Consider the following 288358-nt stretch of genomic DNA (forward strand, 5'->3'; position numbering starts at 1 on the left):
CCATATCTTTTCTTGCTTTTTTCCAGCCAGGTAATGATGAAGAAATCCATTTCGATGCTGAAGTATTTTTTACAAAGCAAGCACTAAATGAGATTTTCAAACTCCTGAAGGATGAGGAATGGGACCCAGCCATACTGGAAAGACATATTCAAATTATTCCCCTTAATTTCAAGAAATATGATGAGCAGAACTGGAAATTCAAATTTGAAGACATGGATATTTATGTGCCAATGGTAGGACTTTATAACACAGTCTTAATAATTCTGAAGTCCTGCCTCCTCAGGGGCATGCAATAGCGGTCAGGAATAGGGCTTGCACATGTGAGTAACCACCCGTGGTGACACCCTGCAGCTGCCGGGTCCTATGGGGAAGTGACGCCAGCGATGATGTCACTTAAAAAAAAATAGGGGGGTTACAATAATGAGAAGAAGGCCTATAAGTCCCTCTAATTCCCAAACCCCAGCACTTAGAAAAGTACCCTCATTTGAAGGAGTGCTTTCCTCTCTTTCAAACAATCTACCCATATTGAAGCTAATATCTGGTGATCACACTGGTCATCAGACATAAACTCCCTGCACTACAGAAAATTAATGTAGACCAGACAAGGGGGAAGATCTCCCCAACCTGGCTACAAATAATTAAGAGACACTCATTTTAGAAAGAGGTAAGTCCCCTTTTGTAAATGTTGGGGCCCCTTAGTACGTATTGCCTGGTGATCACTTGAGAGCACCAATGTTACCCTATACTATGGAAGATGTACACTTTCTGTAAATTGGGATGAGGACACCACATGCCCTATGACCCTCCATAATGACACAGGTAATCGAGTCGTCACACATAATAAAAAGCACAGAGTTTCCACTTTTAAATTATGTGGCCCACTACTAGCTATGGAAAATAGACGTTCTCTGTATATGGGTGGGAGGTCACTACGTACCCTATCATGCTTATAATTACAAAATGTAGGGGTCACCCACATATGAAAGAGGGGAGTCTCCTCTTTTAAATTATGTGCCCCTCTTAGCAGCTATTGGTTGGTGATCACCTGTGATTACCAGGCAACATTTCCCAGCACTACAGAAAATAATAGTTTTCCATAGATGAGGAAAGGGCACATTGGCCCTGATTCAGAGCCGGACGCTCTGACCAGAGCACTCGCTCTGAATCAGGGCCCACCTCCATTAATATGGAGCGTCCTCCTGGACGCTCATATAGCTGGGGGTCACCACCCACAGCATATACGAGCGTGCAGGATGATGGTCGCGATGGTCTTGACCATCGCGACCATCGAAACTGCGAGCAAAAGCCTGCGGTTGAGTTTTTCAACCGCAAGGCCAGGAGTGATTTTGGCTCTATCAGAGCCAAAATCATTCCCACTGACATCACTAGTGATGTCAGTGGGGCCGGCTTCAGACGGTAGGCGTTCCCTTGGGAACGCCTCCGTCTGGCAGGCACGGCCCCGGCACGCCCACCAAAGGGGGCGTGCTGTCAGTCAGCATCGACAGCACGCCCCCTTTGATGAGACATTCCGAGCGAAGGAAAGTCCTTCGCTCGTCGCGTCTCGCGCATGCGCACGACGGAGCTCCCTCCGTCGTGCGCAGTGCAGACCATCGACCCACTTGCGAGCGGACAGCCGCTCGCGAGTGGGTCTGAATGAGGGCCATTGTGCCCTATATCCCCCACATTATCCCGCACACACATGAGGGCACCCTGTCTTGAAAGAGTGAAGTCTTCTCTTATTTACTGAAAATACAACGTATAATTTGTGTGGGTACTGCATAAAAAAATAAGTTACACTTTTTTAAAAAAAATTACCTTTACCACAAGGGTGAGAAAATCCTCAGCAGTGAAGGGGTTAATCAGATGACCGTTCAACCCTAATTGCACCATTATATAAATAATACATTTGGAGGGCAATACAAGTAATATAAAAGCGCAAAATGATAAAGTGGTTTATAACATAACAAGGTAAAAATCTTTAATGCATTTACAATCTGATGATTTAAAGGGCAAAGTAGGCTCCCACCAACCAGCATATTTTATTTTTATTAACTTGTCAATTTGACATATACTCTGTTTTTGTTTGGCACTATGGCCCTGATTCAGAGCCGGACACTCTTTCAGAGCGCTCGCTCTGAATCAGGGCGTTTTTTTTTTTTAGGAGCCGGCCTCCTGGCCGCTCGCTAAGCTGTGGTAGGGTCTCGTTCCCGCAAGCCCCAGTGAGCTTCCTGCTCTAATAGAGCAGGAAGCTCAACTACTGACATCATCACGAGTGATGTCAGTAGGGCGGCCCTCAAACGGCAGGCGTTCCTTCGGGAACGCTTCTGTTTGCCCAGCCACCCCCCCTCCATGCCTACAAAACGGGGCGAGCTGTCAATCAACATCGACAGCCGCCCCGTTTTGTTGCGAGCCCCGGAGCACGCGATTTCTCGCTGGCTCCGGGGCTCGCACACACGGAGTGCCCGGCAATCGACCCGCTTGCGAGCGCATAGCACTTGCGAGTGCATAGCGCTTGCGAGCGGGTCTGCATCAGGCCCTATATGCACATTTTAATGCATTTGATGCTTGCATTAATTGATCTCATTGCTCTAATTACTTAATTGATTTGCATATTTTTAAATCTTTGTTTGGCTCCTTGCATTGACATGCGTTGTGACAGCCAGATGAAAAATTTTGCGTCTTTGAAATACGTTGCAGTAACGTGAGGTTGTCTGGATTAACCTGTACCCATTGGTCGATGGGGAACAGTTTATACATGTTCCCCTTTTTGTTCTTTCGGCAGATTGTAAATCCATTTCTGGTTTTTAACTTGTCAAATAAAACACTTTGTCTGTTTAAGATTTTCTATTATTTACACTCTAAATACACTATATATTGCCAACTTCACTATTCATTCCCTTGACACAAAGGTGCACAATTAATCTCTTTAATTGCATGTCATCTCACTTTAGCAAACCAAAACTCATGTATATCACCTTGACACACTGAGCAACCTTTTCTATACAAAAAAAGTGGCGGTAATTAATGGTAGGTCCATACTCTAGAAAAGTATGTAGATGCTTATGTCATTCATTTCTTAAATTATTTCACTGATTTCTTCCTGTTTCTGTAGCAAGTTATAAAAAAGAAAAATTTCCCCCTGTGTACAACACAAACAAATAATTGCAAAAAAAAAAAACCTTAACAATTTAGGAGGAAAACATACTCCATCCATACTTGCACACTCTCTGCCAGACGACTCCCAAATTTGGTGAGAGCCTACCAGCTCCTGGAAAAGTGGGTATGTCTCCACCACTGCAACCACTTCTTAGGCGAAGTAGTAGGGGCAAGGAGCATGATGACGTGATTTGTAATGAATCGCATCCTCTCAGCCCAGGCCCCGATGTTGCAAAACTGGGAATCAAGGCAAGACATTATAGCAGCGGGTGCGTAATGATGTAAATTGTGAGAACCTGCCCCCATCCCGCCCACCTGGACCGCTCTCCTCCTGGACATCTCAGAGAGGAAGGGGAGTATGCTCCTACCTCTTTGGGAGATGCCTGTTTATTAAATGTAGCCTATCACCTCTCGTGTGTATAGATATAGATATATAATTTTATTTTATTTGTAGAAAATATTAAACTTTTACAACTTTGTCCTAGGTTTCCATTCTATTGTTTATTCTTTGTGGAATCGTGGAACTAATGTTAAACTGCTTTGAGGTAAGACTTGACATTTTTTGTAGTGTCTACAGTATGTAGTGAAACAAAATGACATGCTACTATTCAGGACATGAAGGGTAGATTTTGGGTTGCAGGACCTTTTCTCCCTGATACATTAGTTCCATGCTATGCATTGTTTCCAGTATTCTTTAAAAAAAAAAAAATACTGCTTTCTTTCCACTACTGTATCTCACAAACTGTGTCAACTGTGTAACCTGCAACCAATTTACAACAGTTAAAGTTACTTATTACCTAATGGCAAAGTCAGATCACAAGAGTAATGTAGACAGTAAATGATACAGTACCATAGTTTAGACGTTCTAATCAAACTTCTTGGTGAGTAGGTTATATTCTACTCTACAAATTACTATGCTGTATATTTCTTCAGTGCAGGCAAAAATGATGTTTCAGCGGACATATATTTTATGTTCTATGGCATATTTTGTGATTATTATTATTTATGTTTGTGATTATTATTATTTATGTTTGTTATGATGATGATTATTATTATTTTTAGGAAATGTGCCCCTAATATTTTAATCACCTGTTTTAAAGTATTGTTCTAATATTTAGCAGTTTGGGGCCTGATTCAGCAAGGATCGCAACTGCAATTATGCACGCAATCAGCCAATTGTTGCGTTCTGGGGGTGGTGACGTGGGGTGGTCAGCTAAACGCAGGTGTGCCAGTGCATTTGAACGCCGTTGCAGGAGAGTGCATAAATTATCCACTGCGATGCCATACGCAGCTTGTGTACTCACAGCGTGCAACAAGGTTAGCAATTCCTGAGCAAGGTCAGACCTTGTGCAAGTTTGCGTGAGGCTGCAATGGTACTTGATATTACCGAATGTATTGCAGTCTTGCTAAGTATTACGGATGTGTGTAAGGTAAGGTGGGCGTGCCTACATTTATTTTGCATACACAACGCGCCATCCAGCCGGTCCACACCATGCCACATAAAGCTGCCTGGCCAGGGTAACTCCCCCGCTGACCTGTCACCTCCTGCGCGCTGCACATGTGCCATAGTATTGAATATCCATGACACAGCTTCAGCGTCATTAGACATTGCACGTAACGCTGCATTCGTGCCGGCCCTTCTGCCCACCTCCCTCCCTGCCGCTACATAAGAGGAGCAGGAGGAGGCAAGAGTAAGCTTGCAACATGACCTGGCTACAAGCCCAGGAAGCAAGCTGCAGCAGCAGCACCACTACCGTCTGCTCCACTGACAGCATACACCCTTCCCAACCCTAAGGCAGTCACAGCAGCACAGTCAAATCAGCAAGAACTGGAAAGACAACCACTACACACAGTCTGGTAGCTGCATCATCAGTGACAAGTCAGTTTTGTGGTAAGTGGATTTTACTATATTTAATCTCCCTCTCTCTCCTTTTCTCTCCCTTTCTCCCTCTCTCCTGGGCCAGTTATCCATTAAGCAGAGCAGGCCGCTGCCTAATATTCAGTATCTTATATTTGGTGTTACATATATTAGCACATGCAGGGGGGGGGATATGTGTTTGCAAGGGTTGAGGTTGGTGGTGTTTGTGTGTGTGGGGAGGGGTAGCACAAACACAGGCTGCTACGTGGGAGAGGGGGGCACCAAATTGCTGTCATGCCCCAGGTGCCAAAAGCACTAGTTTCGACCCTGGGTAGCCTCTATGAAAAATATACAGGAACATCTCCCTATAAGTGTTAGCAGTGATTATAAAGCAGGAGTAAGAAAGTGCCTTGAGTATTTGGTCGAGGGAGAAATGAGGGAATACTGTACTTTCAACCAGCAGGAAAGTCCAGGTTTGAAGGTGGCATGACTAAGCTCAATGGTGAGATGTTTGTAGTGCATAGAGATAGCCTTACCAGTGGTAAGTGGAGTAGATAACATACAGATGTGTCCAAATACATCTGTCCTCTGTGCGCTATACATAACACCGGAGCTCCGTGTGACTCGTTAGCGCCGAGCGTCTTTTCGTGCAACTTTTTACCTTACCAATGGTCGTGATTGTTCTGATGGTGATCCCAGGCTGTAACTTAGAGTAAACATTTGGGGAGGTGGATGCCTATATATGGGAGAGATTTTGACATACAGGTTAGTGAGAAGGAAGTGCTCCACCAAGGTTTAACAGTGGAACCTAGAGATAAGGCTAGTGATTTTGCTTGTTTGCTAGAGAGGCCAGAGACTCTGGTATATTCAGAGAACATATGAAATATATGAGGAAGGGAGCAGGAAGGATTAAGGATATACAAAAAAGATCATCGGCAAAGGCAGTAACTGTAGTAGTAACAGTACCTAAGGTAATACCCTGAAATGTAGAGAGAGATTAAAAAATGGGAAGTAGGGTAACTAGCACCAAATTAAATAGTAAATGGGTGAGAGGGCATCCTTGACAAGTGCTCCTGGACATAACAGAACCACCTACTGATACATTAATAACAAAAGTGGAGGGAATAGTGGTATTCAAAAATTGGATAAGGTTCAGAAAAAATTACATGGAGATGGGACCACGAGATGGAATCAAAAGCTTTCTCAGTGGCCAAACTGAGAAACATTACTGGGGAGGGTCCGGTGGGGAACCGGCAATAGCCAAGCGCACGCCATGAACTGAATGTCTGCCGTGGGTAAAACCAAATTGGTTAGGAGTGAGAAGGGAGGGAAGAATCGACTAAAGTCTTTTTATAAATATCTTGGCCATAATTTTATAATCTTGGTTAAGGAAAGTTCTAGGTCTACATGATGAAACCAGTTCAGATTCTTGTTGGGTTTAAGAAAAATCAAATAAAAGTTAAAAGTGAGATAGCAAGGAGTATCAACATGTAGTTTTTTAAATAGGGTAGTAAGAAAAGATGTAATATTAGGATTCAAAATCGTCTAAAATTCAGCAATGAAGCCATCGGGTCCAGGGGTTTTATTTTTATGAAGGGAAAAAATGACTACCTGAATCTTGTGTTTAGAGGGGCTAATTCAGCATTGCACATAAGTGCAATGCTAAACGCAGATTCACGATTATTGCACGCAATCCCTGCTATGTCTCTGCCTGAGTGATAGGCAGAGGCATTTAAGGGGAGGTGCGGGGCAAGGACGGCTGGCTTTTTCAGAAACGGGGGCGTGTTGGCCCTGTTTCCCGGGAGTGGCAAGTGCATGTACGCAGTTTCCTGGCCTCGCAAGCCGGCCAGTCTGCATAAGCTGAGGCTTACTCAGCTGGCCAGGGGTCCTGCGCCATCCACCATCGCGACCGATGGTTATCCCAGCCTGTGACCTCGGTCGCAGTGTTGGGATCGCTAATGCAGCAGGGGTGTCATGCTACATTTGCATATTTACAAGGACAGAATTGCAAAGCTGCTTGCGGGCAGCTCTGCAATTCTTTCCACCTCTGAATCACCCCCAGAGTTGTCCGAATTCAACATACTGTATCTTCATTCCAAAGTGAGTTTGGGCAATGTCACTGCAGACAGCATTTGGGAGTGCAATTAGGGGGAATCAGGGAGGACTGCATACAAGCATGCATAGAACCATAGAAATTCTGCTGCAATATCTTGAGTTTTTTTGTGAGTTTAACATGTGAGGAGGGTTTGCAAATGGCCAGAATCAGTCTACTCGGAGATTTAATCTAGGACAGAGAGGCCAAAATATTGCCTGCTTTATTACCCCATCAATAGAATTGATTTTTAGAGTACTTTATCGTTTATTGGGCCTCAGAAAGAAGAAAACTTTCCAGGAGTTGTCTAGCAGAATTATATGTGTGTAAATTGGTATCAGTAGGAGAAGCAACATATTATGCAGAATGCAGAAAACATGGCAGTATGAATGGAAAATATTTTCCCTTATATTCTCTCTGACACTTGGTCTGGTAGAAAGGTACATGGCCCCTCATCACAGCCTTAGCAGGCTCCCAGAAAAGAATAGCATCAATCCAATGAGCCCGATTGTCAAGCCAATGAGAGGTCAAGAAATCATTGGATTGGGAGAGGTATAAAGGAAACTGCTAAAAACCTGAACATGAGTTAGGGGTGTCTAAGCAAGTGTCACAGACATAGGGGCATGGTCAGAGACAAGGATATTGTGTAACCTCTCATCAAAAAGCCAAGGGAATACGGTGTTAGCGAGCAACAAGTTATCAATTCTAGATAATGTGATGTACTTGCAAGTGAAAAGTGTAAGACCTGTCAGCAGGGTTGAGTAGGCACCAAGGATCAGAGACAGCATACCTATTTTTGAGAAGATGGATGCTTTCTCACTGGAAGGAAGAAAGGGATGTAGTCAGGTTACCGGCAACTGGGATGCTGGCCATCGGAATCCCGACAGTGGAAGCCCGACCTGGGACTAAATATAGGCGTTGAAATCCCAACACCTATCTGTAGTCCCACGCCGAAATCCTGGTGGCCATCATCCTGAGTGAAGGAAAGCCGGGTGTCTTAGCTCATAGCCGTGGGGTGGGGCGGGTTAGGTTTAGGGACCCCCAGGGGAAATTAGGGTTAGGGACACCCTGGGAAGGCTTACGGTTAGGCTAGGGGAAGGGGGATTATGCTTAAGCACCACTGGGGGGAGGTTAAGGTCAGTTCCACCCATAACTTAATTATTGGGAGGATTAAAATATTGCAACATGCCCCTGTTTCCGGGTAACAGTGACCAGGCACACCCCTGCTCTGCCACCCAAATGCCGCAGCATGTCAATCATGTTGTGGTTTGGGAAGTTCACGGGACCAGTTCTGCATATGCGCAGAACGGGCTTTGTGCAAACACAGACCCCTTACAATCAGAGATGTATGTTCATCATTGGATGAACGTACATCTCTGAATCAGGCCCTAAGTGTGGTAAACCTCGAAGACAAACTTGGAACAGTTGCCCAGCCGCCACCAGCTCACATAAACCACCATAAGCAAAGGGTTGGGACATGTCAAGAAGATACTCAGTGGAATTGGTGTAGTTGCCCCCCTTGTTGTCGTGGGACATGATGGAGAACTCGTCCCAGTTGGCCACCACATGCCTCACAATTAGTTCATGCATCTGTGTTGGGGACAATGGTGTGAGGCACCATTTTCCCTTTAACATTCAAATACTCAGTTGCCATGTTCGAGAAAATGAAAAATTCAAATACAAAGCAAGTGAAGTACCCAAATTAAAAAAGTCCTTAGCAGTGGCGACTCCAGAGGTGAGGCTGCAGCACAGTCCAGTATTCAAATAGGGGAGCCACACCAACTGTCACTCCAACTGCTACCAAACATCACTGGCAGTTTGAGTGGCTCCCCTATTTGAATATTGGACTGTGCTGCAGCCCCACCTCTGAAACTACCACTTGCCCCAGAAAATGAGTTTACAGTCCCACAGCACTTGGGACATGTTGCTTTGTCACCCAATCACCTCGGTCGAGAGGAAACATTTTACCACTTCTCACCCCCTTAAGGGGTCGAATTTTGAAAAATCATTGTTAGTGGGTGCTTATGTCATAGAAGGAATATACTCCCCAAATTTCATGTTTGTAGGTCAAGAGGTTTGGGCAGAGCGTTTATGAGTCAGTTAGGAGGACATTGCACAGGGGGAGGAAACATTTGAGCCCTTTTTACCCCCTTAGGAGTCGAATTTCGAAAAAATCTCTGCTTAGTGGGGGTCTACATCATGGAAAGATTATACTCACTGAATGACATGTTTCTACGTTCAGGGGTTTGGACTGGGCATTGATGAGTCAGTCAACTCTGACACGTTTAAACATACAGTAATACACAACTGTCCCTATATTTAAGAGATGATCAGTTTTTAAACACAATCCCTCATTCCTGCTTTCTACCCAAGTTATACCTCTTTAGGTATGAAATATAAATTCATTTATTGCCTCCAAAAAGTGTATATTTGGCCCATTGAGGTAAATTAACATTAAAAAATGGCTTGTATATGTTAAGGAGCTTGTTTGTGGTAGTTTGTATGTGTGTGGTGCTCTGAAAGTTTGTACAGTGCTGCACCACTAGCACCAGGTTCAGGTGTGTTTGGAATGCTTCGGTGGCCGATTTCCCCGTGCTAAGATAGGACACACCGTGACAAAGAGGCAAGCCTGTATTCCCCTTTTGCAGACACAATGACCAGTCAGGAGGGAAGGTGCAATGCAATTTTATTGCTTCCAATCAAAGAATAACAATGGACACAGGAAATGTTTACCATTCACAGATTGAATAAAATAAATTACACTTTTCAATGTCAAGGTATTTATTTATTACCTCTCCGTCCTCTGCCGGTGACCCCAGCTGGCAAGTAAGTGTAAACAAAAGAAAACACGATTTCTGCAGAACTTTTACTTTCACTAAAAGCAAATGAGAGAACAGAACATGAAACCTGCGGGTCGAGCTTATATCAGTAGTGCACCAGCAGGTTATAGCTTTAATATACAGTCTGTACTAATTCTTCAACTTCTGCTGAGAAAACATGGGAAAAACACATGCAGGCCAAGCTTGTATCAATAGTGCACCAGCAGGCTATTGCTTTAATATACAGTCTGTGCTAATGCTTAAACTTTTGCAGGGAAAACGTGGGAAAAACACACGCAGGCCGAGCTTGAATCAGTAGTGCGCCAGCAGGCTATCGCTTTGATGAACAGTCTGTGCTAATGCTTCAACTTGTGCTGAGAAACCGTGGGGAAAACACATGCAGGCCAAGCTTGTACTTGTAGTTCTCCAGCTGTAATGGCTAACAGTTCATGCAGAGTAATTTGCCCAAGCTCAATAAAGCACATGTAAGTTAGGCTGGTACTTGTAGTTCTCCAGCTGTAATGGCTAACAGTTCATGCAGAGTAAATGGCCCAAGCTCAATAAAGCACATGCAAGTTAAGCTGGTATTTGTAGTTCTCCAGCTGTAACGGCTAATAATCTATGTAGAGTAAATGGCCCAAGCACAATATTGCACAAGCAGGTTAAGCTGGTACTTGTGGTTCTCCAGCTGTAATGGCTAACAGTCTATGCAGAGTAAATGGCCCAAGCTCAATATTGCACATGCAGGTTAAGCTGGTACTTGTAGTTCTCCAGCTGTAACGGCTAGCAGTCTATGCAGAGTAAGTGACCCGATCACAATATTGCACATGCTCATTGGGGTTCAGGGAGAGCAGGGGCAGTCAAAGTTCACTGTACTATCCTATGGAGCCACTTGTGCTATAGGAACTTATAATAAAAAAAAACTGACAGGGGCTTGCAGGGTAACTATATCCCCTAACTAGTTAAAGGGGTAACCCCATAACTATGGGGGTACCACATGTGAAAGTCTTATTGTGGTATATTTACAAAGCCGTGGGTTTGACCTCAAAATTGAAAGCAGTACTATTATTAAATGCAAAACATTCCAGTCTTTAGTGCCACTTGGTCAAACCTGCCTAGAAGACAACTTGTCTATAAGCATAGTAAAAACAAGAACACAGTGACACAAAGTAATTTTTCTGCTAAAAAGGCTAAGGCAGAGGTTCCCAAACGCAGTCCCCAAGGTTCCCCAACAGTGCAGGTTTTAGAGATATCCTTGAGCACAGGTTACTTTATTAACACCTCAGTCAATTTGATTTAACCACCTGTGCTCAACCATGGATATCTCTAAAAGCTGAACTGTTGGGGAGCCTTGAGCACTGCGTATGGGACCCTCTGGGTTAAGGTGCAATTTGGATTGCAAATCAACACAAATCGAATGTGGTTTATAGACCCAAACAGCATCATTTACTATCTGGTGATAACTGGTTAGACCAAACCACATAGAGAGAACATATAAACCTCATAGAGAACATAACTAAAACACACATTAAAAACATTGGTTTATTTTTATGGTAAAATATTGGACCTCATTCAGACCCGCTCGCAAGCGCTGAGCACTCACAAGCGAGGCAATGTTTAGGCCCTGCGCAAGTGCAGCGGCCGCACTGCGCATGTGCAAGCCCCGGAGCGAGAGAGAAATTCTCTTTCTCCGGAGCTCACTACAAAAAGGGTGGCTGTCGATGTTGATTGACAGCTCGCCCCATTTTGTAGGCGTGGCGGGGGGGTGGTTTCACAAATGGAGGCGTTCCTTAAGGAACGCCTGACGTTTTGTGGGCGGCCGCACTGACATCAGCAGTAATGTCAGTGGGGAGCTACCTGCTCGAACAGAGCAGGAAGCTACCTGGGGCTTGCGGTTGCCAAGACCCAACCTTAGGGTCTTGTCGCAAGCTCCGATGGTCATGATGGTCTTGACCATCGCGACCATCAACCTGGTCGGTCGCTAAAGCTGTGGGTGGTAACCCACATCTTAGCTAGCGACCAGGAGGCAGCACTTCAAAACCCAAGCGGCAGCCCTCATTCAGAGCGACCGCTCGCATTTTGCGAGCGCCTCTGAATGAGGGCCTTTGTCTTGACCCTTTTCAGGAGTAGATCCTTTCCCCAAGACATTAAGTAGTGAAACTCATATCTCTTGCATAGGCTGGTGTAGCAGAGCTAACACAGTGATACTGCATTCAGGCCTATCACACATATAAATACAAGTAGGTATGCCATCAAATAATAATACATTGAAAGTGATAAATGCCAGAAACACTGGATGCAAAGTAACAGGAAACAGATTCTATAGTCAGTCTACATATTTAAAGACAAAGGCCCTCATTCAGAGCCACTCGCTAGCGGCAGTACGCTCGTTCCGAGCGATGTTCGCACATCTGCGCATGCGTACGGATCATTATACGCATGCGCGAACCAGTCAGTGCGGCCGAAATTCATGTGCTCGCAATATAGCGAATGCCTGCTATTTTGAGTGACAGAATGAGGCGTATGTGGGTGGTAACAGGGGAAGGTGCTTGAAAATGGGGAGTGGAGATCCGAACGCAGGCGTGCTTAAAGGTCAAAACGGGCGTTTTATGGGTGTGCATAATTAATACAGCAGCGTCATTGACCACGTCACTGGGTTATTTTATAGCCAGAACTGCTCGCAAGATTGTGGTAGCAAAAACCAACCACAAGAATAGCGAGCAGTTCATACGCTGGTCGATGTACTCGATTAATCTAATAAATAGCGGACATGACGTATGGTGCGTGCGGCCAGGGGGCGTTTTTAACAAATAAACGAGCGTATGTTTTGCTCGCTCATTCAGACTTAGAGGTGTGAACAGACTGCAATTTGCGAACTGATCATTTGAATAGCCACCCCTTGTTTTTGAACGAACGACCGCAAATAGCGAACGGCTCTGAATCAGGCCCAAAGATGCTTACTCCTACCTAACCATTATAATACATTTTCCTTATACGTAAACACAAATTTAGAATGTAGCTTATTTTATTTTTTTTTATAATGATAATATAGTTTTATGTGGGGATGACAGTTCCCTAAATCAGCATCCCAAATTCTGAGGATGATAGTTGAGAAATATAATTAATTATGGCACCCTTTCTTTTGTAAAAATAACATTGTATTAACATATTTTCAGAAATCCACATAAATCAATGTTTTTCAGGACTTCATACCTGAAAACAAGGGGCTACCTTGTGTTATCGAAGATTACAGATGTGAGGGCGAAGAAGGAGGTCTAGAAGTTGGCCAGGATCAAATAGATGAAGACATCAGAAATGCTGAGCAGTATCCCGTACATCAAAGGCTTGGTGACAACAATAGAAGTTATGGGCAAAAGAGTTTATCTACAAATGATAAATCCCTGTCATCTAATTTGGCAGAAGTTGAAATTGTGACCCCAGAATTGGCAACAAATCCAACACCTCCCGTTGTAAGTACAATCATACATGCGCATATGCTCTGACTAAAATAATACATCTAAATAATATTTCTCTAGGTGGATGAACAATGTGTCACCCCATAGGCACGCTCATGTCAGACTTGGGGTCTGATTCCAAAGTAGCAAGCAGTTGTGTTTGTGGTGGATCTCGAGCAAATGGAGACTAATGTCATTGTCAAGTAGGGGTGTCTGGGCAGCAACTGGGCAGTGAGTATTAAGATGCACAGAGCGGCTGTGTCGGATGGGGGTGTCGTGGGAAAGTAGCCCAACTTCTGTGCTTGATTTCTGTGTTTGGACGCAGTTGGGATGACTGTTTCAAAAGAATCTTTTGCACCAAGCATCGGGCTGGTACCCCATAGAGACCTGATACTAATGATGATGTCTAAAGCATGAACGTAAAAAATCAGTGAGCAGTGCAATGAAAGAAAACTAATCTGCAAATAGACAGAGAGCTGAGTTAGCATATCTTAGTCTGCAGGCTGCCACGCAGGGGAGTATTTATAATGGGTGCAGGGTATGCGGGGCACACGGGCCCCTGGGTCCATGGTGGGCCCGCACCACTCACCCTGCACCCATATTATACTTACCTCTCCGAAGCCCCACATGTAGGGTGTCTGCAGACAGCAGGTGTCTGCATTGTAATAAACAGCTGGAAAATGGCCATCGCGTCCATTTTCCCATCATTTGCGTATGCGCAGTACAGGGAGAATGGCCATTTTCCCGGTGACCTGCGCATGCAATATAGACTCTGGGCACACTCTAGTGCTCAGAATCAATTAGTGCGGCCCTGGCGCTGCCGGCCTGCCAGACGACGAGTAGGGGGCCCGTGATGGAGACTGCACACGGGCTCCCTCCTCTCTAGAAATGCCCCTGCTGCCACAGGTGGATGTAAATTTGGTTGTGGCTGCGTCTGACTCAGAATCAGGTCCGTAATATTCACGCTCACAGCTTGTTTAATTGAATAGCCCATATTCAATATGCTATTAAACATAAATGTCTTTTTGAGTAAAAGTCTTCATCCATCTCACTCTATATAACACTCACTAGACACTAGACACAGCAGCGTGTGCTGGGCTGCAGTGAGTTATGAGGGAGAGGGGGCGGTGCCATTCCCCCCAGCCTCCCTTCTCGGCACCCCTGCTCATACTTACCTGCTGGCTCCAACAGCAGTAGTAGAGTACTGGCGGCGGGGGACAGGTCTTGCAGCAATGTCGGCAGGCGCCCTCCTGAGCGCTGTGGCGCGCCTGTGCAGGCAGCTGTGACACAGTCTGCATGGAGGCCGCTTTACATGTCACTGGCCTTGGCCGGGTCAGGGCGCCCTCCTCCAGGTGGCGCTCTACTCGGCTGTGTAACCAGCGTATATGTAAAACCTCCCTCCCTGCAAAATCTGGTCGCCAGGCAGCAAAATCTGGTCACCATGGCGACCTGGCCCCCGGGATTTGTCGAGCCCTGGACTAAGCAGCTGTTTAGTGGTTGCAAGCCAAAAAGTACCAAAAACCAAAACAGAAGAAACTCAGAGCTGGGGTGAAATAGATAACAAGTTATATAAACAATATAGAACAAAATTACTGGAAAAAAACTCATAATGCTGCAGATATGCTACAATGTATACAATTTTAATTAGCCATGTATGAAAAATAAAAATAAAATCACAAACATATACATTCACAAATCATGAAAGATAATAAAAGAATAATAATACAAATACCACCACAAATTGTGGGACATATAAATACACTTAAAAAATAGCAAAAGCCTGTTATGATAATCAGCTGCTAAAGGAAATTCCAATGAGCTGTAATCATCATGGATGTAAGCAATATGGAAAATATATACGTGAATAAAAAAATGTCCAGAAACCCTCTGTGTCAGACGGATTGTACAGTATCAGTGGTGAGGCAGCAAGCGCTGACATAGAAGCAGTGGAAAGATTTCTTGACCAATTTAATGAAATCATCAAAAAAAGGCAGCTACCGTCCAGAACAATACTTCAATGTGGATGAAACTGGACATTTTTCTAAGAAAATGCCCAAAAGGTCCTACATACACAAAGAAGCTAAAACAACGCCGAGTTTCAAGGCTTTTAAGGACAGGGTCATGTTGTTGTTGGGTGGAAATGTTGCTGGGTTTAAGTTAAAGCCTTTGCTCATCTATCGCTCCGAGAACCCACATGCATTGAAGCAGGTCAGTAACCACATGCTGCCCATTTATATGCAAATAACAAGGCATGGATGACACAAGATTTATTTGAGGATTGGTTTGCCAACCGCTTCAACCCCCGGTCAAGTGTTGTCTTTAAAATTATCCTCCTGCTGAAGAACAAAATAAAATTACAAAGCAGACTACACTAACAGGTTTCTTCTACACCCAGTACCCCTACCCCTACAAGTCCTTCCATTTCCTTGCCATCATCTCCTTTACGCGGGCCCTCTACAGATCCTGATCACTTTAAGGATGACGCTTGTGACCCAGAAACACTATAACACTATGAAGGATTTGTTGGCTAGAATGTCTTTTATTTATAACTTTATTTATAACTTTATTATTTTTGGTGTCGATTGTCCTGTATTTTTATTTTTATGTTCTGTAAAGGGACACTATGTAACAGTTATTCTAATTCAAACAAGTTTTACAAAGTAAAAAAAAATATGCAAAGTAAAGAAAGTTATGCCAAATATATCAAACAAGTTATATAAAGTGAAGAAAGTTATACAAAATAAAACAAACAAGTTAGGCGAAGTAAAGAAAGTTATGCAAAGTTATGCAAAATAAAACATACTGTAAGCAAAGTAAACAATTATACAATATGAAACAAACTAATTTTTAAAAGTAAAAAAAAATATGCAAAATAAAACAAACAAGTTATGCAAAGTAAAGCAAAGTTTATTTTCTTTATTCATAATAAATACAGTAAAAATGATTGCTGTGCATATATACTGTACTGTATTACATATTGTATCCATTACTGTACTATTACAGTACAATACAGCAGATATTTTCCAAATCAGAGAAATAGATGTTCGCGCTCCACGCTGCACCTGGCAGCTAATAACAACGTGATATTCACCAATCACAGATGTATGTATGGTCAAAAATAAAGAACGTTAAAAGCGCTCAAGTAAAGGTGCAAGCAAAGTAAAAATATAGTGTTGTCCAATTGACATAAAATAGTCACTTGTTTATAGTTCAACTGTTGTACATCCTTATTTTCTTTAGAGTCAGCAACCTGGTTTCTCCACTTGGTTTTTCACACTAATACCCCTCAGCATCAAAAGGCCATATAAGACAAAAAGAGGGGAGAATACATAGTGTAAAACCATAAAACATTTATTCAAAACAACATTAATAAAAAATGGTCGCGTACCATCCAAAACCTTTACAGAAAGGCACAGTTTTAGGCATATAGGGGTAAATTATCTGCTCCCCCTATTTGAGCAATACCTTCCCACAGTCAGGGAAGATGGCAGCAACACAGGATACAGCACCAACGCGTTTCAACCCTAATAAGGTCTTTTTCAAGGTGTGTTTTGTTAAGAGAACTGACCAGGTTTTATACCCAAAGTGACTCCTCCCCTTCAATTAAGGTTTTTTTTTTTGGTTTTTTTTGTTTTTTTTTATACATCTCAGGTGTGTTGTTTCTAGTATCTGTGTACATTCTTATCCCTAAAGATAGACAGACTGCATTTCCTTACTGTGTAGTCGCCTCGTTTTTGCAAAATCCAAAAGTGCTCCGGATCGCGGATTTAAGCGGTGCGTTCCACGCCGTGGAACGCACAGTCAGTTGTGTTATCATAGTCATGTGGTATTAACCACATGACATCGGTCTGATACCAGGAGCGCAGCATCTCTTACACTGCTGACGCTGCGTTCCAAAGTCTTGTGTGGAACGCAGCGGGATCATTTCATCTTATAGGCCCGTATTGGACATATGGGAAAGCTACAACAAAGGGATTCCCCAAAAGTCCTAATGTAACGCATTGCCACAGATCACGTGACGTGAGGGGCTTTGGAATGCAGTGCTAATTGAGATAAATCCGCTGCGCTCCATACGAGACACAGGTCACGTGACCCGGCGGGCTCTGGAACGCAGCGCTAGTTGAGATATACCCGCTGCGTTCCACACGAGACTTTGGAGCGCAGCGTCAGCAGTGTAAGACGACTACACAGTAAGGAAATGCAGTCTGTCTATCTTTAGGGATAAGAATGTACACAGATACTAGAAACAACACACCTGAGATGTATAAAAAAAAAAAAAACCTTAATTGAAGGGGAGGAGTCACTTTGGGTATAAAACCTGGTCAGTTCTCTCAACAAAACACACCTTGAAAAAGACCTTATTAGGGTTGAAACGCGTTGGTGCTGTATCCTGTGTTGCTGCCATCTACCCTGACTGTGGGAAGGTATTGCTCAAATAGGGGGAGCAGATAATTTACCCCTATATGTGCCTTTCTGTAAAGGTTTTGGATGGTACGCGACCATTTTTTATTAATGTTGTTTTGAATAAATGTTTTATGGTTTTACACTATGTATTCTCCCCTCTTTTTGTCTTATATGGCCTTTTGATGCTGAGGGGTATTAGTGTGAAAAACCAAGTGGAGAAACCAGGTTGCTGACTCTAAAGAAAATAAGGATGTACAACAGTTGAACTATAAACAAGTGACTATTTTATGTCAATTGGACAACACTATATTTTTACTTTACTTGCACCTTTACTTGAGCGCTTTTAACGTTCTTTATTTTTGACCATTTTCCAAATCAGTTGCTTGAAATTAATAAGGTTAGGATACCTGTGGTTGAACAGAGTGGAAATAATATTACACTCCCAAAAGAGATGGGCAATACAGATCTTCGGTGAACTACAGAGTAGTGCAATTCGGTTTTCCAGAAATCGGAATCCACCCGAATTTCGTGAATCTGGACAGATCCGAGTCGAGGTTCTAATCTCCTGAGGAGATCCAGATAAATCTGAGTTGTGGTTCTGATCTTCCAGCTAATAGGAATTCAGATTTTAAATCCGAATTTCGATTTTTGGATTGTAAAAATTACATGAGTTTAGCTGTTTTTTATTATTTAAAAAAAAAATCCAAAACCAAAACACATGAGGGTGGTTTTGCAAAACCAAAACTCAAACACAAAGATAAATCAAGATCCAAAACCAAAACACGGGGGTCAGCGCATATCTCTACTACATAGTAAGGTCTACCCAGATATAATCAATTAGTTTCTGAAGCTGGAATGGCTATATAGCAATGCAGTAATGCCACCAAAAAATGAAGCTAGAGGTCAAATTAATTAAAAGTACTTGTGATTTTATATAGATACTATATAAAGAAAAAAACAACAGCTAGCATATAATATATGGGTGTGCCACAGTGGAGATGGACTTGAATGAAAACCAACTATAAACCATAGTCTTCATGACAAAAAAAATAATAAAATTAGTTTTAGGTTATTTACTAGTTTTATTATAGTTTCCTCATTGTCTCACCAAAACTCTTGTGAATTTGTTTCTTGCTGACTTCTTTCGATGCTAGCACTTTGTAGACATTTTCCTTTTGACAGCAAAATCATCAGATGTTGTTTTTAATTGCCTGGTAAAAGGTATGGGAACTAATAACCTAAGCCAGTGGCTCACAAACTTTCTTGGTCCATGGCACCCTTACTGTCTCTGATTTTTTTTTTGCGGCACCCCCCTAGGTGCCAGCAGGGCCAAACTCCGAAAAGCTATGTTTTTTGGAGTTTGGTACATAGGCGTCAGACCATAATCCCCATTGATAATAATGGGGACTGCGCTCTGCAGTGCTAATTGGCCTTCTGCATACAACAATCAATAAAATGATACAGCAACTGCTGTTTTTACATAATTTTAAAAATGCTTGCTACATTGGCCCCTAAATCTGAATCAAAACCTTTAGAGCGGTCGCTCAGCAGGGCAAACGCAGGATATTTAAGGGGGGGTTTCTAGTATGTACAGTCAGGTGCATAAATATTGGGACATTGACAGAATTTTCATATTTTGGCCTCTGTTCACCACCACAATGGCTTTGAAATGAAACAAACAAGATGTGCTTTAACTGCAGACTTTCAGATTTAAATTGAGGGTAATGACATCCAAATCAGGTGAATGGTTTCTATATGTGCCTCCCACTTTGTAAGGGGCCAAAAGTAATGTGACAAACTAAACAATCCTAAATCTAACTTTCACTTTTTAATAATTTGTTGCAAATCCTTTGCAGGCAATTACAGCCTGAAGTCTGGAACGCATAGACATCATCAGACGCTGGGTTTCATCCCTGGTGATGCTCTGCCAGGCCTCTACTGCAAATTTCTTCAGTTCCTGCTTGTTCTTGGGGCATTTTCCCTTCAGTTTTGTCTTCATCAAGTGAAATGCATGCTCAATCGGATTCAGGTCAGGGGATTGACTTGGCCATTGCATAACATTCCACTTTTTAGCATTAAAAAACTGTTTGGTTGCTTTTGCAGTATGCTTCGGATCATTGTCCATCTGCACTGTGAAGCGCCGTCCAATGAGTTCTGAAGTATTTGACTGAATATGAGCATATAATATTGCCCGAAATACTTCAGAATTCATTCTGCTGCTTTTGTCAGCAGTCACATCATCAATAAATACAAGGGAACCAGTTCCATTGGCAGCCATACATGCCCACGCCATGACACTACCACCACCATGCTTCACTGATGAGGTGATATGTTTTGGATCATGAGCAGTTCCTTTCCTTCTCCATACTCTTCTCTTCCCATCACTCTGGTACAAGTTGATCTTTGTCTCATCTGTCCATAGGATGTTGTTCCAGAACTGTAATAGCTTTTTTAGATATTATTTGGCACTCTAATCTGGTCTTCCTGTTTTTGTGGCTCACCAATGGTTTACATCTTGTGGTGAACCCTCTATACACCTACCTCCTGGAGAGTGTTCTTGATTTGGCCAACTGTTGTGAAGGGGTTTTTCTTCACCAGGGAAATAATTCTTCTGTCATCCACCACAGTTGTTTTCCGTGGTCTTCCGGGTCTTTTGGTGTTGCTGAGTTCTCCGGTGCGTTCTTTCTTTTTAAGAATGTTCCAAACAGTTGATTTGGCCACACCTAATGTTTTTGCTATCTCTCTGATGGGTTTGTTTTGATTTTTCAGCCTAATGATGGCTTGCTTCACTGATAGTGACAGCTCTTTGGATCTCATATTGGGAGTCGACAGCAACTGATTCCAAATGCAAATGTCACACCTAGAATCAACTCCAGACCTTTTACCTGCTTAATTGATAATGAAATAACGAGGGAATAGCCTACACCTGTCCATGAAATAGCTTTTGAGTTGATAGTCCCATTACTTTTGGCCCCTTAAAAAGTGGGAGGCACATATAGAAACTGTTGTAATTCCTACACCGTTCACCTGATTTGGATGTAATTACCCTCAAATTAAATCTGAAAGTCTGCAGTTAAAGAACATCTTGTTTGTTTCATTTCAAAGCCATTTTGGTGGTGAATAGAGGCCAAAATATGAACATTCTGTCAATGTCCCAATATTTATGCACCTGACTGTATATATATATATACACAAATATACACTCACATATATGCACACACACACATATATGTCACACATACATTGCACACACTTACCATGCAGCAACTGCAGGTTGGAGATGGAGACGGGACCAGACGCTATGTCAATAAGACCCGCGCTCTTGTGGCAAAATGCCACGATTCGCGGGTCAATTTGGAGAGGGTAGAGCCAAATGATGCATTTCTGATTATATTGCATCATACTGACTCCGCCTCCTCCCCAGTGACTCGCAAATTGTGGCAATTTGATGCGAGGGGTGGCAGTGGCAAACGCAGGATTTCCAGAGGGGGGTTTCCAAATGCTTAATTTTAGAGCGAGTGTGGCCTGTCAATGGAGAGGGCAGAATTGGTACTTAACCAGCTTTAATAAGCATCATACAAAGTGTATTGTGTGTAATAATTCCAGCATATACAGGACCAGTGATCACAGTAAGCCATTAGATGCGGCAGTAGGCCATCCTGCCTGAGCAGAATGTATTTAATTTAGATGTGGGCACCATTCCAGACTATTGGAGCAAGTCCGGGAGCCTGGAGGAGCAGCAGAAGAACCTAGCACTGCCCTGGACATATACTGTATGTACATATTGGGCTCTATAGCAGTACATCTCTAACTGTGCATGTTTTCCAGATCTCCTAGTTGGTGCACAGGTAATTTATTACTGGCTGATACATGTTAAAAGAGCCACAGGTGGTGCTAATTATTTCATTTGTGATACTGAGAAGAACATGCAGCGATAGTAACATTCTATTATATTACTATTTCTATTGCGGTCATGGTGTGGTCTGGGGAGGGGGGTTTCCAGGCAGACGGAAAAAAAAACCTGCGTTTGCCTATGGGTGGGGCTTTATAACATGGTGCTGCTTGCTCTCCCCTCTGTTGGGGGGTTTCTGGGTTCTCAGAAAAACCCCCTGTGTGCACTACTGCTCAGATATGGAATTTAAAACACAAAAAGATTGTACTTACCTGCCATACTAAGGTTTCCCTGTGTCGCTTCTCAACAGCTGCCAGCAGCATATGCTACCTTCACCAGCATATGAGTAGGAAAGTAAGGAGTAAAGAGGGCAGAAGTTGATGAAGAAAAGGGGTGGCAGTTGAAAGTGGAGGGCAAGAGGAACAGTGGTTTGCGAAGGGCACAGGGGAAAGGTGGGTGATGGTGGTAATTGGAGACACAGACAAAGGAGGAAAAAGAAAGGCCAGACACACATAAGGATTATAAGAGACCACATGAGCCTGGTGTGACATATATACATATATTGGTGGCTGGATGGGCCTGGTGATATACATACTGGGGATGGACGGATATATAGACATACACACTGGGGCTTAGGGAATGGGGACATGGTGATACACACTAAGGCTTGGGGGCACATGGTGTTACACACACTGGTGCCCGGGGGGTGGCATGGTGACAGACACACACTGGGTCCTGGGGGGGCATAGTGACACACATACTGGGGGGCATGGTGACACATAATGGGTCCTGGGGGGGACATGGTGATGCACACACTGGGGGCTGGGGGGGGCATGGTGACACACATACTGGGGGCATGATGATACTCATACTTTAGCCTGGAGGAGGAAAGGGAGACAGCTGTACAGTGATGTATTACTATAGGAGGCTGGGGAAGATCAGCATTGCAGAAATAGTACCTGAACACCCAGAGTAAGAGGAGCTCAGCACAGGCAACACAGCATCTGCAGAGGAAAAGCTGTACACTCTATGGAAACAGAGACCAGGGTCATCATAGTGCAGAAGGCGGCCTGTTGTGGGTACTTTCAGTTTGAAACCACCCACCCCCTGCTTTAGAGTGAAAGATGTGGGACAGGCAGAGGAATCCATCACTGCCGAAGTCTATCCCACTCTCAGACGGCACTCGCAGCTCCCACTCCACCCAAACCACGCCCCCACATACAGGCACTGATCACCGAAGTATTAATGCAATTCATTGGGTGATCGGCCACATTTTGCCCCTCCTCCTAGTGCAAGAAGTCACTGGTGGTCAGAGGCTACATGTACAGAGTGGGAGTGTAAACATTTGGGATTCACTATCCAGAACCCTTTCTGTAGAGTCTAAGTTGGGCGCTCAAAATAAAACCATAAGGTTGGAACATTGTTCCCCAATCTGAGAATTACAGAATTCAAGCAATAAGATTTAGAAATAAATTCTTTGAGCTAGAATCAAAGATTAAATGTAATAATAAGGTTTTAAGTGTTGTGGTGTTTGCTACTGTGATTCAGTAGCTGCATTTAATGCTACCTTATGTCTGCTGTGTGCTCTGAACTCTTTATTTATCTGGAACACAGTCATATAAGCATCTGTTTGTATGTCTTATGTGTCCCTCTTTGGTAATTGTCTGCATTCATAGGTAAGCATTGTGTGCAAAATTGTGTAACACTACATGGTTCCTTCCATCAGTCCATGATCCCAGTCATTAGTTTATTGCAATAATGATTCACAATAACATTATTAATATGTACAGTATTTATATAGCACCAGCATACTCAGTAGCACTTTACAGTATGATATTCTATACATATCTATCTATCTATCTATATATATATATATATATATATATATATATATACACGTGTATATATATATATATATTTATTTTTAATTATTTTTTTTTTTTTCTATTATTTGCAGAGCTTGTCCCATGCGGAACTACAAGTAGGAACAGCTTCTGGTGCTGTGGAAATTCCACATTATATTTTACAAGGGTCATTGGAGCCAGGAATAGAGCCCAGTAGTGTCTCATTTTGTCTTATAGATGATATCTATACAGATTTTTCTTTGGGCAATGAGAACTCTTCTGAAATTTAGTAAAAAATTTAGAATTACAAAAGTCTCCTGCTGAAACTCAGAAGTAACTGCAGAATGAAGGAACAAAATACGCTTTGACACGAACTTGTCATCCCGTTTTTACTAAAATGGTCAGTAACAATGCAGCAATATAAATATATGGGTTTAATGTATCTCATACAGCATCATTTTTTTCATGTATGTGATATTCAGACTCTAATAACAAGAAGCCTTGATTGATTATAATTATGATTGCATCCATGTTGCACATAAGAAATACTTGTACATAATAAACTAAGAATAACTTTTCTAAAGAATAGTTTTCCCTAAAGTACTGTAATAAACTTTTTTAACTGTTTTCAAAAATATTTTGTCTTTAACAATAACTTAGTGTATCATACCATACTGTTTTGGCAATTCTAAAAAGGACCTTAACATTGACTATATTTTTCCTACTCAACTGGTGGGGCATGTAATTGAAAACAAATAAAAACTAATGAAATGGGGAGTATATACACCGATCAGTCATAACATTAAAACAAATAATAAATAACATTGACTATCTCATTAAAATAATGCCATCTGTCAAGGGGTGGGATATATTAGGCAGCAAGTAAACAGTCAGTTCTTGATATTGATGTGTCGGAAGCAGGAATAGTGGGTAAGTACAAGGATCTGATTGACTTTGACAAGGGCCAAATTGTGATGGTGAGATGACAGGGTCAGAGCATCTCAAAAACGGCAGGTATTGTGGAGTGTTGTTGGTATGCAGTGGTAGTATCTACCAAAAGTGGCCCAAGGAAGGACAGCCAGTGAACCAGCGACAGCGCCATGGGTGCCCAAGGCTCATTGATGTGTATGGGAAGCGAAAAATAGCCCATCTGGTCTAGTCCCACAGAAGAGCACCTTCAGTGGTACCTTAAGTGTCAGAACTGGACCATGGAGCAACGGAACAAGGTGGCATGATCTGATGAATTACATTTTCTATTACATCATGTGAACAGCCTTGTGCATGTGCATGTTTACTTGGAGAAGAGATGGCACCAGGATGCACCAGGATTTATTCAAGTCAGAGGCAGCAGTGTGATGCTCTGGGCAATGTTCGGCTGGTAAGCCTTGGGTCCATCATTAATATGGATGCTACTTTGACACATACAACCTACTTAAACATTGTTTCATTTTACATGTGCAGAAAAAAAAGTCAGAGCCATGGAGGCCCCACCTCGCTACTTACCGGACGTAAAGGATCTGCTGCTAACAGAGCAGTAACTAGACCTTTTGGTGCCCTGGGCCACAGAGAGCATCCTCCCACCATTACTCAAATAGGGACATAAGGGACATAAGATGCGTGCCCGAAAAAGGGCTGTGGCCTCATGGGGAATGGGTTGGACAAATCTGATTTTTCCCGTACAATGATGAAGGGGTAACAATCCCGTTGTACCACTGTTATCCAGGTATCACTGCTAACTACAGTGTAAATCCAATGGCTGCAGTGATGATACACAATAATTATGCAGTATACCTGACCAGATCTAGATGTAAGAGAGCGCTGGTGAAACTGCACCTGCAGCAGGATTTGTCCATTAGAACAGCCATACAGTAGCCTGGAGCCGACAGTGTAGATTACTGACTGACAGTATAGAAAGAGTGCTGCTTGTAGTGTATATGCAGCATATATCAGCAGCGGGGAGAGATTTACCTGTCTCTGTATTAATTGATCATAAAATGTGGTCTAATCTGATTTTCATATATTCATCACAATGCAGTGATAGACAAACACAGTCTGCTTTAACTAATAACACAATTACTGTATATGTTGAATTATTTAATGTACCGTGTAAACATTCACAGTGCAGGGTGGAAAAAGATTTGAACCCTTGGATTTATTAACTTGTTGACCCTCCTTTGGCAGCAATAACTTCAACAACATGTTTCTTGTAGCTACCAATCAGACCTGCACAATGGTCAGGAGGGATATTTGATCATAGCCATTATTCTTGGGATAGGAATAAACAAAACTTACGATGCTAGTAAATTTAAACAGTAATACATCCCTTATAATTGAGATACTGAAGATGTTTGTCTTGTAGTGGAATGGAATCAACCGACGTATCTCCTTTTAGATGAATTCTTGAAACAGCATCCACTTAGTCGTAGCATATAAAAAACATCAAAGAGAGATAAAAAGACCAATGTGTAGTAATTTTAAAAATCCCAGATTGTAGATACGCAGGATACGCTAACTATTTAAAGATGAGATATAGCAGCGTACCCCACTCACATCATTAACGGGAAATAAGTATATTGAGAGATATCTTTAAACCCCAATAGATTTTCTACATAAAGTTTTCTATGTACTAATTGCCTGATTCAGAGCCGCTCGCTCTGAATCAGGGCCAGGCTTTTTTTTTATGGATCGGCCTCTTGACCGCTCACATAGCTGTGGGTGACCACCCACAGCTATTGCGAGCGGCCATGATGATGGTCGCGATGGTCAAGACCATCGCAACCATCGGGCTTGCGACGAGACCCTTGTGGTAGGGTCTCGTGGCCGCAAGCCCCAGAGAGATTTCGGCTCTAACAGAGCCGGTATCTCTCCACTGACATCACTCGTGATGTCAGTGGGGCCGCCCCCAAATGGCAGGCGTTCTCATGGGAACGCCTCCGTTTGGGCAACCACCCCCCCGGCCCGCCCACCAAAGGGGGCGAACTGTCACTCAACATCGACAACTCGCCCCCTTTGGTGCGAGACCCAGAGCGACGGATTGCCCATCGCTAGCCGGGTCTCGCGCATGCGCACGACGGAGCCGGCTCCATCGTGCGCATGTGCTGTGGGCACCATCGACCCGGTTGCGAGCGCTCAGCGCTTGCGACCGGGTCTGAATCAGGCCCTGAGAGCCTGATTCAACAAGGAATGCACAGGAGAGAATGCACGCACTTGGCCGATGTTTTTGCCCTGCACATGCCGTTATAGGGGCATGCATAATTAAGGCAGTGCGGCAGGATACACAGCCATACGTAAGCTGTATACAGGAAGCAGCCAAATTCCTGCGGCAAGTCAGGTCAACTACAATTATGCTAATGGGTCCGATGGTTCTCGATGTTACCGATGTTTGCGCTATCTTGTGTGCTGATCAGGCTGTGAGTAAAGGTTGATGGGCGGCATAGTATGGGGCTGGGCATCTGCATCTTGTGCTGTGGTCTCCGTGCGTATTCATTGATTAGCATATGCTCGCAGCGGACGAGTGTGTGCGTCTGCATCCGTGCGTTCCTTGCTGAATCAGGCTCTAAGTCCAGAACCACCAAGCCCGCAACCAGTGCCACACTGAGTACAGATTATGTGGCTCAATTTATGAATACTAAGTTGCACTTATGGATACCCAAATCCACCAAAGAGGACACAGGTCTAGACAAATGAGGAGGAGAAACCATGTATTGTGTGTCTGTTGTGAATTATTATTATTATTATTATCCTTTATTTATATGGCACCACAAGTGTTCCGCAGCGCCTTACATAGTACATAGAACTAATAAGTGAGCAAAAAAAAAAAAAACAAGTAACTTACAGTACAGTGAAGGACATTATATACATTGCTGCAATAGTGATTAAATGTTAGAATGTAAGCTCCTATGAGCAGGGCCCTCTACCCTCTTGTGCTTCTCCTTACTCTACCTTCATCTACTTCTTACTCTCTACCAGGGCACCTAACACTTGGTTGCTTTGCATTGTTGCCTATCTGGGTTTTATGGTCACGAATGTAGCAATGTATATTATCCATGCCCTGTAATGTATTGTATTGTATTGTACTGTAAGTCACTGTAAATCAATCTATTTATGTACTTTGTAAGGTGCTGCGGAACACTAGTGGCGCCATATAAATAAACGATAATAATAATAATAATAATAATAATAATAAAACATTCACAATAAGCAGCAGGGAGTTGGCAGAGACGTGTTAGGTACCCTTATGAGGAGTAAGGAGTAGAAGAAAGTATAAGGAGAAGCACATGAGAGAAGAGGTCCCTGCTCGTGAGAGCTTACATTCTAAAGGGGGGGCAGACAGACAGGCGTGACACAGAAGAGGAATATAGGGAGGAGAGAGTATTATGTGGGTTAGGATGAGAGCTGGAAGGCCTTGATGAAGTAGTGGGTCTTGAGAGCCCATTTGAAGATATGCAGTGAGGTGGAGAGTGATAGGGAGAGGGAGAGAGTTCCAAAGGTAGGGAGCAGCATGGGCAAAATCTTGGAGGCGGGAGTGGGAGGAAGTAATCAGTTGGCAAGAGAGGCGGCATGCATTTGTTGAGCGAAGTGGACGGGCGGGAGTATGAAGGGAGAGGAGGTCAGAAATGTATGTGGGGGAGGATTTAGTGAGGGCTTTGTAGGTGAGTGGAAGAACCTTGAATTGGCATCTGAAGGGGAAGGAGAGCCAGCGTAGGGCTTGATGGAGAGGGGAAGCAGATGTAGAACGTCTGGAGAGGAAGATGAGCCGAGCAGCAGCATCGAAGACCGATTGTAGCGGAGAGGTGAGAGACTGGGAGGCCAGCTAGGAGAAGGTTACAGTAGTCCAATCTGGAGATGACCAGTGAGTGGATGAGGGTTTTAGTGGCATCCTGGGTGAGGAAGGGTCCAATCCTGGAAATATTTTTTAGGTGGAAGCGGCAGGACTGCGAGAGGTGCTGAATGTGTGGTTTAAAGGAGAGGGAGGAGTCTGGAATAACTCCAAGACAGCGCACTTTGGGGATAGAGGAGATAGTTGTGCCATCAATAGATAATGAAATTGTGGGAAGTGATGTAGTGGAAGAGGGTGGGAAGATGATCAGCTCAGTCTTAGACATGTTAAGTTTAAGAAAGCGCTGGGACATCCATGAAGAGATAGCAGAGAGACAGTTGGAGATACGGGTAAGAAGCAAGGGGGAGAGGTCAGGGGTGGAAAGGTAAATTTGAGTATCATCAGCATAGTGATGATATTGGAGGTCAAAAGAGTTAATGAGTTCACCTAAAGAGGACGTATATAGGGAGAAAAGGAGAGGTCCAAGAACAGAACCTTGGGGAACTCCTACTGTTAGTGGATGTGGGGGGGGGGGAGAGGAGTCCTGAGAGGAGACAGAGAAGGAATGATTAGAAAGGTAGGAGGACAGCCAGGAGAGGGCAATGCCATGGAAACCATGAGAGTGAAGGATTTGCAGGAGGATAGGGTGGTCTACAGTGTCAAATGCAGCAGAGAGGTCAAGAAGAATGAGCAGAGAGTAGTGGCCCTTGGATTTGGTAGCAAGGAGGTCTGCGCTGACTTTCGTGAGGGCATTACTAGGTTATGTTCAGCCGTCTAAGAGCAAAATATAACACTGAGTAGAATGCATGACTCAAACCTTAGGATGCCAGAATCCCAAAACAATGCATTAAGGGATTTAAACACTAATACTGTATCCTTTTATTAGGGGCTAAATTGATTGTCTGCATGCCTGAGACAAATACAACCACAATTTTAAGCAGCACTCCACAAACTGTTTCTGCCCCATCATCACCTCCCAGATGTGGCCTCCAAAATTGAGGCGGTTATGCACTGAGAAGCTTTGGATGAACCCCCTCCTAGTCACCATTCTCACATGAGAAAATTAATAACACCTTACACATATATTATTGGTAGAGATATTGATAGTTATTAACATTGCATATTGCAAATAATGGCCTTGCTGTTTTTCTAATATGTGCACCTCATTTTGTAATACTCTTACGTTATACAATGTTGCATTAACTTTGAAAATTCCATGTTTCTTCTATATACATATAGAAATGGTTTAAGTGTATATGTGATTGTTTTAATTATATTCATATTTAACCCATAAGACAAATAGTGGAAGGGAAGGTTGTTTACAAATGTAATTACAGCAAGCATTTAGCATTCACTTTAACTACAAGGTGAAAATATGAAACCTTATTTAAAGGTTAATATGTAGTAAAATGTTATAAGTAGTATTTTTCCATTTAAAAATGTTTGGCAATTAAATTTTTTCAGCATCCCTTATGGTATGAAGACTACTTAAAGGTGAAAAAGTTGGTGATTAGAGTCTGTAAAGAATGTGTTGTGCCACAAGATGGCGCTGGATATAAATATAATAAATATAATGAAAGATACTTAGGACCTAATTCAGACCTGGTCGCAAGCGATGCGCGCTCACAACCGGGTCAATGTTTTGGTCCTGAGTACGCGCAGCAGCCACACTGTGCGTGCACAAGCACCGGAGCGAGAGAGAATCTTACATATAGATGTAAGAGTACCCAAACTCACAAAACAAAATAAAAAGATGATCACATCAAGGTTTCTTCAGCTTCTTGCTCTATATGGCAATTTTCACAAAACTTTCAAATTGAAGAATGAACTGTGTAAGGTCTTCCGTACCTTACTTACATATATACACGTGTGAACAGTGCATATCAAGGTATCTTTATCTCTGTTTCAAAACTCCACTGTCTCATGGAACTGTCCCATCCAACCTCTTTTAAAAAAGGGAGAACAGTATGTATAATAAACGAAGATTTATTTAACATACAATGGAGACATAAGACTATCCAAAAAAACAAACAGCAGATGAAAAGAGAAATTTAAACTGGCTGAAACGAAAAAAGCAAATGGTGACCTGATATATCAGAGCGGTGGAGTCTGGTATATACCATTACTTTCCAAGCAAGGGTCACCAGTCCAACATCAATCAGATGATCCAGATGAGGCAAATGTGTCACCTAAAAGCCAACGCATTTCGATCTGCCACTGTAGATCTTTGTCAAAGTATAGGGGACACTTCTTCTAATGGCATTTTAAATACCCTCTTCAAATAACAATAATTCCCTCACACATTTCCTCAATCAAGCCACCCCTCAAACAAAAGTCCATATAACTGAACAACTTTGGATGATCTGATCCAAAGTCCGGGGTACCCAGGTCCGTCCTCGTGTTTCATGTCACGCAGTTACTTCCGGCACACGCACTTCCGGTTACATCGTAATCTACTGTGCACGTGACTTCCCCCTCCGATCCTACAGCCACCGCTACATGCTGCATATCTGGAACCATCAAGCTGTATCGCGGTTCCCCAGATGGTCATGGAAACAACAGCACGGTCAGGAATTCCTGGACTGACGGAAGTGACGTCCCCCCTACATGACGTCCTTCCGGTCGCTGCGGGCTGGGTTGGAAGTTACCAATCAATTTGTTGTCCTCACTTCTAGCCTCCATCTTGGAGACCTATCAGACTATAAGTCCCGTATTGAGAAATCAAGTGCATTGGAATATGTTTGTAAAACAGATAAATACATTAAAACTCTAAAAAAACCTTTTGAAGATACATGAAATAAAACCAACATATTAAGATCTAATAGACATCAATAAAAATAAGTTATAAAATGCATCATTATATGAAATATATTAACACATAAAAATTTACATAAACCATTTGACTTCAAAATCCTGGTTTAAACCACCAGGAGTCACCGTATGATACTTATAAATCATCTTCATTTCTTCCCTTGCAATTGTTGCCATATTATCACCATGTCTAATAAAACCTTTGATGATTTTGAGACCTATAAAGTTTCTAATTTCATCTGTGGAGCAATTATGGACAATCTTAAAATGGGCCGACAACGAATGGGACTCTAGACCCTTTCTAATATTCTCAGATGTTCCCCAATTCTGGTTTTTAAAATTCTCATAGTGCGACCAATATAGAATAATCCACAACTGCATTCTATGGCATATATAAGATTTTTAGAAATATATGTCATAAAGGCCATCATTTTAAACTCTTGACCATTTATCATTACTGATGTGAATTTTTTTTCCTTATTTCGTCATTTTACATTTCTGCAGCCCAAACACAGACCACATCTATGAAAGCCTATCGATTTGTTAGTGATGTGTGTATTCTCTGAATGGAGATGCGCACGTCTCACTAATTTGGTCTTAATATTTTCCACTTTTCTGTAGATGTGTACAGGTTTAGGTGGAATAATTTTTCCTAAATCGGGTCCCTCTGCAATATGGACCAATGCTTATTAAACACTTTTTCAATCTCCCTATATTGGGAGTTGAAATCCAAAATGAATGCCCATTGATATTTATCATCCTTAGCCCTTTTGGGTTTGATCTTCAATAATTCGTTTCTATCCATTTTTCTAAAACAGTCTCTTTTTTATAGCCACTTGCTACAAAAACACTTTTCATTCTTTCAGCCTGATCCTCAAAAGATTCTAATTTGGAACAGTTTCTCCTTATTCTCTTAAACTGTCCCCCCAGGATAGAATTAAGCCACTGATGATGTTGGCAACTTCCTGACTGTATATAAGATAAGGAGTCAGTCGGTTTTTGATAAGATTTTGTTAAGATTTTCCCATCTTCCACATACACTGTAACGTCCAAAAAATTTAGGACCTTCATCTGGATATCAAAAGTTAATTTGATACCACGATTATTACAATTAAGTCTAGTGCACACATTTTCTAAAAGTGACCTCTCCCCTTTCCAAATAAAAAATATATCATCAATATACTGGCACCAGAGCACTAGGTTTGCCCCCTGGGGGTTGTGATTCCAGATCGTTAAATCCTCCCACACCCCCATGAAAATATTGGCATAGCTTGGGGCAAACCTAGTGCCCATTGCAGTGCCGACCTCCTGTAGATAAAAATCATCTTTAAAAGCAAAATAATTGTGCCTCAAATTAAAATCTATCCCTTGAAATAAAAAGTTCTGCAGTTCTCCCTCTATCTCTAAACTTTGTAAGGTCAATTTAACTTCTTCCACGCCTTGATCATGTCTGATTATGGTGTAAAGGGAACTAACATCTGCACTTACCATTATGTAATCATTCTCCCATTGCATGTCCTTAATTTTGTTTAAAAAGTCCCTAGTATCTTTAAGATGGGATTTATTTAAAAGAACCAATGGCTGTAGATAAAAATCAATATACTCGGACAGATTAGCTGTTACCGAGTTAATGCCGGACACAATAGGCCTGCCAGGGGGATGGATAGAGTCTTTATGTATCTTAGGCAACACATAAATGACCGGCACTATCGGTTTATCAATAATAAGAAATTTAGTTTCCATAATGGTTAGGGTCCCCTTATCTACAAATGTATCTACCAGAGATTTCAAATTCTTAGAGAAACTCTCCGTAGGATCCTTCCTCAATTTCTTATGTATGGAGATCATTCAATTGTTTCGTCACCTCATTTTCATAATCAATAATGTACAAAAGGACAATCCCTCCCCCTTTATCAGCAGGTTTGATGATCAATTCTTTATTTTCACTTAATTCTTTCAGTGCATTCCTTTCTCCATAACTCAAGTTAAATTCCACTTTTTTGGATCCTACATCTTTCAGATCTTCTAAAACTTGTGTTAAAAAGGTATCAATAAAGCTGCCTTTAAGGTAGGATGGAAAAAAAGAGGATTTTGGTCAAAAGGTGGAAGCTACCTCCAGTTCCTCTAGTGCTTTCTCACCATCTTTTATAAGAAAAAAATTTTTACTGTCAGTTTCCTGATATACTTCTGCATGTCAATGTAAAAAGTGAAGTCATTTATTTTAGCAGTGGGGGCATATTTTAAACCTTTACTAAGAACCGATTTTTCATTGTGATTCAAGGTATGTGTACTCAGATTGAAGATTTTTATCTCCCCATTCCTAGTTTCAGATTGGCCAGCATTTCCTTCTGTTATGGGCCCATTCTCCTGAAAAATTATGTCCTTACATCAAAATTTCCTTCTACGTCTATATTTTGGTTTCATTCCTCCCTGTTTGCCCCGCATTTTATGTTTTATTAATGTCTGTATTTTGTTCTTTCCCTCCTGTCTCCTAAAAAACATTTCCTTAAATTAGAAAGTGGTAGATCCAGCACTGGTCCAAATTTATTGTTACTTGGAGTGATGAAATCCCGCTCCCTATATGCTACGTTATCCTGATTATTGATTTTGTTTCTCCACCAGTAACTGGTATTCCTTTCCTTTCTTTGTTGTTTGTTATAATTCAGTCGGTGATGTCTTTCTTTATAGGGAGTCTCACTCCTGTTATACCTGTACGGTGATTTGAAGTTATTTATATCCTCTTTATCCTTATAGTATCGCATATTCATAGAAGTTGAATGAACAACTTCATTAACCATGTTTCTAGTTGTATCAGTCAGAACTTCTCCCATAATCACATCATTTTTTGTCCCTATTAAATTTCTTTAATTTTTTCTGTCTGAGATCTCTCTCTATTTTCATTACTTTCAATTCAATCCTTTCCTCAAGCTCTTTGCATTCTGGTAGATGTGCATATGGCTGAACAAGAGATTTATTGGTATTAATTATAGTTTCCAGATCTTTAAACTCAGTTCTTCTTTCCTCTATAATAAAATTAATCAGGGGAAATGAACAATTTTTAATGATGGCATCCCATTTAGTCCTAAAGGCCTCTGTTGTGGAGGAAAAATAGGCTTTTTATCTATTTTAAGTCCTTTAGGAATAATCTGGTGGGTTACATACATTTCCAAAGTTGCTATTTCCCACCAGATGCGACTTTCCCTAATCAGGTCTTTTTCCAAATCATTCATGATAGTGTTGAGATCATCATCTCACACTTCTACACTATCTGAATGATTCTCAAATAGATTGTCAAAATGATCAATCCTGGACTCTCTAAATGCAAACATGATAGAACAAATATACAATTGCAGCAACTCAACAACAGATCTTTTAGTGAGAAAATGTAGAATAAATCAAAAGATAGTGGCTCTAATACGAATGTGCAAAACCTGCAGGCTCCTTTATGGCACAAAAATAGGATCTCATTCAATCCTTAGTAATAAATGTGTAAAGAATGTGTTGTGCCACAAGATGGCGCTGGATATACCTATAATAAATATAATGAAAGATACTTAGTCCTTATATGGTTGTTCCATATGAAAACAGTCCTTTCGGTTAATTGATCTTTTTATGTCAGGATCCCAAAGGTTCAAATGTCCTCCGTGGTTACATAAAAAGAAACAAACATGGAACAATTTCTTAGTGGTAATAAATGAAAAAAAGCTTCTTATAGTGTTGGTATGTTAATATAGTGATGTGGTCATCCTGCTATGGATATAGTTGTAAGCGTACCCAAACTCACAAGAAGCTTCATGGTAATAAATGAAAAAAAGCTTTTTGTGGTAAAAAAAAATTTCTTATAAAAGAAGGTGAGAAAGTACTAGAGGAACTGGAGGTAGCTTCCACCTTTCATCCAAAATGATCTTTTTTTCCATCCTACCTTAAAGGCAGCTTTATTGATACCTTTTCAACACAAGTTTTAGAAGATCTGAAAGATGTAGGATCCAAAAAAGTGGAATTTAACTTGAGTTATGGAGAAAGGAATGCACTGAAAGAATTAAGTGAAAATAAAGAATTGATCATCAAACCTGCTGATAAAGGGGGAGGGATTGTCCTTTTGTACATTATTGATTATGAAAATGAGGTGACAAAACAATTGAATGATCTCCATACTGTGCATATAAGAAATTGAGGAAGGATCCTACGGAGAGTTTCTCTAAGGATTTGAAATCTCTGGTAGATACATTTGTAGATAAGGGGACCCTGACCATTATGGAAACTAAATTTCTTATTATTGATAAACCGACAGTGGCGGTCATTTATGTGTTGCCTAACATACATAAAGACCCTATCCATCCCCCTGGCAGGCCTATAGTGTCTGGCATTAACTCGGTAACAGCTGATCTGTCCGAGTATATTGATTTTTATCTACAGCCATTGGTTCTTTTAAATAAATCCCATCTTAAAGATACTAGGGACTTTTTAAACAAAATTAAGGACATGCAATGGGAGAATGATTACATAATGGTAAGTGCAGATGTTAGTTCCCTTTATACCATAATCAGACATGATCAAGGCGTGGAAGATGTTAAATTGACCTTACAAAGTCCAGATATAGAGGGAGAACTGCAGAACATTTTAATTCAAGGGATAGATTTTAATTTGAAGCACAATTATTTTGCTTTTAAAGATGATTTTTATCTACAGGAGGTCGGCACTGCAATGGGCACTAGGTTTGCCTCAAGCTATGCCAATATTTTCATGGGGGTGTGGGAGGATTTAACGATCTGGAATCACAACCCCCAGGGGGCAAACCTAGTGCTCTGGTGCCAGTATATTGATGATATATTTTTTATTTGGAAAGGGGAGAGGTCACTTTTAGAAAATGTTTGCACTAGACTTAATTGTAATAATCGTGGTATCAAATTAACTTTTGATATCCAGACAAAGGTGCTAAATGTTTTGGATGTTATAATGTATGTAGAAGATGGGAAAATCTTAACAAAATCTTATCAAAAAATGACTGACATCTTATATACAGTCAGGAAGTTGCCAACACCATCAGTGCCTTAATTCTATCCCAGGGGGACAGTTTAAGAGAATAAGGAGAAACTGTTCCAAGTTAGAAACCTTTGAGGATCAAGCTGAAAGAATTAAAAGTGTTTTTCTAGCAAATGGTTCCTAAAAAGAGACTGTTTTAGAAGATTTTTCATCAGTGAGAGAATTGGATAGAAACGAATTATTGAAGATCAAACCCAAAATGGCTAAGGATGATAAATATCAATGGGCATTCATTTCGGATTTCAACTCCCAATATAGGGAGATTGAAAAAGCTTTTAAAAAGCATTGGTCCATATTGCAGAGGGACCCGATTTAGGAAAAATTATTCCACCTAAACCTGTACACATCTACAGAAAAGTGGCAAATAGTAAGACCAAATTAGTTAGAAGTGCGCATCTACATTCAGAGAATACAACTAACAAATTGATAGGCTTTCATAGATGTGGTCTGTGTTTGGGCTGCAGAAATATAAATAAGGAAAAAAAATTCACATCAGTAATGATAAATGATCAAGAGTTTAAAATGGTGGACTTTATGACATGTAATTCTAAAAATCTTATATATGCCATAGAATACAGTTGTGGATTATTCTATATTGTTCGCACTATGAGAAATTTAAAAACCAGAATTGGGGAACATCTGAGAAATATTAGAAAGGGTCTAGAGTCCCATTCATTGTCAGCCCATTTTAAGATTGTCCATAATTGCTCTACAGATGAAATTAGAAACTTTATAGGTCTCAAAATCATCAAAGGTTCTATTAGACATGGTGATATTACGGCAATAATTGCAAGGGAAGAAATGAAGATGATTTATAAGTACCATATTTATTTCATTTAATGATGCATTTTATAACTTATTTTTATTGATGTCTATTAGGTCTTAATATGTTGGTTTTATTTCATGTATCTTCAAAAGATTTTTAGAGTTTTAATGTATTTATCTGTTTTGCAAACATATTCAATGCACTTTATTTCTCCATAGGGGACTTATTATAGTCTAATAGGTCTCCAAGATGGAGGCTAGAAGTGAGGACAACAAATTGATTGGTAACTTCCAACCCAGCCCGCAGCGATCGGAAGGACGTCATGTAGGGGGGACTTCACTTCCGTCAGCCTGGGAATTCCTGACTGTGCTGTTGTTTCCATGACCATCTGGGGAACCGCGATACAGCTTGATGGTTCCGGATATGCAGCATGTAGCGGTGGCTGTAGGATCGGAGGGGGAAGCCACATGCACAGTAGATTACGATGTAACCGGAAGTGCATGTGCCGGAAGTAACTGCTTGACATGAAACACGAGGAAAGACCTGGGTACCCCAGACTATTGATCAGATCATCCAGAGTTGTTCAGTTATATGGACTTTTGTTTGAGTTATACATTGGAGGGGTGGTTTGATTGAGGAACTGTGTGAGGGAATTATTGTTTAATTGAAGAGAGTATTTAAGATGCCATTAGGAGAAGTGTCCCCTATACCTTGACAAAGATCTGCAGTGGCAGATCGAAACGCATTGGCTTTTAGGGTACACATTTGCCTCATCTGGATCAACTGCTTGATGCTGGACTGGTGACCTTTGCTTGGAAAGTAACGGTGGATTCCGAACTCCACCGCTCTGATATATCAGGTCACCATCTGCTTTTTTCGTTTCAGCCATTTTAAGTTTCTCTTTTCATCTGCTGTTTGTTTGTTTTTTTGGATAGTCTTATGTCTCCATTGTAAATAAATCATTGTTTATTATACATACTGTTCTCCCTTTTTTAAAAGAGGTTGGATGGGACAGTTCCATGAGACAGTGGAGTTATGAAACAGAGATAAAGATACCTTGATGTGCACTCTTCACACGTGTATATATGTAAGTAAGGTATGGAAGACCATACACAATTCATTCTTCACTTTGAAAGTTTTGTGAAAATTGCCATATAGAACAAGAAGCTAAAGAAACCTTGATGTGATCATCTTTATATTTTGTTTTGTGAGTTTGGGTAAGCTTGTATCTATATCCATAGCAGGATGACCACATCACTATATTAACAAACCAAGACTATAAGAAGCTTTTTTGCATTTATTACCACTAAGAAATTTTTCAATGTTTGTTTCTATTTATGTAACCACGGAGGACATTTGAACCTTTGGGATCCTGACATAAAAAGATCAATTAACCAAAAGGTCTTTTTTTCATATGAAACAACCATATAAGGACTAAGGACCTCATTCAGAGTCAGTCAAAGCGGCCGCACGGTCGTACGGGAAAAGGGGCCAGATATGCAAATGATGCACTCGCATGTTGCGTCCTTAAGATCGGATCATTAGCTGGCCGACCAAGGGGAGGATGCGGCCGTAAGACAAAAAAAACGCCCCCTTCCCGTACGCATTACATGTCAACTCCGGGCATATAAGGATTAATCGAGACCATCGGGACCCATCGGAACTGGTCGTAGAGCTTAAGGTTGACCATACCCTCTCTTAAGCTCTACGATCATGTCAGTGTAAAAAACTCCCATGTCACATGTGCCATGACACTACTTTGTTAATTATGCACTCCCATAAACCATATGCACTCCTATAAAATGCCGTTCGCATAATTAGGCATGCCTGCGTTCGGATCTCCACTCCCCCGTTTTCAAGCACCTTCCCCTGTTACCACCCACAAACGCCTCAATCTGTCACTCAAACTACCGACCTGGCTGTGTTCAAGGAGAGAGAAATTTATGATCGTAGTGGCTAGTTTGCGCATGCACTTTGCAAACTTTATGCATGCACAGGTTAGCGAACAACGGCTGCGTACGACCGTGCGGCCGCTTCAACCGACTCTGAATGAGGTCCAAAGTATCTTTCATGATATTTATTATATGTATATCCAGCGCCATCTTGTGGCACAACACATTCTTTACACATTTATTCCTAAGGATTGAGTGAGATCCTATTTTTGTGCTGTATAGGAGGTTGCAGGTTTGCACACTCATATTATAGCCACTATTTGGTGATTAGAGTCTGCCTAATCTGCCTCCCATTGTCCGTGCTTTGAGAGTCACTTTTTTGGTAACAAAATCCCTACCTGCTCACTGTCTAATGCATAATCTGTTGAAGGAGCTTGATGTAATGCCAGATTATGCAATAGACAGAAGCGGAACACAATATTGGACATTTTTTCTGGATTTTAGGCCTGACTCAGAGATGGTTGCAAATCCTGTCCCGACTGCAATTCCGTATGCAGTGGACTTGCAAAAATATGCTAATGACTCAGTCACCGTCTTGTGTGTTGAGACACCCACCTCTAGCATCTAACATCCACCACTCGTACAAAAGTGGGAACAATGGAAACATTGGTTGCAGATCAAACCTCTAAGTAAGCCAATACTGTCTCAGACAGAGCGGCTCTCTTTTTAGGTCACAGAGGCCTCTGCAGCTTTAAAGCATGCCCGGAAAGTGGTACCCATTATACCTATGTTTTTCTAACCTCCACATGTTACCTACCCAAAATTCTACACAGAAACAAAATGTGGCAGGTTTCAAACTATATGCGCAAAAAGCAGCCCAAAAGGATCTTCTAAATCTAGAAGGATATCACCACATCCATACATATGAAATCTAAATATAAACAATGATGTCTACCTGTCACTCACTTTGTGAATAAATTCTTACTCGGGTGTAATAATGAAGTCTGAAGCCAGGAACAACAGCTATAGCCAGAATCACCTGTAAATAAAAATTATTAACTTATATATATTTATATGTTTGTGGATTTAGAATGAATTTTAAACAAATTGTATACATACCCAATAGCCATCCCTCTGGCATTTGTTCCACCTCAAACTTATCATGGTGGTATGACTGACTGAGGATAAAAGCATTGTGAAATGAGCCAGGATAGCCAGCTACATCACACATTATTTTTTGTTTTGCATCAAATATCACCTGCACCTTAATGTGGTGCCTATTAATCTATTTCTCCATCCTATTCTTAGGTGGCTTTAGCTCAATTTTTGTGCAGTCTATAGCTCCCAAAACATTAGGCATCCCAGCAAGACTATAGAAAGCTACCCTAAGCTCTTGCCCAGGGCTGTTTGATCAATGGGAGGGGGTCCCAACTTCCTAAGCAGACCAGTTTGGGGCTGGTTTTACATTATAGCAGAGTACCTCATGGCGTGTGTTTCCTTGCTATAGTCGGGGCCTGTAACAAAAGTCTTGGGGCTTGACACACATATATTTGTGGCTCCCTATCCTTGCTTATTAGGTACATGCAGGTCACCCATTGGCTCATCCCTGTGTCTCTCATCCTCATCCTCAACTGTGTCTCTTAACCTTATACCCTGTGTCTCTCCAGTCTCATCCTTGCCTATGTTGCACCAGCCTCAACCCTCATTTCTCCAGCCTTATCTGCACCTGTGTCACTTTAGCACCATTCCTGTGTCACCAACCTAATCACCTCTATGTTTCTCCAGCCTCATCCCCCGTGTCACTCCATCTCCAGCCATCCACTCATCTCTCCTGCGTCTCTCGGCATCATTATCTCTCCACCAGTCTCTCAGCATCATCTTCACACCCTGTGTCTCTCAGCCTCATCTGCTCCACTGTGTCTCTCTGCCTCATCCCCTCTCCTGTGTCTCAGATTTATCCCCCCACCTTGTGTCTGTCAGCCTCATCTGCTCCATTGTGTCTCTCAGGCTCAATTCCCACTCTGTGTATCTCAGTCTCATCTGCTCCACTGTGTCTCTCTGCTTCATCCCATACCATGTCTCTCAGAGTCACCCCAGCCCCTCTGTCTCTCAGAGTCACCCCAGCACATGTGTCTCTCAGCGTCACCCCAACCCCTGTTTCACAGCCCCATGCCCTGTGTCTCCACAGCCCTGTGTCTTCAGCTCTACCTCTCCCTGCCACTTCATCTCCAGCCCCACAAGCATCGCTCAACCCATGTCTCTCCAGCCCAGCCAACACGTACCTGCTGCCTGCTGTTCCTCTTCCCTGGCAGCTCGGTCCTGGCTCTTTTCTGATCCAGCGGTGTGATGTCATGCCTATGGCTGTGCTCTGCTGAATACAGCAGTGGCAAATGCAAGGGGACACATCAACTGGGCTCCTGAGATTCCTGAGGGGCCACAACCCTGTCACTGGACCTGGCTATAGTGATTCCCCGGCTGGTTCAGCCTTGTGCTGGTTACAGGAAAATAGGGGGAACCCCACACTGTTTTTTTTCTCCAGATTTTCTAGTATCAGACCAGGCTCAGAGATTGGGGGCTGAATATGCTTTTGGAGGGATTCCATGCAGTTACTTTTTTTTTTAAATGAATCCTTTATTTGATCCTTTAAACACAAAAGCCTGCACAGATCATACTGATCTGTACAGTGCTTTGAATCTGCTGCCAACTGTCAGTGGATTCATGCTTTGATTTGACAGCAGAGTCTATTGTAAATGGGCAAATCGACAAATCTTGATTAGTAAATTTGGGTTTTTGATCATAAAACATTTTGGCGATGACCAGCGATTTATTTTAGAACTCAAAAATTATTCTTAGTAAATTTACCCCCTAGACTACCATCAGCCTCTCCCACCCTCTCACACTCTGTAAATCATTGTAAAAAAATTCACCTAGCAGCAACCTCCACAACAAGCTTGCTAGCGTGTAATGGCAGTTTAGACTGGGAAAACACAGTTTATGTGCAATTCAGAACACACAAGACTGAAGATTTCCAGGAAAATTACAATTTGCCTCATTTTCAGATATGTAATTGTCATGACAGTGCAAATCAGGCTTCCAGTTCCACTGCGCTTACATGAGCCAAATGCACTGAAAGTGCCAAGACCGGCTGGGGAAGAAGAAAGGGTCACCGCTGACAGCTTGTATCATTGGAAGCTGGGCCTCACGCAGATGCCCTACCAAACTTTTGTTGATAATCTGTGACAATAGAAGATATGGGTGGGACATGAAATGGGAGGCATGATAATAAGAGGGAGGGATTGAGGATGAGAATAAAATAGCAATAGACACACCACCTTATTGTGGTAGACGCAACTAATAAAGTGTGATGCTCACTCTTATGTAAAGCAGATTATTATCGATACATTTTCTACAAACATTTCAACAAGAGGATTTTAAAATATGTCTTAAAATATGCTGTTTTTAATTTGTGTGGACTTTTCTATTTTGAAATAAAACTATGTTATTACATAATACGTGAAAATTGTTACTCATGGTTTCAACCTGTCATACTCAAGAGACAGACAGCATGCTCCAGGGTGTAGCAGGCTGAGTAAGGCTTAATTAAATAAAACTTATTTCTGATATTTTCAGATTTTCTTTGCTGTTCATTGTTTTTCTATTAGCTCTTTTCTTTTTACCTCACTCAGGTCAGCTAGAAAAAAATACTGGCCAGAGGTTATATGTTCCAATCTTTGGTAATAATTAACAGATCTCCAAAACACACATTGCTAGAAATTTTGAGGCTTCACGAATGTTTCAGAGAACTTGAAGAAACCATGAACATATACAATATCATGCTGCTGGTTGTAGCGCCCTCCTTGCTGTATTCTACAGAAGGTAAAATTGTTAGATTAACAAATGTGTTGTACAAAGATTTTTAATTAAGTCGTTTTAAAACAAACATACCGTACAGTATAAAATCACAGATTTACCTTTATATTCAGGTATTTACTTATTATTCATCTAAGCATCTAACATATTTGTGGCACTGGATGTATCAATGCACTTTATTCATCTATAGAGGTACTCAGGGTATGTTCTTACTCTCAAGGACATATCAGGGTCTAAGAGATAAAGAACCACATTTTTGGGATTACTCTGCCCTGAATTACTTACTGAGCTGACTTCCTGCTGTTAAATAGACGTACCTTATGTTTTACAATTGCTAGTAGCAATGTAAAAACCTTATGGCTGTTTTTATATTTAGAAGTTAAAATTAATTAATTTAATAGAAAAAAAATGCATACTGTATATTTAATTGACCATGTTGACTTATTAATGAGTTTGGTTTAAACTAGTAAGAATTAATGATTTGGGACCATGAGTAAAAATACAACATGATACAAATTACATGACTTTTGTGATGCACTAATCTTTTTATTGTTTTTAATAATAAAATTGATATCTATTGTGAGGAACAATAAGCGAAATAGGTTAAAAGAGTTAGTATTACTAAATTAGCAATAGCGTGGCCAAAGATAGGAATAAAAACAAGGGGAGATTGTCCCAGAAATCCTGTGTACCTGTAACACTTAAGGTGTATACACACGTAACGATTTTTGTTACCAACGATTTTCGTTCACATTTTCCCTTGAAAAAGTGAATGATTTTTTAATATGTAATGAACGATTTTTTCAACAATTTTCTGAACGAAGAAAGATGAACAAATTAGATGTAAAATTAAGTTGAACTAGAAAATCAGTTCAGGGAGCGGCCGTCGTTCATCGTTCATTCTGTCAAACATGAACGATTTTCTGAACGAAAATCGTCATGTTGGACAGTCATAAGGGACGATGAACGAAAACTACAAACGGGATAACATTTGTGATTTTCGTTCATCGTTATAACTCAGAAACTGAACGATTTTTTGAATTACTTAACGATAACGACGTCGTTTTCGACAAATCGTTAAAAAAATCACTACGTGTGTATGCACCATTACAATTTATATGTAACACCAGCTCTATCTCTTCCTTTTCAGTAGAATGCTTTTGTGACATCTTTAATTTCTAGTCCATAGAGGAAGCTGTGTGAAGTTTTTCAATATTCCTCTGTTCATTTGTTTCAAATGCTATTCGAGCTCAAGCAATTGATACTATGGGCCTAATTCAGCAGGGATCACATTTGCAACTATGTATGCAGATCAAGCAATTGTTAGCCAATGCACGAGTATGCACCACACTGCCCGTCACTGTGATAGCACTGCGATTACGCATGCAGACAGGAATCCATCACAGAGTGTCCGTTTAAACGCTGTTGCATGGGCGTAAATAAATTAGCCACTGCGATGCATACTCAGCTTGAGAGCCCTCTGCATGCGTCGAGACTTGCAATTTCTGCGACAGGTTAGAACTGCTGTAATTGTGCATGATGGGCCGATGTGCTCCGATGTTACCGATGTATACGAAGGACTGAGAGGTATTACGGATGTGAGAAAGCAGTAGTGGGCGTCTCTATGCTGGCTAAGCTGTGGCAGGCATTAGCATATTTTCACAGCTGCATTGTGTGTGATTATGCAGCTGCGATCGCAATTGCGTTTCATACTGAATCAGGCCCTATGTTTGTATATTGATTCAAAATGTGTTTGGAACCAACTCTGACATCCCAGATTGTAATGGGTCTCTATTTTCTAAAATACATAGTTTCAGTTTCCAATATATTGCAACGCCTGCATTTGGTTTATTATTTTTGAATTACTAATTCTTCTGATAGTATATTTGTTAATATGCATTCATATTATGTTGATTTTAGTTGAGTAGTTTCTATGTATTACTGTACTGGTCTCTTGTGATATTATTGCTTAATTCGAATTGTTATTTGAAGTGGCAGAAATTAATTTGCCACTATTGTAAATAAAAGTTGTTGATTGGCCCTGACAAAGCAGATAAAAGCGAAATGCGCATTGGCGTTACTATGATGTGTACCGCAACACTACTCTAAATTAGAGACATATACCAGGATCTATCTTCAATGAATGTGTGAATTTTGATGATAGCTAATAGAACCAGTAAACCAGCAGGCTAGCCTGCAACCCTTATCATAGGAATTATCAGTGACAGTTCATGACCATCTTAGATACAATTGACTGCAAATTGAGTGTCAGATCAGAAGAATTACAAACCTTTAAATCGCATGTGGATTAAGTAAAACAATTTCTATTCTAGGTGGGAGGTCCACACCTAGAGATGCCCCTGCTATTACCAAGTAGCACTGACCCCTTCCTGGTACCCGTAGCTGGTGGGCACCATGAAACAGAAAATAAAAATGGGTGCACCTTAATAAATAAAACTTGTATCTGTGCCCCATTTAAATTAAAAATGGAGATTTGTGCACCCTTAATAAATTCAACTCATATCTGTGCCACATCATAAATTAAATAAATATGAGCCCCCATTAAATTGATAAATGTTAATATTACCCCCATTATAAGTAAAAATATTATATTGCCCCTTTTTCATTGTAAATTGATATATGTGCCCCTTCATTGGTAATTTTTATATTTGAGCAGTGTTAACATCAATAATAATAATAATAATAATAATAATAATAATAATGTCACGTTTAGGGTTTTAAGATCTGAGTCAGAACCCTTGGACGGGACTGATGGGCTGTAGCAGAATAGTGGTGGTATAATCAGAAGTCTACTCATGGGTGAGACCCATGCGGTAAATGCCTGGGGCCTTCAGAGAAGTCAGTGACACCAGCAAGGCTCCCAGTGCCCGTGGAAACAATTGGGTAAAACTCAACCCCTAACCCTGGATATGGGGATAAGGGGCTGGAACTAGTGTGTGAGAACTCAGGAGGCAGCACAGCGAGTAATTCTGGTAAATAGTAGCCCACCTGGAATCTGCTAATGGATGCAGCAGACCAATTATCAGTGCAGGATCATTGAAGCTTAAATCCTCAATTAGGAACTTAGGGCCTAATTCAGACCCGCTCACGAGCGTAGGATGCTTGCAAGCGGGTCGATGGTGCACTAATGCGCATGCGCACGACGGAGGGAGCTCCGTCGTGCGCATGCGTGAGACCCGCATAGCAACAGCCAAGCTGTCGCTCCGGGTCTCGCACCAAAGGGGGCGTGCTGTTGATGGTGACTGAAAGCACGTCACCTTTGGTGGGCGTACCGGGGGCGTGGCTGCCAGACGGAGGCGTTCCCATGGGAACGCCTACCGTCTGGGTCCGGCCCCACTGACATCACTAGTGATGTCAGTGGGAACTGACATCACTAGTGATGTCAGTGGGAGTGATTTTGGCTCCGATAGAGCCAAAATCACTCCAGGGCTTGCGGCCATGAGACCCTACCGCAGGGTCTCGTCGCAAGCCCGATGGTCGCGATGGTCTTGACCATCGCGACCATCATCATGGACGCTCGCATATGCTGTGGGTGGTAACCCACAGCTATGCGAGTGTCCAAGAGGCCGCTCCATTTTTAGGTAGGAGGGCCCTGATTCAGAGCGAGCGCTCTGGTCAGAGCGTCCGGCTCTGAATCAGGCCCTTAGGCCCTGATTCAGAGCTGGACGCTCTGACCGAGCGCTCGCTCTGAATCAGGGCGGGCTATTTTTTGGGGCTTGCGACGACACCCTTGTGGTAGGGTCTCGTTGCCGCAAGCCCCAGAGAGATTTCAGCTCTAACAGAGCCGAAAGCTCTCCCACTGACATCACTCATGATGTCAGTGGGACCGTCCCCAAACGGAGGCGTTCACATGGGAACGCCTCAGTTTGGGCAGCCACTCCCCCGGCCCGCCCACCAAAGGGGGCGAACTGTCACTCAACATCGACAGCACGCCCCCTTTGGTACGAGACCCGGAGTGACGGAGTGCCCGCCGCTATCTGGGTCTCGCGCATGTGCACAATGGAGCCGGCTCCGTCGTGCGCATGCGCTCTGGGCCACCATCGACCCGGTTGTGAGCGCTCAGCGCTTGCGACCGGGTCTGAATCAGGCACTTAGATCCAGCACATAAGGCCAAATGTAATGGAATGCGCTTCTGTAAACAATGTGAGTTTAGCGCTAAACTCGCGTTTTCTACACACTCACAAATGCAATAAGGTGCGACTATATAAAAACTTGCATATTTCTAGCTTAACTATAGCTCGCAAAAAACAATCTCACATCAAGGTTTTCCCATTCACAAGATAGAACTTGGGCAATGTAATGGGTTGCGAGTTTTAAACTCGCATCCGCAACCTTACCAAAAATTGCAAAAACAATAGACCAGGTTCAGGTAGGTGAGTGTAGCCTGAGCAGGTGCGAATAACACAGAAACATGCACATATCCATGAGATCCGTGCATGTTTCTGTGTGTTAATAAAAAAACAGTTGAAAAATGACGTGCCCCTTCCCCAAAAGCATAAGGGATGTAGTTATGAGACCCGTGGCCGCGATGTCGCCGGTCTCAATCCCGACAAGCATTTCCCGACAAGGGACTTAGGATAGGTGTAGAAATATCGACGCCTATCTTAATCTCGTCGTCGGAACGCCGTAGAATGCCAGCCCGAACTATGTATGTCCGGGCACCCTTAGCATTAGCCGCGAGGGGGGGTAAGTTTTAGGGAGTGTAGCGGGGTTAACGTTATGTTTTGGGGGGGAGGTTAGGGCTAGACACCCCTAGGGGGGAGAGATGGAGTTAGGCACCCCCGGGAGGGTTAGGTTTAATGTGCGGTAAGGAAGGTTTAGGGTTAGGTACCCCGAGGGGAGGTTAGGGTTAGGCACCACTAAGGGAAGGTTAGGGTTAAAGGGCGGAGAGGGGTAGGGATAGGCTTATCTACTCTGTTGAGATCTTCTCCCTTCAGGATGCCGGTTCCGGGACTTCATACCCATTCCGAAGCATAACCAGCCCCGGCTCTGTAGAGCCTGTCCTGGTTCTTAAAATACAGGGGAAAAATGCATAGGGGTCCCTTGTATTTTATTAACCAGCACAAGGTACTGCTGTGCTGGTCCTGGCTGTGGAAATAGCAGGATCCTTTGTATTGAGGAAATACAGGGGTCCCCTGTATTTTCCATAACCAGCACTGGACTCTATCTAGCATGGGTGTAATGTCACAGCCAGGGGAACCCTTTCACTGGGTCCCCCAGCCAAAGCATTACACCTGACCGCTAGTCAGCCCAGGCCGGGGATCCCTGGGGAGGTGGGGACCCCCCAATAAAGGGGTCCCCCTCTCCAGGGCACCCCAGGCCTGGGCTGATAGCCCGGGACTATCCCAACACCTCTGGCTGGTGGGTGCTGGTTTGATTGTGTGAAAGTGTAGTGTAGAGTATCTAGGGAACTTACAGGTCCCAGCAAGCCTCCCCCGAAGAGAGGGCATGGTAGCTAGTGACATGACACTGCCAGACCTGGTAACTGGGGCTAAGAGCCCGCTGTGTGAGTGAGGTATTGCTGTCTTTTCTCCAATTATTTATTTTTTTGTAAAATAAACTTATGTTGACTAGGCTCCGGCGATTTTGTTATCAATCCCAGGATGGAGAACCACAAATACCAGCATGCGGGGCATTACGTGCCCGCTGGTACTTGTAGTTCCACAACCAAAGCAAACTGAAAAAAACACAACATACACCATGAAAGTAAAATTTTATTATAACATACATGCACACTCATACTCACACTTACTCACCTAGTATCTGAAGTAATCCATAGGGGTACCTATAAAAAAAATCCATACTCACCTCACCTATGCGTAGTTCATGTCCTCTTCTCCAAGTAAGCATCCATGGGGTTAATAAAAAAAACAGCTGCTCCCGAATTCAAGCCAGACTGAGTAAAGGTATGTGTTTCAACATACCTTTACTCCGCGTGAATGACCGGGGCACACATGTGCCCCATCATTGAAGGAGCCACCAGCTAATCAGCATTCATTTCCGTCGGAACAGCTCGCTGATTGGCTGTGTGTGGTCAGCCTGTCTCCCCATAGACTTCAATGGGGAGAATTCTCCATTGGTCTATGGTGGGAACATTGTATCTACTGATGTAACCACAAGGTTAATTGAGGTGAACCTTGTGGTTACATCATTGATACAATGTAGCGGTTCTGGCCCTGCTGCCTGGTGCTGGTGCTTAAATTACGGTGGAACCCTACTCATTTTGTTCCCCGTAATTTTTTGGAACCAGGACTGGCTGGCAAGTCCGGGGCTGGTTATACTTCTCGAGGGGGACCCTACATCATTTTTTATCTAACATTTAACATTTTTTACAGGTTCAATACACAAGCAGCCTTCACGTATCTCACTGATATGTGCAGGCTGCTTGCTCGGTGAGTTTTGCAGAGAGAAAACACTGCAATCTCGAGTAAGTAATCTAATCTAAACTGTCATGTTTACTCTCCTTAAACTCTCCTCTAAACTCGCAATTTGAGGGAAAAAACTAACTTTCAGCTAAACTCACTTTTTAGTAAATTTGCGAGTTTTAAAAGGGAAAACTCTCGAGTTTTGGTGAAGCAAAGTGAGTTTAAAAACTAAAAAACTCGATTCTTAGTAAATTTATCCCAAGAAGAGAAATGCTGAAAACTGTAGCTTCCTCACAAGGAGCATAGAGTACAATATGCATCACACAGAAACAAGGACCCCATCTAAAGCTGCAAACACACGTAAAGATTTTCTGTCCAACCATCCAAACTAGTTGATTGGTTGGAATGAAAATCTGGTAACGTATGCGAGTAAATGATGATCAGCAATTTGCTCTTAAATGCCAGAAAGCAGATGAAAATGGTCGTCAGACAAGTTTGTTAAATGTTTGATCTAAACAATTTGTTCAAACAACAGTTTTTGTCAATTTTTCGGTGCTTGGGAGCAAATTGCTGATTGTCATTTGCTTTCATACCTTACCAGATTTTCATTCCAACCAATCAACTAGTTGGATAGTTGGACAGAAAATCTTTAGGTGTGTACCCAGCATAAGTCTCAATACATTATTTTGTGTGCATTGGATTAGTGAATTTGCAAAAACCTGCTTCCATCTGTTTAATTGATGTATACAATTTCAGTGTCAGTCATTCATGTTCTCATTCAGTATTTATGTGTTCATTTTCAGCAGAAATTGCATTTAATGAATGCATTGAAACATGCTGTGTATGCTTTTGGTGTGAATATTGGATTTGGTGTTAGTTGCATCCATTATCTGTCAGTGTTATCTTCTTCTCTAAAAAAAAGTATATTTTTATTGTATTTCCAACATTTACCATTTTATATTACCTGCTATATTTATCATTCATGATACTTAATCTCACACGGTCAAACTTAAAAATACATTCACAATGGTCTAAACAAGGGTATAGATTTTTGTTGTTACTGTTGAAACAAAGGACACTTTCTTAAAATGCTTATTATTTTATTATTCCTTATTCATTTGAAAAGAATTACAGATTGATATAATTTTGAATAATATATTCCTCAATGTTCAGTTATTTAGAACACGAACAGTAGGGCCTGATTAAGTGGTCGATGCTGAAGCAACCATGGGATTGTCCATTGGCAGTTGCCCGTCTGAGACTTTATGCTAATTATGCTACAAAGCCCTTCCCTGGTGTACATCCATGCTTCTGAATGTGCAAGGACTGAGACGCCCACTGACAGCGTCCGTATGTGCTGAAATACCGATTGTTGTGTCTTTAGATGTACCATCGGTCACTTGCCCATAAGATGGACCATCTACATGCATGTGACCAGCCCCATTCCAGACACCGCACAGTTCTTTCCCAAGACATTTCTGATAACATACATCTTGATCACACCAGCACCTTTGTGCATACACTCTATGTAATGCACGCACCGTATGAGTTATTAGAGATTTTTGCACACGAGCAGAAGCAAAACATTTCTCATTTGTTCTCTTCTTCAGGGAATGTATGTGACCTTCCCAACATAGAAAATGGAAAAATTGCTCAGTACTTTTATATATTCAAAAATTTCTATTTCCCAATGAAAGTAAAGAAGAAACTATCTGTGTCTTGTTCAGCTGGATACACATTTCAGTCTGGTAAGCAAGAAGACGAGATCACATGTACATCAGAAGGATGGGAACCTCCTACAGTATGTTTCAGTAAGTTTACAAAGATGTATCATTTACTTATAAAATACATAAAGTAGTATGCTGCGACTTTGCCGGTCAGTGGAGAGTCCATAGTCAAGGTAAGGGGCATAGTAGCTGTTGTGTGGGGCTGTAGCAATTTTATTGTTGGGGCCCCCACAAGCCTTAATCCGGCCCTGAGGCCATGAAAGCTCCATTAGCTAACAGAGGGGGTGATTCAGCAAGGATCACAATTCCAAAGCTGCACGCAGGTTGGGATCACCATCAAGACCATCACCATCAAGACCATCGATGGTCGCGATGACGGATGGCACCGGGCAGCCGGACAGCTGAGTAAGCCTCAGCTTACTAAGGCTGGCTGGCTTGAGAGCCCAGAAGACTGCGTACGCACACGCAGTCTCTGAGCTAGCCACTCCCGGAAAACGAGGCGGACACACCCCGTTTACGGGAACGCCGACCGGCCCCCGCACCACCCCTTAAATGCCTCTGCCTGTCAATCAGGCAGAGGCATTCAAGGGCTTGCATGCTATAAAGCAAGACCCATTCTGCATACTAGCAGAATGGATCCTGCACATGCGCAGATTCCCGATAATCGGGAATCTGCAGTCAGAGTGCACTTGCGCATCATTAACAATCCAGTACGTACACACTAGACAATAAAACTAAATTGTTGTAACGATGTGTCATTATCGTCAGTATCGTTAAAAAAACGTCTAGTGTGTACACACCTTAGACAAGGGAAATGCTATTAGAGAGGGCACAGCCAAATTTATTTATGGAATTAGAATTGGTAATTAAGGGTGGTGAGAAAAGCAGTGCATACCATTAGCAACAGTTCCATGTTGACCAGCAAACCATTGTTGCGCCACTAGAGGCCGCCGAAAGACAACCAGTCCTAGTATCTTTCCTGCCCCCCAGTGGTGGGTGCAGGGGTAATGATATTAATATAGTTCAACAAGTGCCATTAGGCCAGGCTGCATATAGAACAATATTATTAACTATATGAATACCATTACCCTCATAGCCACCGCTACCAGGGCTGGTTGACCCTTGGGAGGGGAGACCATATATTATTTTCGGAATCCTGACTTTCCGTGGGATGCCAGCCATGTGCTGACTAGTTTGGGGGTCATTAATGGTGTTGCAGAGGGACCCCATGCTTTGTATCTCCTTGCTATAGCGTTATCTTCTTGGCTGGTTTAGCCTGGTGTTGGTTATTGGAAAATAGGGGGAACCCCACATTGTTCTTTCCCCCGATTATCCAATACCAGCCCAGGCTTAGAGTTCCGTGGCTGGTTATGGATTTGGGGTGGACCCCACATATTTACAAAATATTTTTTTTACCATTTTGCTGCTCCTAGCAGCATCTAAACTGGCCACTCTCACAGGCGTCTGATACTCAAACTTTAGCAGCGACTCTGGGCCTAATTCAGACACGCTCGCTACCGCTGAGCGCTTGCAAGCGGGTCGATGTTGGCCCAGTGCGCATGCGCACGACGGACCCGGACCATAGCCGTCGCTATGGGTCTCGTACCAAAGGGGGTGTGCTGTCGATGGTGAGTGACAGCACGCCCTCTTTGGTGGGCGTGCCGGGGGCGTGGCTGCCCAGATGGAGGCGTTCCTATGGGAATGCCAACCGTCTGGGGCCAGCCCCACTGACATCACAAATGATGTCAGTGGGAGTGCCTTCGGCTCTGATAGAGCCGAAAGCACTCCAGGGCTTGCGGCAACGAGACCCTACCACAAGGGTCTCATCGCAAGCCCGATGGTCGCGATGGTCTTGACCATCGCGACCATGTTTTTGGCCGCTCGCTATAGCTGTGGGTGGTCACCCACAGCTATGCGAGCGGCCAGGAGGCCGCTCTAAGATTAGGAAGGACGGCCCTGATTCAGAGCGAGCGCTGTCAGAGCGTCCGGCTCTGAATCAGGGCCTCTGTTCCTTTATTATGACTGTCAACATTTTAACTGTTGCCATTTTGATTCTGTAGACATTTTAGAGTCATCCTTATGATTTGTGTATATTTTAAATGTCCACATTTTGACTCTACATTTTAACTGTCAACATTTTGACCTTGTCGGCATTCAACCTGTCTATATATTAATTGTCTACATTATGTGCATGACTACATTAAGTCCCTGTCGAAATTTTAACTGTCTACAATACATATAGATTGTTGACATTTAGTCCATATTAACATTTCTGTAATTATTTTCCAACTATTGACCACTAACTCTAACTCTAACCCTACAACTCTCTTATTTAACAATGATTTAAGCTTAGCATGAAAGAAGAAGAGAAAAGGTACGCAATGCCTAGGCAAAGTAGGTAGCAACTCTTTAATTTTGCACTTTATCTGAAGTCCTTTTGGAAATGTGCCAATGTCTAGCCAAAGTATTTACGCTGAAATAAAATTCTTGATTTTCCACTTTGCCAAAAAGGTTCAGTCATTATACACAATGCTTAGGCATTCTCTACAATTTCTGAATTAAATGTTCATTAATATGCATACTATGGGCCATTACAACCTTTTACATATATTGTTGCGATTGAATTGTGAATCATAATTCATTCATTTAAATATTTAAGGTGCAATGCACTATCCTAAAAAATGTGTCCAAACCTCTGCAAATGCCTTTTTTTGACCGCACTCCCCATATGTATCAAGTTCCGGAAAGCAAAGCTTGTTCCCAGTAGGCAACACTATCTATAGCTGGTTGGTGTTGCCAAATAGAAGCCTATGGGCTTCTTATTAGGGTCTTTCCCGAGAGGGATCCTGTAGGATCCCTCCCAGTGTCCACCGTGGGTTACGCATGAGCTGGCTTGACGGCTGTGCATGCGCAGATGAACTCCAGGATCATAAACTTGGATGATCTCACACCGCAAAGGACAGCTCTTATCGAAAGAGCTGTCCTTTGCCATTTTAATTGTAAATCTTCATGCATACAGTGTTGTTTAAACACATTATGCATGCGAACAGTAGAATCAGTGGCAGGATGCATCACATTCAAAATGCGTCATGCATCTCGCCCCTTAGTGCTGTATTTTTAATAACTGTAACAAATTTATTGACATTTGTCTCTTGTTTTCCAGAAAAATGTATGAAACCATCTTTGGTGAATGGATTTGTGCATAATGCAAAGGAGTCATACAAAATATTAGAGACGGCCCAGTACAGCTGCCTTGACAGTTACACTACCACAACTGGGGATACAATTGAGCAGATTCAATGTTTATCTGGTGAATGGTCTCCTCCACCAGGATGTCATAACAGATCTGGTATGAGTTTCCATTTTTCCACTGCACCATATGCCATTGGGCATGACAAATCTTATTCATGACATAACATACACACAGGTATATAAATGTCAGACACTCTAAGCCCAATTTGTTTCATGTCACAGGACAACTTTTTCCCAGCACCTGAGGGTTGGTCCATAATGCTGTGCTTCTCCTCCTCCCCACTTTCCTTTCTTGTCTTAGCCCAACTCTTTTTCTGTATGCAAATTGTACACTTTTATAGAAGATTACCACCATGTTCAGACTCCTGTCCATGCAGCATCAATTATAATTCCCATGTCAATGTACTTTTTTAGTAGTTGGTGGGAATTCTGGTGAATCATTTCCCTGTGCCTAAAAAGAAGTGAATTAACCGCACCAGAAAAAGTTGCGCAGTAGATAGTTGGTGATCCCTATTAAACCTGAGTTACATAATAGTTCTGGAGGTGCCACTGTAGATTCTGCAACTTAAGTGTATGGCTCACAAGGGAGGTGAAAAAAGGTGCACTAATAATTAAAATGAATCATCTTATATATAAAATTCATTGGTCTTTTTGTTTGATCGTCTGGTTATGCATTCGGACACCCCTGCACCGAATGGGATGAAACCAGTTGGATCCTGGCCAGGTTTTAAGGGGGCTAGGGTCCCAGTCGGACCACCCATTGGTGTACGCTGGGCAGAACTTTGACCCGGGGAGTCTGTTCTGATCCTTCCACTGGATGGATTTGGACAAAAACTTCACAGAGTGGTGCCATTGGATCCCAGAAAACAAACTAGGCGAGTTGAGGTCCCGGCCGGACATCCCATTGATATACACTGGGCAGAACTTTGACCCAGGGAGCCTGTTCTGAGCCTTCCACTGGATGGATTTGGATGAAGACTTCAGAGTGGTGACATTGGATCCCAGAAGACATACTAGGGGATTGAGGTCCTGGTTGGACCTTCCATTGGTGTTTGCTGGGCAGAACTGTGATCCGGGGATGCTGGGCAGAACTTTGAGCCTGTTCTTGGCCTTCTACTGGATGAACTTGGATAAAAACTTCTCAGAGTGATGGCAATTGGTCTGGGATGCCTAACGGAGTGGTTGGAGTCCCAGTCGGACCTCACTGCAGAGTGTGCCGGGCAGAATTTTTACCCAGGTAGCCTGTTCTGTTCCTTCCATGGATAGATTTGGATGACATCACATAATAAAACTTATAAAAGAGGGGTACCTCTGCGCTTTGGTATGTGCAGCAGCTCAATAAAATTGGTAAACTGTATAATAAAATATGAGCGCTAACTAAAATGCATAGTTATATATATGTGGCACCTGTAAATACATTTTGATTAGAATAATGTTTATAACTCCTTTGTGGATATATGATACAGGTGGGTTCCGTTTAGTAGTCACTATGCCCTGTGATGGAAATGGGGCTAGCTCTCCCTACCTTACCCTTACTAGTAGATCTGGTTCCTCCATTCTCTCTCCAGAGAGTTGGTCCGGGCTACGATCAGGGAGCTATTCACTTGCGCCAGGCCATGGCTCTGAGCTCCACGAGGACCGCCGGTGTCTGGCTATGTGCGGCCGTTGTTGATGACGTCAGCGCATCTGCGGCGGGCAGGCAGCATGAGCGGCCGAGGTGTGCAGTGAATAACCACCAGTTGCCTCCAATGCGTTTCTTGCGTGTGCGCACTTTGTCAAGGATGGCATCATTGTGAAAAAGCTAAAAGAAAATTTAATCAATAAGGGATATAAAGAAAGAGAACTGAATTTACAGTTGGAAAAAGTGCAACAGCTGGATAAAAAAGAGCTAATTACATATAAAGAAAAAAAACAACAAAAACCCGGATTTGTTATTCATAACCCAATTTAACAGCAACACCACTGTAATTGAGAACATGGAATATTTTGAAATTAGATGAAGATTTACAACCATCCATTCCAAAACACCCATGAACTATATAGAAAAAGGCAAAGAATATAAAACAGGAACTTGTCAGGAGTTTTATCCCGTCGGAAGACAACCGTGAAATTTCCAGGAAAAAAGGACACTACTATTGCCTTAATTGCGCAGCATGTAAAAATCAGAAAATGTCGACCTACAAAACCAGTACAAAAATTTACATAAAAAAGCACGGGAAAAAGCTATACGATTAAAAAAGCCACAAACTGTGAAAGTGAAGAAGTTATTTATTTACTAGAATGTCCTTGTGGACTACAGTACGTGGGCCAAACCAAGAGGAAGATGAAGATTAGGTTGGCAGAACATCTGTACAACATAAAAAAGAGGGTTAACAACACATAGCCTCCCGAACCATTTTTTGGAGGCACATAATAAAAATCCTGAAGGTTTAAAATTCACCAATATCCAGAAAATCGCCCGAAATTGGAGAGGCGGAAATATTGTGAAAACTTTAAGAAAAACAGAAACTAAGTGCATTTATGAACTACAAACCCTTCAACCTCATGGATTAAATATAGACATAGAATTGAATGCTTTTTTATAAAAATGAAATTCGTAGTCTCTTAATGTTATCATCAACCCTTTAGATATATATATTTCTATCTTATTTCTCATCATATTCTATTTTTATTGATATTTTAAAACTTACCAATATACATTTCATTATTTTTAATATTATGTAGCACCTTATAAAATAGTTTTAGTTATCTTTAATACATTTAAAATAGAGACTCCAAGATGGAGGAAAAGCACATGGATACCGCTTTTTTTAAACACACTTCCAGGAGGAAATCATGTTTAAAAAAAAAAAAAAATCAATAAAGTTTACTGTGTATTTAAAGACAGCTTGCTGACAATGATGCCATCCTTGACAAAGTGTGCACGCTCACGAAATGCATTGGAGGCAACTGGTGGTTATTCCCTGCACACTGCACACCTCGGCCGCATGGCCGCTCACGCTGCCTGCCTGCCGCGGAATCGCTGACGTAATCAACAATGGCCACATGTAGCCAGACGCTGGCGGTCCTCGTGGAGCTCAGAGTCAGGGCCTGGCACAAGTGAATAGCTTGCAAAAAAAATGGTAGTTGCTCAGATCAGCTTAATTGCATAACACAGGTGCTTGTAAAGGGCGGGGTTTACACTGAACACAGAAAAAAAGATTTGCCCCCCAGCACACTGCAGCAAAAACAATACTTAAATCCTACATGATAATAGAGATTTAGAGGTATTTGTTACACACATTTGCAAATATATGAATAAGCGCCAGGCCAATCGTCAATGCTCCTCTATACTGGCGTCCCTAACATTAAGGGGCATCAAGGCACCCCAAAAAAATTCCAGCCAAGGGCCATCCCCGGGGCATCACACGAAAAAGGTGATAGTGAAGTATAAAGAAAAGATGTGTAAAGATAAATCAATAAGTGTTAATGAAATGATAAAGAATTAAAATGACATAAATAATGTACAAACAAATAGAGAAGTGATACAAGTATTCTATGTGAATGAAGTGGTGATGCCATGAGAAAGGCCCAGTCAGAACCCCCCACCCCCCCCCCCGGGGGCCCCACTCCCAAACGCTCACCCCAAAATAATTATTGCTACATAATGGTAGCACCCACTCTGGGTCATATAATTACAATTGATGTACTGCATGATAACAGTACAGAGGAACCGGATCTACTAGTAAGGGTAAAGAAGGGAGAGTTAGCCCCATTTCCCTCACAGGGCACAGTGACTACTAAACGGAACCCACCTATATCATATCTCCACAAAAGGAGCTATAAACAATATTCTAATCAAAATATATTTACAGGTGCCACATAACTATGCATTTTAGTTAGCACTCATCTTTTATTATACATAATAAAACTTAATAACTTGAAGATTTAAACCCAGGGCAACCCTGGGTACTTCAGCTAGTACCAAATATAACTTTTATTATTGCATTTTAAACAACTGTAATAGTATCCAATTTAAAATCAGAAAGAAAATTAATATATAAAGAATAAGTAATTAAAATTTTAGGAGCTATATATGAGGGTGGTTCAATACATAAGACCTCTTAAATTTATTCAACTCATACATATAGGTATAGTCAATCATATAGCCTTGGTACAGATTATTTTTCTATTTAGTCCCCATACTTTTCTAAGCATTTGTTCCAACGGTACACGAAGGCATCTATCTCGGCATATAAGAAATCAGTGTCAAGCGCCTGAAGCCAGAATATGATGACTTGCTGAACTTCACTTTGGGAATCACCTTCCACCCAGGTGCTTCTCGAAGAGATGGAAATAACTCTGTGCAAGGTCAGGGCTGTAGGGATGGTCCAGTACCTCCCAATGGTATCGCCGTAAGAACTCACGCGTGATGTTGGCTGAGTGTGGCCTGGCATTATCGTGCAGCAATACGATGCCTGTTCGCAGCAACCCAGGTCGTTTCTGATAAATTGCCCTCCACAACTGGCTCAACGTGTCACAATAGTGGACAGCCTTCACAGTATCTCTCTTGATGAGGAAATCAAGAAGCACACCCTTGTGGTCCCAAAACATGGTACCCATGACCTTCTCTGCTGATGAAGTTGTTTTTATCTTCTTTGAATATGGGAACGATGCGTGTTTCCATGTCATGAATGCTTACTTTACTTTGTCTATGGTGTCACATAATGCACCCATGTTTTATCGCTTGTAACAATATGTTGCAGGAACTGCACTGCCTCCTCATGGTACCGTGTTAAGTTCATGAGAAACAATCCCATCCTGTTGGGTTTGCAAACATCTGTGAGTTGCTTCGGTACCCAACGTGAACAATTTTTCCTGTACCCCAGTTTCTCATAAGCGATGTTGTGCACAGTACCCACTAAGATGTTCAGTTCATCAGCAATATCACTAACTCAAAAGCGTCTGACTTCCTGAATCAGACCTTTAATGCGGCACAAATTGTCATCTGTGGTGGACGTGCTTGGGCGGATGGATCTCTGCTCATCTTAACCGTCTGTCCTTCCATTATTAAAAGCAGTGCACCAAACCCAAACTTGTTTCCATCGCATTATCACCGTACATCTTGGCAAGTTGGCGATACATTTCAGATGATGATGTGCCTTTTAGACGTAGAAATCTGATCACACTATGTACTTCAAAGTTTGACCATGTTTCCACCAGCCCTGCCATTTTACAACTGATGTTAGGACAGTATGACTGATATGAGGTGCAGTCTATTGGGCATGAAGGGAAACAGTGCTCTACCTGCTTTGGTCGCGTGTGAAATTAGAATGAAATAGAGAACATTACACATGTGAGAGGTCTTGTTACCTTATCTATCCTTAATAGATAGCATCTGAAACAGAATAAATGGCACACTTATATTTGTGGTTTAGACCCATATATCAAAAGGACTATAACACATCACAATAGAGACATTTAAAAACAACTGTATTCTACTTTTTTTTTTCATCAATGATTTTTATTGAAAATGGGTACATGGGAGAGAGAAAGGGTAAATCATACATGGTCCATATATTGAAATAAAGTACATTTACATACAATAACATTATAAGGCATAAAACAGAGTAAGCTTCATATCTAGTAATGAAAGGCAAAACACATGGTACTGCAGATGCTACTAGAAAATCATAAAACACATTAGTAAACTAGTTAAGAGGAAGAATCCGCCCCTTCGCCATCAGTGGTGAATATATCTGATTTAGGCATAGCTGGGGGATAGTAAAGGAGAAGCACAAGTGAAGGGGAGGGTCGTAGTCGAATATTCAGAATTTTATAAACCAAATCAAACACACTAATCCATAGGTATCAAATGAGAGAGCGCCCCCAAAAATATGAAAGATGTCGCCCACCTCCATGTAGTTGCTCCAACAAAATTTAGGGGTCTATTTACTAAGCAGTGTTAGGAGACAGAGTGAAAAGTGATAAAGTGTCAGCCAATCAGCTCCCAACTGTCATTTTTCAAACACAGCCTGTGAGATGGCAGTTGGGAGCTGATTGGCTGGCACCTTATAGGTGGGTATCCACTTATAGATATACAAACGAGAGCACGATTACGACATTTCTGTCATGTTCTCGTTTGTATATCTAGTGATGTGCCTAGACTGAACGTTCACTCGTTCAGTCCAGGCACATTCCTCATCCCCGCACATGCTGAACCTGACGAGATCGTCAGGTTGACCAGCATGTACGGGCGATGTTGGAAGCGACCAGCGGGCTCGCGCATCGCTGGTCGCTTCCGACCAAAACATGCCTGATGCATGCGCGATTTGCAAGCGATTGCATGATAACAACGTCGTTATCGTGCAATCGCTTGGTTAAATCGCTAAGTGAATACCCCCCTTATCACTTTTCACTCTGTCTCCTAACACTGCTTAGTAAATAGACCCCTTAGATTGAGCACACCAGATTGTATTGCACACCAGCCAAACTACACACAAACAATGAGGAATTTTGAATTGGAGCTCTACCTGATTGAAACATTTAGAAAGTTTATGAGTTCTTAAATAAATTGATTCCCATTGCTGAAACGTAAGTAAAATGTACTGTAACTCAGTTTTCCATAAAAGCGAAGATTAAAATTTATCTGAGAAATTGTTGCCAAGACAGTGGGAATACCAAAAGTGAATATGTTCCCTAGAGTTACCATGGGTGATCTTAGTTAATATTTCAGTAGTGGGAATAAATAGGGTCACACAGTTAAACAAGAATAACCACCCAGTGCCTAATGTTATAGTATGTAAAGAGTTCAGTCGATGAAAGGTGATACTGTGTCTATAAGGTCTGCAACACACGTCTACCCACTAGAGCACCAGGATGTGACCCTGAGATCTGGAATCAATGGGAGCGCATGGAGGGAGAGTGTACTAGATCGTAAGGTGAGACAATGAGAATTATTCGTCAAAACACCCCACACCTTAAGGGAATCCAATATTGCTTTAGGGGTATCAGATGGAAAAGGGTGAAGATCACTAAGAGATCCAACCCATCATGACTTCTATGCTTAGTAAAGTGAGAATAGGCTAAAAGAGGATTTTTTTTCTTTCACATACAGTATAAGAAATAATACGTTTATTCACACAGTGGAAAAATGTTTTAAGAATAGAATAAGGAATAGTGCGGAAAAGGTAATGTACATAAGTTTTGTCAAAATTAATTTAAATGCTGCTAGATGGCCCAGCCAGGAGACCTCCAAACCCAGGGCCTGATTCAGAGCTATATGCAATGCTGATGTTTTGGCAAATGGACCGATTTTCTGTCACTGCACATGCATCTGAATTGCACTGCGCATGTGTAGAAGTACATTACAGTAGTTGCATGCTGCATGTCTTTATTCTCAGTGTGACTGACAGGCAGGGAGAGTTTGAGGGAGGCAATGGGGAGCGCCAGCTAAAAATGCAGGTCTACTATAAAGGGCAGTATTCGATTGTAGTATTGAACCTTGAAAATCTCACAAAGGAAAGGCCAATGAAGGCAATCAAATGACTTTTCAGCATCTAAGGAAAGAAGAACAAGATCCCTTTGGCATTCTAGGATGTACTCTGTAAAATTGAGGACTCTACGGGTGTTATCAGATGCTTGCCTACCATTAATAAATCCCTCCTGCTAGGGCTATATGAATGCAAGGGAGTAGATGAAATGGCCAATCAGCAATAAATTTGACATAAATCTTGATATTATAATTAAGGAGGGCAACAGATCCAAATTTTTGGAAGGTAGTAGGGTCTTTTCTAGGTTTGGCAGAATAATAATTTGAGCTTCTAACATCTCAGAAGGGAAGAAACCTTGTTCAGAAGCAGAATTAAACAGATAACTATGTATGGGCTCTAAGGGGTCCATAAGGATTTATGAAAACAATTAGTAAAACCATCTGGACCAGACGCCTACCCCAGCAGCAAAGCCTTGATCACAACCCGGACCTCTTGTTCTGACTAAAAGGGAATTGAGAGAAGGTAAGTTGTCTGCCTCTAAAGTAGGAAGGGGGAGATCATGGAGAAGGGTTTGAAGAGAAAAATCCATAGGTTAGAGAGTTAAACTATCAAGGTGCAAATTATAAATAGACTTGTAATAGCTGGCAAGGCAAAGGCATTTACAATAGCTGCAGGGTTCATGGGTTTTATATCATTAGGGGGAAAAGGTATTTAATTATATTTGCAGCCTGATGCTTCCCAAGTCTGTGAGTGAGTAATTTACCCAGTTTATTACCAAGGTTATAGAACTTTCAAGAGTTTGGTTAGGGCACTATTCATACGGGACTGAAATCATTTTTATATTTGATTTAGAATGTAGACTAGTCCTCTTAAGGAGACAAGTAAGTTGGGTACTATGTAGGGCCTCTACTTGAGCTAAATGGATTTTTAATTCTGATTGCTGTTATAAATATTGCTTTCAAAGATGAGCACACATTTTAATTGCCATGTCCATTGGCGTAAGTTCATACCAGACGCCCGGAGGCAAGTCATAACACGGTGTGATCGGGTGGCTGACCATCCGATATACCGGCTCCCCCACCCGCATTGGGCTGCATGGGATCGCACATCACATCCCCAGATCACCTGAACCAGCAGTAAGATCTGGGGGTGCGATGTGCGACCCCACGGGTGCACGCACTGGCCGATATCATGCCCATGCATGGTACAATGGAGCATCCAAACCGTACCAATCCATCAGATCGACTGCTTTATCGCACCATGTATGGGCACCTTAAGATAGTAAGATGGTGCTGGCGGCATCAATCAGCATTAGCGGCCCAGAGCTGGATGGAATGGTTCAGAAAGGTCACAATCTATCAGTAAGTGGACACATAGATCATGCTGCAGCGGAGCTCTGTGAAGATGCATCCACCATCTTGGCTGTGCAAGCCACTCCCCCTGTATTCGACAATTCTACCACTAGCTATTGCGATCGGGACTGCAATTGCAGAGGCTATGCAGACCCCTCGCAGATTGATTGACAGGAAGTGCTGTTTGTGGGTGGTGACAGGGAGGCAGTCGGGGAAACGCAGTCATGCCTGTGTATTCGCACACCATTGCAGGGGCTTGCATAAATTGTCCACTGCAATGCCATATACTGTCTGAGGTCTCATAGCGTGCGTGGTTGTTAGCAATTTCTGAGTAAGGTCAGTGCTTGAGCAAGTGTACTTGAGGCTGCAATGGTACTCGATTGTACCGATGGTTTTGCTATTCTGCTAAGTATTACAGATGTGTGTAATGTAAAGTGGGCGTCCTTAAATAGCGCTGAGTTTGCAGTTGACCTGCATGCGTACGTAATATTGCGTACCGTAGTGAATCAGGCCCAGTGAGAGATAAGAAGGGCATCCCACAGAGGAGAAGAGAAAGCAAGATACTAGCATAGAAGAGAGAAGATGTCCATGACATAACAAGAGATCCAGGGAGAGTCCAAGAGTGTTGCAGTTTTCTTTTTGTCATCATTCCATATTCCTGCCACAGATATTGTTGTTGCTCCCTTTGAACTGCCAAATGGTGAAGAAAGTCACTGGATGACGTTCTAGATCTTTGTTTTAAGTGCAGAGTATACTTTGATTTTACATAGTTGGTTAGTGTCCTTTGCATGTGTGATTTGCCTATCTAACTCTGCACTGCACCACACACTGGGCCTGATTCAGCGCTCATGAGCAGGTCGATGTTGCCCTAGTGCGCATGCGCACGACGGAGGCTGCTCCGTCGTGCGCATGCGCGAGACCCGAATAACGACGGCCAAGCCGTCGTTATGGGACTTGCACCAATGGGGGCGTGCTGTCGATGGTGATTGACAGCACGCCCCCTTTGGTGGTCGTGCCCGGGGGCGTGGCTGCCCAGACAGAGGCGTTCCTATGGGAATGCCTACCGTCTGGGGCCAGGCCCACTGACATCACTAGTGATGTCAGTGGGAGTGCTTTTGGCTCTGATAGAGCCAAAAGCACTCCAGGGCATGCTGCAGCGAGACCCTACCGCAAGCCCTTGACCATCGTGACCATCATTTTGGCCGCTCGCTATAGCTGTGGGTGGTCACCCACAGCTATGCGAGCGGCCAGGAGGCCGCTCCAAAATGAAGGAGGGACGGCCCTGATTCAGAGCGAGCGCTCTGTCAGAGCGTCCGGCTCTGAATCAGGGCCACAGTGCTAATTGCTCTTGGGACAGACATTTTATGACAAAGGTATTGATTTGCATTGCTCTACGCTGCTGTGACTACTCCTCAATTATATAACCCTACCACACATATAGCATTGAGTATCAATTAATGGACTAATATGCATTTTTACCAGCATCCCACACTTTGAACATACTAAGGCTGATGAAGAGTTGAATATATGCCCATTTGTGAAGCACTGCACATGCTGCAAAGCTGAGCGTATACAAGAACAGGCGATTCATATGCATTTCAGTCACATCTACACTTGATTGAATATGCATAAGTTGACTAGGCAATGAGGGCATGTAGACAGAACTGTGGGCTATGTAGAGTAAATACTCCTGCTTTCAGATATATACTTTACATCAAATATAAGCTACTGTAGCACATTTTTCAATTTGTAATTCCATCCAAAGCAGCATGAGAGAAACACATATCATACGCATCTCAGCTGCATCTCCACTTGCAAATGAGCAGATGTAACTGGGTTACACCACAGTAGAGCCCCTTATACACAATGCACCACAGTAGAGCACATAATGCCATGGTAGAGCCCCTCTATCTTATTCCTCCTTCTCATCCCGATCAGGGCCGGCTCGAGGCACGTTCAACCAGTGCGGCCGTACAGGGGTGCCACATCATAGAGGGCGCACCCCTCCCAACCATCCCGAATTCAGCGGGACAGTCACATTTTTCGGGCACTGCCCCGCTATTCCACCCATGAGCTGAAGTGTCCCCGTGGGTGGTCGGAAGGTTGGGCCCCCCCACCGCTGTAACATGACCGCGGCATCCATTTAGTGCAGGAAGAGGGCTGGGGGCACCCCAGCTACTGAAGGAGTGCTGAGCTCACCCCAGCCTGACAGTAAATGGGAAGCGTACCATACAGGCACACCCCCAAATAGTGTCAGGGGTGTGACTTATGGTAAATAGACCACGCCCCTGTTCAGGTTTTCCGGGGCCCTCAGTCCCGTTCTGCCGGAGCCGGCCCTGATCCCGATTTTTTTGGTATTCCTTCTTATCATTCCTCCTGTTATTTCTCCTCCTCCTCCACCTCATTCATCCCGCGGGTAGTCAGTGGCGGCGTCAGCAGTGCATACACGGTTGGAGGCGGCGGGTTTGCCCAGAGGGCAGTGCGCTCTGTGTGAGTGCATTGGTCGCATTACCCTAGTTACGGCTGTGCTTGGACAGGCACTCTCAGGGGCCAAAGCCTCTCTTGTTTGAACCCCAAAGCTTCTGAGTGCTGAAACCTGGGGTACTGTATATGAACTAGGGGTGTGTACCGGCCACTTTTCATGTTTTGTGTTTTGGATCTGGATCTTTCTTCGTGTTTTGGATCTGGATTGGTTTTGCCAAAACCACACTTCCGTGTTTTGGGTTCTGGGTTTTGTGTTTTGGATCTGTATTTTTTTTTAAAAACAGCTAAAATCACAGAATTTGTGGGTTTTTCTGCTCCTATGCTAATAACATTAATTTCCACTAATTTCCAGTCTATTCTGAACACCTCACAATATTGTTTTTAGTCCAAAAGGTTGCACCGAGGTAGCTGGATGACAGGGTTTTCACCAGCAGGTCTTTGCACCTCTGCAGGCTTGTGTCGGCCGGAGAGAGAGACACCACATAGGCTTTAAACCTAGGATCGAGCACGGTGGTCAAAATGTAGTGGTATGATTTCAACAGATTGACCACCCTGGAATCCTGGCAAAGCGAATGAAGGGCTTCATCCACAAGTTCCACATGCCGAGCGGAATCACTCTGTCTTAGCTCCTCCTTCACTTTCTCCAGCTGCTTCTGCAAAAGCCTGATGAGGGGAATGACCTGACTCAAGCTGGCAGTGTCTGAACTGACTTCACATGTGGCAAGTTCGAAGGCCTGGAGAACCTTGCACAACACGAAAATCATTCTCCACTGCGCTTGAGTCAGGTGCATACCCCCTCCTTTGCCTATGTCATAGGTGGATGTATAGGCTTGAATGGCCCTTTGCTGCTCCTCCATCCTCTGAAGCATATAGAGGGTTGAGTTCCACTGCGTCACAACCTCTTGCTTCAGGTGATGGTGGGGCAGGTTCAAGAGTGTTTGCTAGCACTCCAGTCTTCGGCACGCAGTCGCTGAGTGGCGAAAGTGACCAGAAATTTTTCGGGCCACCCAAAGCATCTCCTGCACGCCCCTGACATTTTTCAGAAAATTCTGCACCACCAAATTTATTGTGTGAGCAAAACATGGGACGTGCTGGAATTTTCCCAGATGTAATGCCCGCACAATATTGGTGGCGTTGTTAGATATCACAAATCCCCAGGAGAGTCTAAGTGGGGTAAGCCACTGGGCGATGATTTCCCTCAGTTTCTCTAAGAGGTTGTCGGCGGTGTGCCTCTTACTGAAACCGGTGATACACAGCGTAGCCTGCCTTGGAACGAGCTGGCGTTTATGAGATGCTGCTACTGGTGACGCTGCTGTTGTTGCTGCGTAAGGTGATACATCTACCCAGTGGGCTGTCACAGTCATGTAGTCCTTAGTCTGCCCTGTTCCACTTGTCCACATGTCCGTGGTTAAGTGGACATTGGGTACAACCGCATTTTTCAGGACACTGAGGACACTTTTTCTTACGTTTCTGTACAGTCTCGGTATCGCCTGCCTAGTGAAGTGGAATCTAGACGGGATTTGGAACCGGGGACACACTACCTCCATCAATTGTCTAAATCCCACTGCACTAATGGCGGATACCGGATGCACGTCTACCACCAACATAGCAGTCAAGGCCTCAGTTATACGTTTTGCTTCAGGATGACTGCTGTCGTACTTCATCCTCCTCGCTAAGGACTGTTGGAGAGTCAATTGTTTAGTAAAAGTAGTGGTGTTCCTACTTCCTCTCTGGTAGGATGAACGACTCCCAGCAGCAACAGCAGCAGTAGTAGGCGTAGCAATGCAGGAACCTCCAAAGGAATCCCGGATAGGAGAGTCAGTCATGCCAGTGACATGGCCCGCAGGACTACTTCCGATCCTGACTAAGGAGGAAATTGACGAGGAGGGAGTTGACGGTGTGGTTTGCAGGCGCTTGGATACAACAGGACAAAGGGATTTAGGTGTCCCTGGACTGCTTACGGTCTTAGCCAAAGTTTCTGAACTTGACAGTAACTTTTTATGAACGCGCTGCAGGTGACATATAAGGGAGGATGTTCCTAGGTGGTTAACGTCCCTATCCCTACTTATTTCACCTTTACATATGGTACATATGGCAAGACAGTTGTTGTCCGTATTTGGATAGAAATATTGCCAGACCAAAGAGGTGGAATGTTTGGTCTTCTGCCCAAGCATTACCATGATGGGCTTTTTCATCCCACGGACAACAACCGTTTCCCCAGGAGCCTGATTTAAACAAACCACATCACCATCAGAATTCTCCTCACCAACTTCCTCCTCAGTGCCAGCTACACCAGTATCCTCATCCTGTTGTAATTCAACAGTGACATCTTCAATTTGCATATCAGCAAGTGGACTGTGGGTGCTCCTTTCAGCACTTGCAGAGGGCATGCAAATGGTGGAAAGAGCCACCTCTTCCCATCCAGTGCTGGGAAGGTCAGGCATCACAACCGCCACCACACTTGGACTCTCCTTGGGGATTTGTGATATTTTCTTACAATGCACAGTTCTTCGCTGTGCTTTTGCCAGCTTAACTCATTTGAGTTTTGTAGTGGGAGGAGGGCTTCCATCATCATGTGAAGCTGAACCACTAGTCATGAACATAGGGAAAGACGTTACCCGTTCCTTGCCACTCCGTGTCGTAAATGGCATATTGGCAAGTTCACGTTTCTCCTCAGATGATTTAAATGTTTTTTTAAGGTCATTTTCGTGAACTTTGGGCCTGATTCAAACTCGCTCGCAAGCGCTATGCGCTCGTGAGCGGGTCGATGTTAGGCCACTGCGCATGCCGGAGCCGGCTCCGATGTGTGCATGCGCGAGACCCGGCTAGCGATGGGCGCTCCGAGTCTCGCACCAAAAGGGGGCGGCTGTCGATTTTGATCGACAGCTTGCACCATTTTGGAGGCGTGGCGTGGGGGTGGCTTCACAAATGGAGGAGTTTCTGCCATTTGTGGGCGGCCCCACTGACATCACTGGTGCCAGAAGCTCTCTGGGGCTTGCGGCCACGAGACCCTACCACAAGGGTCTCGTCACAAGCCCGATGGTCGCGATGGTCTTGACCATTGCGACCATCATCCTGGCCACACGCAATAGCTGTGGGTGGCCACCCACAGCTAAGCGAGCGGCCAGAAGTATCCGGCTCTGAATCAGGGCCTTTGTCATTTGGGATGTTATATGCCCTCTACTATGACATTGAGCATCGACCTTGGCAGACGACGTTGATGGCATGTTATCGTCTATGTCATGACTAGTGGCAGCAGCTTCAGCACTAGGAGGAAGTGGTTCTTGATCTTTCTCTATTTTATTTGTAGGGGACAAAGTTTGGTCCTCCATTTATGTTATATTGAAATATACGTGTGGCTAAGGCGCACACAAACACAGAAAATAAGAATTGAAATTTTTTTTTGGAGTGCACTTTGGGGATTACACCACCCTTTAAGAGATGATCCAGCCAGCCCTTTACTTATGGGACACAGGCGCATGCTTGGCGCTGCTCCTTTGTTGATGCACGTGCAACCACAGTGCACAAAATTCACAAACACAGAAAATATTTCTTATTTTAGTTGGAGTGCACTTTGGGGGTTACAGCACCCTTTAACGGTCCAGCCAGCCAGCCCTTAATTTATGACACAGGCGCACGGCCACCTTTTATAGAATCCAAAACCCGCGAGATCTGGAAGGCGGGATGATGACGCTTTGCCTCAATTTCAGTTCCGAGTCAGGCGGGGAAGCCCGAGCCGGACTCGGTTCCCGGCTCGGATCGGGGGGGGGGCGGATTTCAGAAATCTGAACCCGCTCATCCCTAATATGAACTGTATAAGCATAGAATACAATTCTTATATCCCACTGTTCCCTGTCCTCTAGAGTCACTCCTTTTTCATGTAAATATTTATATTCGTATATGGATGTTTATTACTTGTTCAGTTAATAAACATTTAACATACAACAATATATAAACCTTAAAAACTGATAAATTCCAGAAAAGGATAACATTTATACCTGTACATATTAGGGGTGAGCGGGTTCGGATTTCAGAAATCCGAACCCCACCGAGCCCCCCTTATGCGAGGCCGACCCGAGTCAGGCTCGACTTTTCCTGCCTGACTCGGATCTGAAATCGAGGCAAAACGTCATCATCCCGCCTTCCGGGTCTCGCGGGTTTTGGATCCTATATAAGGTACCTGCGTCGGCGCCATTTTCTCACTCGGCTGTGGACAGTGAAGAGGGAGGGTGGGAGTTAGGGCTGGCTGGGCTGTGTAGTGTAGTGCTGTGCTGTGCTGCTGTTGTCCATAGGGGCTGTGTCCACTCCTCCAAAGTCCATAGGGGCTGGCTGGACTGTGTCGTGCAGTCAGTTGTTCATAGGGGCTGTGTCCACTCCAAAGTCCTGTGCAGACTCCCAGTCCTAAAGGGGTGCTGTAGTGTTGTCCAGGGGGTGCTCTGTCCATCAGGGGTGCTCCCCCCAAGTGCAAAAAAAAAAAATATTTTCTGTGTTTGTGAATTATGTGCGCAGTAGCCGCACGTGCATCAACAAAGTAGTGGCAAGCGTGCGCCTGTGTCATAAGTAAAGGGCCGGCTGGCTTGACCATTAAAGGGTGCTGTAACCCCCAAAGTACACTCCAAACAAAATAAAAAAATATTTTCTGTGTTTGTGAATTGTGTGCACTGTGGCTGCACGTGCATCAACAAAGGAGCAGCGCCAAGCGTGCGCCTGTGTCCCATAAGTAAAGGGCCGGCTGGCTCATTTCTTAAAGGGTGGTGTAACCCACAAAGTGCACTAGTCTCCAACAAAAATAAAAAATATTTTCTGTGTTTGTGTGCGCCTTAGCCGCACGTATATATCAATATAACATAAATGGAGGACAAAACTTTCTCCGATAAAAATAAAATAGGGAAAGATCAACAACCACTTCCTCCTAGTGCTGAAGCTGCTGCCACTAGTCATGACATAGACAATAACATGCCATCAACGTCGTCTGCCAAGGCCGATGCCCAATGTCATAGTAGAGGGCACATACAATCCCAAATGACAAAGTTCAGGAAAATGACCTCAAAAAAACATTTAAATCATCTGAAGAGAAACGTAAACTTGCCAATATGCCATTTACGACACGCAGTGGCAAGGAACGGCTAAGGTCTTTCCCTATGTTCATGACTAGTGGTTCAGCTTCACATGACGATGGAAGCCCTCCTCCCTCTAAAAAAATCAAACGAGTTAAGCTGGCAAAAGCACAGCGAAGAACTGTGCATTCTAAGAAGATATCACAAATCCCCAAGGAGAGTCCAAGTGTGGTGGCGGTTGCGATGCCTGACCTTCCCAGCACTGGACGGGAAGAGGTGGCTCTGTCCACCATTTGCACACCCTCTGCAAGTGCTGAAAGGAGCACCCACAGTCCACTTGCTGATATGCAAATTGAAGATGTCACTGTTGAAGTACAACAGGATGAGGATACTGGTGTAGCTGGCGCTGAGGAGGAAGTTGGCGAGGAGGATTCTGATGGTGATGTGGTTTGTTTAAATCAGGCTCCTGGGGAGACAGTTGTTGTCCGTGGGATGAAAAAGCCCATCATGGTCATGCCTGGGCAGAAGACCAAACATTCCACCTCTTTGGTCTGGCAATATTTCTATCCAAATACGGACAACAACTGTCTTGCCATATGTACCATATGTAAAGGTGAAATAAGTAGGGGTAGGGACGTTAACCACCTAGGAACATCCTCCCTTATACGACACCTGCAGTGTGTTCATAAAAAGTTACTGTCAAGTTCAGAAACTTTGGCTAAGACCATAAGCAGTCCAGGGACACCTAAATCCCGTTGTCCTGTTGTATCCAAGCGCCTGCAAACCACACCGTCAACTCCCTCCTCGTCAATTTCCTCCTTAGTCAGGATCTTGCCTCCGTAGAGCCAGTTTGTGCAGGGACAGATTAATTGCCAGCTTGTTTTGTGGGGGCCCAAACGAACCAATAATTTCAGCCACAGTTGTGTGGCAGACCTTGGCGCTGAAATGATTGGTTTGTTAAAGTGTGCATGTCCTGTTTATACAACAGGGTGGGTGGAAGGGCCCAAGGACAATTCCATCTTGCACCTCTTTTTTTTCTTTGAAAAACTAGGCCCCAAACTGTAGATAATGCAAACTGCCATCCTGTCTGCCACTGCAGTGTCACTCCTAGATAGGCAACGTGTTTGTGCCGCCCACTCGTGTCGCTTAGCATAGTCATGCAGCTACCTCGGTGCAACCTTTTGGACTAAAAACACTATTGTGAGGTGTTCAGAATAGACTGGAAATGAGTGGAAATTAAGGTTATTGAGGTTAATAATAGCATAGGAGCATAAAAACCCACAAATTCTGTGATTTTAGCTCTTTTTAAAAAAAAATACAGATCCAAAACCCAGAACCCAAAACACGGAAGAGAGGTTTTGGCAAAACCAATCCAGATCCAAAACACGAAGAAAGATCCAGATCCAAAACCAAAACACGAAAAGTGGCCGGTGCACACCCATAGAACATATAAACCTTTCTACAAGTTTTCCTGAATCTGTTTCCTAAAATATAGTTAGTGACATGTAAATGTCTATATTTTTTTATATATTGTAATAGTTTCTCATGTACAGTTGTTCATACAAACACTGCAATATGTAATGCCAAGGTTATCACTGCCAGTGCAGTACAGCTGCTCTGTACCAGACAGCCCCCCGAACTGCTGCCTGTGTTGCTACTGCAGTGATTAGTAGGGGCCCCATACATGTCTGCACCCTTCTGATCACTGCAGCAGCAGTGCAGGCAGTGGTTACACTCCGGGGCTCCCTAGGACATCGGGGCCCAGTACAGTTGTACCTCTTGGCCCCCTGCTGTTGCCAGGCCTGGTTGGCACCCTTCAGGAATCATCTACTGCATTGTCAGATCATAGGTGCCGCCATCTTGGCTGACTATCAGGTCCACTATCTGTTCTATCAGCACTCTTCAAACAAAGTCAATAGAAAAGACATGAGAAAACCATCAAGCGCTGGATCCAATTTCTAATTCCTATATAAGCATATTTGGACGTTGGCGTTCTCCTTATTTAGAGATAAACATAAAGGGGATCCATCCATGCTGGGTCTTATGGGCATTTTTATTAAATGACTTTATTAAGAAATGTCTGGTTTTGTTACTATTACATTTTTATGTATTTTATATTCACCTGTGTTTCTAAATAATGAATTGAATAGGAATTTTACATATGTATGTTTAAAACTCTTTGTTAGGATATGATTGTATAATTGCTGCCCGATCACATGATCAATTAAAGGTATAAGTAGGAATCATTTGACCAGACCCATACACACCTTGAGAAAGGACCAGGAAGTCTGAAACTTGTTGGTGTAACAGAGTGGTGTCTGATGTGCCGTATCTGATGTTTTGTGCACTGTCCAGGAGAGGTGATTTATCCGAGGATCTTCTCCTCATTTTACATCTTTTATTGTGCGTTACTTGGAAGGCCAGATATGGAACGAAGTGATTTTATATAGTGCCTATTTTGGAGTTTAGGATTTTGTGAATAAACTGTTAAACTTCTAAACACCATGTGGAGCTCTTCATATTTGCCATGCATATGAGGGAGATTACTTCCTGAGAGGATATATGAATAGACATCCAACAGAAGGAAAAACAAAGAAACCTTTCAGTGCATATATAAATCATTCCTGAGGTGAGGTGTTCCTAAAAGGGGGGGTGGGGGAAGAGGGGTGCTGGAAGATTCTCATTTACATATGAACTGTATGAAGATTTTTAACACTACGCCGTACTTATATTGGAACCAGAAATTGGATCCAGCACTTGATGGTCTTCTCATGTTTTTTGTATCAACTATCTGTTCACCTGGTTCACTCAGCCTATGAGGAAAGAGTTCCCTATTTAAACCAGCTCTAGCAGTGCACCCAATGCCAGAACAACTTATCTCCATGGGTGGGCTGTATTAGGCCTTGGAGAGAGATAAAGTGGAGTAGTTGCTCAAATCAACCTCATTTAAAAAACTATACTAGATAAATGACAGTTAGATGCTGATTGGTTGCTTTAGGCAATTTCTCTACTCTATCTCTCTCCAAGGCTTGATCTATCTTCCCCATGAGACCTGCTTCCTGGCTCAGTGTGCTTGCATCTTTTCCAGTCTGTTCCTGGTTGTGTGCTATCTCCTGTTGATTCTGTCATCATTCGTGGCTGATCAGTATACACAGCAAGATCCGGCATCCATTCCAGGCTGTGCGCTATACACAGCAAGTTCCAGCATCCATTCCAGGCTATGCGTTATACAGAGCAAGTTCCAGCATCCATTCCAGGCTGTGCGCTATACACAGCAAGTTCCAGCATCCATTCCAGGCTATGCGCTATACAGAGCAAGTTCCAGCATCCATTCCAGGCTGTGCACTATACAGAGCAAGTTCCAGCATCCATTCCAGGCTGTGCGCTATACAGAGCAAGTTCCAGCACCCATTCCAGGATGTATGATATACCCAGCATGTTCCAGCAACCATTCCAGGCTGTGCGCTACATACAGCAAATTCCAGCAACCATCCCAGGCTGTGCGCTACATACTGCTAGTTCCAGCTTCCATTCCAGGCTGTGTGCTGCATACATCAATTTCCAGCATACATTCCAGGCTGTGTGCTACATACAGCAAGTTCCAGCATCCATTCCAGGCTGTGTGGTACATACAGCAAGTTCCAGCATCCATTCCAGGCTGTGTGCTGCATACATCAATTTCCAGCATCCATTCCAGGCTGTGTGCTACATACAGCAAGTTCCAGCATCCATTCCAGGCTGTGCGCTATACAGAGCAAGTTCCAACAGCCATTCCAGGCTGTGCGATATACACAGCAAGTTCCAGGAACTATTCCAGGCTGTGCGATATACACAGCAAGTTCCAGCATCCATTCCAGGCTGTGCAATATACACAGCAAGTTCCATCATCCATTCCAGGCTGTGCGCTATGCACAGCAAGTTCCATCAGCCATTGCAGGCTGTGCACTATACACAGCAAGTTCCATCAGCCATTTGAGGCTGTGCACTATACACAGCAAGTTCCAGCATCTATTCCAGGCTGTGCGCTATACACAGCAAGTTCCAGCAGCTATTCCAGGCTGTGCGCTACATTCAGCAAGTTCCCGCAACCATCCCAGGCTGTGCGATACATGCAACAAGTTTCTACATTAATTCTATACAGTTAACATCAAAATAAATTCCAGACAGCGTTCTATGGGCCTGATTCAGAGCCACTCGTAAGCGGCAGCTCGTTCGCTCCGAGCGATGTTTGCCCAACTGCGCATGCGTACGGATCGTTATACGCATGCGCGAACCAGTCAGTGCGGCCGGAATTCATGTGCTCGCAAAATAGCGAATCCCTGATAATTTGAGTGACAGGATGAGGCGTATGTGGGTGGTAACAGGGGAAGGTGCTTGAAAACGGGGAGTGGAGATCAGAACGCAGGCGTGCTTAAAGGTCAAAATGGGCGTTTTATGGGTGTGCATAATTAAAACAGCAGCGTCATTGACCACGTCACTGGGTTATTTTATAGCCAGAACTGCTCGCAAAATTGTGGTAGCAAAAACCAACCACAAGAATAGCGAGCAGCTCATACCCTGTTCGATGTACTCGATTAATCCAATAAATAGCGGACATGACGTAGGATGCGAGCGGCCAGGGGGCGTAGTTTCCCAAAAAACGACCGCAAGTTTTGTTCGCTCGTTCAGACCTAGAGGCGTGAACAGACCGCAAACAGCGAATGGTTCATTTGAATAGCCACCCCTATTTTCTGTACGAGCGAGCGCAAATAGCGACCGGCTCTGAATCAGGCCCTATATACGGCTGAATACAATATTCATTCCTGACTATGCAACATATTCAGTAAACTCACTTTGTGCACTGCTTCCAGTACGACTTCATCACCAGTGCCAGCTGCTGCACTATATCCAGTTACCACTGTCAAAACCTCAGGCCCTCATTCAGAGCCACTCGCAAACAGCAGTACGCTCGTTGCGTTCCGATGTTGACTAACCGCGCCTGCGTCGTTGTAACACTGCGCATGTGCGTACGGCAGATTGCGAGTTTTTTTGGTCTCGTTCGTCAAATAGCGTACAGGAAGTGACATGTCAAATGTGATTGACAGAACAGGGCGTTTTTGGGTGTTGACGGGGGTGGAGATGGAAAAACGCAGGCGTGGCGAGGCGTTTTTGGGGCGTACATACATTAGCAGATGCGAGCGTAAAATGTGTACGGACCGACTCATACGTCACTGGATGATCCTCTTTCCCTTCAAAATGCTCGCACAGCTTAGGGTCTGGATTACTCGACCACATTGGCGATGGCCTTCTCCTCCATCCCGGCACTCCTCGATGTTGCTGCGATTAATCGCGGGTGGTCTGAACAGCAATTAGTGGTGGATTGAAAACCGGCTTGGTATGTGTTTTGAAAGTAGTTTTTTGTGTTAGCACAAAAGCGTACGCAGGTGGAAATCATAGCTGCTAATGTGATGATTACACAATCAATTTACGTACATTTGTGGTAGTTTCTTTTGGGCTCAATTTGTTGGTTAGGGCCTATTGTAACAATAATGTCATCATGTTTTTTTGGTTTTTACCTTTTTCTTTTGGCCTGTTGAATTTGCATCGTTATGTTAAATTTGAAACGTTCCTTAAAGAGCCCTTTTTTGGGGGGGCATGTAAAATGTGGTTCTTGCCAGTTTGTGCCTTTTGGCCCAGGATTAAATGTAATCCATTTTGACAATAATGTGAGAATACAATGTCAGTTTTTTATTGCTCAAACAAAAAATAAAAAAAAAAAGAATTTTTGGCAAAGTTTTTTTGCAGGGTTCATTCCCAAAGTTACAATAATTGGGCCAACATAAAAGATTTATGAAATGTAGAACACAAAATTAAAAACAATTCACAAGAAAGGAGAGGGAAGTTTTGACCAGAAAGGAATATGAGCCAAGCACAGAAGGAGTGTGGGAAAAGTCGCCATTGCTTTCACCGTTTTTTCACCCGTTTGGCTGGTGGAGGGAGGGCGCCAGACCGGCTTCGGGATGTCATCGGGCTTGCCTGTCCAGAGGCAGATGTTGTGGCCTCTGGACTAGGCACAGGGCTAGGCACATTTGGAGGATTGGCTGATGTTGTGCCAGAGGTGGAGGATCCTGATGTTCCGGCAGGAAGGGAGGTTGGCTCCACCATGTGCTGGCGAACGACCTGCTCCAGGGCATTGGCGATGCGGATGTTGGCCCTGGTATTTTCCGCCAGGGCCTGACCAATGGTCACATTGGCCGCAGCATTTTGCTCCAGGGCCTCAGCCACCCGTAGCAGACTGGCGTCCATCCTCTGCAGAATCTCCGTATGGAAATCCGATTTGAAATTGAGTTCTGTGAGGAGGGCCACTGCCTGCGAGGAGGATTGCCCTGGACTGGCTTCTGCAGGGTCCTCAGCCGGATGTACTGGTTCCTCCCCTGCAGAGCCAGCAGAAATTCGGCGGCCAAGGCTCCCCTCTGGAGCAGACTCATCCGCCTGTGTCTCTGTTAGGAAAAATGAGAAAAGACTCACATTAGAATCTACATATTGGCCCACTAACATTTCAGAGTTGGTGACATCACAAGATTTACCTGGGACAACATGAGGAGCCGCAAAGTCTGGTATGTCCGTATCCATGTTGGACACGCCAAACACCTCCACAGGCTGCACACACCCCTGTGCCAGCTCTTCTAAATCCGTCAACTCCAATGACACAGGGGTGGGACCCCCACCTGTCCCCCTTGCATGCCTAGCCCTGTCCGCGAGTTTTTGCTTTAGGCGATATTTGAAGTCGCCCCATCTGTGGGTTAAAATGGAAACCATTATCCTTTTGTTTAAAATGGGGTTTGTTTTTAGGGGGGGCAAGTGTTTACTTACCGCCGTTTGACATCCCGGGCTAGACGGACATAATCACCCACCCTATTGACAGCAACGGCTACCTCTTCCCACATTCTCCACTTCTGGCTTGTACTCATATTCCTGTCTGCCTGTGGCAGGATGTCCACACACTTCTGAATCAAAACCTCCATCTCCTTTCTTGTGAAATGTGGCTGCCTTTTTTTTTTGGCAGCTTTGGCCGGAATACTGGGCCCAGCAGCCTCTTCCATGTCATCCTCCTCACCTATTTGTGTAAATATTCAGATTTCTCAAATTCACAACTTGCCCAATCTTATGTTTCAAATTAATCATTGAGACAAAATGCATGAAAGACTTACCGCCTGACTCTTGTCCATTGTTTCCCTGGTCTGTAGCCATGTCTGAGGTCCAAACAAGAAATACACCAGAATTTAAATGTGTTTTCGTGACGTATTTATACATGCGTCCTTATTTTGCGGCCGCATCATTGATTGTGCGTTCCAATGATCCCTCCTTAATTTGTGCGGGAAACGAAACACTATTTATGGCTTGGTGTGTCTCGAGTCGAGGTGGCGTTTTTGGATTGTTGGAGGTTACCTTGGTTGGAGTTTCTTGTTTGCGGATTAAGGAGTTGGCGTTTGGAGTTTATTTTGTTTGCTAGATTTGCGTTTTTATTTTCCGTTCGCTTTTTTTGTTATTTTTTTTTTTGCCTCGTTTCTTGATTTGGTAAGTTTTGTGAAGTCTAACTTTGGTTCAATTGGTGTCTCATTGTGTTTCTTCTTGTTTTTAATTTTTTGATCCATAATTTCATCTCTTTTAGGTTTTTTTTTATTTCGGACCCAAAGACCTTTTGATTTGGAATCTTATATATTTGCTCTTGGTAAGTCCATTTTTTAACTTGTATTTGCGAACTAATTAGCGCATTTTTCTCTGTTTGTTTATTAGCTTGTATTTGCGAACTAATTAGAGCATTTTTCTCTGTTTGTTTTTTGACTTGTATTTGCGAACTAATTAGCGCTTTTTTCTCTGTTTGTTTATTAACTTGTATTTGCGAACTAATTAGCGCATTTTTCTCTGTATAGTGACTTGTATTTGCGAACTAATTAGCGCATTTTTCTCTGTTTGTTTTTTGACTTGTATTTGCGAACTAATTAGCGCTTTTTACACTGTTTGTTTATTAACTTGTATTTGCGAACTAATTAGCGCATTTTTCTTTGTTTGTATAGTGACTTGTATTTGCGAACTAATTAGCGCATTTTTCTCTGTTTGTTTATTAGCTTGTATTTGCGAACTAATTAGCGCATTTTTCTCTGTTTGTTTATTAACTTGTATTTGCAAACTAATTAGCGCATTTTTCTCTGTTTGTATAGTGACTTGTATTTGCGAACTAATTAGCGCATTTTTCTCTGTTTGTTTTTTGACTTGTATTTGCGAACTAATTAGCGCTTTTTTCTCTGTTTGTTTATTAACTTGTATTTGCGAACTAATTAGCGCATTTTTCTCTGTTTGTATAGTGACTTGTATTTGCGAACTAATTAGCGCATTTTTATCTGTTTGTTTATTAGCTTGTATTTGCGAACTAATTAGCGCATTTTTCTCTGTTTGTTTATTAACTTGTATTTGCGAACTAATTAGCGCATTTTTCTCTGTTTGTTTTTTAACTTGTATTGGCGAACTAATTAGCGCATTTTTAAATGCTTATTAATCCTGTAAAATTGTTTGTGGTTGCCCTTTCGCATTTTTGGCTTACATTTCAACCCATTATGATGTACTGTGTGCAATGTCGTTTTGCTCTTTGCCCAAATGTGTGTTTCGCCTATTTTATGTTTTGTCTAGCACAAAATTTAGAAACATAAATGCACAGACTAAACTTTTACAAATTAATATTGGGATTATTTTCAGTTTGGACGTATCATGACAATACCCCGGCATGTAAGCAGCAATGGATGGTATCATCAAGCTAAGTTGTTCTTAATTTTCTTTTGGGGTGGGTCCAAAGCCTTACATTCAAATCTTGCCATTTCAGGTTGATCTTGGGCGGATTGTTCTGGCCATGCTCCCGGAAGCCGACCAACCTCAATCTCGTCCCAGGCGTAGGCATCGTAGGCGTGCAAGGCCCCAGATATTTCGAACACGTGTCACCCTTTTTGGAATGCCCGATGATGAGGTTTTAAGACGCTACCGTCTTCCTCCCAAAATCATCATAGACACTCTCTCATTAATAGAGAGTGATCTTGAGCGGCAAATTGACAGTCCAACAGCAATACCACCACTTACGCAATTTATGGCGGTGTTACATTTCTGTGCCTCAGGATAATTTCAAACAACGGTGGGAATAGTGGCGGGCATCTCACAATCCTCCTTTTCAAGGATCCTGAGGGCAGTGATGGAGGCACTTTTCAAGCACCTCCATCATTTTATTAAAATGCCTTTGGATATGGGTGCCCTTAGTGTGGCCAAGGCCAATTTTTACCAAATAGCTGGCTTCCCACACATCATAGGGGTTGTGGATGGTACTCACATACCACTTCAGCCTCCAGCACAGCTGGAGGCAATATTTCGCAACCGTAAACATTATCACTCCCTGAATGTAATGGTGGTATGTGATGCCTCCCTCCAGATCCTGTCCCTGAATGCAAAATTACCAGGAAGTGCACATGACTCCTTCGTCATCCGGCAATAAGGGATATGGCACAAATTAAACAACCTACAAGCTGGTGATGCGTGGCTTCTGGGTAAGTGGAGACCTTTAGTACATAACAATGTTAAGCTTGATACACCGTGATCCTGATGTTGTCTATTCTTTTTCACAGGAGACAGTGGATACCCTTGCATGCCCTGGCTGCTCACTCCTTATTTGGCTCCCACACCAGGTCCACTAAGTGAGTTTAATACCGCACTTACAGCCACCAGGCAAGTGATGGAGCGCTGTATCGGCCTTTTAAAAGGCCGATTCAGATGCCTCCACCGCTCTGGTGGCGAGCTCATGTATTTGCCGGATATGGTTTCGAAAATTGTGGTCCTGTGTGGGATCTTTCACAACATCGCCATAAGGAGTAGTGTTCCAATGCAGCCAGAGGATGCCTTACCTGAGGATGGCCCCCCCGAGGTTGGTCGGAGGTCAGTATGTGGGGGGCCATACGCGATGATGTGGTGGCCCGATATTTTAGGTAATTATTGACCAAACAACAGTGTGTATACCCAATGTGTTACGGTTTTTTGGCGTTCATCTTTTTTGATATTAATTCTTGCACCATCTTCTGTTTGTTTGCATAATCTTTGGCACTCCCACGATGACTACTTCCTGCTACCCTTCAAAACCTTTATGTGGAAACTTCTGGAATATATTATGACACCCATATTGCAACGCCATATTTTTGAAATCATGTGGGCATGGACCTTCGTCAACCAGTTCTTGATTTGTTGTGTGTTTGTTTCCTGTTTTTGGTATGTGGTGTATTTCTGATTATCACTGTGTGTTTTGTTTGTGAGTGACCACTTTGTATTTTGATTTCTGTTGTGAATAAATATTTGGAGAGTGTAATTTGTTTCCTTTTTGGGCACGTTAGAAGCAAGTGTAAACAAACTCCCAAACGTTAATTTTACCTAAGGGGTAACCCAGTAATGAAGCAAGTGGAGCTAAAATGTAATATGTTTTCGGGGTACTAACCAACACACCAAGGAATCCTGTACAATCAGTTGCCTTCGTAAGATTGTCCTAAGCAGATTGGCCACCAAATAGGAACCTGAAAAATGTTGTAAACTATCATGTTGTCCACCCCAAAAAAGGAAAATGACATTGGTACTGGGAGGGGTTTCTTGTGCCTGTTTGCCTTCAAAATACAACACACAATCTGTAGTGAGATTCTGTGGCAATCCTTGCTTGAAGAGTCTATTTATGTCAGTGTAAAGAATCTTGGATTTACTAAAAACGCATGAGACAGAGCTTGAATTAAAACTGATTTATTAGGAAACAATTAGAAAAAAAAAAAATTCCTAAGGAGGACCGCCAGATGGTCAAGGCCCTGCAGAAGCCCGGTGACTTGCTCCCGCATACATGCCACACACTGACAGATTTCTGCCCGACGCCTCTGTTCCTCTGTGGGTGACAAAAGTTTGGGGATTAATAAATCTATAATGAAGCGACATTCTAAAAAAACACAAAACAAGCAAACCAAAACTTAAAAGCTAGTGGCCAAAAAAAACATTACACGGATAAAATCCAGCACCCCAAAATGTCCTAGGCCAAAAATACAAGGGCGCTAAAAAAATGCACACAGGTGTGATATGTGTATGGTGAAATCAGCAGGAACAGGTAAAGACAACCCCCAAAAATAGCCTAAGGCGACAAAAAGCCAACAAAAATGGGGACGACACATGATTACATACAAACAGTTTGTGGTGCCCAAAATAAAATAAAAAAACATACCGTTCGGCAAAACGCCAGAGCGAGAAGCCACTCCCTGGACCACCTCGGAGGTGGCTACATTCCCCAAACCTAGGGGCAGGGTGTTTGAAGAATCCTGGGAGGGGGTATTTGGAGGAGGGGCGGATGGAGGAGAGGGGGAATTGGGCTGGAGGGGAAGTAGACCAGAAATCTCGGCCACAGGGTCTGGGGAGGAGGGGGTAATTGAGGAATTGGGGGTTGGAGAGAGGGGCCGGGACCGGCGTCTTGTCTGGCGATGACGCCGTAGTCTTTGCTGTGCCCCTAAAAGATGAAAAAAATATTGTGGTTAGTTTCAACAGGAATCCAAAATAAAAAAAATAAAAATGTACAATGACTAAATAGGACAGACATGAAAACATGCACATGCAGATATGACTACAATGACTAAATAGGACAGCATGAAAACATGCACATGCAGATATGACTACAATGACTAAATAGGACAGACATGAAAACATGCACATGCAGATATGACTACAATGACTAAATAGGACAGACATGAAAACATGCACATGCAGATATGACTACAATGACTAAATAGGACAGACATGAAAACATGCACATGCAGATATGACTACAATGACTAAATAGGACAGACATGAAAACATGCACACGCAGTTAGGGCCCACAAGATAAACTTGAAAACCACAGTCCATAAAACTTACTTTCCTCGATCTGCATGCGAAAGCATGGCAGCAAGCGGGGCGTACGCCGGTGCAGGTCCGACCACCTGCGCTCCAGCTGGCCAATATGTCGGCGTGAGCCGAAGGAGCGCAGGCGGCGACGTACCTCCGCATATGCGGAACGCTTTCGGCTATTTGAGATGGGTGGAGGCTGACTGGTGATCCGCCTGTCCATCACCTCCGTCAGCACCAGCAGTTCGCGCCTGGTGAATGCGGCGGATCTCATGATGGCAATGGTGTTTTTTTAGAAAATTATTTTTAATAAAGCACCCAAAAAAAATTTGATTGGCTAATGTATTTGGGAAATTAACAGGACAAATTCTATTGGTTAGTGTATGAGTCTCTTGAGAGTTATGATAGGCTTGATGCAGTGACATGCGTAAGCAAATTTAAATAAAGAAATGAACCACAGAAAATTTGTGGGGATACAAACAAATAGAACAATTGTTTAATTGGGGCTAACATGTCTTTTGAACAATAAAAGCGAAGGTTTCAGCCGTACGTATTCTGCGAGTAAACACAAACACGGACAAGATTAAAGTTTATTGCATTGTGTTGAAAAAAAACAAACAACAAAGCTAATTGATACATTGATTGGCATGATACGATTGAGGGAGGTAGGCCGAAAAAACGAGCAGGTAATCGGAATCTGACAGTCCCACTTCCGGTTTGTACTTGTGCGTGCGTTCCCTTCAAGCCATTTCGGGAATGTACACTCGCTATTTGGCATGCTCGTTAGTTAGAGGAGGGGTCGCCTGAGTTTGGGGCGGATTTTTAGCTGCGTACAAAAATACGAGCGAGTGCTTGAATTTAAATATTTTTTTACGTACGCCGAACGTACGTACGCCCAATTGCGAGTGGGTCTGAATCAGGGCCTCAGTCAGATTTTACCAACAATTCCAGACTGTGTGCAAGATCCAGTTATGGGCCTGATTCAGAGATGTGCGTTTACTGATGTTTTCGCAGTTGAGCAATTATCAGTAATCTGCACATGCACCTGAGTCACACTGGGCATGCGTCAAGGCACATTACCATAGTCAGTGGCAGTAACTAGTTATCCGCAGTGTGATTGACAGTCAGGGAACGTTTAGCCACGGGAAGGTAACGGGGAGTGGTGGCTAAAAAGCAGGCATGTCGCAAGCATTTGTGAGCAATGTCACATCCTGCATCTACAATCCCGTATGCAAGAAACATGGCTCCAGCGTCTCAGTTCCCGCGGCCATTCTGCGCAACCATAGGGTAACTCAGGACTACTAACATCAAAGAATCTGTGACTGATGCTGAGTCTTTGTACACAGATGCTTAGATTTGCAAAGATGCTGGTGGACGTCTCTATACATATCCCCGGTGGCTGCGAGATTTGCATATTTTTGCACAGCAGCCATGTACGGGATTGCAGCTATGGTGGCAATAGCGTACAACTATGAATCAGGCCCTACCTGCCAAACTACCTCCTGTTGTTCCAGTGCCTGCTGCATTCGTTAGTCTGATCCAGTCCGTACTATCTGCTTTATGTTTCAATCAGTTCTCCACTAATAGACTGTTCCAGTTGTCTCAGTATTTCAGGTCGCAAGGTGGCTCTCCAGCCTGCTCCGCATTCTGCTTTTCATCCACACCCCTACCAACCTGCTTGAGGAGGTGCTTCATCAACCAACTAGCTTCCAATACTCTCCTAATACAGAAGCCAGCCCTATGGTTCCTGAACTGGATCTATAAAACCCCAGTGACCTAACATTAGGTTTATTGACTAGGCAGAATAGGTTCAGGATGACACATAGTTAATACTGATATGTACAACAGGCATACTTACCTACTCTCCCGAAAGGTGATGGAGGCTCCCAAATTTTTGGGTAGTCGCCTGCACCCTTTGGAAGAGTGGGTGGGTCTCCGGCATCCTGCCCAGTTCCTAGTGAATTGGGCAAGATGGGAAGATGATACATAGAATCTCGGGTCTATAGGGAGGGACAAAAATTATATGAATAGCCCAAAGTATAGCGCATTGAATGATGGAATCCACGTGGGTTCCTGCATTATAGCCATGATTGGCTAAGAGTCAAACTGCTGTTAGCCAATCAGTGGGTGTTTATTTATTTTTTTATTTTTAACTGTTCATATGCTTTTAACCCTGAGCAGCCTGCATAGATCACAGTGATCAGTGTTGCAGTGTTTTTCCCAAACTCGCCTGCCTTCTGTTTGGGTAATTTGTCTGTGTTTTGTTTTTTTGTACGATTTTTGTTCATTTTTAATACTGACTGATAGACAACTACAGGATCCCCGGATTTACTATGTAAAAGTATTGATGTTCAGTCGATATTCGGTTTTGGCCCAGATTTGGTTTTATAGTTGATTTTATATTCGGTTTTGCCTTTAGTATATTTACGATTTGCAAAAACAAATGAAAAATCGGCCATAAATAGAACAAACCACAAAATCGACCTTTAGTAGATATACCCCATGGAGTGATATAGCTGTGGCTTTGTGATGAGGTTTTGATGACAGTGGAAAGTAGTTCAGGCGTGAGGTGTGCAGTCGTTGGGAAATAATGCACGGTCATGTGATCTAGTGTAACCTATCATGTTGGTGGTATTTCTCTCATTTATACCACACAATTTTATAAACATTAATAAATCTTGTGCTGGGCATACACGGCCAGATAAAATGTCTGTCAGACCGACAGACATTTTATCTGGCAGCCTGCCAGCCGCAGATGTCGCCGGCATACACTGTGAGATTTCTCTCACAGTGTATTAGCCCGACATCCGCGCTCTGCCCACGGGGGAGGAGACATTTCCCTGTTCCTTCCGTAGGAAGGAACATAGGAAATGTCTGTCTGTCGGCCGTGGCTGGGCATACACTGCCCAATGCTGCCGACAGTTTACCGGTAAATATCGCATCGGACGGGCATGCTGGACATTCCGGCATGCCCGACCGAGCAATATTTAACCCTCGGTCGACCCCCCAAATACTACAATTATTGGGGCGATCCGCCGATATCAGGTGGATCGCCCCGATAATTGTAGCGTGTATGGCCAGCTTTGGTTAGCTGTATGTTGTATAAAACCTCCAATATCTTTTTAGTTACAGTTTAACAATAATATTATTGACATAAAATTAAACCAAAGAGATTAAGAACCTTTTGTTTAATGCAAAATAAAGTAGATCCTAACAGATTATAGTGTTTATATAGTTTGCATATTGTAGAGTACAGTCTAATGACCATGTTTATCTGATTTATGTCATTTTTGGCTCCAATGTAGACAGATGTGAAGTTCCACCACTTGATAATGGACATTACATGACAACAAAAACACATTTCCATAATAAGGAGAATATACAATACCAGTGCAATGAGGGTTATTATACTTCCAGAGGAAGCACTGCAGACTGGGCTGAATGCCTCCCAAGAGGCTGGTCTTCTCTCCCAGGCTGCACAAGTAAGTTTTCTCAGATCTTCGATACTACTATTTGAGAATGCTCCATATACAAGAAAAATGCAAGACCACTATATTATAACCAAGAGATACCAAATGGGGCCGATTTATCAACGAGTTTTATCACACGCAACGAGTTTTAAAACTCATTGCATATGATTCAGTGCTATTTCTCAGCAGGGACTCTGGGCCTGATTCAGAGCCGCTCGTAAGCGGCCGCTCGTTCGCTCCGAGCGATGTTCGCACATCTGCGCATAGGTTGTAATTAGGGATGTGCAGGCTCGGTTCTACTCGGTTACGTTCGGTTCTTTTTACCGAATCTTATTGGCTATCCAAAACTCGTGACAGCTGAAACCCAATAAGATCCGGTAAAAAGAACCGAACGGAACCGAGTAGAACCGAGCCTGCACATCCCTAGTTGTAATGCGCATGCGCCAACCAATCAGTGCGGTCGGAAATAGTGTGCTCGCAAAATAGCGAATGCCTGCTAATTTGAGTGACAGGATGAGGAGTTTGTGGGTGGTAACAGGGGAAGGTGCTTGAAAACGGGGAGTGGAGAACCGAACGCAGGCGTGCCAAATGGTCAAAACGGGCGTTTTAAGGGCGTGCATAATTAACAAAGCAGCGTCATCGACCACGTCACTTGGTTCTCTTTTAGTCTGAACTGCTCGCATGATTGCGGTAGGAAAATGCTACCACAAGAATAGCGAGCAGTTCATACGCCTTTCGATGTACTCAATTAATCAAATAAATAGCGGAGATGACGTATGATGTGAGCGGCCAGGGGGCATCTTTACAAAATAGCGAGCGCATGTTTCGTTCGCTCGTTCAGACATAGAGGCGTCAACAGACCGCAAAGAGCGAGCGCTTAATTTAAATATCCGGCCCCTTTTTCAGAACAACCGTCCGCAAATAGCGTCCGGCTCTGAATCAGGCCCTCTGTACCTGAACCTCTCATTAACTGTGACATAATATCCTGGGTCAAAATGTACTTTGCATAAGATAAGTTTTATTTTAAAAGCCCTTTTGAGTGCCTTATTTTCTAATTAATATTATATATATATATATATATATATATATATCTCAACAATTGTTTTCATATAGCTCCACCTCCAGTAGCTCCACCCACAGTTCCTGAACCTATTTTTCCAGAAAAGTAGCCCTGCATATGATAATGGCGCTCCAGGCGTTGAGCTCCTAACTGTCATCTGTTTGAAAAATGACAGTTGGGAGCTGATTGGCTGGAGCACCATTTATCATATGCAATGAGTTTTATCACTCATTAATGCGGCAGATGTATGAAGCTCTGGAAAGTGATAAAGTGCAGAGTGATAAATGACCAGCCACTCAGCTCCTAACTGTCATGTTACAGGCGGTGTTTGAAAAATGACAGGTGGGAGCTGATTGGTTGGTCGTTTATCACTCTACAATTTATCACTTCCCAGAGCTTCAGACATCTGCCCCATTGTGTATGATAAAACTTGTTGATAAATAAGCCCCTATGCATCAAGATGGAAATAATATGAAAATGAAAGAGAGCGCCCCCGAAGGAGGGAGGGGTTAAAGGAAGGCAGAGATGAGAAAGATAGATGAGGGGGACAGAGATGGAAAGGTTGAGAAAGACACGTGTCAGGGGCTGTAGCTGCTGATCCCACCAATGTGAGTCCCCCCTGCAACTTCTTCCTCCACCTGTGAATCCTCTTTGGGGGGACAGAGATCACTATGGGGTCTTTGTACTTAGCCTTGGAGTGGACAGAGAGGGCCAATGGCTTCAGGGCCGGCTCAAGGATTGTGGCTGCACAGGGCGCAAATCACCTTGCCATCTACACAGGTGTCCCCGCTCTCTACTAACCCTCTGGGGTTCATGGTATGAGCCCAGGGGGGGGGAGGGGAGGGGTGGTGGCAGTGCAGCACATGGCACATTGCTGCCCTGAGATAGCCCTGGATGGCCTGATGGGCCGGTCTTGTCTTAAATCCTGGGTGAGCTGCACCGCCTCCCAGCACTCTGCTCGGCCGGGACACTGAGAGACAGGGTGTGCTGCAAGGCCCGGCCCCCGTGACCGGCGGCACAACCCCGTGAGACTTCACCACGCCTGTTTTGCATCAAGCCCACGCCCCTTTTGTGAACGCGTGCGCATAGGGGGGACTGCCAGGGCTGGTCTAGGGCCCCCACTCTGTACCTGGATGAGAGAGAGGTGGGACAGAGGTAAAACAGAGACAGAGGGCTAGGGGGGCAGAGATGAAAGAGAGAGGTGCAGACATGAGAAGAGGAAAAAGGAGGGAAAGGGATAAGAGAGACGTTGGGGGGCAGAGATGGAAAGAAGGTGGAAGATTGAAGGAAAAAACGCCTGAAATACAGGTCACAATACCTAGTGATCTGATGAATGACGGGTCCAAAATACTAGAATTACAGTTTAGAAAAAAAAAAAAATGTATGGCATATGTTTTCTTATATTTAGCAATATATATCTAACACATTCAAATGGCAATTAATACACATTGGGATTCACAAGTGCCTGCTAATTGCACACAATGCCAATATTCAAGGCAGTTCCCCTATGTTGGAAGTACAGCACATGCATCCCAATGGTTACGGTTAGGAGACAAAGAACAAGTTTGGGTGCAAGAGCAGAGGATTTAAGTGGGCGCTCCTGGGCGGTAACAGGGGTGCTTAGGCAGACACAGGCATATCACAGACATGTCACTGACAGGGATTGCGTCTTACATGCAGCAATGCTGACACAGGATGCCATGTGCAGATGGGGAAATCACTTGACAGGGATGCTGCAAGCTTCAATGATGTGGCCAATGGTGCAGTGATGGTGCTTCTTAAGATGCACTGAGCCAAATTAGCGCCCTGCAAGTGGGCATCTCAGTAAGTTCAGAATTGGTTACAGCATTATGATAAAGTGCAGTGAAGACTCTGGCATTGTGCTAGAGCATCATGGACATGCGCATGTTTCCAGGAAATTTATGCCGGTGCCCTTCCATAATGATTTCACTACTGCACATGCACCAATGTCCCTTTTGTAGACATGCAGTAGAAATGTAAGAATATTGAATGGGTGCAGGGATCTCGATGTGAACCTCACTTGATTTAGGTGTCCATGTGCACTGCACTCCCTGCATCCATTACAGCTACACTAGTGGTTATAGTTAGGGGTGTGCACCGGCCACTTTTCGTGTTTTGTGTTTTGGTTTTGGATCTGGATCTTTCTTCGTGTTTTGGATCTGGATTGGTTTTGCCAAAACCACCCTTCCGTGTTTTGGGTTCTGGGTTTTGTGTTTTGGATCTGTATTTTTTTTTTAAAAAGCATAAAAACAGCTAAAATCACAGAATTTGTTGGTTTCTCTGCTCCTATGCTATTATTAACCTCAATAACCTTAATTTCCACTCATTTCCAGTCTATTCTGAACACCTCACACCTCACAATAGTGTTTTCATGTCCAAAAGGTTGCACCGAGGTAGCTGGATGACTATGCTAAGCGACACGAGTGGGCGGCACAAACACATGACCCATCTAGGAGTGACACTGCAGTGGCAGACAGGATGGCAGTTAGAAAAACTAGGCCCCAAACTGTACATAATGCAAAGAAAAAAAAGAAGTGCAAGATGGAATTGTCCTTGGGCCCTCCCACCCACCCTTATGTTGTATAAACAGGACATGCACACTTTAACAAATCAATCATTTCAGCGCCAGGGTCTGCCACACAACTGTGGCTGAAATGATTGGTTCGTTTGGGCCCCCACAAAACAAGCTGGCAATTAATGTGTCCCTGCACAAACTGGCTCTACGGAGGCAAGATGTCATCCTCATTCTCCTCATCCACCGATTCCTCACCCTCTTCAGTGTGTACATCCTCATCCTCACAAAGTATTAACTCGTCCCCACTTGAATCCACCACCACAGGTCCCTCTGTACCTTCTGGAGGCTGGTCTCCCTGGAAGAGCTGATAATTCATTTTGATGAACATCATCTTCTCCACATTCTGTGGAAGCAACCTCCTACGCCTTTCGCTGACAAGGTTCCCGGCTGCACTAAACACTCTTTCGGAGTACACACTGGAGGAGGGGCAACTCAGGTAAAATAGAGCCAGCTTGTACAGGGGCCTCCAAATTGCCTCTTTTTCCTGCCAGTACAGGTATGGACTGTCTGACATGCCTACTTGGATGCTGTCACCGATGTAATCCTCCACCATTCTGTCAATGGTGACAGTATCATATGCAGTGACAGTAGACATGTCAGAAATTGTTGCCAGGTCCTTCAGTCCGGACCAGATGTCCAAACTTGGTCCTGCCTGCCCTGCATCACCGCCAGCGGGTTGCTTAGGATACCTAAGTTTTTTCCTGGCAGCCCCAGTTGCGGGAGAAAATGAAGAAGGAGCCGTTGACGTGTCACGTTCCGCTTCAGCTGACAGTGTGTTCACCAGCAGGTCTTTGCACCTCTGCAGGCTTGTGTCGGCCGGAAAGAGAGACACCACATAGGCTTTAAACCTAGGATCAAGCACGGTGGCCAAAATGTAGTGGTCTGATTTCAACAGATTGACCACCCTGGAATCCTGGTAAAGCGAATGAAGGGCTTCATCCACAAGTCCCACATGCGGAGCAGAATCGCTCCGTCTTAGCTCCTCCTTCACTTTCTCCAGCTGCTTCTGCAAAAGCCTGATGAGGGGAATGACCTGACTCAAGCTGGCTGTGTCTGAACTGACTTCACGTGTGGCAAGTTCGAAGGGCTGGAGAACCTTGCACAACACGGAAATCATTCTCCACTGCGCTTGAGTCAGGTGCATACCCCCTCCTTTGCCTATGTCATAGGTGGATGTATAGGCTTGTATGGCCTTTTGCTGCTCCTCCATCCTCTGAAGCATATAGAGGGTTGAGTTCCACCGCGTCACAACCTCTTGCTTCAGGTGATGGCGGGGCAGGTTCAAGAGTGTTTGCTGGCGCTCCAGTCTTCGGCACGCAGTCGCTGAATGGCGAAAGTGGGCAGAAATTTTTCGGGCCACCCAAAGCGTCTCCTGCACGCCCCTGTCGCTTTTCAGAAAATTCTGCACCACCAAGTTTATTGTGTGAGCAAAACATGGGATGTGCTGGAATTTGCCCAGATGTAATGCCCGCACAATATTGGTGGCGTTGTCAGATATCACAAATCACCAGGAGAGTCTAAGTGGGGTAAGCCACTGGGCGATGATTTCCCTCAGTTTCTCTAAGAGGTTGTCGGCGGTGTGCCTCTTACTGAAACCGGTGATACACAGCGTAGCCTGCCTTGTAACGAGCTGGCGTTTCTGAGATGCTGCTACTGGTGACGCTGCTGCTGTTGCTGCGTAAGGTGATACATCTACCCAGTGGGCTGTCACAGTCATATAGTCCTTAGTCTGCCCTGTTCCACTTGTCCACATGTCCGTGGTTAAGTGGACATTGTGTACAACGGCATTTTTCAGGACACTGAGGACACTTTTTCTGACGTTTCTGTACAGTCTCGGTATCGCCTGCCTAGTGAAGTGGAATCTAGACGGGATTTGGAACCGGGGACACACTACCTCCATCAATTGTCTAAATCCCACTGCACTAATGGCGGATACCGGACGCACGTCTAACACCAACATAGCAGTCAAGGCCTCAGTTATACGTTTTGCTTCAGGATGACTGCTGTCGTACTTCATCCTCCTCACTAAGGACTGTTGGAGGGTCAATTGTTTAGTAAAAGTAGTGGTGTTCCTACTTCCTCTCTGGGATGATGAACGACTCCCAGCAGCAGCAACAGCAGCAGCGGCAGCAGTAGGCGTAGCAATGCAGGATCCTCCAGAGGAATCCCGGATAGGAGAGTCAGTCATGCCAGTGACATGGCCTGCAGGACTACTTCCGATCCTGACTAAGGAGGAAATTGACGAGGAGGGAGTTGACGGTGTGGTTTGCAGGCGCTTGGATACAACAGGACAACGGGATTTAGGTGTCCCTGGACTGCTTACGGTCTTAGCCAAAGTTTCTGAACTTGACAGTAACTTTTTATGAACGCGCTGCAGGTGCCGTATAAGGGAGGATGTTCCTAGGTGGTTGACGTCCCTACCCCTACTTATTTCCCCTTTACATATGGTACATATGGCAAGACAGTTGTTGTCCGGATTTGGATAGAAATATTGCCAGACCAAAGAGGTGGAATGTTTGGTCTTCTGCCCAGGCATGACCGTGATGGGCTTTTTCATCCCACGGACAACAACTGTCTCCCCCGGAGCCTGATTTAAACAAACCACATCACCATCAGAATCCTCCTCGCCAACTTCCTCCTCAGCGCCAGCTACACCAGTATCCTCATCCTGTTGTACTTCAACAGTGACATCTTCAATTTGCATATCAGCAAGTGGACTGTGGGTGCTCCTTTCAGCACTTGCAGGGGGTGTGCAAATGGTGGAAAGAGCCACCTCTTCCCGTCCAGTGCTGGGAAGGTCAGGCATCGCAACCACCACCACACTTGGACTCTCCTTGGGGATTTGTGATATCTTCTTAGAAAGCACAGTTCTTCGCTGTGCTTTTGCCAGCTTAACTCTTTTGATTTTTTTAGTGGGAGGAGGGCTTCCATCGTCATGTGAAGCTGAACCACTAGTCATGAACATACTAGGGATCGACCTTAGCCGTTCCTTGCCACTCCGTGTCGTAAATGGCATATTGGCAAGTTTACGTTTCTCTTCAGCTGATTTAAATGTCTTTTTCAAGGTCATTTTCCTGAACTTTGCCATTTGGGATTGTATGTGCCCTCTACTATGACATTGGGCATCGGCCTTGGCAGACGACGTTGATGGCATGTTATCGTCTATGTCATGACTAGTGGCAGCAGCTTCAGCACTAGGAGGAAGTGGTTCTTGATCTTTCTCTATTTTATTTTTATCGGAGAAAGTTTGGTCCTCCATTTATGTTATATCGATTTGATATATACGTGCGGCTAAACACAGAAAATAATTTTTTTTTTGGTTTGGACTGGAGTGTACTTTGGGGGTTACAGCACCCTTTAACGGTCAAGCCAGCCGGCCCTTTACTTATGACACAGGCGCACTCTTGGCACTACTTTGTTGATGCACGTGCGGCTACTGCGCACACAATTCACAAACACAGAAAATAATTTTTTTTTTGGTTTGGACTGGAGTGTACTTTGGGGGTTACAGCACCCTTTAACGGTCAAGCCAGCCGGCCCTTTACTTATGACACAGGCGCACGCTTGGCACTACTTTGTTGATGCACGTGCGGCTACTGCGCACACAATTCACAAACACAGAAAATAATTTTTTTTTAGGTTTGGACTGGAGTGTACTTTCGGGGGTTACAGCACCCTTAGCGGTCAAGCCAGCCGGCCCTTTACTTATGACACAGGCGCACGCTTGGCACTACTTTGTTGATGCACGTGCGGCTACTGCGCACACAATTCACAAACACAGAAAATAATTTTTTTTTTGGTTTGGACTGGAGTGTACTCTCGGGGGTTACAGCACCCTTAACGGTCAAGCCAGCCGGCCCTTTACTTATGACACAGGCGCACGCTTGGCACTACTTTGTTGATGCACGTGCGGCTACTGCGCACACAATTCACAAACACAGAAAATAATTTTTTTTTGGTTTGGACTGGAGTGTACTTTCGGGGGTTACAGCACCCTTTAACGGTCTAGCCAGCCGGCCCTTTACTTATGACACAGGCGCACGCTTGGCACTACTTTGTTGATGCACGTGCGGCTACTGCGCACACAATTCACAAACACAGAAAATAATTTTTTTTTTGGTTTGGACTGGAGTGTACTTTGGGGGTTACAGCACCCTTTAACGGTCAAGCCAGCCGGCCCTTTACTTATGACACAGGCGCACGCTTGGCACTACTTTGTTGATGCACGTGCGGCTACTGCGCACACAATTCACAAACACAGAAAATAATTTTTTTTTGGTTTGGACTGGAGTGTACTTTCGGGGGTTACAGCACCCTTTAATGGTCAAGCCAGCCGGCCCTTTACTTATGACACAGGCGCACGCTTGGCACTACTTTGTTGATGCACGTGCGGCTACTGCGCACACAATTCACTTCACAAACACAGAAAATAATTTTTTTTTTGGTTTGGACTGGAGTGTACTTTGGGGGTTACAGCACCCTTTAACGGTCAAGCCAGCCGGCCCTTTACTTATGACACAGGCGCACGCTTGGCACTACTTTGTTGATGCACGTGCGGCTACTGCGCACACAATTCACAAACACAGAAAATAATTTTTTTTTGGTTTGGACTGGAGTGTACTTTCGGGGGTTACAGCACCCTTTAACGGTCAAGCCAGCCGGCCCTTTACTTATGACACAGGCGCACGCTTGGCACTACTTTGTTGATGCACGTGCGGCTACTGCGCACACAATTCACAAACACAGAAAATAATTTTTTTTTTGGTTTGGACTGGAGTGTACTTTGGGGGTTACAGCACCCTTTAACGGTCAAGCCAGCCGGCCCTTTACTTATGACACAGGCGCACGCTTGGCACTACTTTGTTGATGCACGTGCGGCTACTGCGCACACAATTCACAAACACAGAAAATAATTTTTTTTTTGGTTTGGACTGGAGTGTACTTTCGGGGGTTACAGCACCCTTAACGGTCAAGCCAGCCGGCCCTTTACTTATGACACAGGTGCACGCTTGGCACTACTTTGTTGATGCACGTGCGGCTACTGCGCACACAATTCACAAACACAGAAAATAATTTTTTTTTTGGTTTGGACTGGAGTGTACTTTCGGGGGTTACAGCACCCTTAACGGTCAAACCAGCCGGCCCTTTACTTATGACACAGGCGCACGCTTGGCACTACTTTGTTGATGCACGTGCGGCTACTGCGCACACAATTCACAAACACAGAAAATAATTTTTTTTTTGGTTTGGACTGGAGTGTACTTTCGGGGGTTACAGCACCCTTAACGGTCAAGCCAGCCGGCCCTTTACTTATGACACAGGCGCACGTTTGGCACTACTTTGTTGATGCACGTGCGGCTACTGCGCACACAATTCACAAACACAGAAAATAATTTTTTTTTTTGTTTGGACTGGAGTGTACTTTGGGGGTTACAGCACCCTTTAACGGTCAAGCCAGCCGGCCCTTTACTTATGACACAGGCGCACGCTTGGCACTACTTTGTTGATGCACGTGCGGCTACTGCGCACACAATTCACAAACACAGAAAATAATTTTTTTTTTGGTTTGGACTGGAGTGTACTTTCGGGGGTTACAGCACCCTTAACAGTCAAGCCAGCCGGCCCTTTACTTATGACACAGGCGCATGCTTGGCACTACTTTGTTGATGCACGTGCGGCTACTGCGCACACAATTCACAAACACAGAAAATATTTTTTTTTTTCGTTTGGACTGGAGTGTACTTTCGGGGGTTACAGCACCCTTAACGGTCAAGCCAGCCGGCCCTTTACTTATGACACAGGCGCACGCTTGGCACTACTTTGTTGATGCACGTGCGGCTACTGCGCACACAATTCACAAACACAGAAAATAATTTTTTTTTGGTTTGGACTGGAGTGTACTTTCGGGGGTTACAGCACCCTTAATGGTCAAGCCAGCCGGCCCTTTACTTATGACACAGGCGCACGCTTGGCACTACTTTGTTGATGCACGTGCGGCTACTGCGCACACAATTCACAAACACAGAAAATAATTTTTTTTTGGTTTGGACTGGAGTGTACTTTCGGGGGTTACAGCACCCTTTAACGGTCAAGCCAGCCGGCCCTTTACTTGTGACACAGGCGCACGCTTGGCACTACTTTGTTGATGCACGTGCGGCTACTGCGCACACAATTCACAAACACAGAAAATAATTTTTTTTTTGGTTTGGACTGGAGTGTACTTTGGGGGTTACAGCACCCTTTAACGGTCAAGCCAGCCGGCCCTTTACTTATGACACAGGCGCACGCTTGGCACTACTTTGTTGATGCACGTGCGGCTACTGCGCACACAATTCACAAACACAGAAAATAATTTTTTTTTGGTTTGGACTGGAGTGTACTTTCGGGGGTTACAGCACCCTTTAATGGTCAAGCCAGCCGGCCCTTTACTTATGACACAGGCGCACGCTTGGCACTACTTTGTTGATGCACGTGCGGCTACTGCGCACACAATTCACTTCACAAACACAGAAAATAATTTTTTTTTTGGTTTAGACTGGAGTGTACTTTGGGGGTTACAGCACCCTTTAACGGTCAAGCCAGCCGGCCCTTTACTTATGACACAGGCGCACGCTTGGCACTACTTTGTTGATGCACGTGCGGCTACTGCGCACACAATTCACAAACACAGAAAATAATTTTTTTTTGGTTTGGACTGGAGTGTACTTTCGGGGGTTACAGCACCCTTTAACGGTCAAGCCAGCCGGCCCTTTACTTATGACACAGGCGCACGCTTGGCACTACTTTGTTGATGCACGTGCGGCTACTGCGCACACAATTCACAAACACAGAAAATAATTTTTTTTTTGGTTTGGACTGGAGTGTACTTTGGGGGTTACAGCACCCTTTAACGGTCAAGCCAGCCGGCCCTTTACTTATGACACAGGCGCATGCTTGGCACTACTTTGTTGATGCACGTGCGGCTACTGCGCACACAATTCACAAACACAGAAAATAATTTTTTTTTTGGTTTGGACTGGAGTGTACTTTCGGGGGTTACAGCACCCTTAACGGTCAAGCCAGCCGGCCCTTTACTTATGACACAGGTGCACGCTTGGCACTACTTTGTTGATGCACGTGCGGCTACTGCGCACACAATTCACAAACACAGAAAATAATTTTTTTTTTGGTTTGGACTGGAGTGTACTTTCGGGGGTTACAGCACCCTTAACGGTCAAACCAGCCGGCCCTTTACTTATGACACAGGCGCACGCTTGGCACTACTTTGTTGATGCACGTGCGGCTACTGCGCACACAATTCACAAACACAGAAAATAATTTTTTTTTTGGTTTGGACTGGAGTGTACTTTCGGGGGTTACAGCACCCTTAACGGTCAAGCCAGCCGGCCCTTTACTTATGACACAGGCGCACGTTTGGCACTACTTTGTTGATGCACGTGCGGCTACTGCGCACACAATTCACAAACACAGAAAATAATTTTTTTTTTGGTTTGGACTGGAGTGTACTTTGGGGGTTACAGCACCCTTTAACGGTCAAGCCAGCCGGCCCTTTACTTATGACACAGGCGCACGCTTGGCACTACTTTGTTGATGCACGTGCGGCTACTGCGCACACAATTCACAAACACAGAAAATAATTTTTTTTTTGGTTTGGACTGGAGTGTACTTTCGGGGGTTACAGCACCCTTAACGGTCAAGCCAGCCGGCCCTTTACTTATGACACAGGCGCACGCTTGGCACTACTTTGTTGATGCACGTGCGGCTACTGCGCACACAATTCACAAACACAGAAAATAATTTTTTTTTTGGTTTGGACTGGAGTGTACTTTCGGGGGTTACAGCACCCTTAACGGTCAAGCCAGCCGGCCCTTTACTTATGACACAGGCGCACGCTTGGCACTACTTTGTTGATGCACGTGCGGCTACTGCGCACACAATTCACAAACACAGAAAATAATTTTTTTTTGGTTTGGACTGGAGTGTACTTTCGGGGGTTACAGCACCCTTTAACGGTCAAGCCAGCCGGCCCTTTACTTGTGACACAGGCGCACGCTTGGCACTACTTTGTTGATGCACGTGCGGCTACTGCGCACACAATTCACAAACACAGAAAATATATTATTTTTTTAGCACTTGGGGGGAGCCCCCCTGATGGACAGAGCACCCCCTGGACAACACTACAGCACTCCTTTAGGACTGGGACGCTGCACAGGACTTTGGAGTGGACACAGCCCCTATGGAGAACTGACTGCACAACACAGTCCAGCCAGCCCCTATGGACTTTGAAGTAGTGGACACAGCCCCTATTAACAACAGCAGCACAGCACAACACAGCCAGCCCCTATGGACTTTGAAGTAGTGGACAACAGCAGCACTACACTACACTACACAGCCCTAACTCCCACCCTCCCTCTTCACTGTCCACAGCCGAGTGAGAAAATGGCGCCGACGCGGGTACCTTATATAGGATCCAAAACCCGCGAGACTCGGAAGGCGGGATGATGACGTTTTGCCTCGATTTCAGATCCGAGTCAGGCGGGAAAAGTCGAGCCTGACTCGGATCGGACTCGGATCGGGGGGGCTCGGGGGGGTTCGGATTTCAGAAATCCAAACCCGCTCACCCCTAGTTATAGTATAATGTTTTTCTGAATGAAGGTGTTTATACATGCCTAGATCACCAAATAACACCTGAAGGACAAAGGAGTTTATGTATCAAGCAGTAGAAGTGGACCAGTGCAAAAGTTGCCCATAGCAACCAATCAGCTTTGAATTAACATTTATCAAATACAGTCTATAAAATAATAGAAGCTGATTGGTTGCTATGGGCAACAGCTCCACTGGTTCACTTCTCCACACTTTCACTGCTTGATACATAAACCCCTAATAATGGTATTCATCTATAACAGCCACCTTTCCCAGGTGAAGTAAGTTTACCCGATACTAGGATGCCACCAAGACTTAACACAGGTACAAATAGACAATGAAACTAGGCAGCACAAAGAATGGGCTGAGGTGGAAACAGAAATAAATCAGTAAAGAATTCAGTTCCAGAAATAGGTAGATAACCAGGCAGATGCAGGACTGGCAAAGAGAGTGCAGGCAGGGATTCCTACAAGCAGGGACAAGTAGAAATGCAAAAGAATGGCTGGCAAAAAGTAGCAGAAAACTACTAAAATACTGAAGCAGGGCAGATGACTTCTGGTAGGACAGAAGCTATAACTGGCAATGCACCTAACTGTGCTTTAACTATTCAGGGAGCCAATCAGAACCCCAGAATAGAGACAGGCCTCTTGCAATTCATTACATTGCACCTTAGTAGCTGCACATACAGAGACAGGCCCTTTACAACACTGCAGCTAAGAAGCTACAGGTACAAAGAAAGCATCCCGGCTGTTAGTAACAGCCAGAAGCAACAGACAGTGTAACTACAGAGTCTTGGCTGCCTAGCAACCATCAGGACCATCGACCATTACGGCTGGCGTGACGCGGTGTTCCGGTCGTTTAGCAACAATGGGGAGCCGCCAGACATGTGAGTTGCTGTGGTGGCTCCTAACAGAAGGTTGGATACCTTGTAACCCTTGCAGCTCATGTTCCAATCCAACTTCAATATCTAGTGCATTGGTATCTATATAATAAGGGGGTAGGGTATGACAGTCGGGATACTGGCTGTCAAAAGACCGACAGCGGCATCCTGATGCTCAGTATCCTGACAGGGGCACAGTAACTACCCTAACCCTCACCCCTTAACCCTCTAACCCTACCCTCCTTTATTTCACCCTAACCCTCCCTACCCCGCACCCTAACCGTAACCCTGACGGTTAGTGCCTAAACCTAACCCAGATGCATTGAGATGCGCATACAAAAGCAAGGTGAAGCCACATGTCACAAATACTTCAAATGTGTGTATCAGTGGTTAAACAACAACCACTCTAATGGTGCATACACACGGTTAGATTTCTGTCAGATCTGAACGATAATGATTTTGAAAATCATTCAATCATTCATATCTGAAAGAAAATCTGACATGTGAGCCTGCAACGATGAATGATGCGTGTTCCCACTTGTCAGATAATGATATCTGACAACTGATGTGTTTGAAGTCAGATTTGGACAATTCCATTAATTTTAATACTGTCTGAAATTGTTAAAATCATTGGTAAAATCATTCAAGTCGATGGTAAAGTCGTTTAATCACTCATCTGACAGATCTGACCGTGTGTATGCACTATAAGATGTGCATCTTATACAGGGACCGGAGGTGTCAAGGACCAGGTAATACTTTGTCACCAGGAGCGTATCTATAATGGGTGCAGGGTGTGCAGTGCACACGGGCCCCCAGATCCAGGGGAGGCCCCCACCGCACACCCTGCACCCACATTTCTAAAACTCTCCTCTCCGAGGTCTCGTGTCGGGTCTCCCAGTGCTGCTCAAATGCTGGAAAATGGCCACCGCGGCCATTTTTCCGGTGTTTTGCGCATGCGCTGCGAGGAAATTGCCGGGAAAATGGCAGCCAAACCATTTCCCTTGTGATCTGCACATGTGCAATAGACCCTGGGCACACTCTAGTGCCCATAGTCTATTGATTCTGTGGTAGCCAGCCAGCAGCGTCAGTCGGCTTGCCAGCCACTGGAGAGGAGGGGGCCCGTGACTGGGGATGCACATGGGTCTCCTCCTCTCTAAAGACGCCCCTGCTTGTCACCTGCACAATAGACAACGGCTTGGTTTGCGGTTACAGAATGGACCCTATGGGCTGTAAGGGCTAAAGTGGCAACTTTTCCATTCCTTCCTTTGTAAATGGTCTGACAGATGTGTTTTTATGATCCTATGCTATTTATATAAACATTGCAGTGAACCATTATGTCTTAACATGTTTTGATTTAGAATTTTCCTGTGGAAAGTTGGAACCTGTTGAAAATGGTGGATTCTACCCAATAAAAGCATCGTATGTGGACAGGGATGTTGTGTATTTTTTCTGCAAGGAAAATTACTCTATCAAAGGTTCCGAATTAATTCAGTGCTATTCATTTGGATGGGACCCTGAGCAACCCACCTGTGAAGGTAACATGTAACTAGTTTGAGGAAAACTGACCACAATAGTATTACTGTGGAGACATCTGGATTCAGCAAGTACTACCTTCTATGAGTACAGTAATAGATTTTTTATTTTGATCATGCAGATATGTCCTCACTAACCTATCATTTGTCTGTCACATAGCCAGGGGTGCCGAGAGGGGGGGTGGGTACTAATGACCCGGGCCTGGGCTTATTGGAGGAGCCAAAGGTTCAACACCACCCCCTCTTAGCTTAATGCCGTGTGCTGGGCTGCGGTGAGTCCAGGGCAGAGACGGATCTACTGTGAAACTAATGAAGCTTAAGATTCCGGGCCCCTAACCCCGGGTGGGGGGCCTGAAGCAAATTTTTTAATGAGTGAATTTTTCAACAAAATCAGTGGCGTTTTTTTAAGTGTGTGTTATTAATATAAGGTTATTGTAGTGACAGAATCATAAGCCAATGGGCCGAAGTACTTAATATTGACCATTAGAATATGCTCTACATTAGTGCATATAGAGGGGGTTTCTGAGTACCCAGAAACTCCCCTGATCAGTAAAGGGCTGGCAGACACTTTATCTACAGCTCAGACCAGAGGATGGTTTTTATGAGCCGGCCGGGCACAGAATAGAACTGCTGTCAGTGTCACTGCTGAGTGCAGTACTGCCAGGTGCCACGAGATGATCCCATCTCCATTTGTGCTGTACCATCTGCAAGAAGTCGGCCCTTCAGTGCTGACCACAAACTGAAAGCTGAGCTGACCGAGGAATGGCATGCAGCTCAGAGGCGGGAGCACGCAGCATGGGGGAGAGACCTCACTCAGGGGGATTCCAAAGATCCCACTCGGGAGGATCAATAGCTGGGATCCTACAGAGGAAGTGAGGTAGTTTTGGTTTTGCAGGTGATCTATCTACAGTCTCTCACTGTCTGGGGGGTTCTACATTTATCTACAGTCTCTTACTCTCTGGGGAGTTTCTACATCTATCTATAATGTCTCACTATCTTGGGGGTTTCTACATCTATTTTCTACAGTCTCTCTCTCTTGGGGATTTCTACATCTATCTATCTATAATGTCTCACTATCTGGGGGGTTTCTACATATATCTATCTATGTACAGTCTCTCACTCTCTGGGGGGTTTCTACATCTCTGCCATCTTATCCTCAAGAGCCTTGCAAGGATAGCAAGGCCCTTTGGACCTTGTTGGATGTTGCCCTATTGTTGCTGTCTGCAAAGGGGCCCCCATAACAGTTCAAGCTTAGGACCCCAAAAATGTAGATCCGCCACTGGTCCTGAGTGGCTGCTGCCGCTGAGCTCTAAAGTCAGAAGTTTCCTCTGCCTGCACTTGATATGCAGGGGGAGGAAAGAGGAGTGATCACACATCTGTAGGTTATCCTGTAGTAACAAACTATCTGTAGTGGGAAAAACTTGTTTGCCCTGACAAACTGAAATCTAATGGGCACAGCCAATGAATTTCTTGTCAGGTGTCTGCAGCAAGTCCATGGATGCATTTTCATTTGTTACCACGGAATCTGTATGATATCCCGGCGGCTAAATAGCCTTACCCTAACCTCTCCCTGGTGGTGCCTAACCCTAACCCCCCCCCTTTCCGCACCCTAAACTTAACCCTCCTCGGGGGGTACCTAACCCTAACCTCACGCCAATGGTGCCTAACCCTAACCCCCACATAACTCTAACCCTCCCTGGGGGTGCCAAACCCTAATCTCCCCCCACGGTTGCCTAAACCTAACCCCCCCATCCCCGGGCTAAGTATCATACTTACCCGTCTTCTTCCCTTCAGGATGGTGGGGGTGGGATGCCGATGTCAGTATCCCGATCCTCTTTTGGATATCGTTGTCAGCATTAAGCCGGGTGTCGGGATCCTGCATCAATGTATATCGACGCCTGGGATTCCATCCACCGGCATATTAAACGTCTACTGTTACCACCCCTGAGAGCAAAATTCTGTTTAATTAACCCATGTTTTTTTTCTATTATTGTTCTTTTTTTGGGGGTTACATCAAAACAGTGACTGTAAAGACAAAACATTGTTACTTATCAGAATTAATCAAAATATTACATATTTATCAAAGAAAGAAGAAATAAGTGCCCTCCGCCACCCAGAGTGGCCCACAGCATCCTGCTAACTAATACAGCCCAACATCGCATTGGAGACACAGTACATTATGAATGTGATGATAACTACATTTTGTTTGGCTCTGAACAAATTCAGTGTGAGAATGGTCACTGGACAACTCCCCCTAGTTGTGTAGGTGAGTAAAGTGATTTTATCTTTTTTTTTTATTAATTTAGACACATTTCTTATTAATATTTGTTTAGGTAGAGTGTGGTAATGGTCTATCATATTATGGGATCCGGTCATTCTACAGACAGTCGGGATGCCGGCGATTAAATGCCGGCGCTGGAATCTCAACACCGGCATCCCGACGGTAAGTAATGGGGTTAGGGGGAGGGTTAGGTTTAGGTGCAGGAGGGAGGCTAGGTTTAGGCATTGGGGGGGAGGTTAGGTTTAGGCAGCGAGGAGGGAGGGATAGGGAGAGGGGGAGGGTTAGTATTCTAACCCTGTCGGGATGCTGACATCAGGATTCTGACCGCCCGATCCTGAGCGCCGGCATACAGTACCCAACCCAATTCAACTCCATGTTTAAGTTAGGGATGTGTGACATTATAACAGGCAATGCTGGATTTCCCATCAGGCACTATATAGACGATAGGCATAGCTGTGGGTGGCAAAGTAGTATCCCTGCATCAGAGCTTTCCAGTGCCCTAATTTAAATTTTAGCCACGATTATTTGAAAACATAACAAAGACTACATCCTAAGATGCATCAGGGGGAGTGTCAGGAGTGGGCGCATGTGCAGTCCAGTAGTCCGGAAGAGGAGACTCTTAGCCCACAAAGGCAAAAAAAAAGGGAGCTAGAGGGTGCAGAGTCTCCCCAGAAGGGGGAAGCAGGTGCCCAATAATATTATGCCTAGGAGCAGCCTGAGGTTCCTGTATGTCCCAAATTCTGCTGCTACCAGCCTAGACTATGAACACTAATGCTGGCTGTAGTTTTGGGAAGGGAACATTACTTTTATAAAAAAAAAAAAAAATCAATAGGCTTTGGGGGTAGGAGGGCAGTAGGCGAAGGGGGAAGGGGAGGGCTCCGTGTGGCTTGAAGGGGGCCCCCACTATTTAGTTGTCCTGGGGCCCCCACAAACTTTAATCTGGCCCTGGTTAGGGGTACGGAGAGGGTTAGGATACTGACCGACAGGTGTCAGTATTCTAACCCTGTTAGGATCTTTAACACAAAATTTGTTGGTTCATCAACCATCTTGGACCACACATGTTAAACTTTATTATTATTATTATTAGGCCTGGCACCGAATTCATGATTAAAGTGAGTCTTCTGCAGCATCAAAGCACTACCCATAATGGGTCCTTTGTATCCTGCAGATATGGGACATTTATCTCTCACGATAATTAGGAGAAGAGAGAGGAAAAGAAGAATTTCTATGTGGTTGTAAGTTTAAAGTATAACTTAATTGATGTAATAAAAATTATATTTAATAATTAATATATATATATATATATATATATATAAAACAAAAGATACAAAGTGAAAAAAGAATAGAGGTATGTGGTTAAAAGGTATTAATATTGGTATTTTATCAATAAAGATTAAGGGCCTCATTCAGCTTAGGACGGAATTGCAAAGCGGCACGCAAGCAGCTTTGCAATTCCGTTCTTGCAGTTATGGTAACGCAGCAGGAGGCATCATGCCTCCTTCTGCATTACTTATCCAAGCTGCGTAAAAACCTGCATGAACATCGGCCGGCTAAGTGACCCATGGGGTCACGCAAGCTGGTCGCTGCAGAGAGAAAGTTGCCAAGAAATCTCAGTCAGCCAACGGAGATCTGTGGCCTCTTCTGACCCCCCCTCCCCCCCCTTTCTGTGTCTGTTGGTTCTAAGTTGGCGCAAAAACTACTGAACCAATTTTCATGAAAACTGCATCATTTTGTAGTGGAAACTCCTAAGAATGACCTGCACTTTGTTTCATCTGTCAAGTTAAAGCTGGGCAATAACAAAATTTATTGACAACATCAATGCAAGAGATAGGTGTGGCACCATGCACGTGGCCGGCATGGGTTGTGGGAAGAGGTGTTTTGGGCCAACGTTAACTTGAATAGAACAGGCTACATAGCAGTCTGTGTACAGGGCACACAGTGACATTGGTGTGAGTAGTGGGTGAAGGCGATGCTGCCACCAGTCTGTATAGCACTGGTGGCCACGTGGGCCACTCCCACAACAGAGCCCCTATGCAAAGCAATTCAAATAGAACACCTCAAATAAAAAAAATGTTGGCAGAAGCGCTTACATGGCAAGCGAAGCCGCAGGCAACACTGACAGCAAATAGATCAACAAGATTTTATTGACATCAGCACTTTGTAGGTCCACCATGTGCAGCGATTGCTGCAGACACCCTTCTTGGCAAACTGTCTACAATTTCCTGGACAACAGCAGGCGGTATGTTTTGCCATTATGCCTTAGGTACATTGACCAACTGTGACACAGAAGAAGATTGAGTCAGCCTAGAATGCACCCTTCACTCCAGTTTGTCCAAGAGGTTCTTAAAGGGGTTAAGATTTGGGGTTAAGCTGGCCAGTCCATCTGAATTTTCTGTATACCAGTCCAGTCCAGAGTCGCCCTGGAAACATGACAGGTGGCATTATCATCCCGATAAAAGCATTCATTGTTTCCATAGAACTGCAAGTGCATGGGCCTCCCTATGAAGTGTTCTTGTCAAAACCATCACATTAGCGGCCATTTGGAACTCGTGTGCCATGGTATGCATTTCACTTATTCGGGGGTATCCAATCACTTTTGTCTACATAACAAGTAAGGTAAATGCACCCTTAGGTAGTCTTTAGATCTCAATAGGTTAGATACTAAATAAACACCTGCTTCATGTTAGATTAATTAACATTGGTCTGCCAGTTATTCAGTCTGTATGGACTCTATACGGGGTTTGTACTGGGATTATGGTCTATAATTAGCTAGATTTGTGACTGTAAAAAAATATTAGTTAAATAAGGGAGGGAGGGACAGTGCTAAACTATAATAGTCTGGCTGATATTGTGGATGCTTTGTGTGGTGAGGGCACTACTACACCTCACTATGGGTACATAAATGCAATAGAGGAAACACTAAGCACATACAATAGCCCTATTAATATATACAGAGATGTAAAATATCATTGATATATGTGGAATATAAATAGTGGGTAATAATAGCATAAATCTTATAAAAAATAATAATAATAGTCAATTTGTATAAAATGTATATATAGTTTATTTAGGAATATTAGAGATATAAAATTCTATATAGGACCATATGGATTAATTGTAAAAAATATGTTGAAAGTCTATATAGAGTAATATGAGTTAATAATAAACAAAGTGCATACAATGTGTATGATAAATTAATGATCTAATACCGGTATACAACATAGAATGTTACATACAAAAAATACAACATCTAACATAAAACATATACCATATGTGCCAATTTACGTGATAAATCCAATTAATGGAGGTGCGGTTTTATAATAATAGCACCGATGCAGAGTGATATGCGTTAGCGTTTTACTCACTCTGTACTTCAGTTGAGTATTGCACAAACTTCCTTAAGTATCAGGGATATACCTGAGTTTGCCGTCAAACGGCGACAGGCAATGATGTATTGTACGCTCCAAACAGAAAGTCTGTGTCCTGAATCGCGGTCAATGCCGCTAAGGCTTTGGAGAAGTGACTCCAAACAAAACGTGGTGAAGGCTGCACTTTGTACTTAAGAGCAATGTCCAAATGTGTATTTTACCTTATCTTCTCAGGTGTAACTCCTCCGTGGTCAGCTCCACGTGAATCCCGAGATGCTGTCCATGACGGCCGCTTCTAGAGCTCTGCGGCTCATAATGGGATCGATGTATCCGCGATCAACGTGTTTCGCCTGTAAAGCTGGCCACACACTAGACCAACTTTCATCCAACCATCCAACTAGTTGGCTGGTTGGAATGAAAATTTGGTAACGTATGGGAGTAACTGATGATCGGCAATTTGCTCCTAAATGCCAGAAAACAGATGAAAATGGTCGTCAGACAAGTTTGTTAAATGTTTGATTTAAACAATTTGTTCAAACAACAGTTTTTGTCCATTTTCCAGCATTTGGGAACAAATTGCTGATTGTCATTTGCTTTCATACCTTACCAGGTTTTCATTCCAACCAATCAACTAGTTGGATGGTTGGATGTAAGTTGGTCTAGTGTGTGGCCAGCTTAAGGCTTCCTCAGGATGGCAGATACAGGGTCTCCCAGCTGGGGCTCTTCTTACGGTGCCATTATGATGCTTTTTCCGACATTTTGCCATTGGGATGTGTCCCCATTTTTGCCCATACTTCACAGGCTTCAGTGTAAGTATATTGACATCTTCTCACGGTGCCGTTGTGATGCTGTTTCTGCCATTTTGCAAATGGGATGTGTCTCTGTTTTTGCACATAATCCAAATACTTCAACATCAAACAGTGGACAATACAATAGACATAATACAAGAATCTCTATAGAGAGGACATAACAAAACAACTAACGTGGTGTGTTGGGTATGCATATATGAAAGCTGGCTGGTAGTTATCTGATAGGGAAACTTTAGAGGCTATAATAACATGACAGTTGGAAATTACACCACGCTAATGGTTTGTTATTAAATAGCAGCTCCACTTACAAAAGTATTAAGATAATAATATAAAAAAGGGGCACTTGTGTTGGTGCTAAATAAAAATTAAGGAATTGTAAAAAAAAAACTAGCCAAATGATGGGAAACGTAAAACACTATAAATTAGACCAAATAAAAGAAATAAAATAAAATAATAAAAAATAATAATAAAAAAAAAATGTAAATGAAAAAGTAAAAATTTAAATAAAGAGATATAAATAAAAAAATTTAATGTAATAATATTATTAAAATAAGAAGAGTATGCAATACCTGTAAAGGGAAAAAAGGTTAGTATAAAACTGTTTATAGCCTTTATTGTATATATAGTCCGTGCTGGGAAGTACAGGGGTTCCAATGGTGTCAGTACTGGCCTTGCATGAAAAGCCGCATGAGAATCCGGCTAAATTGTTCAAAGTATAGTGACTTCGAAACACAATCACAGGAATTAATTAAACAGCTTCAGCAACAAAAAGTACAAACCACAATTCCTAGAACAGGAGAAATTGAAGACCAATAACATCCATTAAGGAAGATCTCCTATTATACAAAGAGAAACAAGAAAAAGATCCAGAAAACCTTATGTTTATTTCAAACTATTCAGCCCAGAGCTCACTACTTGAAAACAGTATCAAGAAGCAATGGCACATATTACGGGCAGATGAAGACCTTAAAAAACATCTACCTGAACGCCCAAGAATAGTCTATAGGTGAGCCCCGACTATTAGATCATTACTAGTCAACAGCCATTTAAGAGATAGAGATACTGTACCAGAAAGACATCGACCACTATAGGCTTCTCCAGACGTGGAATATGTACAGCTTGTAAAAAAAATGAAGGGAAACAGCACACAGTTACCAAACAGATACGGTTCTTTAGCAACAACAAATAAATTATCATCAAGGATAGGGTCAGCTGTCAAACCACAGGAGTTATATATATGCTCACGTGCCCTTGTTGCCTGCAGTATGTGGGCAAAACAAAAATGAAGTTGCACAATATGAATACAAGAGCACCTTTGTAACATTCAAAACAAAAAGGAAAACCATAGTGTCCCGCTACATTTCAAAGAAAAGCACAACAGCAATCCGAGGGACTTGCGGTTTTTTTGGACTTAAGAAAATCATACCACCACGGAGAAGAGGAAATTTGGATGACATTCTCAGTAAAGAAGAAACAAGAACCATATATGAAATGGGAAAACTTGCACCTAAGGGCTTGAACATAGATATGGAAATTGCACCCTTTCTAAAGTAGTATAACATCAACTATCTAATGATACTATTATTGAAATATACAATGTTTTATGGCTTTTAAGAATTTATAATACACTTTACCCTCATTTTTTTGCATAAATCCCCAACCTTTTAAAGATTACTATGTGCCTTTTTTAGAGATGGAGGGAGCACTATTCTATGGTGTCTATTTGGATTGAGGTGAGATTCACCTATACCGAAGTATCACCTTATAGTAATAGATATAATTACATCATGGTGATAAACCATGTGCTATAACAGCATTGCAATACATGTGAGAACCACTTTTTATGGTAGTTTTCACTGAACACTGCGAGCTGTATATTAACGTATGTCTGTGAATACATATGGTCTAACATTCACGACCCCTCCATACATGATTACATCATGTTATTATAGCCTCTAAACTTTCCCTATCAGATAACCACCAGCCAAAGCTGCTTTAATATATACATACCCAACACACCACATTAGTTATTTTGTTATATCCTCTCTATAGAGATTCTTGTATTATGTCTATTGTATTGTCCACTGTTTGAAGTTGAAGTATTTACACGGATGTCTTTGGGTTATGGGCAAAAACAGAGACACATCCCAATTGCAAAATGGCGAAAACAGCATCACAATGGCACCATGAGAAGATGTTAATATACGCACACTGATGCCTGTGAAGTATGGGCAAAAACGGGGAAACATCCCAATGGCAAAATGGCAGAAACAGAAACGGCACCATAAGTAGACCCCCAGCTGGGAGACCCTGTACCTGCCATCCTGAGGATTCTTACAGGTGAAACGCGTTGATTGCGGATACATCGATCCTGTTACGAGCCACAGAGCGCTAGGAGCGGCCATCACGGGCAGTCTGTCGGCAGACCCCCAGCATCTCAGGACTCATGTGGAGCGGACCACGGAGGAATTACACCTGAGAAGATAAGGTAAAATACATGTCTGGACATTGCTCTTAAACACAAAGTGCAGACTTCACCACGTTTTGATTGGAGTCACTTCTCCAAAGCTTTAGCGGCACTGACCGTGATTCAGGACACAGACTTTCTGTTTGGAGGTGCGAGGTAAAGCCCGACAGTGGGGACTCACGCGCGTGGTTATGCATACTGAGAAGTCTGTTTCTAATGGATCTCTTGCTCCTACAGTAGAATGGGGCTGGTGAAGTGCAGATACTAATGATGAATGTTACGGCTGATAGCGTAGAATCAATGAATGGCACACATTTCCGCTTGCACATGCAGGATCCCCCACATTAGTTGAATGGATGAGTGGATTTGCATAAAGTAGTAATCAGCCCCAAAGTAAGAAAACACTGGGAAATAACAGAAGTTATTTCTCTGCACAGACGCAAAGAGACAAATCCATGCTCTTTCTTCAGGCCCGTACCCCTTCCAATCAATGAGATATTGAAGACCATTGAATTAATGATGTGAATCCAGTATCCTTTCAACTTCAAACTCCGTACCCTGTTGAGTCTTAACTTGAGGTAACTTGGGAGAAGAAACTTGAAAACGGTTAAGAACCAAAGGACGTAAAAGAAGTACGTAGAGGGTATTGAATATCTTCATTTGTGGAGGAAGTTCTAATTTGTACACCACTGGATTAATTATTTTGAGGCTGCGGTAAGGACCAATGAAGTGTGGTGCAAATTTCATGCTCGGCACCCTCAACCCAATATTCCTAGAGGACAACCAAACTTTATCTCCAACTGTCAGCAGTGGAACCGCAAGGTGTTTTCTATCTGCAAATTTTTTATTAGTTTTGGAAGACTGTTTCAAAGAGTCATAAATTTTCTTCCACAGAGCTGAAAAAGACTCTACCAGACTGATTACCTCTACTGGAGGTAAATCCTGAAAATCCTGAAAATCTAGGTCTCAAAAAAGAGAGACCAACGAGCCTATCTGGTGTTTAAATGATGAGCAGTTTGTATGTATACCAGGTTTTTATGGTCCGTGATGATGGTGACAGGGAATCTAGCTCCTTCCAGAAGATATCGCCATTCTTCAAGTGCCAAGCGCACCGCCAGTAACTCCTGGTCCCCAATGGTATAATTCCTCTCTGCCGGGGAAAATTTTTGTGAAAAGAACCCATATGGATGGTTTTTAGCATCCTCAGCCGTTTGAGACAGCACTGCTCCCACTCCCACTGATGATGCATCCACCTCCAGAGTGAAAGGTTTATCAAGTTGAGGTTAGTGAAGAATTGGAGCGGTACAGAAAGCTGTTTTTAAGTTTTGGAACGCTTGAACTGCTGAGGGAGTCCAACGGCAAGGATTTGCTCCTTTCTTTGTGAGTGCTGTAATGGGCGCAACCAGCAAAGAGAAATTAGAGATGAATCTTCTGTAATAATTAGAAACCCTAAAAATCATTGGGTGGCCTTCAAGGAGTTAGGTTGAGGCCAATCTTGGATAGCCCTCAGCTTGTCCGGATCCATCTCCAAGGATTTTCCAGAGATTATATGTCTAAGGAATGGCACAGAAGATTGCTCAAACAGACACTTGGAAAATTTTCCATATAGACAATAGTTTAGACGGGATAGCACCTCTCATACATGACACCGATGTGATCGTAAATCTCTCAAAAAAATCAAAATGTTGTCTAGGTAGACCACAACAAACTTATAAAGAACATCTCTGAAAATTTAGTTCACATAACTTTGAAAAACTGCAGGAGTGTTATTCAGCCCAAAGAGCATCACCAAGTCCTCGAAGTGGGCATCTTGAGTATTAAATGCGGTTTTCCACTCATCCCCAGCCTTGATACGGATTAAATTGTACGCTCCACGGAGATCCAGCTTAGTGAAGATGTGAGCCCCACGGACCTTGTCAAAGAGTTCTGAGATGAGGGGAAGAGGATACCGGTTCTTGACAGTGATTTGATTAAGACCTCAATAATCTATGCAGGGCCTGAGACTCTATCCTTTTTTTGTACAAAGAAAAATCCAGCCCCAGCAGGTGAAGAGGATGGTCTGATGAATCCTTTGCCAAATACTCTTTAATATATTCAGACATTGCCGCAGTCTCCTGAATGGAGAGAGGGTAGACTCGACCACGAGGTGGCAGTTTCCCAGGAATAAGTTCTATGCAGCAGTCTCCAGGCCGATGAGGAGGTAATTTGTCTGCAGCCTGTTCGCAAAAGACATCAGCGAAGTCCTGGTAAGGCTCAGATAGGCAGCGAGCCAAAGAAATTTCCAATTGATCTGGCACAGGAATTTTGGAAGAAACTTACTAGTTCCGTACAGGAAGTATAAGTAACAATCATCGGTGAAGGCAATTCGGTCCCCAGGCAAGAATTTCCATATTAGACCAATTTAATGTGGGATTGTGTTGTTTCAGCCAAGGTAAACCTAGCACTAGTCCATAGGAGGACCAAGGTAGGACTAGAAACTCCAACATTTCCTGATGGAGACATCCAACACTGAGGGAAACTGGAGCAGTAACAGAAGAAATGGACTCCCCTAGAATGATGTTGCCGTCTATCCCCGAAAGGATCAATTTGTTGGGTAGAGGAGTGATTGGAATGCCTAACAGTTGTACCAAGGACTCAGAAATAAAATTTCCCATGGCAGCAGAATCCACCAGGGCTTTAAGATTTCTTGTCCTGGACTTGTGGGAAAGAGATACTCATAAAAGACTATCCATGAACTGGGAGGTTTTGATTACCACACCTAACTGAACGCTCCCGACTTCAGTTAAGGTCTTGCGTTTCCCGCAAGGAGAGGACAATTCTTGAGCATGTGTTCTGGAGCAGCACAATATAGGCAAAGCTTGTTCTGAAAGCGATGATTCCTTTCAGCTGAGATTTATTGACTTGCATGGGCTCCTCTTTGTTGGCAACAGGAGAAGAACGGACACTCGGAAATAGGCGATCCTGGAAGTGATCTCCTCATCCTCTACTCACCCAATGTTCTCTATAGCATAGGTCAATCTTAATACAAAGGGATATTAAGTTGGTGAAGGACTCAGGTAGGTCTCGAGAAGCTAGTTCATCCTTTAATTTCTCCAAGAGCCCATGGAGGAAAGCTGCCTTGAGAGCTTCCTGGTTCCATTTTAAATCTGAGGTGATGGTTTGAAATTGGACTACATATTGTCCTATGGTGCGAGTGCCCTGACAGACACGAAGGAGATCAGAAGAGGCTGAGGCGGAACAGCCTGGTTCATCAAATATCTTTTTAAAAGAAGAAATAAAACTTTCATAATTAGCCACCAGAGGGTCGGCTTGCTCCCATAGCGGGGAGACCCAGTCCAATGCTGTTCCTGTCAACAAGGAGATGACATTCGCAACTTTAGACCTGGAGGTAGGGAAGTTCTGGGGCAGACACTCAAATTGTATCTCGCATTGGTTGATGAACCCTCGGCACCATCGTGGGTTACCATCAAAGCGTTATGAAGTTGCCAACTGTAGACGAGATTTCTGAGGTACAGCCACCTGAGGCAGAACCGGAGGAACTAAAGGAGCTGGATCTGAAGGAGGAGGGAGTATTGAGACCAAAGTAGATTGTATAGACAATAATTGTCCTGAGAGCTATTGTAAATACTGAGCTACTTGCTGCTGAGCTGCCTCCTGATTGTCCATACGAGAGGCGAGGTCTCTGTTAGCGCCCCTGTCCCCTGTGATCCTGAGGCTTCCATTGGGCCTGAACAAACTGTCACGCTTGCCACTGAGGGGTTGGAAGCTGAGGTCCGAGTTTGGGGAAGAAATCGGAGGCAAGGGGCCTGAATGTACAATCTCCTCATCCACAGGGCTTGGACGTTAGCGAGACCCTATCAATGGTGCGGAGTCTAACCCGCTGGGAGGTGTTCACCAGTGACCCCTACCAATCGGGATATGGGTTTTAGCTGCACCCAGCAGGCAGGTCGCGGTCCTTTGATATGGTATCCAAACCCTGTGGGAATAGAGAAACACGCAGACGGTGGCCCGAGGAATATGCCTCCCAAGGAGGCACCACTACACCAAGGAGGCACCACTACACTAGAAGTTGGTACTTGAGGTATCCACAGGTAGAAGTATGGAGGCGCACTATTGCGCTGAAGGATGACTCCTTAGTATTGGGCACAGGCAGAGGTGATATGACGCACTGTTGCTCCGGAAGGAGATGTTAATTTGTACACAGGCTGAGGTACACTGTTGCACGGTAGCGCAGAGTTTGCACACAGGCTTGAGATGTTGTAACGCACTGCTGCACTGAAGATAGCATTGAGTTGGCTCACTGGCAGAGATGGTAATTCTGAGTTGCACACAGGCTGAGAAGGAATAACGCACTGTTGCACTGAAGATAGCACAGAGTTGGCTCACTGGCAGAGATGGTAATTCTGAGTTGCACACAGACTGAGATGGAATAATACACTGTTGCACTGAAGATAGCACAGGGTAGCACTCACACATGAGAAGGACTGTCATGGTGGAGCCCATGATAGAAACCACGATCCCCAAGACATAGGGCCGACCATGGCAGTCCGCAAGCGCCTAAGGCAGAATACTCAGCGCATCACCTGCTGCTGCACCAGATGTCTGACCGCACGAGAAGTCAGGGGATGCCGGTGCGGAGGTAAGAGACAGCCGATCCTAGTCTGAACCCTGACAATTATTCTGGAAGATAAAGAAAAGAGATCTTCCTGTATGGTCTAAATCTTCCTATATATTGGATGGTTAATCATCCATAAAATGGGCTACATTAGTCCACTGTATATTGTGGGTACAATGCAGCTAGCAAATAGCTGATCAATGTTCCCACTAGTGTTGTGAGTACAATCAAACTTTTAGATAACTAATCAGTGCCACTTGGGCAAAAATATTATTTTAATATTTATCCTCAGGACAGTTTCTATAAATAATATTATTATCTGTCCTTGAGAAAAAGGCACATACACCAAAATTAATTATGTATAATATTTAGTAATATACCCAGAGGCTGCAAAAGAACAATCGCTTTAAATGTGCCTATACTGTATATAAAATCTAAATTTATCTTCCAGAATAATTTTATGCAATTACACCTGATAATGTTTAGGAAGAATGTTAGTAAAAGTTAAATTTTAAAATAATTCTAATCCTCAAAAAGAGGTATTACTTTTTTGTCTCTCTGCATCTGTGCAGAGTGATGACTTCTGTTAATTTAGTATTTAAACCTTGGGGAGCACCACCAATGACGATAACCTTAGGGAACACACCCATGGGTGCTGAGAGCCGTGCCGAGCCCTGGGGGCGTGGCCTAGTCACGGGAGGAGTGGCCATGCCCCGTTAGGATAAGAAGTGGTGCTGCGTGGTTGGGAGGGGCTGCTGTGAGCCCCTCTACCTGGTTCAAAGCCAGGGGGGCACAGGTGCGCAGTCATTGTGATCACTCACCCCCACAGGCATAGGAGGTGGGCATGCGTGGTGGGCCACAGGCATAGGAGACTGCTCCGCAGCCATGAGCAGTCTCCCACTACAGCCCAGCACACAGCAAAGAGGGAAGGGGGGCGGGGTCAGTCCCGGGCCCCTCCAGCAAGCCCGGGTAATTAGTACCCGCTCCCCCCCCCGTCAGCGCCCCTGACACACCAATATATTATTTGTACATTGTTGGTGATTGGTTATGTCAAACATGATATCTTAAAAAATCTAGTGCAGTTTCAAAACTCAACTGCTTGTAAAAAAATGGGAAATGCAAGATAGTGATCCATAAAGTTAGGTACATCCCAGCAAAAAGTATCTGGCTCTAGACAGAGCTTCATCCAGTATATAAATATGTCCTCTTCCACAAAGTATTTTAGAATTCCAGAGCCACCGAGATATCCAATGGGGCCCAATGAAAACTTGGGGGAAGGGCCAATTTTGGGGGCATCACTAAGCCCCACTCTGCATATTTACCATTGAAGAAGGGGGGATGTTGACTGATTCGGGCCCATGCCAGACCCCTCAGACATGCTGGGTAATCTGTACCTGTTCCACCGCCCTCTCACTGCCCCTGAACAATTATTGGCAATGCAGTTGCATAGGAGTATACAAAGTCCAAAGAATGCATTTGACATGAATGAGCCTATCTTGATTATTTAATGTTTCTCCTTCGTTTCTTTCAGAACTAAAAGAAAGGATAAAATGTGACAACCCCCCACAAGTGGATAATGGGGAAACAGTTATGACTCTAGAGGTTTATCACAGTGGTGATACTGTTCATTACAAGTGTGCTGAAGGATATGAAATACAGGGATCAAAAACAATCATCTGCAAAAAGGGCAAATGGACAGAAGCTCCTAAATGCAATGGTAAGTAATCTGTAGGTCTTTATGGCTAAATCAGCATTATGTTACAAAATTCATGCACAAAATAAATAATCAGAACTGATTTTGATGAATCTTTCACCTACAGCAAACCCTGTTCCTTTAGAATGCTATGGGCCCGATTCAGATTTGGGAACAGAGTAAGAAAAAGCAAGTAACTCTGCATCTTGGTAAACCCATGTCACACTGGGGATCCGGATGAAAAGTCGACAGAGTTAAAACGTCAACAGGTTCAAATGATCAACACAAAAATTGTCGGCGTGTGTTCTTTTATGCTTTTTTTTCAACATTTTTAAGGTTAGGGTAAGAGGTTAGGGTTAGGCACTTGGGGGAGGGTTAGGGTTAGGCTACCGGAAGGGACAGTTAGGGTTAGGCACTAGGGGGAGGGATAAGGTTAAAATACAAAAAAATGCATCAACCATTTTTGTGTTGACCATATGTGTGTCGACTACATGAACCTGTCGACCTTTTAATCCTGTTGACCTTTTGTCAGTCAGTCTTTTGACCATGTTGACTTAAAGGCATGTTGACCAACTGGTGTCTACCTATTGACTGTTGCCCTTCTTACTGTTGATCCTTTTTACTACAGGTGGGGCAGATTTAAAATGTACAGACTGCAGAGAGATTTAGGTTTGGGAGGGTTGTGTCCAAACTGAAATCTAAATTGCAGTGTAAAAATAAAGCTGTCCAGCATTTGTGGGCTACATGTAAAGGTAGCCAGTATGTACCCCACATGGAAAATATAAGTATATATTTGCACCCTTGCAACATGTTTTGTCCATTTACACAATTACTGTACTTGCTATATCTTATTCCCAAATCTGAATCAGGCCCTATATGTGTTTGTCGGTACTTGGTTAAGTACTTAAAACCAAAGTTGTGATAATTTATTAATCACAGTTTCACAGAGTATATGAGACTGGAACATACAAGTGATTCACTTCCAAGTACCACTACAAGGTACCAGAGGACATATACAGCACGCAGTACCAGGGTCTTTTAGCAGGCACAGGGCCTGATTCACTACCGATCACAACTGCGATTGTGCACGCAATTCCCTGATTGTTGCATTCTGTGCATGCATCGCAGTGCGCGTGCGCGAAGACTCCACTGTGATCGGGAATGCGATCACAGAGGCTATGCAGACCCATCGCAGAGTGATTGACAGGAAGTACCGTTTGGGGGTTGGTGAGGGGGGGTAGGCGAAACGCAGCCGTGCCAGTGTGTTTGAACGCCGTTACTGGGACGTGCATAAATTAGCCATACGCAGCTTGGGCTTTCACTGCGTGCAATGATATTAGCAATTTCTGAGTAAGGTCAGACCCTACTCAATGTTACCGATGGTTTTGCTGACTTGCAAAGGATTACAGATGTGTGCAAGGGCGTAACTAGGTGTTTGAAGGCCCCATAGCAAAAGTTTGTAAATGCCCCTATGTACTATCCAATGGTGAAAAATGTATACACCACATATACCTCTGACAAGGAAGATGGGGCCCCTCAGCTCTGGGCCCCATAGCAGCTGCACCCCTTGCACCTATGGTAGTTACGCCCATGGATGTATGTAAGGTAAAGTGGGCATCCTTATTTTAGGCTGCGATGGTATTGCGATTGCAGTCATTAGCATATCTTCATAGTGAAACTGCGTGCGTAATCGCTACTGCAAACGCAATAGCGATCCTTACTGAAGCAGGCCTACAGTTCAGTAATTAAATACAGAAATGCCAAGGCCACACCAGGAGTAATACAGCAGTATGAGTTGCATGCAGGAGAGTAGCGAGGGTGGTTGCATTGGTGCTCCTGCTCAAGGCACCTTCTCCATCCAGGGCGCCGGAGATCAGCCATCAGATGGGTGGTGGATCACCTGCTGCTGAGCGGAGCCTGAAGCACATAAAAGATTAGTAACTCCAGACAGGAAGCATGGTGTGGGCAGAGTGGCGCTTGTGGCTCTGCCCACACCATGCCCCTAGTATGGAGGAGCTGATCTCTTTATGTGCTTCAGGCTCTGCTTAGTAGCGGGTGATCCGCCCCGTCTGATGGCTGTTCCCAGATGCCGTGCAACAGTGAGAGGTGGGAGGGGATTTGAGTAAGGTGGGCTACTGTGTGTGAAGGGAGGCGCCGGAAGCAATGTTAAGGGGAAGAGCTGTATGTGTATGAGTGTGTGAGGAGGGGAGATCTCTGTGAGTGGGGGATCTCTGTGTGTGTGAAAGGGGGGGCCTGAATGAGGGGGGAGAGAGGTGTGTGGAGTGATCTCAGTGAGTGGGGAAAGTTGTGTGTTAGTGGGGTTGGCTGAGTGAGTGGGGAAAGCTGTGTGAAGGGAGGAGAGCTTAGGGAGGGGGAGAGCTGTAGGTGTGTTCCGAGTGAGGGGGAGATGATCTGAGTGAGGGGGAGCAGTGTGTGTGAGGGGAGGGTGACTGAGGGGGGGAGGGCTGTGTAAGGGGAGGTGAGCTGACTGAGGGGGAGAGCTGTGGAGGGGTGTCTGAATGAGGGAGGAGCGTTGTGCGTGTGTTTGAGGGGAGGAGAGCTGAGTAAGGGGGAAGAGCTGTGAGTGTGGGGGGATATGTGTGAGCAGGGGAGAGCTTTGTGAGGGGGTGCATGCTGGACATTGCCCCTACCTGGCTCACTTGGGGGGGGGGGCACGGTAGAGCACACATGCTCCGGGCACAATGGCCACACGCTACACCCCTGGTTGCATGCAGGATGTAATTCCCAAAGGAAACCATGAACACAGTTCAGGAGTAGTGTCTGATCCAAACTGTGCCATTATGCCGCTCATTTGCCAAATATACACTAGTAAGGACTTTGACAGTCTCCAAAACAGGATACAAAGGCATCTCCGCTCCCAGTTACCAGGAGAGTACACCACAATCACTGAGATCCCCACCGGGAGGGTGAAACCCCACAGAATTTTTATTGATATAACCTATTGGTGGAACCTGGGTGGTTTGCAATAGGTCAAATTAGGAAACAAAGAGAAAAAGACTCTTTTTAAGGGCACTTAATGAATAATAAAACTTAACGTTTATTGGTAATATTTAAGATATGCAAAATTAAAATATTGACACCTAACAGAGTAAATCACACAAACCAAACAGCAAAATTACCACATATCAAGAGTAGTATGGAATGATGGTAAGCATTTGTGCTAGAAATTGCATGTAAACATGAAAATTAGTAATTGGTCACTCATAGACAAACCAGAAAATATTTCCAAATCTGTGGTGAATTAACACCAAAATCATGTATGTTATGGTGACATCAATTAGTTGTAATAATCCAGAGAATAGAATTCAAAGGTATAATACCTGGGTGAAAATCTGTTATAATCCAGATACAGTTAGGTGCATAAATATTGGGACATTGACAGAATTTTCATATTTTGGCCTCTATTCACCACCACAATGGCTTTGAAATGAAACAAACAAGATGTGCTTTAACTGCAGACTTTCAGATTTAATTTGAGGGTAATTACATCCAAATCAGGTGAACGGTGTGGGAATTACAACGGTTTGTATATGTGCCTCCCACTTTTTAAGGAGCCAAAAGTAATGGGACTATCAACTCAAAAGCTATTTCATGGAGAGGTGTGGGCTATTCCCTCGTTATTTCATTATTAATTAAGCAGGTAAAAGGTCTGGAGTTGATTCTAGGTGTGACATTTGCAATCAGTTGCTGTCGACTCTCAATATAAGATCCAAAGAGCTGTCACTATCAGGGAAGCAAGCCATCATTAGGCTGAAAAATCAGAACAAACCCATCAGAGATATAGCAAAAACATTAGGTGTGGCCAAATCAACTGTTTGGAACATTCTTAAAAAGAAAGAACGCACCGGAGAGCTCAGCAACACCAAAAGACCCGGAAGACCACGGAAAACAACTGTGGTGGATGACAGAAGAATTATTTCCCTGGTGAATAAAAACCCCTTCACAACAGTTGGCCAAATCAGGAACACTCTCCAGAAGGTAGGTGTATATGTGTCAAAGTCATCAATCAAGAGAAGACTTCACAAGAGTGAATATAGAGGGTTCACCACAAGATGTAAACCATTGGTGAGCCACAAAAACAGGAAGACCAGATTAGAGTTTGCCAAACAACATCTAAAAAAGCCATTACAGTTCTGGAACAACATCCTATGGACAGATGAGACAAAGATCAACTTGCACCAGAGTGATGGGAAGAGAAGAGTATGGAGACGTAAAGGAACTGCTCATGATCCAAAACATACCACCTCATCAGTGAAGCATGGTGGTGGTAGTGTCATGGCGTGGGCATGTATGGCTGCCAATGGAACTGGTTCCCTTGTATTTATTGATGATGTGACTGCTGACAAAAGCAGCAGAATGAATTCTGAAGTGTTTTGGGCAATATCATATGCTCATATTCAGTCAAATGCTTCAGAACTCATTGGACGGCGCTTCACAGTGCAGATGGACAATGACCCGAAGCATACTGCAAAAGTAACCAAATAGTTTTTTAAGACTAAAAAGTGGAATGTTATGCAATGGCCAAGTCAATCCCCTGACCTGAATCCGATTGAGCATGCATTTCACTTGATGAAGACAAAACTGAAGGGAAAATGCACCAAGAACAAGCAGGAACTGAACACATTTGCAGTAGAGGCCTGGCAGAGCATCACCAGGGATGAAACCCAGCATCTGGTGATGTCAATGCGTTCCAGACTTCAGGCTGTAATTGCTTGCAAAGGATTTCCAACAAAGTATTAAAAAGTGAAAGATAGATTTAGGATTGTTTAGTTTGTCCCATTACTTTTGGCCCCTTAAAAAGTGGGAAGCACATATAGAAACCGTTGTAATTCCTACACCGTTTACCTGATTTGGATGTAATTACTCTCAAATTAAATCTGAAAGTCTGCAGTTAAAGCACATCTTGTTTGTTTCATTTCAAAGCCATTGTGGTGGTGAATAGAGGCCAAAATATGAAAATTCTGTCAATGTCCCAATATTTATGCACCTGACTTTATCAACAATTAAACATGGGACACTTACGTGTTCTATATATTGTACCTGGCTATTATAGATTACAGTCTCTCTTAAAATATATGGTATGTCAACAATAATTCTGCGGGCAGAGGTGACAGAAAGTATATATAATGCTGGAATAAAGTATATATAATGCAGAAAGTATATATAATGCGGAAAGAATACAGCTGCACAATCCGAGTACTAAGAACAATGATAATCAAAATAATCCTGATAAACTCTTCAATTAACATGGAGTATACTGTAACGATACTGCCTTTGAACCTCTATATACCCCTGCCTATACCTTCTAATATCCTTCCTATAAACCTCTAAGGATGACGCTAATTTGCATACGCAGTCATCCAGTAAATAAAGACTCCAGACCTAGAACCTGTGGTTCCAAAGCACAAAGTATTATTCAAGTAAAAGTACAGCAGTTGCACGCTATGATCCTCATATAATCTTAGCGCAAAGAGATTATACAGACCCAAGTACAATTATACATATGCAGCGCTCTCTGGTCCAGATGTTAGGCATCAGCAAGAAACCCCTCGTCAATCAGCATTCAGCACAAAGACTAGGAACCCAGGGTCAGAGCACACATTTTTATACCCCCCAGAAATAAACAACACAATAGAGAAGTTTGTTGCTAATACCATTGGTCCTAACGTGGAGGGCATATGTTACAAGGCATTTAACAGGTTGATTCAAATAGACACAACCCAGCCTCTAACAACTGGGGGTCTCTGGTTTCCTGCCTCATGCAACATCCTAACTGTTGTTCATATAATGTACATTTTGTTGCTTGAAGTCTCTGCGGTCCATAAGTTGAGAATGCATGATGCGATCTCCACACCGATGGTACCGGAATACTGTTGAAAGAGTACGCATCAGTACAATACCAATCATGGCTTACTTATCATGTATAAAACCTTAGTTACCAAATAATCTTTATTTCACAGCATTTATGCTAAATGAACAAACTTAAATCTTATACTTTAAAGCTTATAAAACCTTTTATGTGAATATGTAATGTGTAAGTATGCGGGGTGTGATGTAAAGACGCTAGTTAACTTGGGGCAGATGCATGTGCAGGAAGCTAATAAACAGCGTTTTCATCAGGATCTTATGCATTCGCTAATATGCTAAAAATATATATTGTATATATCTGCGCTGTATTTTTTAGCAGCTCATTAGTATACAAACATAGAATAAATTAAAATATTCTATCATTTTCTATCATATTATATCCTCATCATTTTCATTTCATCATGGAAAACATCGATTTCATTTTGACACATAATTATTTCTGGTATGACGGAAAGTTCTATCTACAGAAACAGGGGACTGCGATGGGAACTTCCTTTGCACCGAGTTATGCAAATTTGTTTGTCTCAAAATGGGAAAATGACCACATATAGGAAAATAAGGAGTATAAAGACAATATAATCTGTTGGAAAAGATACACTGACAACATTTTCTTTATATGGAACGGCTCAAATGATGAATTACATAATTTTATTAAGTATATCAATGAAAATGACGTCAATCTGGAATTCACAACCACCACAAGCAAAGAGAGGGTTGTATTTCTGGACTTGGAAATTTATATTAGAGAGAATAGAATACATTCACGAACACATATCAAAGAAGTCAATGGAAATAATGCCTTACCAACATCAAGTAACCATCATAGAAATTGGATCCGTAATATACCCGGAGGACAATTCAGAAGAATGAAACGTAACTGCACCGAGAATTCGGAATACCATCAACAAAGTGAAAAATTGAAGATGGAATTCATTAACAAAGGTTATAAACCTAAAGATCTGGAAATCCAATTGGGAAAAGTAGAACAATTAGAAAGAAAAGACCTTATTATCTACAAAAATAAAAACAAGACTGAAGAAAGGGATCTGTCTTTTATCACGCAGTTTAATAGCAATACCAACTCCATAGAACAAATTGTAAAAAAAACACTGGCATATCCTGAGGTTGGAAGCTGACCTAAATCCCCACATCTCAGAAAATCCACGAATAATATATCGTAAGGCTAGAAATATGAGACAGGAATTGGTAAAAGCTATGTTGTTTCAAATGAGGAAGACTCATGTCCAACAAAAGGACATCATTATTGTTTGAAATGTGCGGCATGTAAAACCCAAAAATTGGCAACAACAAAGCCGAAATGTGAATTTAAGTCAAATATAACTGGAAAAGAGTATAAAATAAAAGATTTTATTTCATGTGAAAGCAAAGAATTAATTTACTTGCTGGAATGTCCCTGTGGGTTACAATATATAGGCCAAACTAAAAGAAAAATGAAAATAAGACTGGCAGAACATATTTATAATATAAAAAGAGGTCTGCAAACCCATAGTGTATCTAAACATTTTGCAGAAATACATCATAAAAATCCAGCAGGTTTGAAGTTCACATCAATACAAAAACTTCATAGATATTGGAGAGGTGGTAATGTTATAAATAGCCTTAAAAGAATAGAAAAAAAATGGATATACAATCTCAAAATGCTGCAACCCTCTGATTTGAACGTAGATATTGAATTAAATGCAATTTTTTTAATTTTACATAAACAAACCTTTCAGACTAAATTTTAAATATATATTTATTTCATCTTAATATCCTAATACATTTTAAAGACATATATTTATATTTTTATATAATTTAAAATGTGGCACCTTATTTATATAAATTTACAAAATGGAGAGCATAACATGTGGGTACCGCTCTTTTTTAACCATTTCCGGTGATCACTTCCGGTTTTTAATGAAAGATCAATAAAGTTTTTTAGGTATTTAAACCAATAGTATGGACAGCAAGGCCATCCTTGAAAAAGTGCTTTAGGGCATGAAACGCGTTGGAGGCAGCAGGCGTTAGGCATCCAGCATCGAAATCCCCCGGCAAGTAAGCCGTCCGAATCCGCCAACTAATCCCGCTGACGTCATCACTTGTCGCCGCATCCGGCCAGACGCCAGCGGCACGTTGAGAGCAGGAGTCCAGGCCAGACTCTGCTCCAGCGTTCACCAGCGCTCACCATCACCATCTGGACTCATACCACAAGGAAGACCCGCTGGAGGGATAAGGTAGGGACAGATAGGGCTGGCATCATTGCGGCTACTGGCACTATTGCTCGGACCTCACCTCACACCAAATATCTCCAAAAGGAGCTATAAACATTTTATACTAATATACAAAAAAAAATTTTCACAGGTGCCACTTGTGATTAACCATTTATTTATCCACCTAGCGCTCATATTTTAATTTATTCGCTAATATGCGACTAGTTAACAGCGCAATTGTGCGTATTAATGTGTGTATGAGAAATGGTGCACTTAAATCTCACTTAAACTAAGTGAACACCTAGCAGTGTGGAATGCTGAGCCTTATAGTTCCATGACTTGCTCATGCCCTAGCAGCCCCCACCCTTTACAGGCTCCAAAATACTGGTCTTTGTTCTCCCAGGGCCTGTGTGGATGCAAATTAGCACAGCTACAAGACCCACACCTCAGATAACACTCTTGGCTTTGAAGGTATTTTATTGTAAGAAGCCTGTTAATGTAAGGTGCTACAAACGACCCTCTTACTGTATTCGAGCAGGGCCACCTGGAGTGAGAGCAGACGTTATGTCCATGAAGCTTGTCTACACAGGCTAGTTATCAAGTGGCCATTTGCTCTGTTTAGCTAATGCAATCCAATTTTGACATACTGTACAGCCATTTCTGAAATATATCCTTTAGGGGAATTATAATAATATACACACTTTATCCAGAGCACCCAAACTACGTAAAGTCATGAAATGGGCTTTTGATGAATCGCCGTAACTTATGGCGATGGTCACAGATGCAATCGCATGAAGCTAATAGTAATATCGCCACATGTACTAAAGTGTGAGTTTATCAAAAAAGGCGCTAGGCGGCCATTCGCAAAATGGCGTCTTGCGATCTCATTTCCAAGATGGCGTCTTGCGGCCAGTCGCAAGATGGCGTCGCTGTGATCCAATTTTAAACTGATCTTGTCTCAGCCAATTATCCAGCTTTGACAACTGTAAGTGAGGTTCTTAGTACAAGTTTGGCCAAAATTGTTTGCCCATCCACCACGTCAAGGTGAACCCAATAAGATGGGTCCCTAACATCCCTAATGCTAACACATTATGTAAATTTATCCTGGACTTACCTATAATAGTGCCCATTCTAACATGCTGACAGCAATGTAGGAACCTGGGCTGGTGATTAAAAACACCTAAGGGCAGATGAGTGGGGTGCAAATACCAAGAAAGAGTCTCAGCCCTCAAGTTTACAATATATACATACACAAATATAGTGGAAAGGGGGAGGGGACTTGGACGGCACACCCTATTTTTAAACTTAATAAGAGGTGCTACCATGCTGAGACTTGTAGTACAAAGCAGGGACCCATCAATTGGAGTTCAGATTTTTGGCCAAACGTGTACTAAGAACCTCACTTATGCTCCATTTTTATTGTAGGATTTATCAGGATTATTTTGACTATCATTGCAACATTATAAGTGATAAGTGTTTTCATATATCTTCACAGTGTAGCTGGTATTATGACCATTACTGGGTAGCATACAAAAATCGTAGTCTCGCACTGTACATATAATGAAAGAGAAGGATAGTGAAAAACTATTCAGTGGTCAGTGAAGGGAATGGCTGCTGCACACTATATACCCCTGGTATTTAATAGTGTGTGAGCAGATACCCTTAACAGATCTGGTAGCACTAAAATATAGATGACAGGCATCTGCTTTCAGAGTGAATTCAGTGGTGGATCTGATATCATAGGCAGAGCAGGTGCATTTTAACTAAGCCCACAGCTGATGAGAGTGACTGATTAAAGAAAGACAATGCCATACATAAGGGAGGAACACTCACTGGGTGCTGCTTCCTGCTGTGTGTGGTGACACACAGTGACCAGCAGGTGAGCGTCGTCTGTAGAGTGGTCCCAAAATCTGAATATAGATAAGCGGTAAAAAAGTACTCTCGCCATGTAACCCTGGCAGCAATGACATCTGTAAGACAGTGCAGGGATGTCTCAGGGAAATGAGGCAGGGGACAATACCTTAGGTGAAATGTACCAGTAAAATTGTGGTTAGTTGGGTCTGCCGTGTCCTAATAGCTGGAGGAGTCCACCATGTGCACAATGGTGGCTCACTGGTCCAAGATGTATGTTTTTATCTGGAGAGGGGCTTTCTCAATTGGAATACCTCCAATCTTACGCTTAGTGCTGCATATGTGTGCAATACTGTGACACACAGTGGCGTGTGCCGGGTCGCACTTGCGCAGTGTTGCCTCAGTGACCTCATCCCACTCGGTTCACTGCACAGAGAGGAGGAGACAGTTCAGGAGTGCATTCCCCTCTAACACCACCCTTGCTCAGGGCTGTCTCCGGTCACATAAACATTCTACCTTACTTGAGCATATGAGTAAAGTCCACATGTAACTAAAGACATGGTGTTAGGCAACAAATAATGAACAGTGAAACATATCAACACTTCAAATATATTACAGTCCACATTTTGTTCAGAACACATTTAGCAGTTTTGAAATCAGTCACTTTGTTAGCATATGAGCAGTATTATCTTCACTTGGTATAAAGGTTATGATACCAGACTTTCTCTCCACTAACTCATGGATGAAATGGTGTCTAAAAGCCATGCGCTTTGACTGTGCATGGTGCTTGGTGGACCTTTGTTGTCACACACTATGTTGATAATTTCAACCTGAAGACTTAATTTACACAAAAAGGACAGTATCTATCTTTTTTGTGCACATGTGTAGACCACCTACAATCGGAGATGCACACTAACCATCGGGGTAGCGTACATCTGAATCACGCCCAAAGTGCATCTCTAATAGTACAGTATCTAGCTTAAATTACCAACAATTACCAGACCATACAATGCTGTCTTCAACAGACTTTTTCTTCTTGGAACATGTCCTCACCATAATGCTCAATAGGTTCCATATAAATTTCTTCAATTAACTCTACAGTCCCCCATTTATTAATGATCGTTATTCAAATGCAATTTGGGTATAACATTACCACCCATGATCGCATTGTTATATGCTACCATAGTGCCCGGATGTATCATCTATCTATCCCGCGGACTGCACATGCCAACCGCTGGCTAATTATGCGCGGTGTAGCCCACAGACTACAGCAGCTAAAGCCATCTTAAGATGGCATTAGCTGCGGGGGCCAATATCCGGTAAATTTGGCAGCATCGCATCCCCATAGAAACCTATGGTGGATGCGGCTGCCTGCGGGATTGGAGGGATCACAGCAGCTATAGGAGATAGCTGCTGCAGGAATGGAGGGTTTACAGCACCTGCTGTGGTCCCTACTTAATACTGGGGTAAACTTAATATTTGAGGTTAACCCCCAACTGGTGTTTTTGGGTATTATACCTCAAATATACAATGATAAATGGGCCCCACAGTGACATACTTGAGAAAGCCTCCACCATTCATGGCTTGAAACAGTACATTTATTGATGTTAAACCTAATTAGCTGCAGGCCTCGTTGGTGTAGATGTTTTTGTGTTTAAACCTAGCACTTCTGCCTCTGAAGACCAACAAAGAACCCTGTAAGGATCCTCAAAGGAATTGTCTAAAGAACCCTAAGGAGAATATTAATATTTGTAATGTTCATTCTGCCCAGCTAATATAATCTTTGCGAGGACCAGACTTCAAGTTTCTTTGGATGTTTGCAAGAAGTTTACATTTTTTTTTTTTTTTTTTAAATAGTTGTGCAATAGATCATGTCTGAGTAATCTCCTGGTATAGAATATGTGAGGGTTGCTACTTAAAGGGAAATAGAATATTGAGGCAATCTAACATATGATCAGGAACCAAAAGGTTAAGGGTCAGTAATTTTATTAGAATTTATTTTAAAATTGGAAAGATGATCAAATTGATCAATTACCTGCAGTAGTATGGAAGGGTTGTGATTGGGTTCATCCTGAAATTATTGCAGCAACTCATCGGTAATTGTGCCAAACCATAAACCGTGTCATGTATTTTCCTGCTGGGATATCATGACTCCAGCGAATAGCCCTAGCCAGACATAACACTGAGATCAGAGGGGACAGGCAGCATCCTTGGTGTGTACTGTTATTTACAGTCAGGTCCATAAATATTGGGACATTGACAGAATTTTCATATTTTGGCCTCTATTTACCACCACAATGGCTTTGAAATGAAACAAACAAGATGTGCTTTAACTGCAGACTTTCAGATTTAATTTGAGGGTAATTACATCCAAATCAGGTGAATGGTGTAGGAATTACAACGGTTTCTATATGTGCCTCCCACTTTTTAAGGGGCCAAAAGTAATGGGACTATCAACTCAAAAGCTATTTCATGGAGAGGTGTGGGCTATTCCCTCGTTATTTCATTATCAATTAAGCAGGTAAAAGGTCTGGAGTTGATTCTAGGTGTGACATTTGCATTTGGAATCAGTTGCTGTCGACTCTCAATATATGAGATCCAAAGAGCTGTCACTATCAGTGAAGCAAGCTATCATTAGGCTGAAAAATCAGAACAAACCCATCAGAGAGGTGTGGCCAAATCAACTGTTTGGAACATTCTTAAAAAGAAAGAACGCACCGCAGAGCTCAGCAACACCAAAAGACATGGAAGACCATGGAAAACAACTGTGGTGGATGACAGAAGAATTATTTCCCTGGTGAAGAAAAGCCCATTCACAACAGTTGGCCAAATCAAGAACACTCTCCAGGAGGTAGGTGTATATGTGTCAAAGTCAACAATCAAGAGAAGACTTCACAAGAGTGAATATAGAGGGTTCACCATAAGATGTAAACCATTGGTGAGCCACAAAAACAGGAAGACCAGATTAGAGTTTGCCAAACAACATCTAAAAAAGCCATTACAGTTCTGGAACAACATCCTATGGACAGATGAGACAAAGATCAACTTGTACCAGAGTGATGGGAAGAGAAGAGTATGGAGAATGAAAGGAACTGCTCATGATCAATGACATATCACCTCATCAGTGAAGCATGGTGGTTGTAGTGTCATGGCGTGGGCATGTATGGCTGCCAATGGAACTGGTTCCCTTATATTTATTGATGATGTGACTGCTGACAAAAGCAGCAGAATGAATTCTGAAGTATTTCGGACAATATTATATGCTCATATTCTGTCAAATGCTTCAGAACTCATTTGACGGTGCTTCACAGTGCAGATGGACAATGACCCGAAGCGTACTGCAAAAACAAACAAAGAGTTTTTTAAGGCTATAAAGTGGAATGTTATGCAATGGCCAAGTCAATCCCCTGACCTGAATCCAATTGAGCATGCATTTCACTTGATGAAGACAAGACTGAAGGGAAAATGCCCCAAGAACAAGCAGGAACTGAAGACATTTGCAGTAGAGGCCTGGCAGAGCATCACCAGGGATGAAACCCTTTCTGGTGATGTCTATGCATTCCAGACTTCAGGCTGTAATTGCCTGCAAAGGATTTGCAACAAAGTATTAAAAAGTGAAAGTTAGATTTAGGATTGTTTAGTTTGTCCCATTACTTTTGGCCCCTTAAAAAGTGGGAGGCACACATAGAAACCGTTGTAATTCCTACACCATTCACCTGATTTGGATGTAATTACCCTCAAATTAAATCTGAAAGTCTACAGTTAAAGCACATCTTGTTTGTTTCATTTCAAAGCCATTGTGATGGTGAATAGAGGACAAAATATGAAAATTCTGTCAATGTCCCAATATTTATGCACCTGACTGTATCTCCACAGTTTGACAAGTGTCCCCTTGATTCTTATCTTGGCTGTGGGGAAGCTATAGAGGAATAAGCTTCTACGACGGTAGATGGAACAAGTGGTCCTATTGAAAGCCTTCTCAGTGTCAGTGGAAAGGAATTATGGCAAAACTGTTAGATTTTTTTCTAAGTTGGATCAATTATTTTGGTGGCATTGTTTGGGAGGGGCAGGTAGCTTGCTGTTCAACTTTTGGAGCTGGAGAAACTGAAGTGAATTATTAGATTATGACAAATGGAAGACAACAAAGGTTATCAATGAGGCAGAAAGTGAAGAAATAGAAGTTGTACTGGTAACAAATGGCAGGTGATATAGGTTAGTCTTATGTTTTCGCTCAGCGAAATAGTATCTGCCTTTGTTAATGCTAAAGCTTCCAGATACAGGTTAAATCGAAGGAAAGTAGCTCCAACGAGATTTTACAAAATAGAGCAGGCAGCAGCATTCCCCAAAAGACAAGGTGAGTTAAACACCTGGTATGGTGGATAAATCAGGCGCAGATCACATATAGAGGCACTCAAGAACCCCACCAAAAATGAAAAAAGTTACTGAATAAGGAGGGAACACCTCCTTAACGATGTCCACTGATTGACAAGAGCATCCACCAACAATGTCCAGTGATATCTCAGACTAATTCTCATTTAAAGAGGGTGGCACCTTCAGCAATGCTGAGACCGGTAGCCAGCAGCTCCAGACCTGGCAATGGGGATGATGGCACTGGGAGTTTAAATCACTGGGGTTGTACATGTTGCCTCAGTGGGGCTTTAAGAGTCTGTTTATGGACACCTTCAGATCTGATTCTCTAAGTCCTGCAGGCTACATGCTGGGGAAGCAATGATAAAATCAAGACAAAGAGACTACCAAAAAAGGCTATTTAGGGCTTATAGGAGAGCCTGGGTGTTTAGCTCCAATATACAAGGGGAGGACAGCAAGTGGGGATGGGTTAGTCCCCAATGTTGAGAAATAAATGGTAGGACTAGCCAGACATACAAACTCCTCAAGGATGACCATAGCACAGTAAGGGAGCAATGCTAACCACAATGCTGCCTGAGAGCTAAATTAGCTTAAGTTTTTAAGAAAACACCACATAGGATTGACAAACCTAGGAAGAGTGCACATTGACTTGCTGGGGATGGGCTCAGGCTCCATGCTGTAAATCTCAGTGAAACTGCATTTTCAGCAGAGCAGTTTCTCAGTGTACCACAGCTTCCCCACCTGTCAGCACAGAGGCCTAAGTGACATCATGTAGGTGCTGGTGACCTCCCAGAGTATTCAGTAACATAGCAGAGGAGGGGTCAATCTCCAGCCTTATGTTTGCTGCCACTACCACTGCTTGCACTCATAGGGACTATCCAAGCTCGCCTGGTACAAGTACTGTAAGCCACTTAGCTAGAATATAACAAAACACTACACTATAACAAAACACATTGACCTCACTGAAATATCAGGAAGAAGCACCAAAAGAAAGGAGTCGCACTATTTTCTTTTTCCTGTCTCTACTCAGCTAATTAATATGTTAAATCATCGGTTATGGCTGCTATAAAGTCGAAAAGAAAATATCACTATGTTTCTGCATACAGTTAACAATTACTTGAAAATCTTTGCAGAGGTTAAATATAAAGCTCCTAGCTACTAACACACAAAACAATACTCTGCAGAAAATATCATTATACAAAATTCTGGCTGCGGTACTGTGAAGTGTGGTTATATTTGTTCTTACTTAGGGATCAGTTTAGTTTAAGGACCTAAAAGTTAATGTTAGGTTTTGTTGTCTTTTTCTTTGTAGCTCTTTCAGTTAGTATTGAGTACTGTGGAACCCCACCAGCAATAAGTAATGCTGAGCTTATCGATGCCCCATTGATCAGGTATATCAGTGGCTCCTCTGTGAACTACAGATGTCACAGCTACCATTTAATGGAGGGATCACAAACTCTACACTGTATACTTGGAACCTGGTCTGATCAGCCCAAATGTTTACGTAAGTAGAGTGTTTATAGAAGGGGTATTCAACATACGGCCCTCTAGCTGCTCTGGAACTACACATCCCAGCATGCCCTGCTACAGTTTGAATTTTATGGACAAGCTAAAACTGTAGCAGGCCATGCTGGGATGTGTAGTTCCACAGCAGCTGGACGGTGGCATGTTGAGTACCCCTGATATATAGTAAACTAATGTACAATGAGCATTATTAATGATCACTATAGGAAGAATGCACTGGATTTTGCTGTTATTTTGCTGACAAACTGTTTAGGAAATAAGTACATTACAAAATAATCATTTTAAAACAACTACCACTATCCTTTAATGCTTAAGAATAAAACTGCTTATTACTGTGTGAACATTAGAATCTATACATGCAGTAGAAGATAAGTGGAACCCGGTTTCCAAAGGTCTGCTGCTCTCTCATCTCTCCTACTAATCAGGCAGCAGCAGCTCTGTGACATTGTCTATGAGAGTGTGCAGGAGTAGGCGGAGCAGTGGCACAAATATGCAGTAACTAACCTTTGAGAACCAGGTTTACCTTAGGATATTATATATATCCTAAGGTAAATATATATATATATATATATATATATATATATAATATCCTAAGGTAAACATGCAGTAACTAACCTTTGAGAACCAGGTTTACCTTAGGATATTATATATATCCTAAGGTAAATATATATATATATATATATATATATATATATATAATATCCTAAGGTAAACCTGGTTCTCAAAGGTTAGTTACTGCATATTTGTGCCACTGCTCCGCCTACTCCTGCACACTCTCATAGACAATGTCACAGAGCTGCTGCTGCTGTAATAATTACACCCTTTAAGTTAAAGCCACTCCCTCACCTCACTTAAATCCCAAATTACTCTCCAGTTTGAGGAGGAAAGTACAAGAACAGTATAAATAGGGAATTTAGTGACAAGTAGAATGCATTGCAAGAAATTACAGCGTTTTAATGGTACCTGACTAGACGAGTACAATAAAAGCCGAATGCTGTTTTGCATTATAAGCGTGCATTGGTGTGCTAGATACATACATATAAGTATGTATGTTGACTGCTGAGAATGGTTTATTGTTTTTAATTCTATCTCTCTCTGCAGGGGTAGTATAATTCTCATGTGTACTAAGGGCCTGATTCAGCAAGGATCGCAATTGCAAAGTTGCACGCAGACAGCTTTGCAATTGTGATGGTTGCTATTATGCAAATGCAGCAGGAGGTGTATGACACCCCCTGCTGCATTTGCAATCCCAGCACTGCAACGGGCTGGGATCACCATCGCGACCATCGGTGGTCGATGGTTGCGATGGTGGACAGCTGAGTAAGCCCAGGTGCGTTGATCAATGCAGATCCTGGGCTGGCCACTCCCGGAAAACAGGGTGGACACACCCCGTTTCCGGGAACGCTGGCCGCCCCCACCCCAGCACCTTAAATGCATCTGCCTGTCAATCAGGCAGAGGCATTCAAGGGTCTGCATGCGACTACGCAGGGCCCATTCTGCACACTCGTAGATAATCGGGAGCCTGCACACCCGCAGATAATTGGGACTTTATCTCTGTTCACTTTATCTCCATCCAAGGCTTATTAAAGAAACCACTATATTCCCTATCACATGTACACATACACATTTAAACACTAGGGTTCATTTTTTGTCAAAATCCAGTTAACCTAACAATATATTTTTGGATTGTGGGAGCAAACCAGAGTACCCAGAGGAAACCCACGCAAGCACGTGAGAATATACAAACTCCACACAGTTAGGGCCGTGGTGGGAATCAAACCCAAGACCTCAGTGCTGTGAGGCAGTAATGCTAACCATTACAACAATTTTGCTATAGTACATATAAAAAACACACATAGGGCCGTATTCAATTAGGGAGCGAAAAGTCCGTGCTGGACTTTTCACTCCACATCGGAGCTTTTCTGGGGATAAAGTATAGGGCGCGTGCCCGCTTTATCCCCGTATTCCATTTAAAATGAGTGAAAACTGGACCCAGCGAATTGGGATCTACGAAAAAAACTGGAATTTTCGGGAAATAATTGTAGGACCCCCTAAAGATGTCCAGACATGGAGGATCATTATGGGTACCCCCCGTTTTTGCCTGTAGAAGAAAGTTGGGTTTTTAAATAGCCGCGGCAGGTGTTTTTTCCCAACATCGAAGAAGTGATGGAGAAGAGCACTTAGGCTTTTTTTTCATTTTTTAAGTGGTCCCATCAAATTTGGGGTACATGAAAATGGGTACTAGCATATTTTTAAGTCCCTAAAGTCATTTTTAAAAAATTCTGCAAAAATGCACCTGCCGCTAATAGCCTATTCTAGAAAACACCTGCCGCATATTTACAGAATACCCCTGAACCTATTTCCCTATTTTTAAACACTGTTTTCCCTTTTTTTTCACCCCATTTTTTTGGGGTGTCCCTATTTTATTTTTTTTACTTGTTTTGACACAGTTTAGTTTTAAATGACATTCCCAGGGGTGCGGGTTATTTTTTTAAGCCTGCACCCCTAAACCCCAATTCTGCCCTTTTTTTCGCCATGTGAAACATGGTGAAAAGTTATCCCTGTTTTTTTTCAAAGAATTTTCGGACCTGCGAAAAGTCTTTGAAATTGAATACGGGGATAATTGAAACGTGCGAAAATGACGTCATCGGCGATAATTTATCGCCGATTTCAACTTTTCGCAGCCTAATTGAATACACCCCATAGTTGCACAAATATATATATATGTAATACATACAAATTAAGGAAGAGGTATCATATCATAGTGTAGTCACTTTTATTCAATTAGTTCCTTAATAATTAGACAAAAAGCTTGTAGAAATGAACGCAGAATGCTTATCTGTAAATGTAGAGTGTACAGTGGTAGAAACCAAGCTCTCTGGTCCATTCTCTGATGTAATACAAATAGGATCCAAATATTTTTTTCCTCATGAGAATGACACTCTTAAATCAAGGGAACTTGGAAAAAAGTTTGTGTTTACTTTTATATTACTATTTCCGTATTGTACTATTTAGGATTTAGATTATGGAGCTCTATATACTAATAATAATACTACCAGCGCTACCTGTCTCCAGGTCTTTGCCACCACCGTTACAAAATTATTATAAGATAGCATAAGAAACACATTTTGCTGTAACAAAAAGCTATTTCATTTCGTCGCAGCGCCCTGCACTGCCATTATAACCCAGATGAAAGAAAAGAATCTGGAGCAGAGCTTTGACATAAACTCAACATTTTTACATGGTGATATGATGGAATTTAAATGCATGGATGGGTTTGACATGTTGCCATACTCTGAACTGAAAGGACTCTGTCAAAATGGCCAAATTCTATATCCTACCTGTAGAAAGAAAGGTACAAAAGAAACAATACATCTCTATTCCTTTTCTGTGCTATACTGTGCACACAAATTGTCTAACAAAATCTCTTTGAACTTCTCCAGATACAATGAAGGTTTGTGGAAATCCTCCTATTGTAAAGCACAGTGTACCCATTGCCTCACAACAAACCTATATGCCTGGCTCCTTTGTTGTTTACCAGTGTTCAGAACATCACTACCTGAATGGCCACAGTACAATACGCTGCTTCAATGGACAATGGGAATCTCCACCAACCTGTATAGGTAAACAATGATTTTCACCTCTCTAGTTTCTCACACCCTTGAGTTAAGTATTTAAAGTAATTTATTTTTATAAAGAGCCGTGAACTTCAAGGAGCTCTAAGGGCGGTATCCAATTAGCCCTGAACATAGTTCGGGCACTAATGGATAGCCGTGATCTGTGAAAAACGGGGATTACTCCCATTTTTCACCAATGTTTTTATTTCAACCTAATAATTCTTCAGAAAACAGGACCTATGTGTTTTCGCCATTTAGGTGGTGAAAAAAATGCATTTTTCGTGGATTAAATTTCGAGACACATCAGGTCCCGAAAAATATCCAAGATAAGTGCCGGTGTCGGGCAGCATTTTATGGCTAATAGGATAGCCCCGCCGTGATCAATTAGCAGCGCCACTTTAGCGCTGCTAATTGGATACCCCCCTAAGACTATTTTAGCTGAATTTTAAGATTTACATTATAAAATATTTTATTGCTTAAATACTTATGTGTAGCTGTGTACCTAATGAATGCTAAAGTGATTATATCACTAAACATCAGTAGTGTTATAAAATCTCTGAAGGCCGTTCACACAAATTTAAAATAGGATAAACCTACACTAATTTCACTTACATACGGGTATTATAAAGTCAGTTCTGATGTAATCACTTCAGTAGTCATCAGGTACAGTAAGTGCGTGACTCACCAACTACTGGATATTATAATGGATAGTAGCAGTCACCTCGTATTTCCGTGACGTGTATACAGCCTCTTGATTTAATCTGGTCACCGAACTCCTCAGTTAATACTAAAAGCCATACAATGCATTCTCCTATATAATGGTCTACAAAGCGTTACACCTCTTCCTTATACCACATTAAATATATATATAAACAAATATAATTACTTTTTAGTTAAATACTCCATGGCAGCCATTACAATGGGTTGCTTCCCTTCTAACTTAGGCAGAAACAGGTTGGAAAAAAAAATCCCCCCAGACCCTAACTAATCTAGCTCTTTCTCTTCCTCTTTGACTTTGAGTGTCTGTGCCCCAAGGTGTCTATGGAAACAGATCATACCGAGACACATGGGTGGGAAAGCTGGGCTGCCATGGAGTATTGCAAGCAAGAGGAATTATCAGGAAATATAATTTGCTGTTTTTTTCTCCAATCCTCTATGAGATCCATTACATTGCAATGTACCCAAGCAATATGGTAATGGGGCTGCAAAGGAAACTTAAGCAGCATATGCTGCATAATTATGAGTTAAATGTCTCTGTGGAGAACATGCCCCTAGTACTGATAAGGCAAGACCTTTACTCAATGCACACTGCAGAAAGTCAACAATAAGTGGAACTGTAGCTTTGGCTGGGTATGTTTTAGATTTACACCATTAGTGAAATGTAATAATTTTTCAAAATCACAGATTTTCAGTCATTTGACATCAGTTTTTAAAATGACAATGTTATTACAGGCAACACCCTTTGGCGATTTTGCAAAACAGCAACCTATTAATAAATCTCTACCAGACTGTGTCATATTTTAACAAAGAGCTGTACTTTCTTGCCTGCAAGAGTAGGTTGATTACAGATTCTCAAACCCCTTGATCTTTGAGCATCAACGGCATTATTCCCACGCCATTAAATGTAATTGTTTTATATATGGGTAAAAGCCTGGACCTTGGAGCAATAAATCTTTATAAAGAGGCAGAGGCCGTGGTTCTTCCTAAACCATCTCCCATTCTACCAGGAACCACTGTTGCTGAGGCCAAAATGGAAGGATTGGTAATTTTTGAATTTTCTTAGCATGTGAGATATGAGAGGAAACAGAGGATATACATAGGCTGTCTGAAACATTCACTCCCTCGCTTTGCGCTGACAGAAGAACCTGGGTACATTGGTATTCTGATTTGTTTCCATAATGCCTACTTGAGGAAGCCCAATTATTTCTGCAATTAGTAGATTATCTGAGGAGAAGACCATTCCCGTGGAACAATTTGACTTTTAGATATTGTGCCACTACATTTTCCTTGACTGCTACATGGAATTCTGAAAGTGGCTTTAGATATCTTTTTTACTGCCTCCTACATGAAATGTTGAAAGTGACTTTAGATATATTTTTACCCAAGATATTAACATTGCTACTTCCACCATCAGAGCTTTGCTTCTGTACCTCCCTGGCGATTTATAAATGACACTGACTTGCCACCAAAATTATTTGAGTTACATCCCCAGTAACTGTTAATGAAAACATTGAACTGCTTTCCATACTACTCTCAATATTAGTATATTTATGTGAGGTTCCGTCTCTTCCCATGACCATGTACCTTGCTTTGTTTTTGTTAGGATGTGATCTGCCCAGTCAGCAGGACTGGAGCCTGTAGTTGGTTTTAGTCATTACAGCTCTAAGAGTGACGTATCCTTTTTCTTTAGTTTTGAATTTAGCAATTAAGTGAAATACCACTTGGTGGTTCTTGATAATGATGATGTGGTATTCCAGAGAAGACTACTTGTGATTTCACTGTGTCAGATATTCTAAACTGGAGATTACGCATGTGCCACATTGCCCAGGGTACCACACCTATGGTTGAGGAAAACATTCCAAGCAATTAAAGTCCTTACCACACTGTTATCTGCTGATGGATCTGCAGCTGTTTTGCCAAGACTTGCCAAGAACTTGAGATCTTTCTTCTGACAGAGTTACTCTGTTTATTATGGTATCAACCAGAAATTGTATTTGCTGTGATGACTCTAGTCCTTTTCACAATCCAGACATGTTCACGTAAGAAGGTCGATTCCTTCAATGTCGTGGAATGGACAGCATTTTCCAACCTTCGTATCATTAGGATGTTGTCCAATTATTAATTATTTATTTATTACCAGTTATTTATATAGCACACACATATTCCGCAGCGCTTTACAGAGAATTATGGTCAAATCTTGACCCTCTGATTCCTTAATTCCGATACAAGTGTCACCAGCAAAGTTGGAAATGTTTTTGGACATGTTGTTAGGTCGAAAGGCAAACAGGTGAATTGGAAGTGTTGTCCCATGATTCAGAACTTCCAGTGCTAAGCTGGCTTCGGGACAGGAAAGTATCTTGGAGTCCTGGAGATATTCGGATGTAAGAAAATCCCTTTGCTGATGGCTGTGGGGATTGAATTTCCTGATTCCATGCGAAAATGCCTGGTATAGACAAATTTGTTCAGTATTCTTAAGTCCAGAACAGCGTGAAAGGCTCCTGAGGATTTTCTGACAAGGACTAGTTTAAAGTAAAAATCTTTTACTTTCCAAACACAAGAAACTAAGGACTTTTCTCAGGCCCTCAGAAAGGTGCAAAGAATCTAGCTGAGGTTGATGGAGTCTAGGGGGTATATTTAAGTGCAGGTTTTTAGAATTGGAGATGTTGCCCATAGTAACCAATCAGATTCTACTTAACATTTAACCAGCACGGTCTAGCAGATAATAGCTAGAATGTGATTGGTTGCTATGGGCAACATCTCCATTTCTAAAAACCCACACTTTAGTAAATATACCCCCTTGGACTGTACAAAGAAATTTTTCTTGGGAAACTGATTGAACTATATCATGTATCCATTTCGCAATATGATAACAAGATTGCTCTTTGATGGGATGGGCCTATTTGCCTGCATATTGTGCTCTCAACAGGTGTTAGAGTGAAATTTGTCTCCAAAAGAGAAGAGCCAATTCAATTACCTGTTATCTTTGGCTGAAGGACCGAAGCATAGGGCTCTCCTAACCATTGGTACTGATGCTATAGACCTTGCTGAAAAAGCAAAGGTGTCCCAGGAAACCTCACACACCAGAATATATCCCTCTTTGCATTATTTATACACTTTTTAATAGGTATAGCCTGTTTACTTTCTTGTTGACATCCATATAGACTGTGTCTTTCAATAATCTGAGGGCTCTGGCTACTGATGCCATGGTGATACCTACTTCAATGAGATTCCTGATAAAATATTAAGCTTTTATTTAAAGAAGTCTCCATCTTCCTATCCATGACGTCCTTCCGGGGACCCACTTCTTAAAGATATATTGTAGTTCTGGCAAACAATGGGGCTGATTCTGAGTCAAATGGAAGTGGAAATGGATAGTGGATGCATCATGCAGGTATCTGCAAACTGTGCATGTGCCGTAGAAAGCAATAGCAGACTGCACATGCACCGGACAATGCATATGCACACAGTTGGATGTGTGGACAGATTGATCCATCAGATAATGTAGTACTCTATCCAAGAAATGGGAGTTTCTGGATGAAAACCATGAGATCACACAGTACTGATCAGTCTTGTGGAGTGTTGTGGGCGTGTATGGTGACTTTCATCATAATTTGCAGCATGCAGACAGAGATGGGATGCCTGTTTTAAATGGATTTTTTTGCACCTAGCATGGAGTGGGTGTACTTCTCAATGCTATTGGTGACAGCTGTGGCCATGGACGTAGCTACAGAGGGTGCCATAGCTTTAAGACCCAGATGCTTAGGGAGCTCTAGACCAGGTCATATAGTTGTCTACCAAGTTCCTGGAATTGACTACTAAGCAACTGGGTCAAGCCCTTTGTTTGGCCTAATTAGCAGGACTTGTCAGCGTTCATATATGTGGAGGTCTCTCCCACTCAGTAAAGCTAGATTCGGATATGAAACATCTCCCGCACTCCTGTTACACCCTCAATGGCACACCTGAGCTAATCAGTGAGCCAGGCACAGTTGGAGAGTAGACTTCTTGATTACCTTTTGATAAAACCCCTGTGAGAGGGGAGAAACGCGTCAAGGGAAGAAACCAGTTTCTGCAGTGGTTCTGGGACTCACCAAGGCTTTATATTGGATCACTCTATCCAGCCGTTATAGCATTCACAACCAGCTCACCCACCATATTTGCACCTAGCCAACCAGTGGTACAATTGTCCGGATCCCGTCAGTTATTATACCGAGCGGCAACTGAGGACGTGGAGACACCAGCGTGGAGTCGTCAACGGGCCGTATATTGCTGGAGGCTGACCGCGCTCTGTTGGTGTTCATTCTGCCAGCACAGTGCGTGGAATCATCAGCAGGCTATTAACTGCCGGAGGCTAACCACGCCGTTTTATTGTCCACTCCATTATCACAGGAGTTGCATTGTACCTTACCACAAACCAAGGGTTAATTGCAAGCCAGGATTCCGGGATATCTGTGTTATTCATTTACAGGGGAGCGGTGAGTAACATTGCTACAAAGTTCCATCTTGTCGGTCATTATTTCCTGGACATGGGGAAAAGCTATTAATACACCATTACACACATGGTGTGTGTTTTTTACCAAGAGGGGCCATGCATTTATATTTTAATTAACAGGACATATATTATTGTTCACAAGACATTTTTTAAAGGTATCTTTTACCAGTTGGGACAATTTTTTGGATACTTATTTCAATATATTATTCAGTGCACTGATTGTTACATATTGTCATTTGATCAAATATTGTATCCATTATCCTAGGAACTGCAGTTCTTATTGTTTATGTCATTATAATGTATAACGTTGCTAATAAATTGTGAATAAAAGCTCTGGATTATTCCTTATTAGTGGTTATAAGCGCAGACATATACATTTTGTTCATTTGGTTTTTTAAGGAACCTTTGGCAGTATCCTTTTTATGTCAGCTGCTAGTAATCCACTTATGATCCCTGGTTAAAGGGCGCACCACTGTATTACTTTTCTTGACTACAGCTTTTATAATGTGAGCTGGGGAGAGGGGATTGAGCTCCAAGGCTCGGACTGTCTGAGAAAGGAACAGTGTGCTAAAATAAAGAAGATCTCCACAGAAGTGGAATTTTATGCATTAGGTAGTATCCCCCTCAGGTAGGAGCTGGTTGGTCCTTGCCCCCTCCTCTCCTGTCTTTACACTCACTGTAAACTGCAATCTTCTAAGTCTTGAAGGCCCTGCAGATGTGGGACTACCGTGGTAAGGGTCACAATTGAGAAATGATGTGAGATAAATTAGGAGGTTAATGGAATATACTCTCCTACCAGACATCTAAATTGAATAAGGCTACCTAATGGGGTGACATTACTTTTCAGTGAGTGGTGTGTGTAGAAGATGGTATACTGGTAATGGGTCAGTGTTCTTTGAATGTTACAATGTTCTGTGGGAACTGTAATGTGGCATAATCTGAACTGGTGACACTGTAAAGTGGCATGATCTAAATTGGTGGTACTGTAATATGGCATAATATGAACTGAAGGGCACTATGTGGCACAATATGACCTGGATATACTATAGTGTGGCATAATAGAAACTGGTGGGCACTGTAATGTATAATATGAACTGGTGGGCACTGTAATGCTTAATATGAACTGGTGGGCACTGTAATGTGGCACAATATGTCCTGGATATACTATAGTGTGGCAGAATAGAAACTGGGGACACTGTAATGTGCATAATATGAACTGATGGGCACTGTAATGTATAATATGAACTGGTGGGCACTGTAACGAGGCATGTTATGAACTGGGGCCATTACTTTGTTGAATAATATGAACTGAGGGTACTACAATGTGGGGCATATCATCACCGGGGAACACGACAATGTTCTGGCCATGCTCCTGCCTGTAGCTGCAAAAACAGTGTGCGCGCAGGCATCCACATGAAGACAAACGGATAATTGACAAAGAGAGGCAGATACTCACATTAGCATATCGCATGGAAAAGCGTCAGCAGATGCATCCGACTCAGAATCAGCCCCTATAATAAGCAATGGCTGCATCTACCCTAATGTAACTATTGACTGTTCCCAACCACTTGAATAACCACTCAAAAAATTAGTATGGGAAGATATCATGAATATGCTCAATTTTAGCTTTCTTATTTCTGTATACATAGCAGCCACATTGTGCTACAACAAAGTGTATTCATAAACACTGTTCAAAGGGTCTCTAAAGCTGGGTACGCACCATACAAGGGTGCGACCCAGCAACATGAGATGTACAGATACATCGCACGCACCGTAGACACTGCACGATGCAGCGTATGATGGCACAATGTGTTGTTACATGCTGCATGTAACAGTAGTGTCATTCATTGCATCATCCCATCTGTCTGCAGAACAGCAGATGGGCGATGCAATGAACAAGGGACAGGCATACACACTGGGCCTGATGTGCAATTCCGTCCATCTAAAATGCTAATGCAGCAGGAGGTGTCTGTAGGAAACAGACACCTCCTGCTGCATCTGCCATCCCAGTGATGTTGCTATTGTTGCTTCTTTGGCCAGGCTGCAGAAGCTGAAGCTTATCACAGCCTAACCCACTCACTTGCGAGGCCAGGAAATCTGCATTCACCGAAGCCTTGTCCCTCCCAGAAAACAGGGGCGACAGCCATCACTCCAGTTTCACCCCCCAAACTCTGCAGTACATCAATCATGCAAGATTGCAGGATCCATTCTGCACATGGACTGACCCCAATACATCAGAGATCTGCGCTAATCATCGGGTTAGCGTAAAAATCTGAATAAGGCCCACTATACGATGTGTACGATATATCGTTTCGAACCACGTCAGAATATATCGTACGATACATCATATAGTGTGTACCCAGCTTAAAACTATCAGACATTAAAAGCTAGTTGCTTATTAGTTTTACTAGTGTAGTGCAATTTAGACAGTAAAAGCAAATGCCTGACAGGAGGCTGTGGTTTTACTGCAGATTTGCATCTATGAGCAATGTTGGGGAACACCCCTCATTTATACATTCTGTATGTTATTAAACATGTAATCTGAACTATTCTTGTTCATGGATTTGTTTTAGAACCGTGTCTTCTATCCAAAGAAGAGATGGACAGAAGTCAAGTGCGTCTGAAATGGAGTTTAGATAGTGAATACTTTTTACATGGAGAGTTTGTAGATTTCCTATGTAAGCCAGGATATGAAAACCGTGAGTTTACTGTGAAGTTTTCTATACGGAGTCAGTGTAGATATGGGCAACTTAGCTATCCAAAATGTGTGCAAAGGAACAGGTAAGCGTACATCACCTATACATATATGTCTGACATATGCAAACGCTGTGCTCTACTGTATATCAAGATCAGTATCAGTGGTTTATCATTTAACAAAAAAAGGTTGAATATAAATGTCAAACTGAAAAACCTTTATGATCAACATTTATATCTTGGTTATTTCTAGTTAATAGGGTTATCATGACATTGATATGCGCATTGGTTCACTATGAAAGTCTTTCCTTTTCCAACACTGTTTTATTACAGGGATAAATAACAAACAACATTTTATAAGTCCCTAAAAATGGACCATATGAAATGAACATAATAACAATAGACTCTGTAATTTAAGCTTATAGGTATACCAAAGATATGTAAAGTTTATGTATACATCAATGTGTTTCTTTTTAACCCCTTTGTAACTAAAATGTATTAAAAATTACCAAAAAAGTGTTTTCTCTTTATTGATTTTGCAGTGAAGTTAACTAAAAGCAAAATGTGTGTCATTTTTTTTATATAAAAAAATAAATACTTTGTAGTTTTTGTTTCAGTATTAATCTACCTATCCAAAACAGAAAAAAAGGATCATTTGCTAGTTTTTCCTATTTTGAATGAAACCTTACAGTAACGTATTGTGAACACAAGTTACAGCTCTTTTCGACTCTTTATTAAAGTTCATATACAAATGTATTTATTTTTTTCAGGCAACTTGCACTTGCGACTCCATACGACAACGGGGCAGGGCCAGGGGCTGGAGGGGGCTTGTAGACAAGGCTACAGTACAGTAAGGGTGTGCTATAAAAGTCATATATACTCCTGGTTGGTGGGACACGGCTTGCAGGTACTAAAACCCTAGTGCAAGTTGCAAGCTGATAACAATGGCAGCGTCTGATTAATCAAATGCGTCAAAAACACAACCATGATAGAAATTAAGTTAAAGTGCTGCACTGTAGTTTAAGAGTAAGACTAAATTGTATTGAATGCTTGTTTTGCAAAAATAAAGTATGTTTACTACTCAGTTTGGGAAGGCTACCCATATGTAAATTAGTGTTGTTTATAAAAAAAATATATAATCACATCATGTTCAATTATCAAATCACATGCTGCAATTGATTTGCATACTTATTATCTGCACTCTCAGGTAGGGGTGTTTCTAGAGAGGAGGGGGCCCGTGTGCAGTCTCTGTCCGGTTCTACTCCTCTCTCTCCGGCGGCCAGCAGCACTCAGCGCAGCACCTGTAGACTCTGAGCACTAGAGTGTACGCAGATCACCGGGAAAATGGCACGGCCGACATTTTCCCTGTGATTCCCCTAGTGCGCATGGGCAAAACCCTGGGAAAATGGCCATGGCGGCCATTTTCCAGGTATTTTGTTCAGCGCTACAGTCAGACGCTGGACTTCAGAGGGGTGAGTATTAAAACGCATGGGTGCAGGGTGTGCGGTGAGAGCCCCCCCCCCCGGACCCAGGGGCCAGTGTGCACCACACACCCTGCACCCATTATGCTTTCAGACCATTCACTGTAATGTACATACATTTACACTTAGTATTTTTTGTACTCAAAGGAAAGCCGCACTTCTTGTCGTATTGCTGGTTCTTTGCTCCGTTACTTGCATTGCGCATTTATGAGTACATCTCTGAGTAAGATCCACAATATATAGGAATAACATGGCAGCCCAACAAGGTATATAATTTGAAAACCTTAATGCATTAAATGAGGGATACCTCTGTTATTGTCTGTGATCACCAATTACTAAAGAGTCTTTTTTTTTTTAAATGTTGGTGCCCTTGAGATAGTGGAAGCCAGTGATCGCCACATAACTTCTGTAGTGGCGAATAGTTTGAAAAAGAGGTCTACCCTGCCTGGATGGGGAAGAAAGTTATTTTCAGTCTCCACTTCTTCCATGCCCTGCACTTAAGATTTTTTTTCTATACTGGTGAGTTAGCCCCAGACCCTCAGTGACATCACTGCACCAGTGCAATGACGTCAGTAGTGTGCATCCTCCTGCCCACTTACCAGTGGTTGCCAGGAAAGTGTAATTCTTAGTTACAGCACTGCAGTGCTGAAGATGATGTACAGTATATGCTGAGGACGAGTCAGACTTGTCCCTAGTACTCCAGTGGTTAAACTCCACACACACTCTACTAAACACATTTTTGCATGTATATTTAATAGCAAAAATAGGTGTTTAAATGCTTATAAACACATGTGACATGTTAATACTGTATATACTTTACCTTTGGAGAACATCTGGAGAGTTCATCTAGGTTTGTTAGATTTAGGTACTCTCTCTCAGCAGTGGGAACCAAGCAATGAGGTCAATAGTAGACATGAAACTACAGTTCAACTAATCAAATTTCAGAAATTCCCTAAAATAACTACAAAAACATAGCTACAGAGTTTAAACATACTACTTGTATTTATAACATCATACACAAAACAGTGTGATTTTAAGCATAAAACACTGTTGTAATTGATCTGAAATGTTTTCTTTCAGTGGGAACCTAGAACTAAATTGTGTGCTTTGGTTTGCAAATGACAACAACAAATGACAACAGTTATGTTCTTAACTTTCTAAATACTTTTGTACACATGGTGTGGATAGAGACACATGCCCTATACCCCATAAAGGAGGGTTTGCCTAATAATTATTTACCTCTCCTCCTCACAAAAATAATAGAAAAGCAGAGGTACCATGCCAGAAACCCCTGCTGATTAACAGACATAGGGAAACTACCGGCACAACAACCACCTTTTTCTACTAGGCAAAGAGAACACGCCAAGATTTATCAACCAGTGATATTCTTGTTATCACTCGTTACTAATCTTAAATGGTATTCCAACCAATCAGCTACTGTCATTTTTCAAACACATGACAGTTAGGAGCTGATTGGTTGGAGCACCATTTAAGATTAGTAACGAGTGATAACAAGAATAATGCTCGTTTCTAAAGCTGAGAATTTGTGTGAAGTGGAGGCATTGTCAGTGGAAACGATTGAACATGCAGGGGTATATTTACTAAAGTGCATGCTCTAAGAAGTGGAGATGTTGCCCATAGCAACCAATCCAATTCTACTTAACATTTATCTAGCACCTCTTAGAATATAATAGCTAGAATATAATTGGTTGCTATGGGCAACATTTTCACTTCTAAAAAACATGCCTTTAGTAAATATACCTGCAGTGTTAACAACCTTTTTCCTGGAATTTCTCTTGGCTATTAATCTGTGTTGAAGACCAAACTGAATGATAATCTTATGGCTCAAGGCAGGCACAATCCAGGAAAATCATTAAATAAAAAATAAAACAATCAATAAATTGCAGCTCTTAAATACTGCTGCCCTTGACATGTGCTTCTGTAGCTGATACAATCTAAAGCTAAATTATGTATTGTGTATACTACTTATTTACAGATAACACAAAATTATTGCCATTGTCAAATATAAAAAAAAAGCACCACATGAAAAATACACTTGCTATAGAATTAAGTCAGATTCATTCTGCACTTATCATATCAGTCATTTTCTAAATGAACAGGATATACAATGGTGCTGCCATCACTGCTTAGTGTCACCTCACCACTTAACATATTTCTTAGGACATCTAGACTTCCACAAAGTTCCTTCACCCTTGAGATAGTAAAGAGTGTTTCCAGTGGGACCTGAATGGTATCCCCTTGTATAAAAGGTTGTAGGCCTGTGCTCTCCTCTTTCATTTGTACAGATTGCAAACTTGAAAGCCATTTTGACTGTATATAGGATTTATTTTCATGGTCTGTCATGTTGGTCTTTTTATCGTCTTCATCAGCAAAGAGATGTTGCAGAAAGTTGGTTTTAATGCGGTGTGCATGGGATAGAGCCACATTCAGTACTGCCTGACGCAGGTATTTCTCCTCCTGAAGACTTGGATAGACCACATGAAGAACCTTTTTATACAAAATTAGTCAACATTAGAAGAAGCATTTACTTAGGAACTTTAACTAATTGTGTTTAATAAAAACAAAATACAAGAAACAAATACATGGCCTGATTCAGCAAGGAACACTGTTGCAAATATGCATGCAATCAGTCGATTCATTTTCATTGCGTATGCATCGCAGTGCGCGAACTAGCATTTACGATGGGAACTGCGTTTGCAGAGGCCTCGCAGACTGTTAACAGAGTGATTGACAGGAAGTGGCATTTGTGGGTGGTGACGGGCGGTGGTCGGGCGAACGCAGGCGCGTCAGCACGTTTCAACACCGTTGCATGGGCGTGCATAAATTAGACAATGCAATCACATACGCAGTGTGTGGTCTCATAGCGTGCAGGGCAGTTAGTAATTCCTCAGTAAGCACTGATCAACCACTAGTATGCAAATGTATCTGAACCTTTTCAATGTTACCGATGTGTATGCTCTCCTGGAAGTGCAATTAGCAAGGTGACAGCCATCACATAGTGAGTGTTTGGCTGGGTTAAGGTGGCCATACATCAGAGACCGGATTTTGTGATCCGGCGATGCGATGGGAAGTGCCGGCGTTTCCGGGTGGAAACGCCATCCTCCCACCATCGATGTTCTGCGATCCGTCGCCAGATCGCAGACATTTTCCATGTTAAATGTCTGCGATTTGACGATTGCAATCATTTTTTGATAGCGATCATCAAATCGGGAAAATCCAACATGTTGGATTTCTGCGATCTCGCGATGCTGGGTTGCCGCATCGCGGGATCACGGCAATCCACTGCTGATGGATGGGCCCCATTAGTAGTAGGAAAGGTGTAATGCATATGTTCCATTGCAAAGCCACTCTGCTTTTTCATACTTTTGAAATACTATTGTTTTTTTGTGTTTAAGTATTGATCCTTTTGTTTTGAAGTCAAATTGTTTAAATGACTTGCTTTACATGTTTTTTTTTCTCATTAAATCATTAACAAGTTTTCTGTTAAAAATAAAAGTTAGTTTTGGTTTGTTTGCATATACAATGTGTTGTGTAATTATTATTATACATTAGTTTATTATAGTTTTCAAATTATATATCTATATATATACCTTTTGTTTGCAGAATATTGTGGTAAAAAAGCTTTAGAATTAGAGCAACAGCGCAATATACTACAGATTAGTAAATTAGCCAGAACAAAAGTACAATTAGCATTCATTGCGTGTGCACAACAAGCAATCATTACTATCAGAACATCGATTGCTGTGGAAAGTGTTTTAGCTGCATTTGCCAGTAAATAATCGGTGATTGCGTGTGCTTCAGCCTGCTATTGCAATCGCTATTATAGACCGAAGGGACGTGGGCGGCTTCATTTACTGCTGGGCGGCTTTATTTTTAATTGCGGTGGCAGTCATCTGCATGTTCTCACACGCACAAGATACTGTACGTGCGTTCGCAATTTTGCGAACCAAGCTGAATGAGGCCCACAGTCACCTGTTGGAAAACACAGAACTATAGGGCCTTCTGCTGAGCTGGAAGTGATCTCAGTACACTCCAAACTTGTTCCTTTCATTATGGATTTATAAGTCAGCAGTGGTGGCATCAGACAAGGCATTTCTCCATGCAAAAGGAAACAAAGCACATCTGTAACTTTGTTTAAGATATGGACATTTAATTTGATGTTCACGCAGTTGAGCGATTATCGGTGGACTGCGCATTTGCATGGTGACGCAATGCACGGTGATTGAATTGCGGTTGTAGTGAACGTTTATTCACAAGTGATTGACAGACAGATAACGGGGAGTGGCGGCAAAAACGCAGTCTTGTTGGGACCGTTTTCAGGCAGTGTATCTGCGATCCCGTAAGCAGAATATATGGCGCCAGCGTCTCAGTTCCCTCGGCCATTCTGCACGGCCATAGGGTTACTCAGATGGTAGATTACCGAAGCATAATTGTAAGCAGTTGCTTGGATCTTTGAGTCCGCAGGTGGGTGTCTCCATACATTTCCAGGCGACTGTAGCATTAGCATATTACCGCACGGGATAGCAGCTGCTAATGTATTAGCGCCACATATGAATCAGGCCCTTTGCACTCAATCCTCAGATATAACCAGGCTCACCTTCTTATAGTGAAAAGACAGCTTTTTAAAATGAGGAATTCTTTCCAGGATTGGTCCTTTATATTTCTCAATTTATTCCTAAAATCAAACATACTTAAATAGTGTGACACTGGTAATAAAGGAATGATATAAAAACAATTGCACCCACATGTCTAAGGGAAAACACACAATTTTGGCAAGGTGGGTACGTCCATCGTCCATATAAGTGACGAGTCCCTGATGCCGCATTCCTGGACTGACACCTGACGTGTGTTTCACATATTTATTTTCTTATACATGGAGAAACATCTTGTATAAAGCCATCCACCTCTGCTGACTTAAATAAATCGAAGATAGAAAAAGTTCTCTCTTGCATGCCTGCAAATCTACAGTACCATACTAAGTAAAGAACATAGGGCCTGATTCAGACCCGCTCGCGAGCGCTGAGCGCTCGCAAGCGGGTCGATGTCGCCCAAGTGCGCATGCGCAGAATGGAGGCGGCTCCGTCGTGTGCATACATGAGACCCGAATAACAACGGCCAAGCCGTCGTTATGGGTCTCGCACCAAAGGGGGCGTGCTGTCGATGGTGATTGACAGCACGCCCCTTTTGGTGGGCGTGCCGGGGGCGTGGCTACCCAGACGGAGGCGTTCCCATGGGAACGCCTACTGTCTGGGGCCGGCCCCACTGACATCACTAGTGATGTCAGTGGGAGTGCTTTTGGCTCTGATAGACCCAAAAGCACTCCAGGGCTTACGGCAGCGAGACCCTACCGCAAGTGTCTCGTCGCAAGCCCGATGGTCGCGATTGTCTTGACCATCGCGACCATCATTTTGGCCGCTCCAAAAAGCAGGAGGGATGGCCCTGATTCAGAGCGAGCGCTCTGTCAGAGCGTCCGGCTCTGAATCAGGGCCAGAGTATCATATCCGTTATACAGGGTACACCATACACTCTTAAACCAAGGAGACTCTCTCTTAACCAATTAGTTCTGTTCATTCCGGGGCACAGTTGGACACCTTCTTACCTCCTATCAGGCTGCAAACCCACAATCAGTATTATCCAACATCACAAACTTCTATGGTGGAGAGGTGCAGGTCTCATCTTATACAACTAAGAAGTGTCCAGCAGATCGGTATCCGGTTGGAAATCATATAAAACTTCAACATTTTCCACAAAATGATGTGCCAACATGTGCCAGGCACAATATATCAGCTTATGCTCCTGAAATGCATTTCATTCCATAGGGCAAAATGACCAATGAAGGCACCAGAAGCACATGGCAGTGACAATATTTGCAACAGTAATATGTGAACCATGGACAATACTTACAGTTTTATAAACACTTGAGTATTTCTTCTTTCTACTAATTGATTCTTCACTCTCAATGTAGTTCTTATTAAATACTCCAATTTGGGAGCAGAAGCCAACATCTTCGTTTTCTGGAGGTGGTTTTCCAACCCCACTGAATTCCACTGTGTAATTATACTGCCCGGCAACCTTCAAAGCCCTGGAATTACAATACAGAGATTACACTGACTACAATTCCCATAATGTAGAAGTTCCAGGCATGCAAACTATGAGTAAAATAATTATAAAAAGAATATAGATATCCACACTACGATTTAGGAATAGTAATATACAGTGAAGCGGTTATCTTCTCTTCATGAACAAGCTTTGAGAATACAGTGATATGCATAACAGAACATCATATTTTAACTACAGAAGTTACCAGATCTTAAAGGAGAAAAAAATCACCTACATCCCTTTAATAAAAAAAACATGCCAGAAGAGAGTGAAAGCAGATATTAATTGCAAACGAGTTAGCAGAAGCCACTCCTTTCAAATGTTTGCGATATTCTATGCTACAGCAATCCCGTGGACACGGCTCACCCCAACTCCTGTATGCACCTACAGAAACCTGTGGCTTTCTGGCGGCAGCGCCCGGCTATAACCATCTCCTAGGGATTAATAACATCATCCCCGGTAACAAGCAAGGGCTCGTCCAGAAGCCAGCTGGGGAAATGGACTCAGTCCCACTGCCGCACTGCCTGGAGGCATACGGAGTACGAGATGGGACCTTCAATACCGCCCCAGGTAAACAAGTAGGTCTTTCTCCCAGAACTTATACAGCTGGAGCTGTGAGTGGCACTGAGTGGGGCTTTCATCATCGCTACACCTGAAACCCCAGAATATAAAAGGACAGCCACTAATGATAGACGCTCCCCGTTGGTCGGGTTGAGCGCATAAACATCCAGGCAAAAGGTGTGTATTTTCAATGGTCATCGTTACACACTCTGGCAACAAGGGTCATGAGTTTTGCAGGTAATATAACCTATCGAAAGACTACTTTCCATCTATCTGCATAGGCTAATCAGCCTCAAAAATAACTAGTGACTTTATCAAAAAGACTATACTCTCAATTTTTGGAGAAAGGAGAATATTTAGTATTGGGCCATACCCAGGGATTATGCACTGTTTGCTACATGTCCATTATTAACGTAATTTTTTATGTTGTTATTATTAGCATTGTTTTTCTTGATGTCAATTGTTGACACTATTAATGTGATTGGTTTATAAACTACAGCATTCACAACGGAGTATCAACATACCACGTACAAACCTCCATCAACGTTTTTCCCAAGCCACATATTGAGACATTCCAACGTCTAATGGAAAATTACATCGCCAGACTTGAGGACAACCTACAATTTTACTCCAGATGAAAGAAAAGCCCTGAAGGATCTGAAAAATGGCACCTCCATAGTTATCAAACCTGCAGACAAAGGCGGGGGTGTCATCATCAAAGATAGAGAAAATTACAAAAGAGAAGCCCGAAAACTGTTAGAAGCACAAATACATACAGTATAAAGAACTGAAAAAAGACCCCACACAGAAATTCCAGTTGGAGCTTGATCAAATTCTGGATGAAGGCTTATTAATGGGAATACTAACCAAAAAAGAACACGACTACATCGATATCGACCACCCCAAAATTCCTACCTTTTAACACCTACCAAAGGTACATAAAGATGAAAACAACCACCGGGAAGACCAATTGTGTCAGGCATTTTATCAATTACATCAAATCTTTCCAAATATGTTGATTATTTTTTACAAGAACTTGTGGGAAAACAACAAAGCTACTGTATATAATGCGCATACTCCAGATTTTAGACCAAATAGAGTGGAAAAGCACATACACGCTATGCACGAATGACATCAAATCACTATACACTGTAATAAATCACGATGCAGGATGCAAAGCAACATGCTACTATCTTTCAAACCAGACCAACATAACAAACACCCAGATAAACTTCATTATGGACAACATTGACTTCATACTCCGCCATAACTACTTTTGGTACGACAGAAAATTCTTCCAACAAGAACGCGGCACTGCAATGGGCACATCATTTGCACATAGCTACACAAGTCTTCTCGTAGTGTGGTAGAAAGATATGAACATCTGGAGCAACAAGTACATTGCTAAAATTGTGTACATAGACGATATGTTTTTTATCTGGAATGGCTCCCATGAACGATTGAAAGAGTTTATTATATATGTAAACAAGAACTCGCTAAATCTGGAATTTACGAATTTACGACTACCTATAGCAGAAATATGGTAGTATTCCTGGATCTTGAAATTTACACTAAAGAAAACAGCATCCAGACAAGAACCAACATCAAAAAAGTAAATGGCAACAATATATTAGTAGTAAGACAAAATGTGTGTCACGGATAAGTGCGCTGTAGCAGCCCAATAGTATCTGATGGTGTAGTGGTGTCACCTATCTAACCCACAGATAATAACAATATGAAAGATATCACCAAATGATTCTGCAGGGCGCTCTAATGGAAAACTTCTCTCCCATATATCTCACTCTGGTTTTTTTCTTTTCAATAACACTCAAAGAAAAGAGAGAAATATTCCATAGTGTGATACAGTAAACATAAAATAACACAGTCTTATGTACGTAGAGATGGATCCCCTACCAAATACGGTGGTCTACAAACAAGGTAGACAGACAGTCATGAATCAGGATAATCTTTTCTGTATAGATGTAATCCCCTCTTAACACTCTTCCTTTCAATGTATTCGTTCCATATGCAGTCAATAAAATTTAAAGAGAAAGATCTCCATAGTGTAACACTGTTTTTAATAACAATTTAAAACATAAATCACAAATTACATAAAAATAGAGAAAAGGTGGCCTCTCACCAAATGTCCATGTCTACCAATGTTGTAACAGTAGACAAAAAAGGCAAGTATAAGAAAGTCCACCGGGCGTCCCAGGTGTGCTCTCAAATCCTGATGCAGGTGCCACAGTCCTCTTAAGATCGGTCTCTCTCAGCCAACGCATTTCGATACTTGAAATATGTATCTTTTTCAAGGCATACTGAGAGACTGTGCTGGAAGGGTTTAAATACCCCTCCCAAAAACATGCATGCAAAACCTAATGCCAGACATGGATCTGCTAACTTCTAAATCCTAACTGTAACCCCTGATTTCTTCCAGTCCATTTAGGGTCAGAACACCGTTTCTGCTCACTCCAATTTCCCGCTGCCCAGATAATAATTGCGGGACTTCATATCCATCTGTTGCCGTCTGTCGACGAATACGTACTTCCGGCGGGACCGGATGTATGTCACGCGGCGCTTAGGGATGACTACTTCCTCCTGAGTATTTAACACATGGCTCCGCTTACAACTTCCGGATAAAACACGGACCGTTCCGTCAGATTGTTTAACATCCAGCTCTGCTGTATTTGCGGCGCCCATTTAATTGTAGATTCAACTCGGTTTTTACTTGCGGTGGCCATCTTAATGTAGCACTTTGAAGACCATTATTTTATGAGCTCCCACGGAAACTGTACTTGCAGTAGCCATGTGTTAAATACTCAGGAGGAAGTAGTCATCCCTAAGCGCCGCGTGACATACATCCGGTCCCGCCGGAAGTACGTATTCGTCGACAGACGGCAACAGATGGATATGAAGTCCCGCAATTATTATCTGGGCAGCGGGAAATTGGAGTGAGCGGAAACGGTGTTCTGACCCTAAATGGACTGGAGGAAATCAGGGGTTAAAGTTAGGATTTAGAAGTTAGCAGATCCATGTCTGGCATTACGTTTTCAATGCATGTTTTTGGGATGGGTATTTAAACCCTACCAGCACAGTCTCTCAGTATGCCTTGAAAAAGATACATATTTCAAGTATCGAAACGCGTTGGTTGAGAGAGACCTATCTTAAGAGGACTGTGGCACCTGCACCAGGATTTGAGAGCACAGCTTCCATTCAATGGCAGTGACAGCTGCTCTGCCGTTTTCCCCACCCGTGGGACACTGTGCCCCGCGGGTGGAGGACAGAACCCACAGCCTGGTTCAGCAGGGCGCCGTGGCAGGAGGGCAGGGTGCTTTCTGCCCTTCAGAAATAGGGCAGGGCATGGCGCCCCGCTGATACAGCCTAGCGGGAACGCTGTTAGCATATAACAGCAATCATCACAGACAATGGGTAAATAACATCCCGGGGGTCAATTTCAATACCTAAGACGCAACTGTATATAAGCCCATATCTTTGAAGAACAAAGCAGTAACATGAAGAAAAGATACATCCAAAAGGCATACAAAGAAAAGACATTACAAGAACACATTGAAAGAATTGCAAAATTGGATAGGAAAGATTTAATCAGTTACAACTCAAAAAAGAAACAACCAACAAAAACATAAAGCACGTTCACCACACAGCACAACGGAAACAATAAAAAGATAAAAAACATCTTGAATAACCACTGGCATGTCCTATTATTAGATGAAGAATTAAAGAAAAATCTACCATCAAAGTTTAAAATCGTGTACAGAAAAGTGAAAAAACTTGAAACAATGCCTAACACAAAGCTTTCTTCCAAAGTTAAAACAAGCAACTTCTACAAACAACAAAGATTTTTATATTTGCCTAAAATGCCCAGGTTGCAAAAAACAAGCAACAACTACAAACCAAATCAGACATCAGAGAAATAATCTAAAATCACAGACTATATATCCTGCAAAACTGAGGGAGCCATATACCTTCTGGAGTGTCCACGTGGTACCCAATATGTGGGCCAGACAAAAATAAATACCAGAGTAGCTGAACATCTGTACAATATACTAAGAGGTCTGAAAACCCTTAGCCTTTCAGCATACTGTGCTAAACAACATTAACAAAGAACCAAGAGGGCTGAAGTTTGTCAGTATACAGAAAGTAAAACTCCACTGGAGAGGAGAAGATTTAGTTAATACACTAAAGAAGAATGAAACTAAATAGATATAGAGGTTGAGTCTCCCAATCCAAAATGCTTGGGACCAGGGGCTTTTTGGATATCGGAATATTCCATATTTTGGAATAATTGCATACCATAATGAAATAATGAAATATCTTGGGAAAGGGATCCAAATCTAAACACAGAATGCATTAATGTTTTATATATTCAATACACCTTATATACACAGCCTGCAGGTCATTTTATACAATATTTTCAATAATTTTGTGGCTCAAACAAAGTTTGTGTACATATATGAAATTAATTTATGTTTCATATACACCTTATACACAAAGCCTGAAGACAATTTTATACAATATTTTTAAATAGTTTTGTACCTTAAATAAAGTTTGTATACAGTGAACCATCAAAAAGGTTTTCACTATCTCAGTCACGCTAAAAAATTATTTTTTAGTTATTTTTCCAAACTAAGCACAGCAGAATATAGTTTTTAATAATGTCTTATAGGAACATGCGGTTGCCACCATTTAGGATACTTCCGGTTCCGGCCACCCCCACTACTTCAATAAAGATTCCCTATATAAAGACAGTGAATGAAGACAAATATACAGTATATCCTTGAAAAAGCTTTGTTTGATGTGAAACACGTTGAATTAAAAGAGAAGCGTGCATGTGAGTACTAGCTGGAGAAAGCAGGACCCCACTAAGAACAAAGCTGGCGGCTGACGTCATCAAACACTGCCGCGGCCATACCGACCGGGTCTCTGCCACACACCATTGGGAATCGTGGCAAGAAGAGGAGCGCCATCCACAGGTAGGGTCCGTTAGGGATATTCCCACCCCCGTCAGGGTGAAGCATCCTCGATCCAGACTGCACATACCAGACTTCCGATCGCTGCACCCATTAGTCCAAAAAGGCTGTGAACATTACCTACATGTATTAGAGAAACAAAATGATCCTGCGCACTGAGCTCTTTAAAGGAGGTAAGCTGCTAACAACTTATAGGTATCCCCACCTATATATATTAAACATGAATAAAAAGTATGTTGTAGCGCTCAACCTTCTCGTTCCGTCCAGTAATATATGAATGGCTAATTGTCAAATGAATGACTAATTATCATTAAATTGAAACAAATAGATTCTGATGGTGTAAATTGAGTACCATGTACCAAGTTATAGTCAATGAAAAAGATAAGATAATGATATCTCATTAGTATGAAAATCCCATTAGGTAGGAATGTACAATGTAACAGAATGGTAACCAGTACGCGTGTGTATCAAAGTATCACAAAAATATTTATTCACTAAACCAAGGATAGTTAAAACTGGTGCACAAATATAAGATGGTCTCTGTATCTTTCAATCATGTAGGATGAGTGGTAAATCGGAAATCTAATGGTTAAATAGTTCCTGTCCAATGTCACTGCATAATCAAAACAGAACAATCTGCGGCGTCCCGCTAATAAAGAAAAAATGGTGATGGTTGATGAACTACGGTGCCCGGGATGATGTTCCTGGGGTCAGGGAGTACGGTGTGGCCTTGATGGGGAGAGGCTAGTTCTCTACAGTGCGTGTAGCTACTTGGCATCAATGTCGAAGGGTGCCCGATATGTCACGCCACCTCCAACATACAACGCCACAGCGTGCGCTGAGGTCGGGGGCCGGGACACCACGGTCACACCGCTCGTGAGAGTAATGTACCGTGTGTCTCCCTTTGCCGACCTGGGACTCACCTCTCTACCCTGAAGGGCACCGCTCCTAGCCCTGCCGGCTCCGGCTTCCACACTTCTGCGGCGCTGTCTTCCTGGGTTGGTCATGTGACTACGACGGTGTTGTACGTTGATGTCTCTTGGAAACAATAGCTGTTGAAGAAAGGTTCCGGATCATCTATGAAGTGCACCTTGGTCTTACGTCCTTGGTGTAGGCAAAAAAGCAGATAACTTTGGAATCTTTAGCGTGTAGTGTACTCCAACGCGTTTCAGCCTCTAGGGCCTTTTTCAAGGAGATGCTGTAGTGATAGAGTTCATGACATCTGAATAAGTAGTCTGAGGGCGGTCCAAAAGTGGTCAAAGATAGCTTAATTGATTGGTGGATAGTTCAGTCACTCTGAATAGGTGTTGATTGCTGTCAATCAAGCATTCTGGTGTACTGGCATTACATTTATTAGCACAATCCTATAACTTTATCAGTAAGTATGGAATTAAAGTGAATCCAAAACTATGAAAGAGCAAACCAATAAGTATTGTCAGTTAAAACCATGACATGTCTAATTCGACTTATTCTGGTATATAAAAAGTAAATCCAAAACTGTGAAAGAACAAACCAATAAGTGTTATCAGTTAAAACCATAACAAGTCTATTTTGACTTATTCTAGTGGCGTTCCTAAACATCAAAATGTTTGGAACGTACATAATTATGTTTGATGGATATGTCTATAGTGTCTCATGGCAGCTCTCACTTTTGTTGTATATTAATATAAGGGAACCAGTAAGTACCCGGGTTGGTTTTCTCATGTCTTTTTACATATGATAGACATGACTTCGTTGTCCTTATTCAAACCCCTAGGTGCAAATGTTTTAAGCTCGTACATCCATCTAAGTTCTTGTTTGTTGATTCTATTTGTAAAATCACCCCCCCCAGATGGGTTTTATTTCTTCTATCCCTATAAATCTGTGATTTGTGATCACTGTTGTGGAATTCCTTAAAATGTTTCGACAGATTATGGTCTTCCAGGCCTTTCTTGATGTTTCGTATATGTTCACTGATGCAGGTTTTAAGTGGTCTTATAGTGCGGCCTATGTATTGTTTCCCACACCCGCATTCTAATAAATAAATGATTCTCTTGCTATTGCACGTAAGTCTGTCTTTTATATCGTACGTGGTGCCTGTGTGTTTTGATTGGAAGGTATTTGTAGATTTCATGCTACATTTACTGATGTTCATACATCCTGGGCAATTCCCACAGTAAAAGAATCCGTTTGTCGGTTTGGTATTATTTATTGTCATTTGTCATGTAGTGGTGGGGGCTATGTGATTATGTACCAGCTTGGATCTGAGGTCTGGTGCTTTCCTATAAATAATCTTCGGGAAGGGGGGCAGATGATCCGCCAGTGTCTCATCTTCTAGTAGTATAGGCCAATGTTTCTTTATAACCTTTTGTATATCTTTGTATTGTTTAGAGAAATTTGTAATAAAAATAACTCTATTTTCTAATTGGGTATTATCTTTTTCTTTGTATTGTAGAAGTGTATCTCTCTACATTTTCTACCTCTTTGAATGCTTTCCCTAGGGTTTGAATGTCATAATTTTTTTTTTTTTTCAATAAATTGGGTTGTCAGTTCATTCCCTTGTCTAATGAAATCCTCCTTTTTTGAACAATTTCTCCTCAGCCTGATGTACTGACTCTTTGGTACTGCGCTTAACCAATTAGGATGGTGCCAGCTGCTGGATAAAATAAAGCTGTTGACATCTACTTTCTTTTTGAAAGTTCTGGTTTGTATATTACCATTTTCAATATAGATCTCGAGGTCTAAAAATTCTAAATTGGTTTTACTGTAAGTGGCTGTGAATATTAAGTTATTATTGGTATTCAGTCGTCCTATAAAATCTTTAAGTTGTGACTCATCCCCTCTCCAGACCATTAATATATCGTCTATATATCTTTTCCAGAGCACGAGATTCGCCCCAAGATCCGGATTATTCCAGATATGTTGGTCCTCCCACCAACTCATGTAAAGGTTGGCATAACTTTGGGCGAATCTCGTTCCCATAGCGGTACCTGTTTGTTGAAGGTAAAACTGGTTCTCGAACCAGACGTAGTTATGTTCCAAGATAAATTGGATGCATTCTATTGTAAAGTGTCGTTGTGTCTCTAGCATGTCAGGATCCTGTTCTAGGTGATAATTAATACTTGCAGTGCCTTGTTGGTGATCTATTACTGAATAGAGAGATGTTATGTCTGCCGTTACTAGCCATAGGTCTTTGTCCCATGTGATGTCTTTCAGGTAATTAAGTGTAGATGTCGTGTCTTTATTAGCGGGACGCCGCAGATTGTTCTGTTTTGATTATGCAGTGACATTGGACAGGAACTATTTAACCATTAGATTTCTGATTTACCACTCATCCTACATGATTGAAAGATACAGAGACCATCTTATATTTGTGCACCAGTTTTAACTATCCTTGGTTTAGTGAATAAATATTTTTGTGATACTTTGATACACACGCGTACTGGTTAGCATTCTGTTACATTGTACATTCCTACCTAATGGGATTTTCATACTAATGAGATATCATTATCTTATCTTTTTCATTGACTATAACTTGGTACATGGTACTCAATTTACACCATCAGAATCTATTTGTTTCAATTTAATGATAGTCATTCATTTGACAATTAGCCATTCATATATTACTGGACGGAACGAGAAGGTTGAGCGCTACAACATACTTTTTATTCATGTTTAATATATATAGGTGGGGATACCTATAAGTTGTTAGCAGCTTACCTCCTTTAAAGAGCTCAGTGCGCAGGATCATTTTTATTCATTACCTACATGTATGTGGTTATTAACCACTGCTTTTAAATTACTTACTGCCTGTTGCAAAGTTTGGAAACTATTTGTTGGTTTTTTATTTTTGCTATTTTTCTTATTTTATTTTGATTTATTTTATATTTATCATTCTCATTATTTCTATTCTTCTTATTTTAATTGCATACACACTATGCCATATATTAACACCGACTCACAGCACTTGGTCCCAGCCTATTAGGCTGTACTCGTAATAGACTTCCATGCTCGTTCATAGTGTACACACTAACGATACTGAAATTGAACCTCTATATACCCCTGTCTATACCTTCTAATATCCTACCTATAAACCTCTAAGGATGACGCTAATTTGCGTATGCAGTCATACAATAGAGACTCCAGACTTAGAACATGTGGTTCCAAAGCACAAAGTATTATTCAAGTAAAAGTACAGTCAGTTACACGCTATTGATCCAGACACAATTCGGCGCAAAGGAATTATACAGACCCAAGTACAGTATACATACGCAGCGCTTCTGGTCCAGATGTAGGCATCCGCAAGAAACCCCTCGTCAATCAGCATTCAGCAAGAAGACCAAGACCCAGTGTTGGAGCACACATATTTATACCCCCCAGAAATAGACAACACAATAGAGAAGTTTGTTGCTGATGCCATTGGTCCTCAAGGGAGATGCATCTGTTACAGAGCATTTAACAGGCTGATTCAAATAGACACAACCCAACCTCCAACAACTGAGGGTCTCTGGTTTCCCGCCCCATGCAACATCCTAACAGTTGTTCATATAATATACATTTTGTTGCTTGAAGTCTCTGCGGTCCATAAGTTGAGAATGCATGATGCGATCTCCACACTGATAATACCGGAATTCTGTTGAAAGAGTACGCATCAGTACAATACCAAACACGGCTTACTTATCATGTATAAAACCTTAATTAATTACCAAATAATCTTTATTTCACAGCATTTATACTAACTGAACAAACTTAAATCTTATACCTTAAAGCTTATTAAACCTTTTATGTGAATATGTAATGTGTAAGTATGCGGGGTGTGATGTAAAGACGCTAGTTAACTTGGGGCAGATGCATGCGCATGAAGCTAACAAACAGCGTTTTCATACAAGATCTTATGCATTCGCTAATATGCGATTAGTTACCAGCGCAATTGTGTGTATTAATGTGTGTATGAGAAATGGTGCACTTAAATCTCACTTAAACTAAGTGAACACCAAGCAGTGTGGAATGCTGAGCCTTATAGTTCCACACGCCCCCCACTCTCAGCAGCCCCCACCCTTCCCAGGCTCAAAAGTAAAGTCCTTTGTTCTCCCAGGCTCTTGTGTAAATGCAAATTAGCACAGCTACAAGACCCAAACCTAAGATAACACTCTTGGTTTTGAAGGTATTTTATTGTAGGAAGCCTGCTAATGTAAGGTATGTATTCGAGCAGGGCCACCTGGAGTGAGAGCAGACGTTACGTCCAGGAAGCTTGTCTACACAAGCTAGCTGTCACGTGGCCATTTGCTCTGTTCAGCTACTGCAATCCAATTTTGACATACTTTAAAGCCATTTCTGAAATATATCCTTTAGGGGAATTATAATAATATAAATTTTATCCAGAGCACCCAAACTACATAAAGTCATGAAATGGGTTTTTGGTGAATCGCCGCAACTTATGGCGATAGTCACAGATGCAATCGCATGATGCTAATAGTAATATCGCCACATGTACTAAAGTGTGAGTTTATCTAAAATGGCGCTTAGGTGGCTATTCGCAAAATGGCGTCTTGCGGCCAGTCGCAAGATGGTGTTGCTGCGATTCAATTTTAAACTGATCTTGTCTCAGCCAATAATCCAGCTTCGAAAACAAGTAGATGGAACGCCTGTTTCAGACAGCTCTTTTAAATCCAGCATGGAATGAGTGCAAGTCCAGATACTAATGATGTCGGTTGTGGCTGCAGACAGTATAACAGTGGGCAGGGCAGCATTCCACATGCAGATGCACGTACGTTAGGCATACATAGACATATACCCGCATTAGCATGAGCTAGTAAGTAAACTGCCACAGCCACAAATACTGTAGAAACATCCAAATCAACATCAGGCCCAACTGAAATGAGGACTCACCTTTCTAGCCCATGACTTGAATGTACAGTAGTTTCCAAAAATGTCGTAACAGTGGAAGATAATGTTAAAAAGGATGGCATGTTATATATTTCTGAATAGCTGCCAATCTCACAACAATGGTATGCCAGTAACAGTATAATAGTAACTTAGCATAGGGGTTGCCAATTGTACAAATATACACACACTTATTTTTATGTACTTTTTTTTTTTCTACGTAAAGGCATTGTAAAGGCCATAGACTCACAAATCATAAAGGTTGGAAAACACTATTTTGTAAACTAGATGACCTAGCGCTTAAAATGAGGGGTCCTTTCTTTACATCCCAATCCTGGAAAATGAAATTATTCCCTAAAATTGCATAATAGCACGGTCTAAATAGATGCTTCTACTCAATCAGAACGCGCCGAGACTAAGGGCCGGATTCATTTAGACGTGAAAAGCCGTAATCTGCGGAAAAGTATTGCCTATTGCCGCTTTTCGCCTGTTCGGAACTTATCTCCAAATTCAATTTCAGGTGGATTTCGCCTAAGCGGAAACTCAATGCAGTGTAATAGGCGAAAAAGTATCTCCTATGAATAGCAGGTCAAAAGAAGTGCAAAATAATTCTTTTGGGGTACAAACATAGGGAAACGACTCAGAACCCTTGGGACAGCCCCCAAAGGACAAATCAGCCAAAAAAACTTAAAAAAAAACCTAAGAACACCCCAAAAAAGTATTGTCATTTTTGGGGCAAAAAAGTGAAAAGTGGGGGGTCAGGCATAAAAACTAGCAAAATAGACTTCTTGGGAGGCTGCAAGGATGGGCCAGGTGTTTTTGGGATTGCAGGTGCATGCAGCAGGTGGATTTTTCAAGTTTTTTAAAAGTTCCCTTTAGTGACATAAACATATGCTAGCACCCATTTTAAAGTACTCCAAATCTGCCTGGAGCACTTGTTTGCACCTAAAAATACTGCTTTATGCCATTCTTCATCACTTTTACAAAGACGCTAAAAGCAATTAACCCAACTTAAGTACCCCAAATAGCTTTATTATGGCTATTAGTACACATGCATATTGATTTCCTATGTGAGGACATTTTTTTTGGGGTACAGACTGATTTCCCCATTTCTTTCAGTACATTCCGCCTGTTCCGCATTCGCCGATTCCCGTTTTCGCCTGCTTTTCAATTGAATAAGACAAAAAGCGGGGATACGTGCGAAAAGTTTTTGCCTCTGAAACTGGCGAAAGAGGCTGATAAATCTGTTATTAAGCTATCCACATAAGACTCCATCTTGTCACGAGATGGTGTGTTGCTTTAAGTATTCATAGCTTTAAATGTGTAATATTGCACAAAGACTGATTTCTGCTGAGCTATGAGCTGAAGAACCTTGAATGTATAAACATGCAGATAGTGTTATGAATAAGACTGTGTATCCTTACCCCCCTCACGCTCCCACATGTACAAATAACAATGACTGCTATAGTGAGATATGTGTGAAAATTCTGATATGTTGCTAATGTGAGAACACTGCTTTATATTATTGTACATCATGCAAATATAGCCAGAGAGAATCTTGAAGCCAAGTCTGGTGGTGGTGATTCTGTCTCTTGAGATCTCAATAATGCAAGGGTCTGACATACACTAATGAACTTGGGCTGTTGATTAATTACAGAAGATTGGATCCTGTCTATCAAGGCGGAAAGTAGGACAGGCAAAACCCTCCGACTTTTCGCCTCTAATTGTAAACGGGCCTAACTGACAATTATCAGCAAAACCCAGGCTGAGGAAGTGGGCAGTGAACCTGTAAATGTGTAACAGGTTATGCCACTTGTCTACATGCCAATATCCTAAAGTTTTTGAACTCTAATGTACATTTTGGATATAAAGACTATTTGTATCTATAGAGGTGTACAAATTTGCAAGAGCATAGCTACCGTGGGTGCAGGGGGTGCGTTTGCTATGGGGCCTTTTAAAATGTTGCTATAGGGTCCTCAGAGCTGTAGTTATGCCCCTGGTTGGTACCCTTCCATGAAAAAAGAAGAACCCATTTTTGTTATATGAAAAAACTTGAAAGTGACAAAAGTAACTGGCATCCATCATTGTTTATTCCATATTTAATAGAAATCAGAGTTCCCATTTGATTTTTGATTCAACAAAACATGGACAATGATGGAAACCATAACCTAAAATTTAGTTGCACAACCTTTAGAGGCAATAACTGCAATCAAACGATTTCTGTAGTTCTCAATTACACTTCTGCACCTTTCAACAGGTAGTTTGGCCCACTCTTGCTGAGCAAACTGCTCCAGCTGTCTTAGGTTTGATGGGTTCCTTCTCCAGATTGCATGTTTCAGCTCTTCCCTTAGATATATAATAGGATTCAGATCAGGGCTCATAGACGGTCACTTCAGAATAGTCCAATATTTTGTTCTTATCCAGTATTGGGTGTTTTTAGCTTTGTGTTTTAGGTCACTGGGCAACATATTGCCCAGTGCTTTCTGACACTGGACAATATGTTTCGCTCTAGAATGTTTTCATAATTTTTAGCTTTCATTGTGCCATGCACAGATTCAAGGCCAGACACAGCAATGCAGAAGCAAAACATTACCATGCCTCCTCCATTTGTTCACAGTCGGTATGGTGTTCTTTTCTTTGGAAGCTTAATTTTTTTCGTCTGTAAACATAAATCTCCAGTTTTGACTTATCTGTCCAAAGGATATTCTCCCAGAAGCATTGTGGTTTGTCTATATGCATTTTAGTAAATTCCAGTCTGGCTTTTTTATGTGTTTATTCAGAAGTGAGTCTGCCTGGGTCTTCTTCCATGGAGCCCACTGCCGCTCAAAAAGCATTGGATGATGCGATCAGATACTGACGTACCTTGATCTTGGAGCTTGTATTGCTTTTTAAATTTTCCTTGGCTCTTTTTGTACCATTCTCACTATCTCGCTGTTTAATTTTGGGTCGATTATCCTCTTGCGGCCACATCCAGGGAAGTTGGCTACAGTCCCTTGGACTTTATGCTTTTTTATAATATTTGCAACTGTAGTCACAGAAACATCAAGCTGCTTGGTGATGGTCTTATAGCATTTACTTTTAACATGCTTGTCTATCATTTTCTTTCTGTTCTCCTCAGACAACTCTTTATTTTGCTTTCTCTGGTGTATGTTCAGTGTGGTGCACACGATGATACCAAACAGCAGAGTGACTACTTTTCTACATGTAAATAGGCTGAATGACTGATTAGAAGATTAAAGACGTGTGATGCAATTTCAAGAAAGCAATTAGTTCGAAATATAACTATAATCTAATTACTTTTTTACGTGATCCCTACATTTTGTAAGTAATACATTGATGAATGAGGGATGTGATTCCCTAGAGATTCCAGCCCTGGGTTGACCAGTTTGGGACTGGATACAGTTATGACATGCTGTGTGTCTCTCTGCTATAGCGTCAGCCCCCAAGATGGGTCATCTTGGTGCTGGTTATTGGAAAAAAGGGGGAATCCCATGCCATTTTTCCCCCCTATTTTCCAATATAAGCGTTTGCTTAGAGGCCCGAGCCTGGTTATGGATTTGATGGGGGACCCCTCGAATTACCTTTTTTTTACCATTTATTAACATTTTACACTAACAAAGATTGCACTGATCATAGTGGTCTGTGCAGGGCCTCATCTCTGCAGACGGAAGGATTGCCATCACCAGACAATTTATGCTATGAAGCCACATTATTTGAAAGATGGGACTCCTGCATTGATCTGTGTGCGCCCCCCTTTTACATGTGTATTTATGGGCGTGATATGGCACATAGGGCCTCATTCAGAGGCGGTCGTTAGATGCAAGCGCTCGCTCTGAATCAGGGGGCCTCCTTGTCGATCGTTAAGCTGTGGGTTAATACCCATAGCTCTATCGACCGACATGGGTGATGGTCGCGATGGTCTAGACCATCGCGACCATCTGGGCTTACGACCAGACCCTAGGGTAGGGTCTGGGCACTCGTAAGCCCCAGGGATCCTGTTCGAGCAGGAAGTTCATTGCAGATGTCAGTGGGGCCGCCCCCAAACGGCAAGCGTTCCGACCGGAACGCCTCCGTTTGGCCGGGCACGCCCCCGGCCCGGCCAGCAAACGGGGCGAGCTGTCACTCAACATCGACAGCTCGTTCCGTCTGCTATGAGACCCCTAACGACGAAGCGCCCAGTCGTTAGCCGGGTCTCACGCATGCGCACGATGGAGCCGGCTCCATCGTGCGCATGCGCGGTGGGGCAACATCGAGTCGTTTGTGAACGCTCAGCGCTCACGACCGACTCTGAATGAGCTCCATAGTGCCATCACACCCATAATGCTGTCACGCCCATATTTGGAAAATTTATATTTTCCATAGTTCAGAGTAAAATTGTCTGATGATCACCAAACAATAGCTACTAGGGGCCACATCATTTGAAAGAAGGGATGACCCCCACTAGTCTTCTGTAGCAAAGGGGTTAATTGCATATATTTGAAGTACTTTTTTCTTCATACACAGCTATAAGCATACCATGTGGCAGCATTACATACAGCACTGACACACAAATGTTAAAACAACCAAACTTGACTCGTAACAGCTGCAACACTTAGTAAGTAAAATGTCAGTGCATGAGCACATAGGCCAGTGCTTTTTGACCAATGTGCAAACTTTGCATCAACGGCTATATAATACATATAACATTAGAGTGGTGGAACAGGACACTACTTTAACACTGGTTCATTTCTATAATAGAAATAGTTGCAGCAGAACTGAGGAGGAAGTCCACATGGTCGATCAACACACGATCTGGCGGTGACCCTACACTGATTTTGGGAGTGTGACGCTTAGCTGCGACAACATAGCCAAATGGCACACTCCCAGCCAATCACTGACATTGAAGAGCAGGACCTGACGGCTTCACTGGTAACAAAATGCTGGGTGCTTCTCCTCCAAGTCAATGGCTGTCTCTCAGTGAGTGGGCACTGCAGGGCCATCAAAAACAATGGATGAGTAACACTGACAATGTTTTAGGTGCCCCCTAACCAATGGTGCCATTGGCAAAAAGCCATTGACATGCAGAGTACATTAACAATTACATCAATATGTTTTGAGTATTCATCATCTATGAACTTGTTTGAGGTTCATAAACGGAGTGTTCTGCTCTCATGATTAAAAACACAGACAGATGAAGTATTTACAGATGTGTCGAATGAGCCGCACTAAGTTGCATCTTATTTGCACTGCAGACGCAGCAAAACACCACACAATCTGTACCAGACGCCGGGCTGAAACTTTAACCACACAGGAATTAATTTTAAATATGTACAAAGTTGCACAAGAAGCACAATGGAACTTGGGCTGAAAAAAACCTGCTGCAGCTGAATGTAGCACTTCATATACAGATTAATGGTGCATACACACGGTAAGATTTTCCTTCAGATTTGTACAATAACGATTTTAAAAATCGTTCAATCGTTAATATCTGAAAGAAAATCTGACATATGTCCCTGCAACGATGAACGATGCGCATTCCCGTTTGTCAGATAACGATATCTGACATCTGATGTGTTTGCAAACAAAGGGCCTGATTCAGACCCACTCGCAAGCGGCTGTCCGCTCGCAAGTGGGTCGATGTTGTGCACTGTGCATGCGCACGACGGCGGGAGCTCCGTCGTGTGCATGCGCCAGACGCGACGAGCGAAGGAATGTCCTTCGCTCGTTGTGTCTGATCAAAGGGGGCGTGCTGTCGATGTTGATTGACAGCACACCCCCTTTGGTGGGCGTGCCGGGGGCGTGCCTCCCTGACGGGGGCGTTCCCACGGGAACGCCTCCCGTCAGAAGCCGGCCCACTGACATCACTAGTGATGTCAGTGGGAGTGATTTTGGCTCTGATAGAGCCAAAATCACTCCGGAGCTTGCGGTTGAAAACCTCAACCGCAGGCTCCGGCTCGCAGTTTCGATGGTCGCGATGGTCACGACCATCGCGGCCATCAAACTGCACGCTCGTATAGGCTGTGGGTGGTGACCCACAGCTATACGAGCATCCAGGAGGACGCTCCAGAATTATGGAGGGCGGCCCTCATTCAGAGCGTGCTCTCTGCTCAGAGCGTACGGCTCTGAATGAGGGCCAAAGAGTATGGTGGTTGCTCACATCAACTTAATGACATTGCACAGGTGCTTGTAAAGGGCAGGGTTTACTGATGTGTTTGCAGTCAGATTTGGTCGAGTTTCATTCTTTTCTATACTGTCAAAAATCGTTCGTAGTTCGTAGTTCATGAAATCTTTGGTAAAATCGTTCAAATCATTTGTCGTTTATCGTTCGTGGTTCATCATTCGTCTGACAGATCTGACCATGTATATGCACCATTAGACTGATTTTCACACAAGTGTCGCATGTGAAATGAAGCAGTGCAGTCTTGTTAAGCGGTTTTCCCGCATCACAATGCGACTAAGATGCATATTCGAGCAAAGAAGATGCGAAAAAGATGCTCGGCGCAAGTTGCATGGACCTAGCAGGCAGAGAAGTGCCGTTTGGCGCAACTACGGCAATAGTGTATGAGCACATATCAGTATGTGGTGGAAAAACTACTCAAGATCACTATAAAACAACATTAAACAAAACAAAAGCATTAACCGCAAATGCTCAGCAAAAAGGTGCACATACTGTAACTAAGAGACTAAGGGCCTGATTCAGAGCCGGACGCAATTAGCGCTCGCTCGTCCAGAAAATAGGGGTGGCTATTCAAATGAACCATTCGCTCTTTGCGGTCTGTTCACGCCTCTAGGTCTGAACGAGCGAACAAAACTTGCGGTCGTTTTTTGGGAAACTACGCCCCCTGGCCGCTCGCATCCTACGTCATGTCCGCTATTTATTAGATTAATCGAGTACATCGACCAGGGTATGAGCTGCTCGCTATTCTTGTGGTTGGTTTTTGCTACCACAATCTTGCGAACAGTTCTGGCTATAAAATAACCCAGTGACGTGGTCAATGACGCTGCTGTTTTAATTATGCACACCCATAAAATGCCCGTTTTGACCTTTAAGCACACCAGCGATCGGATCTCCACTCCCCGTTTTCAAGCACCTTCCCCTGTTACCACCCACATACGCCTAATCCTGTCACTCAAATTATCCGGCATTCGCTATTTTGCGAGCACATGAATTTCGGCCGCACTGACTGGTTCGCGCATGCGTATAACGATCCGTACGCATTCGCAGTTGGGCAAACATCGCTCGGAGCGAACAAGCGGCCGCTTACGAGCTGCTCTGAATCAGGCCCTTAATTTTCTGAGTTGCTATATGTCACAACTCACAGATGGGTAGTGGATGCTAGCCTGTATTTCAGGAATGGTGAGACCTAGTACTGAGGCGCGGAGTGTAACGCGCTGGTGGTATTCACCAGGGACACCCGCTAGAAGGTTTCGTCCGACATGTAGGTCACAGCCCTCAGACTAGGTTCTGTCACGCTCCGGACACTTAAAACCACTTTTTTACCTCTCCGGTGCCTGTCCAGGCTAGTGCTGTGGTCCGCCCGCATTGTGCATCACTCCCGGATAGCATAGAGGTCTGCTCACGCTGCACATTGCTCCTGGCTGGTGCTGAGGTCTACTCCTGCCCCATCTGCTCAGTGTCCTGTCACTGAGCATGCAGATGGCTCTCCATAGTCACTTGCTCACAACGTGTCTCCCCAGCATGATTTTCTACAAACTGCATGCCAGAGTTCCCTCCAGAACAACAGTATGGGCGCAGCCATTTTGGACTCTATCTGACACTCTTCCTCCACTCAGACCGCTGCTCCCAGACAAACTGATCACAGCATCCAATCCCTGGGGATCCACCCCTATAAATTCCATTCCCTGACTGGCCCTCATCGCCAGTACAATGTCGCTTCTTGCTTAAGTTACAGCTCAGTACTGGGCTCCCAGGTACTCTGTTTCTGAACAGTCCCAGTCCTTTATATCCAGTTCCTAGATCTGGTAAACAAGTCTCCAATACCATCTTGCACATCAGTCTGGTTTTACCACTGAGACTTATTCTTACATCAGCCATCGTTTCCGGCCGATACCTCCAACTATCGGTCTCATTCGATGCTTTCAACATCGGACTCTTATCAATTAAGGGCCTCATTCAGACCCACTCGCAAGCGGCTGTCCGCTCGCAAGTGGGTCGATGGTGTGCACTGCGCATGCGCACGACGGAGGGAGCTCCGTCGTGCGCATGCGCCAGACACGACGATTGAAGGGCTTTCCTTCGCTCGTTGTGTCTGATCAAAGGGGGCGTGCTGTCGATGTTGATTGACAGCACGCCCCCTTTGGTGGGCGTGCCGGGGGCGTGCCTGCCAGACGGAGGCGTTCCCAAGGGAACGCCTACCGTCAGAAGCCGGCCCCACTGACATCACTAGTGATGTCAGTGGGAGTGATTTTGGCTCTGATAGAGCCAAAATCACTCCAGGGCTTGTGGTCGAAAAACCCGACCACAGGCTTCTGGTCGCACTGGCGATGGTCGCGATGGTCAAGACCATCGCAACCATCATCCTGCACGCTCGTATGTGCTGTGGGTGGTGACACACAGCTATACGAGCGTCCAGGAGGACGCTCCATTTTTATGGAGGACGGCCCTCATTCAGAGCGAGTGCTCTGCTCAGAGCGTCCGGCTCTAAATGAGGGCCTAAGTTCCTTAATTCATCAACATCGGTCCCAACCAATCAAGTTCACCAATTCATCAACATCAGATTCAGGGGCTAATTCAGCAGAGCACGCAAGTGAACGCAGATTATTGGGAATCTGCGCATGCGCAGGACCCATTCTGCGCAGAATGGGTCCTGCTTATACTCAGGCTAGTCCTTGAATGCCTCTGCCTGATTGACAGGCAGAGGCATTTAAGGGGCGGTGCAGGGTCGGACGGCGTTCCCGGGAACGGGGAGTGTTCGCCCCATTTTCCGGGAGTGGCCAACCCAGAGACTGCGTGGACGTATGCAGTCTGCTGGGCTCTCCAGCTGGCTTACTCAGCTGTCTGGCCGCCCTGTGCCATCCGCCATCGCGACCATCAGCACTGCGACCTCCGTCGCTGTGTTGGGATGACAAATGCAGCCAGGGATGTCATACACCTCCTGTTGCATTTGCATGATTTCAAGGATCGCACTGCAAAGCTGCCTGCATGCAGTTTTGCAATTGCAATCCTTGCTGAATCAGGCCCTCAATTCCTTCAAGATCTTCAAATCATCAACATTGGTCTCAAAATGATCCGGCTCTCAATCCAGCATCACCGGTCCCAATCCAACTCTGGCCCTGATTCAGAGCCGGATGCTCTGACAGAGCACTCGCTCTGAATCAAGGCCGTCCCTCCTACCTTTTGGAGCGGCCTCCTGGCCGCTCGCATAGCTGTGGGTGACCACCAGCACTTCTCTGCCTGCTAGGTCCATGCAATTTGTGCCGAGCATCTTTGTCGCATCTTCTTTGCTCGAATATGCATCTTAGTCGCATTGTGATGCGAGAAAACCGCTTAACAAGACTGCACTGCTTCATTTCACATGCGACACTTGTGTGAAAATCAGTCTAATGGTGCATATACATGGTCAGATCTGTCAGACGACCGATGAACCACGAACGATAAACGACAAATGATTTGAACGATTTTACCAACGATTTCATGAACTACGAACTATGGGCCTGATTCAGACCCACTCGCGAGCGGCTGTCCGCTCGCAAGTGGGTCGATGGTCTGTACTGAGCATGCGCACGACGGAGGGAGCTCCGTCGTGCGCATGCGCCAGACGCGACGAGCGAAGGACTTTCCTTCGCTCGTTGTGTCTGATCAAAGGGGGCGTGCTGTCGATGTTGATTGACAGCACGCCCCCTTTGGTGGGCGTGCCTCCCTGACGGGGGCGATCCCACGGGAACGCCTCCCATCAGAAGCCGGCCCACTGACATCACTAGTGATGTCAGTGGGAGTGATTTTGGCTCTGATAGAGCCAAAATCACTCCGGGCCTTGCGGTTGAAAACCTCAACCGCAGGCTCCGGCTCGCAGTGGCGATGGTCGCGATGGTCACGACCATCGCGGCCATCAAACTGCTTGCTCATATAGGCTGTGGGTGGTGACCCACAGCTATACGAGTGTCCAGGAGGACGCTCCATAATTATGGAGGGCGGCCCTCATTCAGAGCGTGCGCTCTGCTCAGAGCGTACGGCTCTGAATGAGGGCCTATGAACGATTTTTGACAGTATAGAAAAGAAAGAAAATCGACCAAATCTGACTGCAAACACATCAGTAAACCCCGCCCTTTACAAGCACCTGTGCAATGTCATTAAGTTTAACGCCTCCGTCTGGGCAGCCACGCCCCCGGCACGCCCACCAAAGGGGGCGTGCTGTCAATCACCATCGACAGCACGCCCCCTTTGGTGCGAGACCCATATTCGGGTCTCGCACATGCGCACGACGGAGCCGTCTCCGTCGTGCGTATGCGCACTTGGGCAACATCGACCCGCTTGCGAGCGCTCAGCGATCGCGAGCGGGTCTGAATCAGGCCCTCTGTTCATTCATTCAGTATTATATATTTAGTTCCATTCCAACCTGCTGTTCAATAAAGACTTTCTATTCCTGTTCTCGCCTTCCATTATCCACTGCCGTATCTCTACCTCTTCACATCTAAACCACCTAAGTTCATTCACGGGTCTCAAATCTCCTCTTCAGAATCCCACGCCTGTTCCAACCCAAAACCAACCCTCAGGCATGACAGGTTCACTAGTACAGGTGCTGGTATACTCTGGATACAGTAGTGTGCGAAGGAGGCATACAATCGTAGTCGACAAGCCAGGTCAAAGTCATACAGATAATATGGTACCAAGAAAGGTAAGGAATGAAGCCAAGGTCAGAACCAGAATACCAATCGCAGTACCAGGGAGGAGACGGAATTAGTTCACAGTTAAGCCAAGGTCAGGAACGAGCAGGGGCAATCGCAAATACAGGAACACTGGAGTAAGGTTGGGAGCATATAATCTGGCACCTACCTAGTGCCCAGAGATTCCCTTTATGGGGAGGAGTTCAATTCTCACGCCAAATGTGACTTCCTGTTTGGCTCGCCTGTCCCTTTAAAACTTATTGCAAGTCGGCGTGAGCACCCCCGAGGAGAGCAGCGGCCACCTATACTGCAGTTATTGTGAAGGAAGAGAGAAGGAGCTGGACTCTCCACCTGCTGCCATCACCGGGAATTAAGTATTGCCATTCCTGTAGAGCCAGCTTGAGGTTTTAGGGCTCCCGGGGGGACTTAGGGTTAGGCACCCCCTCCCCCGGGTGGGTTAGGTTAGGGGAAGGGGGGTTAGGGTTAGGCACCCCCAGGGGGAGACTTAGGTTTAGGCTGTGGGTAAGGGGGGGTTGGGTTTAGGCACTTAGAGGGGGGTTAGGGTTAGGCACTAGGGGGGGAGGTTAGGGTTAGGCACCCCTAAAGGAGGGGTAGGGTAGGGATTAAGGTTAACGGTACGTACCTTAATTAGACATCGGGATCTACACCCCAGCCGGGATTCCGCTGTCCTACTACACCCGAATCACCATATGATTGGCACAAGGAATTAAGTGGTCAATTTCACATAATAAAAGAGAGTTGCCGTATCCCATTTGCTTGTTGTTATAAAAAAAAGCACTGTTCACTGGCACTGCAATTTTATAGGGTTTTTATCCAAATAGGGTTTTATCCAAATAGGATTTTTGCACTGATTTACCCCATGAATGAATCATGCCTCAGTGAAATCATTAGTTCTTACTATGAATTCTATGAATACTGGTTTAGCCCACAAAACAGTTTCATGCCTTGTGAATAGGTTACAAATACTAAGGAGTTTATGTACTAAAGGTCGATTTTAATTGATTTTGATCGATTTAAAATCAATGAAAATTCATCAACATCGATGGTGTGTTTCTGGGGTTAAATCACACATTTACTAATACTTAAAAACCATATAAAAACTTGTCTGTTAGTAAATGTGTGATTTAGCCCTAGAAACACAACATCAAGTTAAATCAATTTTGATCATTTTAAATAGAAAAAACTGACCTTTAGTAAATATGGGCCTGATTCAGACCCGCTCGCGAGCGCTGAACGCTCGCAAGCGGGTCGATGTTGGCCCAGTGCGCATGTGCACGACGGAGGCAAGCCGTCGCTCCGGGTCTCGCTACAAAGGGGGCGTGCTGTCGATGTTGAGTGACAGCACGTCCCCTTTGGTGGGCGGGCCGGGGACGTGGCTGCCCAGACGGAGGCGTTCCCAAGTGATGTCAGTGGGAGTGCCTTCGGCTCTAATAGAGCTGAAAGCACTCTAGGGCTTGCGGCAATGAGACCCTACCACAATGGTCTCATCGCAAGCCCGATGGTCGCGATGGTCTTGACCATCGCGACCATCTTCCTGGCCACTCGCTATAGCTGTGGGTGGTCACCCACAGCTATACAAGCGGCTAGGAGGCCGCTCTAAAATTAAGAAGGACGGCCCTGATTCAGAGCGAGCGCTCTGTCAGAGCGTCCGGCTCTGAATCAGGGCCTATACCCCTAAGTGTAGCAAGCTGCCTGTTTATTCAGAGATGTGACTATGGGGCCCATTTATCAATATTCACATATTGCAATGCGATCTGGGCTCAATGTTAGCACCAATGATCGCATTGCAGTATGCGATAATACCGGCCAAATGTATTCGGACAAGGGCCCTGATTCAGACCCACTCGCAAGCGGCTGTCCGCTCGCAAGTGGGTCGATGGTCTGCACTGAGCATGTGCACGACGGAGGGAGCTCCGTCGTGCGCATGCGCCAGACGCGACGAGCGAAGGAAAGTCCTTCGCTCGTTGTGTCTGATCAAAGGGGGCGTGCTGTCAATGTTGATTGACAGCACGCCCCCTTTGGTGGGCGTGCCGGGGGCGTGCCTCCCTGACGGGGGCGTTCCCACGGGAACGCCTCCCGTCAGAAGCCGGCCCACTGACATCACTAGTGATGTCAGTGGGAGTGATTTTGGCTCTGATAGAGCCAAAATCACTCCGGGCCTTGCGGTTGAAAACCTCAACCGCAGGCTCCGGCTCGCAGTTTCGATGGTGGCGATGGTCACGACCATCGCGGCCATCAAACTGCACGCTCGTATAGGCTGTGGGTGGTGACCCACAGCTATACGAGCGTCCAGGAGGACGCTCCATTTTTATGGAGGGCGGCCCTCATTCAGAGCGTGCGCTCTGCTCAGAGCGTACGGCTCTGAATGAGGGCCAAGGCCTCCAAAAGGAGCCTGTCCCTGTGATGTGCTCAGAGTGAAGTGACCACATTAGTGGTCTCTTCACTCCTCTATCGGGACTACCGCTTATGCTCAGTTACAGGCTACGCGTGTGCAGTGGCCACTGCCGGGGAGGGTTCCACAGAAACCCTCTCCCAGTAATGTTTGTGTAATAACCAAATACCACCTCTCTTGGTTTTCAGTATCATCTGTACGTGGACGATACTCAAATCTACCTATACTTCCCAGATGGAATCTTTATGATTTACCGCTGGACGCATGGCCGCAGTGAAAATCCCGATCGTCCTAAGGTAAGTATTTGTTAACCTATTCTACTCCCTAACCCGCCCTTAGGGGTGCCTAACCCTAACCTCCCCCCGGGGGTGCTTAACACTAACCCCCCCTTCCCCTAGCCTAACCCTAACTTCCCGTGGGGTGCCTAACCCTAAGTCCCCCCCGGGAACCCTAAACCTAACCCTCCCCCCCCCCCCGCGTGGCTATCCGCGCTCGGCTCCCGGCGTCCCTACGTTCGGATGCCGGGCGTCGGTCTCCCGGCGTATGTCTAATGACAGGCGTCGGGATTTCGACGCCTGTGTTTAGACCCTTGCCAGGATTAGACAGTCGGGAATCCGGCGGTCGGGATTACGTCCGTCGGCTTCCCAACTGCCACCCCCCCAGATTTGTCACCATCTGTGCTGGTCCGTGTCACTGAATGTCTCTCTGCCATTTCATCTTGGATGGCATCTCGCTACCTCAAACTTAATATATCCAAAACAGAATTAATTATATTTCCACCGGCCAATAGTAGTTACCAACCTGATATCTCTATTACAACTCGACAATCAAACCCACCCCATAAGCTTCCTGCCTAGGTGTCATCCTTGACTCTGAACTGTCTTTTGTTCCCCACATTCAATTTGTCTCGAAATCCTGTTACATACATCTAAAAAACATAGCCAAAATTCGACCATATCTTACACAAGACACTGCACAAACTCTAATCCATTCACTCATTATTTCCCGCATCAACTAATGCAATAGTCTCCTTACTGGTCTTCCCAAAAACAGACTCTTGCTGCTACAATCCATTTTGAATGCAGCTGCAAGGCTGATCTTTCTCGCCAAACATTCAGTGTCTGCTGATCCACTCTGTCAGTCCCTCCACTGGCTGCCGGTCTTCTACCGTATTCAACATAAAATACACTTACACATAAAGCTCTTAACCAAACCACACCAACATACATCTCTTCACTTATCCTAATATATCTTCCAACCCGACATCACCGCTCTGCACTAGATCTGCGTCTCTCATCCACACGCATTACTTTTTCCCATGCACGTTACAGGACTTTTTTCGGGCTGCACCCACCCTGTGGAATGCCCTCCCACGCACAAAAAGGCCGGCCATACACGGTAAGATATTTTACACAATGTGTACGATTTAGATTGATAGTACCGATCGATCGTGTACATCGTATGTTGGTTTGGTGTACATACGATGACGATGCACGTCCCCGCAGTCGTATAATCGTATCGCCTCTCGTACTGGAAAACCGTACGAGGGCGACCTATCTTACCACGATGTGACACACATCGTATCACTTTTGTCAGGTAATACGATCCAATGTCTTATTACGAGGTGTATAAAATCCCTAGCCACTCCCTTCCTCCATTTTGTATGAGACTGCGTCCGAGCAGCAGCATCGCATCGCGTGGAGTGTGATTGAAGTTGAAGTGAGTATACATCGTGGCACTCAGTACAGTCTCTGCCCTGCATTGTTTATATACCACCATGCCACCAATGCATATGACCCCTGGCACTGCCATTGTTTATATACCACTATGCCACCAATGTGTGTCCACCCCACATGGCCCTGCATTGTTTATATACCACTATGCCACCAATGCATATGACCCCTGGCACTGCCATTGTTTATATACCACTATGCCACCAATGTGTGTCCCCCACATGGCCCTGCATTGTTTATATACCACTATGCCACCAATGCATATGACCTTTAGCACTGCCATTGTTTATATACCACTATGCCACCAACGTGTGTCCTCCCACATGGTCCTGCATTGTTTATATACCACTATGCCACCAATGCATATGACCCCTGGCACTGCCATTGTTTGTATACCACTATGCCACTGATTTATGTACACAGATAAATATTTCAAAATTTAAAATTTTATTAAAATCAACTTAAAACTCAACTATTAACTAAAAACTCAACCATAAACATTATAACACAATCAATGATCAACAATAAAATTTTCAAACATTTAAAAATAAACATATATATTATATTTACAGATGTTTCTGATATTTATTTCCACAGAAATAAATAGCCCTCAAGAACACCAGTTTAGAAGTGGATTCCTCGAGCGTTATTGCTCTCACGAGTGCCTGTGGAAGGTGAAGTCCAAGGACTATAAAAACAAACATCGCAGGGCGACGGCGATAGATGACATTGGCCCTCATTCAGAGCCGTACGCTCTGAGCAGAGCGCACGCTCTGAATGAGGGCTGGCCTCCATGAGAATGGAGCGTCCTCCTGGACGCTCGTATAGCTGTGGGTCACCACCCACAGGCTATACGAGCGTGCAGTTTGATGGCCGCGATGGTCGTGAACATCGCGACCATCGAAACTGCGAGCCGGAGCCTGCGGTTGAGGTTTTCAACCGCAAGCTCCGGAGTGATTTTGGCTCTATCAGAGCCAAAATCACTCCCACTGACATCACTAGTGATGTCAGTGGGCCGGCTTCTGACGGGAGGCGTTCCCATGGGAACGCCCCCGTCAGGGAGGCACGCCCCCGGCACGCCTACCAAAGGGGGCGTGCTGTCAATCAATACCGACAGCACGCCCCCTTTGATCAGACACAACGAGCGAAGGACTTTCCTTCGCTCGTCGCGTCTGGCGCATGCGCACGATGGAGCTCCCTCCATCGTGCGCATGCTCAGTCCAGAACATCGACCCACTTGCGAGCGGACAGCCGCTCGCGAGTGGGTCTGAATCAGGCCCATAGTCACCTGTTCCCTCCCCTTCCATGATGAGGCTTGTCCGGATTGGGTGAGAAGACGCATCCAAAACCTCCGCACAGTGTATGTTAAAGAGCGGAGGAAGGAGACCGAGTTGCGGGTGTCAGGTGCAGGGACGGATGACATCTATAACAGTACACTCTAGTACTACCCCCTTCTTGAATTTCTCCACGAGGAAGAGCCCCAGAGATCTTCAGAAAGTCTACTTGTAGATAAAGGCCCGGAAGAAGATTCTGTAACAGTGGCTATACCAGTGGAGAACCCAGAGGATGAGCCGGCATCTACTATGGATGTGGTAAGTACATACAAGTTCATTATCTGATACTGTCCCCCTGCCATGGTACAGTGTACAGTCCATTAAAGTAGGCCAGGTATTGCTCCCTGACCTCTTTTGCCCGCACAAATGTGCACAACTGATCAATTGTTTACGATTTGTAATCGTGAAACGAAGCATCGGATCATATGATTGTTCGAAAAATCGTACACCTTTTGAACACATCATATCTAAAATTCAAAGGGAAAATTTCAAGGGAAATAAAAGACAGTTTGTACGTCTTTTTATCGCACCGTGTATGGGCCGCATAAGACTTTCGGCTAGTCTCCAAACATTCAAGTGTTCTCTGAAAACTCACCTCTTCAGACAAGCTTATCAGATTCCAGAATCGCCTACATAACCTTTATAGCTCCCCTATCTAACTCCCTTCTTATAGTATACACATATCACATTTTCTCTCTTCAATTTCACATCCTCCTAAGCCTAGGCCAACTTTCCTGTGTGACTGGATCATACAGCTCACCAAGAACATCTGCAATCGGGCTGGACCAATTTGCAATATGTAGCACCTATCCTTGTGTATCAACACCTATTTCCCTATAGATTGTAAGCTTGCGAGCAGGACCCTCTTACCTTTATGTCTGTCCTTTACAACCCAGTCTTGCTCTATTAATGTTGATTCAAATTGGAAAGCACAACGGAATATGCTGCGCTATATAAGAAACTGTTAATAAATAATAAATACAAAGTATTTAAACAGTCTATTAGCTATCTATTTCCTCCAAATAAAAATTATGAAGTAGTAAGAGATACCTCTGCATGTTTCTAGCAGATTTGGGGACTCTAAGTTAAGTAGCCACTATGCTTCTTGTTTCAATGAGATAACATGTTAGATACACATACAGAAGATTTATTTCAAAGTGAACTTTTAGGGCCAAATGTAATAGGGTGAGAGTTTAGACAATGTGAGTTTAGCAGTAATCTCTGACACACTAATACAATGATCGAGTTGCATTTTCAAGAGAGTTTAAATCTTGAGAGTTTTTTGAGTCCGAAAAACATGCGAGTTTGCATGTTCTGTGCCTTTATTACAGTGGCTGAGTTTAAAAATGTCAGTTTTCTCTCACATTTTCTAAACTCTCACCCTATTACATTTGGCCCTATGGGCCGTATTCAATTAGAGGCAAAAAGCCTTTTTCGCCTGTTCTTTGGCGAAAATATCGCCTAAAAACTTTTCGCCTAATTCAATTCCATTATGATTTCGCCTAAGCGGAAACTCGATGCATTGAATTCGGCAAAAAAGTTTCTCCAATGAATAGCAGGTGAAAAGAAGTGCAAAATCTTTATTTTGGGGTACAAACGTGTGGAAACGACTCAGAACCCTTGGGACAAGCCCCCAAAGGACAAATCTGCAAAAAAAACTTAAACAAAAACCTAAGAACACTCCAAAAAAGACATGTAATTTTTTGGGTGAAAATGTAAAAAGTTGGGGGACAGGCATAAAAACTAGCGAAATAGGCTTCTTGGTGGGCTGCAAGGACGGATCAGGTGTTTTTTGGATTACAGGTGCATGTAGTAGGTGGATTTTTCACGTTTTTAAAAACTTCACTTTAGAAACATAAAAACATGCTAGCACCCATTTTCAAGTACCCCAAATTTGATGTGACTACTTATTTTCACCAAAAAATACTGCTTTATGCCATTCTTCACCACTTTTACAAAGACGCTAATAGCAAGCAATTTACACAACTAAAGTACCCAAAATAGCTTTATTTAGTACACATCTATATTGATTTCCTATGATAGTGTATTTTTTTCTGGGGTACAGACTGATTTCTCCAATTCTTTCAGTACTTTTTGCCTGTTCCGCATTCACCCATTTCCGTTTTCGCCTGTTTTGCAACTGAAAAGCAGGGACGCGCACCGAATAAATTCGCCTATGAAACAGGCGAATGAGGCGGAAAGTCGGACAGGCGAAAACTTTCAGACTTTGACTCTAATTATGTCTTTAAAAACGGAAATTATGTAATATAGGACATCTCACCAGTTCTGAAATTCTTTCCTGCTCCACTCAAACTTGTGATCTGGGTGTCTGAATTTAGGGTTTTCAGCAAGCAAGATATTAAACTCTACATTAGGAGTACTGATCACTGCAGTATTAGGGGCCATAAAACCAAACAGCACATCCTGGAGCTTTTCAAGGTCATCTGCTTCAAGATGTTCAATTCTAAAAATAAGAATGTTAAAAGCGGTTAAAGCTAGTACTTATCTTCAAAACTCCATAGCAATGAAATGTCAGTTTAACAAAGTGTTAAAAAAATAAAGGAAACTGATTTAGTACATACTAAGGCAATAATGGGCAAAGCAGCACTAGGGCCATACGTGGCCCTAGAATTCTTCACCCAAGGCTCTCAGCTCTTTCAAGCTGTATTGTTAGATTTGTTTTTTATAGCTTGTAATACTTATAAAGCCGGCTGATATAATTTTACAGATAGGCGACTCTTTATTTGATGTAATGCAGTGGTTCTCAACTTCAAAACTCAAGTACCCCCATCAAGTAATGTTTTGAGGATTTCTGTCTATGGAAGCAGATAGGATAGTTACTGACCAAGCAAAATAAATTAACTTATCTGTGTATGATCAAAGAGATCCACAAAACATGACCTGTTGGTGGTATTTGAGGACAGGAGTTAAGAACCACTGGTGTAATGTATTATTTTAAATAATTTCTAAGATTAACGGTAATGTACAGCACACATGAGGTCTTCCAAGAGGCCCTTGAGGGGTATCAGGTTGCAGAGTGATGTGAATAGGATGCACGAGCAGGTTCTGCTGATTAAAATGTTATGCGGCATGCCTATATTCTGTGTGCAATTGCAGGTGTATCCGCACTGACACTTTAACGTAGCAGATATAACCGCAGTCGCACACAGAATAGGCATATCATTGGAATCAGCAGAAGCTGCTTGTGCGTCGTATTCTCATCGCTTTGCGAATAAGATTTGAAAGTAAAAAGTTGCACGAAAAGACGCTCGACGATACAGAGTTGCACGGCGCTCACGCGTTATGTTTAAGGCAACTTGTAGCTCACGGGGGTAAGATGTATGTGAACACATCTGTATATAAAACATCCCCAGATGGTATATAATGCAGCTCCTCCTCTTCCCGTATCTTTAAGTGACTTTTCCAGCTGACTCTGAGAAATATGATATTACTGAGATGCTTCCCCAGCAACTGCTGATGAAACTGCTGAACTGTTCTGCATACAGCTCTAATTTCCAGTATATTTATGTGGAGTTTCTTTTCTCTTTGTGCAAGAAGATGAGCTCCCCATTCTGTAGCACTGGAATCTGTTGTTACCATTGCCCATTCTGGATCTGAGAGTGACATACACAGTTTCCTTAATCTTCATTTTGCCACCAGATTACAGATTTCTAAATGGTTCTTCACAGGCTAATGTTGTGATTCAACAAAGCCTGAAGTTCTGATTCTTCTATAATCAGGATGTCTTCCAGACATACCCATATCTTGAGCCTTCTTTTGTAACTCTACCGCTAATGTCACCAGTACTTTTGTCAAATTCTTTTAGTTTATGCCAGTCGACAGATTTCAAAATGTCATCCAATAACACAGAATCTTAGAAACTTCCTGTGCTGACTTGTACCAGAAACATGGTACATAGATCTTACAGATCTATGGGTACGAGAAAGTCCCCATTGCTGATAGAGGGCCTGAGTCATAGATGGACGCAAATCCCATTGTAACTGTGATTCCATACCCAGCAAAATTGCAAAAATATGCTAATGACATAGCTGATGTCTTGTGCCCACCTCTGGCACCTCACATCCGCAGCTTATGTACAAAAGTAGATACATCGGTCGCACATAGAACTTCCGAGAAAGCCTATGCTTTCTGAGACAGAGCAGCTAGTCTAAGACACCAGGGCCTCTCCTGCTACAAACTCACAAAGGATCACTAGCGCACACCCTAGAAATGGTCCCAACACACCCCTGTTTTTTAACCACTCAGTTACCTCCCCCAAATGCAGACTACCTGCTACTCACTTTGTGAAAAAATCCTCCGCAAGTGTCATCGCAAATGTACCTTAGCGCTTGCGCAGTGCGACCGTGATACATGCACAGTTGACCAATAATTGCTCAACCGCGTAAATATCGTAATAGCATACATCTCTGAATCAGGCCCCACGTACGACAAGGTGACCAATATATTAGAAGAAATTTTTATCAGTTTCTCTCTGGAATGACAATTTCCAACCCTTCCAGGATTTATTCCTCCCAAGTGACAGTCACTTGGAACTCAGAAGTTGCTGCAAAAACAGGACTCAGCACCGAACCAGAGATAGAAAATAAGCTCTTTAGGAACCCGTCTAGCCACTTGATCGAAAGCTCTTGAATGACAACCTACCTGGAAGAGGAACTGTGATCTTTGTGTACCCCGTGAGAATAGAGGATCCATAACTGAAAATGATTCACGCAACTCTAAGGGGGGGTATCCAATTAGCCACGAATGGCGAAAAATTGGGATTTTTCACAGATTGTCCCTGTTTTCGCCAATGGACGAGATAATAGGATACTTTGGCCGAAAACACATAGGTCCATGACCTTATCATGGATCCTATGTGTTTTTGCCTTCGCGGCGGCGAAAAAATTGTACTTCTGTGGATTTTTTCTCAGGACACATCAGGTCATGAAAAAAAAAAAAAAAACATGATTAGTACCGGCGTTGAGCGGCACTTCAGGGCTAATTGGATAGCCCCGGAGGTTTAATTGACGCCCGCCTGTATATCTTCCTGGGAAAAATAGTTCTAAAACAATTTGAGGCATGAAATAATGTGTCTGTCTGCACTTGTTCACCCATCACAAACTCATTACAGAGATGGTCTGGAAATAACTGGGTGACAGGATCACTTTCTAAAAAGAGAGCACAGGGTTACCTTGGTCTTGTGAAACCTAAAGGTTCAGGGCCAAAAAAAAAAACTAGTTACAAAGCGAATGCCAAATTGGATAGTTGGGAGGAAATTATAGGCAAAAATCTATAACAAGAGAATGAATATGTTCTGAAGGATTTCAGCCACTGGGGATGTCTCATAGACTACTGAGCAATGCAGATAGTTTAATGGGTGCCTTCCAGAGCTCTTACTATTTGCCATTCCGTGTCATGTACACAAGACTCATTGGTCTTGCACCCTTCTTAGCTGAAAATGGTACTTCCATAGGGCCACCCATTTCCGATTGCCACCACGTGCTGTCTCCCAGTAGGAATGCACTCAAGCTGAGCTAGTTGGAAACTGAGAGAGAAGGGAAGGATAGTCAATTCTTTTTTTCCCATTGCCGTGCCTCCTAGGAGTAAAACAAAACTCACTATGTGTATTCCAACAACTGAAGAAAAAATTAGAACTACCTGCAAGTGAGACTTTAAGTCTCTGCTACATTTCACAGTATATAGTAATTCATCAAGATGCTGCACACCCTCTTATAAGGGGAAGCAGTCGGGAAGCCGACGGACGAAATCCCGACCGATGGCTTCCCGACTGTCTAATCCTGGCAAGGTACTAATGACAGGCGTCAAAATCCCGACATCTGTCATTAGACCTACACCGGGAGCCCGACGCCCGGCATACAGCCGCAGGGGGGAGGAGGGTTAGGGGCTCCGGAGGGGACTTAGGGTTAGGCACCCCAGGGAGGGTTAGGCTAGGGGAAGGGGGGGTTAGGGTTAGGCACTTGGGGGGAGGTTAGGGTTAGGCACCCCTAAAGGAGGGTTAGGGTTACGGTAGGGAATTAGGTTAGCGATATGCGGCTGGCGGTAAATCATACTGATTCCCTTATAAGTGGTAATTTGTATAATACTTACAGCTCAATGCATGTTATCAGGTCAAACCCAAGTAGAGCAGGGTCTTTTTCAGATACAGAACCATGGTACAGAGTTACAGTTAAAGATCTTTTCAATGGCTCAAGGTAATGGGTTGGAAGAGGTGTCAGCACATACCTAAAAATAAAAGCAAAATAGATCATCCTTGCCAGTGTATATGTAGTAAATGTGAAATATACAATTACAGAGAGGTGTGTAACACAAGGTTAGTGTTGTGTATCATGTACAGCATGTTCATTTACTACGTGCAACAACATAATTTACATCATAAGGTGCAACTGACATGGTTATGATGGTCTACTCCTGGTTAACACAGAAAATTACATCTATATCATTAAAAAGTTCTGTGTGGTGTCTGAAATATATATGGCTTGAAAAGGTAAAAAACTCCCCTCAAATACAGTCTGTAATCTCATTGGGACTGCCTTCCCCCTCCTTCATTATTAAAATAAATGTATATTATTTACTTCCAACACGCGTAGACACCGGACAGGTATGCTACTACATAGGATATACCTTGGACTTTATGCAGTGGGCACAGAGCTGTAAATGGGTTGGTATGTGGTGGGACCGATTATGGTGAGTCATCATCATTACCATAGAACTTTATTAGGTGAGCATGGTGCGGTATATAGTGAGACTTGTTAGCACAGTTGACTACTGTATGTTATGATGGGTATAATGCAATATCAACTGTTACTGAGGCTATTAAGATGGGTACAAAGATGTATATAAAGAAAGTGTAGTAAGCTGTAGCACTCAGAAATAATAATAAATCATAATCCAATTACATACATTTATTAAAAGTCCACATTGTTTAATATATATACAATTCTACAGTAATATTCTCAAAGGGGATCATAGATCACTATCCTAAACTGATACCCCTATGTTCATAGCTCAACTGGACTGAGAGTTAGAGCTCTATTTGAGCTTAACAGCATATATATGCCTTTTAATTTATGCTCAATATTCATCATGGAGGATTAGGAAAAGGCTGACTACTTACATTCCTGCGCTTTGGATTACCATCATTGTTACTTATTTCCATACAAAGTGAGCTTTATCTGCTACTGTCACAGTATATTGCTACTTTCTAACATCAGAGGAATACTGTTGTAAGTCTTTAGTAGCTATGTGAATGACCCATTACACATTTACTCCCCTTGACTTGGTTTTAATACTGATACTGTATACAGTGTTATTTATATATGTACTCCCGGGAGTTGATTAGTTTGTGTAACACTTTTTAATAAATGTATGTAATTTATTGGCTTATGATTTATTATTATTTCTGAGTGCCACAGCTTACTACACATTTCCTTCTTTGTATTATTTTCTGTGTGTGGAGACTGGCATTCTCCACGTGTTAGTGCTGGTTGGCTGCTAGAGGAATATTTGATTTTTATCCACTACAGGTGACTCACTAGGCACGAGGTTATATTGTTTTTTAACAAAGATGTATATGCAGGATGTGAGGTTGTATATGCAAGTAGATGAACATTTGCTATAAGTAAGAGGTTCCCAAATGCGGTCCTCAAGGCTCCCCAACAGCTCAGATTTTAGAGATATCCATGGTTGAGCACAGACGGTTAAATCAAATTGGCTGAGGTACTAATTAAGTCACCTGTGCTCAGCCATGGATATCTCTAAACCTGAAGTGTTGGGGAACCTTGAGAACCGAGTTTGGGAACCTCTGCAATAGATGGAGAAACCTTTCAGTGAAATCAAGAAAGCATAGGAAAATAGGATAGGGTAAATTGTATTCACTGGCTTCTAATATTTGGAATTATAATATGATATTAAAGCACATGAATATTTCTGTGCAAGATGTGAAAGGAATGAAAATCACGAAAACTTTGATATTATTATTGACAAAGTTATAAGTACAAGAATATGATATTCTTTCAAAAGCTGGTTATATAAATTTATATTACCAGTACATGAAGTAGGATTGTGTTTATTGTTTATATTTCAGACTGGGAACATTCTGTGTAAATCATTTATCTTGGTTTTTCCATACTGAATCATCCATCACCCCAACACACTTTTTACATTTTATTTAGACTGTATCCAACTACCGATTTAACAAAGGAACTTCCAAACAAAAAAGGAGAAAATAAAGTCATGTTAATCCTAAACATTCTCACAGTTGAAGAGAGCATTGCAGTGCTAGTGGGAATGAGTTCTAGTGAACTATGGGGGTACCTGCCATAAGTCCACCAGGATTCTGCTGGTAGAGGGAGGGATAAATGTTCGCTAACTGGAAGCAGTTTTTAATTGTTTGTAATAATTTCAATAAACATTATTTACATTTTTCTTTTCAGTATTTCCTCATCAATATCCACACCAACAAGCTGCTCAATACAATTCCAAAACTTCAGTCTTTGCAGAAGTGAACATTCACTGCACCCCAAGTCTGCAACCTGTAAAGTAGAATGCAAGGTTATTGACCAAATTACCTAAGCTTAGATGTGAAAGGAGGTAAGTGTATATGATATACCAGGTAACCAGGAGATTCAGTAAATCACCAGGCAATGAACAGATGGCAAGGAAAAATGGACAGGAAAAAAGTAAGGGTCAGCAAGGAGAAAATAAAATAGTAAATAACATCCGAGTTCGGAAATAGACCGCATATGGATACTTTAATGATCCAAGGCCTGGATTTATATAGGTGTAGGGCACCAATTGAGTTACACTACTTTTGAGCACGAGGTCCCAAAAGACCCACAACCATGCATAATTGAATAAGATTCATAAGGACCAACCAGTAACACGTATACATGCCAAAGGTGCCATTCAGGTTAGGATCTGGTAGGGAGGCAGGGGAATGCACAGAACTGGATGCAAAGTCAAAACCTGCCCTTTTTACACATGGGAAACGTTCTGTGCTCTCTCTTATTGTGCATTGAGATGGCCACTGGTGTTTTTATTTTAATAGCCCTGAGCTACAAACAATCACAAGGTACAAGTAAACATCATTCACAGAGAACAGATTCAGCCATGGCTTACTTATAATACAATGTTTGCACCCAAGTGAAAAAGGAAAAAGAAAATAAACCATGAGATTTGTTTTGTATGAGAAGAGGAGAGGGAAATGGGGGTTTAGGAGAAAGGGGGGGGTATCGTCTCAGACTACGGTAAACACTGAGTAAATCACACTGTTTAAGTATCTGTAAGGTGGCCACATTCATTATGTGTCTGAATAGCCTATTTAAATCTTTAGTGAGGTCTGGAATGAGTGGTTGAAGTAGGAAGTATATAGTTCAAGGTTGTCGTATAAAAGATAGAAAGTAAAAAGGTGGACAATGTCTAGATAGACACCAGATGTTAGACAGTCAATAGGTCGATGTGGTCAAAAGGTCGACACACAAATGGTCAACACCATTTTTTTTCTAACCCTAATCACCCTAACCCTCTCCTTGGTGCCTAACCCTAACCCTCCCTCCTGGTGCCTAACCTTAACCGTCAGGGTAGGTGCCTGACCCTAACCCGGTAAGTGCCTAGCCCTAACCCTCCCTCATGGTGCCTAACCCTAACCGTCGGGGTAAGTGCCTAACCCTAAAAAAAATAAAAAAATAAAATAATGTCTCGACCATTTTTGTGTCGACCATTTGTGCCTGTTGACCTTTTTCAATGTCGAACATTTGTTCCTGCCGACCTATTGACTGTCTACTAACATCTGGTGTCTATCTAGACATTGTCGGCTTTTACTCTCTATCTATAGTCTGGAACCAATGGTTCAGGGGAACCATATAGTTCCTACTATATTTAGGCTGTGATGCTTAAAGTAAGAAACTGACCTTTTTGGGCTTGTAAGTATCCACGTAAGACTTCACAAAATCGTATCTTTGTTGAAACAGTGGTGGTCTAAAGCGTACGGGCTCCATTTGTCCTTATGATGAGTTCTCACAAAGTGCTGGAAAGGTAGAAGCACAGTTTTACTTCTGAATGACAATTTAAATATGGAAGGGATCTATAGCAATTTTACTGAACTCATCTTTTGTTATATTTCATCACTACATAGAGAAGAGATGACAATGAACTAATTATGAATGCTAATACATTCTAGTTTTTACTTTTCAATTTATCAATGAACACCAGTAAGAGCATTTAATTCCATAATCACTGACAATACAAAGAATAAACAACTGGTGAGTGACAACTGTTAGAAGATCCCACACCAATGAGGAGGAGGAGACACCACAGTGGTTTCTGTGCTGAATGATTGCTGGACACAGGAATGTAACTTTCTTCTACAATAGATTTTGGGAAATAGAAAATATTCCATCAACAGCTCTATTTGCTGAACCATACATATAGTATATTTAGAATATTTTATGTATATAAGCAAATATCCATATATGAGTATTTGAAAACTCAATCTGAAATTAACTAAAAAAAATATGCAGATTTAGGTTTTTTTACATTGACCATACATACAGATTTGATTTTAAGACTTGATGTCATCAAACTAACAATGGGAACTTCCCAATGTTATTATAACTATCACTTTCTCTCAAGGATCTCATTGGTGAAATGACTGCTGAATGCGAGTCACCCCTAAAGGTGAGACTTCTGGTATGGAGGACAGTGACTTCTGAAAGAAGATTGTAAACATAGAGACTTGGGCCTTCAGGGAGGCAGACAATCAGCAAGCCATGTGTTCAGTAAAGCAAGGTTGTCATGCATGCGCACTACTGGAAATAGGAATCCTATGCCCTGGGGTAGAACCTACAAGAAACAGGTTTTCAGGTTCACAGAATTATTTGCATAACAGTTTCTTTAAAAACCTGTGCACTTCAGGATTAGGAAATCTAGGAGGCACAATCAAAATACAACAAGAGAAGTTATAACTTGAGCCATGGACTGCAGATTTGTCCCACTGCTAGGTACATCAATCGTATATATTAAACAAAAGTAAATGAAATTTTGGAATAGTCCACAAGTGCTGTCCTATTAAATATAAGCAGACAACCCTATTACTTTCTAATTTTAGTGTCTTCCAGCCGTAACCAACAAATGAACCTCTCTCTCTATTTCTGACTGTCCGGCTATAACATGGATCGCACTCACCATAAGTCAGAGAGTAAAAGTTCACTTAAAGGTTTGTTTGATATTATGTCTCGATTTTTCCATGTTCCAGAAAATCACTTCTCTCCACTCTTATTCAGGCTAATGGTCAAGTACTCACCAGGATACACCTTGTTTCGTTCATCAAAAGGTTTCTTTATTCCGCTCTCCTACAAGCCCTCCACTGGCTCCTGTTCCCTTTCAGAGCCCAATTCAATGGTCTTACACTCACTTACAAAGCCCTCACCCATTCCTCTCCCATATACATCTCTGATCTCATCTCCCTTCACTCTCCCGTCCGCCTTCTTTGCTCAACAAATGTATGTCTCCTCTCCTGCCAATGGATTACTTAGTCCCACTCCAGCCTCCAAGATTTTGCCCAGGCTGCTCCCTACCTCTAGAACTCTCTCCCTCTTCCCATCAGACTCTCCACCTCTCTACAAATCTTCAAACATGCTCTCAAGACCCACTATTTCATCAAGGCCTAGCAGCTCTCATCCTAACCTACTGCTACTTGCTCCTTCTTCCCTGTCTATCCCATCTGTGTCAAGCCTGTTTGTCTGCCCTGCCCATTTAGAAAATAAGCTCCCACAAGCAGGGCCCTCTTCCCTCATGTGCTACTCCTTATACGGTCATCTACTCCTCACACGGGCTCCTAACACCTTGCTGCTTACGCCCTGTTGCTTACAGTCAGGTGCATAAATATTGGGACATTGACAGAATTTTCATATGTTGGCCTCTATTCACCACCACAATGGCATTGAAATTAAACAAACAAGATGTGCTTTAACTGCAGACTTTCAGATTTAATTTAAGGGTAATTACATCCAAATCAGGTGAACGGTGTAGGAATTACAACGGTTTCTATATGTGCCTCCCACTTTTTAAGGGACCAAAAGTAATGGGACTATCAACTCAAAAGCTATTTCATGGACAGGTGTGGGCTATTCCCTCGTTATTTCATTATCAATTAAGCAGGTAAAAGGTCTGTAGGTTGATTCTAGGTGTGACATTTGCATTTGGAATCAGTTGCTGTCGACTCTCAATACGAGATCCAAAGAGCTGTCACTATCAGTGAAGCAAGCCATCATTAGGCTGAAACATCAAAACAAACCCATCAGAGAGATAGCAAAAACATTAGGTGTGGCCAAATCAACTGTTTGGGACATTCTTAAAATGAAAGAATGCACCGAAGAGCTCAGCAACACCAAAAGACCCAGAAGACCACGGAAAACAACTGTGGTGGATGACAGAAGAATTATTTCCCTGGTGAATAAAAACCCCTTCACAACAGTTGGCCAAATCAAGAACACTCTCCAGGAGGTAGGTGTATATGTGTCAAAGTCAACAATCAAGAGAAGACTTCACAAGACTGAATATAGAGGGTTCACCACAAGATGTAAACCATTGGTGAGCCTCAAAAACAGGAAGACCAGATTAGAGTTTGCCAAACAACATCTAAAAAAGCCATTACAGTTCTGGAACAACATCCTATGGACAGATGAGACAAAGATCAACTTGTACCAGAGTGATGGGAAGAGAAGAGTATGGAGAAGGAAAGGAACTGCTCATGATCCAAAACATACCACCTCATCAGTGAAGCATGGTGGTGGTAGTGTCATGGCGTGGGCATGATTGGCTGCCAATGGAACTGGTTCCCTTGTATTTATTAATGATGTGACTGCTGACAAAAGCAGCAGAATTAATTCTGAAGTGTTTCTGGCAATATTATATGCTCATATTCAGTCAAATGCTTCAGAACTCATTGGACGGCGCTTCACAGTGCAGATGGACAATGACCCGATGCATACTGCAAAAGCAACCAAAGAGTTTTTTAAGGCTAAAAAGTGGAATGTTATGCAATGGCAAAGTCAATCCCCTGACCTGAATCCGATTGAGCATGCATTTCAATTGATGAAGACAAAACTGAAGGGAAAATGCCCCAAGAACAAGCAGGAATTGAAGACATTTGCAGTAGAGGCCTGGCAGAGCATCACCAGGGATGAAACCCAGCGTCTGGTGATGTCTATGTGTTCCAGACTTCAGACTGTAATTGCCTGCAAAGGATTTGCAACAAAGTATTAAAAAGTGAAAGTTATATTTAGGATTGTTTAGTTTGTCCCATTACTTTTGGCCCCTTAAAAAGTGGGAGGCACATATAGAAACCGTTGTAATTCCTACACCGTTCACCTGATTTGGAAGTAATTACCCTCAAATTAAATCTGAAAGTCTGCAGTTAAAGCACATCTTGTTCGTTTCATTTCAAAGCCATTGTGGTGGTGAATAGAGGCCAACATATGAAAATTCTGTCAATGTCCCAATATTTTTGCACCTGACTGTATTTGTTATGATCACTAATGCAGCAATGTATATAAATCTTGTCCTTGTCCTGCTTTGAATTGTACTGTAAGTCACTTGTTGCTTGTTCACTTATTTGTCTATGTACTTTGTAAGGCGCTGCAGAACACTTGTGGTGCCATATAAATAAAGGATAATAATAATAATAATTCCTGGATCATCCACACTCGGAATCTGCAGGTTAAGTCAGGCATCATAGTTTCCATAGATTTATTCAAAAAAACACATAAAATATTACATATAAAAGTATGTCTGCCCAATATTCATCTAAAAAGAGAGCACGCCCACATAACCCGGGAAGTAGGACTGCAACTCCCGTCTGCGACTCCCAGATGGAAATGACATAAGCTGGGAACAATCAGCGGATCAGACAGATAAAACAAGATATACCATCAAGATGTGTGTGAAGAGGTCATTCATCATATCTCCTAATCTAACTCAAATTATATAAGGTGCAAATACTTATGGGACTAAAGAATGTAATTTTTTTGATCTGTATGTCTACAGAGCTCAGTTGAAGAAGTACCAGGACTTTTCCATTTTGCCTTCCCCCTGAAAACAATGGTAACACTGAGAATTGTGCGACATCTCTGTTCAGTTACTTGTATTGAAAAGACCACTAATAAGTCACACTGACATGTGTGCACCATAAGGTCTGAAGTTATGAAGATGCACACACACAATAGTAAAGACCCAATGTATGAATGCGGTATGAACCACGCTAAGTGGTACAATAACTTGGTGTTCTGTTAATCCTTGGTGATCTCTTTTCCTCTTTTTGAAGTACATGTTGAAAAAACTTAAATCCAGTACAACATCCAGTAAATATACAAAATTATAAAGAAGGGGATTTCAAAGTAAAAAAATATTACAGCAAATTAGTAGCTTTGATATGACCATCAAATACAGGAAATGTAAATCAGGATACTCATAAAATAGCACACTTGATGTAGCACACTTCCTTCCCCAGCAAGAAGCATGATGGATGCACAAATCAAATACACAATGCCGTAAAGTTGTAAATTAAGAATTTAATATATCTTGTATTTAGGGTTAGTTGCGTCAGTCTTTTTAAAGAAACATAAACAGGCATGCCATCATTTAAAGATATTTGTACTTTTCTATTTTAATTGTATTGTATTTTTCAGGAACGAAAAATTAAAAAAAAGGGAGATCAAGTAATAAATCTACAGGCCCCCATACATCAGCAATTGATTGCAGCAATCGTGCAATTTGCAATCAATTGTGTATAAAAATCTTTCCTTTTTTCAATCGACTGCAGATTGCAGAATTGCCACAATCGATTGAAAAAGGGAAAGATTTTTATACACAATCGATTGCAAATTGCACGATTGCTGCAATCCATTGCTGATGTATGGGGGCCTTAATACGTAATACCTAGACACAATATGGCGATAGCAAATATCCAAAGAATGAAAATAGTCCAAAAAATATAAAACAAATAGGGAGAATAGAAAATGACTATGAGAAGGGAATTAACGTTTAATACTGAAGGAGGATTCAGTGATCACAAAATACGCGCAGTGACCACTACAGGAGTCAGATTGAAAATTGACTTAAAATAGATTATAAAATTGAAAGAGAAATCACCAAATAGACTATTAAAAACAGGTGATTTTAGCTTCTTTTTTTATATATTTTTTTATTTAAAGATTCAAAAAAGATACAGTAAAGATTCATTGTAAATATAAAATCGGATACACACATTTATACAGGTGCATCTATATTTTAAATAATAATAATAAGCAAACAGTTATAAAGACAAAGATGGAGGGGTGAAGAGGGGGAAAAAAGGAGGGCATCCATGGTCTCCACCAAATACACACATCTTAAACTAAATCAATGTGGGGCAGTACTAAATTAGATCAGGCCATTAAGGCCGTATATTTGTCAGATTCCCTAAATTTTACCATTCAGGATCCAAAATTCTGGGCCTTCAGGGACCCCCACTCCCACAATAGTCAGGGAAGGGCTAAGCCACCAAATATGCGAAGGAGAGCCGGGGAACCCATTACATCTCCAGCAAATATTAGGAAGACTTGGAAACATTTTGCTTAAAAAACTGGGACATCTATGGAAAAAGGTTTAATAACCCCATTGACACACAGTGCCACTCTACACACACACAGGGGTCAGTGTCACCCTACCCACACACAGGTTAGTGCCCCCCTCCACATACACAGAGGTCAGTGCCATGTAGCTGCTGGGGTAGAATCACAGACACTCACATTGGGACTAGGCACCTCTCCTCCTCCAGCCTCTCCACCGAGCTCCCAGACCTAGCCACCACCAAACAGCACTCTCTCCGCCAGACCAGAGCTTCTCTCAGCGCCGGGCCAGCTCCAACATCACCCCTCCTCCCGCATGTCTCAGTCCCCGCAGCTCCCAATGTGCAGGTAGGAGAGGGGTAGGTATCCGCCGCCGCTGCTGCTACGGCCGCTGCCGCTGGAGACACTGTGGTGTGTGGTCTCCATGTGGCTACTCAAAGGCTCTGCTGGGTTGGGCGGTTGACACTGCCCACAGACCTGCGGTGCGTGGCCTAATTTGCATGGTTGCGCCAAGCTCCGCCCCCATTGTGGCCAAGCTCGTGCATGCACGGTCTGGATTTCAGGTGGGCTGGGGGATTCTGGGGAGTTAGGAGGTGGGTGAAACGGGAGACTCCCACAGGATGCAGGAGTGTTGGCATGTATGGGCTACGAGTGTCCAGGTCTCTACTAGGTATAGCGTCTCTGGATCACGCTCCACCACAAGGGATTCCTGCAACACTGCATTTGGGACAATTAATGACTGATTTATGGAAACCTATGGATGTTGCGCACTTAACATCTGTATTATATATATATATATATATATATATATATATATATATATATATTAGGGGTGAGCGGGTTCGGATTTCTGAAATCCGAACCCCCCCGATCCGAGGCCAATCCGAGTCAGGCTCGACTTTTCCCGCCTGACTCGGATCTGAAATCGAGGCAAAACGTCATCATCCCGCCTTCCGGGTCTCACGGGTTTTGGATCCTATATAAGATACCCGCGTTGGCGCCATTTTCTCACTCGGCTGTGGACAGTGAAGAGGGAGGGTGGGAGTTAGGGCTGGCTGGGCTGTGTAGTGGTAGTGTAGTGCAGAGTAGTGTTGTGCTGTGCTGCTGTTGTCCATAGGGGCTGTGTCCACTACTTCAAAGTCCATAGGGGCTGGCTGAGTTGTGCTGTGCTGCTGTTGTCCATAGGGGCTGGCTGGACTGTGTTGTGCAGTCAGTTGTCCATAGGGGCTGTGTCCACTCCAGTGTCCCAGTCCTAAAGGGGTGCTGTAGTGTTGTCCAGGGGGTGCTCTGTCCGTCAGGGGTGCTCCCCCCAAGTGCTAAAAAAAATATATTTTTTCTGTGTTTGTGAATTGTGTGCACTGTGGCTGCACGTGCATCAACAAAGGAGCAGCGCCAAGCGTGCGCCTGTGTCCCATTAGTAAAGGGCCGGCTGGCTTGTCCGTTAAAGGGTGCTGTAACCCCCAAAGTACACTCCAAACCAAATAAAAAAATATTTTCTGTGTTTGTGAATTGTGTGCGCAGTAGCCGCACGTGCATCAACAAAGTAGTGCCAAACGTGCGCCTGTGTCATAAGTAAAGGGCCGGCCTGCTTGACCGTTAAAGGGTGCTGTAACCCCCAAAGTACACTCCAAACCAAATAAAAAAATATTTTCTGTGTTTGTGAATTGTGTGCGCAGTAGCCGCACGTGCATCAACAAAGTAGTGCCAAGCGTGCGCCTGTGTCCCATAAATAAAGGGCCGGCTGGATTGACCGCTAAAGGGTGCTGTAACCCCCAAAGGGCACTCCAAACAAAAATATGAGATATGGTAAGAACTTACCCTTGTTATCTCTATTTCTACGAAGTCCATAGGGTTCCACAGGATACCTTGGGGTATAGGTGTGACGTCAGTCGCAGGGCACCAAAGAGTTAAGCTTTCAGCCTCCCAGGATGCACTAGGTCCCCCTCCTATACCCCGCCCCCGGGCCAAGGCACCTCAGTTAGTTACCAAGCCATAGGCCGGAGGAGGAGAAGGAAGAGAGAGAACAAAGATCTGGACACATACAAGAATCACATTCTCACCAGAGGGAGACGGAAAACCGGTGACCAGAGCAAAGCCCATCTGCAGCACAGGTGCGACAGGGCGGGAGTCCTGTGGAACCCTATGGACTTCGTAGAAATAGAGATAACAAGGGTAAGTTCTTACCATATCTCATATTTTCTACTTCAGGGTCCATAGGGTATCCACAGGATACCTTGGGGATGTCCCAAAGCAGTATCCTTTAAGGGTGGGGACGCTCCTGTGCAGAAAGGAGAATCCGCCGCCCGAAGGAAGCATCCTGAGAGGCGAAGGTGTCAAACCTGTAATACCTCACGAAGGTATGGACAGAAGACCACGTAGCAGCCTTGCAGATCTGAACTGCCGAGGCACCACGTCGAGCTGCCCACGAAGGACCCACAGACTTAGTGGAATGAGCCTTCAGAGAAGGAGGGACCGGTAGGCCTTCATGAAGATAAGCTTCAGAAATAGCCATACGGATCCACGCTGCCAAAGTTTGCTTTGAAGCAGGCCAACCCTTTTTACGGAAGCCAAAGAGGACAAACAAAGCGTCCGACTTCCTAAACGAAGAAGTGCGGTCAACATAAGTCCTTAAGGCCCGCACAACATCCAAAGAGGCCTCACCCACGGAAAGACCCGGTGAGTTAAAGGCCGGAACAACTATTTCCTCGTTAATATGAAACTGGGAAACAACTTTGGGAAGAAACTCGGGCCGAGTGCGGAGCACTGCCCTGTTCCCATAAAAAACCAAGAAAGGGGGTCTACAAGAAAGAGCCCCTAACTCAGAAACACGTCTGGCCGAAGCAATGGCCAGAAGGAAAACAGTCTTAGCTGTTAGCCATTTAAGATCCACTGAGCCCAGTGGTTCAAACGGCGGTCCTTGGAGAGCCCTCAGGACCACAGCCAAATCCCAAGGCGCCACAGGTGGAACAAAGGGCGGCTGAATGCGGAGAACACCCTGCATAAAGGTGCGCACATCCGGGATTGTAGCAATCCTACGGTGAAACCAGACAGATAGGGCCGAAACCTGTACCTTCAAAGAAGCAAGGCGAAGCCCATGATCTAGTCCCGCTTGCAGGAAGGCGAGAATCCGAGACAGACGAAACTCCCGCGGTGCATAACCTCTCGGTCGACACCACTGGAAGAACGTATGCCACACGCGATGGTATATCCTCGCGGAAGACGGTTTCCGAGCTCGTAACATGGTACTCACCACAGAGCTGGAAAACCCCCGGGACCTCAGCATGGCCGTCTCAACAGCCACGCCGTCAAAGACAGCCGAGTCAGGTCCGGGTGAAGGCAAGGACCCTGAGACAGAAGGTCCGGTCGTAGCGGCAACCGCAGAGGAATGTCCACGGACAGACCCTGAAGGTCTGAGAACCAGTGCCGTCTGGGCCACGCGGGAGCTATCAACAGGAGCGTCCCTCCTTCCTGTTTGAATTTCCGGATTACCCGTGGAAGAAGGGAGACCGGAGGGAACAGGTATGCGAACCGGAACGTCCACCGGACGGACAGAGCATCCACCAGAGACGCCCCTTCGTCTCTTGTGCGAGACCCGTACACCGGCAACTTGTTGTTGTGCCGGGACGCCATGAGGTCGATTTCTGGAAGACCCCACCTGTCCACCAGTAGTTGAAAAACGTCCGGGTGCAGGGACCATTCCCCCGGATGAACGTCCTGGCGACTTAGAAAGTCCGCCTCCCAATTGAGCACTCCCGGGATGAAGACCGCTGATATGGCCGGAAGATTGCGCTCCGCCCAAACCAGGATCCGAGAGACCTCTACGAGAGCCTCCCGACTGCGAGTTCCTCCTTGCCTGTTTATGTAGGCCACGGTGGTAGCATTGTCCGACTGGACCTGCACCGGGCGACCCTGGAGAAACCGCTGTGCCTGCTGGAGAGCATTGAAGACCGCACAGAGTTCCAAGATATTTATTGGAAGCTCCGCTTCTGTCGGCGTCCACCTGCCCTGGAACAAGTGTGGACCCGAAACTGCTCCCCAGCCCCGAAGACTGGCGTCCGTTGTCAACAGGACCCAATTTGGAACCCAGAACGGACGTCCCTTGTTGAGGTGGGTCGTCTGTAACCACCACGTAAGGGACAGGCGAACCTCCTGGGTGAGCACAATCGTCTGGGACTTCAGAGACTGAGTCAGCCCGTTCCACTTGGACAGGATCAGGTGCTGCAGAGGTCTGGAGTGAAACTGGGCGTATTCCACCATGTCGAACACCGACACCATGGAGCCCAGTAACCTCATCGCCGAGTGTAAGGACACCCGGCGGCTGTGCAGACAACTGCGCACCCTTGACTGTAAAGCAGAGATCTTGTCCTCCGTCACGAAGATCCTTTGCTGTCCCGAGTCCAATAAGGCTCCAAGATGCAGAATCCTCCGAGACGGGATTAGAGTGGACTTCTGCCAGTTGATTAGCCAGCCGTGCCGTTGCAGCAGTGCAATGGTCAGGTCCAAGTGGCGTAACAGGAGCTCTGGAGATCCTGCCACCAATAACAGGTCGTCCAAATACGGCAACATGCGGACTCCCTGCAGCCGCAGAGAAGCCGCCATGACCGCCATCACCTTGGTGAAAACACGTGGTGCTGTTGCCAGGCCAAAAGGTAACGCCCGAAACTGGAAGTGGTCGCTGCTGATTGCAAACCTGAGGAACTGTTGATGGCGCCAAAGAATAGGGACATGCAGGTAAGCGTCCTGTATGTCCAATGACACCAAGTAGTCCCCAGGTTCCAGCGCCAGAATGATGGACCGTAGGGTCTCCATCCGAAACTTCGGGACCCGCAAAGACTTGTTGAGTGCTTTGAGGTTGAGAATCGGACGATATGACCCATTGGGTTTCTGTACCAAAAATAGATTTGAATAGAAACCCTGGCCCCTCTGGGAGAATGGAACCGCCACTATAACTCCAGCCTGGAGCATAGTGTGCAATACCTTCCGCAGCTCCGTAGCCTTGTTCCGGTCTGATGGGAGACCCGTGGTGAAGAAGCGAGCCGGGGGTCTGTGCCGGAAGGAGAGGGCGTATCCGTGGGAAACCACCTCCAGAACCCAAGTGTCTGTCGTAGTGGTCGACCAAAACTGGGCGAACTGTAGCAGGCGGCCTCCCACCCTGGGATCCCCCAAAGGGAGGCCCGGACCGTCAGGCCGCAGGCTTGTCATCTGGCTTGGGGGCCGGACGTCTGGTACTCCATGACTGCTTCCGGGGCTTGACCGATTTCTTAGGGCCAGCCTGTCGAGGAAACGACTGTGGTTTGGGCCTGCCCTGGGCCCTAGATGACCGAAAGGACGATGGTCCCGAACCAGAAGGAGCAGCGGCCGACGGGAGACAGGCAGATTTGGCTGCCGCCAGCGTGGCCACAATCTTATCCAGATCCGGACCGAAGAGAACTTCTCCGGTAAACGGCAACGCTTCCAGACCTTTCTTGGAATCTGCGTCCGCCTTCCAGGATCGCAGCCACAAGGTGCGACGAGCAGCTACCGCTGCTGAAGAAATTCTAGACACCAGAGTACTAATGTCTAGAGCCGCCTCGTTGATGTAGGTGGCCGAATCACGGAGATTGCCAATCAACTCCGCCTGATCGGCCGGACAGTCGGATTCAAAAGAAGCCTCTAATGAATCCGCCCAGCGCTCCATCGCTCTGGCAACCCAGCAAATGGCCATAGCCAGCCGTGCTGCCCCCCCTGCAAGGGAATAAGCGGACTTCAGGCAGATTTCTACCTTGCGGTCCGTAGCATCCTTAAGGGAGGACATGGATGGCATCGGCAATGTGGCACTACGGACAAGACGGGTCACGTGAGAATCCACCTGTGGAGGGGATTCCCACTTCGCAAAATAATTATCTGCGAACGGATAAGCCACCGCCAGACGTCTCTGCGGCCGGTATCTTTTGCCAGGTTGTTTCCACGCCTCCTCTAAATGGTCCACCAACTGACCCGAAAGAGGAAAGACTGTGGCATCGCCCTTCACATCTTTGAAAAAGGCATACTTAGATTTAGCCGCTGGGGGAACTTCGTCCTCAATCACCAAGGCTGTGCGGACCGCCCGAATAAGTCCAGGAATATATACTTTGGACTTAGCATCAGCGTCCTTAGTATGGAGAGGTTCCTGATCGTAAGGATCTAGAATCTCCCCATCATCAGACGTCCCTTCGTCATCCTCATAAGGAGCGGACAGAGACGCCACCGGCCTTTTATGAGACCGCATCACAGACTCCCCTTGCAACACATCCGACAAGTGCTGTACAGAACTCGTCAGGGAGTTAACCCACGCTGGCTCCTGAGAACCCGGGAGCGGGGAAATAGGGAGACTGTGGGGTACCACCAATTGTCGTGGGAACCCCTGCATGGGTGACGACACCACAGACTGCTGGGACAAACCCATCGGAGTAAACGCGGGCTGCGGAGCTAACTGGCCCACTAAAGCTGTTAACGCCTGAGCGAAACAAGCCCAGGGCGGCTCCTGTACCGGTGCTGTAACCGTAATAGGCCGCGCCATGGACAAACACTGCCGGCAAAGGCCCTCCGCGCTACCCTCCCCCTCCGCTAACGGTACTTTGCACGTGGTACACTGTAGCCGGAGGGGAAAATCACTTTCAGACATGATGGCACCACGTATGTGACCTCTCTCACCAATTAAGTATTAAATAGGCGAGAGACCACCCTGCAGCACCGCACCGCAAGGGCTTTAGCAGAAAGAACAGGGACAGTAATAAAGCTGACAGTTTAGAGAAGATTACAGGCAGCAGCGCTAGCACAGTCACATACAATGCAGAAAAATAACAATTCCTGCACTAACAGCGCTGATCACTCAACTACACAGACACAGGGCCTGGTAGGACACAGCGCTGCATACACAGACCTGACCACAGCGGAGGAGAGGTATGCGGGGGGACCCAGACCACGATGCTTCCGTCCAGCGCTTCCAGCAGCGTTCACCATGCGTTCTGGAGAAGATGGCCGCCGAGGAGCAGAGAGGAGGCTGGCCTGGGGGAGGAGCGCTGCCACAGGACCAGTCGGCAGCATGCAGAGAGGGCTGTGTGCAGCGGGGGAGGCGCCGGCTGTGAGACAGGGAAGGCGCGCTCCCCTGGCATGCATTTAACCCCTGGGACGCCGCAGCGCTACCGCTCTGCTGCGGTCCGCTGTCCCAGGGGGTAGTGGAAGCGCAGGTTGGTCGCCTGGCTCCACGCTGCAGCCAGTCCCCAGGGAGCCCCCTGCCTGGGGACTTAGGACCATGTGATCAGCGGGGACCCACCGCGGGACCCCGCTGCTTACCTCTGTCCCCCTTGAATCCGGCCATGGTCCGGAGCATCTGGGGTCACCGCTAGCTGTGACCCCAGACGCCCACCAGCATCCCCGGATCAGTACCGGCGTTCTGGTACCGGCGGGGTGTAGGGAAGACAGCATGGACGTCAGGACTGACTGTCCATGCTGTTCATCCAGTTGTGCAGCCACAGCTGCATGAAGAATAAGCTTCAGGGGCTCTTCTAGCCCCCACTCCAACAGGTGCACCCGACTCCGGCCGGGCACCAAACTAAACTGAGGTGCCTTGGCCCGGGGGCGGGGTATAGGAGGGGGACCTAGTGCATCCTGGGAGGCTGAAAGCTTAACTCTTTGGTGCCCTGCGACTGACGTCACACCTATACCCCAAGGTATCCTGTGGATACCCTATGGACCCTGAAGTAGAAATAAAAATTTTTTTTCTGTGTTTGTGAATTGTGTGCACTGTGGCTGCACGTGCATCAACGAAGGAGCAGCGCCAAGTGTGCGCCAGTGTCCCATAAGTAAAAGGCCGGCTGGCTTGTCCGTTAAAGGGTGCTGTAACCCCCAAAGGGCACTCCAAACAAAATAAAAAAAAAAATGTCTGTGTTTGTGAATTGTGTGCACTGTGGCCGCACGTGCATCAACAAAGTAGTGCCAAGCGTGCGCCTGTGTCCCATAAATAAAGGGCCGGCTGGATTGACCGCTAAAGGGTGCTGTAACCCCCAAAGGGCACTCCAAACAAAATAAAAAAAAAAATGTCTGTGTTTGCGAATTGTGTGCACTGTGGCTGCACGTGCATCAACAAAGGAGCAGCACCAAGCGTGTGCCTGTGTCCCATAAGTAAAAGGCCGGCTGGCTTGTCCATTAAAGGGTGCTGTGACCCCCAAAGGGCACTCCAAACAAAATAAAAAAATATTTTCTGTGTTTGTGAATTGTGTGGGCTGTAGCTGTACGTGCATCAACAAAGGAGCAGCGCCAAGCGTGCGCCTGTGTCCAATAAGTAAAGGGCCGGCTGGCTCATTTCTTAAAGGGTGGTGTAACCCACAAAGTGCACTAGTCTCCAACAAAAATAAAAAATGATTTTCTGTGTTTGTGTGCGCCTTAGCCGCACGTATATATCAATATAACATAAATGGAGGACCAAACTTTCTCAGATTAAAATAAAATAGGGAAAGATCAAGAACCACTTCCTCCTAGAGCTGAAGCTGCTACAACTAGTCATGACATAGACGATAACATGCCATCAACGTTGTCTGCCAAGGCCGATGCCCAATGTCATAGTAGAGGTCACATACAATCCCAAATGACAAAGTTCAGGAAAATGACCTTGAAAAAAACATTTAAATCATCTGAAGAGAAACGTAAACTTGCAAATATGCCATTTACGACACGGAGTGGCAAGGAACGGCTAAGGTCTTTCCCTATGTTCATGACTAGTGGTTCAGCTTCACATGACGATGGAAGCCCTCCTCCCGCTAAAAAAATCAAACGAGTTAAGCTGGCAAAAGCACAGCGAAGAACTGTGCGTTCTAAGAAGATATCACAAATCCCCAAGGAGAGTCCAAGTGTGGTGGCGGTTGCGATGCCTGACCTTCCCAGCACTGGAAGGGAAGAGGTGGCTCTTTCCACCATTTGCACGCCCCCTGCAAGTGCTAAAAGGAGCACCCACAGTCCACTTGCTGATATGCAAATTGAAGATGTCACTGTTGAAGTACAACAGGATGAGGATACTGGTGTAGCTGGCGCTGAGGAGGAAGTTGGCAAGGAGGATTCTGATGGTGATGTGGTTTGTTTAAATCAGGCTCCGGGGGAGACAGTTTTGTCCGTGGGATGAAAAAGCCCATCACGGTCATGCCTGGGCAGAAGACCAAACATTCCACCTCTTTGGTCTGGCAATATTTCTATCCAAATCCGGACAACAACTGTCTTGCCATATGTACCATATGTAAAGGTGAAATAAGTAGGGGTAGGGACGTTAACCACCTAGGAACATCCTCCCTTATACGGCACCTGCAGCGCGTTCATAAAAAGTTACTGTCAAGTTCAGAAACTTTGGCTAAGACGGTAAGCAGTCCAGGGACACCTAAATCCCTTTTTCCTGTTTTATCCAAGGAATCGGTGGATGAGGAGGATGAGGACGACATCTTGCCTCCGTAGAGCCAGTTTGTGCAGGGACACATTAATTGCCAACTTGTTTTGTGGGGGCCAAAACGAACCAATTATTTCAGCCACAGTCATGTGGCAGACCCTGGCGCTGAAATGATTGGTTTGTTAAAGTGTGCATGTCCTATTTATACAACATAAGGGTGGGTGGGAGGGCCCAAGGACAATTCCATCTTGCACCTCTTTTTTTTCTTTGCAGTATGTACTGTTTGGGGCCTAGTTTTTCAAACTGCCATCCTGTCTGCCACTGCAGTGTCACTCCTAGATGGACCACTGTTTGTGCCGCCCACTCGTGTCGCATAGCATAGTCATCCAGCTACCTCGGTGCAATCTTTTGGCCATAAAAACAATATTGTGAGGTGTGAGGTGTTCAGAATAGACTGGAAATGAATGGAAATGAAGGTTATTGAGATTAATAATTGCATAGGAGCAGAAAAACCCACAAATTCTGTGATTTAAGCTGTTTTTATGCTTTTTTTAAAAAAAAAATACAGATCCAAAACACAAAACCCAGAACCCAAAACACGGAAGGGTGGTTTTGGCAAAACCAATCCAGATCCAAAACACGAAGAAAGATCCAGATCCAAAACACAAAAAGTGGCCGGTGCACACCCCTAATATATTATATATATATATATATATATACACACACACATATATATATATATATATATATATATATATACACAGGTTGAGTCTCCAATATCCAAAGTGCTTGGGACCAGGGGTATTTTGGATAACGGAATATTCCGTATTTCGGAATAGTTGCATACCATAATGAAATATCTTGGGAATGGGACCGAAATATACACACAGAATGCATTTATGTGTTATATACACCTTATACACACCAGGCCTGATTCAGACCCGCTCGCAAGCGGGTCGATGTTGCCAAAGTGCGCATGCGCACGAGGGAGCCGGCTCCGTCGTGCACATGCGTGAGACCCGAATAACGACGGCCAAGCCGTCGTTATGGGTCTCGCAGCAAAGGGGGCGTGCTGTCAATGGTGATTGACAGCACGCCCCCTTTGGTGGGCGTGGCTGCCCAGACGGAGGCATTCCCATGGGAACGCCTACCGTCTGGGGCCGGCCCCACTGATATCACTAATGATGTCAGTGGGAGTGCTTTTGGCTCTGATAGAGCCAAAAGCACCCCAGGGCTTGCGGCAGCGAGACCCTACCGCAGGATCTCGTCGCAAGTCCGATGGTCGCGATGGTCTTGACCATCGCGACCATCATTTTGGCCGCTCGCTATGCGAGCGGCCAGGAGGCCGCTGCAAAAAGGAGCAGGGGCGGCCCTGATTCAGAGCGAGCGCTCTGTCAGAGCGTCCGGCTCTGAATCAGGGCCACAGCCTGCAGGTAATTTTAGACAATATTTTCAATAAATTTGTGGCTCAAAGTTTGTGTACAGAAATGAAACTCATTTAGGTTTCATATACACGTTATACACAAAGCCTGAAGGTAATTTTATACAATATTTTTAATAATTTGCGCCTTAGACAAAGTTTGTGTACATTGAACCATCAAAAATCAAAGGTTTCATTATCGGAGTCATGCCAAATAAATTCCGTATATATCGGAATATTCCGTATTTCAGAATATTTGGATATGGGAGACTCAACCTGTATATATATATATATATATATATATATATATATATTATACGTATGTGTATTAGGGGCGTGCACCGGCCACTTTTCGTGTTTTGGATCTGGATCTTTCTTCATGTTTTGGATCTGGATTGGTTTTGCCAAAACCACCCTTCCGTGTTTTGGGTTCTGGGTTTTGGATCTGTATTTTTTTTTAAAAAAGCATAAAAACAGCTAAAATCACAGAATGTGTTGGTTTTTCTGCTCCTATGCTATTATTAACCTCAATAACCTTAATTTCCACTCATTTCCAGTCTATTCTGAACACCTAACAATAGTGTTTTTATGTCCAAAAGGTTGCACCGAGGTAGCTGGATGACTATGCTAAGCGACACGAGTGGGCGGCACAAACACGTGGCCCATCTAGGAGTGACACTGCAGTGGCAGACAGGATGGCAGTTTGAAAAACTAGGCCCCAAACAGTACATAATGCAAAGAAAAAAAAGAGGTGCAAGATGGAATTGTCCTTGGGCCCTCCCACCCACCCTTATGTTGTATAAACAGGACATGCACACTTTAACAAACCAATCATTTCAGCGCCAGGGTCTGCCACACGACTGGTTCGTTTGGGCCCCCACAAAACAAGCTGGCAATTAATTTGTCCCTGCACAAACTGGCTCTACGGAGGCAAGATGTCGTCCTCATCCTCCTCATTCACCGATTCCTCACCCTCTTCAGTGTTGTGTACATCCTCATCGTCACAGAGTATCAATTCGTCCCCGCTGGAATCCACCACCACAGATCCCTCTGTACGTTCTGGAGGCTGGTCTCCCTGGAAGAGTTGATAATTCATTTTTATGAACATCATCTTCTCCACATTTTGTGGAAGAAACCTCCTACACCTTTCGCTGACAAGGTTCCCGGCTGCACTAAACACTCTTTCGGAGTACACACTGGAGGGGGGGCAACTCAGGTAAAATAGAGCCAGTTTGTACAGGGGCCTCCAAATTGCCTCTTTTTCCTGCCAGTACAGGTACGGACTGTCTGACATGCCTACTTGGATACTGTCACCGATGTAATCCTTTAACAGACAGACGCACGCTTGTCACTGCTGTTTTGAGGATGCAGGTGCGGCTACAGCCCACACAATTCACAAAGACAGAAAAAAAAAGATTTTTTTCTTTTTTGTGGAGCGCACTTTGAGGGTTACACCACCCTTTAACAGACAGACGCACGCTTGTCGCTGCTGCTTTGAGGATGCAGGTGCGGCTACTGCGCATACATTTCTCACACAAACACAGAAAAAAAGATTCTTTTATTTTGGTTGGAGCGCACTTTGGGGGTTACACCACCCTTTAACGGACAGACGTACGCTTGTCGCTGCTGCTTTGAGGATGCAGGTGCGGCTACTGCGCATACATTTCACACACAAAGACAGAAAAAAAAAGATTATTTTATTTTGGTTGGAGCGCACTTTGGGGGTTACACCACCCTTTAACAGACAGACGCATGCTTGGAGCTGCTGCTGTGTTGATGCATGTGCGGCTACTGCGCATACATTTCGCACACAAACACAGAAAAAAAAGAATTGTTTATTTTTTGTGGAGTGCACTTTGGGGGTTACACCACCCTTTAACAGACTTATGGGACACAGGCGCACGCTTGGCGCTGCTCCTTTGTTGATGCGCGTGCAGCCACACTGCACACGTCACAAACACAGAAAATAATGTTTTATTTTGTTTGGAGTGCACTTTGGGGGTTACAGCACCCTTTAACGGACAAGCCAGCCGGCCCTTTACTTACGACACAGGCGCACGCATGTGTGTGTGTATATATATATATATATATATATACACATATACACAGTGGATCCGGAAAGTATTCCCAACGCTTCACTTTTTCCACATTTTGTTATGTTACAGCCTTATTCCAAAATGGAATAAATTCATTTTTGTCCTCAAAATACTACACACAATACCCCATAATGACAATGTGTAAAAAGTGAAAAAAAACACTAAGAAATAACATTACATAAGTAGTCAAGACCTTTTCTATGAAGCCCAAAATGAGCTCAGGTGCATCCTGTTTCCACTGATCATCCTTGAGATGTTCCCACAGCTTAATTGGATTGATTGGACATGATTTTGAAAGGCATGCACCTGTCTATATAAGGTCACACACAGGATTGTCTCGAGGCACAAATCTGGGAAAGGGTACAGAAAAATATCTGCTGCTTTGAAGGTCCCAATGAGCACAGTGGCCTCCATCATCCGTAAATGGAAGTTCGGAATCACCAGGACTCTTCCTAGAGTTGGCCAGCCGTCTAAACTGAGCGATCGTGGGAGAAGGGCCTTAGTCAGGGAGGTGACCAAGAACCCGATGGTCACTCTGTCAGAGCTACAGCATTCCTCTGTGGAGAAAGCACCTTCCAAAAGGACAATCATGTCTGCAGCAATCCACCAATCAGGCCTGTATGGTAGAGTGGCCAGATGCACAAGGTAGCCCGTCTGGAGTTTGCCAAAATGCACCTGAAGGACTCTCAGACCATGAGAAACAAAATTATCTGGTCTGATGAGACTAAGATTGAACTCTTTGGCGTCAATGCTAGGCGTTATGTTTGGAGGAAACATGGCAACGCTCATCACCAGGCCAATACCATCCCTACAGTGAAGCATGGTGGTGGCATCATGCTGTGGGGATGTTTTTTCAGCAGCAGGAACTGGGAGACTAGAGGGACTAGAGTCAGGATAGAGGGAAAGATGAATGCAGCAATGTACAGAGACATCCTGGATGAAAGCGCTCTTGACCTCAGACTGGGGCGACGGTTCATCTTTCAGCAGGACAACGACCCTAAGCACACAGCCAAGATATCAAAGGAGTGGCTTCAGGACAACTCTGTGAATGTCCTTGAGTGGTCCAGCCAGAGCCAAGACCCCAATTGAACATCTCTGGAGAGATCTGAAAATGTTTGTGCATCGATGCTTCCCGTCCATCCTTGTGGCATCATATTCAAAAAGTCTTGAGGCTGTAATTGCTGCCAAAAGTGCATCAACAAAGTATTGAGCAAAGGCCGTGAATATTTATGTCCATGTGATTTTTTTTTTTTTATTAAATTTGCAAAAATCTAAAGAAAACTTTTTACACGTTGTCATTATGGGGTATTGTGTGTAGAATTTTGAGGACAAAAATGAATTTATTCCATTTTGGAATAAGGCTGTAACATAACAAAATGTGAAAAAAGTGAAGCGCTGTGAATACTTTCCGGATGCACTGTAAATGTTATGTAGAATCTGACTGATTGCTATGGGCAACATCTCCACTTCTAAAAACTCTCACTTTAGTAAATATGTCCCACAGTGTCTACAATACAGGTTTAGGTTTCTGTTAACTATTAGGGTGAGGATAGGGTTTGATTTAGGGTAGAGTTAGGGCTCTAACACTAGAAAAAAGCTATGTGGACATGCACAATGTTGACATTATCACATACTTGCCTACTTTAGAAAAAGTATTTCAGGGAGATTGTGAAAGCAACACCTACGAGCGCGCGTTAAACTGGGCGTGTACTGCTACATCTGGGGGGCGTGTCATAAAATTGATTTACATCCACATGTAAATGAGCCCCAAAGCTGTTAGTAAGATCTACTTGTTGATGAAAATATACTGATACTTCTCAGAAAATGCCTGTAGCAGTAGGGATCATTGTGCCTTATACCCAATGCAGGGAAATTATACTAATGATCCCATTTGAATGTATATATCTCTGTTTTTTCTTTTATAGAACAGTATCATAATGGGGGTAAGGTGAAATGAGGGAGATTACTGGACTCTTCAGGGAGACAGGGAGATTGCTGCTATTCCAGGGAGTCTCCCTGACAATGAGGGAGGGTTGGCAAGTATGCATTATCACCGTGTCTACATGTCAACATTCTGGCATATTCAAATAATAGTTAAACTGTTGTGCAGATATCAGTTAATACCCTAAATAATATAGGGAGGATGCCACCACTAACTAAATCTACAGTGATTAATCATTAGGCTCCTATGTTCAAATGAGCCCATACTCTGCAAGAATATGATTGGTAGCCTGGGTCACAGTCCAATCGAGCAGTGTCACCCTCTACCCAGAAATCACCAGAGGGAAGAAAAAAGACCCCAGTGTGCCCAGAGGAGAGTGCCAGCGATAAAGATCGTCATGACTTGAAGTAATGACTGGCTAGGAAACATGCTTCATACCGGTCTGCTAAGAATTAGATGCCCAGAAAATGACAGCAATAGACTGGCTCTTCTTCCTTAATCCTCAAAAAAGAAGGTAATATGATACTGAAGCAGGACCATTACATTGCCAGCAGTGAGAGGAAGACAAGCCGTGTGTCCACCAGATTGCACCTAAGGCAAATTACCCTGGTGCTGGCTAAAAACACTGGTACTTGCATGTAATGTTCCCTGGTGTGATTTTGCAATCATACTGTGATTGTTAACTCTTTCAGCAAAAGTGCTATAAGCGCTCCTGGAGAGCACTTGTGTTAAATAGACTTTATGTATTCTTTATTTAGATATTTGCCTTGATGTTCAAATACCTTTCCACATCCACTATTGGAGGCGGATTATGGGGCGAAAGGCAACTTGGCAAGAGCCTATATGATGCAGGATTCCGGGTACACATTCCAACGGTTGATACAGCCAAATGGCCCATGGTCCCCCCCCCCCAATATAGTAATAGTCATAATACCTCTATTATCATTATGGTCAGATTACCAGAAAACCTTTTTTTTTTCTTTTAGCCACAAAGAAGAAGAATATTTGATCAGACTTAATTTATATTATGTTTTATCCTTTTTTAAAGTATAATTTATTTTTCATGAGTGCATAACTGCTTAATTTTGATTTTTGTGGTTTGCCCTTAATTTGAATCAAATATTTAGAGAAGTTGGGGAGAACATTAAGGGCTGAATTCAATTAGCTGCAAGCAATGGGAAAATGGCAGCATCGCAGGATGTCACAGTGCCTGATTTCTGCTTACAGCATATGGAGGTGCGAGTGAGATCAGCCTACAGTATTTGGCATTTAAACACTGAGGCCCTGATTCAGAGCCGGTCGCTATTAGCGCTCGCTCAGAAAAAGGGGGTGGCTATTCAAATTAACAGTTCGCTCTTTGCGGTCTGTTGCCGCCTCTATGTCTGAACGAGCGAACAAAACATACGGTCGTTTTTTTGATAAAAACGCCCCCTGGCCGCTCGCATCATACGTCATGTCCGCTATTTATTAGATTAATCGAGTACATCGACCAGCGTATGAACTGCTCGCTATTCTTGTGGTTGGTTTTTCCTACCACAAATTTGCGAGCAGTTCTGACTATAAAATAACCCAGTGACGTGGTCAGTGACGCTGCTGTATTAATTATGCACACCCATAAAACGCCCGTTTTGACCTTTAAGCACGCCTGCGTTCTGATCTCCACTCCCCGTTTTAAAGCACCTTCCCCTGTTACCACCCACATACGCCTCCTCCTGTCACTCATATTAGCAGGCATTCGCTATTTAGCGAACAAACGATTTTCGGCCACACTGACTGGTTCGCGCATGCGTATTACGATCCGTACGCATGCGCAGTTGGGCAAACATCGCTTGGAACGAACGAGCGGCCGCTTACGAGCGTCTCTGAATCAGGCCCTGAGCCCGCAAGCTCACTGAATCTCGTCCCTAAAGCTCTTGTAGTCATACATATATAGTACTGCATGCATAGGGGGAAGGGTCCTAGATTGCACACCCTAAGCACAATGTGAGGTGCTACCTGCTGAGTCTAGTAGTGCTGCAAGCAGAAAAAGACAAAAAATGCAAGTGAACACTCTAACCATGCTAAACCTAATAATAATACTGCTATATTGCATCAAAGAGGTTCTTAGCATAATAATGGGCCTGCCCAACGCATCCAGGTGACCTCTATCAGGCAAGTCCCTAACACTCCCATGGAACAAATATATATAGTACTGCAAGAAGTAGGATGTTAAGGCTTGAGAATCGTCCAATTATACAAGTATAGTTAACACTTTTCCCTTCCCCAACTGACAACCAGGACCATGGAGGTATGAATAGCTGGTGCAGGAACAGCCAGACATCTAAACTTTGGTGCGAGGGGCTTTTGTGTTAAAGGTTGAAGGCTTATTAATACCTATTACTGGGTAATATCTAATATGAGCCTCTCTGAGATGTGCTGTGGTACTGATGGCTAGTTATCCCCTACGTTTGGGATCTCGAAAGGTTGTGTCTTTCTGTGTGTTGTATACTATTGGAGTGTGGATTATCGGAGTTAAAAAATTAAGAATTTTATTGTTTAACAAAATAACTCAGTCTCTACTTTGAATTATTTTAAAAACAATCCGTATTCTGTAAAAAAAAAAACACTTATGGCTAGATTTACTAAAGGGTGGTTTTATAAAACGGGTAGTAGTTCTGAGACTGGTGGCCGTGATGCCACCGGTCTAAATCCCGATGGGGGAAGCACAACAAGGGATTTATGATAGGCGTCAAAATACCGACACCTATCTTAATCTCGACGCCAGAATCCCGAAGGACGCCAGCACGAACGAGGTAAATCTGGGGCGCCGTTAATGTTAGCCACGTTAGGGCTAAGAAAACAAAAAAAAAACGTATCGACCATTTTTCTGTCAACTTTTTGACCCTTTCGACCATTTGTACCTGTCGACCTATTGACTGTCTAACATCTGGTATCTATCTAAACACGGTCAACCTTTTTACTGTCTATCTGTTAATCCACACCCTCAATACCTAGCATGAACTTTTGTCTTTTATATAGCCGTTTAACTCCTTTATGACTTTTAATATCCTCATTATTTACACTAACAAGTATATTATCCTATATATATTTTCTACCATTAAAGTTACCTAAATTGATGTCTCTTTTTTACTGCAAGAAATGTGTTGTTGACAGTATTTGTAAAATAAATAAACAAATAGTACCAATCAATAAATTTGCACTAAACAGTGGATTAATTCAAAGTTCTCTATGGAGTTGGGACTGAAGGACAGAAGTTAGAAAAACACAGATAAGTGAAGTTTTATTCTTTATCTCACTTAAATACCAACCAAAACTAAATTTTTACATTTGAGTGGAGTGTTTTTTTATCTATTAATTCAACTCAGAATATAAATAGAGAAACAAACCATTGGCAAAGGGCTTCCTGAAAGTCACCTCTGAATAAAGCACTTTCCCCTGTATTCCAGTCACAGCAGCCAGCTCTGTGGGTGCTAGAGCAGCCAATGTTTGTGTTGCCTCAGCCTCCTGCATTCCCTGGAGAGTAGACCTGCTTCCCAGACCCCATCTTCTTCCCCAGCAATTTGAGTGGTGTAGGTACTTCAGGTCACGATTTGTGGTGAACGGAAATTTTCAGTTATACAGGGGCATGAGCACGGTTGTTGCTAGATCCAAGTTGAAGAAATGACCTCTGACGTCACAACCATGTGACCGCTACGGCAGGGTCGGTCCGCTACCGGTGTTACTATCCACATGTGCATAGAGGGAGAATATAAACCTGTAGCAAGCAAAGTGCACCACCATGCCTGAAGCGTGGCGAGCAAAGCGAGGGGACACTTTTGGCCCCTGTTCTGAACCTTGCCCCTCCCCCTTTTGCGGCAGGTCACGTAGTTGTGACGTTACAGGTCCTGCACAGCACCTCGTTCTAGACCTAACCATTTATGTATCTATGAAATTATATATTATGTGTACTGGTATTACTTGTCAGTTTAATCCACTTGTATGGCGCTACAGAACCGTTTTGGCGTTCCATAAATAAAATATAATAATCATCATCCAAAACCATACTTGCCAACTCTCCCTGAAATAGTGGTAATCTCCCTGAAAGGTCTAGCAATCTCCCTGATTGTACCTTACATCTATTATGAAACTGTATAAAACAAAAATAGAGATATATACATTCAAATGGGATGATTAGTATAATTTCCCTGCATTGATTATAAGGCACAATGGGGTAGATGTATGATAACGGCACTTAACGTGCCGCTATACCGCTTCGCCTCTTTACCGAGGCGAAGCAGGAAGCACTACCAATGAGATGTAAGAACATCTCATCGGCCGGAGAGGGGGAGGGTTAACTCCAGCCTCCGGCGCTACCCGCTAGAGACAGCAGCGCATCAGCCTAGTGCTGATGCGCTGTGTCTCTGTCCCGGCCGGCTCCACTGAGCATGCGCAGGATCTCGCAAGATCCCCGCGCGCAGCCTGGAGTCGGCAGCAGCCGCAGCAGGGACAGCGCTGTCCCTGCTGTGGGGATAGACTAGTACCAGGCTGTAGCTGTCGATAACGACAGCTACAGCCGGCCGAACGGTCATGCGGTATGACCATTCGTACATGGCCCTGCCGCTCGATTCTGCTATCTTGTAGATTGCAGCGCCGATAATGACAGGATTTACCGCCCAGACCCCCGATCATACATCGGGGAGAAGCGGTATCAGCGTACATAACGTGCGCTGATACCGCTTCAGGGCTTCATACATCTACCCCAACGATCCGTATGGCCAGCTCCAGGGCACGCCTCCCGTTAACGTCAGGCTGGGGGGCGAGCCCAGCACTACATGGAGGTGCCCAACCTCCCACGGGACACTTCGTCCTGCAGGTTGAACAGCAGGGCAGTGCCCGAGAAACGGGACTGTCCCGCTGACATCGGGAATGGTTGGGTGGGGTGCGCCCTCTATGGGGTGGCCCCCTGTTCGACTGCACTGGTCGAACATGCCTCGAGCTGGTCCTGCCTTTGGCTACATGTATTTTCTGAAAAGTATCAGTGTGTTTTCACCAACAAATAGATCTTACTAACTGCTTTGGGACTCGTTTACATTTGGATGGAAGTAAATTATATGACAGTCTCTCAGATGTAGCCGTACACGACAAGTCCACTTTACCGCCGCGCTCATAGGTGTCGCTTTCACAATCTCCCTGAAATGCATTTTCAAAAGAAAGCAAGTATGCATAAAACTATGAACAAAGTGAGAACGAAGAACCAGGCTGCTGCAAAGGTGGGGTAACTGCAGATACGAAATAACCACGTGCAAGGAGTGAAGACTCACACAATATAAACATTTCAAAAACGTTTGGGGTGTAGTAAAGTGTTGCGCTCTACTACCCTAGACGGATCCATCAAGAGAGGACCCATAGGAAATAAAAACAGGCACCCATAGAAAAGATCCACCCACACGTGTGACTAATAATAAGTCAGCTGCACACAAACTGCAGTCGATGCTTACTTACATTGTCCATAACCTACACAGTTTAAATAAAGATTCCGTTGTTATGGAATATATTTAAAAAAAAAAAAAAACTCGTATTACGTAATTGGCTCCGATTGGACTCTGGTTGGCTACAAGGGACAAGAGAATCGATTGGTCGGCAAAGACAAGTGATTTGATTTGCCAACTGAACCGAGCGTCCTGGTTGGCTCTCTGGACCGGTCCGTTCAGCCGCCTTCTTTCCGTCCTCCTTTCCCTCACGCATGTCGCGTCACTTCCTGCTCTCCGGTGAGGCGGCCGCCATATTTGCTTTGGTTTGCAATGGCGAATAACAACGCGGCGGCCCTATCGGCGACCCCGCAACCACCTCAGACCGGTGGCGGCGGGAACAAGCCGGCTCCCTCAGGGAAGCCCGGGAATGTGCTGCCGCTGTGGGGCAATGAAAAGACAATGAATCTGAACCCCATGATCCTGACTAACATCTTGTCCTCCCCGTACTTCAAGGTGCAGCTGTACGAACTGAAGACCTACCACGAGGTAGTGGACGAAATCTACTTCAAGGTGCGAGACGTGGTGTGTAACGTGTTGTATAGCGTTGTGTGTAACGTGCCGTATGTAACGTGTTGTGTAATGGGATCGTCCTGTAGTAGCGTGTGTGGATGAGATGTATGCGGTGTGTGCTGTGACTACAGACATAGGGCTCCTGTTCTGTGTGCAATGCACAAGATATGCCAGTGTACCTGCTGAGTGGCAGCCATCCGCACAGACGGCGGTACTCCCAGTACCTCGTTATCCGGCCGTCTGTGATGACCATGTAGGACAGCAGATCACTGGACCATCTCATCAGTGGTAATTTGTCATTGTCGTCTGTAGGTCTATTTATTGTGAATAATAGTAATAAATAGGTAACCAATATTGAGGATTCACTGGATTAAAGAAAGCTTTTTCTAGTGGTGACACAGCAGCGAGTCTTGTTCTATTAGAGCACATATCTCTCCATGCTTGCATAACCATGTGTCGTTCTGATGAAAAGGAATAGACCATCTCTGTTCTGGTACATCATAATATAACTGGGAACTATAAAACTTAGTTTTTTAAATTCCATTAACATTCACAAGTGGCCCAGGCTTGTAGCATTCATAATGCAAAAATATTAATCACATTCATTAATACTTTTTCACTTTGATAGTTTTACCCTCACAACGTCACACACGGTTTATAAAACACTGCAGTACTGTTGGATAGTTAGTGTAGCGCAATACAAATCATATGTAGACGCACATGGACATGTCGGGCTGATCGAGGGTGTGCAGACTGTAGAACTTCCGGAATGGGATGTTTGACCACCGGATGTCAGCCCGGCGGTTCAAAACCCTGGAGGGGGTGCCTAAACCTAATCTCCCCCCCCCCCCCCCCTTCCCCTAGCCTAAAGCTGCATACACACAATGATTTTTTGAATGATTATCGTTAAATATCGTTTAATGATCGTTGCAAAAACCGTTCACTTTCTGGGTCAAATGATGAACTCAATGATTTTCATTATGGGAATATGCAAAAATCGTTTGTAGTTCAAAAAAATTGTTCATTACACTTTAAAAAGTCTGACAGATAATCGTTCATAAAATCATTGGTAACAAAATCGTTGTGTGCGTGTGTATGCAGCTTTACCCTCCTGGGGGGGGTTTGGGCTGCCTAACCCCAAGTCCCCCCGACTATATACATACTTACCTCCGGCGTTGGACGATCGGTCGGGGTCCCGGCATCGGGGATTAACATAGGCGTTGGCATTTCGATGCCTATGTTAGAACCCTTTGCCGGGATTATGCTGCCGGTATTGAGGCCGGCCGGCATGCGTCCGCTTGTCTCATAACTGCATACTGCACTTGCAATCTAGAGAAAGAGAGAGGGCAATGCTGAGACAATGGACTAAGTGCCATGGCACAGGCTGTGTTTGAAAAAATTACAGGAGCTGGTTGCCTGGTACCTTGACTCTATTCACTTTATCTCCATCCAAGGCTTAGTAAATAGACCGCAATAGGAGCTAAAGAGGGATGGCATGACAGCTGCTAAAACCAGATTATATACTAGCATCAGGATATACTTCAGAAAAATGGTGAGTTTTGAAAGTACACTTGTAAGACTGCAGGTAAACAGTCTGGTCAGGGGGCTAGCCAGCTCTGTTAGAGGGGAGCTGTATGGGAGAAGTCTTGAAGATGGGAGTGAAAGGTGTGGAGAGGAGGTAAGGGGAATGTTGTGAACAAATCTAAAAGTGCATGGAGCTGAGTAACTTGAATTGTATTCTAGAGGTAACGAATAACTAATATGGAGATATGCAGTGCGTTGCAGCAGCACTTAGAACTGGTCAGAGAGGCTACAATAGTAAATATGGGAGTTAAAGGTTTTGATAATGTCCTAAGTTAGGATGGTGCTTATTCTGGCAAGGTTTTGGAGGAGACAAGTAAGCCAAAAAGATGGGATGTATGGAATCAAGAAAGTGGGCATGGAAGATAGTGGATATAGGAGGGGGGATTCAGTTGTTTTCTGCGTACCCGTTCTTAACGGGCACCTGACGGAGCAATTCATTTGTTGCTCCGATTGGGTGCGATCTTCGCAGGCGTCCACAATTCTGTTCGCACCCTTCTTAAGTGGCATCAGTTAGGACGCCCAAATGGCACGTTTTGCATTGCACCCTTTAGTTTAGGCGGATTTAGCCACTTTGTACAGCTTTACTCCGTGCATTAAGGAGTGATAATGGGCGCCCAAAACAATTGAATTGTTCAGTTGGGCGCCCCTTAATTATCGCCGCCCAAAAACATTTTAATCTCCCCCATAGTCATGATGTAAATGATGAGGCATATTAAACGATATGCAGAAACATGTCAGATATATTTGCAAGACATCAACTAAGTAGATATGCACATTATCCTCCCCAGGAAACAGTGCACTTACTACAAATGTAGGGGGGACTTGGAGGCAAACCTTGATTCATTAAGACTGCAAGAATTAAGGTTGTATTTATCAAAGCTTCTAAAGAGTTATGACGTTGCCCATAGCAACCAATCGGCTTCTAAGTAACATTTATCAAGTACATTTAAATTGATGGCTATAAGCGGTTTGGATGCTATTTTTCTCCACTTTTCACTCTTTAGTAGCTCTGATACATTTCCCCCTTATACCCCTTTCAGACTTATGGCAAAAATCAATTACCCGCGAAAAGTGCCATCTGGCGATGAGCAGAATGAATTCGCCTGTTTTGACGCGGTTATCTACATGCGCATCCCCGCGTTTTGTAGAACAGGCGAAAACGCGGATAGGCGGATGCAAACGATTTTTGCATATTCCCTTAAGAGAAACTAGCGAAAAGGAAATCTTTTTTGGGGGGGAAGTTAGTCTGTACCCCATAAAAAGCTACAGTGGCCCTGGGAATCAATATAGAATAGTAGTAGTAGCCCTAATAAAAGTATTTAGTGAACTTATTTTGAGGCAAAGGGCCGTTATATGCGAATGTGTGGAAAAATGATAGAAAGCAATGTTTTTTTCAGAAAAATAAGTGCCACAGTTAAATTTGGGGTACATGAAAATGGGTACTAGTATATTTTGATGTCTCTAAAATAAAGATTTAAAAAAAACTTAAAAATGCACCTGCTGCAGCCTCCTGCAATCTCAAAAACTCCGGTCTCATCCATGTGGCACCCCAAAATACAAGGCCCAACACTTTTTACATTTTGGGGAAAATACATTTTTTTTTTTTGTGACTGATTAGTCATTAGGTCCAAAGGGTTCTTGATCAAATCCCCACATTTGCACCCCAAAATAGTAGAATTTTTTTTGCCTATTTTTCCATGCAAAGTTTTTCGCATAGGCGAAAACGTCCTGGAATTTAATACGGAGAAAAGTAGAAATCAGGCGAAAAGCGCAAATCTGTGAAAACTTTTCTCCAAACTGCACTTTTCGCTGCTATTTGAATTTGGCCCTTAATATAATTGCGGGTCTCAACCCAACTCTGGTAAAGAACGGAGGGCGTGGACCTGGGATTTCGTCCCTAGTTGTTGGGGTTTTTTTTTTTTTCACACATACCAAAATTCCAGGTTGATGTGCTTTTCATGCAAAAACCCAAGATTTTCATGTATGTCAAAGGGGTATACGTTGCATAACTGGACACAATATATTTTGTTGTGTATAAACAATCTGGTTTACACGGTGCATACATAGGACCTTGGTTGCCAGCTGAATTCTGAAACTTAATTTGTTTAATGAGTAACCTAGACACACAGACTTGTGGCTTGGTTATTTGTAATAAGATTATGAAGCCCATTACTTACATTTTTTAGTTATTTTATACATTTGTGAATTAAAGCAGAGTTAAGTTGGGTACACTATACGGTATATTGTTCCAACTACGATATATTGTACACATCATATAGTATGTACGCCTGCACAGCAGATTAGGCAATGCACTGAACAACGCCATGCAGCATGTAACGATGCATCGCTCCATCTTACGCAAGGGTCATGCAGTGTGTAATGTATCGTTACATCGAATCGTTCCGTCGCTGGGTCACACATTGTATAGTCTGTACCCAGCTTTTCACATTCATTATGAAAATGGCAGATGACCCCACTCTTAGGTTCAGTGTGCTTCTTTGCATTTGGAAGAGGTATAACTGCATGTTACCATTTATCATTGTCCTAAGCTGATAGAAAAATAACATTACTTTATCTAATGAACATTGTTAACCTCTGTACATATTATGTATAGGAGAACCCTAAACTACCCTTGCAATTACAGGTGCAACGCCCTGCGCCTTCTCTCACATCTGGGATATCCATTACAATTGTTCTCCTTTTTATTGATACTTATTATTTTATTTTACATTCTAGAAGAGTCTCTCTTCACATGCGTCTCCTTTATGTTTGAAAAGATGATTTTCTTCGATAAATTGAACATGTTGTTTTCCAACTTTACAACATTATATAGTCCTTGTCCCATGTTTTGATCATATGATCTATTATAAATGCTAACATCTTGTTTAAAAGAAACTAGAGCACTTTCTGTTTTATTTTTTTTCTTTATGCTGAAGTTAAGTGATTAGACGCTCTTATTATGCATCTGCTTGATGTGAGTAAAACACACAAAAAATAATTAGCTGTTGCATTTTCTCATTGCCATATTGTAAGGCACGTTTACTTGTTCTCTAGAACATGTTGTGATCATCTTGTCGTGGGAGGAACAAGATCTGTACATTTGTTGAAAGTTGTAGAACAAACACCTGCTAAAGATGCTATGTCATTTTCCAGTCCAGAGTTGCTCAACCTCTCCGCAAATATCCACCTTCAGATGACTAATCTGGAAGTCGTTGGATACACAGCGATATATATATATTTTTTTTTTTCTAAGCAAAGATTCTTTATTTATCTTTTGTTAGTTTTCTCCATCTTAAAAGAAACTCATTCAGAGGCATATTTATTAAAGTACAGTAAAATTTGGACACACCTTCTCATTCAATGGTTTTTGTTCATTTTAATTATTTTAAACATAGTTTAATACTGAAGAAATCAAAACTATGAAAGAACACATATGGTACTATGTTGTAAACAAAAAAGTGTTAAATCAAAATGTTTTATGTTTTAGATTCCTCAAATTAGTCCCCTTTTGCTTTGATTACCCTTTGCACATTCTTGGCATTCTCTCAATCCGCTTCATGAGGTAGTCTACTGGAATGGTTTTACAACAATCTTGAAGGTGTTCCCAGAGGTGCTGAGCACTTGTTGGCTGCTTTTCCTTCACTCTGCGGTCCAACTCATCCCAAACCAGCTCAATTGGGTTTAGGTCAGGTGATTGTGGAGGCCAGGTCATCTGACGCAGCACTCCATCACTATCCTCCTTGGTCAAGTAGCCCTTACATAGCCTGGAGGTGTGTTTGGGATCATTGTCTTGTTAAAAAACAAATGATGGTCCCAGTAAGCGCAGACCAGATGGGATGGCATGGCGCTGCAGAATGCTGTAGCCATGCTGGATAAGTGTGCCTTGAATTTTGAATAATTCACCAACAGTGTCACCAGCAAAGCACCATCACACCTCCTCCTCCTCCATGCTTCACAGTGGGAACCACACATGCAGAAACCATCCGCTCACCTTCTCTGTGTCTCACAAAGACACAGCAGTTCTAACCAAAAATCTCAAATTTGCACTCATCAGACCAAAGTACAGATTCCCACTGGTCTAATGTCCATTCCTTGTGTTTTTTGGCCCAAGCAATTCTTTTCCTCTTGTCCATCCTCAGTAGTGGCTTCTTCACAGCAATATGACCATGAAGGCCTGACTCATGCAGCCTCCTCTGAACAGTTGATGTTCAGATTTGTCTGCTACTTGAACTCTGAAGATTTTATGTGGTCTCTAATCTGAGGTGCTGTTAAGTAGCAGTTTCTGAGGCTGGTAACTCTGAACTTATCCTCTGCAGCAGAGAACTCTTGGTCTTCCTTTCTACTTCAGGGTCCATAGGGTATCCACAGGATACCTTGGGGTATAGGTGTGACGTCAGTCATCGGGCACCAAAGAGTTAAGCTTTCAGCCTCCCAGGATGCACTAGGTCCCCCTCCTATACCCCGCCCCTGAGCCAAGGCACCTCAGTTTAGTTTGGTGCCCGGCCGGAGTCTGGTGCACCTTTCGGAGTGGGGGCTAGAAGAGCCCCTGAAGCTTTCTTCTATGCAGCTGTGGCTGCACATCTGGATGTACAGCATGGAAAGTCAGTCCTGACGTCCATGCTGTCTTCCCTACACCCCCGCCGGTACCAGAACGCCGGTACCGATCCGGGGATGCATCTGGGGTCACAGCTAGCGGTGACCCCAGATGTTCCGGACCATGGCCGGATTCAAGGGGGACAAAGGTAAGCAGCGGGGTCCCGCGGTGGGTCCCCGCTGATCACATGGTCCTGAGTCCCCAGGCAGGGGGCTCCCTGGGCACTAGCTGCAGCGTGGAGCCAGGCGACCAACCTGCGCTTCCACTACCCCCTGGGACAGCGGACCGCAGCAGAGCGGTAGCGCTGCGGCGTCCCAGGGGATTAAATGCATGCCAGGGGAGCGCGCCTTCCCTGTCTCTCAGCCGGCGCCTCCCCCGCTGCACACAGCCCTCTCTGCACGCTGCCGACTGGTCCTGTGGCAGCGCTCCTCCCCCAGGCCAGCCTCCTCTCTGCTCCTCGGCGGCCATCTTCCTCTGAACGCATGGTGAACGCTGCTGGAAGCCTGGACGGAAGCATCGTGATCTGGGTCCCCCCGCATACCTCTCCTCCGATTTGGGTCAGGTCTGTGTATGCTGCGCTGTCCTACCAGGCCCTGTGTCTGCGTAGTTGATTGATCAGCGCTGTTAGTGCAGGAATTGATATTTCTTTGCATTGTATGTGACTGTGCTAGCGCTGCTGCCTGTAACTAAACTGTCAGCTTTATTACTATCCCTGTTCTTTCTGCTAAGCCCTTGCGGTGCGGTGCTGCAGGGTGGTCTCTCGCCTATTTGATATATAATTGGTGAGAGGGGTCACATACTTGGTGCCATCATGTCTGAAAGTGATTTTCCTCTCCGGCTACAGTGTACTACGTGTAAAGTACCGTTAGCGGAGGGGGAGGGTAGCGCGGAGGGCCTCTGCCGGCAGTGTTTGTCCATGGCGCGGCCTCTTACGGTTACAGCACCGGTACAGGAGCCGCCCTGGGCTTGTTTCGCTCAGGCGCTTACGACCTTAGTGGGCCAGTTAGCTCCGCAACCCGCGTTTACACCGATGGGTTTGTCCCAGCAGTCAGTGGTGTCGTCACCCATGCAGGGTTTCCCACGACAATTGGTGGTACCCCACAGTCTCCCTATTTCCCCGCTCCCGGTTTCTCAGGAGCCGGCGTGGGTTAACTCCCTGACGAGTTCTGTACAGCACTTGTCGGATGTGTTGCAAGGGGAGTCTGTGATCCGGCCACATAAACGGCCGGTCGCGTCTCTGTCAGCTCCTTATAAGGATGACGAGGGGACGTCTGATGATGGGGAGATTCTGGATCCTTACGATCAGGAACCTCTCCATAGTAAGGACGCTGACGCTAAGTCCAAGGTATATATTCCTGGACTTATTCGGGCAGTCCGCACAGCCTTGGTGATTGAGGACGAAGTTCCCCCAGTGGCTAAATCTAAGTACGCCTTTTTTAAAGATGTGAAGGGCGATGCCACAGTCTTTCCTCTTTCAGGTCAGTTAGTGGACCATTTAGAGGAGGCGTGGAAACAGCCTGGCAAAAGATACCAGCCGCAGAGGCGCCGGGCGGTGGCTTATCCGTTCGCGGATAATTATTTTGCAAAGTGGGAATCCCCTCCACAGGTGGATTCTCACGTGACCCGTCTTGTCCGTAGTGCCACATTGCCGATGCCATCCATGTCCTCCCTTAAGGATGCTACGGACCGCAAGGTGGAGATCTGCCTGAAGTCCGCTTATTCCCTTGCGGGGGGGGGGGCAGCACGACCGGCTATGGCCATTTGCTGGGTTGCCAGTGCGATGGAGCGCTGGGCGGATTCATTAGATGCATCTTTTGATTCCGCCTTCCCGTCCGAACAGGCAGAGTTGATTGGTAATCTCCGTGATTCGGCCACTTATATCAACGAGGCGGCCTTAGACATTAGTACTCTGGTGTCTAGAATTTCTTCAGCAGCAGTGGCTGCTCGTCGCACCTTGTGGCTGCGATCCTGGAAGGCGGACGCAGATTCCAAAAGGGGTCTGGAGGCGTTGCCATTTACCGGAGAAGTTCTCTTCGGTCCGGATCTGGATAAGATTGTGGCCACGCTGGCGGCAGCCAAATCGGCTTGTCTCCCGTCGGCCGCTGCTCCTTCTGGTTCGGGACCATCGTCCTTTCGGTCATCTAGGGCCCAGGGCAGGCCCAAACCACAGTCTTTTCCTCGACAGGCTGGCCCTAAGAAATCGGCCAAGCCCCGGAAGCAGGCATGGAGTACCAGACGTCCGGCCCCCAAGCCAGATGACAAGCCTGCGGCCTGACGGTCCAGGCCTCCCTTTGGGGGATCCCAAAGTGGGAGGCCGCCTGCTGCAGTTCGCCCAGTGTTGGTCGGTCACTACGACAGACACTTGGGTTCTCGAGGTGGTCTCCCACGGGTACGACCTCTCCTTCCGGCACAGACCCCCGGCTCGATTCTTCACCACGGGTCTACCATCAGACCGGAACAAGGCTACGGAGCTGCGGAAGGTATTGCACACTATGCTCCAGGCTGGAGTTATAGTTCCTGTTCCATTCTCCCAGAGGGGCCAGGGTTTCTATTCAAATCTTTTTTTGGTACAGAAACCCAGTGGGTCGTATCGTCCGATTCTCAACCTCAAAGCTCTCAACAGGTCTTTGCGGGTACCGAAGTTTCGGATGGAGACCCTACGGTCCATCATTCTGGCGCTGGAACCTGGGGACTGCATGGTGTCATTGGACATACAGGACGCTTACCTGCATGTCCCTATTCTTTGGCGCCATCAACAGTTCCTCAGGTTTGCAATCCGCAGCGACCACTTCCAGTTTCGGGTGTTACCTTTTGGCCTGGCGACAGCACCACGTGTGTTCACCAAGGTGATGGCGGTCATGGCGGCTTCTCTGCGGCTGCAGGGAGTCCGCATGTTGCCGTACTTGGATGACCTTTTATTGGTGGCAGGATCTCCAGAGCTCCTTCTACGCCACTTGGACATGACCATTGCGCTACTGCAATGGCACGGCTGGATAATCAACTGGCAGAAGTCCACTGTAATCCCGTCTCGGAGGATTCTGCACCTCGGAGCCTTATTGGACTCTGAACAGCAGAGGATCTTCGTGACGGAGGAAAAGATCTCTGCTTTACAGTCGAGGGTGCGCAGTTGTCTACTCAGTTGCCGGGTGTCTCTACACTCGGCGATGAGGTTACTGGGCTCCATGGTGTCGGTGTTCGACATGGTGGAATATGCCCAGTTTCACTCCAGACCTCTGCAGTACCTGATTCTGTCCAAGTGGAACGGGCTGCCGCAGTCTCTGAAGTCCCAGACAATTGTGCTCACCCCGGAGGTTCGCCTGTCCCTTGCCTGGTGGTTACAGACGTCCGTTCTGGGTTCCAAATTGGGTCCTGTTGACAGCGGACACCAGTCTTCGGGGCTGGGGAGCAGTTTTGGGTCCACACTTGTTCCAGGGCAGGTGGACGCCGACAGAAGCGGAGCTTCCAATCAATATCTTGGAACTCCGTGCGGTCTTCAATGCTCTCCAGCAGGCACATCGGGTTCTCCAGGGTCGTCCGGTACAGGTCCAGTCGGACAACGCTACCACCGTGGCCTACATAAACAGGCAAGGAGGAACCCGAAGTCGGGCGGCTCTCGTGGAGGTCTCTCTGATCCTGGTATGGGCGGAGTGCAATCTTCCGGCTATATCAGCAGTCTTCATCCCGGGAGTGCTAAACTGGGAAGCGGACTTTCTCAGTTGCCAGGACGTTCATCCGGGGGAATGGTCCCTGCACCCGGGCGTTTTTCAACTGCTGGTGGACAGATGGGGTCTTCCAGAGATCGACCTCATGGCGTCCCGGCACAACAAGTTGCCGGTGTACGGGTCTCGCACAAAAGACGAAGGGGCGTCTCTGGTGGATGCTCTGTCCGTCCGGTGGACGTTCCGGTTCGCATACCTGTTCCCTCCGGTCTCCCTTCTTCCACGGGTAATCCGGAAATTCAAACAGGAAGGAGGGACGCTCATGTTGATAGCTCCCGCGAGGCCCAGACGGCACTGGTTCTCAGACCTTCAGGGTCTGTCCGTGGACAGTCCTCTGCGGTTGCCGCTACGACCGGACCTTCTGTCTCAGGGTCCTTGCGTTCACCCGGACCTGACTCGGCTGTCTTTGACGGCGTGGCTGTTGAGACGGCCATGCTGAGGTCCCGGGGGTTTTCCAGCTCTGTAGTGCGCACCATGTTGCGAGCTCGGAAACAGTCTCCCGTGAGGATATACCATCACGTGTGGCATACGTTCTTCCAGTGGTGTCGACCGAGAGGTTATGCACCACGGGAGTTTCGTCTGTCTCGGATTCTCGCCTTCCTGCAAGCGGGACTAGATCATGGGCTTCGCCTTGCTTCTTTGAAGGTACAGGTTTCGGCCCTGTCTGTTTGGTTTCACCGTAGGATTGCTACAATCCCGGATGTGCGCACCTTTATGCAAGGTGTTCTCCGCATTCAGCCGCCCTTTGTTCCACCTGTGGCGCCTTGGGATTTGGCTGTGGTACTGAGTGCTCTCCAAGGACCGCCGTTTGAACCACTGGGCTCAGTGGATCTTAAATGGCTGACAGCTAAGACTGTTTTCCTTCTGGCTATTGCTTCGGCCAGACGTGTTTCTGATTTAGGGGCTCTTTCTTTTAGACCCCCTTTCTTGTTTTTTCATGGGAACAGGGCAGTGCTCCGCACTCGGCCCGAGTTTCTTCCCAAAGTTGTTTCCCAGTTTCATGTTAACGAGGAAATCGTTGTTCCGGCCTTTAACTCACCGGGTCTTTCCGTGGGTGAGGCCTCTTTGGATGTTGTGCGGGCCTTAAGGACTTATGTTGACCGCACTTCTTCGTTTAGGAAGTCGGACGCTTTGTTTGTCCTCTATGGCTTCCGTAAAAAGGGTTGGCCTGCCTCAAAGCAAACTTTGGCAGCCTGGATCCGTATGGCTATTTCTGAAGCTTATCTTCATGAAGGCCTACCGGTTCCTCCTTCTCTGAAGGCTCATTCCAATAGGTCTGTGTGGGTCCTTCGTGGGCAGCTCGACGTGGTGCCTCTGCAGTCCAGATCTGCAAGGCTGCTACGTGGTCCTCTGTCCATACCTTCGTGAGGTATTACAGGTTTGACACCTTCACCTCTCAGGATGCTTCCTTCGGGCGGCGGATTCTCCTTTCTGCACAGGAGCGTCCCCACCCTTAAAGGATACTGGTTTGGGACATCCCCAAGGTATCCTGTGGATACCCTATGGACCCTGAAGTAGAAAATATGAGATATGGTAAGAACTTACCCTTGTTATCTCTATTTCTCCGAAGTCCATAGGGTTCCACAGGACTCCCGCCCTGTCGCACCTGTGCTGCAGATGGGCTTTGCTCTGGTCACCGGTTTTTCCGTCTCCCTCTGGTGAGAATGTGATTCTTGTGTGTGTCCAGATCATTTTTTCTCTCTCTTCCTTCTCCTCCTTCGGCCTATGGCTTGGTAACTAACTGAGGTGCCTTGGCTCGGGGGCTGGGTATAGGAGTGGGACCTAGTGCATCCTGGGAGGCTGAAAGCTTAACTCTTTGGTGCCCGATGACTGACGTCACACCTATACCCCAAGGTATCCTGTGGAACCCTATGGACTTCGTAGAAATAGAGAGAACAAGGGTAAGTTGTTACCATATCTCATATTTTCCTTGGGCGGTCCTCATGAGACCCAGTTTCATCATAGCGTTTGATGGTTTTTGCAACTGCACTTGAGGCTATATTCAAAGTTCTAGAAATTTTCCGTATCGACTGACCTTCATGTCTTAGAGTAATGATGGACTTTATTTTCTCTTTACTTTGTTGAGTGGTTGGTGCCATAATATGGATTACAACAGTAGTCAAATAATGGTGTCCACTGTGTACTAACCCTTCCTCTGCACAACACAACTGATGGTCTCAAACACATTAAGAAGACAAGTAATTCCACAGATTGACTCTTGACAAGGCACACCTGTTAATTCAAAACCATTCCAGGAGACTACCTCATGAAGCTGATTGAGAGAATGCCAAGAGTGTGCAAAGTGGTCATCAAAGCAGAAGGGGGCTACTTTGAGGAATCTAAAATATAAAACATATTTTGATTTGTTTAACACTTTTTTGTTTACAACATAATTCCATATGTGTTCTTTCATAGTTTTGATGTCTTCAGTATTAATCTACTTACTATGTTGAAAATAATTTAAACAAAAACCATTGAGGAGAAGGTGTCCAAACTTTTGACTGGTACTATATATTTGTGGCATTTCCTCCGAAAACACCCGCACATATTTATTATCCCAAGTTAGAAGAAGGAGGGACCGCATATCTGCCGCGGTCCTTCCATTTCCAGCAGCCGCCTCCATAGGCTTCCTTGCATCCGGAGCCTGCCCTGTCCATTAATGCCATCTTTTAATGGTGTTAGCCTATAGTAGGCTATGGGCTACCTTTCGCTTTCTTTTTTTTGGGGGGGGGAGTGGTCCGAAGGATCACTCAGTTGTTCCGTCGGCAGATGCACAGTAGTGCAGCGGAGGGGGCAAAGCAGCATGTAGTTTGATACATGATACATTTGGGCGTAAGTGGTATGACAGGTCAACAGTCAGAATGTTAACACCAGAATGTCAACAGGTTCTGAATGTCAACATGAACATTAGGTCGACTATCAATATGTAGCCATGCATTTAGGTTGACTCATTCAGAATGTCAGCATTTAACATGTCGACATCAACATGTTGGCATATTTTTTATTGCAATTTCTCCTTCATCCACTAGGGGACACTGGAGTTCAAGACAGTGGGGTATAGACGGTGGTAGAGCAGAGCCTGGCACTTTAAATAATACTGAAGTGTGACTGGCTCCTCCCCCTCTATGCCCCATCAGCCCCAGTTTTTTAGAATGTGCCCGAGAGAGCCGGTCACATAGGGCTGAGCTCCAGCCCACACTTAGTATTTTTTCTTTTATTTCAACTTTATTTTAATTTCTAGCTTTCACAAAGCATTGAGGACAGGCTGACAGAGTACTGCGTCTGTCAGCCTGCTACATGGAGGCATCAGGAGACCCGCCACCACTAAAAAAGAGTGCGTGTCGGAGTCCCAGGCACCCTGGCAGTAGCTCAGGGAGGACACGCCACAGCTTAATATAGAGGCTGTGTCCGTGCTTCCGAATGCCTAGCCGCAGCCCTGATGCCAGCAGTGGTAAGTATAGCTCTGTTCCCCTTATGGGGAACGGAGTTTAATCTGCGGCCCCTCTGCCCCCTCCCAGGCTCAGGTGGTATATACTGTAGTATAACCCCTCCTGCAATCCTGTTATAACGCCGCTAGCGTTATTACAAGGGGTGGAGCTACCGCGCATAGAGCGCGGATACATGTACAGGGAGACTGTTCAGACAGTCTGTAAGGTTGCTGCCTAGCAGCGAGCCCTGATATCCCTGCACTGAGCGCTGTCTGACTTCATAGAGCTGACAGCGCTCTGTTTGTTTGCTGATCTCACGAGAGCCGAATCCTCCCTCTTCTCTATCTCCACGGGGAGGGAGCCTGCCGCGTCCCGCTACTCCCATAGGGGAGTCTACATTGCGCAGCAGCGCGGCTGTTCCCTGCCGCGCTGGCGCTTGAAGAAGCACTGGCGCTGGCTTCTGCAGGGGGAGGAGCACAGCCGCCGGAGAGTGAGGCTGTTATTCACAGCGCTCTCGGCTGCTGGTTGCGGCGCCAGAGATTGCATCGGCGCTGGTTACAATTGGCCGCATGGCGGGGCTTAGGGAGCTGCTCAGCGCGGCTGTTCCCTGCCGCGCTGGTGCTTGTGGAAGCGCTGGCTTCTGCACACAGCCGCCGGAGAGCGAGGCTGTTATTCACAGCGCTCTCGGCTGCTGGTTGCGGCGCCGGTGCTTGTATGAAGATGCACCGGCGCTGGCTCTTACGTTCCCGCTCCCCCACTCGCATTATGCCTGCTATACCAGCCATTGTTTGCGCCCCGCCCGCTTATTGATAAGGGGCGGAGTCTAGTCCATGCTGGCGTGCACAGATGCCGCCATTACCTCCAGCGAGTATTCTAAAACAGCATATGCACCTGCCTTAAAAGGAGCCGGGGCTTATTGCCAGCATCTCCTGCATCCTCACTCTGGAGTTCTGTGGGGGGTGCAACCCTTAGCAGGGTTGTGGGTTTTATTCCCAGTACGTCCCTAACTGTTTGGAGTTTGTATGTTCTCCCTGTGCTTGCATATGGCCTCTCCCGTTTTTTTTTCTTTACTTAAACCTACAGCACCTGGTCTTATTAGGTTTAACGGCACAACTGTGGAGTTTGTAATTTAACCTGCAGTCTTTATATAGATTCTGGCTCTGCCTCATCTCTGTTATATTGCACGTCGGTAGTTCCCCTACGGAACTGGGCAGTGTACTGGTTTAATATTATATTTAAAAAAAAAAAAAAAAAAAAAAGAATGAAGCACAGGGAGGAACATGCCACAGCCTAATATAGAGGTTGTGTCCATGCCACTTTGGCCACCACATATCTATCAGCGCCTACGGCCACACGCCCGATCTCGTCTGATCTTGGACGCTAAGCAGCGCCAGGCCTGGTTAGTACTTGGATGGGAGACCGCCTGGGTATACCAGGTGCGGCAGGCTTATTACATTGAACATCTGGGGCAAATATGCTTGATGTGTAACAGAATAATGCAGTGTGTTTCTTGCATCTATAGCTGCCAGAGATCACTCTGCCTAAATGTGTATAGTATGCATAGTCGGGGCCACTGTTCTGGCTGCTGCCAGAAATTACGGTTTTTGCATATCTTTAACTCAAGGTTACAAAAAGGGTGCGTCCCATCCTCAGGCTTATGCCTCACATTGGCTCACCTTAAGAATGAGCCGTACTCTTCTCATGCATATATGTGGCTGCACATATGTTAAATCTCAACAGCCTTCGGTGCTTACCTTAGAAGGTATGCATCTGTGCATCTATATGGATTTATATCTTATTTATTCCCTTCGGCAGCACACACAACACGAAGTAGTAACATATGGCCGTTGTGGTGGTTGGCATTGCTGTCTCGCATCACTGAGGTCATCTTTTGATTTCCATCATCTGGAGCCAGAAGGGCACACCTGATAAGGCGAGTACACCGGTAACGGAAGGGTCCCAGGATCGCAATCAGTCTGGGATAGTACGTTGCTAACATTTCCTGTCCCAACGCCGTAGCAGAATGACAGCCACGCGCGGCACATGAGCAGTCTCCCTGCGTGGAGGTAAGCCACATGTATGTATATACTTGTATTTTATACTAAACCCGGCGTTAAGACCTGGGGCTCAGTTCCTTCCATGGCTCTAACTATTGCCCATGTTATATTTTTCAAATTATATCGTCACCTACTAATCTTGTATGTAGGTACGCGTAGGCATTCGGGGATATGTGTGTGTGTGTATATATATATATATATATATATAGTGTGTGTATATGTATATATATATATATATAATAATAATCTTCTTATCCTTACCATTAAAGCAGGGGTAGGATATGTTCTTCTCAGTTTTATGTCTGATACCTAGCATATTTAAAGAGGATGCTGCGATGAGAGGCTGGACTCTCCTGATCCGGTAGTTTGTTCTATAACTCCGCTTACACCATCTCTCCCTAGGGATTGGGTGGTGTGTGTGTGTATATGTATATAATTATGGATATGTGTAGGTATGCCTATACTTCCACAATCATTAAGGTACATATTATTCCACGTCTGGAAAGCTGCCAGGGTTTACCAGAAGCTGTCTGTTATATCCATACATATTATATGGTGGCTCTATAGACTAGAGTCATGTTCTGCAGCTTACATAGGATAGTCACAGGCTCCTATGGCATTGCTTCTAGTATGGACTCTATACATGTCCTGGGGCCTTTCTGTATGTCCACACATGTATATAAGGATATGTACTTACACCCGCCTCGGGTTATAGTCCTGTTTCCATCAGTCTATATCTACGGCGTCCACTTCGGGGGACCTATTAATTACAACTACACTCTAGGGCGCACTTAGTAACCAACTTGTAAGACACTAGGAATGCAGTGTGTGTATATATAGATATAGCATGCTGATCTCCTATTGCGGGATATATGTGTGTGTGTGTGTGTGTATATGTATGTAGCGTGCTGATCTCCTGGTGCAGGAGTTTGACAACTGACTTACTATGTCGGTACTAACTCTTCCTTTCAAAGAGTTTGCCTTTTCATGCAGCTATGTTTATGTGTGTGTATGTGTATATATACTGATATATTCCCGTTCCTTGTATGAATTTTCCTAATAATTGGAGAAATCTGTTTTTGGCCCTGACTGGCGTTATCACTAGATATATATATATCTCTCTTCTTACTTGGGATAATTAACGCATTCTATGTCTATGTACAGGTACCTTTCCCAGTATCGATTCTGGTACTTTATATTATTGTCTTGTCGCATATCTCAATAAAATGGGTATCTGATGGTCCCTTGGGTACATTTCCTATCAGTACATAGAGAATCCAGGATCTATTCCATCCTTATGGCTTATTTAGTTAATTTACATGAGGCCTATGGCCACCCGCCGATATAGGCAGGGTCTGGCCTGGGTTGTATCAGATTGTGGGCGTAATACACACTTCACCATTATAAGTGTTAATGTAAGGATACACTAGCAGACTGTTTTTGGGGTATGTGTAATCTCTATATGGATACATATCCCTAATGGAACAGGCTCAGGTATAGCGTCCTGTTGTATGGCCTTCTTGTCTCCACTAACAATTTGCTAGTTTCTACAGTATTTTTTTCTGCAGCATCTCCAGACTGAAGTCCGTGCTGTAGAGCATTGATCTTTGCCCACTGAGGCTACTCTCTGTACCTGTCGAGGTGGGTTGCTGTGAGATGAATAAGGTCAGTGACATTCTACATAGCGTCCAGAGGGCTTCTGGTCGCTCACAGGTAAGCGGGCTTACCCCACTAATACCTCAGAAGATGCTTCCTTTTCATGCATCCTGACATAGCTGTTATTCTCTCTTACGCACCCTAGCTGCTGTCCTAGCAGCCTTCAGTTCTTTTAAATCAGTTGGCTGTACACTTTAGAGCTTTCCTGGTGTGTAGGTGCATAGTTGTAACATTGAGATTTGTGACCCTATTCTACTGGAATCTGTTGGTTTTATGGACTGAAGCGCATCTATGGGCTAATGCACATCTTTACTATAAAGTGTGACAGTCTCTATGTTCCATACAGGGGGCCTGGTTTGTTTCCTGTTCAGTATCTGTTGATAAATTCAGCACACTGACAGGTACTTGAATGGTACCTTCATAGTTGTCCTAGTGCTTTAGCCTTGCGGATGGGATACTTCCCTATATTGGTAACTCTCCCTGGGTGGAGGTGGCATCTATGCTCTTTTTCTGCTAAGGGTATCCTGGGTGTTTTCATACTATGTTCAGGCCAGTAGTTGGTACTGATTACACTCTACCATCATGTAGGAAGTTGTCTGCTGTTTGACAGGAGGGGTGGTACTGCCGTCTGACCCACTGGAAGGAATTGTAGTCTCAATCCTCTCGTATCCGCCTCATGCCCAGTGGGATCGCCACTTGTTGACAACTTCTATGGTCTAAACCTTCCACTGGTTACCAACCCTTTAGTAGTTGGACATCGAGAATGGTTCAGGGCGACTGTTAGGTCGTGACTCTTGCCTCCTTGTTTGCTTGGTTAGGAGTCTGTGGACGGGTTCAGCTCCGTCTCTGTATATTGGTATGATTATACTTTTATCTATATGATTGATGTCCCGCAGTGCTGGGATTCTGCTGTCTGAGACTGTTGCAGCTTCCTGTAGTTGTCGCTGGTACGGTTTTCTCGAGTTTTGTTCTCATGTTACTGCCATTCTATGGATTCTAGTTGGGGTTTTCTGCTCCCAGCGGTCTTGCTTGGTCTGTTTTTGGCTGAGCTTACGGTGTTCTGATGCTTCTCATCTGCGGCTACTCTCTAGCCGTATTCCATTGAATTTACGCTATAATTTGTGGAATGTCTGTGACTGTTCAGCAAGGAGCTCTGATTGTCTCCTGGCTCTACGACATGCCTCCAGTCTTGGGCTGTCCCTGTTTCGGTTGGCCGAAAGGTCGGCAAGTTCTCCGCGCTTCCCACCCGGGAGGTTGGCTTTGGGACGTCCCCACTGTCTTGAACTCCAGTGTCCCCTAGTGGATGAAGGAGAAAACAGGATTTTGGTACTTACCGATAAATCCCTTTCTCCGATTCCACAGGGGACACTGGACGCCCGCCCAGCGCTGCGTTCCTGCAGTTTTGTTGGGTCCTTATCTAGTTGTGTGACTGCATGTGTTCCCTGCAGTGGGTTCCTCTGTTCTCCTTCAGTCGGTATTGTTCCGTTCTGTGGTCTTCTCCTTCTCCTTACCGTCTCCTCTCGGGCTCAGTTCTTAAAACTGGGGCTGATGGGGCATAGAGGGGGAGGAGCCAGTCACACTTCAGAATTATTTAAAGTGCCAGGCTCTGCTCTACCACCGTCTATACCCCACTGTCTTGAACTCCAGTGTCCCCTGTGGAATCGGAGAAAGGGATTTATCGGTAAGTACCAAAATCCTGTTTTTTGCCTCTTAACATCTTATAGGGGTATTCAATATGGGAGCGAAAACATCGTTTTTGCGTTAATATCGGAGCTATGACGTCATTATCGCAGGTTTGTTTTACACTGTATTCAATATCAAAGACTTATCGCAGTTTTGAAAAGTCTGATAAAAAACGGGGATATCTTTTCACCATTGAATAGGTGTCGAAAAAAAGTGCTGAATTGGGGTTTAGGGGTGCAGGCTTAAAAAAAATAGCCTGCACCCCTGGGACTGACATTTAAAAAAGAACTGTCAAAAAAAAAAAAATAGGGACACCCCAAAAAATGAATTTAAAAATTGGGGTGAAAAAAAAAATAATAAAAAATTGTTTAACAATAGGGAAATAGGTTCAGGGCTATTCTGCAAGTATGCGGTAGGTGTTTTGAAGAATAGAATTATAGCGGCAGGTGCACAAATGCAGAATTTTTAAAAATCACTTTAGGGACATCAAAATATGCTAGTACCCATTTTCATGTACCCCAAATTTGATGGGATCACTTAAAAAAAACAAAAATAAATAACCTAAGTGCTCTTCTGCATCACTTCTTCAATGTCGGGAAAAAAACAACTGCTGCGGCTATTTAAATCCCCGACTTTCAATTAAAGGCTAAAACGGGGGTACCCATAGTGTTCCTCCATGTTTTTACAACTTTAGGGGGGGTCTTACAATTATTTTAAGGAAAAATTCGTAACTTTACGCAAATCCAACTTTGGAGTTTCCCGTTTTCGTTAATTTTATATTGAATACGGGGATAAGCGGGAGCGCGCACCAGACTTTAACGCAGGTAAAAACTCCGATAGTGAAGTTAACTTCAGTGAAGTTAACGTTTCATATTGAATACCCCTCTTAGTGTCAACATTTTAACCATGTCTACATATTGATTGTCGACCTGACAAATTGACCAGATACCTTCTGGGTGAATAAAGATTCCCTATTGCTGTGAACTTTGGGGGCTGGCTGCAAATAATATATATGTCCCTCTATGTGTAGGAATAATTGTCAAAACAGCAAGGCATGCCATTTTAAAAACTAAAAAACCTACTGCATCAAACTGAGTTCACAGGTGTAGTTGACAGGGATTGGGGGAAATATGGGCATTAGAAAATGTAATGGTGTTCTCCCCAGGCTGTTTGTTGCGGGCGCAACGCCCGGCAGGAAACAGCTGCCGCCCGGCACTCCCTCCGCCACAATGCGCTGCGTCCCCTGTCGCCTGGTCACCCTCAACGTGTCCTTGTTGCAATGGATGCCAGATGTGACGTCGCATGTTCTTCACATTGGAGGCACCGTGTCCGCCGGCAATATTAGAACACAATAGTGGAGATTCCAGATGACGGGACGCTGTGCATTGGGACTGGGAGGGAAGGGGGAAAGCCGGTCAGGGGACGTGGCAGTGGTAGCACTTCTTACCTCTAATATCCCTTTTCCGATTTGGAACACTGTTCTAAGCCAGGTTAGACCCGGGATTTACCCCATTTGCACTGCGATGCCGACTCGGGAATATCCTGGGTCGGCGCCGTACGCACTGCAAACTGGTGCAGTGTCGGAGCTTTGAGAGGTCATCACCAAGCTCCGGAAACTCCAGCTGTCCCCTGAATGCCAGAGCAAACCGGCGGCCAGGGGAGGGTGTCCTTCCTTGGGGGGGGGGGGGGGGGGGTGACTTTCGGGAGGCTGTGATGTCACCGGGGAGACGGGCAGGGAGAGATTACAGCCTCCCTGTATTAAGCAAAGATGGGGTAAAAACTGGAACGGTCCGGACCATAGGGGGAGGCTGTAATCTCTCCCTCCCTCATACAGACAGCTTCCGAATACCACCCAATCACCATGCAGGAAACTGGTCTCTTGGTCCACTGAGATTGACCAGGCTTTAACCCATCTAAGCTTAAAATCTGGATGTTTTTCATACTTATTTTCCATAGCAATTTCTTTAGATTTTTATCCTTCCAGGTGATCCTTGGTGACTTCTTGATGGGGTCGAATAAAGCCAGTCTCCATGACAACATGAAATCCCAATGATGTTCATAAGCAGTCCCCTTTCTATCCCTTCTCCATTCCGTCAGGATTTGAAGCAAGTTGTTAATGACAGCCAGCTCTCTAGGCCACTTGCTAGAATTGATTCTCAGGTGAACAAATTCATAGTCAGCAAACTAAAGGAGCAGTGTTCTAATGGCACATAGCAATTACTGCAGCCCAAGCTGTGCTTCTCTGTTCAGAGACCTGTAAGAAGATTGGAAGATGCCGAAAAGAATCCTAAATAAAATATGCTAATAGTTGGGAAAATGAATATTTGCTACACACCTATTAGAGAATAATATTTTCATATATGGGCACATAAGCAGATATTATACAATACAGATTCTGAGAAGCATCTTTGTATGCAATCCTCCTATTATCTTGTACCAAGTTATCCAAGAGACCTGTCGGCAATCAGAATGTGTCTCAGTGAGTACTCCAATTGGTGCTCGCAAGGTTTCATTTTATTCAACTGAATCCAAGCAGAACAGACCATACGCATATTAGAGCACCCATTAGGTAACTCGCAAATCTATTATGTGAACACAAGCCTGTCATAGTTATAACTAGGGGTGAGCGGGTTCGGATTTCTGAAATCCGAACACCCCCCCCCCCCCCCCCCCTAGCCTCGCCGAAACGAGTCAGGCTCGACTTTTCCTGCCTGACTGGGATCTGAATTCGAGGCAAAACGTCATCATCCCGCCTTCCGGGTCTCGCGGGTTTTGTATCCAATGTAAGGTACCCGCGTCGGCGCCATTTTCTCACTCGGCTGTGGACAGTGAAGAGGGAGGGTGGGAGTTAGGGCTGGCTGGGCTGTGTAGTGTAGTGCTGTGCTGCTGTTGTCCATAGGGGCTGTGTCCACTCCTCCAAAGTCCATAGGGGCTGGCTGGACTGTGTCGTGCAGTCAGTTGTCCATAGGGGCTGTGTCCACTCCAAAATCCTGTGCAGTGTCCCAGTCCTAAAGGGGTGCTGTAGTGTTGTCCAGGGGGTGCTCTGTCCGTCAGGGGTGCTCCCCCCAAGTGCTAAAAAAAAAATTTTTTTTTTGTGAATTGTGTGCACTGTGGCTGCACGTGCATCAACAAAGTAGTGCCAAGCGTGCGCCTGTGTCATAAGTAAAGGGCCGGCTGGCTTGACCGTTAAAGGGTACTGTAACCCCCAAAGGGCACTCCAAACAAAATAAAAAAATTATTTTCTGTGTTTGTGAACTGTGTGCACTGTGGCTACAAAAGCATCAACAAAGGAGCAGCGCCAAGCGTGCGCCTGTGTCCCATAAGTTAAAGAGCCGGCTGGCTCATTTCTTAAAGGGTGGTGTAACCCACAAAGTGCACTACTCTCCAGCAAAAATAAAAAAATATTTTCTGTGTTTGTGTGCGCCTTAGCCGCACGTATATATCAATATAACATAAATGGAGGACCAAACTTTCTCCGATAAAAATAAAATAGGGAAAGATCAAGAACCACTTCCTCCCAGTGCTGTTGCTGCTGCTGGGAGTTCATCATCCGCCATTAGTGCAGTGGGATTTAGACAATTGATGGAGGTAGTGTGTCCCCGGTTCCAAATCCCGTCTAGATTCCACCTGCATCCTCAAAGCAGCCAGAACGTACAGAGGGACCTGTGGTTGTAGATTCCAGCGGGGACGAATTAACTCTGAGGATGTACACAACACTGAAGAGGGTGAGGAATCGGTGGATGAGGACAACATCTTGCCTCCGTAGAGCCAGTTTGTGCAGGGACAGATTAATTGCCAGCTTGTTTTGTGGGGGCCCAAACGAACCAATCATTTCAGCCACAGTCGTGTGGCAGACCCTGGCGCTGAAATGTTTGGTTTGTTAAAGTGTGCATGTCCTGTTTATACAACATAAGGATGGGTGGGCGGGCCCAAGGACAATTCCATCTTGCACCTCTTTTTTGTCTTTGAATTATGTACTGTTTGGGGCCTAGTTTTTCAAACTGCCATCCTGTCTGCCACTGCAGTGTCACTCCTAGATGGACCACGTGTTTGTGCCGCCCACTCGTATCTCTTAGCATAGTCATCCAGCTACCTCGGTGCAACCTTTTGGATATAAAAACACTATTGTGAGGTGTTCAGAATAGACTGGAAATGAGTGGAAATTAAGGTTATTGAGGTTAATAATAGCATAGGAGCAGAAAAACCCCCAAATTCTGTGATTTTTAGCTGTTTTTATGCTTTTTTTAAAAAAAAATACAGATCCAAAACACAAAACCCAGAACCCAAAACACGGAAGGGTGGTTTTGGCAAAACCAATCCAGATCCAAAACACGAAGAAAGATCCAAAACCAGAACACAAAACACGAAAAGTGGCCGGTGCACACCCCTAGTTATAACCACACTGTATTATAAGTGAGGACAAGCTAATACTTTAAGTTATCATGCACACACTTGCAAACAACTTGCTTCATAAGACCGCTCAGAGATCTTATAAACCATACATGTAAATCCTTGCGTATGGTAGGTATAATACAATCTTAATGGGGAAGAACATACAACGGAACACAACTATTCCGAGGAAGTTTCAAACTCAGCATCTGATATCTACAAATGTTGTTCCTTTTGTGATTTCAGTTGACTTTTTGCATGCTGTACTTAGTTCACAAGTCTGTCACTATTATACTATTCACAGATAGCTAGTGTTCCCGTTGGGTAGCATTGAGGGCATGGCGCAGACTCATGGTCAGGGCATCCTATGCGTTCGTACCCGAAAAGGGGTTGTGTCCGATCAGGGAGGGGCGTGTCCTCGCAGAACGCCCCCAAGTGTGACAAATTGGGGGGCGTTCTGCAAGGACACGCCCCTCCTTGATTGGATACGCCCCTTTTTCGGAAATGATCTATCTCCAAGCACCGGCTCAGCAGTGTTGACTGCATTGCCGGGTCGGGCCGCCGGTCTGAAAGGGGTCCTGGGGGTCGCGCCCGATATAGACACGTGTACAAAATCTCCGTTGCGACCTGCCATTTGCGATGTGAAAGGGGTATTAGTCACTTTGACACTACCCTGTGAGATTTTGGTCCTCAGCCTGGATGCTAGCAGCTTGTCCTTGTTTGTCTCTTTCGTTGTCCTAGTCGTTGAATGTTTTGTTATTTTGTGCCACACTCATTTGTGTTAACGAGGATTTCCTGCCAAGTATATATTTATTGTGATTGCTGATGTGTAATTGAAGATTAATCTTTTAACAGGGCTTTTAAAGAATCGCTAGCAATAATATAAAATGGATTATATAAGTTTGGTCAACATGCTATGACACTTCGAAGTATGTACAGTACATCCAGAAAGTATTCACTTTTTACACATTGTTATGCTACAGCCTTATTCCAAAATGGAATAATTACATTTTTGTACTCAAAATTCTACACACAATACCCCAAAATGACAACGTGTAAAGTTTTTTTTTTATTTATTTTTTTGAGATTTTTGCAAATTTAATAAAAAAAAAAAAAACTAAAATCACATGTACAGAAGTATTCACGGCCTTTGCCATGAAGCTCAAAATTGAACTCGGGTGCATCCTGTTTCCATTGATCATCCTTGAGATGTTCCTACAGCTTAATTGGAGTCCACCTGTGGTAAATTCAGTTGATTGGGCATGATTTTGAAAGGCATACACCTGTCTATATAAGGTCCCACACTTGACAGTGCATGTCAGAGCATAAACCAAGCATGAAGTCCAAGGAATTGTCTGTAGACCTCCAAGACAGGATTGTCTCGAGGCGCAAATCTGGGGAAGGGTACAGAAAAATATCTGCTGCTTTGAAGGTCCCAATGAGCACAGTGGCCTCCATCATCCGTAAATAGAAGTTAGGAACCACCAGGGCTCTTCCTAGAGTTGGCCGGCAGTCTAAACTGAGTGATTGGGGGCGAAGGGCCCTAGTCAGGGAGGTGACCAAGAACTCGATGGGCACTCTGTCAGAGCTACAGCATTTCTCTGTGGAGAGAGGAGAACCTTCCAGAGGGACAACCATCTCTGCAGCAGTCTATCAATCAGGCCTGTTTATTAGAGTGGCCAGACGGAAGCCACTCCTTAGTAAAAAGCACATGGCAGCCCACCTGGAGTTTGCCAAAATGTACCTGAAGGACTCTATGGTCTAATGAGACAAAGATTGAACTCTTTTTGGCGTGAATGCCAGACATTATGTTTGGAGTAAACCAGGCACCGCTCACCACCAGGCCAATACCATCCCTACAGTGAAGCATGGTGGTGGCAGCATCATCCTGTGGGGATGTTTTTCAGCGACATGAACTGGCAGACCAGTCAGGACAGAGGGAAAGATGAATGCAGCAATGTACAGAGACATCCTGGATGAAAACCTGCTCCCGAGCGCTCTTGACCTCCAGACTGGGGCGACTGTTCATCTTTCAGCAGGACAACGACCCTAAGCACACAACCAAGATATCAAAGGAGTGACTTCAGGACAACTCTGTGAATGTCTTTGAGTGGCCCAGCCAGAGCCCAGACTTGAATCCGATTGAACATCTCTGGAGAGATCTGAAAATGGCTGTGCACAGACACTCCCCATCCAACCTGATGAAGCTTGAGAGGTGCTGCAAAGAGGAATGGGGAAACTGCCCAAAGATAGGTGTGCCAAGCTTGTGGTATCAAATTCAAAAAGAGTTGAGGCAGTAATTGCTGCCAAAGGTCTATCAACAAAGTATTTGAGCAAAGGTTATGTATACTTATATACGTGTGATATATATTTATTTATTTTTGAAAATTTGCAAAAGTCTCAAAACTTTACACATTGTCATTATAGGGTTTTGTGTGTAGAATTTTGAGGACCAAAATGAATTTAATCCATTTTGGAAAAAGGCTGTAACATAACAAAATGTGGAAAAAGTGAAGTGCTGTGAATACTTTCCAGATGCACTGTATGCCAGAGCTTACCAAACTCTACCATTACAGGTCATGTTTTAAGGATATCCATGCTTGAGCCCAGATGGTTAAATCAAATTGAGTGAGGTACTAATAATTCACCTGTGCTCAAGCATGGCTATCTTTTAAAACCTGGACTGTAATGGCGGAGTTTGGAAACCTCCTATATGCGCATCTAAGCAATCTACAGTCTTGTTTTGTCTTCATTTTATTTATATTTATTATGGATATTTATCCATGTTCCAATTAAAATTGGTCCGCTTTCTTTTCAGGTTTACTTGTCCTTTTTAAAAATACATTAAGATGTGTGACAAATGTTCTACATTTTGGTAAATGTGTGGGGGACACTTCCCCTTCGGTTTTATTTGCCTATAAAGTTACATTCTGTTGGGAAGATTCATTTAGCCGCGAGTTGTAGCTCATGACCTCTACTCCTGGGTAATGTGCCAGGTGCTATACAATTAGAGGACTGCGATCAGTGTGCAACTAGCGCCAAGGCAGCGCTTAAGGTGCATATCCATTACGCCTTGGGGTAACGACCGTACGATTACAGCATTGTAATCGTACAGTCATTCCTCATCCACTGCAGTACCTACACTGAACGATCAGTTGTTCAGTGCAGGCACCCTCCCTCATCCCCGAACATGCCCAATCTGTTGTTATTGGCATATTGACCGGCATGTTCAGTCGATGATTGATGTCGAAAAGGACCAGCGGGAGTGTGCATTGCTGGTCGTTTTCGACATTTTCATGCCAGATTTATGCATGATTAACGAGCGATTGAATGATTGTCGTAATCGTTCAATCGCTCTGTTTAATCAGCAAGTGGATACGCGGCTTTAAATCTGCAAAAATCTGTGTTAAATGCTGCCTCTGGGCAAAGCTGACCAATTCTAATGAAATCGATTAGTAATAGTTGCAGACATTCATAGGCTATAACATTTGAGAGAGAGTTTAGAATATGGAGACAGTTCCATAGTAGACCTATAACAATGAAATATAGACAAAACATTGCAGATATAGGCACAGAGCAGTCTAGTGCTCTAGAACTTGCACTTGACAGACAGCCCATTTGTTTGTAATGTCCTTATCTCATTATGTCTGTGTATAAATGCTTTAGCTTCAGTAAACCAGATCATAAAAATCTGATTTTCACTTTTTAGTCAATTTGTATGTTTTTTGTTTTCTACAATAAAGTATCCCTATAGTGAGTGATTTATTTACAACATTGGACATTATAAAAGCTACATTAATTTACATTTTCAGGTAACGCACGTTGAACCCTGGGAGAAAGGTAGCCGAAAAACTGCTGGACAAACAGGGATGTGCGGGGGGGTAAGTACAAGTACGTGCCTCCACATTTTGGGTTTTATTTGCCTCCAAGGCAGATGATAAACAAGTTTTCTCTTTAGTTGAGATACTAGAACTACACTTCTTAGGCTTTGATATGTACTAGTGTGAAATAACACAGACTGAAACCATTCACAAAATGAAAAACGATGTCAATTCAATTATCCCCGAGGCGGGAGAGTTGTCGCTGTTACGGTGTGGAAGCACGTATTTTTACCCTACGGGGCTGCAAACAAAAATCAGCTGGTGCAGAGTTACTATAGGAACACTTGCACTGCAAGCTGACTCATGGCTAATTGAATCAACCCATAGGTGTTCAATATGTATTCAATCACTTGGGTGCCATAAACCTATGATCATTTGCAAATAAAATTATGATAAAAGTGAAGCAAGTGCTGGAAATAGAAAATCGCGATGTCTCTAATCACATAGGGCATAGAGCCTTATTCAGATGTGGACGCTAATGCAATCGCAACTGCGATTTTTGTATGCTGCTGCCATGCGAAAATATGCTAATGCTACAACCACCTGGAAAAATATGGAGGCGCCCACCTGTGTACTCGCAGATCCGAGCATCTACGTATGCAGCAGTGGTCGTAGATCCTTCAATAATTGACCATCTGAGTAACCCTATGGTCACACAAAATGACCAATGGAACAGGCACTGGACCATATTTTCTGCGTACGAGATTGCAGATGTAGGTAGATACACGCCCTGAAAAGGTTCACTACATGCCTGTTTTTGCTGCGTCTCCCTGTAACCTCCCACAAAGCTGCTCCGGTCTATCAATTTTTAGCGAACAAATTCTCACTACAACCGTAGTACCATTTGATCGAAATTAAATTGGTGCGCGTGAGCATTGCGTCCACATCTGTTTCAGGCCCATCTATTTAAATAAAATACATTTGAGATTTACACCAAATAAATTAAGAATCAAAGTAGCAACTATTGCAAACCTGAATGTGGTCTTGTCACAAGTGCATAAAATGTCGGGTCATAATGGTACATTTTGATAATCTAAGGATAATCCCCCTGAATATGGCCTTTTAATAGTAAAGAAGCTTTATTTCCTTAGCAGGTGGTGGATTGTCTGAACTACTTCCTGAGACCTTTTCATGCTTAGACACTGGTTGGCTGACAGGTTTCTTTAGTCTAATAGGCTCTTGAATGTTTAGCATGACACACGTCTTCCGGTAATCAATGCCCATAGCTGCTTTCCTCTGCATGTCATATATCATGGCAGAGTAACCTGATTACCAAGCAACACTCAGTTTTTAGGCACCCGCTGTGAATGCAGTGCTGCGACATCCGCCAGATGATTAGAATTTTTTATGAAAGGTCCATTCTAACTTAACAATATTGTGTCATGACAGGTACGTGGTGTTGGAACAGGAGGTATTGTGTCCACTGCATTCTGTCTGCTCTATAAGCTGTTCACATTGAAATTGACCAGAAAGCAAGTAATGGGTCTCATCACGCACACAGATTCTCCATACATCAGAGCGCTCGGTTTCATGTACATTAGGTAAGTAATTTTTAAAGCAGCGTTTAATAAATTTACAACCAGAATGCTTCAAAAGAGACCTCTGTTATCCAGTTCTTATAGCATGTATTTTGTACAGAAGTGATGTAGTCTTGCGCTGCCCTATGTGTACTTAAAAAAAAAAAAAAAAAAATTCAGTGCTCATGCAGTTGAGATGCAAGCACGCCAGGCTGGGCTTTCCCTGACCTGGTCGCATCCGATGCCACCATGTTAGAAACGCCCACCTGCTGGAAGCTAATTTTCTAGCAGCTGCTAAACTCTCCATGCCAAAGCACCTGAAGACCTGCAGTTCTGCCCCCAGCCTCTTCCAGCAGCTGTCGGCTGCACTGTAGTCAGTATGGCTCCAGATAGTTGTGCCAACCTACCAACACCTTATTGAGTTACTGCTGTCCTTGCTGCACATGGTGGTTACTCTGGCTATTAGCTGGTGGTCATAACAATGAGACTTGACTGTAATTTGTTTTTAAGACTATAATGCATGTGATCTTTACAAACAATTTTTAATGCGTGCTGGTCACTTCTAATGGTTAACTGCAGAGGTAATCACTAGTCATGTGCTTTATAACAAAAAAGGGCAGGTCTCAATGTATTTGTAGAAAACACAGGTTCCACACCTTTCTTAAATATTAGACCTGGTGTTAGGTGTGGTTAAGTGGTGCATTTATGCCAACTGGGCAGACAGATTTATAAATGTGGTTTTGCATTAGCTAGGTGTAATTTTTCTTTACTGTTTATGCATATTACATGAATATTGTCATTTTTGGTTACAGATACACACAGCCTCCTACAGATTTATGGGACTGGTATGAAGATTTCCTAGATGACGAAGAGGTATGTCAACAAGGGTAATTCACTTTTCATTTGTACAGATTCCAAAACCTTGTATATTGATGCAAAAGCTAATGTTGGCACAATATGACTTTGGTCTATCTCTGATATTTTTTTACCCACCGCCCCCACAAACAGGTAATTTTAATAGACTTGATTTAGCATTATAACTTTTGTACTTCATTAAAGTCATAACCATTTACTTCTAATGTGATAAATTGGAATCCTCACTTAAAATATTTGTTCCCTTGACAATATGTTCTGGAAGGAGATCAGTTAATAGAGTGCGTTCATGATAAATGAACATACGTAAATTGCTTTCTACAGGATTTGAGCGTTTTAATTAAAACTGCGTTTTACTAGTTTTGAAGTGGTAAAGATTTCTAAAAGGGCACAAGGATGAACTGAGTATTGCCTGGAGAGGAGAGTCGGGGCACCAACAAGCCCAGACTCATCTAGCCAAGCCATCAGTTTCAGTTTGGTGACGGCAGGACATGGGCACCAGTGCATACCCAAATGCTCTATTTTAATCGGTCCAGCTGACACCCCGATGCCTGGACTGTGGCCGGATCAAAGGGGGACAGGTAAGCGGCGGGAGCCAGCGGAGGGTCCCCGCCGGACAACACAGTCGTAAGTCCCCAGGCAGGGGGCTCCCTGGGGATTGGCTGCAACGTGGGGCCAGGTACTAACCTGCGCTTCCACTACCCCCCCTGGGACAGCAGGCCGCGGCGGTGCGGATGTGGATACGTTCCGGCGTCCTGGGGGTTAATTGCAGACCAGGAGAGCGCGCCTTCCCTGCACAGCAGCCAGCACCTCTCCCGCTGCACATGGCCTCTCCACAGCGGTCTGTGCCTGTGTGTAGCCGCTCCTCCCTGGGCCTGCCTCCTCTCTGCTCATTGGCGGCAATCTTCCTGGACTTGGCAAACGCTGCTGGAAGTGGATACAATGGTGGCATCCCGGTTCGGGTCCCCCTGCATACCTCTCCTCCGGTAGTAAGGTCAGTGTATGCAGCGCTGTTTCCTACCAGACTCTGGGTCTGCGTAGTTGAACTCAGCGCTGATTTACTTTTGCAGGGTGCAGGGTTTACTTTTGCATTGTATGTGACTATCTGCTAACGCTGCTGCCTGTACTTTCACTGTCAGATATTTTTACTATCCCTATTCTTCTCTGCTAAAGCCCTGCGGTGCGGTGTTGCAGGGTGTTTATTGCCTCACTATACAAGCATTTGTCTTTTGAGGTGTGTCACATACAGCTCTGTTACACTTATGTCTGAAAGTGAATGGGATTCTCCTCTTCTGTTAAAATGTACCAAATGTAATGTACCATTTGCGGAGGGTGATGGAACCACTGACTGGTTATGTAGGGCGTGTTATCTGTTATCACGCCCGATTTCTGTCACTGCGCCTTTGCAGGAATCACCCTGGGCTTGTTTTGCTAAGGCACTTACAACCCTTGTGGGCCAGCTATCGACACCCCCTGCCCCCTGCATTCCCCCTGGTGGGGTGTTCACAGCAGTCCATGGTGTCGTCGCCCATGCAGGGGTTCCCCAGACAGTTGATGGTACCCCAGGGTCTGCCACTTTCACCTCCCCAGGTCTCACAAGAGCCTGCGTGAGTTAATTTCTTGTCCACTACAGTGCAACACCTGTCGGACGTTTTACTGGGAGAGTCATTTTTGCGGCTGCATAAGCGGCTTTTGGCGTCGCAGACAGCTCAGTTTGATGAAGACGATGTGTCGTCGGATGACGGGGAAATTTTTGACCTTTCTGACCAGGAGGCCCTCCGTACTAAAGAGACGGAGGCTAAGTCTAAAGTCTATATACCTGGCCTTATACGTGCTGTCCATACGGCTTTGGTTATTGAGGATGACGATCACCCTGTGACCAAATCCAAATACGCCTTCTTTAAGGATGTTAAGGGTGATGCCATTGTTTTTCCTCTTTCTGGTCAGCTAGTAGATCATTCAGAGGAGGCGTGGAAAAATCCAGGTAAACGGTACCAGCCTCAAAAACGTTTGGCTTTTGCATATCCATTTGCGGATAATTATTTCTCTAAGTGGGAATCTCCTCCGCAAGTGGATACTCATGTGACACGCCTAGTGAGAAGTGCTACTTTGCCCATGCCCTGTATGTCCTCCTTTAAAAGATGCTACAATCGCAAGGTTGACATATGTCTTAAGTCCATTTATTTTCTTGCTGGAGGTGCGGCCAGACCGGCTATGGCTGTGTGTTGGATGGCCAGAGCCATGGAATGCTGGGCTCATAGTTTAGAGGTGTCTCTAGACTCTGACTCTTCTGCGGAGCAAGCAGAGTTAGTTGGCAGTCTCAGAGACTCGGCCACTTACATTAATGAGGCAGCCTTGGATATTGGTCTCCTCACCTCCAGAATCCCCTCTGCAGCGGTAGCCGCTCGTCGCACCTTGTGGTTGCGCTCTTGGAAAGCGGACGCAGATTCCAAAAAGGGCTTAGAATGCTTGCCTTTTAATGGACAGGTCTTATTTGGCCCGGATTTAGACAAGATAGTGGCCACGCTGGCAGCGGCCAAATCTGCGTGTCTCCCATCGGCTACAGTTCCATCAGGAGCAGGTACTTCGTCCTTTCGGCCCTACAGAACCCAGGGTAGGTCCAAAGCACAGTCTTTTCCAAGATAGGCCGTCCCCACAAAGGCTACCAAGCCAAAGAAACAACCTTGAAGTGCTAGACGCCCTGCCCCTAAGTCGGACGACAAGCCTTCCGCCTGACGGCCCGGGCCTCCCTTCGGGGGATCCCAGAGTGGGAGGCCGCCTGCTTCGGTTCACCCAGCATTGGTGTCTGACTACCACGGACACTTGTGTACATGAGGTGGTCTCTCGGGGGTATGCCTTCTCCTTCTGGTGCATGCCTCCCAGCAGGTTTTTCACCACAGGCCTTCCGTCAGATCAGAACAAAGCCCTGTAACTACAGAAAGTGTTGCACTCCAGGCTGGAGTTATAGTGCCTGTTCTGTTCTCCCAGAGGGGCATGGGTTTCTATTCCAATCTCTTTTTGATGCAGAAACCCAATGGGTCTTACCGTCCAAACCTCAAATCCCTCAACAAGTCCTTGAGGGTTCCGCAGTTCTGGATGGAGTACCCTCCATTCCATCATACTAGTGATGGAGCCTGGGGATTTCATGGTGTCATTGGACATCCAGGACGCGTACCTGCATGTCCCCATTGTCTTAGCGCAACAGGAATTCCTCGGTTTTGCGGTGCTCGACAAACATTTTCAATTCCAGGCGCTGCCCTTTGGTCTGGCAACAGCGCCTCGTGTCTTAACCAAATTCATGGCAACTCACCTGCGGATGCAGGGAGTCCACTTGTTGCCTTATCTGGACGATCTTCTGTTGTGTTAGCAGGGTCTCCAGAAGTCCTCCAGCATCATCTGCAAATGACGGTCTCAGTATTGTAGGATCACGGCTGGTTAATAAACTGGATGAAATCCACCCTGGTTCCCTCGCAGAGGATTCTCCATCTCTGAGCCTTGTTGGACTCTCAACTACAGAGGATCTTTGTGACAGCGGACAAGATCTCTGCATTACAGACAGATACGCAGTTGCCTTCAGAACCGCCGAGTGTCCATTCACTTGGCGGTGAGTTTTATTGGGCACCATGGTGTTACTTTTCGACATGGTGGAATATGCCCAGTTTCACTCCAGACCTCAGCAACAATCCTCTCCAGTTGGAATGGTTTGCCTCAGTGGATAAAGAGGCAGACCATGGTGCTTTCTCCGGAAGTTCGCCTGTCTCTGGCCTGGTGGTTGCAAACGACACACCTCAACAGGGAACGCCCCTTTTGGGTGGCGAACTGGGTCCTTTTGACGAACTGACGCCGGACTCAGAGGCTGGGGAGCAGTCACGGGTCCACACTTGTTCCAGGGCAGGTGGACCCCGGCAGAAGCTGCGCTTCCAATAAACATCTTGGAACTTTGCGCGGTATTCAATGCCCTCCAGCAAGCAAGACAGGTTCTACAAGGAAAACCCGTGCAGGTCTAATCGGACAATGCCACCATGGTGGCTTACATAAACCGCCAAGTCGGGCAGTGCTTGCGGTACCACATCCTGACTTGGGCGGAGCGCAATCTCCCTGCCATTTCAGAGGTATTCATCCCAGGAGTCCTCAACTGGGAAGTGGACTTTCTCAGCCGGCAGGACGTACATCCAGGAGAATGGTCTCTTCACCAGGAGGTGTTTCAACTCCTGGTGGACAAGTGGAGCCTTCCAGAAATAGACCTCATGGCTTCCCGACACAACAACAAACTGCCTGTGTACTGTACGTTTCAAGAACAAGAGACAAGGAGGCATTTCTAGCAGACGCTCTGTCGGTCCGACGGACCTTCCAGTTTGCGTATCTCTTCCCTCCGTTCTCGCTTCTTCCTCGGGTAATCCAAAAATTCAAACAAGAAGACGGCACGCTTCTGTCGATAGCTCCGTAATGGCCCAGACGTCACTGGTTCTCGGACCTTCGGGCTCTCTCCGTAGACGCTCCACTGAGGGTGCCTCCTACGTCCGGACCTGTTGTCACAGGCTCCTTGTCTTTTACCCGGACCTGAGTCGTCTGTCTTTGACGGCGTGGCTGTTGAAACAGCCCTCTTAAGGTCCAGATGTCTTCCAGCTCTGTAGTAAACACCATGCTAAGAGCTCTGAAGCCTGCGTCAGCAAGAATTTACCATCGGGTATGGCATACTTTCTTTGAGTGGTATCGCCCTAGAGGCCGCTCCAATTTTAGGTAGTCCGGCCCTGATTCAGAGCGAGCGCTCTGGTCAGAGCGTCCGGCTCTGAATCAGGCCCAGACTCTCATTCTTCCCCAGGAGTTACGTCACCCTATTGTGGTGGCTGCAGCGCTCACATCTAGACAAGGGACCGCCCCTTTTGGATCCAGTACTGGGTCCTTCTTACCACCAATGCAAGTCTTCAGGGATGGGGGGCAGTAACTTGTCACCTAACCTGTCAGGGCCATTGGACGCTTCAGGAGAGCCAGCTTTCCATCAACATCCTGGAACTAAGTGCCGGGCACAGCACCTCCTTCAGGGACGTCCGGTGAAGGTACAGTCAGACAATGCAATCGCAGTGTTCTACATAAACCACCAGGGCGGCACCCGCAGTCAGGGAGCCATGCAGGAAGTCAGCCAAATTTTTTGTTGGGAGGAGCATCATCTTCCAGCACTGCCCACAACCTCAATCTAACCCTAGGCAGCTCTTAATCTGCGTCCTCCGGTCATCTGGGTGGGTGGGTGTCTGGGGGCGTCCCAAACGCATTTTGCACGTTAGTGACCCCGTGGTTCGTCAGGGACTCTGTACTCAGTCTGTGTTTCAAGGGTTTTTTTTAGAGGAGCTGCTGGTGTTCTTCGCTGGTTACTCCTAAAGCTGCTGTTTTTTTGAGCTTCAATTCGGGTTGTCAATCATCAATACTCCATGGGGTTGCTGTTCTATTTCTTTGAGAGTTCACATGTGGAATATAAGGCTCTATGTATTATGTATCTTATGGTAATATATAGATAATTAAATGAAAGTTACACATTAGTATTCTAAAGTCTTCAATTTTAATTAGAGTATATATGAATAAATAACAATTATATAAATTAAAATATAAATGGTACTGCCTCAATAAAACCTGATGGTGTACAGTGCATTCGGAAAGTATTCACAACGCTTCACTTTTTCCACATTTTGTTATGTTACAGCCTTATTACAAAATGGAATAAATTCATTTTTATCCTCAAAATTCTACACACAATACCCCATAATGACAACGTGTAAAATGTTTTTTGCGATTTTTTTTTTTGTAAATGTAATTAAAAAAAAAACCTAAAATCACATGGACATAAGTATTCACGGCCTTTGCCATGAAGCCCAAAATTGAGCTCAGGTGCATCCTGTTACCACCGATCATCCTTGAGATGTTCCTACAGCTTAATTGGAGTTCACCTGTGGTAAATTCAGTTGATTGGACATACACCTGTCTATATATATATATATATATATATATATATATATATATATATATATATATATATATATATATATAATTTATATGGCCCCACACTTGACAGTGCATGTCAGAGCACAAACTAAGCATGAAGTCCAAGGAATTGTCTGTAGACCTCAGACAGGATTGTCTCGAGGCACAAATTTGGGGAAGGGTACAGAAAAATATCTGCTGCTTTGAAGGTCCCAATGAGGACAGTGGCATCCATCATCCGTAAATGGAAGAAGTTCGGAACTACCAGGACTCTTCCTAAAGTTGGCCGGCCATCTAAACTGAGTGATTGGGAGAGAAGGGCCTTAGTCAGGCAGGTGACCAAGAACCCGATGGGCACTCTGTCAGAGCTACAGCATTCCTCTGACAACCATCTCTGCAGCAATCCACCAAGCAGGCCTGTATGGTAGAGTGGACAGACTGAAGCAACTCCTTAGTAAGAAGCACATGGCAGCCCACCTGGAGTTTGCCAAAATGCACCTGAAGGACTCTCAGACCATGAGACACAAAAGATTGAACTCTTTGGCGTTAATGCCAGGCGTTATGTTTGGAGTAAACATGGCACCGCTCATCACCAGGCCAATACCATCTCTACAGTGAAGCATGGTGGTGGCAGCATCATGCTGTGGGGATGTTTTTCAGCGGCAGGAACTGGGAGACTAGTCAGGATAGAGTGAAAGATGAATGCAGCATTGTATAGAGACATTCTGGATGAAAACCTGCTCCAGAGCGCTCTTGACTTCAGACTGGGGCAACTGTTCATCTTTCAGCAGGACAACGACCCTAAGCGCACAGCCAAGATATCAAAGGAGTGGCTTCAGGACAACTCTGTGAATGTCCTTGAGTGGCCTAGCCAGAGCCCAGACTTGAATCCAATTGAACATCTCTTGAGAGATCTGAAAATGGGTGTGCACTGACTCTTCCCATCCAACCTGATGGATGGAGCTTGAGAGGTGCTGTAAAGAGGAATGGGCGAAACTGCCCAAAGATAGGTGTGCCAAGCTTGTGGCATCATATTCAAAAAGACTTGAGGTGCATCAGCAAAGTATTGAGCAAAGGTCGTGAATAATCATGTATATGTGATTTCTTATTTTATTACATTTGTGAGTGTATATATGTGTATGTATGTATGTATAATTTTCGCAAAAATCGCCAAGAACTTTTACACGTTGTCAGTAATGGGGTGTTGTGTGTAGAATTTTGAGGACAAAAATGAATTTATTCCATTTTGGAATAAGGCTGTAACATAACAAAATGTGGAAATAGTGAAGCATTGTGAATACTTTCTGGATGCACTGTATGTGATGTGTGACATGACCATCATATTCATAAATTGAAATCTATATTAGTATATGATTTTAGGGCCTGATTCAGACCCACTCGCGAGCGGCTGTCCGCTCGCAAGTGGGTCGATGGTGTGCACTGCGCATGCGCACGACGGAGGGAGCTCCGTCATGCGCGAGATGCGACGAGCGAAGGACTTTCGTTGTGTCTGATCAAAGGGGGCGTGCTGTCGATGTTGATTGACAGCACGCCCCCTTTGGTGGGCGTGCCGGGGGCGTGCCTGCCAGACGGAGGCGTTACCAAGGGAACGCCTACCGTCAGAAGCCGGCCCCACTGACATCACTAGTGATGTCAGTGGGAGTGATTTTGGCTCTGATAGAGCCAAAATCACTCCTGGCCTTGCGGTTGAGAAACTCAACCGCAGGCTTCTGCTCACACTGGCGATGGTCAAGACCATCGCGACCATCATCCTGCACGCTCGTATAGGATGTGGGTGGTGACCCACAGCTATACGAGCGTCCAGGAGGACGCTCCATAGTTAAGGAGGTGGGCCCTGATTCAGAGCGAGCGCTCTGGTCAGAGCGTCCGGCTCTGAATCAGGGCCTTAGTTCTTTATCACTCATAATGGTATTCAAGTTGTCTTCCTTATATTTTTTTTTTTTTTCATTTTTAATATCTTCCCATGTCTCTTTGAGGCAGGACCATTTTTATTTATATAATTTGATTTAATTCATGTATAGTCTAATTAAAATTGAAGACTTTAGAATACTACTTTGTAACTGTCATTTTTCATTTATCTCATATATTACCATAAGATACATAATACATAGAGCAATTATATTCTACATGTGAACTCTCAAAGAAATAGAACAGCAACCCCATGGACTATTGATGATTGACAACCTGATTTGGAGCTCAAAAAAACAGCAGCTTGAGGAGTAACGATGATTGACTGTCTGATTAAGCATTTTAAACAGCAAAGAACACCCGCAGCTCCTCTATAAATACCCTTGAAACACAGACTAAGTACAGAGTCCCTGATGAAGCACGTACGTCACTAATGTACGAAACACGTTTGGTACGCCTCCAGACATCCACCCACCCAGATGACCGGAGGACGCAGATGAAGAACACAGTTTCCGATCACTGTGTAAAGTACGGACGGTGCAGGAAGACAAGGACACCGCGCTGAGAAGAGCTCATAAGCGATGAGGACCAGGAGAGCTCTTCAGCTGCCTGCCTGTATACTCACCACATCGGACTAACACAGCCGCTGACTTACCAGTAAGATGGCACCAAACATTACTAAATGCGGAGTCCTGGACATACGGGAGGGTTTTAACCTAATCCATTTCAGCTAAACTACCAGGATAAAACCAAAATTAGATACAACTGCTAAGACCCTGCTACATTTCAACTAGAAACTGGATACCATGTTACATTCTCAGGATAACTACTAAATACCAGAGTCACGGTCTTACAGGAGTAAATGTCTGCTTTAAAAGAAACTATTTTATCTGCAACAGCTGCTACGGACATTATTGATTCTTATCATTCATTATATGTATTATTTATATATTTTTACAAGGTCTTAATTGATTTTGATCATGATATTCGTTTTTACAAGGTCTTAATTTCAGGTCTTTATATTTTTTTTACATTAATTCATTGTCATTTTTTATTGATCTCCACCTTTTATTCATCCCCCTTGTGTATCAGTTGTAAATAAATATAATATATATACATACATACTGTGGTTCCTATATCCGTTCTTGTACAATTAGGTGAGCGCCAAATAGGCTGACACTTATTTTCATTACTAAACAGACCTTGGCCAGCTGGCTCCGCTTCATGATTCGCCAATCTTACTTCTTGGCAAACCTTCCAACCCCTGCCGTGGTGACTGCCCATTCCATCCGGTCAGTGGGGACTTCTTGGGCAGCGCGCTGTGGGGCTTCTGCAGACGAGCTATGTAAGGCTGCCACATGGTAATATGCACATACATTCATCCGGTATTATGCCTTTGATACTTTTACGTCCTCGGGCGCCGCCTTCAAGCATTCTGTGCTCACTGCAGCTCAGGAGTGTCCCCCCATAACGGACATCTTTGGATGTCTGTGTCATCCCTGTGCCCCCTAGTGGAGGAAGAAGAAAAGGACTTATGTTGCTTAACTGTTAAGTCTCTTCCTTCGACCCCATAGGGGGGGCACAGGGTGGGGTGTGTCTCCTTGGTGACCTATCCGGCTGCCATGGTTTGTATGGTTGTGTGTATGCTGGACTTCCTTCTCCTCTGCCTAGCTCCTGCCATGAGCTTGCAAACTAAACTGATGGCATGTGGCTGGGGGCGGGGTATATAGAGGAGCCTGGGCTTGTGGGTAATTTTCATTAACTATTTGGTGCCCAGACTCTCCTCCAGGCTATACCCAGTGTCATCCCTGTGCCCCCAATGGAGTCGAAGAAAGAGACTTAACAGGTAAGCAACATAAGTCTCCTTTTTTGTGCTTTACCTCAGAAAAATTAAACCTGTGCTCTTCAGATGCTGTTGTAAACTTAAAATGGCTGCAGATTTTTTTGTAAACTTTTTGTAAATAACTTGTGTTAGTGTCTAAATGTAATATATTTTTGTCACAGCTGTTTAATTTATTTTGAACCCACCTTTACAATTTCTGCATGAAGTTGGCCATTGTTTGGCAGGGTGTTAAATATTCATTAGTATTCATTTGTGATTCACAAGTACAGGTAGGAGCAAGCTAACTGCAGGAAGGGTCAGACTTTGATCTTCAGCCTTCTGAAGTTTTGCACTACTAATGCAAATAAACCATTTTGCAATAAAGCACACAACTCAAAAGCCAATCTTCATTCTACAGAAAAAAGATGGACTTGGCTTTTGTGATTTTGAAAATGGCAGATTTTATTTAAAACTTAACTCATATATAAAAACCTGAATGCCTTGTGGTTTTTTTTAGATACAGATATCACATTTTTTTAAATAATTTCTACTGGCTTTGTACAAAAAAGTGCTGTCTGTGACCCCAAGACCATTCAGCATTCAGCCACCCTCATTTACTTAAGCTAATTTGCTTTTTTCTCCTCTAGATCTTTGTGCTGCAGCAATTGTATTGGGCGAAATTAATCTGAACACATGCATGTGTGTGAGTGCAAGATGTTTTACCTCAAGATTCGCCTTTTTAAATATGTACAGGGCTGAAATTAAATGGGAGCAAGGGAAATTGAGTTCATTTGATACTAATACTAAAGCTGCATACACACCTATAGATATCTGTCCAATCTGTCTGGTGGGAATGACAATCTGGTCCGTTTTCCAGTGTTTGTGGGCAAATTTCTATTGTTTGCTCCCATACATAACCAGATTTTCCTTCCCACCAGACAGATATATCTATAGGTGTGTATGCAGCATTGGTGTTCATTTTTAAGCAGTTTATCAATCAAAAACAAGTCTGTTGGATAAGACTAAATTTAATATTTTTAAATCCACTTTTAATATTGAAGTTATGTTCTACTCCAGGCACTTGTGGCATTGTTGCCCATTGTTTTGAATAGATCATTAAAAGCTCTAAGTTGATCTACTTGGACCCAATGTTTTAGATTGAAGTTTAACTACTAGATGAGTTTGGGCTGACTACTCCCTTTAAGAACCATTTGCTTACAGTAAAGCTACGATTATAGGAATTTTGCAGTGTACTATACAAAACACAGGCGACATAAACCAGAACTGCTACACATTTCCCCTTTACTATCGCTCAGGTCAAAATTAAATCCTGACTAATGGGCAACTTGATTTGTGTTGATTCATGGGACTAGAGATAAACAATGTCTTACAGTGGCCTCCCTCTCTCTCCTCCTAATTAATTTGCAGGATTTGGATGTAAAGGCTGGTGGAGGCTGTATAATGACAATAGGGGAGATGCTTCGTTCCTTCCTTACCAAACTGGAGTGGTTCTCCACACTCTTCCCACGGATTCCTGTCCCGGTGCAGAAACACATAGACCAGCAAATCAAAACCAGGCCAAGAAAGATCAAGAAGGAAGAGGCAGAAGAGGTAGAGGAAGTTCAGCGCCACATAGAGAGGAGGCGATCCAGGTGACCTCACTTTTTTGATCATCTCCCTGCATGTTTTACCACTGCTGCTGGGTTTATATTCTAGCATTTGTAATACATAAATTGTTTCATATTTGTTTTACTGGAAATGTAATTTGACATCTTGTATTTATAAAGTACTGACCTATTACCGTATATACTCGAGTATAAGCCGACCCGAATATAAGCCGAGGTACCTACTTTTACCCCAAAAAACTGGGAAAACTTAGTGACTCGAGTATAAGCCTAGAGTGGGAAATGGCAGCAGCTGGTAGTGCCCACAGTAGTAATTCCCCCTTTCAGTGCCCCCAGTAGTAATCCCTCCTGATAGTGCACCCAGTAGTAATCCCCCCTTTCAGTGCCTCCAGTGGTAATCCCCCCCCCCCTCCTTTTAGTGCCCCCAGTAGTAATCCCCTCCTGGTAGTATCCCCAGTGGTAATCACCCCTTATAGTGCCCCCTGTAGTAATCGCCCCCTGGTAGTGCCCCCAGTAGTAATTGCCCCCTGGTAGTGCCCCCTGTAGTAATCCCCCCTGGTAGTTCCCCCAGTGGTAATCCCCCTTTAGTGCCCCCTGGTAGTGCCCCCTGTAGTCTCCTCCTCCTCTTCCCCAAACCCCCCCCCAGTAGAGAGAGACGTGATCATAATTTAAAAAAAAAATTACTTACCTGAAGCCCCCGCTCCTGGTCCCGCCGCTATCCGCTCCTCCGGCTGCTTTGCATAGGAGAGACGTCGTCATGACGACGTGTCTCCCATTACCCACTGCGGGAGCTGGAAGATGGCTCCCGCAGTGGGAGCAGCAGCAGCCGCTGAGAGTCTGACAGACTCTCAGCGGCTGCTGATTACACCAAACACGCAGCTGCCGGCTCCGGCTGCTGTGTGTTTGGCAGTGTGTAGCGCTGACCGAACTCCGTCCGGTCAGCGCTACACTTCACTCGAGTATAAGCCGACCCCCTCGGCACAAAAAATGCGCTGAAAAAGTCAGCTTATACTCGAGTATATACGGTAAGCAGTGCTGTACAGTGGGTGCAATCACGATAGCAAGTAATCTTTGCTGTTGGGGAAAAAATAATTGTACTCCCCATTTGCAACAAAGTTATTTTATAGTAAGAGCTGTGAACCTATGAAGAACGGTCTCACAAGAAATCACATTGGTTGGTTAACACTCTAGATTCAAGAAAGGATTGCACATTATCCTTGCAATGTACATTGCTGTTGCCCTTAATAAGCATATATGACAGTGTATTGGTCTGAGAGTACACAGGCAGACTTCTATACAACTATCCCCTTGTAATCAACTGTTACCCTACAACACCGTTCTGGTAGCTATTTTAACATTTGAGTATAAGCTATACATGGTCACAGTAGTGGGAAAGAAAAACACTATAGCAATATCAAAAAATTAGACTAAGGGGTATAAGCTGATGATGAATTACAGAACTCTTGGGTAACCTATATAACTACTTTTTTATGCTATGTAGCTCTTTTTATATTTCAGCCTAATTTTAATGTGTGCATTTGCTTTATTTCAGGTCTCCACCTAAAAGATCCATAAGCCCTCGGAGATCAAGAAGTAGGAGTCATCACCGTGAACACCATGGAGCATCAAGCTTTGACAGGGAACTAGAGCGTGAAAAGGAACGTCAGCGGTTAGAACGGGAATCTAAAGAAAAACGGAGGTCACGAAGTAATGAACGTGGAGTTGAGCGTAGGAGAAGTAAAAGCTGGGAGAGGCATAGGACAAGAAGTCGAAGCAGAGACCGCAAGACAGACAGAAGAGACCGTGAAAAAGAAAATGAGAGGAGCAGAAAGCGGGACTATGACAAAAAGGGCAATGGCAGGGAAAAGGATGCAGATAGACCCAGAGAGCGTTCAAAAGAACGCAAGAAGAGCGAAGAGAGAAAAGACAGAGAGGAGAAGCGACACAGAGAAGAGCGAGAGTCCCGTAAGGAAAGGCGGCATAGCAGAAGCAAAGAAAGGAAACAACGGAAGAGTAGGAGCCCTAGTAAAAACACTCATGGGAGAAGCCGTAGTAAAGAGAGGTCAAACCGATATAAAGAGAAAACAAACAAACGAAGTAGGAGCAGTAGCCGTGGGCGAACAGACAGTTCTGAAAAGTCAAGGAAGAAGGAGCGCAGCTCAAGCAGGGAGAAACCACGTAAGAGGAGCAGAAGTAATGACCGAGGCCATAAGCGTGAGCACGAAAGCAAGGACCACGACCGTCTCAGTGCTGACTTTGAGGAAAAGCAAAGGAGCAAAGATGAGACTCTGTGACATGTCAGTGAATGGATCACATTGAATCCTTTTTGTTTAGCTCTTTTTTTTTTTTTTTTTCTCCCCCCTTTTCTCAGAGTCCTAACCTGTTCTGTAGCACTCATTTTTGTTTTATCTTGACATTGTTAGAGGAGTGTCTCACTTGTTTATGTAGGGAAGTGCCTTCTGGGAGTACCCTGCACTTTGGACAGAACTTGTACCTTCCCTACATTTGCTGAAGCTCCCTGCTCTCATGCAGCAACTGTTGCGTTTTTATTGGTTCAGTGTTCCTAAATTGTACAGCCAGTACTTGACGATGCCCTGATGTTTTAATTCCTCTTTGGCAGAATACCTGCAGGTCCAGTTTGTAAGAGGCATTAAACTTGCCCCTTCATTCATTCTAACGCTCGTAAGGTTGTGATTTTCCGACTGACGCTGCGTGCATGGCTTAGCTGACATTTTTATAGGATGACTTTTTTTTTTTTTTTTTTCTAAAATATGAATGCAGATATGACATTTAAATTGTGTTATTGTCCGATTGTAAACAGTTTTTTAAAAAAAAAAAAATTTACATTTTGAGCTGTGATGTGATTTGTTTGTGATGCTTTAAGGTAGGTCCATAAGAACTTTTTTTTATATATATTTTCAAAGAAATTAAAGCATTTTAAATATTAGTTTAAGAGGTCCGTATAATAAGTCAATATTATCTTTTATTTTCACTTGGAAATTGTTTTTTGTTTTATTGGACCTTCAAGTAGCCTATAACCTTCAGAAAATGTTGAAGAAAAGGGGAGCAGTGCACTCTATAGCAACCAGTTGACAATTAAAATGTACTACATTAGTCTGTATGAGTTTGTACTTACACAAGGAAAGCTGGAATGATATTCCTGGGATAAACCAAAGCTAGACAAAAACAAGTGCAAAGACTCATTTTGGAATCAATGTAAAGGATTGCTTAGTTTTTAATAAAATATAACTTTTTGAAGTAAATTGGCTAAAAAATGAACACATTTGGAACCATTACCTTGGTATATCATAAACATATTCTTGATGAATTTGGCCTTCACATTTCATGTAGCACAGATAAAAAGGCTATGAATGGAATGACACCATAGAAGGTGAATTGTAAGGAGTGAGTTTAATACTAATAAAAAATTATAGAAGCAGAGTTTAAACTAATACATTAGTCACAGTATAGTGCTATCATTCTGGTAGAACACTGTTATCTAAAGGGTAACACATAAACTAACAAGGTTGATATGGCTAATTTATTTCTTTATTGTTACACATTCTCCACATATTTCTAAAGATGTTTTCATTATCTTATTTAGAAAGTGCTAACTTTATTCAGTGCTATTCAGGAATCTGATTATGATGAAGGGTACACCTGGTTGTGGTTCCTAAGGTAGTGGAATAGCAAATGCTGTTGGTTGCTGCATGCATTATGTAGGACAGTGGTTCTCAAACTTGGTCCTCAGGACCCCCACACAGTTTACCTTTTCCAGGTCACCCAGCAGGTGCACAGGTGTATTCATTACTCACTGACACATTTTAAAAGATTCACAGGTGGAGCTAATTATTTCACTTCTGATTCTGTGAGGAGACCTGGAAAAAACATGCACTGTTTGGGGTCCTGAGGACCGAGTTTGAGAACCTGTGATCTAGGATATAATTTAAAAGTTAGTTCCTAACTTTGGATAACTGATTACACATTCTCACATCCTAAAAGAAAATAAGGGAGCCCTTCTCTCTCCTTCATTCTGTAAATTTTTTTTCTCTTTGGAGTGTTTGAACTTGCACAACATTTTATAGCCATCAGGAACAACAATGCTTAAACAATGGAAGTTTTCCTTTGCCTGTGATTGCATTGCTGTTTTACCAAATTATCACAATGGTTGGGGCTGGAGCTCAGACTGCACAGGTACAATGCTGCCGTCATCCCTGTGTCCCCCCTTCTTTAATGGGCCTTCCAAAGGCCTTTTGTGTTCTTTCCCTGACACAAACCGTTTTCTCTGTCAAATCCTGACAGCCATCCACCTAAGGGATGGCTTCAATCCTATGACTTGAAACCAAATCATTTAGTTCCTTCCAAAACACCCACAGTGGTATCTTGTATTTTGACTCTTACATTGACAGTATACTAAGATAGGCAACGGCAAATCTGAACAGAAATGCTATCACTGGGTTATGGCCATTGTGATTTTTAGCTTACAAAGAGAATTTGTGTTTATCATGATTATTTGGCAACTGACTGCAAAAAGCATCTTCTCTATAAAGTGTAATCCACCACTGATGTGGGTTATACCCCTTTCACAAACAGTGCAAAACCCATATTTCTTCTTCCTCCACTAGGGGGCACAGGGTCAACTCTGGGTATAGACTGGAGAGGAGAGTCTGGGCACCAAATGGTTAATGCAAATTACCCACAAGCCCAGGCTCCTCTCCTCTATAACCCGATCCCAGGCACTGGACCTCAGTTTCAGTTTGGTGCCAGCAGGAGCTGGGCACCAGTTTATACGGGGGGGCTGCTTTAGGTGGTCCTCTGTTTTTTATTTAATTTACTTTTATAGTTTTAGTGTAAGGTATTCTATAGGACGCCCCACTGCTGCTCCACCAATCCCAGCACCTGTGGTTGCAGCACTGGCGACTGGGTCAGTGACTTCAGCCACAGGACGGAGCCACCAGCTACAGCCGACACGCATCGGGGGATATGTAGGTAAGACTGCTCCCTGCATGCAGGGAGCAGTGAGTCAGTGGCTGTTACCACTAGACCACCAGAGTCTTCGTATTGGAGCAGGGGCTGCTTTATTGCAGCGGTGACTATTTCCCTGGGGTTTAGACCAGCCGGGAGAGGTGGGCACTTCCCTGTTCGCCAGGGATGCCCCAGGCATGTTTTCTCTTCACTCCTACCCCACTCTCAGCATTGGAGTGTGCAGCAGGGCTCCTGTCTCCTCTGGTAGCCTGCTCCCAGCAGCTGCTCTACTTTCCTGGCTCCTTCCTGCTAAAATTGGCTGGTTTGAGCTTTGCCCACATATTCTGCATAGTGTGGTCTGAGCATATGGTGTATGAAAGTGTACTTTACTCATATCTGTGCTGCTGGGGCTGGTCACTGAGGGTACATCCCTTGCAGGGGTGAGTACTAGTTTTAGTTGTATACCTAGCTGGTGGTTGCTAAGGCAAAAGCAGGTATATTTCTAGTACAGGCACTGTATACCAGCATTGTAAGACTCTGATTTGTTTACACCTTAATAATTGTTTAGTGTGTGTTTTTTTGTTCTTTTTTCCTGCAATTTACAGTCCAGAAATAAAATTACTAAAGAGGCTGGCGCTACTGCATCGCGCTCTAGCAAACAATGTCTTAGTATAATTTCTCCTCAGAATCTGGAGCATGTCAGTCTGTGTGTTAATTGCTTTGGGGCCCTGCAACAAGTCATTTTGCCTATGGCTTCTCAAAAACTGGCTTGAGCGTCTCACCTAATTCAGGTAATGTCACAATGTTAGACTGTATGTCAATGCCAGCACCACCTGTCTCAGTTACTGTGCCACAGCTCCCATGGTGGAGCCACCCTGGATGCAAACTGTCCCAGTCTGTCCAGTGGTTAGCTTAGGCGTCCATGTCCTTTCAGCAGATACTGAATAGAGATAGGGCTCCTAGGCATAGACCTGCTCCACGTGAAATTTCCACTCTATTATCTGCCTGCGGTTTGGATTCAGAGATCCTCATATGGTGAGGCTAGAACTTCCATTACCTCAGACATGGAGACATTTGTCCTAGAAGAGGCTCTAGTAGACGTGGAGGCTCTGATCAGAGCAGTTAAGACTATTCTACTAGTTGAGGAATCTGAGCAACCTCCTAGATCCAAGGCACCTGTCTTTAAAAGACTGGTGGAATTTCCATCTTCTGCATGACTAGAAGATCTCCCTGCAGAAAGGGTCAAGTGGGAGTCTCCCCCAGTGGATGCCCGCTTTACTCTGCTTATTCAGTCATTCCTCCTCCCTAACATGGCATCTCAAAGATCCTACAGATTACAAAATTAAACCATTTATTTAAACACGGGGGCTCTCGATCGTTCAGCCTTGGCATCGACTTGGGCAGTTAAAGCTGTGGGCCACTGTTCATACACTTTAGAAGAAGGTATCGCCTCTGGCGCACACAGCTGACTTGGTTACTACAGTTGCTTCAGATATCTTCTTTGATATGTTCAACTATAGATTCGGGTCTTTTGACCTCTAATGTTTCTGATTTGGCAGTGGCGGCCAGAAAAGCTCTCTGGCTGTGCTCCTGGAAAGCAGACACAGAATTTAAGAAGGCTCGGGAAGCCCTTCCTTTTTCAGGGGACGTTCTGTTTGGTCCTGAATTGGAAAAGATTGTGACTACATTGGCTACATCCAGATCGGCTATATTACCATCTGTCACGACTGCGAAACTCAGGACTTAAGCATTTAGTTCCTTGCGGCCTCAGGGTAAGGCCAGAGGTCAGCCATTCCACAGAACCCAGGCTTCTGCTCCTAAAAGTTCCAAGCCCAGAGGTAAACAACCCTGGTCCACCAGATGTCCAGCCTTAAAACCAACGAGCAAGTCATGATCGAATGGGCTTCCTCCGGGGGGGACCTCAGAGTGTGGATGCGGACCACGACACGCTTGGGTCAGGGGAGTGGTGTCTCAAGGATAAGCTCTCACCTTTTTATCATCGTCCACATTCAAGGTTCTTTTCCACCCACCTTCCTACACAGCCGGAGAAGGCAGAAGCTCTCGAGGCATCTATTCGCTCTCTCATGGCCTCGGGTCATCATTCCTTTTGCTCATCCCAGAAAGGGTTCGGTTTTTACGCCAATCTCTAGTTCAGAAGCAGGACTGCTCTCTCCGACCCACCCTCCATTTAAAACACTTTAACAAATTTCTTCGTATTCCCAAATTCTGCATGGAGTCCCTGCCGCCCATCATTCTAGCTTTGGAACCAGGGGACCTTTATGGCATCACTGGATATACAGGATGCCTATTTACATATCCCTACTATACGAACCAATAACAGGTTGAGTCTCCCGTATCCAAATATTCCAAAATACAGAATTGTTTTAGCATGACTGAGATATTGAAACCTTTTTGCTTTCTTTAGGGTCCACAGGATATACCTTGGGGTATGTAGTTGGAACGATCCATTGCACCAAACAGTTTTGAAGCTCACATCATGCACTGGTCCTCCTCCCTATATACTCCATCCTCGGCCACAGGCATTCAGTTTTTTTGTTTGGTGCGCGGCAATATGCACCTGGTATACAGCGGGACTGCCTAGGCAGTAAAGTCCGACGCTTTTTTATTTTATGATTTACCTTCGTTTTTGAACTACTGAATTTAGCAGTACCAGGTGCTGTTAACGACGCAGGTACTGCAACTCTTTCTACCTCCGCCGAAACACCAGTACTGCTATATGTACTGAGGCTTTCAGAGTGGCTTAGCTAACTGCTTTTGCTGAGGTCCGGACTGCAGTTAGGCACGGAGATGACCGGTAATCAATTCCTCACGGGGAATAGTGTGCGGCAGTCCTGGCATCCAGTGTAGGAAACATCGGGTGCAGGTGAAGGCCTCGTGTGACGTGTCCTCCCTAAGGTGGACGGGGCCATATTGTCTGTTGCCGGGAACGGATAGTAGATGCACTAGTTAGCGTCTACTAATATGAGGCCAACGTACCTGTGCCGTCAAAATCGCAGCTTAGGGGAGATAGGTGCTCCCCCGGCTGCTCCTCCACCAACCCAGATGCAACTTCCGGTACAGATTTCTGCGTCTGGTTTGCTATATTTGACCACCTCGTGGTGAAACGCTCGCAGTTAGCGTTTGTGTGTGTGTGTGTGTGTACTGCTGTAGCTGTTGGTCTGTCTCCCTGTATACCTCTCCTTTGTATCTGGTATATAGCACTCTATATCCTACAATTACCCCTGTGGGGCTGGTTAGGTGATTCAGAGTCCATTTGCAATAGCAATTGTATGTGACTTTAATGCTAGCTGCTGTATTTGTACTGCCTTTTTGTCTTCCAAACGGTCAGTTATACCTAATCACTGTTTCTCCTCATCCCTCTGAAGCTGTGTGGGGGTTTTTCTTTGATAAAGTCACATTGCATTTATGCTGTACACCTTATACCATTTATGCATTTGTCATGTCTAAAGGTAAGGGTTAGAAGGATGATCTGCCAGTACTAAGACCATGTATGTATTGTTTGGCAGGCCAGTCTGAGCAGGATGTTAACCAGGATGGATTGCGTAGTAACTGTTGTAAACAGCTACCTGTACATCTGTGCTAGAGCCACCCTGGTGGTCTCAGGTTTTGTTGCACTTAGTGGACAAATTCGCAGAAGCACTGGATCCAGCTATGGTATTGCCTCATGCGATGGGGTGTTCAGAGCTTTTGCATCCTATATATATGTGCCCTGTGAATTCATGTTGGGTTAATCCTACTGCTCACTAGTCAGTAAGCCGCCGGCTATAGCTCAGCAGCAGGCAAATAGACCTGTGGCGGTAAAGCAGGTGCATAAGAGGTTCTCATCAGTTGTTGCCTGAACAACTCAGACTGTTCTTCAGGCTCTGATACTCAGAGTTCTGGGTCTTACGAAGTGGAAGAAAACAATCAGTCCCTTGTGGATGTCCCCTCTGGCTGGTGAGAGCGGTTAGATCTGTCCTCGTTATAGAGGAACACGAGGCTCCTCTGACAGCCAAGGCTCCGGTCTTTAGGCATCAGAAGGTGGCTAAGGATTATTTTCCTCAGTCTGAACAACTGATGAATCTTATGTCTGAGGCATGGAGTATTCCTAGTAAGCATTTCCATGCTACGAGGAATATAACCTCCATACCCATTTGTACTTGGTGAGTGTAACAAATGGGAAGTTCCCCCAACGATAAAAGCTCATGTTACAGGGTTGATCAGGAGCGCTACGTTACCCTTTCCTGCAGCATCCTCTTTAAAGGAGGTTACAGATTAGAAAATGTGACAATTATTTGAAATTATTATTATCCTTTATATGGCACCACATTATTGTGCAGCACCTTACATAGTACATAGAACTAATAGGTGAACAAGAAACAAGTAACTTACAGTGCAGGACAAGGACATGATTTATACATTGCTGCAATAGCGATTAAAGCACTCACAATAAGCAGCCGGGAGTTGGCAGTCACGTGCCCTTATGGGGAGTAGAGAGTAGAAGAAAATGTAAAGAGAAGCACATGAGTGAAGAGGTCCCTGCTCGTGAGAGCTTACATTCTAAAGGAGAAGGGCAGACAGGTGTGACACAGAAGGGGAAGATAGGGAGGAAAGAGCATAAGGTGGGTTAGGATGAGTGCTGGAAGGCCTTGATGAAGTAGTGGGTCTTGAGAGTCCGTTTGAAGATTTGTAGAGAGATGGAGAGTCTGATGGGGAGAGCATTCCAAAGGTAGGGAGCAGCACGGGCAAAATCTTGCATGTGGTAGGAAGTAATCAGTTGGCAAGAGGTGGCATGCATTTGTTGAGCAAAGTGGATGGGCGGGAGTGTGAAGGGAGAGAATGTCAGAAATGTATGAATTAGAGGATTTGGTGAGGGCTTTGTAGGTGAGTGTAAGAACCTTGAATTGGCATCTGGAGGGGAAGGGGAGCCAGTGTAGGGCTTGAACTAGAGGGAAAGCAGATGTAGAACGTCTGGAGAGGAAGATGAGCCGAGCAGCAGCATTTAGAACCGATTGTAGTGGTGAGAGACTGGGAGGCCAGCTAGGAGAAGGTTTCAGTAGTCCAATCTGGAGATGACCCATGAGTGGATGATGGTTTTAGTGGCATCCTGGGTGAGGAAAGGTCTGATCCTGGAGATATTTTTTAGGTGGAAACGGCAGGACTGCGAGAGGTGCTGAATGTGTGGTTTAAAGGAGAGGGAGGAGTCTAGGATAACTCCAAAACAGCGCACTTTGGGGCTAGTGGGGATAATGAAATTGTGGGAAGTGATGTAGTGGAAGAGGGTGGGAAGATGATCAGCTCAGTCTTAGACATGTTAAGTTTAAGAAAGTGCTGGGACCTCCATGAAGAGACAGCAGAGAGACATTTGGAGATACGGGTAAGGAGCGAGGGGGAGAGCTCGGGTGGAAAGGTAAATTTGAGTGTCATCAGCATAGAGATGATATTGTAGGTCAAAGGAGTTTGAGTTCACCTAAAGAGGACGTATATAGGGAGAAAATGAGAGGTCCAAGAACAGAGCCTTGGGGAAATCCTACTATTAGTGGAAGTGGGGGGAGGAGGAGTCATGAGGACACGGAGAAGGAATGATCAGAGAGGTAGGAGGAAAGCCAGGAGAGGGCAGTGCCACGTAAACCGAGAGTAACTGATTTGCAGGAGGAGAGGGTGGTCTACAGTGTCAAATGCAGCAGAGAGGTCAAGGAGAATGAGTAGTGGCCCTTGGATTTGGCAGCAAGGAGGTCGTTGCTGAGTTTCATGAGGGCAGTTTCAGTGGAGTGGAGAGAATGGAAGCCAGATTGAAATGAGTAAAGGAGGGAGTGGGAGGAAAGAAAGGTGGTAAGGCGGTTGTAGACAATACGCTCAAGGAGTTTGGAAGCAAAAGGGAGAAGAGAGATGGGTCGATAGTTTGAAAGTATGTTAGGATCAAGGGTAGGTTTTTTAAGAATGGGGGAGACAAGGACATGTTTGAATGCAGTACCAGATGATAGGGAGAGATTAAGGAGGTGAGCCAGATGGGAACAGGTAGGAGAGGAGACTGGAAGGGATGGGTCAAGAGGGGAGGACCGGATGAGGGCCATGACTTCCTCTCCAGAAGCAGGGGCGAAGGATGTCAGAGTTGGTGAGACAGAAGGGGAGGGGTGCTGAGGGTCTGATGGGATATGATGTCCTCACATATGGAGTCAATTTTAGATGTAAAGTAGGTGGCAAAGTCAAGGGCAGAGAGCGAGGAGGGGAAGGGCAGAGGAGTGAGTTGAAAGTGGCAGAGAGACGCCGGGGGTTTGAGGACTGGGAGGAGATGAGGTTCTTGAAATATGTTTGTTTGGAGAGAGAGGGCAGCACGGTAGGAAGAAATAATAAATTTGAAATGGAGGAAGTCAGCCTTAGAGCGTGATTTTCTCCATGGACGCTCAGCAATTCTTGAACACTTTTGCAGGTATCTGGTGCATTTGGAATGCTAGGGTTGTAGTGTGGATCTGCGAGAGTGAGTAGTTCTTGCCGGAGCAACAGAGTCAAGAGCAGAAGGGAGGAATTGTACAGGGAAGTAGCTTGTTCAAGACAGGAGAGAGAAAGGATAGGGGAGAGAAGAGAGTCCAGCAGGGAGGAAAAAGCAACAGTGTCAATAGCCTCAATATTACGCTTAGTAATGGTAGCCTTAGGAGGGGAAGGAGAGAGTGATAGGTTAAAAGAGAGAAGGTGATGGTCAGAGAGGGGGAATTGGAGTAATCAGAAATATCACATTGGTGAGTAAAGACCAGGTCAAGTGAGTGCCCACTCACATGGGAGGGTGATGAGGTCCATTGGGCGAGACCAAATGAAGAGGTGAGGGTAAGGAGTTTAGCTGCAGAGGATTCTGTGGGGATGTCAATAGGAATATTAAAATCACCTAGGATAATGGAGGGAAGATCTGAGAATAGAAAGTGAGGGAGCCAGGAAGCATAGTTGTCAAGGAATTTGGAGGGAGAGCCAGGGCGACAGTAAATGACAGCTACTCTGAGGTTTACTGGTTGGAAGAGGCATATAGCATGAACCTCAAATGTGGGGAATCTAAGGGATGGTTCAGAGGGTATTAGGTGGTAGGAATAACTGGTGGATAGAAGGATTCCAACACCACCACCATGGTGATCCCCAGGCTGGGGGGTGTGGAAGAAGGCAATGCCCCCAGAGGATAGAGCAGAAGTGGTGTCAGAGGGTGAGATCTAGGTTTCAGTAATGGTTAGGAGATTCAGGGAGTTGGAGATGAAAAGATCATGGGAGGGGAGCAGTTTATTACATACTGACCTGGCATTCCAGAGGGCACAGGATAGAGAGATAGCATTTGTGGGGGAGATGTGAATAAGATTATCTGGGTTGCTGTAACGTGGAGGTAAGATTAATTTGGGGGACCGATATGAATAGAGTTTAGTGACGGTGTGGGCACCTGAGCTAGAAAAGGAACCTGTAGGAGGAATATTTTGATTACCAGATCTCGATTGGAATTCCCCCCCCCCAAAAAAAAAATATCATAGGTTCTAACCCTCCCCCTTTCATAATCTCCTCTATCTCTAATTTTTTGTCCTTCACTTCTATAATTGACTTTTCAAATTCCTTAAATTTTTTGTTTACCTTAGCCTGGAACTCTAAAGTGTTGTTCAAATGACTTTAATTGTTCTTGAATTCTCTCAATTTCTACCAGTGAATTTTTAATTGTATTCCCCCTGTAGTCAATCAAAAGCTCCATTAACTGGAAGCAGCAAGTATCTAGGATCTTATTCCAATTATTAAGAAATACTTCATCATCCCTAAAGGATGCGGATTTAAATATCCGTAAACCCCTAGGGATAAATTTATTATCAATATATTTCCGCAAAGTAGTTTGGTCCCACCAATGCCTGGTCTCTGCCATACACAGTGTTTCCAATCTAAACAGTTTATGGAAATCATTGGATGACATTTCACTATTTTCATTATTAGTCAGATCTGAACATGTCATATATTTATTCCTTCTTTCTAATCGTTGTTTTAGGCACCTCAAAGTAGACATATTTATTAAATGAGCAGCCTCACCAACCAGTATATGAAAAGAAAAAGAAGTGTAAAATATTGGGCGCTACTGAATAATCTTAATCACCATACAATAGTTAAAACTAGAAAGAAAAAAAAAACACTACAGCTGCCACCACATAGGTGGATCTGGGACTCCACCAATTACTGAGAATACCACACAACTAAAAACAATGGGAGCGCTAATAAATGGCTGCTGGTTTAAGGAATATTTATAATTTTATTGCACATAATACAATTTAAAACCTTTTACATTCAAATTGAATACAAGTGGATTAATTAATAATGCTTAACGCCACAATATTTGGCACGGATCCAGCTCAGACTACGTAAAAAAACAAATACATAAAAAAATTGGTTTCACAGTCATGTGAGTAAAAAACACTCTAGCATAAATTGATTTAGCACCGGTTTAGTCAGAATATGGGTAGCAAAGCATGAGTTACAGATGTAAAATCACAGCCAGCAAGCATGTAATAAGAGCTGTTAGTAATGGTATCCAATCACAGCCAGTTGTATGCAGGTTAGTGGTAAAGCTTAATCACAGTCGATTAGCATATAGATGAAACAGCTTGTGGTATGCAGATTAGTGATACTATTACTGCAATTTATATTAGTCTGTGTTTGGTACGTTACCATCCGTCCACTCCTTTTGGTGAAATGGAGTTCAGTGAAATAGTCCTGGCCTCTACCCCAGATCCAGGGGGAGGAACCTCTGCAGTACTGTCCAAATGCAAGGATTGGTGTTGGACACTTATTTATATATGTGTCTGCGTTCCACAAGTCAACTGATACGTTTCTCCGTCCTGACACGGCGGTTTCATCAGAGGATAGTTCTCTACCTATTGGTGCTGTATTATATCCCTCCTGGTGTGTACGGATTTTTTGATTTCCAATCCTAATCAGGAAATTAACTACTGGCATACCTCTCTGGTGCCGTTCAGGGGGATAGACATTCTAGACTCACATATTATGGTGAAACAAATACAATACAATTTATACATTCAAATGTACTGATCTAGTCTTACTTTGAGATGCCTACATGTATACTCAATACATACATGTTGAAATATAGCAACATAGAATGCAGTAGCCATGGATACCATTTATAAAACTAAGATTTATTCTTATCAACTGGAAATTTAATTTAATTAATAATCACCAATATGGGACAATGTTTGTCGATATCATATCCACATATATCGCATAATGTGATATATATTCCTACAGGAAAAAGGGAATTATTATCCAATCAAATATTTATAAAAAATGGATGATAATATGTAAAATGTACGTCTGTACAGAATACAAGTGAAGACACTGAAGATCTATACATAGGACCATACCATTATTTTTGTTACAACAATTTAATGATCTATTGCAATAAAACTAATAAACCCTGTGTAATAAAATCCTGAGCTTATAATTGTATAGAAAAAAACGTATGATCTTCTAATGTACAATATAATTTGTTAATAATAATATTATTCTCATTACAACTAATCCATTGAAATTATTGACCAACATGAATAATGTGTCAAGATAAAGAAGAGATCGAGCTCCCGAAAATTAGAAGATACATTAATAACCACTAATGATTAAACCAACCAACATACATACATACATATATATATATATATATATATATATATATATATATATATGCATGCATGCATGAATATATATATATATATATATATGCAAAAGGATTATACAAAACATTTAGTTTTAATTTAAAACTGGAGGTAGAGGCGAAAAGAAAATGAATGTGGGACATCTGAGTTATAACCAGAACCCTCTATGGCAGCGGTTTTCAACCGGTGTGCCGCGGCACACTAGTGTGCCGTGGCCGGTTGTGAAGTGAGCCGCGGGGCTGTCAGAGCCACCGGGCACATTTTACTGTACTTCAGCATCCCGGGCTGCTGAGCTCCTCTGGGAGACTCAGGCGCGACCGGGTAGTGCCCTGCAAAGATGCGGCGGCGTGACATCACAGGTCAAGCACGCCACGTTGTCTACTGCCCTCCAGCCCGCTCTGCCAGCCAACTACCCTGCGCCAATCAGCCAGCCCGCGCTCTGTCCAGGCAGGCTCTGCAGCCTGCCTGGAAACCCGCCTGCACGCAATCCTGCTGCAGTGTGAGTGACAAGGGGGGAAGAAATGTGGGTTTTGTGGGGACCAGTCATGTCATTTTTTTTAGTGAGAACCAGCCATATGTTATCCAGCCATATATTTGCCTATTTAGTGGGGAACAATGTGTTTTGTTTTGTTTTTTGTTTCTGTGGGGCCAGCCATAGTTTTCTTTTTCTGTGGGGAGCAATTCTGTGGGGCGCAATGTGGTATGGTTGTTTGTTTTGTGGGGAGCAATGTGGTTTTTTTTTTCTGTTAGGCCAGCCAATGGAATTGTTTTATTCTTGTGGGGGCCAATGTAGTGTGTTTTTTATTCTTGTGGGGGCCAATGTAGTGTGTTTTGTTCCTGTGGGAACTAATGTAGTGTGTTTTTTCATAGTCCGCGCACACCGCATCGCCGGATAGTGTGCCTTGGCAATTTTAAAATCTTGTGTAGTGTGCCGCGAGTTAAAAAAGGTTGAAAATCACTGCTCTATGGTAATGATGACCAGAATGTTATATATTGTTTAATTAAATTGTCTCATTGAGGCCGTATAGTTCCAGGGTTTTCAACCTCAATATCCAATACGCCTCTCTTTTGCATAGTATTTTAAACCTATTCCCTCCTCTATCTGTACTTTTAATTTGTTTGACCGCTTTAACCTTAATTTACTAATATCACCCCCTACACAAACTGAGACATGTCTAGACAGACTGTGTGTATGATTTTTCTTTAAAATATTCCTCCGATGTTACAAAAATCGAACATTTAGTGTACGTGTGGTGCACCCCACATACTGGAGGCCACAACCACACTCAATAATATAAATAACATTTAAATAAAAGGAAAGGGAAATTGGAATGGTGGGTCGCACCAAGGCTGCTATACTTGCAGAACTGCCCTGTTAATAATCTATCTATGTCTCAATATATTATTATATTCAGGGGTGCAACTCAGGGATACAATGACATTTTACAAACAAAGAAAGAAAAAAGAATCCCCATAAGAGTGCACTAATTCTTGCCACTATCAACATAAAATATAACTTTTATTAGAACGATTAAATAACCACCTCAGTGGTACGATTAAAAACACAGCAAAATATAAATCAAAAGAAAAAATAAAGAAAATAGTATGTAAAATACTAATAAGTGCTCAGTCATGTGTGTCCTGATTATAAATACTCAATGGTATGCTGAATGTAAGTTGACTACAATCAATATATACTGGTGCCTAATAATAAATATAAATAATAATAAATAGGCCACCTAATACTGTTATGTCCCTCAATATCGCATATATACTATCTACCTATATGGAGTGCACAATTAATATACTGACACTCTCTCTTCTTATATAAAATATGTAGTTCCTGCGATCTTATAAATATTAATAGTAGGTAAATATACCTCACACAATGTATGTGCACTATCAATATATAGCCATCATAGAATCTTATATAGAGATCTCCACCAGACACAGAGTATCGTAGGATATTTAATGTGCAACAGGCATCCTTAAGTGATCATGTATCATAACAGTCCATCAATTTGGAGATACATAGAATGCTGCACATCTACCTAATACTAAATATCCGGGAATCGTGTAACTGATATATTTAGAAAGGCTGCCGCGTGTACTGGCAGTGTGAGCGGCTTGTCAGCTGGAGCCCGCACTGACTCTGCAGCGTTGTGCGGCTTACAGCTCCACTCGTGACAGCCGTATAACGCGCGTTTCGCAGTGCTTTTTTTTGGTCTGCCTTTTGAAAAAGCACTGCAAAACGCGCGTCAGGCATTTTATGTGCCAGTATACATGTGTCTAATATGTTGCTAAATGTGTTGATGGAGATCTAAATTACTTGTTACTGCAACTGTATGACCCATGCTGTGCACTATATACGGCTGTCACGAGTGGAGCTGTAAGCCGCACGACACTGCAGAGTCAGTGTGGGCTCCAGCTGACAAGCCGCTCACGCTGCCAGTACAAGCGGCAGCCTTTCTAAATATATCAGTTACACGATTCCTGGATATTTAGTATTAGGTAGATGTGCAGCATTCTATGTATCTCCAAATTGATGGACTGTTATGATACATGATCACTTAAGGATGCCTGTTGTACATTAAATATCCTACTATACTCTGTGTCTGGTGGAGATCTCTATATAAGATTCTATGATGGCTATATATTGATAGTGCACATACATTGTGTGAGGTATATTTACCTACTATTAATATTTATAAGATCGCAGGAACTACATATTTTATATAAGAAGAGAGAGTGTCAGTATATTAATTGTGCACTCCATATAGGTAGATAGTATATATGCGATATTGAGGGACATAACAGTATTAGGTGGCCTATTTATTATTATTTATATTTATTATTAGGCACCAGTATATATTGATTGTAGTCAACTTACATTCAGCATACCATTGAGTATTTATAATCAGGACACACATGACTGAGCACTTATTAGTATTTTACATACTATTTTCTTTATTTTTTCTTTTGATTTATATTTTGCTGTGTTTTTAATCGTACCACTGAGGTGGTTATTTAATCGTTCTAATAAAAGTTATATTTTATGTTGATAGTGGCAAGAATTAGTGCACTCTTATGGGGATTCTTTTTTCTTTCTTGTTTGTAAAATATAAATAACATAATTAGAGTTACAGTTGAGGAAGGATTCTATGCAAAATTATTCTAGTGAGGCCTTTGATTGGAAGACTGTCTCTCTATGTCCCACATTCTTACATCTCATACTTTTCTCTCTTCCACATTTGAAGAAACCTGTTGGTTTATCTGGTAGCCAATTCAAACGGTCGCCATTGTATTGTCTATTATTTTCTTTTTTATTTCTGTTATTAGTATTTCGATTCTTCCCATACATACTGGGAGCCAATTTCTGTTTTAAGTTGTCTGATTTCCTATAAACATTCTTAACTCCATCACCAATTATTGGACCTATTACCTTTAAAATAGATGTATTCTTTTTAATAATCTCCTTAATTGCATGGGCATCGGTATTATATTGTGTTATAAATGGACAGTACCCTACCCATTCCTCTTCCTGTCTGTTTTTTTTTTTTACTCACTAATAACTCCTTTCTATTTTTCTTATGTGTATCATCTAATGCTTTTTCTAAGATATGTATAGGATAGCCTTGTTCCGCAAATGCTTTATATACTTTTTCTACCTGTTTCTGATAACCTGTTTCACTAGAACAGTTTCTCTTTATACAGAAAAACTGACTTTTTGGGATGTTATTTCGCCATGCTATTTTACATCTGTAACTCATGCTTTGCTACCCATATTCTGCCTAAACCGGTGCTAAATCAATTTATGCTAGAGTGTTTTTTACTCACATGACTATTACCAGACCAGCTATGGCTGTTGCCTGGGTAGCTAAAGCTATGGAAGAATGGACAACATCTCTGGAAGGTACTATGCCTGCTGCTACCAGAGAACAGTCTTTTTTCTGTCAGATGCGAATAGCTGCTGTGTATATTGGGGAAGTGGTCATTTGGCTTCTAGTGTCTCGGCAACTTCGGTTGCAGCTCGAAGATCCCTTTGGCTAAAGACCTGGAAGGCGGATGCAGGGTCCAAGAAGGCTCTTGAATCTTTTCCTTTTGCGAGGAAGGTACGGTTTGGACCAGAGCTGGATGACATTATTACTTCTCTGGCAACACCGAAGTCAGCTGAATTGCCATCTACGTCTACGACTAAATTTAGGCAGTCGGCAGCTCGGTCCTTTCACCCACAGACTAGGGCAAAAGGTCAGTCTTCCTCTAGACAGTCATGCCCGCAAGACACGTCGGGCCAAGAAATCTTGGTCAAACAAATGTCCTGCTTCCAAGCCAGTCTGACGGGGCGGTCCTCCTGGGGGGGGTCTCAGGGTTGGAGGCCAACTTCTCCAGTTCTACCAGGCCTGGTATCAGACAACTATGGATGCCTGGGTTCGAGAGTTAATCTTATGGTGACGCCATCATGTTCCTGAGGTGTCCTCAGAGGTTTGTTGGTACAACCCTTTCCTTTAGACCTGGTCACGGCTTCAGCCTACTGGGAGACTATTGGGTCCCTCCTGAAGTCAGGAGTCATAATCCATATTATTATGACGCAACAGGGAAGGGGTTATTCAAATTTATTTTTGATTCAAAAACCAAATGGGTTGCATTGCCCTATCCTGAATAAAGTCTCTCAACAGATTCATCCATGTGCCAAAATTCTATATGGAAACCCCTCTTGTCAATTAAGCTGGCAATGGAGCCTGGAGATTTCATGGTCTCCTTGGACATACAGGATGCATATCTGCATGTTCCGATTGCATGATCCCACCATGGCTAAAGCTGAGCATCCACTATACAATTATCTGTCCAATCTGGGTGGTTGGAATGAAAACCTGGTAATGTATGAGAGCAAATGACAGTTGATCATATGGTTTTAAACACTGAAAAAAGCACACAAAAAATTGTTCAGATTGTTTAAATTTGTGTTTTTTAACCAATTTGTCTGAACAACCATTTTTGGCTATTTTCCAGTGTTTGTGAGCAAATGGACGATTGTCATTTGCGCCCATACATTGCCAGGTTTTCATTCCAACCAGCCAGATTGGACAGATATCTGACAGAAAATTGTATAGTGGATGCCCATCTTAAGATTGGCGGTAGATCACCAACATTACCAATTTCAGGCTCCACTCTTTGGTCTGATGACAGCCCCTTGGGTATTTACCAAGATAATGGCAGTCATGACTGCTCATCTCAGATGGCAAGGAGTCAGGATACTGCCATATTTGGATGATGACCTGATATTAGCACAATCTAAGGAGATGTTACAATGTCATCTGCAAATGACCATTGTCTGTTTACAACAGCATGGCTGGATAATCAATTGGAAAAAGTCCTCTCTCCAACTCAGCAGATGGTGCACTTGGGGGCGCTGTTGGATTCTCTGGGACAGAGGATTCTTCTACCAGAAGACAAAGTCCGACAAAGTGACAGCAGTGGCCTACATCAACCATCAGGGAGGCACATGAAGGAAGTGGAGGAAATTCTGCTGTGGGCAGAATGCCATCTTCTGGCAATATTCATCTCAGGTGTTCTCAACTGGGAAGTGGACTTCCTAAGTCGCCAGGACGTACACGCCGGAGAATGGGCTCTTCATCTGGATGTCTTTCAACTCCTGGTGGACAAGTGGGGATTACCGGACGTGGACCTCATGGCGTCAGTCACAATCACAAAGTCCCCAGGTATTGGTCCAGAACAAGGGACCCCTCAGCCGGCTTTGTGGACACTGACGGTGAGGTGGGACTTCAGGTTGGCATATCTGTTTCCTCCAATCTCCCTCCTCCCAAGAGTCATCAGAAAGTTCAAGCAGAAAGTCGGGAGGATAATACTAATAGCCCCTGCCTGGCACAGGAGACATTGGTTTTCTGACCATAGACAGTCCACTTCCACTGTCTCTACGGCTGAAACTGCTAGTGCAGGATCCCTGCCTATATCGGGATTTACCTTGGCTGACTTTGACGGCATGGCTATTGAGTCTGCCGCCTTGAAGGCCAAAGGTTTTTCGGCCTCTGTGATTTCAGACGACGCTGAGGGCAAGGAAGCCTGCTTCTGCCCGCATCTATCACAGAATTTGGCATTCATTTTTTCTGTTATTCTCACAGAAAATATGACCCTAAGATTTTCAAGGTCTCAAGAATACTTGCTTTTCTTCAGGCGGGATTAGACTTAGGTCTTCGCCTGGCTACCTTGAGAGTTTTCTGCTTTGTCAGTTTTGTTCCAATACAGAATTGCCCCTCTGCCGCATGTTAGAACATTCCTTCAGGGGGTTCTCCAGCTGCAACCTCCATTTGTCCCTCCAGTGGCACCGTGGGATTTGGCTTTGGTTCTCATGGCATTTCAGACTGCTCCCTTTGATCCCTTGGATACGGTGGACTTAAGATGGTTGACTTCGCCTCAGCTCGTAGAGTTTCTGACTTGGCAGCTCTGTCATGTTGCTCTACATATTTTATTTTTCATCAAAATAGAACTGTCCTCTGTACTAAGGCGAGTTACCTTCCAAAGGTGGTTTCTTGTTTTCATTAGACCTGTCTACAGGTGAAGCTTCCTTGAATGTGGTTCGAGCCCTTATAGTTGGTACGATCCATGTAAATACAATCGGGAAATCAGATTTGCTCTTTGTGTTATATGGGTTTCATAAGCGAGGTTGGCCAGCAAACAAACAAGCTTTGGCCCGCTGGCTGCGTACGACTATTTCTCAGGGCTATACACAGGCTGGTCTCCCTGTCCCAAACAAAGTGACAGCACATTCTGCTCGGACTGTGGGACTATCGTGTGATTTAGATGTGGTGCCTCGGCTGAACAGCTGTGCAAGGCAACCACTTGGTCTTCCGTCAATACTTTTATCAAATTCTATGCATTTGATACTTTTGCCTCCCAGGATGCTTCCTTTGGGTAGCGGATTCTCCTCTCTGCGCAGGAGAGCCCCCACCCTTAAGGGAACTGCTTTGGGACATCCCCAAGGTAGATCCTGTGGACCCTATGGACCCTGAAGAAGAAGAAAATAAGAGTTATGGTATAACATACCCCAGTTAACTTTTTCTTCGAGGTACATAGGGTCCATAGGGCACCCACCCTGACTCACCTGGCCTCAGTTAGCATCTGTTATTTTGCTTTTTCGTATCACTGATTCTCTCTTTGTATGTTGAGTGTTTCTTGTGTGCGATGTACTTCCTTCTCCACTTTCTGTCTTTTTGCCGGTAGGCTTGTTTACAAACTGAATGCCTGTGGCTGGGGGCAGGGTATATGGGAAGGAAGACCAGTGCATGCTGGGACCTTCAAAGCGGTTTGGTGCAATAGATCGTTCTGACTACATACCCCAAGGTAGATCCTATTGACCTTGAAGAAAAAGAGTTAACTGAGGTATGTTATACCAAAACTCTAACTTTTTGATGGTTCAATGTACACAAACTTTGATTAAGGCGCAAAATTAGTAAAAATGTAGTCTAAAATAACCTTCTGGCTGTGTTTGTAAGGTGTATATAAAACAGAAATTAATTTCATGTATGTACACAATTTTTGATGCACAAAATTATAAAAAATTTTGTATAAAATTACCTGCAGGCTGTCTGTATAAGGAGTATATAAAACATAAAAGCATTCTGTGTTTAGATTTGGGTCCAATTCCCAAGATATTTAATTGTTATGCAAATATTTCAAAATATGGAATATTCCAATATCCAGAATACCCCTGGTCCCAAGCATTTTGCATATGGGAGACTCCTGTATCAACATTTTCTTAGGTTTGATGTCCAAACCAGACACTACAGGTGTTACCCTTTGGACTGGTCATGGCCCCTCGGATGTTCATTAAAGTCAGGGCAAGTCAGGAGAGCCAGCTATCCAACATCCAGGAGCTTCCTGCCGTGTACAGGCCTCTGTGTCAGGCACAGCACCTCCTTGGGGACGTCCAGTGAAGATAGTCGGACAAAGCAAACGCGGTGGCCTACATAAATCACCATGGTCTGTAGTGCACGCAGTGGGGGTTTCGGAGTACCCAGAAACCCCCACAGACTCAAGAGCAGGCATCATACTCTTAAGCCCCGCCACCTCACTGCAAAATGCCGTTATCTGCGGGTCAATCTGGAGGAGGCGGAACCAATATGATGCTATTCCACTAGAATTGCATAATTTGGCTCCGCCCCCTCCTGACTGACCTGTGAATTATGGCAGTTCACGCTAGGGGGAGAAGCCTAATGACATGATGGTGTCAGCTTGTCAGGTCTGCAAGGTAAAGGTGTGTGTGTAATGTATGTGTGTGTATGTTTATACAGGATATGTGTGTGCATATATATATATATATATATATACACACATACATACACAGTGTGTGTGTGTATATATATATATATACACACACAGTACGTGTGTGTGTGTATATATATATATATATATATATATATATACTCGTCCAAAAAGAGATCGGCACTCACAGGATATCTTCAACAGCGTTTATTGTCACCACATAATCAGGACGGTCTACGTCACGTTTCAGGGCCTCAGCCCCTTCGTCAGGACCTCTGTACACCAATAGACATACGAACACAGACAACACTTACCCATCCTAAATACCTCCCGCTGGTGTAACCGCTACCACCGTCCCCCATCCGGCCGCCAAAAGACCCGGCAACTCCAGCCGCTCTGCTTCCGGGATCCGCATGCTTCTGTTGCCTAGCAACCTACAAGCTTGCGTCTCACACAGGTCTAGTGGCAAGACACACCCCTTCTATCGGCTAGCACAGATGGGTCAGGGGACCCGATTACTACCACCTACATAGGATCAAAATACACATCATTAAATAGCTACAATATACATAAAAACAACACCATATACACAGACAAAAAATACAAAAATACATAAAAAAGAGTACATCATCAGACATAATACTACCGAAATCAAATTCACTATATCAGACTATTCCAATTGATTTTTTCATTCAAGCCTTTTGGCCACACAGTATCAAGTCGGAATATCCAGCGCGCTTCTAATATAAGCAATTTTTTTTATTCTATCTCCCCCCCTACATGATTCGGGGACATGGTCAATAATCTGATATTTAAGAGCGGAGAGAGGATGATTGCAGTTCCTAAAATGTTTCGCCACAGGTTGGTCAATGTCTCTACCCCTATTAGCTAAATTAATTGCTGACATATGTAATGCCATCCTATCACGAAACTTCCGTGATGTTTGGCCCACATAAAACAGGCTACATGGGCACCAGATCATATACACCACAAAGGCTGATAAACATGTCAAGACATGGCGAATCTTAAAGATTTTTTCACAATGAGGATGCTTAAAGCTACGGGACGACACCAAAAATTTACATGTGGTGCAGTTGTGACAGGAATAACACCCCGGAGGTTTTATATAAATATTAGGGGGAATAGATATTCCTCTACCAGTAATGTCTGTGACCATCAGCCGATCCTTCAGATTACGGCCCCTGCGAAAAGCAGCCACAGGTCTCAATTTCTTAAATACTGTTAGTTCAGGGTCAGAAGAGACTATTGGCCAAAGAGCCTTCGTGGCATGTCTAATAACCGGACTTGCCACTGTGAAATCACTAGACCATGGTAATATCATATCTCCACCCTTGTCTCTAGGAGACAATAATTCCTCTCTGGACATACATAATACCTTCTGTTTTTGTTGTTGCAGAGTATTATAGTCATAACCTCTGTTAGTGTATTTGGCTATCAAATCATCCAATTTACCTGAAACACCAGTTCTATCACTCATAATTCTCGACACCCTCATCATTTGTGACAGAGGTAAACCTTTTTTAGGGCAGGAGGATGGTGACTACTAGCCATCAAAAAAGTGTTACGATCCACATCTTTACAAAAAACATCTGTATTAATCCTACCATTACTGATCATAAGCTGTACATCCAGAAAGGATACTGTATCAGCACTAAAGACATAGGTAAATTTTATCGGGGAATCCGAACCATTAATGTCATTAAGCAATGCCACAAATCGCTCAGCGCCACCTGTCCACAAAACAAATATATCGTCTATAACGATATAGACGATATATTTGTTTTGTGGACAGGTGGCGCTGAGCGTAGACCGTCCTGATTATGTGGTGACAATAAACGCTGTTGAAGATATCCTGTGAGTGCCGATCTCTTTTTGGACGAGCATATGATGTTATATGATATGGCACCGGGATCAGTTGATGAGTACACTGCAGTAATTTGTGCTTGAGTGCTTGCAGTTTTGGATTTATATATATATATATATATATATATATATATATATATATATATCACAGTCAGGTGCATAAATATTGGGACATTGACAGAATTTTCGTATTTTGGCCTCTATTCACCACCACAATGGCTTTGTAATGAAACAAACAAGATGTGCTTTAACTGCAGACTTTCAGATTTAATTTGAGGGTAATTTCATCCAAATCAGGTGAACGGTGTAGGAATTACAACGGTTTCTATATGTGCCTCCCACTTTTTAAGGGGCCAAAAGTAATGGGACAAACTAAACAATCCTAAATCTAACTTTCACTTTTTAATACTTTGTTGCAAATCCTTTGCAGGCAATTACAGCCTGAAGTCTGGAACGCATAGACATCACCAGACGCTGGCTTTCATCCCTGGTGATGCTCTGCCAGGCCTCTACTGCAAATGTCTTCAGTTCCTGCTTGTTCTTGGGGCATTTTCCCTTCAGTTTTGGGGCATTTTCCCTTCAAGTGAAATGCATGCTCAATCGGATTCAGGTCAGGGGATTGACTTGGCCATTGCATAACGTTCCACTTTTTAGCCTTAAAAAACTCTTTGATTGCTTTTGCAGTATGTTTTGGGTCATTGTCCATCTGCATTGTGAAGCGCCGTCCAATGAGTTCTGAAGCATTTGACTGAATATGAGCATATAATATTGCCCGAAACACTTCAGAATTCATTCTGCTGCTTTTGCCAGCAGTCACATCATCAATAAATACAAGGGAACCAGTTCCATTGGCAGCCATACATGCCCACGCCATGATACTACCACCACCATGCTTCACTGATGAGGTGATATGTTTTGGATCATGAGCAGTTCCTTTCCTTCTCCATACTCTCCTCTTCCCATCACTCTGGTACAAGTTGATCTTTGTCTCATCTGTCCATAGGATGTAGTTCCAGAACTGTAATGGCTTTTTTAGATCTTGTTTGGCAAACTCTAATCTGGTCTTCCTGTTTTTGTGGCTCACCAATGGTTTATATCTTGTGGTGAACCCTCTATATTTACTTTTGTGAAGTCTTCTCTTAATTGTTGACTTTGACACATATACACCTAATTCCTGGAGAGTGTTCTTGATTTGGCCAACTGTTGTGAAGGGGTTTTTCTTCAACAGGGAAATAATTCTTCTGTCATCCACCACAGTTGTTTTCCGTGGTCTTCCGGGTCTTTTGGTGTTGCTGAGCTCTCTGGTGCATTCTTTCTTTTTAAGAATGTTCCAAACAGTTGATTTGGCCACACCTAATGTTTTTGCTATCTCTCTGATGGGTTTGTTTTGATTTTTCAGCCTAATGATGGCTTGCTTCACTGATAGTGACGGCTCTTTGGATCTCATATAGAGAGTCGACAGCAACTGATTCCAAATGCAAATGTCACACCTAGAATCAACTCCAGACCTTTTACCTGCTTAATTGATAATGAAATAACGAGGGAATAGCCCACTTCTGTCCATGAAATAGCTTTTGAGTTGATAGTCCCATTACTTTTGGCCCCTTAAAAAGTGGGAGGCACATATAGAAACCATTGTAATTCCTACACCGTTCACCTGATTTGGATGTAATTACCCTCAAATTAAATCTGAAAGTCTGCAGTTAAAGCACATCTTGTTTGTTTCATTTCAAAGCCATTGTGGTGGTGAATAGAGGCCAAAATATGAAAATTCTGTCAATGTCCCAATATTTATGCACCTGACTGTGTGTGTATATATATATATATATATATATATATATATATATATGTGTGTGTGTGCGTGTGTAAACCCCCCAATTAAAATCCTGCATTTGCCTCTGATGGTGGCACTCGCAGTCGAGGACCAAAAAATAAAAAGTGAAAATCACACTGGTGCTCCTAGATGGGCTGCCTGAGAAGTTTCAAGTTGTACCCCTAATACAACCATGCCAGGGCACTGCTATGTTCCCAATTATATAGACAAAAGTCATACAGTACTCCAATAAGCATAAAATTCAATAGTCAAATAAGGGGGAACCTTATTCTAGATTTAAAATCAATCTTGTACAAGTTCTCCTTAAGTAGATGAAGTCTTTGTAAGGAATGTTCATCAATATAAAAGTCCTCCAAAGGGTAATCTTCAATGTTGTATTTGGTAAAATCTCCTCCTCTGCTCACACACTCTCTCAAAAGAGAAAGTAGAGAGAACACATGCAGATCAAAAGTAGTTTAATATATAAAAGAAAAATGACACCTCAAAATTGTATAATAAAACCTATTTTACATAAAATTGCTACAACAGTAAAGCTAATTGAAACTGTCAAAATATAGGCATGGGATTATCCAAAAATAATGCAAGTTGGAATCGTACCGTGTTAGCTCCTAACAGAAGGAGCATGGAAATGGGTGTAAATAGGTGGGAAGCTCTGGAAACTTTATTCTCACTTCCAGGGACAGTCAGGCAGGGTCCAATAATATAAATTTCCCAAATAATGGAATGCACAGTGGTAAATACAAAACTCCGCCAATGCATTTCGAGTCTCGAGGACTCTTCCTCAGGGCTGCATATAGTCACCTGTGTCCCAAGTCCCTGCCGTGGTGACGGCCCATTCCACCCGGTCAGTGGGGACTTCAAGGGTAGCACGCTGTGGTACTTCTGCAGAACAGCTTTGTAAGGCTGCCACATGGTTGTCTGCTTATACCTTTATCAGATTTTACACTTTTGATACTTTTGCATCCTTGGACGCCGCCTTTGGGGAGTTCTGTGCTCACTGCAGCTCAGGAGCGTCCCCGCCCACAGGGGACAGCTTTAGGACATCCCAGAGTTGTCCCTGTGTCCCCTAGTGGAGGAAGTAGAAAAGGAGACATGTCTTACCTCGTAAGTCTTTCTTCGATGCCATAGGGGGCATAGGGCACCCACCCTCATGCACCTGTCTGCTGGGAGGTGTTTTCATTGGTCGGTCTGGCTGTACTTCCATGATATGTGTGGTGCAAAGTAAACTGAGGTCCAGTGCCTGAGAGGGGTATAGCGAAGAGGAGCCTGGGCTTGTGGGAAATTTGCATTAAACGTTTGGAACCCAGACTCTCCTCTCCAGGCTATACCCAGTGTTGTCCCTGTGCCCCCTGTGGAGACGAAGAAAGAGACTTAACAGGTAAGCAACATAAGTCTCCTTTTTTGCACTTGAACGTGTATCAACCTTGGCTTTTGCTATGTGTGAATGCAAATGACCCGGGTGGAAGTCCAGTGTTCGCGACCCTGTACCAGGGTCAGGACTGAGACCCGGGTAATTCATGGTTTGATAAACCTGGTATTTCCCGGGTTGCCTGTCTGAAAGGGGAATAAGTCAGCATTAACATTTTTTTTTCCATGACCTGAGATGACTAGGAATTAAAGAGATTTGATGCTGACAAAATCTAGGAGGTAGATTTAGTAAGAAAGCCGCCGCTTTGTTTAAGATGGAAATTTAAAACAGCAATACAATTGAAAGCAAAACATGCAGAAAAGGGGGTGGCTTTTGTAAGCTGCCTCATAGTAAAATGTCCCCTAAGATTTCATCTTATTTTGCAATTAACACTTTATAATACGTATTACAGTAATTTTTTTTATTATCAGAATTATACACAGTAATCATGGAATGCTGAATTTGGGTTATTAGGGAGCGATGGTAGCAGCAGTAGTAACATCTTTGCTGCTGAGGGATTTCACATTCCTATAGTAATTTTACATGTAGGACCCACAAATTGTACCTTGTTTTTCTTTTTATAAGAAGAGTTTTTTTTTTTTATTTGCTCCTACTAACAAATTGAATAAGATGTAATCAAAACATCCAAAAAGCTGCATTAATTGACCTCTCCAAAATACTGAAAAGCAGGATTCTACATAAAGGTTTTAATATCAAATTCTGTACTTGAAATAATGCATTTAAATTTTTATTTTTACCATCTTAATTTAATAACGATGTCCTTTTACACCTATCCTCAAATTGTGCCAAACAGCCCCATTTGGCACACCATGGACTTGGCAATTTAGGCACGACTGATATTGGCAGCATCCCAAGATGCACAGCTGCTCACACAGGAGGCCATACTTAGAGAAATTGCACCTGCCATAGGGTTGCTACAAGTTTAGATGGTGCGACTAAAAGCACACAAAGATGGAAATGCATTTAAGATGCTGCAAGTGGGCATCTCCGTTTTTGAAAATAGTCTGTGGCATAAGATAGTCGCATGTGTGTCCCATTCAGAATATGCCCCAAAATTCATGGATAAAGTATTCAAGCGTGGTAATCGCTATTTGTGGCAGAGCATCGAAGTTGCACTAGTTGTCTGGTGCCTTATGGTGCAAATAGGATAGATGGATAAAGAAATGTGTGTAATAAATATTCTTAAAAACTCCCAATAATGTGGTGCAGCACTCAGGCAATATATTTATATTCCCTGAGTGGCGCACCACATTATTGGGATTATGTCAGCGCTGCAATGCTTGTGAAGGCACCGGGTACAGGTATTACCGTCATGTGATTGTGCTAAAATTCATGGACTATAACCATGGTTCCCAAACTTTTTTGAATCGCGGCGCAATAGTGCATCAGAATTGTTGTCACGGAACCCTAAGGCAAAAGTTTGTTATTGTGAAATTCAGAAAAAAATGTAGTGAAGTAAAGTAAATTGTGCTTACCTGTTATCCTTAGGTTCATTTCTGAGGTGAGTGACAGGTTTGTGCTTCTATTTGTCCACATATTTATATTACATTGGCCATAAATAATTTGATTTGGTGCTGGACCACCAACCTGCTAGTTTCCCGAGGCACCCAAGGGTGCCACGGTGCACAGTTTGGGAACCACTGGACTATAATATATATATGTGTGATCACGGTGAGCGGAAAAAATTTGTGGGTCCCATGGACCCCTCACTTTTGGGGTCCTACACCAGTTTTTCTGGGTACTGTTACATATTATGGGAATTGAGGGCAGGCACCAGCTGGGATTGTGCTGGGGTATATATAGCAGTTGGGGTAGAGCTGAGGGTAAAGGCAGGGAGATATTGGTGTAGAGCTGCAGCTATAGGGTAGGTAAGGGCAGGCACAGCTGGGGGTAGGGAGGGGTAAGTGCAGATAGTTTATACGACAGTGCTGGGGGGCATGGAGGGTACTATGGGCAGGTTATGTGAGGGGCAACAGTAGATAGCAGCTGGCGCAGTACTTGGGGGGGGTACGGTGGGGGTTAGCGGCAAGCAGTATTTGGGGTAAGGAGGGGACGAGGGTAGATAGCAGCTGGGGCATTACTGCGGCCAAGGAGGAGGTTAGGGACAGGCAGTGCTGGGTGTAGGGAGGGGGCCAGGGCAGGTAACAGCTAAGGCAGTACTGGGGGAGCAAGGAGGGGGTTAGGGGCAGAGCTGGATCAGGACAGCAGCTGGGGCAGCACAGGGGGTAGAGAGGGGGCAAGTGTAGATAGCAGCAGGGGCAGTATGGGATGCATATAGGGGAAAAGAGTTCTTAGCAGCTAGGGCAATACTGGGGGCAAGGAAGAGGTTAGGGGCAAGTAATACTGGGTGTAGGGAATGGTAATGGTAGATAACTAGGGCAGTACTGGGGGGGCAAGGAAGGTGTTAGGGGCAGTGCTGGGGGTAGGTGGGGGTCAGGGTAGGAGCTGGGGCAGCACTGGGTGTAGGGAGGGGGCAAGTGTAGATGGCAGCTGGGGCAGTAAGGGGGCCAAGAAATAGGTTAGGGGCAGGCAGTACTTGGTGTAGGGTAGATAGCAGCTAGGGAAGTACTGGGGGGGCAAGGAGGGGGTTAGGGGCAGTCAATACTTGGGGCAGTGCTGGGGGTAGGGAGAGGGTTAGGGTAGCTAAAACTTGGGGCAGTGGTTACCTCTTTTGCTTCTGCTGGGAACCCTTGGCCGGGTCACTGTTGTCCGCCTGCATGTCCCTTCTGCCCCAAGCAGTGTCCACCTCCTGCATACAGAGATCTCAGCTGGCTGAAGGAGTGCCGGCTGCTAGAGTGTCCCTGCACCAATGTTGCTGCAGCCAAATCGCCCACGGACTTCTGGCGGGGGACCTACTGCACAGCGATTGGCTGGGGGTGACGGTGCCACGTGGTAAATGGTTGGAGGATGCCGCTGCATGGCGATTGGCTGGGGAGACAGTGCCGCGCGTAGTGATTGGCTGGGGGGAGCAGCTGCACAGTGATTGGCTGGGAGGGCGGCGCCTCGTGACTGGCTGGGGGACGCCGCTGCATGGTGATTGGCTGGGGGGGACAGTGCCGTATGATGATTGGCTGGTAGCTGCTGCACAGCGATTGGCTGAGGCGGCGGTGCCTCATGAATGGCTGGGGGGACGCCATTGCATGGCGATTGGCTGGGGGGATGGCGCCACCTGGTGATTGGCTGAGGGGAGCTGCTACACTGTGATTGGCTGGGAGGACGGCGCCATGTGGAGAATGGCTGGGGGCATGGCGCCCTGTGGTGAATGGCTGAGAGGACACTGCTGCACACTGATTGGCTACTGAGGTACACACAGCGCCAGCGCATCCTCCGGTACCCGAACAGTTTTAAAAACTGGGTCCCAAGTTTCCTGTAGCGCGTAAAAATGCACTATAGTGCGTATTTTGCTAACCCTGTGTGTGTGTGTGTGTGTGTGTGTGTGTGTATATATATATATATATATATATATATATATATATAATTTTTTTTTTTTTCTATTATATGCCATAAAGGCCTACCATTTTAGAAACTAGAAGACCTACCTCATTAAATGAGATAACTGCACTACTTTTGTTTGTCATTTTATTTGACACAAGTTGAGGGATATCATCTGGACATTGATTCCCCTCAATCATCAATCATCAATCATCCACATCTGTATTTTTTGTGGACCATTGCTTTCATTGGTTTTCACTGGACAATGACTAATAATGGGGCACACAGTTATTAAAGAAGGGCACAACCACATTAATGTAGAGCCCCTATGGTGGAAGATAAGGCACAATGTGCTCTCCTCCAACTATGGCAAACGTACTTTTTCTGTAGCGCAGTGTCATATTTGGTGATCACCAGGCGAATGAGTCACGTACTGCTCTCCCCTCCGTATACTGAGAGTGTTTTCCATAACAGGATAATATTGTCTGGTGACTACAAGACCTTATCAGGGGACCTTGTCATTGGAAATATTGAACTCTCTTTTAAATGTACAGTCAGGTGCATAAATATTGGGACATTGACAGAATTTTCATATTTTGGCCTCTATTCACCATCACAATGGCTTTGAAATGAAACAAACAAGATGTGCTTTAACTGCAGACTTTCAGATTTAATTTGAGGGTAATTACATCCAAATCAGGTGAACGGTGTAGGAATTACAACGGTTTCTATATGTGCCTCCCACTTTTTAAGGGGCCAAAAGTAATGGGACAAACTAAACAATCCTAAATCTAACTTTCACTTTTTAATACTTTGTTGCAAATCCTTTGCAGGCAATTACAGCCTGAAGTCTGGAACGCATAGACATCACCAGACGCTGGGTTTCATCCCTGGTGATGCTCTGCCAGGCCTCCACTGCAAATGTCTTCAGTTCCTGATTGTTCTTAGGGCATTTTCCCTGCAGTTTTGTCACGCACAGCTATGCGAGCGGCCAGGAGGCCGTTCTAAAAAAAAAAAAAAAAAGACCGGCCCTGATTCAGAGCGAGCGCTCTGTCAGAGCGACCGGCTCTGAAGCAGGGCCACTGTCCTTTATCTTAGCTCTCTTGTCTAGCCTCACATCCTCTATCTGCTTGTATTCTGCGTTATTTTTCAAATTCTGCACACATTAATTCCCCACTTTTA

General features: G+C 43.8%; 4 protein-coding genes across 7 annotated transcripts in view; 3 read left to right on the top strand and 1 right to left on the bottom strand.

The window, feature by feature from the left end:
• Positions 1-24118, top strand: part of LOC148442244 (uncharacterized) — a 65699-nt gene extending 41581 nt beyond the window's left edge. Inside the window, exons 4-7 of the mRNA XM_088464129.1 lie at positions 27-233; positions 3642-3701; positions 13129-13395; positions 23634-24118. Of these exons, the coding sequence (XP_088320255.1) occupies positions 27-233; positions 3642-3701; positions 13129-13395; positions 23634-23810 (711 nt within the window). The 3' untranslated portion in view covers positions 23811-24118. The remainder of the gene's footprint in view (positions 1-26; positions 234-3641; positions 3702-13128; positions 13396-23633) is intronic.
• Positions 24119-42666: 18548 nt separating this feature from the next.
• Positions 42667-143231, top strand: LOC148442245 (coagulation factor XIII B chain-like). Of its 2 annotated transcripts, XM_088464126.1 has the most exons (12): positions 42667-42727; positions 50718-50918; positions 53998-54183; positions 85670-85846; positions 100372-100548; positions 102632-102811; positions 115617-115802; positions 124590-124606; positions 131429-131600; positions 134784-134975; positions 135064-135243; positions 143020-143231. In XM_088464126.1, the coding sequence occupies exons 1-12, from the start codon at positions 42667-42669 to the stop codon at positions 143229-143231; spliced, it is 1941 nt and encodes a 646-aa protein (XP_088320252.1). The 2 variants fall into 2 exon arrangements, with proteins under 2 accessions (XP_088320252.1, XP_088320251.1); XM_088464125.1 differs by lacking the exon at positions 124590-124606 and having other exon boundaries at positions 131409-131600.
• A 2933-nt stretch (positions 143232-146164) lies between these two features.
• On the bottom strand, positions 146165-188495 carry HENMT1 (HEN methyltransferase 1). The gene is given in 7 exon segments (XM_088464120.1): positions 146165-146720; positions 146722-147129; positions 150547-150724; positions 180738-180920; positions 184565-184699; positions 186896-187008; positions 188386-188495. Coding segments are annotated over 7 exon segments (1125 nt in total). The 5' UTR covers positions 188473-188495; the 3' UTR covers positions 146165-146699.
• A 26091-nt stretch (positions 188496-214586) lies between these two features.
• Positions 214587-258533, top strand: PRPF38B (pre-mRNA processing factor 38B). Of its 3 annotated transcripts, none has more exons than XM_088464121.1 (6): positions 214587-214963; positions 241874-241942; positions 243332-243483; positions 244272-244332; positions 255485-255708; positions 257234-258533. In XM_088464121.1, exons 1-6 carry the CDS (start codon positions 214712-214714, stop codon positions 257973-257975), a joined length of 1500 nt encoding a protein of 499 aa, XP_088320247.1. In that variant the 5' UTR covers positions 214587-214711; the 3' UTR covers positions 257976-258533. The 3 variants fall into 3 exon arrangements, with proteins under 3 accessions (XP_088320247.1, XP_088320249.1, XP_088320248.1); XM_088464123.1 differs by having other exon boundaries at positions 214587-214927; XM_088464122.1 differs by having other exon boundaries at positions 214588-214951.
• Positions 258534-288358: the final 29825 nt, after the last annotated feature.

The sequence above is a fragment of the Taudactylus pleione genome, unplaced genomic scaffold (assembly GCF_031769625.1).
Source record: "Taudactylus pleione unplaced genomic scaffold, aTauple2 ptg001594l, whole genome shotgun sequence".
NCBI lineage: Eukaryota > Metazoa > Chordata > Amphibia > Anura > Myobatrachidae > Taudactylus > Taudactylus pleione.

Excerpts from the sequence above, each read along its gene's own strand:
- PRPF38B (XM_088464121.1), top strand. The coding sequence starts at position 214,712 with ATGGCGAATAACAACGCGGCGGCCCTATCGGCGACCCCGCAACCACCT. Across the intron at positions 241,943-243,331 it reads AAACAGGGATGTGCGGGGGG|GTACGTGGTGTTGGAACAGG; the intron begins GTAAGTACAAGT and ends GTGTCATGACAG. Across the intron at positions 244,333-255,484 it reads ATTTCCTAGATGACGAAGAG|GATTTGGATGTAAAGGCTGG; the intron begins GTATGTCAACAA and ends ATTAATTTGCAG.
- LOC148442245 (XM_088464125.1), top strand. The coding sequence starts at position 42,667 with ATGAACATATACAATATCATGCTGCTGGTTGTAGCGCCCTCCTTGCTG. Across the intron at positions 85,847-100,371 it reads TTCTCTCCCAGGCTGCACAA|AATTTTCCTGTGGAAAGTTG; the intron begins GTAAGTTTTCTC and ends GTTTTGATTTAG. Across the intron at positions 134,976-135,063 it reads TCCTACCTGTAGAAAGAAAG|ATACAATGAAGGTTTGTGGA; the intron begins GTACAAAAGAAA and ends GAACTTCTCCAG.